Source organism: Lepisosteus platostomus, chromosome 13 (assembly GCF_059453375.1).
Source record: "Lepisosteus platostomus isolate fLepPlt1 chromosome 13, fLepPlt1.hap1, whole genome shotgun sequence".
Taxonomy (NCBI): Eukaryota; Metazoa; Chordata; class Actinopteri; order Semionotiformes; family Lepisosteidae; genus Lepisosteus; species Lepisosteus platostomus.
This window is the reverse complement of record NC_142623.1, coordinates 14,309,038-14,510,904: the sequence shown is the minus strand read 5'-3', so window position 1 is coordinate 14,510,904 and position 201,867 is coordinate 14,309,038. Positions and strand designations below refer to the sequence as shown.

The 201,867-nt window shown below is 51.2% G+C and overlaps 13 protein-coding genes and 2 long non-coding RNA genes across 29 annotated transcripts; 7 read left to right on the top strand and 8 right to left on the bottom strand.

Annotated features, from left to right (window-relative positions):
* Nucleotides 1-2,672: 2,672 nt before the first annotated feature.
* Nucleotides 2,673-16,641, top strand: gpr108 (G protein-coupled receptor 108). Its single transcript, XM_088603402.1, has 18 exons — nt 2,673-2,889; nt 5,452-5,568; nt 6,598-6,648; nt 7,308-7,393; nt 7,886-7,965; nt 8,911-9,083; nt 9,463-9,513; nt 10,331-10,432; nt 11,412-11,545; nt 12,420-12,495; nt 12,744-12,817; nt 13,107-13,224; nt 13,458-13,588; nt 13,947-13,990; nt 14,863-14,912; nt 15,096-15,179; nt 15,459-15,580; nt 16,055-16,641. Exons 1-18 carry the CDS (start codon nt 2,797-2,799, stop codon nt 16,140-16,142), a joined length of 1,674 nt encoding a protein of 557 aa, XP_088459528.1. The 5' UTR covers nt 2,673-2,796; the 3' UTR covers nt 16,143-16,641.
* A 4,034-nt stretch (nt 16,642-20,675) lies between these two features.
* On the bottom strand, nt 20,676-29,801 carry LOC148650028 (retinol dehydrogenase 8). Of its 11 annotated transcripts, none has more exons than XM_088603394.1 (9): nt 28,595-29,801; nt 26,217-26,275; nt 25,062-25,225; nt 24,547-24,668; nt 24,233-24,394; nt 23,614-23,793; nt 22,895-22,988; nt 22,504-22,687; nt 20,676-22,216 (listed from the first exon to the last, which is right to left on the bottom strand). In XM_088603394.1, the coding sequence occupies exons 4-9, from the start codon at nt 24,641-24,643 to the stop codon at nt 22,001-22,003; spliced, it is 933 nt and encodes a 310-aa protein (XP_088459520.1). In that variant the 5' UTR covers nt 24,644-24,668; nt 25,062-25,225; nt 26,217-26,275; nt 28,595-29,801; the 3' UTR covers nt 20,676-22,000. The 11 variants fall into 11 exon arrangements, with proteins under 11 accessions (XP_088459520.1, XP_088459519.1, XP_088459521.1 ...); XM_088603393.1 differs by lacking the exon at nt 28,595-29,801 and adding an exon at nt 27,289-27,404; XM_088603395.1 differs by lacking the exon at nt 28,595-29,801 and adding an exon at nt 27,210-27,394 and having other exon boundaries at nt 24,547-24,663.
* shfl (shiftless antiviral inhibitor of ribosomal frameshifting) lies at nt 27,981-36,541 on the top strand. Of its 2 annotated transcripts, none has more exons than XM_088603386.1 (9): nt 27,981-28,207; nt 29,797-29,932; nt 30,716-30,765; nt 31,096-31,179; nt 32,225-32,269; nt 33,834-33,989; nt 34,776-34,879; nt 35,216-35,364; nt 35,723-36,541. In XM_088603386.1, exons 1-9 carry the CDS (start codon nt 28,175-28,177, stop codon nt 35,944-35,946), a joined length of 981 nt encoding a protein of 326 aa, XP_088459512.1. In that variant the 5' UTR covers nt 27,981-28,174; the 3' UTR covers nt 35,947-36,541. The 2 variants fall into 2 exon arrangements, with proteins under 2 accessions (XP_088459512.1, XP_088459514.1); XM_088603388.1 differs by having other exon boundaries at nt 27,982-28,207; nt 32,228-32,269.
* A 1,398-nt stretch (nt 36,542-37,939) lies between these two features.
* On the top strand, nt 37,940-46,827 carry LOC148650026 (heme-binding protein 2-like). Its single transcript, XM_088603401.1, has 7 exons — nt 37,940-38,095; nt 40,460-40,516; nt 41,354-41,441; nt 41,742-41,862; nt 42,372-42,511; nt 43,286-43,449; nt 44,409-46,827. Coding segments are annotated over exons 1-7 (681 nt in total). The 5' UTR covers nt 37,940-38,093; the 3' UTR covers nt 44,518-46,827.
* A 4,942-nt stretch (nt 46,828-51,769) lies between these two features.
* On the bottom strand, nt 51,770-56,912 carry LOC148650025 (keratin, type I cytoskeletal 19-like). Its single transcript, XM_088603385.1, has 8 exons — nt 56,146-56,912; nt 55,201-55,283; nt 54,318-54,474; nt 54,055-54,216; nt 53,371-53,496; nt 52,639-52,877; nt 52,228-52,334; nt 51,770-51,917 (listed from the first exon to the last, which is right to left on the bottom strand). Exons 1-8 carry the CDS (start codon nt 56,737-56,739, stop codon nt 51,892-51,894), a joined length of 1,494 nt encoding a protein of 497 aa, XP_088459511.1. The 5' UTR covers nt 56,740-56,912; the 3' UTR covers nt 51,770-51,891.
* A 10,931-nt stretch (nt 56,913-67,843) lies between these two features.
* On the top strand, nt 67,844-77,094 carry nr5a5 (nuclear receptor subfamily 5, group A, member 5). Its single transcript, XM_088603384.1, has 7 exons — nt 67,844-68,146; nt 68,931-69,031; nt 69,942-70,083; nt 70,776-71,377; nt 72,865-72,984; nt 74,904-75,051; nt 75,268-77,094. Exons 1-7 carry the CDS (start codon nt 68,053-68,055, stop codon nt 75,513-75,515), a joined length of 1,455 nt encoding a protein of 484 aa, XP_088459510.1. The 5' UTR covers nt 67,844-68,052; the 3' UTR covers nt 75,516-77,094.
* Nucleotides 77,095-77,102: 8 nt separating this feature from the next.
* Nucleotides 77,103-121,170, bottom strand: camsap3 (calmodulin regulated spectrin-associated protein family, member 3). Of its 3 annotated transcripts, XM_088603381.1 has the most exons (19): nt 120,238-121,170; nt 105,018-105,271; nt 98,970-99,110; nt 98,448-98,534; nt 96,890-96,922; nt 95,473-95,520; nt 92,883-93,021; nt 91,811-91,950; nt 90,889-90,982; nt 90,319-90,370; nt 90,054-90,124; nt 89,353-89,425; nt 87,056-89,228; nt 86,368-86,489; nt 85,378-85,631; nt 83,352-83,448; nt 83,125-83,240; nt 82,344-82,462; nt 77,103-81,944 (listed from the first exon to the last, which is right to left on the bottom strand). In XM_088603381.1, exons 1-19 carry the CDS (start codon nt 120,368-120,370, stop codon nt 81,642-81,644), a joined length of 4,449 nt encoding a protein of 1,482 aa, XP_088459507.1. In that variant the 5' UTR covers nt 120,371-121,170; the 3' UTR covers nt 77,103-81,641. The 3 variants fall into 3 exon arrangements, with proteins under 3 accessions (XP_088459507.1, XP_088459508.1, XP_088459509.1); XM_088603382.1 differs by lacking the exon at nt 95,473-95,520 and having other exon boundaries at nt 120,238-121,169; XM_088603383.1 differs by lacking the exons at nt 95,473-95,520; nt 96,890-96,922 and having other exon boundaries at nt 120,238-121,165.
* Nucleotides 121,171-123,077: 1,907 nt separating this feature from the next.
* Nucleotides 123,078-138,159, bottom strand: xab2 (XPA binding protein 2). Its single transcript, XM_088603378.1, has 19 exons — nt 138,004-138,159; nt 136,915-137,063; nt 135,771-135,894; nt 135,345-135,542; nt 135,101-135,235; nt 134,794-134,958; nt 133,579-133,723; nt 132,378-132,529; nt 132,060-132,179; nt 131,300-131,431; nt 130,701-130,832; nt 130,178-130,291; nt 129,652-129,814; nt 129,100-129,290; nt 128,118-128,240; nt 125,957-126,128; nt 125,298-125,424; nt 124,564-124,676; nt 123,078-124,276 (listed from the first exon to the last, which is right to left on the bottom strand). The coding sequence occupies exons 1-19, from the start codon at nt 138,037-138,039 to the stop codon at nt 124,215-124,217; spliced, it is 2,553 nt and encodes an 850-aa protein (XP_088459504.1). The 5' UTR covers nt 138,040-138,159; the 3' UTR covers nt 123,078-124,214.
* Nucleotides 138,160-138,170: 11 nt separating this feature from the next.
* LOC148650021 (uncharacterized) lies at nt 138,171-142,437 on the top strand. The gene is made up of 2 exons (XR_015925998.1): nt 138,171-138,368; nt 140,562-142,437. It is a non-coding gene; the product is annotated as an uncharacterized LOC148650021 (long non-coding RNA).
* On the bottom strand, nt 139,022-142,457 carry LOC148650020 (uncharacterized). Its single transcript, XM_088603380.1, has 4 exons — nt 142,327-142,457; nt 141,588-141,726; nt 141,100-141,263; nt 139,022-140,696 (listed from the first exon to the last, which is right to left on the bottom strand). The coding sequence occupies exons 1-4, from the start codon at nt 142,387-142,389 to the stop codon at nt 140,535-140,537; spliced, it is 528 nt and encodes a 175-aa protein (XP_088459506.1). The 5' UTR covers nt 142,390-142,457; the 3' UTR covers nt 139,022-140,534.
* A 2,751-nt stretch (nt 142,458-145,208) lies between these two features.
* On the bottom strand, nt 145,209-168,532 carry stxbp2 (syntaxin binding protein 2). Its single transcript, XM_088603379.1, has 19 exons — nt 168,409-168,532; nt 161,051-161,100; nt 160,851-160,932; nt 160,446-160,522; nt 159,839-159,914; nt 159,349-159,452; nt 158,390-158,538; nt 156,966-157,050; nt 155,025-155,155; nt 153,791-153,898; nt 153,062-153,119; nt 152,857-152,922; nt 151,221-151,301; nt 150,324-150,465; nt 149,775-149,881; nt 149,565-149,663; nt 149,297-149,382; nt 148,856-149,016; nt 145,209-148,685 (listed from the first exon to the last, which is right to left on the bottom strand). The coding sequence occupies exons 1-19, from the start codon at nt 168,443-168,445 to the stop codon at nt 148,609-148,611; spliced, it is 1,776 nt and encodes a 591-aa protein (XP_088459505.1). The 5' UTR covers nt 168,446-168,532; the 3' UTR covers nt 145,209-148,608.
* A 261-nt stretch (nt 168,533-168,793) lies between these two features.
* LOC148650018 (EEIG family member 2-like) lies at nt 168,794-173,857 on the bottom strand. Of its 2 annotated transcripts, XM_088603375.1 has the most exons (9): nt 173,470-173,855; nt 172,690-172,810; nt 172,126-172,155; nt 171,306-171,422; nt 170,572-170,618; nt 169,974-170,059; nt 169,626-169,838; nt 169,088-169,157; nt 168,794-168,863 (listed from the first exon to the last, which is right to left on the bottom strand). In XM_088603375.1, the coding sequence occupies exons 1-9, from the start codon at nt 173,670-173,672 to the stop codon at nt 168,824-168,826; spliced, it is 927 nt and encodes a 308-aa protein (XP_088459501.1). In that variant the 5' UTR covers nt 173,673-173,855; the 3' UTR covers nt 168,794-168,823. The 2 variants fall into 2 exon arrangements, with proteins under 2 accessions (XP_088459501.1, XP_088459503.1); XM_088603377.1 differs by lacking the exon at nt 171,306-171,422 and having other exon boundaries at nt 173,470-173,857.
* A 131-nt stretch (nt 173,858-173,988) lies between these two features.
* LOC148650017 (uncharacterized) lies at nt 173,989-175,620 on the top strand. Its single transcript, XR_015926235.1, has 2 exons — nt 173,989-174,062; nt 175,239-175,620. It is a non-coding gene; the product is annotated as an uncharacterized LOC148650017 (long non-coding RNA).
* Nucleotides 175,621-178,510: 2,890 nt separating this feature from the next.
* On the bottom strand, nt 178,511-182,611 carry pet100 (PET100 cytochrome c oxidase chaperone). The gene is made up of 4 exons (XM_088603374.1): nt 182,519-182,611; nt 180,803-180,889; nt 180,199-180,231; nt 178,511-179,304 (listed from the first exon to the last, which is right to left on the bottom strand). Exons 1-4 carry the CDS (start codon nt 182,543-182,545, stop codon nt 179,209-179,211), a joined length of 243 nt encoding a protein of 80 aa, XP_088459500.1. The 5' UTR covers nt 182,546-182,611; the 3' UTR covers nt 178,511-179,208.
* Nucleotides 182,612-193,443: 10,832 nt separating this feature from the next.
* On the top strand, nt 193,444-200,096 carry LOC148650015 (G protein-coupled receptor 54-like). The gene is made up of 5 exons (XM_088603373.1): nt 193,444-194,142; nt 195,349-195,473; nt 196,582-196,717; nt 197,598-197,836; nt 198,365-200,096. The coding sequence occupies exons 1-5, from the start codon at nt 193,791-193,793 to the stop codon at nt 198,752-198,754; spliced, it is 1,242 nt and encodes a 413-aa protein (XP_088459499.1). The 5' UTR covers nt 193,444-193,790; the 3' UTR covers nt 198,755-200,096.
* The last annotated feature ends 1,771 nt before the right edge of the window (nt 200,097-201,867 follow it).

Sequence of the window (201,867 nt, the reverse complement as noted above, 5' to 3'; positions counted from 1 at the left end):
TTCAAGAAACAGCTGGAGGAGATCGGAGGCACAAAGGGTGGTGGGAGTGTGGAACAAGGTGCCCAGCCAGGTCGTTGTAGCCGATACCCTGGCTTCGTTCAGGAAACAGCTGGAGCCGGTCCTGGGATCAGTTGGCTACCTGCAAAAGAGTAGTAGCAGAAGTGTAAAGGGTAGAGTCCCACACAGCTCCCCTGTGCCTGCAAGGTGAGGCTCTGCTCACCACCGGCATATGAGGATGAAACTAATGGTTACTGCATGGAAGGTAATACGCTCGTATTATAATGATTATGATTATAAATAATCATCATGATTCCTTGTGTGTTTGCAGAGACCCAACCTGCTGCCTCACACGATTAACCTGAATTGATTGAACTGTGGTATCAAACACAGAGGAGAACTGAGGGCCCAAGCCCAGCCCTGCAGGAACGGTCAGTGAAGCAATAAACTGAGCACTGGCGCCACCTAGTGACTTTGTAAGACACACACTGGCTAAAAGCCACTTGGAGGTAATTCATTTACCCCTCCTGGGAGTCCGTGCTGCTGTTTCCAATTCAATTCAAGCTCTATTGTCCCCTAGGGCAATTTGTTTTGCAGCACAGTCAAACACAACACAATGACAAATACACACCATCAAAAGGGAAGAGAATACAGACGTGTCACAGGAGACAAGAAACAAGAGACAAAGTAGTTACTTTGTAGTGTTTTAAAGAGTGTAATTGCAGTGGGAATGAAAGATTTCCTGAGTCTGTTGGTTTTACGTCTGGGGGTTTGAAAAACTAATAATAACAATACAAGACTGCGAAAGGTTCCTGAGTTATTACTGTCATTTTACATGTGGAGTTACTTTATTTTGAAAGGATTTTAAAGGAGGAAGGGTAATGGGGTCACGACCCCTTGAACATCACCGAGTTGAACATAAGTGACCTCAGCCGCATTACCAGCGGGCATCAATAGACCCGCCCCGTATTTTTTATTGGCGAATGTGGCTGTCAATAGTTTCCCAGCCCCATTGTTATTGGGTGAGCTCATCATTTTCGCTTGTTCTGATTGGTTATGTGGGCGTCAATCTAACCTCCAGTTCCTCCCTGCGTTTGTTCAGGTAGCTTTTTGGGTGTTGCGCTGTGGGGATGAAGATAAAATAAGATGGGCTCACTTTATTGGCCATATACAATTTCTTGTATTAGGAATTTGTCTTTTCGCATACAGTGCAGCCTGTCACGCAGGTGCTGTTATTTAAAAGCAGGGAATAACACTGTGGGGCAGTCTTTCGAATCGACAGAAAACGATTTTTAATTCCGGTTTAGACTTTTTTTCAGCTTCTCGGAAACCCTCTAGTATTTATGCCCTAGTGCCCTCTAGTGGCACCGACAGTAAATCTAGTCTGTAGTACTGAGCGATTTAGGGAATAAATAATCCTTATATTTACATTGCGCTTTTCTGGACTCTCCACTCAAAGCACTTTACAGGTAATGGGGTCTCCCCTCCACCACCAATGTTTAGCCCCACCTGGATGATGCGACGCCCGTCAAAGTGCGCCACCTGGGGAGGAGAACAGAGTAATGAACGGGAATATTTATTAAGATTGCACGACTGGTAAAGGCCAGGGGGAAATCTGGTCACGACACCGGGGTTACAACCCTCTCATTTTAATAATAATATTTAATAATAATAATAGCTTACACTTATATAGCGCTTTTCTGTACACTCCACTCAAAGCGCTTTAAAGGTAATGGGGACTCCCCTCCACCACCACCAATGTGCAGCATCCAACTGGATGATGCGACGGCAGCCATAGTGCGCCAGAACGCTCACCACACACCACCTCTCAGTGGGGAGGATTTTAAGAAACGCCCTGGGATTTTTAATGACCATTACAGTCACAGGATCTCTGTTTTACGTCTCATCTCATGCGCCTTTATAGTATACCATCGCTACACTGGGTTATAGGACCTCAGAAAGACCGCGGGGTGAGCGCCCCCTGCTGGCCCCACTAACACCTCTTCCAGCAGCAGCCTTAGCTTTCCCAGGCGGTCTACCGGCCAGGAACTGGCAACTAGCACAACTTCAGTGGGTTGCCAGGTGAGAGTTGCAGGGTGATGTAGCTGATGGATAAACACTCACGTAGAGGATGCAGGGATCGATCTCGCTACCTCTCGCATGCTAAGCGAGCGCTCTACAATTTGAGCTAATCTCCATCGCCGAAAAGTGTGAGATGCTGCAGCCTGACTTTTATTAAGAAGGTTAGATAAGGTTAACCTTTTACGCACTCTGATGTTAAGGTCACAGACCCTAAGAATATATATGGATTTTACTGATATTTATTTAACACGTATTAGAACAGACAGGTATCAGGCGATCAATTAAAGTAAAAAGAATAATGTTTTTTTTTTCTTTCAAGATGATAATTCCATGGGGTCACGGAGATGAAAGCGGTTTTCAATGCAGGATGAGTCGCTAAAATGGGAAGTTTCTTTACACAACAAACGTCAGTCATTTGTACAGCTTCGAAACCTCACCTGTAGTGAAACCCCCTCAGGTCACGCGGTAAAAAGTTCCTCTAAGAAATACCCGATTCGTTCAAACTGAAGTCAATCACAGGGGGCGGGCGAGAGGCGACACCTGCGGCTTTTCATTGGATAAGAGTCGCGTCACTCGCTCCTGTGGAGGCGGGAAGTGCGAGGTGTTGCTGTGGTGACGTGTAACTCCTGACTGAGGAGCCGGAAGTAACTCGGAACTGGAAAGCGGAGTTTAGGGACTAATAAAAACAACGTACACCTTATCGTAGGGGAAGCGACGATGGCCGGGGACCGAGGAAGTTGTTGTCGACTGTTCGTTTTCATATTTCTTTTTGGCTGCTGTGGCGCTAGGATACACCATCTAGTGTTGAAGGTAAGAGGCGTTTCCATTTGTTCCATACGGCCCCAGTCAGCGCTGTACGGTCGGCATGTTTGGGCCTCTGAATACCGTGTGGTTCAGGTCGCATCGTTGCCTCCTGTTGTTGCGCCTGGATGCTGAATCAAATGAGCGACAAAGCAGTGAAGGCTCGGTGTAGCTAGCTGACGGAACCGAGAGCCACCAGCGCTTCTTGTAGAGTTGTTGATCCGTGAGACAGCTTGGGAGCGCTGTTAGCATCGCTGGAACTTTTGACGTGAACTTCAGGGGACGAAACATATTTATCTTTGTTACCATGATCCGTGTCAGGCGATTCCGGTTGAAACGTGCGAGAGATCCGGGTGAGTCGTGGCGGCTCAAACGCGGGAGACCGCCACGCCACCTAGACACGGCGTTTTGCTTAATATCTGGCGTGTCTAAAGGGACACGAATTGAATGATAGCGTCTTGCGCTAAAACCACAGCGTGAACAAATGGGTTGTCACAGTTTGCTCTTCATAGCAGAACAGCTTTGGGATCCTTTGACATGGAAGGCTCTAGAGAAATGTCAGCCTTTATTATTACGGGAAAAATGACATAAATGCACTCGTTACGAGTTAATTAAATGACATACCGACATATTTTAAAATACAAATTTTTACGTGTGTTTAACTGAAGCATGAATGCCCATGTGAGCTGATTGACTTATTTAGACAACTCTAAATGTACACCTTGTCCTCTGTGTGGCTCTGAAAGACAGGCACAATATCGAAACCTTATCTCCTTTAGCAGTATCAGTGAAAGCGGTCAGTCCACAGTTGCACAGGAGTCTGGTGCAAGACAGGACTCCTATTGCATTCACTCATCCACTCCAGGTTTTATAGTGACAACAAATAGATTCTCATTACCAAGTAGCCTGGTTTTGTCTGGGATTTATCAGAATCGGTGTCTGGGTATTTTTTTTATCATTGCACCCATCAAAGTAAATTTGTGTAGTTAGAAATTGGGTTAAAATATATTTAATGTACCCTTTCAGTTTGATTCGACCACTTTTATGAATCCCTGCAAGCTGGAAATTGCTGGTTTTGGAATAAAACAGCTATGCATTGTGAGGGAACAAGTAATAGGTTTATTCCATGCTGAAAAGAGAAGAAAGAAAACATGACGTTTCGGCTGTGGAGTCTTCCTCAGGTGTGAGAAAGACCTATTACTTGCTCCTTTGCAGCCTACGCATGCTGACGCAGCTACCCACCTGAACTACTTGGCATTGTGAGTCCTGACTGGTTTCCAACCCTGTGTATGAGCTGTGATTCCCTCCTGCCTCCTAACACGCACCTGCAAGAACTGTCTCAAACTAGCTCAGGATGGACTGCCTCTGACTTTGCAACCCTCTCCCTGCAAAAGCAAGCTTCACCTTGAGATCCACTCTTAAAGAACCGGCTGTCTGACAGGCGTCACAGGCTACTGGCCTGTCTAACCCTGCTCCCCCCACACTCTCACCCCTGTCTTTTTGTGAGCATCTTAAGTAAAGCCTTTTGCATGACTCACCACTGTCAGGTGTCAGAGCTGAGCAGTGCAAGACAGAGGCGGTTTACGAGCCCTTGTGTCTTCACAGCAATTGGGGGGAACAGCAGGCGTGCACTGCAGCTGGTTACAGCCGGGTGTGGAAATCGGACTCAGATTGCACTGCTGTGTCCGCTGTTTACTGTTTTACAAGCTGCTGTTGAATTAAACCATTGTTCAGTATTGGATGTATGCTTTTTCGCTTGGAGTAAGGTTGTGCAGACTGATGCGGTGATGAAATACTTCCAGCGCTCATGCTTAGCGTTGGCTTTCCTGCTCATCAGACACGCTGTCTTAACATCCGCAGCCTTCTTGCGCGGGAGGTTATTCCCCCCGGCACAGCCTATAACACACATGGTTCAGCAGTTTCACACTTTTCATGACCTGCGTGAGGATCTCGGCCGTCGCTGCTGCTCCTCGGTGCGCAGCTGAGCGGGGGGCTGGGTCTGGCGGTTGTCTTGCGGGTGCACACATTGTGCGAGAGCCCTGCGGGACCAGCCGGGTGAAAAGCTGACGTCAAAGCCGAACCACTGTGCGGATCAAAGTCTGGTGTCCGTGCTTGTGTAGGTATTGTAATATCTTCACTTTAACAACATGATGTGTGTGGGATTTACCATTGTGTATTCCAAGCTGATGCAGCTCCCTGTTTGTATCTATACTTGCTGCAATAAGCTTTCCATCCTTGGATATTTGAAATCACTATATACTGTATTGTGAGCCATATTACATTGGTCTTAGTCATAGTTTTAAACAATGTGGTTTGAAAATGTAGAATTAATTTTGAATTGTTCTGTGTCTCGGTTGATAATTTTGTTTCTGTGACTGACATGCAACGGATGAGTCATTCTGACATGAATCTAGTTTTCCTTTTCCAGCGTTCCTGAAGGGTTAAAATTCGGAGCGGGGTGGCAGCAGTCCGCTTCTATTTGATTAGGATCGAAGGGAAAGAGAGGAATACTGCTGTCTGCTGGTCTTCCTGACTGAACTCGGTCCTCTTCCTGCGTCTCTTTCATTCCAGAATGAGACCCGATCCCTGATCCGCCTGAATTCCTTTGGGTTCTACGGCAACGGCACACTGGACGTCTACCTGAGAGGGCTGAGCCTTAAAGACGAGAAAACCATCGACGGCAGAACGGTGAGCAGATCGCCGTCCGTCGTCTTTCCCCGGCCTGTGGCAGGGATTGCATCCCTGGGTTTCTCCGCTTCCTGCGCTGTACTGCATGCTGTGTGAGGACTCTGCTCTGGCAGCAGCCTGCGCCGTTCCTGCATGCAGATGTCTGCAGGAAACCCAATGTTACAGTTTATTCACAGTTTTCAGCTATACACGCCCCACTCACATAGCTGAGAATTTAGGGGTGAGGTGGAGATCACAGGCAGAGCTTCCTGAGCCTCTTCGAGTCATGTCTGCATTGGCTGACCTTGACCAGTGTGGTGGCAAAATCTTGTCACTTGATTCTATAATCAGTGTGTTGTTTAAGTGATACAACACAGTCAAGCTCACGCTTGTAGGCCGAACAGAATTTGGCTCATTAGCTCATTTTTGGGCAGAGCCGTCCATCTTAATATCTGGTTTAGTGGTTCTCAGCCTCTCAGCTCATAACAAATTTCTGTCTGCAGAATTTGATTCTGAGTTGTGCATGTCCTGCGGCAGTGTCGCAGCTTTTGTGCTTCATTATTGTCCTGATGGCCTATGTGAGCGTTGCTCTTCACTTTTCAGCGGTTCCTCAGTAAAAGGGCTGACCACAAACACAGACTGCAGCCACACCCTAGTCCTTAGTGCACACATGCCAGACAACAGGTACAAACCAGGGAAAGGGGAGAAAAAAGCACAGAGCTCTGGAGAAAGAAAGATGAAGGGCTCTCTCTTCTTGCAGCTCTTACCAGACTTCGTTGCCACCTCTACGGATTCTAGGGGACGTCCTGTGTTTTTATTAAGAAATTATGCGAGGGCTTGGTGTCTAATGCCTTCTGTCTGTCCAAGATCAGTGTGAGATCCCAGACCTCAATGCTGACAGATGTAATTTATTGTTTCAACAGCTGCTTGTAGTTTACACTTCATTTAACCCTGCAGCAGTGTGGGCAGCGTCGGTCATGCAAAGGATAACTTCACGGCATAACTTATTTTGAAATCATTTTTTTTGTTTGTTTTGAACTTGCTTGGCAGGTTGGGTTCAGTCTGTCGAAATCCCGTGTCGATGGAGTGTTGACCTACGCTGTAAGTAGATATTTGTTTTTCAGGGGTTAGAGTGGAGAGGTAGTAGAGTAGAGTTCAATTCCAGACCTGGAATGCACAATGCTGTGGCAGAGATGTGTGAGAGATGTGGGAGTGAGGCAGCTTGTGTTTTACTCTTCAGATTTTTATTCAGCTCCTCCTTGTACGTTTGACTATGCCAGCACGTACTGTAGAGTTCAGATTTACCTGTCTCCTCAAATCTGTGCCAGCACTGGAACCCCTGGGATTAAATTCTCTTCTTATGAGAACTAATAGACCTGTGTATGTAAATATATATAATATATGCAGTATTTATAGCAACGAGTAGATATTAATTCCATGATATAAAGTAGAATGACAATCTCACTGTTTTGGCTGTGAAGCTTTCTCAAGGTTGAGTAGAGAAATGTTATGAGTTTTCATTTTTCTTTCTATTTTTCCTCAATTAAGATTTGCTTGTTCGTCTGTAGCCCGCGCACTGACACTGCTCCCAGCTCATACCTGTAATGTAACTGCAGGTTGTTAATGTGGGTGTGAACAGTAAATGTGTTTTCTCTGCGGACCTGCTTGGTGTGAAATCTGAGACTCTGAGAGTCTGACCCCGTGATGCAGGCAGTGACCCTGTTTCTGTCCCCTCTTCTCCTCTGTGCGTGTATCTGCAGGCGGAGGACCTGGATGAATGTGTGCTGAATCAGAAGAGCAGCTCTGAGCCCCTCATCCTCTTCCTCATCGATGTCAAAACCCAAGAGTAAGATCCCAGGAGCCCCCTCATGTTGAGGGCTTCCTGACTGGCCTTGTGTGCCGCCCGATACCGGTCACCAGTTCTGGGGTTGCTCCTGTGCTGCCTGGAGTTGTCCAGTCCCTCCTGACCTCTCAGCTCTGTGATTGGAGAGCTAACTGAACCAGGAGTTTGCTTTTATTTGCCTGTATTATGTTTTAGTTTTCACACAACAGATTTAAAGCTGACTTTAGGAAACATTTGACTTGCCTCTGTAATATCTAGTTATGCAAATAGCTCAGTTCAAGGCTGAATTGGAAAGCAGAACTCCTGGGGTCCTGCCCAGAGCCAGTCCGGCTTTCTGGCTGTTATTGGCTGAATGTTCGAGACTTTCTTTAATAGCATCTCAGTTCTTTTTTTCAGTCTATGAGGCATCCTCAACTGTGGCTACAGATGTGAGTCCTCAGGGGTGTGGGGGGGGTGTTCATCTGTTTTAACCTTGGTGCTGTTCGTTTTGTACAGAGTTAAAGTCCAGATGTTTGGGGAGCAGGACAGCATCCTCGCCGTGGACTTGCAAAACAAGGAAGCCGAAAAGTCCTCAGGTTAGTGTTATCCATGTTTCAAGTATAATTGTTTTTGTCTTCTGTTTTTACTGGAGAGTTTGATGAGCTAAGCTCCTTGCCAGCCTGCGAGACTTCAGTCTCTTCAATACTTCAATACTTTTCTGTGGGCCATACCTGTTCAACATTTCTTCCTTTGTTCTCTCACATACAAATGACTGTTGATTGAAAAAGCCTGTCGCAGGTCACATGTCTAGCTGGAGGCTCTGAGCCTTAGTCAGAAACGTGTTGATATGCACACAGGAGGAGGCATGTCATATCAGTGATTTTGTATCCGCTAGGGCTCAGGCTCTGGAATCCAGGTTTCTCTATCTCTGTTATGATATACACTGATCAGGGTTAGAGGGCTGTAGACTTTTAACGACTAGGAGAGTTGTGGAAAACCTGATGGAGTTTGGAGCTGGGATATGGGAAGGATGTGGGTGACATAGCGGTTCCTTGCAGCGCAGTGGCCCTGGGTTCAAGTGCTGTTCTGCTGTATGTGTGGAGTTCGCATGTTCTCCCTGTGTTCAAGTGGGTTTCCTCCGGGTGCACCGGTTTCCTTCCGCAGCCCACAGATATGCAGTTTGGTTAATTGGCCCTGGTGTGAGTGTGTCTGTCTGCCCAGCGATGGACTGGCGTCCCATCTAGGGTATACCCTGCCTTGCTTGGATAGGCTCCAGCTCCTGTGCGACCCAGTACTGGGTAAAGAGGTTAGAGGATGGATGGAAAGGCTCTGACAGGTGGTCCTGCCGGAGGAGCATATGTGCAGGTCCTTATTCACCCCTCATGGATATGGGGGCCCTTTGCCAGGAAGCCAAGGGCTAAGCAGCTGATGACAGAAACTGAATGGGCGAGTAATCCAATCCAGGATAAACAAGTGGCGTCGGCAGATTTTGGACTTTGCAATAGCCCAAATAGAGCGCAGATCATTTCGTTCTTTGGCAGGAAACAGAAGAAAAAGGGAAAGTCCTCAAGACGCGGCCAAAGCCCCCACCGAAAGCAGTCCGATTGCTGCGGAGGTGTCGAAAGGGAAGGAGCCTGAGAAGAAGAAAGCCGAGCCCGAGAAGGGCGGGCGGAAGACCTCGCCGGGGAAGAGCCCCAGCACCTTGCCCAGTAAAGTAAGCAGAGTGCAGCGGCGCAGCAGGTATCTTCTGTGCTATGGAAAGAGCAGCCTGTTAACTTCCATGCACCAGGTCACCTGCTTTCCACCTCACTCAGTGGAGGTGTGGAGGGTGGTGCTACTCCTAAGTGGTCTCATTCGTGTCCGGTTGACATCTTTGCGATCCGCGGGGCTCCTGGGAGGAGACCAGGGCTGTTACCGGAGGCGTGCTGGACAATCCCAGAAGAGTCGGGAGCCCAGTCGTGTGGTCATCCCTGATGGCCAGGCTGCCGGTGTTTGCTGCTCAGAAGACTTGTGTTTTGTTTTGATGCAGTTCTGTGTTTTTGTTTCAATGGTTCTTTGTTGCAAGCAGTTAATCGATTGCTCTTACGGCGCAGGTGGAGAAGACGTTCGCCTTGGGAAAAAGAGACAACGTCTACAACTTCAGTGTAAGCAAAAAGAAACATTTTCTTCAAGGTTTATTGCTTAAGCACCTCCCTTTCCTTTACCGTACACCAGGGAAATGTGCTGGAGAAAAACCCTTGGAATTATGGAATTGTTGGAATATCAGTGTAGTAAAGCTGCCTGTTCTGTCTGTTTGTCTCTCCGAAGCCTGTACTGATGAAACAGCAAAAATGAATTGAGATTCTTCTTCTAACTTTGTAGGTTAATGGGATTTTTCAATTTAGTTTGAAGCTTTTTTCCAAATTTGTAGTCATGATTCAGTGCTGTTGGTGTCAAGTCCTGGTCCTGTAGGTGTTGTATGCTCACTGGCCAGAACATTAGGAACCCTCCCATGAGTACGAATACTGTCTTGTTGGTGCTGGCACTTCATGGCTGGGCTCGAGCAGCCTGAGACAGATATTCCTTTGCCATTATTGGCCAGTGCCATTCTCAGATCTCAATCCTGTTGGAAACAGGAATCCTGTTCTGGAAAAGGAGGAGGAGATCCGATGCAGATGTTTCAGAGCCTTGTGGCATGCACCTGCCACACTCCAGCTCTTGGCACAGGCCAGTCGTGGTATGCACCAGGGGTTCCTAATATTTTGGCCAGTAAATGCAGGCCAGTCTTTGTTTCCAAAATATAGTCTTGTAAGAAATCAGTTTCCAAAGGAATACCCAGCTCTGGTCCTGAAAGGTTAAGGGCAGTGTTCATGGTTCATGGTCAACAGACATCTGTTAATGAAGCATCTTGGCTTCTTCAGCCTAATCTTTTCATTAGAGCAGAGGTGAGTAACTTACTTGTCCCTTTTGTCCGTCCCGCAGTTTCACCTGACCTTCGGCTCTAAGTCCGAGGGACTGTACAGCCTCAACTTCCACAACTGCAGGAACAGGATCCCCGGGAAGGAGATCCCCTTCAACCTGGACGTGAGTTTGCACTGTCTCCCGTCGTGCTGACCCTCAGCTGCGGTGTTTGACAGGATGGCCTGAGCTGTTAAGATTATTCTTGCAGGTGTATTCTCTGCATCAGCCTTGCAGTGCATGACAGTCACGGAGAAGGACAGCGCTAGTCTAATCTCTGTCCTGGCTCTGCTATGCATTGTCCTCCTGGCTCAGGAGCCCAGGCTTGGCTCCACCACCCTACTTTACTTTCCTGGTCATGGGGCCAGGGCTCTTCAGGCTGAGCTGTGCTCCGTTGTAGGGGATGATGAGCATCAGTGTGAAAGCTTGTGTACACTGCCCACATCAGGTGTGCAGAGTGAAGCTTGGGCATTTACATGGTTTTAATATCATCCTCCATGTTCCTCTCGCCTCTGCCAAAATCCACACCCTTACCTCCGTCACCTGTGATCTGACAGTTATGAAGTCGGCGAGAGAGTGGGGAGCAGGCGAGTTTAATCGGGTTGGATGGTGGCGGGTAAGGTTGTGATAACAGAGTCACCCCTCGCTGTAAAGGGAAGAATGCCAGCTCAACTGTTATTGCAGACTTGTTTGAAGTCGGATGCCTAATGTCAAGGCCTGTTTGCAGCTCATTTTGATTGCTTCCTTGTGAATTTGGTCCTTCATTCACTTAAATATGTGTTCAGGACCAGTGCAGTCTAATGCAAATCACTCCTGGTCTTGGAGGACAGATCTGGTACCTGTTAATACTCTCCTGCTTATTAATGACTTGAACTGAGCCAGTTGTTTACTTAAATAGTCTCTGTTACTCCTGCCTCCAGGACTTATCTCACTGATGATTACAAGTTGCCTAGAAAACCTGGTGGCTCTCCAGGACCAGGACTGAATTTCACTGCCCTAGTGTCTGTTTGCTTGCTAATTGCATTGGAGCTGGGTCCCTGGATGGCAGATGGAGGTGGAGGCGGAGTTCCCTGACTCCCAGGTGTTTTCTCTCTGTTTCCTGCAGGTGCTGATCACGGAGAGGAACCCCGGGGGGTACCTGTCGGCTGCGGAGATTCCTTTGCCCCTGCTATACATCGTCATGTCGGGCTTCTTCTTCACGGCCGCCATGTTCTGGGTGTACATCCTGCTGAAGCACAGGTAACCAGAGCCAGACACTGGGACGCTGCAGTTACGGGCTCTGTGGCTGGTGTTGCTCGCTTGGTTCCTAGTATCTTATTGATCTAAGGCCCTCATCCAGCTGTTACCTGAAGCTTCCCAGAGAATTCGTGTCCACAGCATGGCTGGTCAGTCGCTGGCGTAATGTGAAGCATTGTCAGGTTCTGCTGCTTTATTCTTTGCCCTTTCCAGCTCTGTCTCTCTTCTGCCTTCTCGTTTGCCCATTCGCCTCTCGAGATCTGGAACCTCAAAACCTTTGAGGTTCTCCTCACAGGCCACTGGGGTAGAGCTGAGAGTTAGAAACACCTATTGAGGGAAGAGCCAAGCTCCCATGATGTAAAATAAAACAAAAACCAAATGCTCTTCCAATGCTGGTAAGCTTGATGTCCCGGGAATGTGGGATGTTCTGCATTTTCCAGCATTGTTCCTCTGTGACCACTCCACACATTCATAGAAACCACCCTGCAGCCGTGATGCCCCACCTGGGTGGAAAGGGGTTCAGGGGCACAAAGTCCAGGCTTTATGGGCCTGGGGCTCCTTCTGGGTTTTTTTAATCTGCTGCCCACCCCTGTAGCAGTAATGAGCAGTTTGTTTAACACTTATGTGGCTTATTGACATAGCAAAAACCACATCAGGGTGCTCCAGTGCTTATTTCTACTCCTGGAGATTTAAACGGTGATTATATCCTCTTCATTATGAACAGGCTGGTTAGTTTTAAAAGCTCCCTCATAGTAGAAGCAGGCAGTTCCAGGGGTGCCTCTCTGTTTTTGTCTTGTGCAGGCCTTGATGGATGTGTTTGTTCTCTCTGGTTTTCAAGTGCTTTCAGCCACCCCCGGGCTTGTCTTTGTCCCCGCAGGTTCAACGTCTTTAAAATCCACTGGCTGATGGCAGCGCTGGCCTTCACCAAGTCCCTCTCGCTCATCTTTCACAGCGTGAGTTCTCAGCGTTGTGTGGAGAGCCGCTTCAGCAGAGTTCCCTGCTGCCCTACCAATCCAGATGAGCTACAGTACCCTGTGACTTCATTAACTCGTTTGTGGGTCTAATTGGCCAAGAACAGCATGATCACTTGCCAGTAAATTACTCCAGTAAAATCTGCAGGTTTGGTGCTGATAGCGTGAGAGTGGGTGTAAAAAAAACTGTTCACCGCTACAAGCTAATCTGAACGTGTTTTAATTTGCAGATAAACTATTACTTCATCAACACCAAAGGACACCCCATTGAAGGCTGGGCTGTCATGTACTACATCACCCACCTGTGAGTTCTGCTGTGCATGTGGACCTGTACTGAGTTAGCAGCAGGGTCTTTTTGTTCCAAAGAGTACTTTCTAGACTAGTCCTTGTTTTTAAGGCGTTTAACATTGCCTTTAATTCTTTGCCCTTGACACATGTTTGAAAGTCTGCGTGCACTGTGGTATGAATGCTCTGTGGGCAGTTAGATTTCAATGCAGGTTTGTCTTTCTGCGATACCGGTGTGGGGTTGCATTCAATAGAGCTACCTAGCTGTCAGGCGCTGATCAGGCTGCCTCTGCCTGTCTTCTTCTTAGGCTGAAGGGGGCCCTGCTCTTCATCACTTTGGCCCTCATTGGGACTGGCTGGGCTTTTGTCAAATACATCCTGTCGGACAAGGAGAAGAAGATCTTCATGATTGTTATCCCCCTTCAGGTACTGAATATCTTTTGTGTATGGGTTCTTTTGATTTATTAAGAGTGTTTGCTGGCTCTTGTAAACTGCTTAATTAACCTGTGTGTAATTGATCCTTAATTGGTTAATTGACATTGCATTATTTTATTTCACCTTGCTGCCCTAATTAAGTAGGGGTAAATTAGATTAAAGACTTGCTTTGGAGTGGACCAGCTGTGTTCCCGGTCAGTAGCCACTCTGTCTTCTCTGTGCAGGTCCTGGCCAATGTGGCCTACATCATCATCGAGTCGACGGAGGAGGGCACCAGTGAGTACGCCCTGTGGAAGGAGATCCTTTTCCTGGTCGACCTGATCTGCTGTGGAGCCATCCTCTTCCCCGTGGTCTGGTAAGTAGCCTGCTGCGGCTGAACATGTGCAAAGTCTCAGAAAATCACCCCCAGCGTTATCCAGCGTTCAGCAACCCTCCCTTGTCACTCTTCGTGGAGGCCCGAAGGCGATCGTCAGCTGCTGTGTGGTTTGACTAGCCTTTTCTGCCCTCACAGCATTCACCACACACAGTCACTGATGCAGATTGATATCGGTGGCAGATCCGTCTCTCGTGTCAGCCTGGTGCTTTGCAGCCCATGCAGCTCGTTACACTTGTGCTGTAAACCCTGGCTCTCCTGGTTCACGCGCGCTCATGCTTAATAACCTCAGTGCAGCCAGGCCCAGGGCAGTGACGGTTTCTGATTTTCCCAACTCTAGGTCAATACGTCATTTGCAGGAAGCCTCCAGCACAGACGGGAAAGGTGAGTGTTGATGGTTTATTAGTATTTCTGATGTGTGGGGCTTTTCAAGAAGTCGCACACAGTAGTCTGTTAATAACATTTGGCTTGAGGACTTGACTTTCTGTTTTGCGTGGTGTTCTCACGAGTTTGTGGATTTGTGCAGAGGATGACTGTATCGTCTGAAGTGAGTGTATTGTAGGAGGTGATTTTTTTTATAAGGGATTTGTACCTTTAATCTCAGTTCAGTCTGGATTGATGTGATCCCTGCATATTGAATGTGTGCTACTGACAAGCTCTGTGAAGCTTTTTCAGGGGCTCACATGCCTCTTGTCGCCATTGTAAGGGGGGCTGAGTGACATCACACCCTAAAAAAAGAAAGCGATATATTTCATCGATGAAAGCAGCAGGAAATGCTACTTTAAAGGGCACAAATGGAGCACACAAAAATGTGTTGGGTTTGTGCTGTTTATAAGGGGGCCACACAACTTGTATTTTTTAAAGCAGTCAGTAAACAATAATTGATCGTTTTTAACCTGAGTCTGGACTGGTATGTTTCTTTTTTCTCGTACTACAGCTTTTCACATTGGCGCACTTAGTACTTTTCATATTGCTTTTTATTCGTATTTCATTTGCTTATCATATTGCTCAGCAGATGCATTCTTAGTGTATTTACAGGCTAGTGTTGTGAAGGAACACATTGATGCCTTGTCTTCGTAGGCACAATCAGCAGTTACCTTTCAGCCCTTCAAGCTTGTGTCCTTCCAGCCTTTCCTGTTCACTCTGGAATTGACCTCTGCTTGGCTCCCCTCCCTGCCCACGCAGCCCCCCAACTCGTCACTGTTCCCTGGTGTCTTTCCAATCTCTCACACTTCTCTCCTCCTCTGCTCCTGCAGCTGCCATGAACCTGGAGAAGCTGAAGCTCTTCCGGCACTACTACGTGATGGTCAGTACCGTGCAGCTCTGTTCTTGCTGTTCGCCTTGAGGATACAGAGTCGGAGCGCTGTGCAGGCAGGAGTATTGCAGGGGGGCAGTGCTGTTGTGCTCCAGGTGTGCTGCTCCAGCCCAGGTGTAGAACAGGAGGAGCCCCTTCCTTCTTCACATGTCTAAGTCTGTGCTCTGCCTCCAGATCGTGTGCTACATCTACTTCACCCGGATCATCGCCATTCTCCTCAAAGTCACCGTGCCGTTCCAGTGGCAGTGGTTCTACGAGGTAAGGCACTCTGCTTGTGTCCGAACTGGTGCTTGTCTCTTTCGAGGTGAATCAGATTTTTGTGAGCGCAATGTTGTTGGGAGATCTAAGCCATAACATGGGAAAAATATGCTAGGACTCCCCTCAGGTGTTTTTCTTATTAAGAAAAAAAGAAAACAATATAGCCATTCATGAAAGGTTAAGGAAGATTCTGAATATTGCGGGAATGTGTACAGGCAGGAGTAGTCTCGGTTATAAAGGAATGGGGTGTTGACTCGGGGGCTGTGTGCTGTTTTTCAGCTGCTGGTGGAAGTCTCCACTCTGATCTTCTTTGTGCTGACGGGGTACAAGTTCAGGCCAGCCTCCAACAACCCCTACCTCCAGCTGCCCCAGGACGAGGAGGATGTGGAGATGGACGAAGTGTAAGATTGTTATTTATTTTGTCTGTCATCAGCCCCTGTGCTTTGTGGGCCATCTCTGCGCCTGAGGTGTTTCCCCAGCAAGATTTTACTGTGAGCAGCGCAAAAAAGCCATTTGGTTAACTAGGAGCAGGGTGGACATACATTTGTCAGTGATGAGTTTGTGCACTCAAGATCCCAAGTGTTAAGTGTGTGGCCGTTCATTTCCAGCTATGTAGTCAGGTAACAATGAGCATTTTTACTTAAAAGCAGTTTTGTTTTTATTGGTGCCATCGTACAGGAAAGTAAAGCTTGGGCGTCCATGAGGAATATCTTTCCTTTTGCCAGGCAAATGCATTTTTTTCCCCTGTGTTTTCTTACTTCCTGAGTAGGTGTTCTCCCCCTTCTCCGGCTTGTCCTTCCTACTTTCTGGCTCTCACAGAAATGCCCCTGGAGAGCCCCTTTAATGCCCGTGTTTCTGCCTGTGACCCTATACAGGGTGACGGAGTCTGGTGTATTGGAGGGGATCTCCAAAGTGAAGAAGACGTCCAATGGCAGAGAGAGACTGAGAGACTCGGCGGTGTGAGACCGCCTGAGGCGAGCCCTGCACTCCCCCTTCCTCTCCAGGAGCTCGCGGCCTGCTTTGCAGCCCCGGGTTGCCTTGCTCTATGCAAACGAACGCTGGATTTTGTCGTGACGTGTTCTGTCTTTTTTTTGTTGCCGTTTTTTTGAGAGAGAATCTGAATCAGCAGGCCCCGTGAAGCTTGAAGCCTCCTATTTTTTTCCATCAGTTTCCTTTTTTTTTTTTTGCTTCGACAACCGTTGCTGTGTCTCCCCACTTCACCCCCCAGCTGAGCCCCTGAGAGCGGGGCAGTGAAATGTTCATCTTGAGGGTGAAGAGAGCAGCCCCAAGGACCATGGCATTTTTAAAAGACACATCCCGCTGTCTGCAGGGGGCTATCCTTTCTCCTTTTGCTGTGTCTGCAGAAGAGGAGTCGGGTCAGAAGACGGAGGGTGTTCGAATTCCTCGATCTTTAATGGCACGTTGGGAAAGCATCTCTGACCCAAAAATGGAAATGGCAGAGATACCACTCCTCCCCTTAAGAATCCTGCTCCTGTTCTGGTACAGTCTGGCTACACAGCCCCTGAGGCTGACTCCATCCCTGATGCAAAAACTTTAAAGAAGCACGCAGAGCCTTCAGTGTCCGGCACACTGGAATGATCTCGCTGATCTCCTTTGCCAAGCTATTCCAGCACAGGGCCCGCCGGAGTCCCGGCTCACAGCGCTCTCAACTTGGGGTACCGCACGGCGGTCCACGGCGGGGGGGGGGGGGTGTGTTGGGGTTGAGGCGGAGCCCCGTCTTTTTTTCTGAGTAACAAGTAGCTCGGAAATGGGAAATGGCAGGCAACGTATGTATTTATTTTTTAAATCGTAGGTGGTAGCCTTTAAAAAAAAAAAATATCTGAGATGGGTCATCTCTGTAATTATAAGACGTATTTTTTTTACTTCATTCCAGAAGAACCAGGCCTCCTCTTACAGCTTGTTTGCCTCTTCGGAAACTATCGTTTGCAACCCGGATCACCTTTGCTAGGTCTCTGCACATGATTGCTAGTAGTAGTAACCCGAATCCAAAGTGCAGTTTGTTACAGTTTGTTTGTGTGGTCCAGGTGGCTGTTCTATTTCAACAAAGAAAAGTTTGAACAGGACTAGATTACTGTACTTCTCCTTTCATGTGCAACTCAGTCCAGCCACACTTCAAGTGTTTTTATTTATATGTACCTGTATATACATGTTTTTTTGTGTGTTATTTGGTTTTACAGGGCATTTGATTCATGGGATTAAAAAAATCTTGAGAAACGTAGTTTATGAACATGAGCACCCATAGTGCTTCAGAGTTTCTGTCAAGCTCCCAGAATTGTATGGTTAACTCTTTACCGTACCTCTTCCTGGATTTTGATCTTATCTATAAAATGGAAAATATCAGTGCAGCAGGTTTGGCGCTGGTGTGGGACGCTTTAGAAATCGGCCTGTTAAAGCACCTGGAAGCACGGGATTGGTGTCGAGTCCTAAAGACCACACGCCAGGGTGATCCAGAACCATGCCTTCCTAACTTCCTCTTAAAAGACACAGGGCCAGCAGAGACAGCCTTGTTCTCTTTCCTTTCCTGTACGCCAGCGCTTCTCGGTCCTGGTCCTTGGGGACCCCTGTGTCTGCTGGGGTTCATTCGCCGCCAGTGCTGCCTGCAGCCTGGAACTGATCTGCTTACGGGTGTAGACCCTCTTCTGCACTCAGTCCTCAATTTCTGACCCCCCCCCCCAGTTAAAGTGCATTATTTTCAGCAACTTGTGCCCACAGACCTTTTTGCAGTTTCTGCTCCACTTGCTAATTAAGAATGCGCTGGCTTATCTCTGGATGAACATTTCGTAGTAGGCAATCAGTTGAAGAGGAACAAACACAGGAGGGGGATGACCCTGTACCAGACACGCCCGCGGTGAGTCAGGGCTTTTTCTTTGGATTAAATCCTCAATGCCTTAGCACGGGGTTCATACCAACTACAAGTCTCATGCAGCTTCTTCAGTGCTGACAGCAAATTAAAAAAACAACTCTCACAGAAAATGAAGATAATTTGGCACTGGGGATGAGGGGCTCGGCCAGGAAGATGTATATGAGCACTGCAGGACCAGGATGAGAGAATCACTGTTCTATGCCAGTAAAAGGCCCTTGAAATCAGAGATGAGCTGAGTTGCGAAAAGGCACCACCAGCTCTGCACTTGCAAAGCTATGCATTCGTGTAAAAATGGTGTACATATATTATAAATAGATCTGAAGATAAATGTATCATTTACTGTGCTAATCCTGCAGGACAGCCAGGAAGACTGTGCTTGAAGAAACAAAAATCAAGAAGCCAACGTGTACAAATTCTGTACTTTTGCCCTGCTTTTGTAAAATGAAATTAAGCTCTTACAGCAAAAGATGGGGTGTAAATGTTTCCAAGGCCAGAAAGGCGTTGTTTTGAGCAGGACGGCCGGCCCACTTGTGTGTGTGTTTGCGTTCGGACTGTGCTATAGCCCATGAGATGGTTGTTTCAGTTCTTCTCCTGCAGCCTCCCAAACCCTGTCCCACCCTCCCGCACAAAACAGTCCCGCTGTCCTCACTGGACCAAGGCGCTGGGACTCTCCTGCTGCACGCAGTACTTACTGAACCAGATGGGCTCGGCCAGCTGCCGCCACTGTGCCGTGATTCAGAGTCCACAACTGCGGCTCGCAGACAGCGACGCCCACTGCAGGGCCGTGTCTCCGCCCGACGTCACTGCTGCCGTCCCTGCCTCAGTCGCCCCTCTGTAGTGGGCGGAAACAAACAGTCCCGTGTCGGCAATGGACTCTGTGACAGCTGGTGACCAGGAGGCGCATCTCGGAGAGAACCCAATACTGGTAGACTGCAGGCAAGGAATTCCCTAAATAGGTAAAAAAGCTTGTTACGCTACAGCGAGCCGCTTGTATTCTGGCCGTTCAGCTATGATCTTCAACCTTGTCCTCAGGAGACTAGAATTTCTGGGTTTCATTCACCGAGCTGTGAAGTACTCAGAATCTTAGCTGGATCCAAGCCGATGCTTTTAGAGCCTGGTGGGATTGCTTGGAGCTCATTTGGCCCGTGGAAATGTAAACCACCACAGAACCACTGTGGTTCTGTGTGGAGGTGGATCAGGATCAGGACGATCCGGCTCTAGTCCTGCAGGGCAGGTGTGTCTGCAGGTTTTCCATGTCTCTGTAAGGAGCCAGGTACTGTTAAGCTGGGAAGAAGTTGCCCGGGAAGTTGGTCCAGTTAAGCCCATCTGAAATGAAAACCTACAGCAAGACCAGCATTCCAGGCCCGGAGCTGGACCCCTCTGAGCCTGTTAAATGAGTTGGACCTCAGGAACTGCATGACTTCAGACCTGGAGGGCTAAAAGGCTTCATTGTTTTCTTTCCACCCATGTCCTTCATTACCTAACTGAGCTCAGTATTTGCTTAATTTTTCAAAAGTGTTTGCAAGACCTGAAGGCTTTCCTTGTTTTCGAGCAAAGCCTGCGGGCCGCGGCCCTCGAAGACCAGAGCTGGTCTGTCACTCCTGTACCTCCTTAGTATTTGTGAACCAGGCGATGAGTTGTTGATCTGCTCTGTGGCCCTAGTTTCTCTTTAGACAAAGTGAATGAATTGCCAGGGTAATAATGTAAAGAGCCCATTTTCAGAAGTGGGTGGTGTGACACCCAGTTTCAGGCTCATGCACACGGTTCAGGGGGCGGCAGGTGTTGCAGTGTTCGTGGTTCGATAGCTTTAATTGTCTCGGAGTTGGACGGAGAGTACGTCTGGGAGCATGCTTCTCAGTGTGTCTGCACATAGTATGTGTGATGGGACATTTTACAGTGTGCAATGGTTTTTTCTTTCTTGAGTGCTGTTGATTTTAAGAATCCTGTTTTTTTTATTGCTGGTTGGAAGGTCTATGCAGCATCCAAAGCACTGGTGTCCAAGTGCTACTTCCTGTATAAGAAAAGTACTTTGTATGATTCCTTTAAAGTATTACAACTTGGATCACTTTTTGTGATATTTTTCTTGATGTATAAAGCTACTCAGATGTGCTGTGTATAACTAATGTGCACATGTGGAAATAAATCTAATTTAAAAAAATAATGAGCAGTCCTACAATTCTACAGTACACTGACACAGCCCAGTCACAGGGCTCTGGACTCTTCTAGTCCCTGTGGAGTCCAGGACACTGACACAGCACAGTCACAGGGCTCTGGACTCTTCTAGTCCCTGTGGAGTCCAGGACACTGACAAAGCCCAGTCACAGGGCTCTGGACTCTTCTAGTCCCTGTGGAGTCCAGGACACTGACACAGGGCAGATTTTGGATTTTTTGCCTTTTTAATCACTGCAATGAAAAATATATTTTTTAAATACTAAGCTATACAAACACTTTTGCAAAATGCTTTTTAAAACTAGTTTAATGTTTAATGATGGCAGGAACCTTATTCATTTTTAATTAAAAACTTTTTATTTTTTATTTTAAAAAAAGCCAAATAGGTGTGAGGGCACTGTCCAAAAACATTGGTTGTGAGGGTGATTACAAATACAAGGTGCTGTAGTTTCAGCTTTCTTTTAATCCACCACATTGTTACAAACATTCCTTGAAATGAGGCTGATAGTACTTTCACTCCTGAGGTATTAAAATACAACACAGTTCTAACAAGGAGTCATGGATTATACTGCAAAAGAGTACCTAGAATCCTGTGCAATGTCAAGAAAGCACAATTATTTTAAAACGTCTAATGTCTGCAGTTTAATGGCCAGGCCCACTGAAAATAAACTTAAACCTCTAACATGTAAACCTGTGGTCAGTCATCACACACTACTGACGTTTTAATTTATTGATTGACCTAACTTTGTACTTGGGCAAGCCTGTAAGAAAACTCTAGCTCTGTTTTCGGTAGTCCAGCCTCTGTGGAAAATCTTGGGAAAAATCCACAGAACTTCCTGTCCTGAAGGGCTCCAGTTCCCACGGGGCCACGTGTCCCAGACCATCGCTGCTTCCAGGCGACCTGACAAGCCGGCGGCAGACGCAGACTGATGGAATCGGCACAAGGAGCGGACCGGACCAGAACCCATTCCTAGACGTCCACCGGACCGGACCAGACCACGGCAGCTTGAGGCCAGGGCAGCAGCTTTTCAACCTTCACGTCCCGCAGGAAAAAGCTTTGTTTTGTTTTTTTCCCCTGCTGTTCTTGATACGTCCTGATCTAGTAAACAGGATCCTGGCAGCAAACCGGACCAGGGACAGCAGAGGGGCGGTTTCATCAGGGGCCCGCTCACTACGCCACCCTCGGCTCAACCGTCCCGCGACGAGCTCCTAGTTGCGGAGACGGGTGCTCGGTGGTGAAGGCTGGGCCCTGCGGTTTGGCCAGATGGGTTCCAGTGACAGACTGAAGGAACTCCCTCTTTTAGGTGCGCGGCACGCTTTTCTGGACACCTGTTAGAATCCGGTGTTCCTCCAATGGCACGGATCAGCTCTGGAGGCGGGGGTGACCGGGGCCGCGGTGCCATCGCAGAACCGCGTAGCAAACTGGACAGGCGTGCTGAGAGGCCTGTTCCTCTCGCTAACGCTTCTCTTGTTCGACGTGATTGAACCACCGAAACATCGAGGCTGGCGAGGGCGCGGGAGGCGGCGCTTTAGGAACAGCCCAGCAGGACTGCGGCCTTTGAAGACCAGAGGGAAGGAGCCGTGGTGGGGGCCCGGCCCCGGCCCAGCCGACACAGGGCTCGCTCCGATTATCCCTGCGATTCCGGCTGGACGCTGCGGGACAGATCCGGGCCCGTGGTGAAGGAGGCGGGAGGGGGCGTGCCCGAGTGATGAGAGTGAGGCGACATGCCCGCGCCCCAACATCCCCCCCCCCACCCATCCCGCTGTCTCAACAGGCTTTCTTGGCGCCACGCCCGCGCAGGAGCCGGAGGAAGCCCAGGCTGGCGCTGAAGACGCGGTCGTGCTTGAAGACCATCTTGAAGAAGGCGTCCAGGGGCAGGCGCCCGCTGGGGTCGGCGTGCTTCAGCGTCGTCAGGGGGGTGTAGAGGCGGTTGGTCTGCAGCCGGAAGGGGGGGCTGTCGGCCGTGATCACCTGGAATGTTTGCTGCGATGGGAAAAAAACCGGAAAGCAAAAGCGGGGGTTATAGGCCAAGGAGACTGGAACCGCACTGGGCAGGCCAGTGACCCGCACGAGGAATATTTTTATTCCCAGAAGCCAATCAAGCGGTCAGTTAAAAGCCCCTAGATGGACAAGCACCACTCTCAGACTGCGGCACGATGGGGCAGGACTTGCCCAGCCTTCAGAGTGGGCCCATGTGTGCAAACCCGCCGCGCTGAAGGTATTTCCCTCTGTATGAGACCTAGGGGCAGCTCCTCAGCCGACTGCGCTACCTCTGCGATCTCCTCGGGGGTCTGCCCCAGCGCGGCGAAGATCTTCCGCGAGTACGGGAGGTAGACCTGCCGGAATATCCTGGCCGTCTCCTCGTCGGTGCCCGCCAGGTCCATGCCGTCCGCTTCCTCGTAGACCTTCTTCTCGAACTCCGTGATGACCGGCCCGGGCTCGATCAGGCTCATCCTGGGAAGGGGAGAGGGGGGGAAGAGGGAGGACCATTCGCTCACGCCAACTCCAAGCACAGGCGGTACCACCACCCCGGGCTGAGGAGCCTTATCCTTCTCGACCAGACGCCAGCAAACCTTAACTAGATTCCCGTGTGGGCGATCTGTGGAATGCTCTGGAATCCAGGAAAGCTCTGGGGTTGGAGAGCAGAGGCCCCGCACTCACCTAATGTTGAATTTGAGGGCCTGCACCGCCAGACTCTCGCAGAAACCCTCCACCGCGAACTTGGAGGCGGAGTAAACGTCGTTGAAGAGAAGACCTGGGGCCCCCGGGGGAAGATGGGTTCGGATGAGAGGATAAGAAAGAGAGACGAGGAGAGAAAATTAGCTGTGCCCCTGGAGGGCTGCAGGAAGTCACAGGGCAGTTCCCAGACAGCTGATGTTGAATCTTCCGAAAAGGCCTCTTCTGAAGGAATACCAGTCACATGAAAATGGATCTTCCCCTTTTGTGCTCTGAATACTCTCATTCTCAAAGGCCTTTTATCGTCTGTGTATGGCCCTAGTGTTTCCCCAGGTTTCAAGGCAAGCACATCCATTTCATCACAGTATGCAAATGGGCCCACATGCCAGTCATACAATGCATAGCCTGGTGGGAAAAGCACCAAGGCAGCAGACCGGCTACACTGGTTACAGCCATAGTCAAGCTACAGGTCATGCCTGCCTGGGTTCTCCAGCATCAAGCTCTACAAGCTCATCAAGGTTAGCCCAAGGACCAACTTCCCTGTTGTGGAAATAATGGGCGCAGGCCACTGAGTGTTTCCCCACGAGTCCACTAGGGGGCGAATTCCTAATATTTTCACCCATGAGAAGGTAAATGTCAATTTCCTACCAATTATATGAAAGAAGCATGGACCCGCCCCCCCCTTTCCACCCCCAGCTGCCCACCCTGGATGCCCATGACGCTGCTCATCACCACGATGTGCCCGTCCTGACGCCTCTTCATGTCCGGCAGCACCTCCCTCACCAGGCGCGCCAGCCCGAAGAAGTTGGTGTCGAACAGCCGCTGCATGGCGCCGATGCTCTGGCACTCCAGCGGGCCGATCATGCCCACGCCCGCGTTGTTCACTGAGGAGAGACGCCAAGATGCCAGGGCGGCACGCACACGCACAGTAGGAGGAAATGATCGTATATCCTGTTTCAACACCACTCTGCAGGCCCGCGGGGCAAGAAGTGGTTCTACAAACTCATCACAGTGTGCCAGTCACTTCTGACTTTTTTCTCGGCTTTTTTATGTGAGAGACGCACCTCTGTGCTTCTGGAATGAAACGTACTGTAGGAAAACCGTCATTCCTGACAAGAGTTTAAACCAGTTAGGGGCTAGCGTTTACAGCTGCAGGGGACGGGGTTCCCAGAGCCCTGCTCCAGGCCAGCACACTGCTGCAGCTGTGGATCCTGAAGAATTACATTAAGACAAAGCAGATGGCATATTTCTTGCTTTTGAGCTCAACAACTTCTGCCTGGCACAAGGCCCACGTAAGGCTGTGCGCCTGTAAGTCTGTCTCACCCAGGATGTCCACCTGGCGGGAGGGGATGCTGTCCACACAGCTCCTGATGGAGTCCTCGCTGCAGGCGTCCAGCTCCTTGATCTCCAGGGTCCGGTTCAGGGCGCTCCCTGCCGCCTGCTCCAGCGGGCCTCTGCGGTCCAGATCCCTCATGGTGGCCACCACTGCCAGACGGGGGACTATGCATCAGCAAAGGCCTCCCTTACACAACTTTTACCCCCATAGCTTTTTTTTTACTGTGTGTTATTCCATGTGTAGGAATACAGCTTCTATACCGTCAGACAATAATGATGATGATACTTGAGGTGCCTCTGACCTTTGAACCTCTTCAGCTCATCCTTGGCCAGACGTACGGCCACAGCTAGCCCAATCCCCGAGGAGCAGCCTGTTACCAGCACGGTCTTGCATGCCATGGCGCCGCCCTGCTGGATGCCTATGCTACAACAGGTAAAAACACATGCCCTTTTTTTTTGTCATGATATAAATGGAAACCACGTGCTTATCAATGTTAAGTAGGCCAGGCCCCGTAAGAAAGGTATGACTTTTTTAGCACAGCACACATGATCTCGGTACAGTTCTTACTTCTAGACTCACTTGATCACTGCACATTTATCTCCAGCAACTCAACAACAATAGCTAATAAATACTGCCTATGCAGGAGTACTGTACCTCCAGCTGTAGGGAGACATTTATAATGCAATCAAGGATAATGCTAAAAATAAAGGCTGGTACAAAAAACCTTTGGTATGCAGATCACACTGATGAAAACTAACAAGCTAAAGTCCAAAACGCGTGCAGTGTGTGCAGTGCCTGTCACCGTCACATACTCACTGGGACTGCAACCCCTGTTCCTGCTTCCTCTGCAGGGTCTGGTCCGGGAAAGGAAGCTACCGGCTATCAGCGCCCCTCCTCATCCTCCAGAAAAGCAGGAGTCTCTTCCTGGAGAGCCCGGGACGGACAGCGTGCCCCCTGTGACCGGGTCACGGGGAATCGAACTGTCCAGGGAAACACAGGGCTCTATTGAGTTTCCTCCCTGTCACATGCGCACACACACACACGGACCAGTGGAGCAGCCTGATCTGGCACTAAGCCTTTAATCCTCTTTGTCCCGTCGCAGCATGGCGCGACGGAGATCCCTATGGTTACCCAGAAGGTCTTTAACCCTTTCAGGGAAGGCTGGCCTTACCGGCTCGTCTCCCGCCCTGAGGCCCGGCAACACAACTCTTAATTCCTTCCGTGAAAAGGAAGCGCTTTGTCTGCAGTGGCCTCACATTCATTAGTCACCCCCCCTTCTCCCCTTCCTGGAGGTGCCCATCGGCCCCATGAATTCTCAGCCTCCTACCAGTGGCAGCTCAGGGGCGCTGTGTGCAGGAGCTGCTGCAGTAAGAAGATGCAGAAATGGCTTTGCACACGCAGCACGCGTGTCAGGAATTCACTGTCATGGGTTTCTGGGGTGTCGCTATTGCAGAACTACCCAAGACCTGCGTTTCAGCTTCATAACACGGTTTCACCGACGTGTGTGCAGTACAGGTACCCTCTGCGAAGCAGTGTCTGTGCTCTCGTGTTGCTGCAGAGGCACACACAGAGTGGGGAGGGACACTGTACAGCCCCAGCCCAGTGACTTAATGCCCAATCAGTCAATCAGTCCTGGAGCGACATCTTGTCACAGAGCACTGATTCCGATTTCTATCGCATTTGAAAATATACAGGTTGGCCCCCCCCTCCTCCGGGCTGCCGGCTTGTGGCACCTTGAGCCATTGGAAAGCGGGGGCAATCCCTGGACGTCAGGGGCTGGGATCCTGCTTCTCAGCCGACCTGGAGACCTCTGGCCCAGTGACGTGAGTCAGGGGGTCAGCTGCGTCAGCAGGGCACCCAGGAGAGTGTGAGGGAGCGGGGAAGGCCGAGCTGGCGCCCCCCGCGCTTCAGAGGGATCGCTGCCGCTCCGGGGAGGAGGCACGCTTGGCGCGGCGGGGGAAACGAAATTACCTGAAATCGCTCACCACCCGGAGCGCCGATCTCCTCAGCCGGGGTTCGACTGCCCCTACCTGGAAGACACCCGCAAAGTCGTCACTTAACAGTTCAGCTGCAGGGAACTGCAGACGCTGCTTGGTCAGGTGTGTGTGTGTCTGTGTGTGGCTTAAGGTACAGTTTGGGTGGGAAAGAGGGCAAAATACAATGAGCATCTTCTTTTCACCAACTTGCACACGACTCAGGCACACCAGCGTGTCTTTATCTGCGATTGGGAAAACACTGAAGACATTCTGGACTTGTTGCAGCATAATCACAAAGTATTCGATATTATTGAGTTTCCTCCTTGACGCAGGATCGTGAAACGCGTTATTAAATCTTTATTTCAACATCGTATTTCAAAAACTCTCACATCCCTCTGGAAGCAGTCCTTTTTCCCTCATCCCAATAAAGACGTTAAGTAGCAGTAAAGCTGGCGTCCATATTGATTGCTGAAGCAAATTAGAAGCCGCTAATAGGCGTAAACGAAAATAACAGTGAATAACAGTACTGCCCTTACAGCGTCTATCACACTGGCAGATCATTTAAAATACAGATCATTCTGTTAGCTGTACAAGATGCCTCGTTACAACCTGGAGTCCTGGCGTAAAATAACAAGAGTTAATCTAGGTAACGCTGTATTTTTGTATTGCGGTATTACAGATTGTTTCAACAGGGAATAAACTCCGGGACTGCTAAACTAAACGGTGGTACGCATTTACTGTAATACACACGCACAGTACCCATAATTCAGGTAAATTACCTCGGTTTTAACAAATTACACCTCCGTTTACAGAGATCTAAAACTGCAGGGGCTTAAACACAATTTCACCCACCCCCACTCAAAAAAAAGAGATGCTGCTGCACTGTAAGCGCCGTTGTAACTGAGCTCGCCACAGCCAGTTCGCGTAAAAGAAGAATTTTGCCAGAACAGCAAAGTCTTTACTTCCAACCTGCGTTCTGCACGCTCACCAGAAACCGTCCATCGCTGATCGTTTATGCAAAAACTTTCCCCGTTTTGCTCTACAGAAGTTTACACGTCTGTACCCACATCGACAGCGCATCACCAGACTGGTCCTGGCTACTGTATGAACACATCAAGGCTGGCCGGAGGGCGGAGGGTGGAGAGGGGGGCTCCGAGCGAGGGCGGAGGAAACGCCGTGGGTCGCTCGGCGAGGTGCTTTCTGGGGATTGTAGTTTAATCGGTTGCGACTTCTCTCTTTTTTTACGGCTTTGTGTAGGTTTGCTTTCATTATTTCATTAATCGGGAGCTCGTTTTGTTAAAATAAAAATTCTGCGGTCCATAGTTTAGAATGACTACAAGTAAAAGTTCAAATATTGAACGTACTTTTGTAATTAAATTAGAACTCAGGGATCCGATATTTTATAAAAAAATCAGTTATAAATAAATGTCACAGTACAAATGCCAGGGTCAAGACATGAACCTGAGATGTTTACGTAGGATACAACTCCACGTTTTACCTACAGCCACGACTGGGCTTTTAAAAACTTTCTTTAAACAGAAAGACGTCGGTGTGCAGAGTCAGCATTGCGCTGTTTGCTGAGATGAAAGCACCAGAGTCGCATGGCCTCTGTAAACAGAAGAAAAAAAAAGTTAGACCCGAGCAGTCTTTGCTTTAGTCTTTACTTCGCTCGTACGAGGGAGGTATGGGGTTCGGGCTGACAGTTCATGCACGGTCCTGGCGAAATGGCGCCGCCTAGTGGCGGTAGCCGCGCTTGCGCCAGCGAGCAGTGTGAAACCGAAAGTAGGTGTGAAGGAGACGCTCGGGGCTGCAGGGCAGCGGCCGCTTCTGCAGGAGCAGGAACGCGAGCGAGTGCAAACGCAGGCCCAGCTGTTAATCGTAGCAACACCAGTCCGCAGCTGCTGCAGTGCGGCCGTGCGCGTCCGCCACACACAGTCGGCTTCAACCCGAGCCATGGCTCGCAGGCTTCAGGATGAGGTGGTGGAGGTAGGGCAGTTGGAACAATTATTTTTCCGCTTTGCTGTTCATGATTTCTTCTGCTGCATTGTGGTTTTTTTATTATTATTTCGTGGTTTGCGGACCAGTGCTTCTCGACGGCGCTTCCCGCGGTTACTTAAACCCACAGCGCAGTTCAACGGCTTATTCTGCGACTAAACTTCGGGTTTTGCCACAGCGCCACCCCTCCTGCTTGCTCGGGGGGAATCGGCGCCTGGCTGACTCCGGCAGCGTCGGCTTTCTAACCGGATACGATTGGTGTCTGTTAGGCACGTTTTTGCGGAAAACGGCTGAGAGGCCACGGTGTAACTTCACTTTGAACTCGTACAGTTCCCGCCCCCCGTTTTTTATTAAACGTACAAAAAAACTTCTCCCCACCTGTCTCTATCTGGTGTAAGACCGTCAGTCTACCGATCTGTGCGACTGTCTGTTATTTCCAAACCTGTCTCTCGGTCCGCCTAGGTTTTAGAGGAGGCTGAAAAGCGGTGACACGCAAAGAAAAAAAACATTTCTCCGAACTTCATACCGAAGTGTCACATCGTTAAACCGCCCCTCTCAGTCCATCTCCAGAGGCGCACACGCACTGACCCCAGTTCGGGTCACCGCGCTTGTGGGCGCACGTCAGATACCCCGGGCGCCTGGCTGCTACGAGGACTGTATCCCTCGGGCTGAGCTGCACAGGGAACAGGCAGGCCGGACAGCCCGGCAGGGCCCGGGTCTGTCGCCTGGCAACACCGGCACCCCTGGACGGCTGTAGTGTAGTTGGGGTAAGGAAATGACCCTCCACCTTTTATTTTTTTCTTGTTTTTTTTTCTTTTGCCGTTGCAAGCGGTGTGGAGTGCACTGGGGGAGAGAGGCGAGAGGTGGCCGGTAGCTGAGACACGGTTGTCCGGGTTTTTCCTTTGCGTTTGCGTTTTCAAAGTGTGCTGGCAAAGGTGTCCTTATGAAGCCCTGCCCTGCCAAAATGGGAGGTGTTAGCCTGGGGGTCAGTGTCCCGGACGTCTGAGAAACAGGCACCGTCCCTGTGTGGTGTCCGCGCGGACACAGACTCCTGGCGCACAGCAGTTTGACCCATTTCAGGATTCACCAGCTCTGAGGGTATGATTGGATGTGGGGATGTTGATATTGGTAACTCCTCGTCTTTGTGTGCCGTTGCCCTCCAAGTAAGGCAGCTGTGGACATCCAGCAGGCAGGAGCTGGTAAAACCTGGACTGGACCAGGGCTGCCGTGACTCGGGTCCCCAGAGGCTGAGCACCGCCGCCGTTAGGTGCTTGTTAAGCTTGTCAGTGTGTGGATGGAAGGAGCGGAGTCTGTCTCTGCAGGAGTCACAGTCGGGTCCCGGGACAGAGCGCCACCGCCGCACTGTCTGTAGAGCGAGCGACTCCACTGCGGGAAGAGGAGAGTTCATGAAGTAACAGTCCCAGCTTCCTCCTCTCTTTCCCTCGCTCCTCACTTATCTCACTCTGCCTCTCTCTCCTGCCTCCTCGCTCCTCCTCTCACCTCTCTCCTGTCTCCTCCTGTCTGCTCCTCTCTCTGACTCCCCGGAGTGACTCTGTGTGTTCCTCCTTGTCCACCTCAAGCTGGAGAAGAGTGTCCGGCGCCTGCGAGAGCAGTTCTACGGCAAGGTCTCTATCGAGGTTGCCACGGTGCTGATGCGTCGCTATGGTAACAACCACCAGCTGGTCGCCATGGATATCATCCTGATGAAGGACAGAGGTTAGGTGACAGTGTGGCTGAAGGAGGTGGCGGAGGGGGGGGGGGGGTTTAGACCTGTGACACATTGGGTTTTTCAACACAAGCAGCTTGCATTCCCTACACCAGGGGGCACACAGCTCTGGTCTTGGAGGGTCACCGGTCCTTCTTGGCTTAGCTGGATGAGGTGAACGTCTCCCCCCAAGTGACCAGCAAGACCTCCAGGACCAGAATCCCACTCCACCTGCCCTACACGGTCGCCCCCAATCGTGACCCGCTGTAGCGAAGCTTGGTGACTCCGGCCCCTGAAGTGGTGCACATGATGAGTCCGCCCTGGGAGAGGCCCACATGCAGCAAAAAGATCTGAGACGCACAGGAAGACGGCGTGAAAATCCGAGAATGTGCCGTGCTGGTGACCTGTCGCCAGCAAGGGTGGTTGAGAAAGCCAGCGAATCGCCCGCCCTGAAACGGAAGGCACAGGGATTTGGTTTTGCAGTGGAATTGCACACTGTAAAGTCAGGCTTTTTAGTTCCTGGCCTTCCTTTCCCTCAAAACAAGAGTACTGGTCCCCCCTGGTGGCAGACAGGAGAGATGAGGTCACAGGGATTGTGGCGGGTCCGCACAGGCAGTCAGTCGCTGGAGCCGCTGGCGGTGCAGCCGGATCCAGGGGGCTGTGGCCTGGGAGCTGGCGTGGGCGTGGTGCTCCCGGCCCGCCGGGTCTGCTGGCCCCCTAGGTCTGGCCAGGGCCTCTGTGTGCGGTCAGCCGGGTGGACGGGCTGCTCATCATGGTCTCTCCCTTCTGCGCAGGGCTGGACGAAGAGGACATGATGTGCTTGAAGAGAGACGCGGTGGTCAGGGTAAAGCTCCTTCCCAGAGTGCACTGGGGCTGCCTGGAGGAAGGGAGGGGGGAGAGTAGAAGCATGGAGGGGCAGGACAGGGGTAGAGAGAGGGAGGAAAGGGGCAAGAGAGGACACGGAAAAAATAGAGAAGGAAGAAGGGGAATGCTGGTGTTCAGCTGAGCTGAAACGTGTGTGTGTGTGTGTGTGTGTGGGGGGGGTTACTGTTTCACTGTAGACGACCTCCTGCTCTGTGGGTCGGCGTCAGTCTGGTCCGAGGGCCGTGCCTGTGTCCGCTCTCACGTCCCTCTGTTTTCTACCCCCTGCCTGTGTGCGCCCGTCCCGTTTCAGAACGTTGTTCAGAAGCTCCAGGCAGAAGAGCAGTCCCAGGAGCTCGCCCCAGGCCCGGCCCCAGCCCCGCCCAGGGGCCCGCAGGTACGCTGGCGGCCCTGCAGGGTCACGCTGCGGTTGCACAATACGCGAGATGAACAAAGAGGCTTTATCTACTCGCTTTAGAGAAACAAAGCGGCTGTTGTTGGTCCTGTTCCAGTATCATGCAGTGGCACACAGGGGCAGGGACACTTCTGGTGTTGGTGGAGAGCAGGGACAGAAAAACATGAAGGGGTGCACCCTGGCTGCTTGAATCAGCTTCTTTTCATGGAGCGAGTATCTGGCTTCCCAGAACTTTATTTACAAGGGCAGTCAAGGGTAGAGCTGCAGACGTGTAACTGGTGGTCTGTGGGTTTGAGTCCCCATAGCAGCACCCTAGAGGGAGGTACTGTACCCCCTTTTGCTGCTGTCAACCCATTAGTATGAAAAGTAACCAGCGTGGCCGGAGGGGAACCCTGCGAGAGATTAGCATCCTCCAGGTCCATCCATCCTCTGGTCCAGGGGCCAGTCTCACTTAATGCTGCAGAAGCCGTGGTGACCTCTGACCTCTCCCTAGGCTGGAGCATGGTATTTTCTGCTATTTTACTGACCAGATACAGTGCTATCAGTCTAGATTTCAGTGAAACAACAGACGCACTGATCCATGACAAGTGAGCTCTAGCACAAGGGATTCATGTCCTCAACCATCCTGGAAGCAGACTGAACATGTGGGAGAAAATCAGTGGGAATACAATCTGAAGTGTAGAACAATCCTGCAGACTTTCGTAAATGCCATACCAGGGATGCAGTTACTGTTATGACGCTTTTATTTAGTGTAATCTGGAAGGCGTTTCATGCAGTCTGGAGGCGTATCAATTGACATTATCTCTCAGCCTGAAACCAATGCATATTAAAGACCTGCGCAATACTCCACCTGTGAGGACCTTGCTCCTGGGATGAGTCTGATGTGGTGGAGATATACAGTATGTGGGCTAGTCCTGATGTTCCTGCAGCACAGCTGTGTTACATTACCGGAAAGGTGACGCTGTGCAGGATGTGGCAACAGGTCCTTGGCAATGGACCTCCATGTGGTTAATCTGTTTCTCTCCAGCAGATCGCCCAGAAGAGGACTCCCGTCGACGATGGTGATATTAAGGTAAGGACTGGCTTTACTATTTTTGTAAGAGTTTAGGGACTGGGATACGAGTGCACGTTAATCACTCATTGGTACAGTATTAGCGCACACATCACTTATTGGAAGAGTATCAATGCACACATCACTTACTGGAAGAGTATCAGTGCACACATTAACCTGTCATTGGAACAGTATAAGCACACACATTAATCACTCATTGGAACAGTATTAGTGTGCACATTAATCACTCATTGGAACAGTATTAGTGTGCACATTTATCACTCTTTGGAACAGTATTAGTGCACACATTACTCATTGGAACAGTTTTAGCGCACACACTAATCACTCATTGGAACAGTATTAGTGCGCATATTAATCACTCATTGGAACAGTATTAGTGTGCACATTAATCACTCATTGGAACAGTATTAGTGCACACATTAATCACTCTTTGGAACAGTATTAGTGCACACATTTATCACTCATTGGAACAGTATTAGTGCACACATTTATCACTCTTTGGAACAGTATTAGTGCGCACATTTATCACTCTTTGGAACAGTATTAGTGCGCACATTAATCACTCATTGGAACAGTATTAGTGCGCATATTAATCACTCATTGGAACAGTATTAGTGCACACATTAATCACTCATTGGAACAGTATTAGTGCACACATTAATCACTCATTGGAACAGTATTAGTGCGCACATTAATCACTCTTTGGAACAGTATTAGTGCACACATTAATCACTCATTGGAACAGTATTAGTGCGCACATTAATCACTCATTGGAACAGTATTAGTGTGCACATTAATCACTCATTGGAACAGTATTAGTGTGCACATTAATCACTCATTGGGACAGTATTAGTGCGCACATTAATCACTCATTGGAACAGTATTAGTGCACACATTAATCACTCTTTGGAACAGTATTAGTGCACACATTTATCACTCTTTGGAACAGTATTAGTGCGCACATTAATCACTCATTGGAACAGTATTAGTGTGCACATTAATCACTCATTGGAACAGTATTAGTGTGCACATTAATCACTCATTGGAACAGTATTAGTGCGCACATTAATCACTCATTGGAACAGTATTAGTGTGCACATTAATCACTCATTGGAACAGTATTAGTGTGCACATTAATCACTCTTTGGAACAGTATTAGTGCACACATTAATCACTCATTGGAACAGTATTAGTGCGCATATTAATCACTCATTGGAAAAGTATTAGTGCACACATTAATCACTCATTGGAACAGTATTAGTGTGCACATTTATCACTCTTTGGAACAGTATTAGTGCACACATTACTCATTGGAACAGTTTTAGCGCACACATTAATCATTGGAACAGTATTAGTGCGCAAATTTATCACTTTGGAACAGTATTAGTGCACACATTAATCACTCATTGGAACAGTATTAGTGCACACATTTATCACTCTTTGGAACAGTATTAGTGCACACATTAATCACTCATTGTAACAGTATTAGTGCACACATTAATCACTCACTGGAAGAGCATCGTTCTTCACGGGGAAGGTGTGCTTGTGTGTCTCTGGCTGGCAGGAGATCGCTGATCGCCTGCGCTGCCTGCCGCTCACCGAAAAGAACGTGCAGATGTTCAATAACGCCCAGCGCCACTTCTTCCCTTCTGAAACCTGCCAGTTCGCCTGCCAGCCCTGCGACAAGGACTGGTGGCGCCGTGTGCCACAGCGGAAGAAGGTAGGATCACTGGATCAGGGTAGGATCAGCGGAAGAAAATAGGATCAGCAGATTAGGATAGGATCAGCAGATCAGAGTAGGATCAGCAGAAGAAAGCAGGATCAGCGGAAGAGAGTAGGATCAGCAGAAGAAAGCAGGATCAGCAGATCAGGGTAGGATCAGCGGAAGCAGGTAGGATCATTAGATCAGGGCCAGACATATCCTGGATCCCAGACAGATCCCAGGTGTGTTTCCTAGACCTCCTGGGAAAAACTAAGGTTGCTGCTGGAAGAGGTGTTAGTGGTGTCAGCAGGGGGCGCTCACCCTGCGGTCCATGTGGGTCCTAAAGCCCCAGTATAGTGATGGGGACACTATACTGTAAACAGGTGCCGTCCTTCGGATGAGACGTAAAACCGAGGTCCTGACTCTGTGGTCATTAAAAATCCCAGGGCGCTTCTCGAAAAGAGTAGGGGTGTAACCCCGGTGTCCTGGCCAAATTTCCCATTGGCCCTTACCAATCATGGCCTCCTAATAATCCCCCTCTATGAATTGGCTACATTACTCTGCTCTCCTCCCCACTGAGAGCTGGTGTGTGGTGAGTGTACTGGCGCACTATGGCTGCCATTGCATCATCCAGGTGGGGCTGCACATTGGTGGTGGTGGAGGGGAGTCCCCATTACCTGTAAAGCGCTTTGAGTGGAGTGTCCAGAAAAGCGCTATATAAGTGTAAGCTATTATTATTATTATTATTATTATTATTATTATTATTATTATAACATTCCCCCCCGTTTCCCCTGTGTGTCCCAGGTGTCTCGCTGTCATGGATGCAGGATGAAGTATGACCCTGTGCCCCCTAATCTAATGTGGGGCCTCGCAGAGTTTCACTGCCACCGCTGTAACCGCACCTTCAGGTAAAGAAAGACCTCGTGTGCTTAAAAGCAGTGTGTAGGGCACTTTTACATACATTGTTTATCACTTCACTTCTGCAACAGTGATAGCTCGAATTACTGTGTGGGCTAGTCCCAGCAGAGTAATGTCCTTATTTCCTCCTCTAGTCACTCTACTGTATATGTGAGAAGTGGAACACTCCTGAGTCGAGCTTTTTCTCTCCCAGCTGAGCTCGGGCTCTCTTCCTAGCGCCCCCCTTGTGCCACAAACACGCAGCTGCATTCTGGCGTGTCGGGTCGTGGGCAGAAAGTGTTTCTCTACGGCCCCTCCCCCCTGCCCACTTCGTTTTGTCCCACCAGAGGTTTCGGGAGGATGGACGTAGGCTCCCCCTGCTACACCTGCCACATCCCGATTTTACCCATCCGGATCCTGCCCCCCCGGCGCAGCAACGGCCCAAGACAAAGGAACCAGCACAGCTGCTGCGCTGAGGACTGCTACAACCGGCAGGGTAAAGAGAGCACCCGCGGGAGGGCCTGTCCTCTGTATCACTGAATATCTGTATGCTCATATTATAATTGTAATCAATTACTCAGTTTCCTGCATTTATGGTGTTTTAAAGTTAGTGTTTTACAACCCAAGTTTGACTTAAAGGGCACTGTCAGAATGTCATCGGGATTCCCATTGCACAGCAGTCTGATCCCTTCCAGGTTTTCCTACAGGCAGAGACATGGAATAAATACACCCAGAGTGTCTTGTGCTGAACTGCTGCAATGGATTTCCGCAGCTGTGCAATAGGGAATCTGATGGCCCTCCATTTCCGAGCCTGGCGCCTTTTATTTTGAGGGGTCTCCCTCTGTGTCTCTCAGAGCCCCACGTTCCCGGGACGGAGTGCGTGCACCCCCGCAGCCGGACGAGGAATCACAAGCCACGGGTGGTGAACCCCAGCCCCCTGCACGCCAGCTCGGGCTCCACGGTGGCCACCTGTCTGAGCCAGGGCAGCCTGTACGACCTCTACCAGCTCATCATGGATGACATCTGCGAGGAGGAAGAGGGGGGGGGCGGGGCCAGCAGTGGCAGCAGTACCCAATAGGAGCTGGGGTCTGCCTGCTGTGGGTCTTGGAGGGGGTGGGGCTACAGGAACCTGTTCCGCCTCTCCAACACAGACACACAATCAAGAGCCTGGATCACAGCAGACCCTTCCTGCCTGCCCAGCATTGGCAAGCCAGGAGCCCGTATGGGTAGCAGCAAGGAAAGCTCAGAGACACAAAGCATGAACTGGCCTGCAGCTGGGTACGGAGGGGCGGGTGGACGTGGTGACATGATCCCTGCTATAGAGGAGCTCTCCTGCACAGTGACTGCCCTGCTGTGGGCTGTCTCCACTTCCACACCTGGCTCATACATCTGTGCACGCCTGTGTGTTGTTGGGTGTCAAGCAGGAGTGTGTGTGCAGGTCTGTGTTGTTGTGTGTTGTTGGTGTCCAGCAGGAGTGTGTGGTGCAAGTGTGTGTTGCTCTTGTCCTTTTCAAGCTTCCTTGAAAACTGTTCTAGGAGAGTCAGGACCCTCCTGGCACTCAAAAGTACAAGAGAAAATACATTGTTGGATTTGTACCTTTTGTAAAGACTGACAGTCTTTATTGCAATAAACATGCTTGAAATTAAAAGAAAAATACTCAGAATTTAAACAAATCTGCATCGATCAAAGTTTTCTAACAGCTGAGTTGAGCTGAGTGGATACACTGACCATGCTCAGGAAAACGGAGGAGGAAGGTGTTTAACTCCACTGAACTCTCCCTTCACCATGAAGTCATTGTGTTGAACTGCACTGAACTCTCTTCACCCTGATGTCAGTGTTTAACTGCACCGAACTCTCTTCACCCTGATTTCACTGTGTTTAACTCCACTGAACTCTCTCTTCACCCTGATTCACTGTGTTTAACTGCACTGAACTGTCCTCACCCTGATTCACTGTGTTTTACTGCACTGAACTCTCTCTTCACACTGATTTCACTGTGTTTAACTGCACTGAACTCTCTCTTCACCCTGATTCACCATGTTTAACTGCACTAAACTCTCTCTTCACCCTGATTTCACAGTGTTTAACTGCACTGAACTGTCCTCACCCTGATTCACTGTTTAACTGCACTGAACTGTCCTCACCCTGATTCACTGTGTTTAACTGCACTGAACTCTCTCTTCACCCTGATTCACCGTGTTTAACTGCACTGACCTCTCTTCACCCTGAGTTCACCGTGTTTAACTGCACTGAACTCTCTTCACCCTGATTTCACTGTGTTTAACTGCACTGACCTCTCTCTTCACCCTGATTCACCGTGTTAAACTCCACTGAACTGTCCTCACTCTGATTCACTGTGTTTAATAACTGCCCCGCGCTGCGGTACAAGACTGAGAGGAAAGGGCGGGAGGAGGGAGAAGGAACACACGGTGGTGTTGGTACTCCGTTGGGCCCCTGAGCAAGGCCCTTAACCCCAACTGCTCCAGGGGCGCTGTACAATGGCTGACCCTGTGCTCTGACACCTGGTCTGTGTGTCTCATGGAGAGCATGCTGGGGTATGTGAAAAGATAATTCCTAATGCAAGAAATTGTAAAGGGTTAATAAAGTGATATTATTTTTTTAAAAAAAGTTGGGTGCCGATAACAAGGGGTTAGATAAAAGGGGGTGGGGAGGGCTGGACTCTTGACTGGACGGACAGTACCCATTCTAGTCCCTAAGATGTTTCATCATGTCTCTGAAATACAAGACAATTGAACCCTCCGGTTAAAAACAAAATAGAAATGACAAAATCACTCCTACCAACGCCAAGACCGGATGCTGACCCCGACGCACTGCGGGCTGCAATCCAATATGCCGTTATGTAACCTATTTCATAAGATTTTTTTTTTTAGTGTAGGGAAAGGAGGAAAAAAAAACAGCTTTCACAACGATGCTACTCCTTTTTTTTCTCTCTCGTTGCGTAAAAATGGAGCTTTTGTTTATTCTGGAGTTAGAAACTCCTCCTCGGCGGCCAATAGCCTCCCTCTCTCTTGCTCATTCCTGTCCTCACTGGCTGTGTGCGCTGTTTTGGGGATGGGGCCTCACAGACACGCGGCTCGTAAGCCAGCTATTTAACCGCGCCTCCCCGGGCAGGAGTTGACACGTAGGGACCGCACTGCGCCGCGCATCACAGCCCGTTTCACACACAGGAGCGAAGACAGGGACTGCCCGCGGAACTTCTCGGAAATGTGAGTACGGAGCCCCTTTCGTAAAACCGCGAGCTTTTTCGGCATGCAGCCCGCTTGTCCGCGGGGGGTACTGTTAGAGCAACGGGACTGGGGCGCAGAACTGTCGCGGCGCATCTGCCGGGGCTGTGTCCACTGACCTCGTCTGGTGTCGCGGCGGTATCCTCAGACCAGCGCCTTTCGGAGTCCTCAAGCTGCGGAGCCCCAGTGCCGACACCGGGCAGGGACGGCGACGAGACCCGGGTTCCGGCCTCTGTGCCGCCCTTTCCAACTCGTCCTTTGAAATGCGCGCGGTGAAGCGCGAAGCCTTTCTCCTTCAGTGTAGGAAAATCCGTTCTCCGCGCCCGCTACCGGGATATACGGTAATCGCAAAGCTTAATGCTGACAGATTTCCGACTCTGTGGGAGCAAAGAAGCGCTGATCCGCTCTTCTGAATTCTATTGCTCCGCTGTCTAAAAGGCACTTCTTCTGAAAGTGTTATCTCGTTATGAAAGTGACCCTGGTTTTGTCACATAACACGTCCCTGCTGAATGTAGCAGACCGATCCATTAGGCTGTCTTAATGCTGTTTCATCCTATTCCGCTCGCCTGTGGTGGGAGGCCGGGATGAAACAGATCTGTTTCTAAAATCTTAGATTTTATTTGGGTGATCAATATTCGCGATTAAAACAATTGCATTTGCCCCGTTGTGCGTCTGCATTGGAGAGGAGTACCTGGTTGTGGTCAGAAACCTTTGACTTGCTCTGCTAGTACTTAGATCATTCTTAAGAACCTTACCGTGCATCAGGAGTTAAAGCCGGATTACGGTAAAAAGAGTTTATGAGTGACTCCGAGAGGCTGTGCGTCGTGAACGGAGGAGTAGGAATCGCTAAACGTGGCCAGAGCTCCGGAGGTGAAGTCACAGATGTGGGCTCTTGACCCTCTCATCACCGCGACCGTGTCGTCAGTGTCTTGACAGGGAGTAGATCCGCACCTCCCCTGCGCATGAAAACCGCAGTTCTTCGATTACAAACGTTGCTCTGTATCTGACGTAGCAGTGGTGGTTAACAAGGGATTATCTTGCGGTATAACGCGTATGCATCTGAATGTGGAACAAGACTGATGCAGGAAAGCTCAATTTTCCTCAGAGGACTCATTCCTCCGTGGGCTTGTAGGCGACCGCGGCCGGGAGACAGGTGGCAGGCCGGGCGCCGGTCCCGTGTTAGCTGAGCAGTTATCAGATTTCCGGGTGCAGAGAACCTGCTATCGAGTTGCCATTGCCAAGTCACCAGAGACTTTCAGGTGATGAACTGTTGTAGCAATTCTGGGCGTCGCCGAGGGACTGATGAAATATTGAATTCAGATTTCCCCTGTCCGATCTACAGTACACCACCGGCTCATGAGTTAGTAGTAGCTGTGCGAGTGGTGAGCCATCTGAAAAGTACCGAGCACGCCTCGGCCCGCCAGCTCGCTTTGGAATAACGGAATAATTTTGCATTCTGTAACAGAAATAATAACAGTATGGGTTTAAGGCGGAGTTGCTATCGATTCTAATTGATAATGCTAGCGTGCACAGCCATATCTGCAATTAAAATGTATTGTTTTCCTCTAAACATCCATCGGGGAATATCTGCTGGGTCAGCTGCTCATTGGGGAAGCCCACGCAAAGGCAACAGCTAGAGGTGTGGGACTTGGAGAGGCTGTTAGGGGAATTGGGGATGAAAGACAGCCTGGCAGTGACACTGCAGTACCGCCTGGCCTGGCCTAGCCTGTGCGTCTGTGTCGGGCAGGGCTGGCACTCTGCAGCCTGGCACTGGCACGTCCTCTGCAGGGCAATTGTCAGGGCCAGCCTGTCGCTGGCACAGAGCGGTCAGCTGGATTCTCTGCGGTCAGCGTGTCGCCCAGACACCTGATCCTGGTGTGACTCAGCGTTTCTGCGTGTCTCTGTAAACCGGCGCAGTCTGCAAGATCAGCAGGAAACATCTAGCTCAGAGTGGGCACGTCCAATCTGTTTCGGTGCCGTTACTGTCTTTATGATGTACGGTGCTGGCTTCTGGAATTATCGCTTTCACCGAAGACGTTGCCTGAACAGAATCGCCTGATCGCAAACGAGCTCTGCCCCGGAGTAAGCTCACAGCCACAAAAAGCTACAATATGTATTTGATAATAGTGGGGAAAAATGACAAACCTTTCAAATAGATCATCCAGACTGTTTCATTAGAGACCTCTTAGGCTTGACAAAATAAGTGTGTGTGTTTGATGAAGTTCTGCAGGAAGTGTCTGTCATCCAGCGTAAGCGATGAGATCGGCCCGCTCCGCTCCGCCATGCGGCTGGCAGCAGGTCCCGCTCCGGCTGCTCATGTCCGTTCTCCCTCCTCCTCTCCTCCAGGGCGCTGGCAGGACTGGCCGTGTTCGCGCTCTTCCTGGTATCCGACGCGGCCGTGGGGTAAGGACCGGGCCGGCCCGGCTCTCTCTTACTCCCAGTGTGAAGAAGGAGCCCCTCCTCCACAGACTCCAGTGCCCTGTTCCCAACCACAGACCCCCCACACTGACTCGGCGTAACTCACACAGAGAGATACGGGAGTGAAGCTGGGGGAGACGAGAAACAACTGAAGACCAGCTCCGTCCAGCAAACAGGCCTTCACACACCTCTCCACCCTCCAGACCTCTCACTTCTCCGCCCGGTAGAAGGGTCCACACAGAACATCTACAGCTGTTTCTTGTATCCCCCAGCTTCATTCCTGTGTGTCTCAGCTTCGCTCCCGTATCTCTCTGCGTCATTTCCCTGTTTCTCTGATTTTGTTCAGCCGTCTCTCCAGCTCCCACAGCACATTCGCAGACACAGACCCTCCACATTGACTCCTTGCAGTGGGTACAAACCAGTATAGGACAGGCTACATTGGACTGGCCAGTTTACAGACCTGGTGAGAATAACGGCATCCATCCAGTTTAGGGTCACAGGCGAGCTGGAGCCTGTCCTGGCAACCAATGGGCACAAGGCAGGGTACCCCCCGGACAGGACACCAGTCCATCACAGGGCACACACAGACACACAGTCACACCAGGGCCAACTAACCAGCCAGTGTTCATGGGGAGAGCATGCGAATTCCACGCAGATAGCACCCCAGCAATTAAGCCCAGGGCCCTCAGCGCTGCGTGATAGCAGCCCCCACTAAACTGATTTCATGTCAAGTGTGAGCATTAGTTCACGACGGCTGTGTTTTTGTCGCGAGGCCGAGAGTTTCTTTCATTGCTTTTCGCCGTTTGTGCTTCCTTTACCCAGCCCGAGCAATTCCAGCGAGTCTAGCTTTTGTACGGAGACCAAGGAGTGTCTTTTTTTCGACCTGATCTGCAAAACGCCGAACTATGAGGTGAGGTCCCCTCTCTCGCTACTCCCCCCCCAGAGTGGAAGTCTTCTTACACTTTTTCCTGAAGTGCATTTGGTTGCTTAGTTCAGGTACAGACTGTTTGCATTGCTGATGGACAACATGTATTCTTGTCTTAGATCAGGGCCTTGCAGATCCATATGGATCCAGATGAGTTCTTAACTAACTAGGTTGATTGGCTGGGGCTGTGTTTTGCACAAAAGTTCTGCAAATCTCAGTGCAGCGTTAGAAAGAGTCTCCCCAGAGCCACCGGCAGTGTGAGCGACACGTGTGTCTGTGTCGCAGGTGCGCCACTATGACGCTACGAAGTGGGTGTCTACGGACGTGCAGGCCTACTTCCTGGAGACGGCCGCGGGAAAGGGCTTCATGAGGCTCTATAAATACATCACTGGGGCCAATGAGGACGGTGAGATCACTAACGCCGGCTGTCAGCAGGGGGCGCCAGACCTGAACCGAAGCCCAGGCAGCTATAGCTCAAGAGACGAGAGCACTTTATTTCCTCAATGCAAGAATAGAAACTGTTGAGACCAGCACTCTGCTTCTTTTAAGAAATTTCTGGGTCCAGGTTAGCATGGCAGCAAGCAACAGGTGCAGGGCAGGATACACCCTGGATGGGATGCCAGTCCATTGCAGGACACACACACAGACCCAGACGAACACGACAGGGCCAACGTTTCCAGAAGCCAGTCAACCCACTTTGGACTGTGGGGGAAAACCCATGCAAACAGGGGGAGAACATACAAACTCCATACAGATAACACCCAAGCGATGCTAACCTCTGTGCCTCCTCAGAACAATTACCTGCCAAACAAGCAAGATGGCCTTACTTGTCTTTCATTTCTCATCTTCTCAGTATGAACTGAATCACCATCCAGTCTCCTCAGGGATGATTTTTCTTCTCGTGTGTTTGTGCAGGAGTCAAGATCGACATGACCGCCCCCGTGATCATCCGCATTCCCGAGGACAAGAAGCTGTTGGAGCCAGCAGTGTACACCATCAACTTCCTGCTGCCCTCAGCCTATCAGGAGAAAGCCCCCAAACCGACCAATGAGGAGGTGAGTCTTGTATTGTGACATCATCACAGACCCTAAAGCACAAACCTTCCAGCCTGCCTCAGTTGCACTGAGCTCAAATGGCTATTAATAATAATAATAATAATAATAATAATAATAATAATAATAATAATAATAATTGCTTACACTTATATAGCACTTTTTTGGACACTGCACTCAGAGTGCTTTACAGATAATGGGGACTCCCCTCCACCACCACCAATGTGCAGCCCCACCTGGATGATGCGACGGCAGCCATAGTGCGCCAGTACACTCGCCACACACCAACTATCAGTGGGGAGGAGAGCAGAGTAATGAAGCCAGTTCAGAGATGCGGATTATGAGGAGGCCATGATTGGTTAGGGCCAATGGGAAATTTGGCCAGGAGGCTGTGATTATACCCTACTCGTTTCAAGAAACACCCTGGGATTTTTAATGACCACAGAGAGTTGGGACCTCGGTTTTACATCTCATCCAAAGGACAGCGCCTTTTTACAGTATAGTGTCCCCGTCACTATACTGTGGCATTAGGACCCACACAGACTGCAGGGTGAGTGCCCCCTGCTGGCCCCACTAACATCTCTTCCCCCAGCAACCTTAGCTTTCCCAGGAGGTATCCCATCCAGGTGCTGACTAGGCTCACACCTGCTGAGGTCAGTGGGCTGCCAGCTGTGAGTTGCAGGGTGATTATAGCTGCCAGCATGCAATTCTATCACTGTAAACCGTGAAAATGCAGGTATAGTACATGGTCTTGAGCTGTTCTGGCCTGGTCTGCAGGTCTACTTCACTGACATGCCGGAGATGACCGTCTATGTGAAGAGCTATGGGGGCTGGATGTTGTCCATGACCTCTAAGCTCTACTCCCGCCTGCTGGCCAAAGAGCTGAACAACACCCAGGCCTCCTACCACAATGTCTTCCACTACGGCGTGGGCTACCAAAGGTACCATCGGCCTTCTCACCTTGTCAGCGCAGGGGGCGCAGTCCCATCACTCAGATCCACTGTAGGGTCCATCAGGGTTTGGTTATATATATATGAGCAGGTAGTGTAGATTTCCAGCTCACATATTTTTTTCCATTATAACCTGACATGTCTGCAGCCAAGTTAAAATTAGGGATAACACCTTTCCCATAAACTTGCTTTGTGAATTGCAGACAGGCCCTTTGGTGGTAACAATTCACCTAAGATTTGCAATTTCTAAACCTTTTGTTGCCTCAATTGATATTTTAAGTGATTTATTTTGGTTTTGATTGCTCCTCATTGTACAGCTTTTCTTTCATTGATTTTACGGTTCATGAATATCGTGTCTATGCTGGGAAGCTGTTTCTCACAGTTAAATCACCACAAACACAGGACTTCCCTCAAACCCATGAGCTCAGATAGTTCACTGACGCTGGGGCACAAACTAACAGTCCTCCCCAGCCCTCCTCACACCCAGGAGAGAGGCTGTTTCCTCTGAAGTGAGTACAACCTGCTCCCACAGCTGAGCACGTATCTCAGTAGACCAATTCACCTGCTGACCTTAAGCAAACCACTGTGCCCCGGCCTGCCAATTAACCAGCAGACCGTTCCCCCTGTGCACATTCAGACATTCCCCTGATTATTATCATGCTAGTGTCTCGTGACAGTGACACAGAGCACAGCTACAAGACGCCTGTTATCTATTACTAACCTAGGACCAGTAACGCCCTCTAGTGGACACTGCCTTGTTATCACACCCCTGGCAGTGGAACTCAGCAGGCGAGATGTGCCATAATTGCATAGCATCAGCACTGAAGCACAGACCCCTGAGGACTGCGATCAGGTGGCAGTCGGGCGATGCTCTTTCAGGGATAATGGCTCCCTCTAGTGGTGTGCGCAGTAACAGCATCTCCTCTCTTGTGTGTGGTGGTCACTTGCAGCCCTATGAAACTGCTCAACCGACGCAACGAGGTGTGGTACATCTCTAAGGGGGAGCTGGTCTGCGCGACGCAGGAGGAGATCCCCAGCGATGCCACAGTGTCCGCCTGAGCTCAGCCGTCCAGGGAAGGAGGGAACAGGAAACGTGTGCAGGGCGTCCTGGACCCACACCGCAAAGCTTCTCATCCCCACAGCTTGGAGTGTATGCGCAGAGCTGAGCCCGCGCCCTGCTCTCCTCCCCAGCCCATCCTTCGTCACGTCATCTCCCGCAGTCGGAACGATTAAACAACCAGGGGGCAGTCAAGCCGCTGAGGCGTGGATTCGAGCGGGCTGACGCCCGAGCTCAGGGGTTCGGGTGCGAAGAGAGACACTATCGCTAGAACGTCGAGCAAGGATCTGCACTGCTCCCTGTCTACTCCGGCATCACTGTGAGGAATCGCATCCCTCAGAATTACAGGCAATCGGCACAAGACTCTAGGATCTACAAGCAGGGAGTCAAACTCCATTCCCAGAGAGCCAGGCATCGCCCCTTACTAATTAACTTGCACTGGGAGAGGGACTCCAACCAGGCTCCCAGGTGTTTCACAGGTGACTGTCTCTTTAATCAAAGGAATGTTGTCAGCAGCCAACCATTAAAAACCTAGTGATTAAGAAAAGGTGAAATGTTTAATTCGGCTGCTGGGGTTGGAACACAAACCTCACTGGCTTCGCCAAGGAATTGAGTCTGACACCCCTGAGCCATACAGCCGAGCAAAGGAATTCAGGTTCAGTTTTTAATTTGTAATTTTCTTCAGCTTTTGTTTAAACCTTGGCCCTAATATCTAAAACGGAAACAAATCGTAAGAATCTTCCACACCCGAATCCTGGTATTAATCTTTCTCCCGACCCCAGTGCTCAGCGGGTTTTGTTCAGGGGGTTAAAAGAAATCTGTTCAGTATCCAGTCAACATTTACAGAAGCCTAAGGTCCCTGAGGTGTGTGGGTGTGCGCTACACATGTGAGCTGTTCTCAGCCTGTGCTTCCAAGCCCTCTCGTTTCTGTGAATACACTCAGTTGAGACACAGGTCAGTACCCAGTGAGGCACAAAGAGGAAGCAGCCACAGTCATTCCTGCCCCGCGGTGCAATAAATGTGCTTTCCTATACTCCGGTACAGAGCTCTTGCTGTCTCTCTTTCCTGGGCGCAGTAGTTTTGAGCGTTTCTTCTGCTAGTCTGCGTCAATGGGACACACTCAAGCCTTCTGTCTCTGCACATTGAATTTCTTCACACATGCATACAGCCACAGTTACATGCACACATACACACATACACACTGATACATGCACAGATACACCCATACACAGATGCATGCATCCACAGATTCAAAATGGTACATTTACACAGACAAATGCACACATCCACAGATACATGCACCCACAGATACAAAATGGTACATATACACACAGATGCATGCATGCACACATTTTAGGTCCACTCTTCTTCCTGATTCTTATCAATGACTTAGATTCCATTCTAATTAGCAAACGAGTTCAATTTGCAGGCAGAAAGGAGGAGGGGGGGAGTGGTAGACACAGAAGCAGCAAGTGGGGCATTATAGAACGCCTATGAATTCAGCACCAATAGGGCCAGGTGGTTGGAACCCACACTGTGCACAGCGCTGGGGAACGGAGCTGCAGGGAGGGTGTTTGTGTAGATTCTTCTCAGGCTGTCCTCAGTCATCATCACGCCATGCTGGGGAAAGCCTGGGTGGAGAGCAAAACATTTCAATTTATATTCAGCCCAAGCTCATGTCTTATCTGTAAGACCTTGTTTAGAATATTGCGTTTTGTTTTGGTCAGCTTAACAAAAAATAAATATTTTAAGGGCGTCTGGAACTGGACTTCCGAGAGAGGCAGGTAAGGTGCAAACTTAAGGCTCTTTTGCAATTTGAAGGAACAGATGGACCTAAAGTTATGAAATGGCCAAGACTGGCTGAATGGCCTGCTCTCGTTTGCAGCTTTATTTATGTAAGGTTAGATGCACAGCTAGACAGGACTGCTCTGACTTCAGAAGCTCCCCACTGTCCAGTGCACATGAGTCCCAGAATTAATTTCCCAGCTCTAGTGTCAGCTGGTAGCAACAGCATTGCAATTGAGCAGGGCGCATTCTAACATCCCACTGCAGGTGCTCCTATGCGCCAGCAGAGGGAAGTCTTCAGTCTTCTTTCAGTCTACTCCTGAAAACTGTAATGTTCCTCAATTTAACTCTGTCAGACAATACATTATTACAGAACTGGTTTTTTTTAGTTAAACGTTCAGACGACGTGAACTGACTGAAAGATCAACGTCTTTTTTTGTGCAATTGTTCTTTTGTACATGTTAAAAAAAGCATAATCATTATGTTTCACATATTGTAACTAAAATAAACACACATATGAAGTCAAATCTTTTTGCAGTTTATTCCTTGTGTATAGAACATATTGCATGCTACATATGTTTAAAACATTTCTTTCTTGCACAATTTTTTAAAATGTTTCATAGTATTACACTGAGATTGAGTGAGAAACTGTAAACTGTGTTTTATATAAACCAGTGAAGTCACTAAAGCACCAGTGGCAGTAGCAGTACACTTGGTAATATTCAAGACGTATGCAATGAACTGCTTAAAAATGCAATAACTAACCAGAACCCTGAAGCTCCAGATAAAGGCAGACCTTCTCACTCAAATATGTTTGTGGTTGATCTGTTCATTTATTAATCTCTTTAAGAGCCATCAACTATTTGCAGGGCGTTCCTGAGGCGACTGTACGCTGTGGCATTATTAGAAAAGCAAACAGTGACTGTGAAAATAGCTATTGTGGCTGATAGATCTCTGTAAACTGAGCTGTTCAAAGCAGGACTGTTCATCCGCACAGACAATCACTCTCTAACTCTCTGGCCTGTCTCCTTCCATCTCACACTCCAGTCCCTCGCTCTGAAAGTCAGCGGTGGCCAGTCCAGTTTCAGGGAACCAGAAAACATTCATGCGCACACACACACACGCTCACACTCACACATGCACACGTGCCACAGTGCCCTGCAATGATATCAGACCCCTTCTTGTTGCACATTTTGCACGGAGAAAAGGATTGAACGTATTGTCCTGTCGAATCATTTTGTCTGGTTCTGGCTGTGGGCAGGCGCTGGGATGCATTGATAAGCTGCAGCTATGAATTTATAGCTCTGCCCTTTCCTATGGTGATGTTGTCTCAGATTTGCGGATTGGTTGAAGGCATGTGTGCAAAATCTGCACTGTGCTAAATTGATTAACGGGTTTTGCCCTTGGTGTGAATCGGGTCGCCGGTGGGCATCTCCTGTGATGATGCCTTTGGCTTATGGAATGCAAATCCCTTGGAGAAACCTCCCACAGGGGCAGTCTGGGGTTGAATCTTGCAGTTGGCAAGGAAGTGGAACACGCTGGAAGCCTTAAGGTCTTTGCGGCAGTGAAGTAGGATATGAGCTGCACTGTGAACACAGCGTCTTCTTCCCTGTGATACAATGGTGTTAATTGTGACCAGCACCGTTGTGGTGTGTTGGTTACAGCTCTGAACTCGCCACCAGGTTGCAGGTTGAAACCCTACCTGGGTTGCGCAAGTTAATTCAGGCTTTAATGCTGTTCTGTGTAAATGGCCAGCTCTTCAAGCTGTCGCTGTGGATGCTGATCTGCCTAAGCCATTAATTTAAAAAGAACGAAACAATGTAGCAGGCTCTGTGGGAAGAGGAATTGTGAATTTATTGTGTTTTGAAATCTGCAAGGAATCGCCTCTTCATTGGAATTTGAGACCAGTGTATTTGCACTGCAGCTGTATGCATGCAGATCATCATTTTAATGTAATTTCCCATGTGTCCTGCAGCTACTGTTATTGTTATTGCTGTGAGCTACTCTTCCCTATAAGCTTGTGTATCCAGTTCGAGGATTTTCTTTTATGCTACTGTGGTATCACCGTCTCTGGGCTGTACTGGATCCCGATTCATAACTTGCATGAACATATTCTGCACATTACAGTTCAGAATCTTTTTCTTTAGGATTAGGAATTTGTTTTTCTCCCAGAATTGATCCTTCCGCACGGCAAGGTGTCTGTGCAGACAGGACAGTGTGAAGGAATGCACCTGGCATACGAAGATGAAACTCTGAGATGGTAAAATGACTCCATCAGTCCACTGTGCTACAATGGCCTAATTACACCGGATAGCCAGTGGCAAGCTCTGGGAGCCTGGGAGATCCAAGCGTCAGTCAATACATTGTGATTCTATGTGATCTGGTTACCGGGGACTGGTACTAACACACAAAGCACTGATTTACAGAGAACACACCAGAGTAGCCTCTGCAGAACAGTGCTAAACAGTGTCCTTACTTCACAAGTCACTCAGGACTTCAGATGCTCTCTCTTGCCAAACAGAAGCCTGATACAACTGGCTTGAATGCAACCAGTTGGACTTCAGACATGCTAGTCGATAGGCTGATGATGTTTCATCCATCCATTTTCTCATCACTTCATTCAGTACAGGGTTGCAGGGGAGCAGGATCCTATCCCAGCAAGCAACGGGCACAAGGCGGGATACACCCTGACAGAGACAGCAGTCCATCTCAGGGCGGACACACACACCAAGGCCCATTTTTCCAAAAGCCAATTAACCCGACAGCATGCCTTTGAGCTGTTCAAGAAAACCACGGCACCCAGAGGAAACCCATGCAAACATAGGGAGAACATACAAACTCCACACAGACAGCACTCCCAGGAATTGAATCCTGTGCTGTGAGGCAGCAATGTTAACGTTTGCATTATGATATTTTATTAATATTGTGTTCGTTTTATTAGAGATATATATAGAAATCATATGGAACAGAAATCTAGCTCTTGAGATCCTCGAATTCAATACCTTGCTTACATGATCAGAAATGATTACCGCTGATCAGAAAGCGGTCAGTGTTTCCAGTCTTTAGAAATAAGTGGTTTAGATGTGATTTGAGCAGTATGTCGTTGGGGTGTTGGGGTCATTTCTACAGAGAGGCTACAAAGTCTCTGTCTCTTGACTAGTCCCCAGCTTATACTGAGACATTTTTGTAGTTTCATCAGATTTTCCCAAACACCCCTACATCTCTATCCAAAGCAGGTCTGGTCGCATTCTGACTGACAGTAAAAATGAAAGTTCAGGAATGTGGGGGGCCAAGAGACCCCCCCATTTCCTCCAATCTGTACTGCACTGCTGGCTCTATACATTAGATCAAGAGCAGGAAGAATATGAGAAGATTTTCAGACAAAAAAATGAAGTTAAAAAATAGAAAAGAGACGAAGAACCTCTTCTTAAAAAAACCAACAACTTAAAAAAACAACATCACTAGGCTCTCGTGTTCATTTTTTAAAGGTGAATCATTTTGACTTAGAATACACCTGGTTATCACTTTCAGAATAGAGGTGTTTTGAGCGGGGAGGCTGTTCCCTGGACTGAGTCCAGCAGGAGATAAAGAACCTGCTGCCTGGGGAGGGGTGGGATAGTGGCTGTAGGAGACGTCTCTGCTGCAAGGAGGAAACTCCAGCCTGGTAAGATGCTATAGCATTTCAACAGATTTTCAGACTGCAATTTTTTACATATTTTTTAATTTTTTAAAATTACCGCTGGTGTTTTGTCATAGCCACAGAACCTAGCAAAGCTGTATTAAAACAGACAGAGCTTCATGAAAGAGACTGTAAGTTTGGGGCACCCCTGTCTACCCTCAGGGCCTGGAGCAGACCCCCGTCTACCCTGTAGCGCCTGTAGCAGACCCTTGTCTAAGATGGGCACAGGATCTTTCCTCAGGGGACTGGAGTATTGTGGGGAAAACTCAATCATTTCACAGTCTTTTGATAAGTGCTGCTCATTTGGCTAATGTGAGGCTGAGTGGGGGATTTGTAAGAGCAGAGAATAATCATTCTCATTAAAAGCTCAGCCAATCGAGCGTGCACACCTTTCTCTGAGAAGGCATAGCTTATCTCTGCTTACTTCAAGAGACAAGAGACAAATGTGGTGGAGAGGAAAGACATTTTGTTCCAAAAAAAACAGGACTAGAAATACACATTTATCCCAGGACCTGTCTTCAACTCCTACATATTCTGTCTCCACTTGAGCAGATTAAATTGAGTAGTGAGGTGAGAGTTCAGGTGGCAGACTAGCCCCAGTTCCCCTATCCTCAGGAATTAGGCTTTATATAGGCCTCTAGACCACTGATACATACCCACTCCAATAATCAGTTCTGAATCTCTCCCTTCACAACCGAAACCTCACATGAGATTAGATCCCAGCTGGATCTAGTTCGGTTGGTAGCTGTTTCGTGAAAGACACCCAGGGTATCATCTTCAACACCTGGCTGGGCAGCTTGTTCCAGACTCCCTTTGTGTAAAGAAGTGCCTCCTGCTTTTGTCATTGCACACAATGTACAGCTATTATTTACACATCCCCTTCAGGAACGGGCGTACAGCACGCAAAACCTTTTCAGGCCATGCAGTCACACACAGGGCTTCCATGACTTCAGGCTTTCGGGCGAGACTCTGAACAAGCGCAGAGTATCCAGCTTCAGGGCTGTAGCTTTAAATCCTCATTGAGGGCAGAGGAATGGGATCTGCTTTCTGACAGCATCTCTGAAACAGGATCCTGAGCCCCAGCGACAGGTTTCACACTGGAGAGGTGAGACACTGTGCAGACGGGCAGAGAGCATGTTTCTCAGAGCGTGGGTCAGCCCTGCCTGGGCACCTCCCCTCCCTGTGCACTCATACGTCTCTCCAGCCTGATCAGCATTTCTTTATATAGTACCTGGCATAACACAGGGCACCAAGTACTGAAGACCTGAAGTGATGGTTGTCTTTAATTCTAATGAACCTTCAGCTGAGCCATCTGCACCTGCTTCGGAGGTGGAAACGATCATCCTGGCATGGTTTAGCCACTGCTGCCCTCCAGGGGTTCATTGCCTGATGCCAATCCAGAGAGAGCTGACCATGGCGTGCGGCAGTGGGCAATGTTACTGGAATGATGGGTGATTGAGACTCTGAAGTCAGCACACCCAGTGCAAGGTCTCTGCATGGGCCAGCGCTGCACCGGTCAGGACCACACCTGCCCTGTTAGCTTTCTCGTGCATTTATTGTTTAGGGGAGGGTGGAGGGGTGTCCACGTGGTGACCCCTGGATCAAGGTTTTGACTTGGACCTTCTTTGTTTTCCCTAGCCAGGCCCCAGGGGTGACGGAACAACCAGTTCTGATCCAAAGGGGAAACGCCCTGCCTCTGTGCGCCTGCAGCTACTGGTCACTAAATCGCTCATGTGGAACCTGTCCTTGAGCCACCATGCAGGAGGAAAGAAAAACCACAGACCAAGCACTGCCATGAAACTGAGCCCAGGCTCTCTTTATTTTTTACTGCTCATCGGTAGAAGAAGCCGCTCTCCATCAGGCTGGCTCCACTAAGACCTCGGTGTCGCTACGGCGCACATCCGCGGACAGCTCAGGAATCGACCTGGGTGGTTTCCTCTGCAGGGGGAAGAGGGAGACAACATTAGGTCAGGTCCTCTGTTTAATGTGCCATCAGGACAACAGACTCGGTCACCATGCTGGGGCACAGGTGCAGAAATTCTGGGCCAGAGGGAAGAGCGCCACCTACTGGTCTACCAACACCACTAACAGCAACACGGGTCACTTAAATGCTTAAAAAATAAATTATTCAACAAACGAAGTCAGAGGTCAAGTGGGGCAGAGCTGGACACTGGGGAGCACTGTGTATCTGCCTTAATAGTGTTTTCGGGCCCATTCTTTTCCAGCTCTCGAGGCGAACGGCTCTTACCTTTCACCACCCTGGTGGTGGTGGTGGTGGTGGTACTGCTCGTAGAGTTTGAGCTGCTCGACCCGTTCGAACTGCTCAAAGTCGTGGTGCTCGATTTGCTGGTGACGCTAAAAGGAGCAAAAACAGGCTAGTTACTTAACTGGCTTCATCAACGGAAACTGTTTTCTGGTTTTAAATCCCGATTTCAGATGGATTCATTTTAAGTACGACACCTTCCAAACTGACACGTCCAAACTTGCACAGCCGCTGGCGCTGGTGTCCTGCTTCCAAAAAAAATCGACTACGCTTTTTTAACTCAACCTCAACAGAAAAATGAAACTACAGATCCAGTCTTTCCTCTTTTCCTGTGGGGGCCAGCAGGTCTGAGAGGACGCTCCGCCTCCCACCCCCTGCTGACCAATCAGGACGCACCTTGCCCCGCCTCCCGTGCCTGACTCCACCCCCTCCAGCAGCTGCTTGTAGGTGGCGATCTCCATCTCCAGCTTCATCTTCAGGTTGAGCAGGCTCTGGTACTCCTGGGACTGCAGGGTGATGCTTTCGCGGATCGATGACAGCTCCTCCTCGACGCCGCCCACCATCACCGCGTATTGCTGCAGCTCTGACTGGTACCGGGCGTTCGTCATCGACAGCCTCTCCTCCAGGGACATTTTCTGGGACAGATGGACAAAAGAAATGTCTTAGCAACTAATAGATGTGCAATTCCTCTTGTAGAATTTTACCTCTCTGCCTTTCTTTGGTTTAATAGGTATTGACAGGAATGTATTAGGAAGTACCACTGAAATATAATTATAGTGCAAAACTGAGCCCAGAAAAGGGACAGGCACAAACACATTGGTCTTTCTTTAAGAAAACCCTTGTTAAGTTAATTCAATTCAATGTATTTTTATATAGAGCCTTTCACAACAAGGTTGCCCCAAGGCATTTAAATAGGCAGTGTGTGTGTAAATAGTACATGACATTACTGAATTACAAATTGATGAAGAGCTGTCCAACCACATCAGCTGCATCTAGAAAGAAATGAAGCAGAAGAGATTGTGCAAGACCAGACGCTGACACACAGCGCTTTGCTTCAAGCGAGAGGTAGACTTCCTGGGGGCCCTGTCACCAAGGAGACACCAGCTGCATAGCTCCTGCGCCTCTTACCGAAACCCTGAGGGCCTCCAGCTCGGCACTCAGGCTTTGCGATGAGCGGCGCAGCTCGGTGAACTCAGTCTGGTCCGTCTTCACCATCTGCGTGCTCTGAGCATCCATCTCCTGCGTGATCCCCGCCTGCGTAGGGCGAGAGCAGGAAGTGTGAGGGTGTGGCCTGCACGGGCGTGCCCAATGAGGGTGTGGCCAGTGGGGGCGTAGTCTACATGGGTGTGCCCAATGAGGGTGTGGCCAGTGGGGGCGTGGTCTACATGGGTGTGCCCAGTGAGGGTGTGGTCAGTGGGGGCGTGGCCAATGAGGGTGACCCTGACAAGGGTCCGGAACCAGTGTCCACATGGGCACGGAGAATGGGGACCTGGAGCCTGTCGCCTGGTGGGAAACTCAGGCGCCTCTGGTCCACCAGCTTGCATTCTTCAAAACACAGCTCCGTTGTTTTAAGCGTAAAGTAAAACTTTAACATTCAAACCAGAGCAGGAGCATTTACAGTATATAGTTTCAGTCTATGGAGTTTTTCTGGACTTTTTGGGGCCGGATGTTGGGACCAGCGATGGCTGCGTGCTTGCTGGTGATCGGGGGAGGCAATGTGGCCACACAGGGGAAGTGTGGGGGGGTTAAAGACCAGCCCACCCGTTGGAAGACTGTTGGTGGGAGGTGTGGGGGGGTTAAAGACCGGCCCACCTGTTTCAGGAACCACCTCTCGGCGTCGTCCTGGTTGCGGCGCACCACGGCCTCGTACTCGGAGCGGATGTCCTCCAGGACGCGGCTGAGGTCGACCCCGGTGATGGCCTGCAGGTCCACGTGCACGGTGCCGGACATCTCGTCCCGCAGGTTCGCCAGCTCCTGTCGCCACAGGTTACACGGGGGTCAGCGCCCCAACTCTGTCACCCCACCCCCGACTCTGCCGAACCCCCCTCTCCCTGCTCCCCATGGTCTCGCCTCACCTCCCCGTGGTTCTTGCGCAGGAAGTCCATCTCCTCCTTCAGCGCCTCCACGTCCTGCAGCAGGGTGCTCTGCGTGATCTCGTACTCCTTCTTCAGGCCCTTCAGCCCATTGATGTCGGTCTCCACCGCCTGCCGGAGGCTGTACTCGGTCTCGTACCTGGGCAGGCAGGGACAGGCATGGCTGTGTCCTCTAGAGCAGTGGTGGTCCACCAGCGCGCGCCAGGTGGTCCGCGGACTGACAAAGTCATCTTTCTTTAAGCAAGTCTTAGCCACTCCATTCCTCACGTTAACTTTTTAAGCAATAAAAAAACATTTGCAAACTTTGCAATTTTGTTCGTAAAAATATTAGTACTGTCATGAAATTGAATTCGATATCAGTTATTTTCAGTACATTAATAGGTGATGAATTTTACAGGGTAAGAAGCGGACGTAGGCATAGGTGGTCCTCCGCATCTGTGACTTGGTTTAAGTGGTCTGCGGACCTTTGAGACCCCCCTACGGTGGATGACGGGCGGCAACTGACATTACATGCTGCACGCTCAGAGACTGGGGGGGCATCACGCTCGTTCACGGAGGAAGACCCACTGGAGGGTGAACATCAGGCCCCACGGGATCACCCCTGACATGCAGGAGTCCGGGCTCTGCAGTAGCTTGAGTGTGTTTTGGTCGTGTCTTGCGAGACCTACAGCTGCATGCAGTTGTGTGCCGAGTGTCCCTGCAGATCTGCTAGTGGCAAACTGACCGAGAGAAGCCAGTGACATGACCGGGCAGCTTGTCCCCCACCCCCACAACTCTTCGCGTAAAGAAGCGGCGTTGGTGATCTTTTTGCAGAGTCAGTTCTGCAGGGTAACCTCTTCTTTCTCCCTTTTTTTTTCCTACTCACTTGCTCCGGAAGTCATCAGCGGCCAGCTTGGAGTTGTCAATCTCCAGGGCCAGGTGGGAGTTCTCCTGGATAAGAGCCAGGATCTGTACAGGGAGGAGGAGGAGCGAACAATGAGACAAGTCTAGGAAGGACAGGGCACAGGCTGTAGGACGACTGTAACACAGTAACACAGGCAGACGGTAACACAGGCATGCTGTCGTCTGTGTACGGTACCTCTGTGTCTAGGTGCAGAATGATTCAAACCGCTTGCATACTGAGCAAGAAAAGAAGCTGGATATCAGTCATCGATTCATCAAAGTGACGCCACAGAACTATCTAAACCAGCACTGTTGCGCGCAGTATTTCTAAATGCGTGCCTGCACAGCCACACGTTTCTTTTAAAAACTTGTAAAGGCGTTTTAAAGAGAAGGTCGGGTTGGGGCAGCATGCCAGGACTATGCAGATAGCGCCTTCCAGACGCATCAGTCAGGATTACAATGAACTAGCGCTGGGTATTACCCACACAAAGCGAATTACAGCTGGCAGGCAGCCTTGTTTAAATACGGCTAATCCCTGCGACCACAGAAACACGAGCGTGCTCCTTTTCGGGTATAACGGTTTGACTGACTCGTGGTTCGGGAAAACGCGGGTCGCGCCTGCCTTGGGTCAATCCGAGCACGATGAAGCCCTGTTCTCGGAATGAGCGTGGATCCATTCCGCGATGATACACATTTTTTCAACAAAACGCTGTGTGCGGGAATTCGGCTCTCCTCGCACACGGGCAGTCTGTATTGCCCGGCCCGCGCGCTCACAAGTGAACGCCGCCATGTGTGTGTGAAGGCAGCTCAAGCAGCTTAGCTCTTGCAACAGGTTTCTGCGGGACCACCCGAGCCAGAGGGGCGGAAATGCGCTGCGCAGAGATCTGTCTTTTGGGAAAGGGAAGGACTGCGAGGAAGACTGCGGTACCTGCTCTCTCAGCGGCTTCAGCTGGGCGTCGTAGGCGGACAGGTCGTGGGTCTGCACCTTGGACACCGTGAAGTTGCGCAGCTTCTCCTCCAGCTCCTTGTTGGTGGCCTCCAGGGTCCTCACCTTCTCCAGGTAGGCGGCCAGGCGGTCGTTCAGCCCATGCATCAGCTGCTTCTCGTTCCCCATGAATATGATGCTGCCTTCCCCGCCGGCTTCCCCGCCAGCGCCAGCACCAGCCCCAGCACCAGCCCCGAACCCGTACCCGAACCTACCACCCGCGCCCGCCCCAGCGCCAGCGCCCCCACCCAGGCCGCCTCCCGCCCCGTACCCGTACCCGGCGCTACCGCCAGCCCCGAAGGCAAACCCCGAGCCGGTGCCAGCCCCCGAACCGCTCCCGAACCCCAGGCCCAGGCCGCCCGCCCCCGCGGCGCCCCCGAAGCTGGTGCTGCTCATCTGAGCCACGGACCTGCCCAGCCGCACCGAGCCCGAGCCCGAACCCGAGCCCGCAGCCACGGACCGGCGGAACCCGCTTCCGCCGAACCCGGAGAAAGAGGAGCTGGAAAACCGCTGCTGCTGGCGCTGGACGTGAACCATGTCTCCTGTCGTAAAGGCTAGAGATGTCGACGAACGGAATCTGAAGATGAAACGGGGAGGTTTCTGGAGCGAAGCGAAAGGCGATGCTTGTTTCCAACAGCTCTCAGAAGTCGAGACTGCTACAGGCTGAGCGTGTGGCGACTCTCCTGGCGCTGGTGACCTCCTCGCCCGCCTGGTGGCAGGATATATACTCCGCTGGCCTCGCCCCGGCGCGACCCGATTGGCCGGGGAGCCGCGCCAGACAGGCCCCGGAGGGGAGTACCGCTCGGGCCGGGGCGGGCACGACGGCAGCTGGGCTGTCCCTCCCGCTCCCGCTCCGCTCTGAGACCCAGGACTCCTCCACACCCCCCCGCCCAACAGAACAGGGTCACATCTGAAACAAGCGCGGACGCTCGGCGCTCGGCTGCTGTGAAATTTCAGTTTTCTGTCTTCGAAGTCCAGGAATATATATATATACTGTAGCAATAACATTTGCACTTACGACTGCCTTTATTTTTCACTGTCAATAATAATAATAAAATGGATTGTCTGAGCATTATTATTATTATTACTATTATCATCATAATAATAATAGTCTGAGCTATAATATAGCTATTATTGCTATATTGCTATTATTATAGCAATATAATACATTGTATTATTATAACATATTATATTATTATAGCTATAATTGCAACAACAACAATAATAATAATTATATACGTGCTCATGTCAGCCCACAGACAGGTTCGTGTTTCCGAAGACCCGCAGGAGCCCCGGTCCCCTCTGAGCACACCGTCACCACATCTCTCCCCGAAAGAGCGTTTCCGCCGGAGCTACCCTAGAGCTCTTTCTGTAGGAGCTCTGACTTACGGGACAAGAGAGAGGAACACGAAATACAGGTGCTGAAGGCTTAAGAAATACGGCGCCCGAGCTGCAGAACGGGCGGATAAACATCGAAAAACCGCGTTTCCCGCATTCTCTGCTGAACCTGCACGGCTTGTAGATATTTTATCATTCTCAATATAATACAACCCGTATTATCAGTATTCTAGCGGTTGCTGTTGCTTTGATGAAGCGCTGTTCTATGTCCCTCCGCTCCAGATGCGCACTAAAGTTCGCCAGCGCTCCGGCTGTCTTTAAATTAACCTCCAAGATTTTCAATATGTAACTTTCTCAGAGTAGGCAGCGTGTCTTTGTGTGGTCGAGGGTGGTTTACGGGCTGGGAAAACGTTCGGGACCGTAAATGACCAGCTCAGGACGTCTGGTCGGAGCGCAGTAACGAATCTTTTTCTCCTACGGACGGTCACCCTTCACGCCGTGAGGCTGTGCGGGTGGACACGGGGCGATCATCGCGCTCCTGCGCACTCCGCGCTCAAAGCAAACAGGGCTTGGTCTAGAAACAGGCAACTAGTATTTACTGCAACACAGGGCAGAATTGCGCTCCAATTTTCCTTTTAAGAAAAGGTTTGCAGTCCAATAAAGTAGTGAAGGTACAGCACTCCCATAAGGAGCGCGCTCTCCTGTGTTGGATGTTCTTTTGTTATTTTACTTGATTGCATAGTCCCCGCCCAGCAGAGTTTGAACCCTTTGGTGTAAAATGTAGCTACTGTAGCTCATCTGGGGGTTTGCGGGCTCTCTATGTGAGAGGTAATATCCTGGCCAGTATCGGCGTACCTGACGGTATGTGCGTGTTCCCCTTCTCCTGCAGCTCTGCGCGCGATCTTTACTAACGGTGAACGGAGAGTATGTGTCTGGATCGGGTCTGCAGGGAAACAGGGTCCGACTCATTCTTTCAGCAGCCGGGAAGGATTTTAAGTTAACCTGCCATGCTCTCTGTCCCAGCTTTCCCCCCGGCTGAGCTTGATTATAAACTGCTGTCAATGTGCCTAGTTATCCGCAGTTTGTATGGACCTGTTTTACTCTCGAATTACCATGAGCTCGTTGGATTTCTGCTTTTTCCGCGGTTTCGCTAGGCTTTACTGCACTGGGCTTTACTACACTGGACTGTGCTTCTATCCTGATCTCACTGGGCTTTACTTGACTGGACTGTGCTTTTAGCCTCATCGCACTGGGCTTTACTGCACTGGACTGTGCTTCTACCCTGATCTCACTGGGCTTTACTGTGCTTTTAGCCTGATCTCATGGGGCTTTACTGCACTGGACCATACTTTTACCCCGATGTTACTAAGCTATTACTGCACTGCACTATGCGTTTACCGTGATTTCACTCAGCTTTACTGCACTGCACTTTTACCCTGATCTCACTGGGCTATACTGCACTGCGCTGCACTTTTACCCTGATCTCACTGGGCTATACTGCACTGGACTGTTCGTCAGCCAGGGGGTTGTGTTTGTCACACCAAGCCTAACAAACGTGTAGAGGTTGTGTCACGCCCTCTGCAGCCAGGGGGCGCTCCTTCTCTGTCCTGTCCCTAGTTTCCGGTCTGCAGTCCTTCCTGTCCCTCTCTTTCCCTTGGGCTATATATTTCCGGGTCTTGCACTCTGTCCTCGCTCAGCATTGACGTTCGGATGTCCTGAGACCCGCCTAGCACCAGGGCGCCCCACGTCCGCTCCCTGAGGGCATAGGTTTCTATACGGCATTCCTGAACTCTTTGCACTATGAGCCCGGGCCTTTTTCCCGTCTCGCCGCTACGCATATGGGTCTTTTTCTGCTCTCCTGCTCCCCACGGTTAGTCCCTTTGGACGTCCGTGACAGGTTGGTTTAATATATGTGCAGAAGGGGGAGGGTGTTAGTAGTGGTTTCAAGAGTTCAGACATCTGCCCCAGAGGACCCCCTCCCTCCCTCCCTCAGAATCTGCTGCACCCCTGCGTGTGATTTCAGGGCACAGCAAGCAAGACGTCTGACAGATAATGTCTCCTGTTCAGTTTATCGCTCTGTGAGGTGTCTTGTAAGTCTGCTATGATTACAACTGAACGATCCCAGCCATCCTTTTAGAAGCTGATACCCTGGGGTCCATCAGGAACCTGGGACAAGGGATGCTGGGAATTACTTCCCACCCAATCATCTTAGATAGCCGAATGACCTCCTCTGGTTTGAGCTCTTTCATTTGCTCAGGAAGAACTGGATTTCAGTTTCAGTTCCTCAGTCATGTTGTGAACTGATCTCTCTTGTCACGTGAGTTAATGAGCAATGTGGATTTGCATATTCGGTTGAAGTTAATGAGAAGCAAGCGTTCCGCTGTTATGAAATAATCCTAATCCTAATCTCTTACATCAGACAACATTTATAATAAAAATAAATAAATCACTCGCCTGACAGCAAGGCCTTAATTAATGCAAATCTGTCAAGGAAGCTACCGAGAATTAAAAGAAAACTAAAAAATGAGGACTTGTATCTCAACCAACAAAACACTTGGATGCGACAAGGAGGAAAGCAGATTTTGTGTTTAACCTCTCGGACACCATATGGAGATATCTGTGCTAACGCTCTGCGTTAAATGCCTGCTCAGTGTCAGCATGCACTGCCGATAGAGACTTCCTGCATAGCTGAGCCTGCAGGAAGTGGTCATTCCTGCAGGAGAAGCACAAATGCTGCACCCACCAGCTTGTCTAGGAACCACATCTGTCCGACTGCAGGTGCCAAAAGGTGTCTTTTAACACTTTTCTGATGCAGAAGTGATTATCTCGGTCTGCCATGATCAAAAGGCTGTCCCGAGCCCTTCCAGTGAGTCTCCTATTTATGCTGAGCATCAATAGAAACGTATTATTAAATTTTTGCAGAAAAATTATGTTTACGGATTTTAGATATTGATTAAATGTTTTTTTGGCAGTTTGATGAATTAATCATTCCTGACTGAGCGTGATACACTGGAGAGACGTCTTCTCATGAACACTAAATCACCTCTTTAGTGAGAGCTTTTTGGGCACAGGCAGTGTGCTGAGCTAACCTTCTGGATGTCATTCAATAAAAACAGAATGGCACCAAAATGCCCCACTTTCAACAGAGCACGGCCTTCACACCATCGGTACTGCTGCAGGCTGTAATAAACGAGCACGCTGTCTCTCACTCTAGGGCACGTCAGCCTGGCAAGACATAACAGCCGAACGCTGTCCGTCAATGACAGCACACCAGTCACTGCTGCTCATCAAGGTCATCGAGGAGGTCCAAGGTCTGGCCAGGAGTGTCTACAGACCTCCAGTTGCAGTAATTGATGGCAATCAGACAGCACACCACCTTGATCAAGTCCTGGGACCTCACGTCCTGTGAGCTCTTCCTGACATGACCTCACTTCCTGTGGGCTCATCCTGAAGTGTCAACACCCCAGCAGGACGACATGCTCCTCCTCGTGTGGCGGATGAGATGTGAATGTGAGAGTTCTGCCGTGGACGCTCTCCTCACCACAACTGAAAACTACCAAACAGTTGTGGGATGAGCTGGGATGATTTGTGCCATCTAGGGATGAGAGACCAGTGAACAGGCCCGTGCTTGTCCAGGCTGTACAAGAGGACTGGGACAGAATTGCACATCCTGTTGCAAATGCTGTACTACTCCCCTTGCCTGTCTGTGATTTTCACCCTCTCCAAGGCATGAGCAGCATGTGGAATTTTGCAAAAATGCTGCAAAAAAGATTCTGTTTCCTAATAATACCTTTGTGAATTTGCTGCAGTTGTAGGTGATAAGTTTCTATGAATGCTCAGAACCCTTGATGTTTCTCCCTGTCAGGATGTCCATCTTTCCTTAAGAAGACATGTCTTCTCTTGCCCATAGTTTTTCTTTGTCATGCAGGTTTGCTCAGGGATATGACATGATTTCTGTGTGAAAGGCCACATTTACCACTTACACACTGCACTCCAGGGGGAAAGAGACTCAGGTTTTTCTCCTTCTGGGTATTAACCTGTTATCCTGTTTTTTTCTTCCACAGCTCGGCGTTCACTGTCTGTCTGTCTCATCTGATGTATGGTAAAGGGAAGCTGGATTTTGTTGTGTGCATGTGCATGCATGTTTGTTTGAGCTTTTGTGTGCACGTGTGCATGCTTGTGTTTGCTTGTGTTTGTTCATGTGTGTGTGTGCTTGTGTTTGTTCGTGTGTGTGTTTGTTCATGTGTGTGCGTGCTTGTGTTTGTTCATGTGTGTGCATGCTTGTGTTTGTGTATGTGCATGCTTGTGTTTGTTCATGTGTGTGCATGCTTGTGTTTGTTCATGTGTGTGCATGCTTGTGTTTATTTGAGTGTGCATGCAAGCACTGCAGATCAGCTAGCTGTTCATTTTGCAGAAAATCCAAATCGTCTGGTCACATGACTAAAACTGCTTTTAAATTCTTTATTTGAATATTACACACAGTAAATTAATGAGAATTATACTGTATATAGAGAGAAATATGAGCTTCAAGAAACACATTTTACCTCTGCCTTCCCAACTAATGCACTATACTGACCGCTTTATTCCTGTCCGTCAGGACTGGGTCCTGTTCATAGGTTAGATTTCTTCGAAACAATCTTGCAAAATTAATCTCTTTTGGATCATCAGCGTGACAAGGACCTGGGGAACACAAGTGGAAATTCAGAGAGCGTGCATTAAGGTTAAAAGCAGAAGGCACTTCTTTACCCTGAGAGTGGTGGATGCCTGGAACAGCATACCTAGACACACTGTAGAGGGTGGGGAAGATTGAGAAGAATGGAGCTCCTCCATTTGTGCTGAGCCTGAGCTCTACAGGATCATGAGCTCGCCGGTCTGAATCTGATGTACCTAAAACCTCACGCGCCCCCGATCAGTCTCTTTTCTGACAGAGTGCAGCCCAGCTCAAAGTCCCTGCTAGCTGAGTGTTCACTATTGCAGCCTCAGAACCATTTATAAGCAATAAATATGTTTTATATTTTGTTTTTGTTTTATAGGATTCTCTTAGTCCTAAAAAACTAATTGGCTATAACTATGTGTTTTGCTTACCTGTGCATAGATTTTCTGGGGTATTCTCATATCAGGACTGCACAGTTCTCTTGATCTTTCTGTGCTTTGGCACTGGCAGGGAGAGGTGAGGATTTCTGTGGCAAGTAATGCACACAGTGAAGATCGAGTGATTGATGCTCAAGGTGTAGGATCGGAGCTGGACTGGGAAGCAGCCTCCTCAAGAACACCCCTGCTCTGGTCTCCACTTTGCGGACTTTGGCGATCAAACCCGCTGTCAAAACATGTGCTGCTCAGCTCTCACCTCTCTTTCGACCAGTTTTGTGGGGGTTTGGAATACGAATATGAGCTCGCTACCACATCCCAGAAGTGGCAGGTTTTTTGTGTCATTTGTTAATAAGAAAATTCTGGTGTGTTTTTGTATTTCTGGCATCGTTTGAAGTCATTGCAAGAGAAGCTGCAGTCAAGAAATTCGTTTTTACCTCTGGGTAACAGTTTGAGACCAGAAAAGTGAGTCACACCATATTTTCTATTCAAAGCACAATGGTTTGGGTGAAAATCTCCTGGGGCTGCTCACATTCCGTGCTCTCGCAGTTCTCTGTCACAGGGGAGCTGCAAACCCTAATCTCTGGTTTTTATCAGGGAAGAGAAAGCTCGTGCGTCGCACGCTCAAAGAGGCGTCGTTTCAAGAATGAAAAGAAACAAAGGCTCTTTTGTGTTTTCAAAGTGCCAATTAGCTCGTGAAAAATAGCTCTCTGCTGTGTCCGAAAGCAGGGCGAAAATGACGTTGCGGCTTTTAGCCAAACAAGAATTTCAAGGTACAGAAAACAAGTGTCCTTTTTTGCAAGGTATATTGTGTCTTCTCCCTAGAAACAGAAGACTCAGGAGAGCAGGGGTTACTGGAGAAGGGGTACAGTTAGAGGTACCGATAGGAGAGAGGTTGGCATCAGGGTCATGGTTAGGGGACAAGGTAAGGTCCAATCTCACTGGAGCTGAGTTTTGGGGTTGTGGTTAGAATTAGGGCTGGTGTAGGGATCAGTATTAGGGTTAGTGCAAGGACTAGGATTAGGGTGGGTGGCTGGGCTTGTGAACATGGCGTTCCCAGGATCCACAGGCGATCCCTGCATGCTTCCGGGTGTGTGGAATGGGACTGGCTGTCCCTGACAGAGAAGAGGAGATCTGCATCAGGGTGCCAGCGGGTTCTCGCTGACAGATCCACTATATCCTACAGCTGCAAGATCTAGGCACATCACTGTAAGTTGAAGATGACTAAACTGTGACAGAATGCACTTTTACGTACAGCAATGCAGAGAGGCCGGGTTATTTTTATCATTATTCTTTTGCAGAAGTTTTATTTTGCACTGCTATTATTTTTTTGTGTATTTTGTGTACCCTGTGAGAGCTGTGGTGTGCCCTCTCCAATGCCCGAGCTGTGCTGTTGGCACTGCCAGGCTGGTGGCGTTACAGAAGACAGTTCCCCTGACGCGTGTGGATTTCTGAACACACGCTGCATTGCCTTTGTCCCTCCTTCTCAGCCCTGAAGGCCGGCAGACCAGTATAAATGAGTAATTCTGTGCATTTTACAAACAGAGATTGCAGCTGCCTCTCTCTGGTAGTAGGACTGGGGAGCTGGGGTGTGAGGATGTCGATGGTTTCATTGTGCTGACAGTCCACAGCACAGCTGATGCAACAAACCTGCTCATCTCTGTCAGCCTTTGATCAAGACTGTGATGTTCGTAAGAAACACCCCCAACAAAGTGGTTACTTGGTCCAAGGGAAGCACAGCCCTGTAACACACCCACACCGAGCAATTCCCAAATCGGGGTCATCAGAGACACCTCTTTGGGTGCACCCCAGAAAGCCTGTGAAGATTCAAATTTGCCTGAAATTTGTGTCTGTCGGTTCTGCAAACTTGACATTCCCACAGATAGTTTTTTTTATTTGCAGCCCTTTGATGCAAATACCCGGTCTTTCATGAATCCTTTGAACATTTGAATGTGAGTTCTCTAGGTGTTCCAGAGCTGGGGATCCTGGAGGGTGCAATTACCCAGGAACAACTACAGAACCCGGATTTAATCTTTCCCTCCCCTCTTTCGGGCTGCAGACTGTCCCCTGTTTCTGCTGGAAGAGGCGATTGATAGTCGAAGTAGAAGAAAGGACACAAGTGAACCCTCTGGCCAGGGTACTTTCATGATGAAGATTTCCTCCTGAGCAGGGCAGGGCAGGTCTCACTGTACTGTACAGCAAAGTCACCTGAAATGATCTGATTTCACAGAGGAAGGTTAAGTTCTGTGCCCTGTCCATGAGAAATTCTTCATCATGGTAATAGTTGTAGAATCTTGCAGCCTGTGTGCAGTATACTGTACTCTGTTCGTTTGTGCTCTTTATTTCTATTCTGTCTGCAAGAGGTGCAGTTGCAAGTCACTGCAGAAACAGTAAGTGCATTCCACCTGATTGCCATGATATAAACAATTTTGAGGCAGATGGCAATAAGAAATAATACAGTGACAATCTTTGCTATCAGAAAGACAACTGTTCCAGCTGATACAGGACTGTCACACCAGGAGGACAGCCGGTCCAGTGGTTAAGATACAGGACTGTCACACCAGGAGGACAGCCGGTCCAGTGGTTAAGATACAGGGCTGTTATATCAGCCTACCTGTAATGTGTCCATCTGTTGAGATGTTAGACTGAGGCCCTAGTGTCTGTAAATTGTTTTCAATGAAAAGTACAGATGGACATTTATAAGCTGTTCATTATTAATGTCAGTTGCAGCTAAAATTCAAATCAAGAATTGTGTCAGCATTAAAAGTTCTCGACGTGGAAGAAAACATTTGGCCTGGCACTGCGTCTGCTTTTGGTCTAGTTTCTGCTAAAACGCAGGATTAACCCACTGAAGGAGATGAGCTCCCAGCCTGGCACCTTCCAGCTTCTCCCGAGCCCATATCACCACCAGGGCTGTGTCAACCGGCTGGCCAGTTCCCAGTGCTTGCAGTGCCCGGCGTTCCTCGGAAGGAAGGAAGATTCTTGACAATGCGGAAAGAGGAAGGGCCCAAAACGACCTGCACTGCCAGGGGGAGGGCGGCACTGCCTGGGGCCCCTGGATGCCAGCTGGGGCGATGACTCATGGCCTGTGAGATCAGGTAGATTTCAGGGGAACTGTTGACTTCAAGGTGTGGAAAAACAGCAAGCGAGGCGGCCCAGCCAAGGCCGAGATGACAATGACATCTCCTTCTCCCGTGACCAGCTCTTTCCCAGAGCCCTGGCAGAGAGCACCTCTCCGCCTGGGTGTTTACTGACACAACACCGCGTTGCCATAGGGAAACACAAGTAGCTCTGTCTGCACAGCCAGAGGGGAACATTCAAGGAAAAACGTTGTGTTTACCGAGCAGACAAAAGGGGAGCTGGAGGCTATAGGCATGTTTCCAAACTGCGCGGTTTCTGTTGTCTATCTCTCTGTCCATCTCTCTAACTTTCTGCCTGTCTCTCTGTGTCAGTCTCTCTGTGTGCCTCTCTGTCTGCCTGCCTCTCTCTGTGTGTCAGTTTCTGTCTGCCTGTCTCTCTCTGTGTGTGTCTGTCTTTCTGTCTGCCTCTCTCTCTGTATATCAGTCTCTCTGTCTGCCTGTCTCACTGTGTGTGTGTCTGTCTTTCTGTCAGCCTGTCTCTCTTTTTGTGTCTGTCTCTGTCTGTCTATCTCTTTCTGTGGGTCAGTCTCTGTCTGCCTGTCATTCTCTGTGTGTCTGAGTTTCTGTCAGAGTGTGTCTGTGTTTATTATGTGTCTCTGTGTCTGCCTCTATGTCTTTGTGTCTCTACGTCTTTGTCTACCTTTCTGTCTCCCTCCTTGTCTCTGTGTCTGTCTCTCTGTGCCTACCTGTCTGTCTGTGTCTGCCTGTCTCTCTCTCTCTCTGCTGGAGTGTCTGTGCACATGGCCTGTTTCCAATGTCTCTGACTCACGATTGGCGTTACAAAACACAGGTCTCCAAACTGATCGCCCGGAACCAATATGCTGGTGATCAGCATGAAGTGAGGTGCTTCCACACGGAGAGTGCAGGAACACGCCGGGGGGGTTGGTGGCACCGGTGCTTTTCTGGGGGAGATCAGTTAGCTAGAATTACAGTCCACGATTGACATAAGATGCTGGCAGACGTCTCTATTGCCCTGTACCCATCCTGGTCTGGCCTCGCCCCCTGTACTTCTGGGGCAGCCTTCTGATTTTCCTCTCCCAGGCTGTCTGTCTGGCTGTGCTTCTCCCCTCCTGCTCCAGACACACAGCTCCCCCTCACCGAAGGCATAACACTGCCATCTGGTGGACACTTCTCGTATGCCAGGAGGAGGGAGTGAGAACAGCGATGTACTCTGAGAGTACTCTGTCACTTCTAAATCATACCTCTGAGGCTGCATGGCAGGGGTCCCCTACTTACAGCTCCTACTAAGGGCAACCACCGACCTTAATGGTGCATTTCAATATTCTTAAACTGGTTTCTTTTATGTTGATCGGATTTGAAAATCCGTCCAGTGGAGAACTGGGAATTATGCTCTCAACCCGAATGATGCATGAATATGCGTTTTCCCATAAGATGATCACAGTTCTGGTGCTAAGAAAAGGTGAAACAGAGAATACAGCCATGAATGTGTCCTGCATATACAGTATACACCTGCATGCACACTGCCAAGCTAGATGACCCCAGATTAGCACTGCACAGGCTGTGATCAGATATCTGACTGATAGGGGCAGAGATAATTTCACACCCTTGGACCGCATTATCTGCTGTGACGTCAATTGGCGAAACTCTCAGGCTGATTCACCTCTGCTCCGATTGGCAGATGTTCAGGTGGCCAGATTTCTTTCAAACAGCAGGTTGGGTTTCATGAAAGACGTTCCGCTCCGAATGGCCTCCTCTGCTGTGTTGCTCGTTCGCCTGCCGTAGAAACATGGGCCCAGGAGGAGAGAGCCTCCTCTGAGCGGAATCGTGTGTCTTCAGAAAAACCCATCAGGGGCTCTTTGACCACCCAGTCAGACAGACAGCGTCGCCAGGGCCCCCCCCGGTGCAGAGCCTGTTCCTCGCTTTCTGGGCACCCCAAAAGCCCTCACATGGGGAGTGGGGCCCAGTCCTGAGAGAGAGAGCTCAGATACCCCTGCCTCTGCTGTCAGGGAAGATAGGAGCGCGATCTCTGAGCGGGGCCGAGCAGGAAGAGGTTAAGGGGGCTGGTGTCTTATCTGCAGTGCGTGCCCAGCGCGGGGCTCTGTGCTGCTCAGCCCGCAGGCCAGGCCTCTCCTGGGAGCGCGGAGCTGTTCCCGGGGTGGGGAGCCGGGTTTATGACCCTGCTGGCGGAGCAAAGTCCGAGCGCAGGCGCTGGGAGCCACCTCTCCCCTCTCCCCGCTCTCTCCCTGTCGCTGCCTCGGCTGGCGTCTCTCGCAGTGAGATCCCCGGACTTTGGGGGGGATCGGCGGCAGGGCTCTCTCCCGAAATGAGCGTCTTTTCCTCGGACCCGCCCTCGGAGCTGCCCTTCCTTCCCGGAGATTTCATCCAGGAGTTTCTGGGGAAGGAGGCCTCTTCTGCATGTGAGTACCGAGGGGAGTCAGCCCTTCACAGGACAGCAGAGCAGCAGGGACAGGGATCCGCCTGGACCTGTCTGTCTCTCTGTCTCTTCCTGTACCTGTCTGCCTGTCTGTCCCTACCTGTCTGTCTCTTTGTCTCTTCCTGTACCTGTCTGCCTGTCTGTCCCTACCTGTCTGTGCCTACCTAATTGCCTGTCTCTCTGTTTCTTCCTGTGCCTGTCTGTCTCTACCTGTTTCTCTCTCTGTTTCTACCTGAGCCTGTCTGTCTGTCCCTACCTGCCTGTGTGTCCCTGGCTCTATCTGTCCATCCCTACCTGCTTGTCTGTCTCTACCTGTCTCTCTCTGTCTCTACCTGTCCATGTCTGTCCCTATCTGTCTGTCTGTCTAATCTCTGACTGTCAAATCTCTGTGGATTCTGTTGCTTTCAAGCTGTCTGGCTAGAGGCACAATGAGGGATTATAAACCTGGACATGTGTCTGTGTGTTGAAGTGTGTATGACTGTCTCATAAACTCCAAGCTTCTCTCTTGCACATCGCTGCCTTGCTCTCTCCAGTCACATGACTCTCTGAGCAGCTCTCTATCTGGGAACTGTGGTGAGCTGAGAGGAAGTGTTGTGGTACCCCATGAGGAAGTTATGGGAAAGGGAAAGGGTTAGATTTCCGACAGCAGGTACGAGGAACCATGATCTTCAGAAGGAAGGGTCCCACTGTGAATTGGCCAGAAGCAGGCTGTCTGACAGAGAGAGGCCCCCTCCTAGTGAATGGTGCAGCTTGTTCTCTGCCCACAGCCCCGCCGGTGAAGCCGGAGGCCCCTCAGGAATCGTGTCCGATTTGTGGGGACAGGGTGTCAGGATACCACTACGGCCTGCTGACCTGTGAAAGCTGCAAGGTAATATTAATTGCTTACACTTCTAGAGCACTTTTCTGGACACTCCACTCAAAGTGCTTTACAGGTAATGGGGATCCCCTCCACCACCACTAGTGTGCAGCCCCACCAGGATGAGGTGACAGCAGCCACCCCTAGTCTTTTTCAAGAAACGTCCTGGGAGTTTTAATGACCACAGAGAGTCAGGACCTCGGTTTTAAGTCTCATTTGAAGGACGGCACCTTTTTACAGTATAGTGTCCCCATCACTATACTGGGGCATTAGGACCCACACAGACAGCAGGGTGAGCGCCCCCTACTGGTCACACTAACACCACTTCCAGCAGCAACCTTAGCTTTCCCAGGAGTCTCCCACCCAGGTACTGACCAGGCTCACTAACTGAGCTACAGCGGGCTGCTGGATGTGAGTTGCAGAATGATATGACTGCTGGCATAAGGTGGGGGGGGTGGCACCTGAATCCATCTTGCACACAGACTCTCACTGACATCCATTTCATCCAGATTCAAACCATTTCATCCAACTCAGGGTCAATGGGAGAGCCGGAGTCTATCCCAGCAAGCAACGGGCACAGGCAGGGTACTCCCCAGGCAGGACGCCAGTCGATCACAGAGCGCACAGCCACAGACATGCACTCCCAGCAAGGCCAGTTTTCCCAGAGGCCAAATAATCTACCAGTATGTTTTTGCACTGTGGGAGGAAACCGATGTGAACAGTGGGAGAACATACAAACTCCACACAGACAGCACCCCAGGAGCTGACCCCAGGGCCGGGCCCCAGTGCCGAGAGGCATCAGTGCAGACTGTGGGGCCCAATCATCTACATAACCTCCCACACTCTCCGCCTGTCGTCCCCCCTGCCCCTGCGAGACAGGCGTTGACGTCCAGCAGCAACCCCCCTGTGCTCGTCCCCGCAGGGCTTCTTCAAGAGGACGGTGCAGAACAACAAGCAGTACGCCTGTGCCGAGAGGCAGCGCTGCCCCATCGACACCACGCAGAGGAAGCGCTGCCCCTACTGCCGCTTCCAGAAGTGTCTGAGCGTGGGCATGAGGAGGGAGGGTGGGTGACTCCTCTGCCTCTCTCTCCTGTCCCCTCTCCATCCCTCCTTCCCTCTCCTCTTTCTCTCCCTCTCCATCCCTCTTTCCCTCTCTCTCCTGTCCTCTCTCCTGTCCCCTCTCCATCCCTCTCTCCCTCTCCTCTTTCTCTCCCTCTCTCCCTCTCCTCTTTCTCTCCCTCTCCATCCCTCTCTCCCTTTCCTCTTTCTCTCCCTCTCTCTCCTTGTCTTCCTCTCCATCCCTCTCTCCCTCACTCTCCTGTCCTCTCTCCAACTCTCCCTCTCCATCCCTCATTCCCTCTCCTCTTTCTCTCCCTCTCTATCCCTCTCTCCAACTCTCCCTCTCTATCCCTCTATCCCTTTCCTCTCTCTCTCCTGTCCTCTCTCCTGCTTTCCCTCTCCTCTTTCTCTCTCTCTCTATCCCTCTCTCTCTCTCCTGTCCTCTCTCCTTCTCTCCCTCGCCTCTTTCTCTCTCTCTCTATCCCTCTCTCTCTCCTGTCCTCTCTCCTGCTCTCCCTCGCCTCTTTCTCTCTCTCTCTATCCCTCTCTCTCTCCTGCTCTCCCTCTCCAGTGTCTGAGGTGCAAACTCTGCTGATCTGGGGGGGGGTCTTTACTGACGAGTCAGGCTGGGAGAAAGGGAGGAGGGGGGTGAGCTTGTGAGCTTGCGTCGGCACTAACGCCGTTCTCTACCCCACAGCGGTGAGAGCCGACAGGATGAGAGGGGGGCGCAACAAGTTCGGGCCCCTGTACCGGAGAGACCGGCAGCTGAAGCAGCAGAAACGGGCTGATCTCCACAGCGCCCCCTGCAGGTTCAAAGCGGAAAGCCCGGCGGGACAGTCCGGCGCGACGCACGGATTTCAGGCGGCCCTGGCGTCTGTTCCCACCCCCCCAGAGCCCCCCCCCGCCGCTCAGTGCGCCCAGCCGCAGCTGCAGGGGTTCTGCAGGGGGCAGGCCCCAGCACCAGCGCACACCCTCTGCCCCCGAGCCGTCCTGAACGAGAAACCCCCGGCCCACCCGAGCTACCCCCCGCAGGGGCTCTACAGCCACGCGCAAGCCCGATTTCCCCTGCCCGCCCTCCCGGGCCCCCCCGCGCCCGCCGGCCTCTCCGAGATGCTGCGCTGGGAGCCCGAGGAGTCGCAGCTGTGCGCCCGCATCCTGGCCTGCCTGCAGAGGGAGCAGGCGAGCCGGGGCAAACACGATCGGCTCAACACCTTCGGGATCATGTGCAAGATGGCGGAGCAGACGCTGCTGGGGCTGGTGGAGTGGGCGAGGAGCTGCGCCGTCTTCAAGGAGCTGCCGGTAAGGGGGCGGGGGGAGGCGCCTCGACGCGCTGTTCCTGGCACCGCGTCCCTCTGTCCAGCTGGTCCAGTACGGGGGGGACGGACAGGCGGTCAGTCTCCCTGTCACGAAGCGGTTTTCAGGACCCTATGCAGGCAGCAGAATCCAGAGGGGAGTGAGACAATACGGGGAAAAAAGACTAGGATCAGGGCTGGAAGAACAGGGGGGCGTGTCCAAGGTGCGCAGGTGCTCGAGGGGGCGTGGTCCAGGCAAACAAGTCCGAAGGGGGTCCATAAGAATATCCCAGGGTGAGCAAATGTTCAGAGCCGGGTAATCAATCCAAGACGAACAAGAAGGAGTTAAAAGCCGGAGCGGGATCTGGCGAAGAGTCGGGGGAAATAAAAGGGGTAACGGGGCCAGGCGCTCCCAGCCCCAGACCCAGATGGTCGGGACGCCGTGGTGAAGCCAATGCTGTCGAGCCCCTCCTGGACTCGCTGGTAGGTGGGCTTCCGGGCGTCCATTTCCATTGCTGAGCCCAGATTGGTAGGAGCGTCTGGCTTTTATAGGAAGGGGGCTGGAACAGGATCAGGTGCAGGAAAAATCAACACAAACAAGGATGCGCGGGAGCGTTCTTAAGAGGAGGGGCGTACGATTGTGACACTCCCTGTCTCTCTCACTCTGTCTGTCCTTGTCTTCTTTCAAAACCGGCTGGATGAGATCCTCCAGTCAGAACAGGAAGGGGCTTCTTTACACAAAGGGTTGTGGGAGTGTGGACCAAGCTGCCCAGCTAGTGTTAGGAATCCCTGGTGGGAAGATACAAGGATCCTGAGCAGACGCAGGCACGGGTAATAGAAGAGGCAGGTGAACAATCCAAAACGAGAGGCAAGGTCGTGGTCAAAAGCCGTAAGGCAAATAGTAATCCAGGGAGAACTCCGCTGGCAAACAGTCCGAGGCGAGAGGCGAGGTGCAAAGTCGAAAAGGCAGAAGGGGAGCCCAATAATCAGAATAAACGAGGTACGGGAAAAAACGCCAGGTAGAGCTCTCAAGGAGTAGACTCAATACCGAGCAGCGGGAAGCAGGTGAAGATGGTATAAATAGCACTGCGCACGGTGGAGTGTGTGCAGGTGGTTTAACTCGTGCGGCGGCGTTTGTTAATAATCACCCGCTGCTGGTGCTGATTAGCTCGCTTAAGAGTTGGTCTTGACTCCCTGGTGGTCGTGACAGCTAGGTGGTGGAAGCCAGTCACCTGGCTTCTCTACACAAAAGGCTGGATGAGATCCTGGGATGAGTTACCTACTGGCTGCTGTAGGCTGGATGGACTGAACAGCCTCTCGATTGAAACCTTTTTCACGTTATTACGTGAACACAGTACAGGAAACACTGTGTCGCCTGCACGTTCCTGATCCAGTGTGTGGAGCCCTTGTGTGTTTTTTTAAAGTGAACAGGAGCTGGTGCAGATGTGTGCTGATCAATGCAATTCTCTCTCCCTCTCTCTCTTTCTCTCTCAGGTGGAGGAGCAGATGGCCCTGCTGCAGGGCTGCTGGAGTGAGCTGCTGGTGCTCGACCACCTCTACAGACAGGTGGCTTATGGGAAAGAAGGCAGCATCTACCTGGTTACCGGGCAACAGGTACTAATGGCGCCGCATGGGCAATAGCAACAGCAGCAGCACCAGTCAGAGCAGCTGGGCAAGTCGCCCTGTCTCATGCTGGGATACAAGGGTCTTGTAAGGGCGCCGGGCAGCTGTGATCACTTTTAGAGCCACGGGCTAGAATCTTTTTATACACATATACAATATTGATAGTGGGAATAAGTATTCAGATTTGATCAGTGAAAGTGCTGAAAGTTTTTATCTTCCCTCCTTACTTGAAAGCAGGGGTGCCCAACCAGCCGATCGATCGCCAGAATGTTTGGTAAAAAAAAAATGGGCTATTTGACTACTTTTTTTGATAGCCTAAAAATTCATTCAGATCTGTGCATGTAATGTCGTCCATTTTACTGCCCTTGTGTGTGTGTGTGTGTGTGTGTGTGTGTGTGTGTGTGTGTGTGTGTGTGTGTGTGTGTGTGTGTGTGTGTGTGTGTGACCATTGTCGAATGGGTTGTAAAAGTCTCTTCCCTGAGTGCTGGCTGACTGAAAAAAAGGCCAGAGGAGCTCCGTAAATAGTGTTGTGTGTGACTCAAGAACGTTCTCTTGGTTATTGCCGCACGAACCCCACATTCGCTAAGTTTGAACGCCTATTTGATAGTTGCAGTGTTTGAGCGAAAATGATGAAGCAAACAGACCGAAAACTCACAAGGAATGGGAGCATGATTATTTTTTTGTACTTTCGCATTCAAATCTGCGATGGTAGAGTCTACGCGAAAAGGGGGGATATAGAACAACGTTTCAAAACTGCACACAAAACGAATGATGTGGAGTTACGGAAAAGAAAAGCGGGAAAAATCAAATGTCCACTAGCAGCCGTCGGTTTGTCACGAGGCCTAATACAAGAGGGAAAGCGGCAATCATCGCATCGCTCCGTGTGAGACGCGGCTCAACACAACAAGTCGTTCAGGGATCGAGAAGTCATAAAAAAAGGCGTTTACTGAGGCAGCTGACTTGCAGTTTGGAGATTTCAAAAACAAACATGGGTGGCGAGGTTCAGACAGCTGTTGCCTGAAATCAAAGAGCTCCCCGAGTCGTCTAAACACGGTGAATATGCCCGATTAGAGGATGACCAGTGGCCTCTGGATTTAGCAGTCCTCCCAGACTGGACTGGACTGCTGAATGAGCTGAATGTCGAGCTGCAGGGACAAAATAAAAATGTCATCGACATGATCAGCAGTGTCAACACGTTCAAAAAAAGAATCACAGGTGTTCTCAAATAAGCGTCTCAGTGCCGATGCTCACAGTGTACAAGATAGGATATTCTTTTTTCTAAAATGGGGAACATTACTGGTTCACTGTAGCATGAGTCGCTTGCTTTTATTTACTGTAATTTTAGTGATGGGTATCGTTATTGTGCGGATGTGCACACAGTCTGTTTTTCCTATATCAGAGCTTCAAATTCACACTAGTAGATCGCGCTGGACTGGCAAATGAAAAAGTAGATCTTGCATTAAAAAAGGTTGTGCACCCCTGCTTTAAAGGTTTATAGCTTATAATGTAAAGTTATCGAGTTTATTTTTTAAATGCAGTTTTAGAAGATGGCCACAAGAGGGGGCCAACGCAAAGGTAGTCATATAGGTTAGGTCTCATCTATCTGCTTGTACTGCACTGACTCAGGGGATGTCAAGTTCTGCCGCACCCTGTCCACGCCAGCTCATGATTTAAGGTCAAATGGCTATTTTTTTAATCAACACAATAATTAAATTGAATTACATAATTAAACAGATGTCTTGGCAAAGACTTGCACTGCAATGGAAGGTCTTGTGTTTGAGTAACCCAGCTGCAATAAAATACAGACCTTTAGCTTGCGACTGGTTTAACATATCAGTGAACTAAACTGCTTCTTGATAAATAAGAATGGAGAAAATGTAATTATATAATCCTTATGTTGTCCATTTCAGATTGAAGTGTCCACTGTGCTGTCCCAGGCGGGGGACACTTTGGCCAGTCTGGTGTCTCGAACACAAGACCTAGTGTCCAGACTGCGGACACTGCAGCTGGACAGACAGGAGTTTGTGTGTCTCAAATACCTTGTGCTTTTCAACCCAGGTAAGTATATTCTAAAACCTGGTGAGCTCCCGATGTCACAGCCCTGTATCTTAACCACTGGACCGGCTGTCCTCCTGGTGTGACAGCCCTGTATCTTAACCACTGGACCGGCTGTCCTCCTGGTGTGACAGCCCTGTATCTTAACCACTGCACCAGCTGTCCTCTTGCTGTAATGCCCCTGACAGATCTCCTAACGCCTCTGCTCTCGTGTTCTAGACACGAGGGGCCTGGGGGCCGGCGGGCAGGTGGAGCGGGTGCAGGAGGGTGTGAACCGGACCCTGATGGAGCACACCATGGCGGCGCACCCGGGCCAGACGGACAAGTTCGGCCAGCTGCTGCTGAAGCTGCCGGAGGTGCGCGGCCTGAGCCTGCAGACGGAGGAGTACCTGTACCTGCGGCACCTGCAGGGAGACCTGCCCTGCAACTCCCTGCTCACGGAGATGCTGCACGCCAAGCAGGCCTGAGGAGCGGCCCGGGCACTCCACACCTGCTCCGCTTTCACCCGGACCCCACAGACGGACCGTCCCGCCTCACATTCCAGCTTCGGGGATCCAGAGGAGGGGGGGGGCAGCATTCAAGTGAGCGTGTGGGCAGCTCACAACTGGCTGCCCACTGGAGCTCAGCAGGTGTGAGCCTGGCCAGTACCTGGATGGGAGACTCCTGGGAAAAACTACAGCTGCTGCTGGAAGTGGTGTTAGTGGGGCCAGCAGGGGGCGCTCACCCTGCAGTCTGTGTGGGTCCTAATGCCCCAGTATAGTGACGGGGACGCTATACTGTAAAAAGGTGCTGTTCTTCAGATGAGATGTAAAACCGAGGTCCCGACTCTCTGTGGTCATTAAAAATCCCAGGGCATTTCTCGAAAAGTGTAGGGGTGTAACCCCAGTGTCCTGACCAAATCCTCCACTGGCCTTTAGCAATCGTGTCCTCCTACTGCCATGTCTGAACTGGCTTCATCACTCTGCTCTCCTCCCCACTGATAGCTGGTGTGTGGTGAGCGTTCTGGTGCGCTATGGCTGCCGTCGCATCATCCAGGTGGGGCTGCACACTGGTGGTGGTGGAGGGGAGTCCCCATTACCTGTAAAGCGCTCTGAGTGGAGAGTCCAGAAAAGCGCTCTAGAAGCCTGAGGAATCATCATGACGTCTCACTGTCGGGAGCACCTGTCCTCGGCTCCCATCGTCCCAGTAGATTTAGAGGTAACCCTCTCTCCTCTCCAGTGGGGGGGAGGGGGAGGGATGTGGCTGCGGCCTCTTTTCCATTAATCCGGGGAAACTGGATCGCGCCTCGTACTGGAGAAGAGGAAGGAGCAGGTGTCTCCCTCCTCCTCCCCAGCCCGAGGGAGGCGCCGCCCGAGCCGAGCCCTGGCCCCCGGGCCGGTGAGGGTTCGAGCAAGACGGAGCAGCTGCGGTTGGAACCAGCGCGGAAGGCCGGTGTCCAGCCGCCGTCCACCACCTGTTTCAAACAAAGCAGTGGACACCAGGCTTTCACGCAGGCGCAAGTGGGTGGGTCAGTGTAACGAACCGGGCCAGGCAGGGGAACCAGTACCATCCTCACCATGAACTGGATGGATCAACCCCGCAATCAACTCTGTAGAGACGCCCTCGGGCTGTGCCGTGAAACAATCTCTTCAACTGAAAGGACAGTGTGAGAGACACAAGGTCAAGCCACGTAGCCGGACCCTCTGCCCCAGAGTGCCAGGGGGAGGGGTTTGATCTGGGACAGTGGGGTCGACGCCCCCACTTCGATATACCCTGGTGCAGTGAGGTGCACTCACCCACTTTCCTGCCCTCCCTCAGCCCCACCCCACCCCCAGACATCTCTGACTTAATTAGTCCGTTAACAGGTGAATTCAAATACCATGTTGAAAACCTTTCATCCCTTCAAGAAATGCCTCTTGCTCCCGTTATGGTGGGCATTTTTAAAATAAAGTTGGCTGGCAAAAATGAGCTCCTACAGGCAGGGATGGAACACAAGAAACGCAAAGCTGTAAATCAAATTGGGCATGAGGGAAAAATAAATAAATAAATCGACTCCAGTAAAGAAAAGCTGAGGCTCGTTTTAAAAGGGTTTTATTTGTCTTCCCAGGTGGCAACACCTGCGGCTCGTTTGTGTGGACAGGGGATATGTACAGTTCAGGGCTGGGGAGGCGACATTCATGCACAGAGCGGCAAGAGGGAAAAACATCCACCTCCTCGTGAACACAGAAACGACATCAACAGAAATCAGATCCCTGACATAAATAATAAAATCTGCAAATCAAAAACAGAACAAGACCCAGCACAGTTGCATCTCCATCCTTCCAATAAATACGCACCTCACTCGGAGAGAGGTGGCAGTTTTCACAGTAGGACAGCACAGAAACCACAGCGCGTGCACAGACTCAAGACTCAAGACTCAAGACTCAAGACTCAAGACTCAAGACTCAAGACTCAAGACTCAAGACTCAAGACTCAAGACTCAAGACTCAAGACTCAAGACTCAAGACTCAAGACTCAAGACTCAAGACTCAAGACTCAAGACTCAAGACTCAAGACTCAAGACTCAAGACTCAAGACTCAAGACTCAAGACTCACGCTGACACACGCTGACACACGCTGACACACGGCCTCCTGCATCACATCTCAGGGCCCTGGCCCTGCAATCTGATTGGGCTGAGTGCTGACATCGTAATGCGCAGGTCACAAGAGCAGGTGCATGAAAGACTTTGTCCGATTCAAACACGTGTGCCTGCAGTCGGCTTCTTAGTGGTTTCAGTGGTGCCAAGGAACTCGGATCCTCAGAGTAAGGAGATCGGATCAGAACCCTAGTCCAGTTATTTAGCAGCAAGCATCTTGCACCTCAGACAGTAGGGTGCAGTGAATTATTCATACAACACACATGTCCAGGAAACACTAGACCAGCATCATAGAGACTGGCTATTTAACCACACCCAAAAAAAAACTGGGTTCCCCCCTCACCAATTTTCCACACCGGAGAGGCAGTCGTGATAGTCTACATCAGGCCCCTGCTGATTCAAGGCAGACCAAGCAGCAGCAGATAAACCATGCTGCTGTGTTGGAGCCCACTCCCTTTGGTGCTTGGTGCTGTGTTGGGGCTGTTCTCTGGCTGGGAGGTGGTGGTAGCACAGCAGGGCACTGTACTATTGCAAAATGAGAACAACTAGAGACTAAATTCTTTTTTAAAAAAGAAGGCAGTGACACCCAAGAAGACATGTTTTAAGGTATGGATAAGCTGCACCACAGGGGACCCCAGAACCAGGGACTCACCCCGTGTCCGTCTTCCCATTTTCATTTGCAATTCACCTTCTAAATTAGTCGACCAGGTCTCTTTATTGGCTCATTATTGACGATAGCCCACTATCTGTCTGTATAAGACCCTTGAATTTGGGGTACAGTAGTTACAACACAATTTCACGCCTTGACAGAGGTGTTCAGTTTCCATCCAGTACAGCAAACATTCAGGCTCGCAAAGCTAATTGAGAGATTGAGCTGCCAAAGACCCCCAGGAGGATGCAACCCACAGGGACACCCTAGTGTCACAGGAGACTAAATAGCTGGCATTCAAACTGCTGGCCTTTCTCCGGCTCCTGCTTTGATTGGTTTCTAACCACTTTCTGATTCAACATGTTGCAGTTGCTTCTTCCCTGGTGAGGTTTAAAATGCTGAGCAGGGGAGACCCCACTCTGAGTAGCACTGTGCTGAAAGGGGGAGTCTTCAAGTCTTGAAGACGGGCCCCACACCTTGTCAGCTGTGGGATTCACAGTCGCTAAGCGCTATATTCGTTAATAGCAACACCACTGCTTGTGCAGCCCATTTCTACCTTCTGCCCGCTGGTCCGTGTGTGTTGGGCTAACCCGAGAAGGTTCTGCTCACTCAGCTCAGTCGGACCGGTTCTGGTCTCGTGGACAAACACAGCACGCACGTCTGTTTTACACCACAGCCCAGCTTCTAACAGCACAGGGCCGTTAGGGAGCTGGAGCCGATCCAGCAGGGTACACCCTGGACAGGACACCAGTGCATGGCGCATGCACACACACACACACACACCAGGACCAGTTTTCCCAGAAGCCAGTTGACCCACCAGCATGTCTGTGGACTGTGGGAGGAAAACGGAGCACCCGAAGGACACCGACGTGAACACAGGGAGAACATGCCTTAGAAAAATGGGTAAAACACTGATCGAGCATTCCAGTGCACAAGAAAACAAAGACGATTGTCCAAAAACAATAACCAAGGTGTTTAAGCGAAAGCCCTTTTAAATTATCATTCGTAATCACCTCTTAACGCACCTGTGAATGAACAAGACACTGCGTTCCTCGCGTGAGCTCCGTTACAGTTCTTCGGAGCACCCCACGAACCCCAAGACACCCCGAGGCCCCCTGGCTGGATTGGAAGTGCCCTGTGGGACGTGCCTTCAGCCGAACTGAAGATAAAAACGGGGAGATTCATCGCCTCTGCTGACCGAGACTGGGGCTGTGTGACGAGAGAGCTGCCAGGAGCAGGGTCTCCGCTCACACAACACTGAAGTGTGCAGCAGCGTCTTCTGGGCGAGGGTGGCTTCTGTGATACAAAGGGGGGCAAAACGATCTTGCATCTTTATTTTTCTATATACTTGCATTGATTCAATGATGGAAAAAAGCTGCTGCTTCTTACTGGCGAAAAGCAAGCTTAGGTTTTGTCAGTTTTGGAGTGACACTGCTCAACCCCATCGCTTAGACTGGGGTCCCAAACTCTCCAGCTTCTCAAGAACAAGGATAGGATAAGCATCAATGAGTCCAGTTAAGCCAATACTGAGTTCAATGAGGTAATTATGGGCTCAGGTGGAAAGAAAACCAGAAACCTACCAGACCTCCTGGACTGGAGTTGTGCAGCCCAAAGTTAGAAGTGCCACTGGGTATTGAACCCCAACCACTCCTAGTCCTACAGGGCCCTACTCCACTCCAGGTTTTTGAAGAAACCTGTGATCCCAGAAACAGTACTAATTAACTGGGTGAACAACTGATTCCAGCCCAGACTTAAGACTGCATGGTGGAATGAAAACTAGCAGACAAATATCTGTGTTCTAGATCCCTACAAAAGAGCATCTGTACCTTCACTCAAATCCTCCAGCAATCTGGAACGCTTTCAAATGTAGTTTTTTTTTTTTTATTTTCCCAGGTAGGGTCAGATCCCCTAGCATACGCCCTAATTCGCCCCTCCGCTCCATTCGCCCACACGTATTAAACTCCGCCGCTCATGTCCAGCAACAAGCAAGCTTACAGCCTTACAGAGTCATTTCCAGTTCATACAAATCATCGCAAAAAAAAAGAAAACAAAATCATTAAATAGCCTTCATATATACAGATCATCTCTGATTTTTCACTTGGATTCGTTTCAACAGAAGCATTTTTTTTTGCAGTTTTGACTTGCAACCACCTCTATATATATTATATATATATATTATTAGTACTTCATTCTTCCATTGCTCCTTACAAGCATACAGGTTTGCTAAAAATCTGCAAGGAAGCATCAAAAACAAGGAGATAACAAAGTCCTGCTTGCCCGGTCAGAAGAAAGGACTCGGGCGCGGGCCTGTAATCAGAGAGGAGTCTACAGGCTGTGCAATTCGGTCTTGTGTATATATCGTTTGTCCAGAAGAGCATCGAAGCTGTAGAAAAATAGGCCGACTGCCTGGACAGACAGAAACGAGCTGTCCTTACCCTCCCCTCCACAGGCAAAGAGATGAATGCCTTTCCTCCAGAATTAAAAAACAGTTGGCGCATCGGGACAGAGGTGTTCTCGTGGTGCACCGAGAAACACCCCCGGCTCTGTCCCGCTGAGGAACGGACGGGCTCGGTGTTTGTACAGTACATTCAAGATGTGGCCCAGAGCCGTCTGGTTCTGAGCTGCGGGGCAGGGGCAGAGCCAGGCCCTACACAAATAAAACATTTCACCCACACCTCTTTTCCTTCGGTCTTCACCACCGTTTTTTAAAGGTTCTTCACTGAAGCAGAAACACAAAAAAAGCAAGGCATTGTAAGTGAGTCCAGAGCCTGGGGACCACGCCCCCGTTCCAGGCCACACCCACGGGCCACACCCCCTCACAAAAGCCCCTGTTCACCAGGCTGTTGAGTTTGGCAAATCAGTGTCTACACAATTCCCTAAAAACGACGCACCCCTCCTCTCCACTTTCCAGACGGGTTCTGGGTTTGGGTCACGACCCTGACCCATCGCGGCGACCAGGTCATCACAGCTTAAACAGGAGTCGTCCTACAAACAAACAGCCGAGGGGGCGTGGCCCCAGGTCCTGTTGATGCACACCATCCTGATAACAGGAACTCGCCGATGGGGGGGGGAGATACTGACAGACAGTCCTGGCAAGGCCAGTGGCTGCAGAAAGAAGAGATCGGGACACTGGGGTCCGGAACTGCGGGTCAGAAGCTGGACACAGAAAGGGAGGTCGCCCCCAGTAACACAGGTCCATTCTTCCCGGGACCAGATCTTCCCCAGGGTGAGCCGGAGGCCCAAAGGAGGGTGGGCAGAAGGAGGGAGGGGGGGTGGAAATTATTTGTTTTTAGGTGGAGCTGGCCTTTGGCTGTTGCCGCATATTCAGGCTATTTGGGGGTGCCTGGCTTTTTGGGGGTGCCCGGCCTCTTGCTCTGCCACAGATGCCCCTGTATCGTGAAGGCGTCCACGCTCATGGACATGGTCTTGGAGGGGATGGGGGTGAACTGCTTGCGGTCGGAGCTGTACTTGTAGATGGACTCCACCATGGCTGGCGTGATGACCCGCGGGCCGAAGCCCGTGAGCCGCGCCATCTCCTCCGTCTCGGGGTTCATGGTGTAGACGGCGCGGAACTGGCAGCTGGAGTCGCGGAACAGGATCAGGAAGTGGTTGGCCTTGCTCTTCTCCATCTCCTGCGAGAGCACGCAGCGGACAGGGGACAGGGGACAGAGGACAGAGGACAGAGAGGAGGGAGACGGATCGCAGGGATTACAGTTAAAGTACCTGCACTCACAGACCCACTCTCCACCCAAAGCACCCCAAAGAGAAACCGAGGGAGGCACAGGGCAGGGCAGGGGCAGGAGGGAGCAGCTGCTGCACCAGTTCGATCAGTGGAGATTAGCCAGGATCTGGGCTTGACCCCCCTGCTCTTACACAGCCATGTGATCTCTAGTTTCCAAGTAGAAAGGACCCTGGTTAAACTGGAGGAGGTCCTCCTGCAGCACACTGCACTGCCCCTGGTCTCCATACAGGGACAGTGAAATTAAATTGCAGCCCAGAGGGTCGATCGGCAGCCTGGGGGGGTATCTTACCTCCACAATCTTGTTTTTCTGCGGCTCGTTGACTTTGCCCGCCAGGCAGCAGCGCGACAGGGCGTTGTGGATGATGAACTTGTTGGACTTGAAGCTGGGCTCCTTATAGAGCTTCGGACCTTCAGACACAAACACAAAACACGAATCAGGACGCTTTCTTCTCAACCTGCATGATATGTGACCTACACCTAACTCTTTATAGCCTGCAGAACAATGAATTGTCCATTACATAAGTAGGCACTAATAAAGCATTTACATGTTATAATAAACTGACTTATTTATAACGGGCAGTAAATGCTTTCTTAATACATATTTGAATTTTGACCTGTTAGGGCTGTAAAAGTGAAACAGCCGTCTGTATGCTTGTATCCATAACTTCAACTATTATGTGCAAAAGGGCAGAATTAGAAACTGTAGCGTAACGATTGGACGAAAAACTAATTAACATTCATACCCACAAACCATTGTGACTCGTACTCTTAACTCCAAACCTTCATTCTGAGTGCAAGTAGTTTGTCATGCACTTGAGAAGCGTCGGCTACAGCCCTTGAACTAAAATGTTCTGAATTTAGCCAAATTGGAGAAATTGATTTAGCTACAGTGGTCTACAGTACTGTACAGCAACAGACGAAGGGGTTAAGTCTGTATTCCTGCTGGCATGTCATATTTAAGAAAAAGCCTGAAACTGCTACAGACAGGCTCTGAAACTGTGGTATAGTAAGATTTTCTAAATGAGTTTATCTTGTCCTCGAAGTCTCTGTGGCGTAAGACTGGGACGCACCTGTGTACTCTGGGATAGAGGCAGGAGAGGAGGCAGTAGAGGCGTTCTCCCAGTCCTTCTCTCCGTTCTGATTGGCCAGCCGGCTCGGTGACATCAGACCCAAGGGCGAATCAGCTCTGAGGGAGATAGGGAAGTGGATCGGTCAGTAGCCGGGGGGGGGGGGCAGGACACACAAGAATGCCGACGTGTCCAGAGGGGATGTGAGCCTGCCTGTGTCAGCCTCTCACCTGGGGGACTTCTTCACCATCAGGGAGCCGCCTGTGTCATTGGCCATGGTGGAGAGAGACAGCGAGGAGTGAGAGTACACTTTACTGAGCCTGGAGCCTGCGGGAGACACAGGAGAGGGAGAGAGTGAGACAGCGTGGAGTGAGAGTACACTTTACTGAGCCTGGTGCCTGCGGGAGACACAGGAGAGTGAGAGAGTGAGACAGCGTGGAGTGAGAGTACACTGTACTGAGCCTGGAGCCTGCGGGAGACACAGGAGAGTGAGAGAGTGAGACAGCGTGGAGTGAGAGTACACTGTACTGAGCCTGGAGCCTGCGGGAGACACAGGAGAGTGAGAGAGTGAGACAGCGTGGAGTGAGAGTACACTTTACTGAGCCTGGAGCCTGCGGGAGACACAGGAGAGTGAGAGAGTGAGACAGCGTGGAGTGAGAGTACACTTTACTGAGCCTGGAGCCTGCGGGAGACACAGGAGAGTGAGAGAGTGAGACAGCGTGGAGTGAGGGTACACTTTACAGAGCCTGGAGCCTGCGGGAGACACAGGAGAGGGAGAGAGTGAGACAGCATGGAGTGAGGGTACACTTTACTGAGCCTGGAGCCTGCAGGAGACACAGGAGAGTGAGAGAGAGAGTGAAGCAAGAGAGAGTTCTACGCAATAAGAAGGAGGCTCTTCAACATCAACCCACCAACAAGAATCTGGCTCCAAATATTTGAAAGTGTAATCCAACCCATTGCCCTATACGGCAGTGAAGTTTGGGGTCCCCTCACAGACCAGGATTACACCCAATGGGACAAACACCCCACAGAAACTCTGCACATGGAGATCTGTAGAATCATCCTCCGTGTGCAGAGAAAAACTCCTAACAACGGGTGCAGGGCCGAATTAGGCCAGTACCCACTATTGATAAACATACAGAAAAGAATATTAAAGTATTGGCTACACCTAAAAAACAGTGACCAAAATTCCTACCACCACAAAGCCCTGCTGAGCCAAGAGCTGAGCCCAAAACAGAGCCCCCTGAGCCAGCTGGTCCTGAGGCTCACCGACCTGAGCCACACCAACACTAACCAGCCTCAGGACAGCACTGCTAGAGCACCACAACCCAGACTCAACCACATCACAGCACAGATCAAACAGCAATATCTCACACACTGGGACACACACACACAAACACAACATAAACTGGAATGCTACAGAACCTTAAACAGACAATACACACTAGCTGAATATTTGACCAAAATAAAAAATAACAAACAGAAACAGACCCTGACGAAGTACAGGCTCAGTGACCACAACCTGGCCATAGAAACTGGGCGACACAGGCAGACCTGGCTGCCCAGAGAGGACAGGCTGTGCTCCCACTGCCAGCAGGGAGAAATAGAGACAGAGGTGCACTTCCTACTGCACTGTGACAGATACTCTGGGATTAGAGAAACATTCTTCCCGAAATTCAGAAATCTAATCCCAGAGTTCCCACACCTGCCAAAACCACAACAGGTCCCAATCCTACTGGGAGAGGGAGGAGGGAACTCAGTTGATCTGGCAGCCCAGTATGTGATCTCCTGTCACAGCCTGAGGAACAGTGAGTCCGTCTCCCAATAATGCTCCAGCCGCCTACAGTATATGTCGATATTATATAATATGTCTTTGTTGTAAATGTCTGTAACATGTCTGTAGATTTTATTTTACTTCTATTTTTTGTTTTGTTCTATGTTAATTTTATTATTTTTATTTGCTTTGGCAACACTGATTGTACCCATCGGTCATGCTAACAAAGCACCTTGAATTGAATTGAATTGAATTGAGTGAGAGAGAGTGAAAGAGAGAGAGAGGGTGAGAGAGAGTGATGTCTTTGCTGTAAATGTCTGTAATATGTCTGTTGATTTTATTTTACTTTTATTTTTTGTTTTGTTTCACGTGAATTTCATTTTTATTTGCTTTGGCAACGCTGATTGTACCCATCAATAAAGCACCTTGAATCGAATCGGATCGAATTGAGAGAGGGAGGGCGGGAAGGTTCTGCTCCAGACCTTTCACGGGGCTGCGGGCCAGGACCGAGTCGTCCCGGAAGACGGTCTTGGGCCTCTGCTTCTTCACGCCGCGGACCGTGGTGGGCTTCTGCCGCAGCACCTTGTCCAGGTCCTCCATGATCTTGAGCTGGTGCCGGCGCTGGTACTCCTGCCGCGTGAAGTCTCCGCGGCGCTGCGGGGTCCCCTCGGGCGGGGGCGTCCGGGGGGCCGGGGGCCTGTCCTCCACACGCCCTCTGCCCTCCTCGGACTGAGGCCTGAGCACGGAACAGGACAGTCGGTCAGCAAGCCAGCATGATGGTCAGTCAGTGTGGTTGACTGTTCGGCCAGTGAGCATGTGTGTTAGTACTGTGCACGCTGGTTGGTCGGTCAGTCAGTGTGCACGCTGGTTGGTCGGTCAGTCAGTGTGCACGCTGGTTGGTCGGTCAGTCAGTGTGCACGCTGGTTGGTCGGTCAGTGAGTGGGAGTGTTGGTCGGTCAGTGTGCACGCTGGTTGGTCGGTGAGTGTGCACGCTGGTTGGTCGGTCGGTGAGTGGGAGTGCTGGTCGGTGAGTGTGCACGCTGGATGGTCGGTCAGCGAGTGGCAGTGTTGGTTGGTCAGTGTGCACGCTGGTTGGTCAGTCAGTCAGTGTGCGCGCTGGTTGGTCAGTCAGTCAGTGTGCACGCTGGCTGGTCGGTCAGCGAGTGGCAGTGTTGGTTGGTCAGTGTGCACGCTGGTTGGTCGGTCAGTCAGTGTGCGCGCTGGTTGGTCAGTCAGTGAGTGGGAGTGCTGGTCGGTCAGTGTGCACGCTGGTTGGTCGGTCAGTCAGTGTGCACGCTGGTTGGTTATTGGTGGGTCAAGCGACAGAAGTCATTTCATCATGCGTGATCTGTGATAGCACAGAGGCCCCTCTAACCCCTACATCCTGGACATGCCTGGGACAGCGATAACGACACACTTCATTGCCCTCCTGTTCCAGTCCGGGGTCTGTGTCACACCACCACAGCACTGACCTGGCCTCTCGCTCCTGCTCCTGCCACTGCCGCCTCCTCTTCAGCTCCTCCGCGCGCTTCTGCTGTTTCTCCAGGAGCGCCGCCCGGCGCTGCGCCATCTCGTCCTCCGGCCGCGCCTCGTCCTGACGGGCACACGGACACACGCTCAGGCGTGGACATGCACAAGACCGGCTGACCGACTGACAAACAGACGCTGGTCTGGCCTGGGGACAGCAGCACTGGTTTTCTAACCCTCTGCTGTCCAAATCCCTGACAAGGACAGGGCAGACTGGGAGGAGATTCTTGTCCTCTTTACGGCTCAGGAACATAACCCCCACCCTCCTCGGAATGCTACGATCCCAGTAATATAGGCCAAAAATAAATAATTGATGGTCTGAGTTAATCATTCATGGTGGAAAGCCTGTACAAGCACTCTGGTCTACAAGCTATCCTTCCTACCTCCCTCTTACCCCCTCCCTGTCCATCTCGCCTGCTTACGGTTCGGTGCCCTGTGCACCATGGGACATGCTCGTGGTGGAGAGCACAGAGCACCCCCGAGTCTGGCATTTCACTTGGCCTTTCGAGAGGACTGTCCTACGCCAAGGGCCAGCAGTATAGCTCAAGACTTCCAGGGGGTTAATTCTTGAAGTTCCTGAAGCGAGGGACTGCTCCTGGCTCAATTAAGGACCACACCCCGGCCCAGACTCACCCTGAAGAAGAAGCCCAGTCCGCCCCTCTGCTCGGGCTCCGTGTGGTCGCTTGTGGAGTCGCTGAAGCTCTCGGGGCCCTCGTCCCCCTCGGCCTCCTCGGGGTCGCGCAGCGAGGACAGCGGGATCTCGATCAGGCTGCTGCGCTTGCTGTTGAAGGAGGGCTGCAGGTCGCTCTCAAAGGAGCACTCCGAGGGCGCCCCCGAACTGCTGCCCCCTCCCGGCTCTTTCCGGGAGGAAGAGGGCCCGACGACGGGGCCCACGGGGGGCCGGGTGTGGCCCTCCAGCTCCAGGCTGAACATGGCAGGTTCCTCGCTCGAACCAGTCTCAGAGGAGTCGTCCTCCGGGCCGGGGGGCTTGGGGATGGGCCCCAAGGGCTTGCCCGGCTCTCTGGGGCTCCGGGGGTGCCCGATGCTGAAGGAGGAGGAGGTCTGGACGGGACACTGGCTGGGGGAGAACTTGCGGAGGTGAGGCAGGTTGTCCACGTTGTTGGGGGGGGTGAGGACGCGGGTGAGGGGCGGGAACTTGAGGTCCAGGGGGCGGGCGTGCTTGGGGCTCTTGGGTGGCACGGACTGCGCCCTCCGGGGGGCCGGCTGGGGGGATTTGGGAGGGGCGGGGTGGCTGGCGGGCTTGCGAGACGGGGAAGGCGACGGGGAGGAGCAGGAGAGGTCGGCGGAGCGCGGCGTGGGCTCCCGGGACGGCCGGGGGGACGGCAGCGGCGGGGCGGCGGCGGTGGGCTTGGGGCTGGCGGGGATGACCCAGGCCTGGGTGGCGGGCTTCTTGCGCATGAGCTGCTGCTGCTGCTCGGCCAGCCGCTGCATGTCGCTCTGCAGGGAGCTGAGCGCGGCGTTGAGCTTGGACACGGCCTTGTTGTAGTCCCCCAGGTGCGCGTCCTCCTCCGGCTTGCGGATCTCCGGGGAGAAGGTGACCTGCTTCTCCTGGCGCGACCCGTCCGCCAGCTTGTCCCGGTCCTCGGTGGGGGGGGGCTGCTCCTCCTCGTCCTCGATGCGCGCCAGCCGCTCCTCCAGCGTCAGCTGGCCCAGCTCCTCCGGCACCTCGGCCTCGGCCTCGCCGCCGCCGTCCTGATGCTTCTTGAGCTGCATGAAGGCGCTCTTGCCCAGCCGCTGGCGGTGCTTGGCGAAGATGGCCTCGATGCGCTTCTTCTGGGCCTCGATCGCCCGGCGCTTCTCCTCCAGCCTGGCGCCCAGCTGCGACATCTCCGTGTTGAGCGCGGGGCTCTTGCTGGGGCTCTCCTCCGATCGCTGCGCCCAGGTGGTCATCTGTGGCTCGGGGCTGCCCCTGGGGGTCTCGGTGGTGGCGGCGGCGGCGGCGGGCGCGGCGGGCACCAGCTTCTTCTTGAGCTCCGCGAAGCTGGTCATCTTCACGCCGCTGTCCGAGGACGAGGACAGGGACAGAGTCCCGGTGCCCGCCTCGTCTCGGGGGTCCCCGTCCGCGGCGGCGGGCGCCGGCGCGGCGGGCGCTTTGGGCAGGTCTTCGGAAGCGTCTGAGTCCACGCTGCCGTCCCGCAGCACCGAGTCGTCGTCCCGCGAGGCCCTGGAGCCCTCCGAGGTGCGCCGCGTCCGCCGTTGGCCCCGCTCCCTCTCCTGCGGCTCCCCCGAGGGCCGGTACATCATCCCCGCGCGGGACGGGGCCGACGAGCTGAGCCGGGAGGGGCTCCCGTTGTGCCGGAAGCCGGCAGGCTCGTCCGGGGAGTGGAGGTAGAACCCGTCCGCGGCGCCGTCCGGGTGTAACCGGGGCTCCATCTTGCTCTCGCTGTGGATGATCTGCAGGGCCTCCTCGATGGTGGGCAGGTCGGCGTAGCCACTCTCCTCCAGCCCGTTCTCCAGCCCCTCGGGGTCCTTCTCCATGCGCATCTTGACGGGGGGCGTCTGAGTGCCCCAGGACGCCCTGTGAGACCCCAGGGGCCCGTTCTGGCCGGTCTGGGCAGCCGTCTGCCCTCCCACCCCCTTCCCCTTCCCGCCCAAGTCCGGGACCTCCTCGGAAGAGGTGTAGGTGGCGCGGGGGGGGGCGCTGGGCGCGGGCTGGAAGACGTTGGGCCCCAGGCTGTCGGAGCTGATGGAGCGAGTCATGCCCACAGGATTCCCCATCACGATGTCCACGTCGCTGTCCAGGCCGAACGGGATGCTGAAGGACACGGCGGAGGAGAGCGGGCGGCTGGGCACGGAGAGGGAGAGAGGTGGGAGAACAATGAATCCTTGCGCGCAGGAAGAAAAGGACAGGGGGAGGATGGGAGAAGAGTGAGCAACCGAGAGAAAAACAGATAAGAGTCGGGCTGTACCTGATCTGTCTCTTGGGCCAGGTCTTCCCTACACCCTCCACATGTGGCATTGAGGTAGACTGTGTCAGGGCTCCTGTACACGAGACACACAGAGAGTCGAGAGACCCGGTCAGAGGCTGAGACAGGGGCTAGCCAGCTCTGACACACACAGAGAGGCAGAGAGAGGATCAGGGGCTGGCCAGCGCTGACACACACAGAGAGGGAGAGAGCAGGTCAGAGGCTGGCCAGCGCTGACACACAGAGAGGGAGACAGAGGATCAGGGGCTGGCCAGCGCTGACACACAGAGAGGGAGAGAGCCGGTCAAGGGCTGGCCAGCGCTGACACACAGAGAGGGAAACAGAGGATCAGGGGCTGGCCAGCGCTGACACACAGAGAGGGAGACAGAGGATCAGGGGCTGGCCAGCGCCGACACACAGAGAGGGAGACAGAAGATCAGGGGCTGGCCAGCGCCGACACACAGCCACACAGGGAAGGAGAGAGCTGACACTGCACCCCAAGACGCAGCTCTCCTGTGTTATGCATTCTAAACCCCAACAGCAAATCCCTGCTTTTCACTAGTGAAGACAAGTTTATAGGCTGTGCTTCAAACCATTCGCAACAGGACTCCATGGGAAGAGCAGCATGCAGCCTAGCGAAGCAAGAGCAGGCAGTGGGAAAGCACAGGCGTGATGGAGGAGCGGTGCGGACTGCGAGTCCCTACCTGGCACGCCCCCTGGGGACTGCGGGGAGATGGGCAGGAAGGGCTGTCTGAAGACGAAGGCAGGAGAGGCACTGAAACACACCAAGTCAACAAATCACTGGAGGCTGGAGACGCGCCAAGCACTGCTCTGCGCTAGAAAAGGGCTTTTAAAAGGACACTGCCAACTCTTCTGGAAAAAAAGGGGGATTTAGAGGAAGAGGAGGAGGGGGGGGGGGGGGGGGGGACAGGGAGTGGAAGGGCGAGGTCTGAGCCGAACGCCTGGTACCTGTTGCTGTTGGCGCTGGTCGGCGTGGTGCAGTCGCTCAGTCCGGATGGGTCTGCAAAAACCAAAAAGACTTTTCACGGCGAGGTCCTCCAGCTCCCACCGTTTCACCGAGCCACGAGCCGGGAGGAGCCCCTTCCAGGCCGGGGACCAGCCGCTTTCTGGATGTTTCTACCATCCATCCGCTTCACCCAGTACAGGGCAGCGTGGGAGCCGGAGCCTAACCCAGCAGGGTACCATCACAGGACTCACACTCACACTCACACTCACACTCACACTCACACTCACACTCACACTCACACTCACACTCACACTCACACTCACACTCACACTCACACTCACACGGGCTAAATTTTCCGAACAGCATGTCTTTGGACTGCGGGAGGAAACTGGAAGACCCAGGGGAAACATGCAAACTCCACACAGACCGCACCCCACGAACTGAAGCCAGGCCGCGCGAAGTGCTAACACGTGCACAGCAGACCCCCTCCACGGTATTGAAACACGGGTTTCTCCTCCCTGTCGGCAACACAAGGCTTCGGGCCAGCTTCCTGCCTGCGCTTGAGCAAGTACCTTGCAGGTCCAGGGGCTCTTTGGGCTGAACGAAATCCGGCTTCTGCACCTCGAAGCAGCCGAACAGTTCGGCCATGAAGGTCATGATGTTCACCTGTCAAAACAGCCCCACAACTGTTAGTGGTGCGTCCTGGCCAGAGGGCAGGAGAGACAGAACTGTAGCTCGTTTCTGCACGAATCTGCCGGGACCTCGCTCTCTTCAGAAGCTCACACGAAACTGTGCTGCTTGGCAGGGTGGCATGGAAGAGAGGGGACCCCTCTAACACTATGCCCTCCTGAATCCCTGAATCTACACACACAGGCACAAAGACCCTCTTGTTTCAGAGCTCGTTAGTAAACAATTAGCGGAGAATTGTGCGTCCTGTGAGGTGGAAGACGGGTGGGTGAGGGGAGGACCTGTGGTGCCAGCCAGGCCTGGATCGGACAGTGCCAAGCGTGGGACAGAAAGAGACGGTGGGCAAACCCAAACTCGCAGGCCGTTTGTGCAGAGGGCTGCCACAGCCACAATGACCCTTGACAAACTCCGCCTGCGCTGGGCCAATTTTTAAAGACGGATGATTTAATGGATTTCTTTTGCCCTCATTTCTGTGCAGGACTCCCTGTCCAGGGCAGACTCCTGGGCTCCCACTGCCCCAGAGAGCAGGTGAGTGGAGAACGGACAGCGCCGCCCTGCTGGGAACTGGGTCAAAGCACAGCCACTGATCAGGGGAACAGCGAGCTCACGGGATCCGGATACAGAGCTGCGCTCTGAATGAGCCCGCAGACAGACTGACCGATCCCCAGTCCCATCAGCTGCCTTCACTGAATCCAAACGATCCATTAAACAGAGGAATTGACGACATGTCGGGGGCAGGGGGCAAAAGCACTTCCGGTCTCTAAAGCGCTCCGAGTCCACCTGGAGCCGGGCGGAAGGTTGACGTACCTTGAGTGCAGGCGGGGCGTACAGGAGGTCCTCCAGCGCTAGGGGGCAGCAGCTCTTCAGAGCGCTCTGGCAGAAGTCCTGGATCAGCTGCAGGTTGTACAGGCTGTCAGCCACTGACATGGTGTCCTTCAAACACACGTCTGTGGTGGGAGCAGAGCAGCAGGAGACAGACAGTCACAGTCAGTCAGTGAGCAGTGGGGCCCACAATTAACACAAACCACTTGATATCATGTAGAATCTTTCTGGGGCTCATTTAAAAGTCTCCGGGAGGTAGTTCAGAGATCCTTTAACCTGAGGATTGCTTGTGCCTTTATTTTCTACTAGATTCCTCTATTAATATTGATTTTGGCCTTTCGAGACATGTGATGTATACAAATATGCCACCACCAATACTGAAAACCCCAATTCTGCAGCTGTTCCAAAAATAGTTGAAATTCAATGCATTGACCCAGTTAGCCCTCTCCACAGATTTATGCACTCTTGCGAAGCTGGTGAGAGGAAACCAGCAGGGGGTGTCGTCTCTGACTGGTACTGCAGGTTTCTCTGCCCTATTTCACAGCTGCAGCTGGACTAGGAATGGTCCGTTACTGAATCTTCTGGTGTTGGAAGCACTATGAAAAGTGAAAGACAGAAGTGAACTTCGGATTGACTTATTTGTGCAATCTTCAGACTGATGTTAAACTATTTGGCCTTAAGGATGGCACAGCGTCCTGGCTCTGGGCTCTTAATTGAGCTGTACAGCAGCGTCTCACCCCTCCCTCTGATCTGTGCAGTGGGTCTGCACATCGGTGGGAAGAAGTGGGCCCAGATCCATTGTGATGAAAGGCGCTATATCGCTGCATTATGAAATATAGCACCTGTTTGATCACTGTTAAAGCCTGGCAGATTCCTGCACAAGAAAAGACCAAAACCAACTGACAGCTGAGAGCGGGACCCTGGGGAAACCGGGGGCCATGTCTGGGCGAAACAAAGGCGACTGAGCCCCCCTCAGCCGGTCCCTCTGCTTTAGGACCGACGCGGGGGGCTTTAGGGCACGGGGACGAGACGCTGGACGAACAGACAGCGCACACACCTTCCAGGCGGAGCAGGCCGGGGCAGTAGTAGTGCACGACGGCGGCGATGGCGCAGCCGTTGGACAGGTCCTTGGTGCCCGCCACCAGCGGGAAGGTGGGCGTCTGCTTGTGCAGCATCTTGTCTTTCCTGTAGCGGATCTGAGAGCGAGAGGGGAGAGGGTGAGGACCGGCCGGCCGGCGGAGGAAGGATTCCTCTCTCCTAAGGAATCCCTCACGACCGGGGAAGGGAGGTGTGCTGGGAGCTCAAACGCCGAACCATTCCAAACTGTTCCAGGCCCGGACTTCGGCACCGCCCGCTCCTTAATGGCAGAGCCTGGTTCGTCATGCACTGATCATGCCAGCTAACGAGCAAGTCTCCCCAGAGATTTGCCACTTGTTTCTTCTATAATCCCTGAGGTACCCTCACCAAGCCTTAATGCCTTCAGTGTGGAGAATTTGCCCTATCTACCCCCCACCCCAGTTCCCCAAAACTTCAGGTGAATAAAGTGCACCCCCTAAAAAGCTGTAGCAAGAGTGCAGGCCTGACTGAGATAAATTGTTGGCACTTCCCTGATGCCAAAACCAGGTCTGTGGACACCTAGAATATTCAGCACTAGTGATAGCGGTGGGGGTGGTAAATCGGTGTTGCACAATGCTCTGAAGCTCATTGGTGACTTACTGCTTTGCAAAGTGTGTGTAACACAGATAGACGTCCCCTTCTTACTTCCTGACTTGCCTTGGCCAAATTATAGTCAGCCAAAATGCTCTGTTCTGTTATCCGCAGCGCCACGCAAAAAAATATATCTACGTCTTTCTTCTTACATCTCAATTAAATAACTGCAATGTCCCAAAGTCTCCTGTTTAACATCTGGCCTAAACTAAGTAGCCAATCATTCGATTCGGCTGATCAGTTATCTTTAGAGGACACCATTACTTTCCCCAGAAACCCAGAGAATCGGTCTGCGAGGTCAGGAAAACAAAAATGAAAGAAATCAAAACTGCCCCCCTCCTCCCCCCCTGTCACGAGCGAAGCCAGCCAACAGTCCAGAAAAATCGGCACAACCCACAAAAGGTAAAAGAAAGACAGCAGCAGAGACGAGGACTACGATAAAATACACCCAGCGGCGTCGCAAGACACAGCACAGGACAGAGCGGCCAGACAGGGGCGTTCCGCAAACAGCGAGGGTGCGGGACAGGCACATCAGAGCAGCAGAGGAAGTCTGACCCCCCCCCCACACACACACACAGGACAGAGAGACGAAACACTCCCCCCCAGCCCCCTCATGCAGACGAGCGACAGGAAAGAAAATGGTCCAGCAAGCTCACAAGACAGCAAGATGCAGGAGGACAATGCCTGAATGTGTTGGAGTGGGAACAGAAAACAAAACTGAAATCAAACAGGTGAGCTGGTGGGGGTTGTTTTTTTTAGTAAAAGGAGGGTAGCTCAGCGCGACAGTCCTAGGAAATGCTCGTACTGATTCTACGACCCAACAAAACGGCTCACCTGAAACGAACTCCCAACCCAATCCGATCCTCCCCATTATTTAAAAGGACATTTCATTTTAAAAGACCACAGGGTATCTTCTCCCAGAGTTGGCCCGATAACTTTGATCCATGTCCAGTAAGTACTTGGTGTTTGTGCCTGCTCTGCATTGTGCCTGATATTGGCCTGCAGTACGTATCGATTGTGGTGTGATGGCCGCTTGTTTTAACAGGCCAGGGCCCTGTGACAGTAACTGCACAACACAGAATGGCTTCTTCTGCTTCAAACAGTCAGCGCTGTGCCAGAACTGTGCCCCTCCCCCTGCTCCAGCTCGCCCGAGCTCAGAGCTGCTGATGCGCAGCGAACAAGGCGAGAATCATCCCTCGGAGCACGCTAACCTCCTTTTGCTTGGCCCCTGCTCGTGAATTTTTAAGGTTTAATGGGAGTGTGAGAGCCCAGAGAGAGCAGGCCTGATCCGGGGTGGCTGCGAACTGATGCGATGATTGCCGAGTCGAACCGACAGCATGCCACTTCAGTCCAGCACTGAAGTCGGGGGGGAAGGGAAAGAGGGTTACGGAGCTCTTGGCCCTCGTTGGGACATCATGCCCGCTATTGTGGTCTCTGTGCTGCAGATCCCCTTCCTCTGCTTTAATTTCAACCTCACAGCTACTCTTCCACGCCTGTTTAAACAAGTATCTTCTGTCCATCTGTGTGACCGTCCGCATCTGGCCCTGCAGATCACATGGCCTCCTCACTGTTCCAGGCAGTGTTGCTGGTTTGAGTCTCCTCCCGTTTTGTGCCTGGTGTTTTGTTGCACAGACCCAGGACAATCTATTCTTTAAGAGTGGTGCCTTATCAAAAATAAAGTCAATTTTTTTTCCGGATACGCTCAGCCTCTAAACCTAACAAAACACAGACAAGCAGCTCTCCAAACAGAGAAATAACAGCAGTGCTGTACCCCCCCTTTAGTCAAAAAAATGAACGAAACGAATGATAAAGTGGTCAAAGAGAATTAAAAACAAAACACAGTAATCCAGTTAGAACAGAATGGAAGTGTTCTGGTTTGTGAAGTAAATGTGTATACTGGACTTGTCTCTACTTTTGGAAGAAACTGAACAATACATTACCACAGGAGGCTTACTCCCAGACTCCTTCAAACAAAAAGCGATGGCATGCTGAATGCAAATGGCAAAGAAAGGAGAAGCATAAATGCCATGTCACAGACTGAGCTGCCAAGAGTCACAGGGGCGGGGTCTGGGGCGGGGCAACAGGGAAAGACAGTCATGTGACCATGCATGCAGCTTCTCTGATTGGGGGCTGGAGGAGGTGTGGCTTGTGGGTGGATCAGAAAGGCATGTAAATAGGATCATTCCACTTGGTAATAATACTATACATGACACACCTCTTCCCCGCCCTCCCTCGATCGTCTCCTAGATCATGCCAGTGGCTGGGGGTACAAATGTGGTTTGGGTCCAATTCTTGTGTGTGGGGTTTCTAATCAACATCACCCTATTTTAGCACAGTTCGTGGGACATGCTCAAGGCAGAGCAATTGACTAATGATGCAATTATGGGCCTGATCGTGGGCCCCAGACTGAAGAAACACGCACAGTAAATGCTGAAGAACCCAGACTCGGACATTCGGGAAACAGGGCTGGGGTCACCCCAAGACCCTTCAGGTCATTTCTGTGCTAGAGGCCGTGGCTGTGATCCAAGAGACAGGGGATATGGCTCAATGATGTATGCCTACTTGCTCAGTGGGCTTTAACTCAACACACACACGTCCCCGAATAAGGTTGTGTCACAGCAACGGATGCTGGGATTGCAAGTCAAGGAGAAAAAACTAAAAAAATGATCAGGTTCACACTAGACGTAAGCCACAGGGAGAACGCAGGCCATCCCTGAATGCTCCCCACCCTGTGTCTGATCTGTAACGAGCGACAGATTGCACCTCTCAGGAGTATGGCAGACGGGGCATGGCGATTCACTTGCTCCAACACCAAGCGAGGCGTGGTTCCGTCTGACCCGGTCAGCCCGAGACAGGGGAGCCAGCAGAAAGTGGTCTGAGACCAAACTCAGAGGAGAGACTGATAAACAGCAGGGGTAAAAAAAATATATAGACAGAAAAAAATTTGGGGTAAGTGCGAGGCAAAATGATATTTTAGGGCAGAGCAGGGCAGATGGGGCAGGAGTATCCCAGAATCCGTGGCTTTGACACACATGATATAGGGTATCATGCACAAATCTATACTTCTGCCCTATAAGACAGGCTCCTCCTACTCCAAGCCAACCACACCCACTCCCCTCCCGGCCCCGCCCCCGGCCCCTCCCCCCTCCGCCATTATTAACACACTGGAGATGCCAGCACCAGCCCGAGACAGCTGCTGTGAGTGTACATGGATCTCTCTACACGCTGCCAGGGCGAAGCGCAATGCAGAGCGGCCGGGAGCGCTGTGCTGGCTGGTCCTGTCGCCTTTCGGGGGGCACGACGAGAAGGGGAGAGAGTTAGAGAAAGAACAGAGGAGAAGAGAGAGCAGCCACTTACAGGAACCAGCTTCCAGTACCAGCGGGTGGGGCACTGCCACAGAGGAGCAAGGAGGAAGGTCAAGAGGTCAGGAGGTCAAAGGTGGAAAAGGAGAAAGACAGGTGAGCCGTTAGAAGCATTACGGGAGCAAAAACAGTAAAACGTCTGTTAAATGCTGGTCCCGGTTTTCTTATATGCTGCAGCAAAGGGGCGCCCCTCTGTGTGCACCTCCTGAAGCAGAAGCAGGGGTTCGATCACCCCGAAGTCAGCAGGTTTTCCTGATCTCCTTATGTGAGAATCAGCTCTTCGGCCGGGAGAAAGATTAAAACTGATCCCATGAAGATCAAACTGGATCTGTCCCTCCCGGACAGCTTTCAGACGTTGGCGAGTCGGAGACGGAGAAAACCCGCTCGGTTCCAGATCCCGGGGTCTCCTGGGAACCCCTAGTCTACAGCTGTGCCTGTCCTGGGCTGTGAATTACTCTCGCTCTGTATTTCTTTATTTTTGACAGACATTCCCGATAACAAGAATGTGGTTTTAACAACAGGCGCTCCAGGACTCCATTGTCTTCATGGCCCTTGAGGATCTGGAAACGCTGCCAGACAGACAGCTGAGCCTGGGCATTTAACAGAGGTTTTACAGGATACATTCATGTACGAAAACAAAATGACTTGATGTGCATAATGAAGGTTTACTTAGTACATTTCCTAGGCTGAGTTTTTTCATTCCCTGTTATACTTCATTCTTTCTCCTTCTCTTGTGTGCTCTCTCCTGGTTTTTCCTCCTCCCCCACTCTGTCTCCTGGCCCTCGTAAGGAATCTTAACTACTCCATTAGATTAGTCCAGATACCGACACCTAACAGCAAAATCACTAGAACTTCACTGCTTTCGCGTTTTTCACCTTTTGCTTAATAACAAAGCAGTGCAGGTATTCCTCTGTTCTAAGCCCCTCTCTGCAGCAGGGCAAGCTTTGTAGTGGGGCGCCCCTCTCCGCAGCAGTGCGCGCTGTGTAGTGGGGCGCCCCTCCCCGCAGCAGTGCGCGCTGTGTAGTGGGGCGCCCCTCCCCGCAGCAGTGCGCGCTGTGTAGTGGGGCGCCCCTCCCCGCAGCAGTGCGCGCTGTGTAGTGGGGCGCCCCTCCCCGCAGCAGGGCACTCTGAGTAGTGGAGCGCCCCTCCCCGCAGCAGGGCACTCCGAGTAGTGGGGGCACCCCTCTCTGCAGCAGGGCGTGCTGTGTAAGGGGGCGCCTGCGAGACACACTGACTAGTGGGGGGTCCTTATCTGCAGCAGGGTTGCGCTCCATAGTGGAGTATCCCTCTCCTCAGCAGGGGGCGCTGAGCATTGCAACGGCCATGCATGACAGGGATCTGCACTTCATGGTGGGGACGTGAAGCCTCTGCTGTATCTAAAGCACACTGGGATTCACGTGCGCTAAAAAGCACTGTACTGAACGAATTATTCCTTGCTCATGCGTCATTAGGCACGCGTGTGTGTTCCTGCTGCTGCGTGCAGATGCGTGAGCGCGTGATCCTGCCGTGTGCGTGCGCGTTCACACACGTGCTTCGTGGGTCGGAGGACTCACCGAGGGCTGGCTCTGCTGCAGCTCCATGCCAGGTTGCGACCGCTGTGCAAGGCCCCTGTCCGTGCTCTCCCTCAGCTTCTGAATGCACTGCCGGAGACAGGACACAGGGCGATCAGGCCACCTGAGCCGGGCTGGAGCTGTCGGCCAGCACAGGGGCGGAAACACAGGGTATCACCTCTCCCAGGGCAGCTGAGCTCTCCTTTCATCACCAATGAAAGGAGGGCACTGGGTCACGAGCAAAGACTTAGCTCACAGCTCAGACACAAGAAGCGTCTATCCTGAAATTTGGAATCGCTGTGACAACTCCTGTGCTTCTCCAACATGCCCACCAATCAGAGCAAGTCATCTTATGACATCACCGCAAGCTCCACAGTTCCCGACAGGGTGCTGATCGGAGGAGCACCGCTCCTCTCGGTGACATCACTGTGAGCTGAGCAGTACCCAGCAAAGTCTCGGCAGGGGCTGCTGGCCGGAGAGCCATGAGGACCCCTGCTAACTAATCCTCATCCACATGCCACCTACCTTGTTTACCCAGTAGAGCACCGCGTTCTCCCATTGGCTGTCGGCGCCAAACTGCTCCAGCCCAGCGGGCATCTTCACCCTGCCCATCGTCTCCATGGCGCAGACGGACATCAGCGAATCAATCACCGCCAAGTGAGCGCTCTGCACCAATCAGAAGTGGAGAGGGGAGGAGTTAAAGCCAAGGAGGCAGGAGGCCCCAAACAAGATAAGACCCGCTCATAACTCAAGTTCAATTCATATCTACGTAGATTATTCCCTTCATGATGAGGTTGTGGTTCTTGTGAAAGGACTACTCTCCAACAGAATATATGCTATTTATACATGAAATCAGGCAGGAGCAGAGGTGTGGGTTTGGGACTGGAAACTTGAAGGGACTAGAACTGGGTTCGAATCCCAGGTTGATTCAGACTGCTTCAGTTCTATAACTGGGCACAAGTACCAGATTCCCTGAATAAAAGGACCAGCCAAATAAATTATCACAAAAATACAAGAAACAATGTGTAATAGTACATTCTTATAAAGCAAGCAGATCCATTTGTAAATTCTTAAAGTACAATGCTTTGTGAAACTCATTTCTCAAGAGTCCCTCTTGAAGCTGAACACCACCGCCAAAAAACAAAACTAGAGGGTATTTCTGCACCAACGCAAGAGGGAGCTCAGTATATAGTAGTACACAGCTGTTCACCGCACAAGCAGTCTGTGAGACGTCTACACGTTACTAGACAAAGGAAAGAAAATTCCCAGAATTGCCACTAGGTGTCGCCACAGCCCCACTGGGGCTGCCCTGAGTCAGCACTCTCGCCGCAAGTGACGTCATCATACGACAAACTCGCTCTCTGGGTCCTAACGAGCCCCGCCCCTAGGAGCTAAGTTCTCCCTGCTCATGTCTGGAAACTCAATTTCCAGAGACACTCGCCTGTTCGAATATTTCCGAAACTCCATCTGTCCTGGGAAAAACAAAGGTTGTTCAGACAGAAGACTGCAGGCAGCTTTCCCTGCTCTGAAAGGCCCGTGTGTGAGTGAAGACACCGCCACACTGGGAGAGGCACTGGAGAGGGACGCGCTGCACAGGTTGTACAGCCGGGCATGAAACGGGAAAAACAACAGCTACATAGGGGACCTGCAGGCTGGAGAAGGACAGCTGACGGCCTGCAGATTTGCATGGAAAACTGTCTCCTCTCTTGCCCCCAGGTCAAACAGCTTCGTCTCTGCGGATCTTCAACACAGCCCCAACAAAATAAACCAAGCACCCCCCCTCCACTGAAGCACCAAACGCTGGGGAACGTCCCCACTTATCTCACAACCCCAACTCATCCCTTCCTCCATGTCAGAGAGCATCAGAGCGTCTGCTTCAGGCCCTGCACGGGCCTCCCACAAGCCCCAGCTACCCGACATCCTACCAGGCGCTGGCGTGTTTAAAAAAACGAATGTTTCTGCTTCTCAGGGCTGTGTGGAACAAGCCCTCCTTCAGGAAGTATTAAACCTCTCTAGCACCCTAACTAGATTAGATGCACTGAGCCCTTTAATGCAATTAAGATGCTCTGTTGTTTAAACACTTCCCAGCCTGATCTCGTCTGTTGCAGGGAGCGGCTCACCAGGTAAAAAAACATATACTGTGCAAACAGAATTGCACTGAGCTGCTCGGAGCTGAACCCTTCAGACGAGTCGCTTGGTGCTGAATCCCTGAGCTCTCCAGGCACTGCCTGTGGTTCACTGTTCTGCAGAGTTATAATAATAACAATAATAATAACAAAATGTGTTGTTAGCACAAATCAGGAACGAGCAACTTCCCAGGCACTGTAGACATCAGGGCTGCCTGGCTCCCATGTCTCCTGCGATCCTACTAATTCTTCGGATAAGAAAGCAGACGACCTGTTGCTTTAGGCCTTGACCAGCTGCCAGGGTCTGCAGGCCCGGAGCCACCCAGCTCACGGGCCGACACGCAGGCTGTCTGGCCAAGCAGAGCCCCAGCAGCAGGCGACCCACACCGGCGCACCTGCAGAGGGCCGAGTGCAGCTGCACACGCAGCACTGCTGACCCAGGGAACAACGCCAAGCTCAGCGGGATCGAAACACACTCACGGACAGGCAGCCTGGAACCTGAGAACAGCAGCACTCTGACAGGCCGGACCAAACAGTCGACACAAACACGTCCCCCAGGATACACGCACACTGCCCTGCTCCCCCTCCGAGACACACATCCTCCACTGCCCCAAGAGACAGGCTCCTGTCATCATCGTTAACCCCACCATCCCCAGCTCTGCCCATGGCAACAACAGCCCATAACAGCCCTGGCAACAGTCAGCCAGCACTACAATGCAGGTCTGCTCTAAAACAAAGGCAAAGAAGAACACCTCAAAAGGGCAGTGTAGGGGGAGGGCGGGAGGGGCGGGTGTGAAATGGCCGGGACAGCCCGCCACACGCTGGGTCAATCATTTAGGATAGGAGGGAGGATGAATGAGTGAGTGCGAATGAGTGAGTGAGGCATGCTTACACGAGAGCCCCACGAGCAGCGCTGCGTTCTGGACCGGCCGGAATTAACAAAGATCTGCGGACAGTGATGGCCGTGGCAGTGATCTGCGGGAGGGAGGGGTGGAGGCGGATGATGTCCTGGACCCTAGCGGCACCCGCCCACCAGACTCCACCAAGCCAAATCGCAGGAGCTGCTAACGGGGGGCAGCTCCCCAGAAGACAAAAGAAAGGACGGCAGGAGCGCGGCTGCACCCCCTGATCCGAGAGCCGCGTCTCAGTGGGGACCCCACCTGTCTGTGAAGGACTTTGGGATCCTTCAGGTTGAAAGGCGCTATATTAATGCAAGAAATTAATAATATATAATTGTGAGTATTCTGCAGAGGGACCATAGCACCAGGTGGGCAAAGTCTCACGATCCTTACAGCCACATGTGGTGGACAGCCATTTCATTTCACCTAGTAAAAAAGGGTTTTTGTTTCATACATTGATCAACTCTACTGGGACAGCAAATCCCTGGGTGCTAAGATGCACAAACGTTACTTTGCAAATAAAAATTCCTCAATATCCAGGCATTCCTGAGGAAGCCCACATCTGCAGCTTTCATAAAATATCCCACCATTCCTCCTCCCGCCACAAATCCGGAAGCGATTACCAGGGAGGGATGCGCTTTCTTCCTCCAGCTCTGTGGTTTCAGGCTGTAGGAGCGCAGGCAGAGACAGCGGCCCCCCATCTAAGCGAACACCGAGAGCAGAGGACCAGGCTGAAACACACGAACCACAGCGGAGCAGCAGCCCAGCACCGGGAGGGAGAGAGCTTGAAATCCTCTCTGGTCCGGCTGCCAGATGGCAGGAGCGCCTCACAATAAGCAGCGAGCGAGGAAAATAAATAAATCCGGCGCAAATTGGAAGAGGCTCTGAGCCGCCGCAGCGCACTGAGAATGGGATACTTCTCCATTAAGACAACAAGAAAAGCCACAAGACTTTCCGATCGGAGCCAGGCCACTCCCGCCAGCTCCAGGAACAGATCCAGCCTGCCTCTCTGGGAGCAAACACTCTTCTGTGGCATGAGAGCGACGGAGTGAGAGAGGGAGACACGCAGAGAGATGGAGACACAGGGGGGGACACGCAGAGAGGGGCTCTGCTCCTACGATCCTGCAATTTTCCAATCGGAGGCTGAGGAACAACCCCCTCTCACGTTTCCTATTCCTAGCCCATCTGGGAGAGCCGGAAGGATTCCTCTCCTGGTGCTGGTCCATGCGGGAGTCTCCTCTGTCTGAACGCAGTCTGAGAGGTGCGTGATGATCACTCACACCGCCACCGCCGCCGCCACCAGAATCTCGCCCCGGGTCTGCCCGCCGGAACCAGGCAGACAGGCGCCGATCCACAGATGCGGCTCTTCCTTCTTGAGCGCACCGCAGATTCCGGCCGGAGCAGCAGGAGACTGGAAATCCTCCGGTTTGGGTCCATCCTGACCTCTGGGTCATCTCATTTAACTCACGATAGGCGCAATGAGGCCGTCCCAGCTCTCTCGCAGCAGATCACAGGGCACAGGGGCCACCGTCACCAGCCTGGAGGCTGCAGCGTCTTTAGGAGCCCGGATCAACTTAGAAAGCGGCGATGCAGCACATTATCGGTTCAATTCAAGGGCAAGTGGAGGCAGTTGGAACCCAATCTGGACTGTGGCCCAGGAGATTCTGGGGTCCTGGGGGTCAGACAGCTCTGAACTAATCTGGGGGTCAATTACAGGGGCAGACGAGCTCGTGTTTCTGGTCCCCATTGTTGAGCTGTATTGCTACTAGCAAGCTTCAGCAGCAGGGTGGGGCAGTTAAACACTTAAGAGAAACAATGAGGAGGCCAACCCATCAATTAAGCAAGGAAGCTTACAAATTAGCTTGCTAATTTTAATGGCCTTGCAATGGCCCAGAGTAGGAGAATCCACCTCACCTGCACTGAGCGCAGCTCGTGATTAAACGTTTTCCATTCGTACCCTAACGTGCAGGGAACCGGACCGCCAATCAGGAGTGGTGGTCACCCAGACTGCTGGCTCCACCTGTCGCAGCTCTTACAGCCTATGGCCTGCGGCGGCACAAGGATATTGTTTGCCGCTCAAGGTTGGAAGGGTTGGATCAGCGATACTGGCAGAGAAGCAGACTTCTCCCCCTCGCAGGCCTCAGTAAACCGCACCAACGCGAACAAACCGGCCCCTCTCCCGTCTGGGGGCTGGGTTTTAACCCAGCAGATTAACGCACCCGGCTACACACTCTAATCTGCTTGTGAGAAGGGGGCGTGTGCAGTCAGGTTTTGACAGTATTAAAGCCTTAATCTTCCCAATCTGGGAGAGACGGGCGATAACACCGCAGCACTGGACGTGCAGCCATGTCGAAAATCGCCCTGCAGCAGGCTCAGACGAGACGTGAGATCGCAGAGGGTGGCAGGCTGGCCGGCAGGGCTGACCTGTTTGTTAATTGGTAATTAAGTCCCAATGCTGAGAAACCGGTTGTCTCCCAGAAGGCCCAGGCGCCGGTACCGAGCGCCTCTCCCTCTCCCCGGGACGGACGCCGTCGCGGTGCCGGCAGGAGTTTAACACGCCGCGCCGGAGCTCAGCGCCTGCCCGAGCCCCAGGCCACCCCGCCCGCGATGAGTCATGCGCACTCCCGCGGGAGCTCGGGGCTCCACTGGTCGGGTCTGCACGAGGACTGATGAGACCCACACTTCTGCACACGGGACTGGGGTCCTGGCTGCACAGCCCCGCAGGGGTGAGGACCGGACTTTCAGCAGGAGAATCTGGCCGCGCTCCTGTGAAAACCTGCTCTGTTCCCTGGGGCACTCCCTCGCTCGTCGGTTAACGAGATTCTCCAGCGAACGGGAAACGGGAGACGAGGATCTCCGATGAGATCAGGCCCTCCTATACTCTCTGTCCCGCACGGGCCCAGACGTCTGATGGCTAAGCCCCTCTGTGACGAGCTCTCCGGCCCCCGCTGCTGATCCTGCCTTTCCCCTCTTCCCTCTCTAATCCCGAGCTTCCAAAAAGGAATCCGCCGGCGAAATTAATTCCACAGATCCCTCTTCTGCACAGCCGCCCTGCTTAGCTGGGGGCTATCCCATCAGCCCCCTGGCAGCCCAGCTCTCGCCCCTGTGCAACATGTTAGAAGCAGGAGGCCAGATGTGCACATCTGTCTGTTCGCTGCTCGTGTCTGAAATGGTAATGCAGCTCTCTCAGTACCCGATTATGAAAGAACAGGGAGGCGTCTGACTACACCACTGATATTTCTGTAAACTCTAATTGAAACCGACCATCGTTTATCCTTGATCCTTCTCCTGCAGTGTTCGGAGCTGCAGACTGACTCTGCAGGCCCACGATCACTGCTTCCGTAAGCTTTCTCCCTCGGGATTTTCATATCCCAGGAAAAACCTGCAGGAGGACTGCTCTGTGTGACAAGGCTAGAGCAGGACTTGTTTGTTACCCATTGCAATGCTGAAGAAGACAGAAGACAGAAGTGGGAACGCTTGGCTGCTTTCTCATCTCCCCCCTCTCTCGTTTTGTTTGTTTTGAAGACGGCTTTGAGGATGCCACTCACCATCTTGATGGGCCTTTGTCTCAGGTCGGCCTCCGTGATCGGGGTCTCCTGGTCTTTCGGGGGCACCCCCTTGCGGGCGAGGAGCTGCAGGAGGGCGGCATTGTCCCGGGGCGCCGCCTCGCCCCCCAGGACCAGCCCGCAGACCCGGCAGTAGAGGTCCGAGGACAGCAGCAGGCGGGTGACGGGGGGCTTGATGTGCTCCTGCTCATACTGGTCGCTGTAGAAGGGCTCCCTCAGCTCCTCAGGCACGCTCTCTGTACGGGACAGGACAGCAGGGTCACCTCTACCGCACCCCGCTCTCTGTACGGGACAGGACAGCAGGGTCACAGATACCGCACCCCGCTCTCTGTACGGGACAGGACAGCAGGGTCACCTCTACCGCACCCCGCTCTCTGTACGGGACAGGACAGCAGGGTCACAGATACCGCACCCCGCTCTCTGTACGGGACAGGACAGCAGGGTCACAGATACCGCACCCCGCTCTCTGTACGGGACAGGACAGCAGAGTCACAGATAGCGCACCCCGCTCTCTGTACGGGACAGGACAGCAGGGTCACCTCTACCGCACCCCGCTCTCTGTACGGGACAGGACAGCAGGGTCACCTCTACCGCACCCCGCTCTCTGTACGGGACAGCAGAGTCACAGATACCGCACCCCGCTCTCTGTACGGGACAGCGGAGTCACAGATACCGCACCCCGGTCTCTGTACGGGACAGCGGAGTCACAGATACCGCACCCCGGTCTCTGTACGGGACAGCGGAGTCACAGATACCGCACCCCGGTCTCTGTACGGGACAGCGGAGTCACAGATACCGCACCCCGCTCTCTGTACGGGACAGCGGAGTCACAGATACCGCACCCCGCTCTCTGTACGGGACAGCGGAGTCACAGATACCGCACCCCGCTCTCTGTACGGGACAGCGGAGTCACAGATACCGCACCCCGCTCTCTGTACGGGACAGGAGAGTCACAGATACCGCACCCCGCTCTCTGTACGGGACAGCAGAGTCACCTCTACCGCACCCAGCTCTCTGTACGGGACAGCGGAGTCACAGATACTGCACCCCTGCACATCAGCTCACTGATCGCCAGCGCTCGGTCTGTAACTGACAGGGACAGGCCAGTGGCAGCACTGCAGGGAGAGTGTAACAGCCATTGAAGAGGTGGCGAGTGCAGAGAGATGCCCTTGGCGCTTCAGTGATCCAACTGCAAACCAAGAGGGCGCTTGTGCCGACGGCCTCAGCACGGACACCGTCGGCATCAGCGGAGTCTCGGATTCCTGCCCTCTGGAGCTGCTAGACAGGAGCCCAGCCTGGGAAGAGTTAACGCGGCCGACTCACTTGACCTCGTCAAGGCTGAGGAGCTTATTGATCCCAAGACCTCCACTACCAAGCACTTCCTGGAGATCCTAGGGAATCAGATTCCATAATAGAGGCTGAGTCCCGCACAGTAATAGCTGCATCATTCCATGTCACCCACACTGCGTCCTGCCTCTCGCGAGTAATGAGGCGAGGACAGCAGCTCTCTTCCACATGGGGGCCTGGGGATTCGAACCCAGGGGCAGGTGTAAAGGAGCAGGAGCGCCCAGAGACTACATGCTCAAACTGGGGGGGAACATGCACGCTCCACGCAGAAGGCTCCCCTGCAAGGATTTGAACCCAGGGCCGTGCAGCTGTGAGAATGCGAGCTAAAGCGCACATTCCCCTGCTACCTTCCCATCACAGACACAGAAAAACAAGCCCACAACGTCCCCATATCCAGTCAGCCTTGAAACATTTCAATCCACTTTCCCTACTGCTCTGCAGGCAGCCTGACAGCAGAGAATTATTTACAGGCCTCTGATGTGACGATAAGGGCGTGTCATTATTACTGCAAGCAAACAGATCTATCTAGCGATAACATCTAGAATGTCGAACGGTACATCACAAAATAATGCTATCTAGAGACTGATATCATCGGCTTCCCAGGAAACGTCACCCGAAAACAAAGAAAAACGGAAAAAGTCCAATCCGGAGAGAAGGAGGAAAGAAAAAGAGAGGAAACTCGACCCCGCGAACCTGAGCTTCGGGCCTCGTGACATGCAGAAGGGGCAGCGGCAAGCACGGGCTGCACGGCGCGCCATGAGCTGTGCGCAAAGGAGTGTGGGAGTGTGGCACAGGCCGTCTGGTTGAAGCCGCTACCCCGGCTTCTTTCAGGGAAGGCTGGATGAGATCCTGGAATCCATAAGCTGCCCGCTACAACGGCCCCCTCTCGCTCGGGACCCTCCTGCTGCTCCGACTTCAAGGGGTCAGGGAGCAAGCACTCGCTTCCCAAACCCCCGTCCCTCCTCGAAAGCTCTCCCTCCTGACCTGAACTCCCTGCCCTTCGCTCTTTTCACACCCCGGTCTGCCCGTCCAGCTCGGCGCAGGGAGGTCCCGCCGAACCCGCCTGGGAGACAGAAGGACCCTCTCCAGAAAGCCGAGGCGCCGGCCGTTAAGTCTGGACAGCAGGGGGATAAAAGGACCTCGTCGCCCGCGCGGCTCTTGAAAAGGACGATCAGGGGATACAGAGCTCTAGCAGGGGCTGGAAGCACGAACCTGCGCTGCTTGGTGGTGCCAGATACAAAATCAGACCAGAGGAGGTCTTTGGGAGGAAACAGGCGGCGAGGATTCAAGCACATTCCACAGGCCGGACTGCTCGAGCCTCCTTTCCCACATAACCGGAAGAGCCCACAATCCTGACAGTCCGGACAGGCTGGTATATCCGGATCCCCGAAAACATCACATGAGCCCGGTCCCTCCCCACCCCCCTCCGGCTGTTTACCGAAAGCACGGCGGCCCGCCAGAGTCAATGTGGCTCCCGTTTGCATGTCCCTGTCCTGTTTCCGTTTTGTGACACGCAAGGCGACACATGTGCACAAGGGGCACGAGATAAGACAAACGCCCATTTACTGACTGACGGATTGGAGCTCAGCAGGACAGAAGACAGGGAAAAAAAACCCACTCGCTCACTCATTATCAGAAAGCACTTGTACCTGGGAAGGTCACACTGCGTCCCAGCCTGCTATCCCAGGAACACACACACAGGGACAGCTCCGAGTCACCCAAAGACCTGGATGGCAGGTCTGCAGCGGGAGGGAGGGCCTGTAACAGTCCATCACGAGTGTCGGAACTCGTTCAAGAACACAGGATCGCAGGTTACAAGAGAAATCCCACTAGCTCAGCTCACCCATTCCCCGAGATTTTGTTGGCTTTAACAGCGTGACTGTGCACCTTGCTCCAAACTCCAGCCCCACTCCCCCACAACTCTTTGCGTAAAGGAAAAGCCACCTCTTTTCAGTGCCAAATGCCTCCATCCCTAATCTCCACTCTCGTCCACCCTCGGGGCTGTGTTACACTTTTTGCAAAATCAGCCAGGTAACGATTTGCAAGATGTGGAAGACAAATTAGTGCTCACAGCCTCCGGTTCAGAACTGACAAGGTCCTCTCAGAGGCCTGCATTCGGAATATCTCAGTCCCTGTCCAGAATGTGCAGGTAAAGCCTTGCAAGAGGCTGGAGTCCAGGAGGCAGGTCCGACGTCTGGTCTCAGCGCTGCCCCCAGCTGGCAGGAGAGCGTCTGCCCCCCTGGATAGGAAGGGGTGCTGAAATGGGCTGGTGGGGCACGGATGCCAATTTCTCAGGCTAATTACAAATTCAGCAGCCGAGGCGCAACAGGAGAGGAGGAGGGGCTCATTCCCTTTTCAATCATTTAACAACACTCCATTCAGTTTCCAACGTCACCGTTCCAAAAGACACCTCCTCTAGAAACCGGCTGTCCTGTTGAGTCTGCGGACAGAGAGACTCCAGCAGGCGTACAGACCTGTAGGCCACATTCTTGCCTGATAAGATGCACAGCTGGTATTTATACAGGGGGAATATGAAATGATTAACTCCGTCAAGGTCACAACAGGTTGAGCAGGCCCCTATCAGAATTCCAGGACAGAGACGCACCTCTGCATCGAAAAGATTTAGTTTTTCTAGTCACAATCCTCAAAGGTGCTGACACAAGCAGTGCAGCAGACTTCCAGGCACAACGGTGCAACACCAACCCAAGGACGCAGGTGGAAACTACATAGAAGTGCATTTAAAACCAAACGCACTTTGCACACAGGGTTGTGGGAGCATGCAACAAGCTACCCAGGGTTACTGTTGAAGCCGATACCCTGGGTACTTTCAAGAAACTGTTTATTCAGCAAAGTACTTCCCCGCTGTGTGCACTACTGCTTAGGGTTAGGGTTAGAGTAGGTTTAGGGACTCATGCAAGAGTTGTCAGCTGCTGAATCCCAGGGGTTCACACTCCTACCACACTGTGCAGAGTGCTCACCACTGTACGCCAGAGCTCTCTTTCCCTGCTGCAGGAAACCGCTGGCTACACTTTCCTTTCCCATGCAGAGTGGTGATCAGGTAACTGAGAGCACACATAAACACTGAGGTGTGACGTTATCACTGTGCGTTTAGTAGGCCAGGTAGACAAAGCTCGCCATTCACAGGCAGGGAAATGCCATCCTGTTCTTTTGTTTTACACGACTAACCCAAATCCAGACGGGATTTCAACTAGAAGCTCAAATCCCACTATCATCTGGATCCTCTTTAGTTTTCCCATCTGCTTACTGCAAACATTGTGTGCAAAGTCACAATCTAAAAACACTAAGTATATGCTTTATATAAACATATATGTATACTAACTGCATGCTACTGTGATCCAGAGCCAGCAAGATCTTCTATACTACCAGGCCCTCTGGAGGAGTGAGACAGGGCACTAACAGTCTTTCCAATGTCTGGAAAGATGGGAGCAAGCTAAGGGACCAGTCTTGCAATTATAATATCTTCTCCTGGTGCAGAACACATGAGCATCAGCCTTCTCTACAGGCAAGCCTCCAGTCACCGCCGCCCCAGCATCCCGACAAGCTTCCAGACGGACTCTCACACTAATCCCCACCCCCCACTAATCCTCCTACTGCTCCAGGACAGCCCTGGCAGGGTGGAGGAACAATGGAGCTGGAGAGAGCAGGGAGCACAGCACAGCAACACATCTGCACAGACACCCGACAGCAGAGGGAGAGACTGGGAGTTTTGACCTGGCAGTGAAGGCACCGAGGGAGAAGGCACTCAGGGCTTTCTACGCAATAAGAAGGAGGCTCTTCAACATCAACCCACCAACAAGAATCTGGCTCCAAATATTTGAAAGTGTAATCCAACCCATTGCCCTATACGGCAGTGAAGTGTGGGGTCCCATCGCAGACCAGGATTACACTCAATGGGACAAATACCCCACAGAAACTCCGCACGTGGAGATCTGTAGAAACATCCTCCATGTACAGAGAAAAACACCAAACAACGGGTGCAGGGCTGAATTAGGCCAGTACCCACTATTGATAAAAATACAGAAAAGAGTATTAAAGTATTGGCTACACCTAAAAAACAGCGACTAAAATTCCTACCACCACAAAGCCCTGCTGAGCCCAAAACAGAGCCCCCTGAGCCAGCTGGTCCTGAGGCTCACTGACCTGATCCACACCAACACTAACCAGCCTCAGGACAGCACTGCTAGAGCACCACAACTCAGACTCAACCATATCACAGCACAGATCAGACAACAATATCTCACACACTGGGACACACACACAAATACAACAAACTGGAATGCTACAGAACCCTAAACAGACAATACACACTAGCCGAATATTTGACCAAGGTAAGAAACAACAAACAGAAACAGACCCTGACGAAGTACAGGCTCAGTGACCACAGCCTGGCTATAGAAACTGGGTGACACAGGCAGACCTGGCTGCCCAGAGAGGACAGGCTGTGCTCCCACTGCCAGCGGGGAGAAATACAGACAGAGGTGCACTTCCTACTGCACTGTGACAGATACTCTGGGATTAAAGAAACATTCTTCCCTAAATTCAGAAATCTAATCCCAGAGTTCCCACACCTGCCAGTATCACAACGGGTCCCAATCCTACTGGGAGAGGGAGGAGGGAACTCAGTTGAACTGGCAGCCCAGTATGTGATCTCCTGTCACAGCCTGAGGAACAGGGAGTCTCTCTCCCAATAATGCTCCTTCTGTCTACAGTATATGTAAATATTTTATAATATGGCATTGTTGTTAATGTCTGTAGATTTTATATTAATGTTATTTTTTGTTTAGTTTCATATGAATTTCATTATTTTATTTGCTTTGGCAACACTGATTGTACCCATCGGTCATGCTAATAAAGCACCTTGAATTTAATTGACTCCTGCTCTGTACACAGACACAGGGAGAGACTCCTGCTCTGTGCACAGACACCCAACTGCAGACACAGAGAGAGACTCCTGCTCTGTGCACAGACACCTGACAGCAGACACAGAGAGAGACTCCTGCTCTGTGCACAGACACCTGACAGCAGACACAGAGAGAGACTCCTGCTCTGTGCACAGACACCCGACAGCAGACACAGGGAGAGACTCCTGCTCTGTGCACAGACACGGAGAGAGAGACTCCTGCTCTGTGCACAGACACCCGACTGCAGACACAGGGAGAGACTCCTGCTCTGTGCACAGACACCCGACTGGAGACACAGAGAGAGACTCCAGCTCTGTGCACAGACACAGAAAGAGACTCCTGCTCTGTGCACAGACACCTGACAGCAGACACAGAGAGAGACACCTGCTCTGTGCACAGACACCCGACTGGAGACACAGAGAGAGACTCCTGCTCTGTGCACAGACACCCGACTGCAGACACAGAGAGAGACTCCTGCTCTGTGCACAGACACCCGACTGCAGACACATAGAGAGACTCCTGCTCTGTGCACAGACACCCGACTGCAGACACAGAGAGAGACTCCTGCTCTGTGCACAGACACCCGACAGCAGACACAGAGAGAGACTCCTGCTCTGTGCACATCCGACTGCAGACACAGAGAGAGACTCCTGCTCTGTGCACAGACACCCGACAGCAGACACAGAGAGAGACTCCTGCTCTGTGCACAGACACAGGGAGAGTTTCCTGACTGTAACAAGCAGCCCAGACTCACACAGATGATTCAGGGTTTTCTTCACACTAATAAATGGGTTTTAGCAGGCTAATGAGGGAGAGGGTAATAGAGAAAACGGGAGAGGCGGCAGGAGGGAGCGATGTCAGAACCCACAGATCTGTCAGACACAGCTGACAATGCCTCAACACTGCAGGGACACCTCTCCCCAGCTGTCCACAGAGCCTCCTTCTTTCCAGACCCACTGCTTTGTGTCCAATTTTCTTGGCAGAAATAAAGCATTGCTTTTCTCTTTAAAAGAACAGAACCAGGCAGTCGCTAAAGAGTGAGCAGGCAGGCAGGCAGGCAAATCCAGATGCAAATGACCCCCTCCCTCACCCCGGGCAGCCTGATCGCACACAGAGATATCGGGATCATTTACACGCAGGACTGCGGGGCCAGACACTGGCCAGGCCGCCTGCGCGCAAGTGCAGAACGAGCCCAGGGTCGCCAGGCTAGAATGGGACACTCTAGCTGATGGGACAGGTGGGCAGCTCGTCAGACACTTAAATTGGGGGGGGGGGGCTACGACATCTCTGGTTTCTGTGCCCCCCACCCTCCCCGAGCTCCCAGTTACAGACGGGGTCCAATTACTGAACCAACTGAGGGTGTAAGGGTAAGACCCCTGACGAGGCTGCCAGGTGTCTCCCAGCTAGCTGCAGTGAGCCGAGCGCTGGGAATAATCAACCGCTGAAGGCCTTGAGGAACATGCTCCAAGGAACAGAGGAACAGGGTTAAGAGTGTAAACGACTGGTAGCTCAGAGCAAAGGCACAGGTGAGCAGCGACGGCCGTCTTCCTCTCAGAGCGCCAACGTTTCCCTTTCCGTCTTCCATGTTCCTGACAGGGCGCCGCAGTGCTCCGCTCCTCTGACACGCCACGGACACCGGCAGGCGTGTTTCAGCAGGAGGGGGCCAGAGCAGTCAGAAGACACAGAGGCAGGGAGGACCCCAAGCAGGGGAAAGAGAAACACAGAGGGAGAGGGAGAGAAGAGCCTGGAAATCTGGGACAAAACGGACTTCGGACAAGACGAGCGCTGAACCCGTCTGCTCACTGGCTGGGAGCTGATAGGGGGGTCAAAGGTCACAGTGACATCACGGTGTCCGCCGCGGAACGCTGAGGACCTTTGGAATGGTGGAAGAGATCCGGCGTCTCCCTGGTAACAGAACGCCAAGGCAACCCCCCCCCTCCTCTCTGCTCAGATCTCCGCGGTCAGCTGAGAAACTCACCCAGCTCATTTGAAAACAGCCCTGGCTAATGGCCAGCATCTGCTCAGACCCAAGTGTGCCCTTAGTCACTTAACAAGCCTACAATTCCACAAGACGCTACCCAGCCCAGACCCAGCCTTGAGCTGCCTCTCCCTGCAGTGACCTGCCTTACGCACGTATAGGGGCGCATGGAGATTTTAGCCAGCTGCAGCACCATTCCTTCCGGCAGCGTGGAATTTTAAATAATGCCGATTGATGATGACAGAACACATCTAACGCCCAGAGGGCGATGGCAGAGTTTCGCTGAACTGGGAGCTATTCACTGAGCAACTGCTGATGAGCCTTGCAACAGGAGGTGTGTCAGTACTAAACAAACACTGCATTCTCGAGGAGCTGGGAGCTGTTTAAGCAGCTCTTCAAAGTCAAGCGCTGGAGACTCTCAGGTGCCAGCCTGCGAGTTTCATTCATTCAGGACAAACAGCGGAAACACTGAGCACAGGACGCAGGCTGAGAGTAGGAGGCGCTTCTTTACACAGAGGGTGGTGGGAGCCTGGAGCACGGGAACAGGGGGCTCGGTCTTGACATTACAGCAGATGCCCAGGCTTCTCGTTACAGCTGGGTGAGGAGACCCCTGGATTAACGAGCCACCGAGCAGCCGAACAGGGCTCCGCCGATCAGGAAGCTCTCTGCAGGTCCTGTGAGTCGCAGGGAGAGGCCAGCATTCAGACGCTTCACTGAGGCAAACGTTTCCATCACAAACACTCCTGCTGCTGCTGGGGGCTGCAGGTCTCACGCCGCTCTGAGCCACAAGGACGACACCCTCAGCAAACAGCGAGGGGGGCAGGGTGTCTCCACACTCCGCCGGTCGCGAGGATCAGGGCTCAGCTGACACAGCGCAGTCCAGGGCGTGCCCCGCGAGCTGCCAGCGTCACGTTCCAGCGCCCGCCGGCTCTCTCCGCCAGGCCAGGACTCCTCTCCCTCCGCCAGCAGCAGGGATCCTGGCTCTGTTTTCTGTCCATGTCTTCACCGCCCGGCCGACACGCACTGCTGGCTGTGCATCGTGACTCATTTATTCCGATCGATAAACCTCCGGAGAGTCTGTGGCTCTGGCAGCTTCCCGTTTCTCTTGCTGTGCCGAGTTCAGGGTCCAGTTGTACAGATTCACTGGAACAGTCAGTGTTCAGGGTCCAGCCACACATCGTTCACTGGGACAGTCAGTGTTCAGGGTCCAGCCACACAGGATTCACTGGGACAGTCAGTGTTCAGGGTCCAGCCACACATCGTTCACTGGCACAGTTAGTGTTCAGGGTCTAGCCACACAGGGTTCACTGGGACAGTCAGTGTCCAGGATCCAGCCACACAGGGTTCACTGGGACAGTCAGTGTTCAGGGTCCAGCCACACAGGGTTCACTGGGACAGTCAGTGTTCAGGGTCCAGCCATACAGGATTAACTGGAACAGTCAGTGTTCAGGGTCCAGCCACACAGGGTTCACAGGAAGAACTGGGGTAGCCTCAGGTCAAACCCCTCAGCACTGCGCCACACTGCCGCCCTGTTGGCTAGCGTGCAATATTTCACTTTCACATGTAAGGAAGTCAAGCAGCGACAGAGGCACCAGTCCAGGCTTGCGTGCAGATGTGTAAACTCTTAGTCGGTCAAGAGTCGGCCGAGCGGCTCCAGCCCGGAATTCACGTTCTTCTTCACGCAGTGGATTCTGGGAATGGGCAGAGCGGCAGGGTGCCCCTCAGACAGGATGGAGGACAGCGCCCGCTCCTTCTGACTGCTTCCCTGCTAACGAGCCTTCCCCCGATAAACACCCGACAGAGCAGGCTTGGAGATTTGACTAGACAAACTGGCAGGAACAGGCCGAGGAGGAGGGGTGTGTGCGTGTGTGTGCGCGTGTATTCACGTGCATCAAACTGAACACCAGTTTTCCAGTAAGCTGAGCCCAGTGCAATCAGTCCCTGGAGTGAACACGGCAGCGACACCGACAACAAACGGCATGGTGGCCCCGCAGCTAAGAGTGCAAACCAGTCGGACGGCCTTGTCTTTATATAGCGCCTTTCAGTCAGTCTCAAGCCTCAAACCGCTTTCACAGCACAGGTGTCGGACAGCTCATGGCACTCTCCCTGCTCCTGGTAGCTGAGTCCCAGCCTCAGCACAGCTCCTGCAGAGCTCAGAACACAGGACAGCTCACAAACAAGAGGTCATTCCCTGCCCCTGGCCTGTTTGGTAGTTAGTAGTTAATTGATCCCAGGACCTCACCCAGCTGTTTCGTATAGGACGCCAAGTATCCGCTTCAACCACAGGGCTGGGTGCCTCGCTCCACACTCCCACATCTCTTTGCGTAAAAAAGGGCCTCCCGTTTAAAAGCACTTCCACGGTTACCACTCGTGCCCTGTGGTTCGTGTTTCAGCGGGGATTTTGAAGAAGTCCGCAGGGTGGACACTGTTTATACCTCGGAGGACTTTGAATACTTAGATTTGGTTTAGCGATTATGACAACAGGTGGAATTATTAACTAAAAAGTGGGAAACTGAGAACCAGTTTGGGAAAATGGCAGAGAAGTTTCACATCCACAAATGAAAGAAAAGGAGACCGGAGTGTGTCAGACGCTCTCTTTGTGCCAGAAAGCACAGCGACAGAGAGAGAGAGAGAGAAGGGTTGGACTAGAGATCCAGGGTCCAGGTCTTAAACCTCATCAAAGCTAACGCTCAGAAGAGCGTTTTGGATTCTGACCAACAGTCAGTGGAGGTCAAAGGTCAATGCCAGCCAAAGTCATATAGTCTGACATAACAGGGCATGATGTGAGTGACTCTTGACTCATGTCTGGGAGGTAAGACTGGGAAGGATCCCTGCATCGGAAAGACCTGAAGCCCAGCCTGGCAGCCCCGCCCCCCGATGACATCACAGAGGTGACCTCACTCTGCCCCAGCAGGTTTCTGGGAAGGCATCTTCAAACCCAGCGAGGAACGGCTCGGCAGAGATCCCTGAAAACAGCAGCCCGTCGCTGGGATACAGGCGCACGCAGGATTAGGCTCCCAGCGAGCCCACTAACCTCATTTCCTTTCAGCGCCCAGGCCCATTATGAAGGGAATTAAGGCTGTTTACAGCTGAGCTGGCGCAGGGAATTACTGCCTGAGGGGTGTACTAATTCGGTCACAGCCGAGTCCAGAGGGGCTGGCGAGCACTGGCCAGACAGGGTCTCGGGTTCGAGTTCTGTCCAAGGACTTCCCACCCGTCGCCTGCAGTCAGCCTAGCTACACCAATAAGCGGTAGTTCACCTCTGGCAATCAGCAGTGCCCCCTGCAGGCAGAGTTGTGCAGGTTCACTTGGCTTAATGGCCACAGAAACTGGGATAAACCCCAAGTCTATGAGCTGCCTGAAGTTGTGAAGCCTGCATCAATTGTTGCAAAGGAACAAGGACTAGCTTTATTTCATGCTGAAAGGAGAAGAGAGAAAACACAACGTTTCAGCTGTGGAGCCTTCTTCAGGCGTGAGCAATTGCTGTTTGGCTTTCTCCCCAAAAGCATGGAAGATGATAGAATACTGTTTGGCAGTGTTTATATTATTGTCAGGGCTAATGAGAGACAGCAGGATCTTCACACAAACCTCCTCCTACCCCCCACTTTCGGAAATGGAGGGTAACGCCCTCTCTTCAATGCACCCCGAGTTCAGCACGAATCACTACCACTTCATTCACCCCCACTTTATTTTTCCATTCTAAACAAGTGTCAGGAACACAGCTGGAAACAGCTGGAAACTCCGAAGCCTTCTGAACAAGAACAAGCAGAACGTCTTGACACAAAGGGGGGCGGGTGTCTGAAACGAGCCACTCAGCTGTTTTGTGGAAGTCAAGACCATTGGCTCTTTCAAGAAACAGCTGGATGGGACAGCAAGATGACACCCTTGCCATCTCCCCAGCGACAGGCGTCCGCAGACAACCTGCCCCCCCCTCCCACTTGTGGCTCGGGAGAAACAGCCCCAGGACCAGCCCGTCTCATACGACAGCTTTCACAGGACCCCAGGGGGCTGGTCCCCCCATTCGACATCGGTCTGCGCTCCGCAAAACCAGCGGGACAACTCGAAATGGAATGGGCTCGCCCTCTGTTATGCAACTCTCAATGGGTCACAGCTTTCACATACTTTTTGGAATTTAAATAGCTCATTTAACACTTTTATTTAGCTGTCCACCTGCTGTTACAGCCCTGTATCTTAACCACTGGACCAGCTGTCCTCCTGGTGTGACAGCCCTGTATCTTAACCACTGGACCAGCTGTTCTCCTGGTGTGACAGTCCTGTATCTCAACCACTGGACCGGCTGTCCTACTGGTGTGACAGTCCTGTATCTCAACCACTGGACCAGCTGTCTTCCTGCTGTGACAGCCCTGTATCTTAACCACTGGACCGGCTGTCCTCCTGGTGTGACAGTCCTGTATCTTAACCACTGGACCGGCTGTCCTCCTGGTGTGACAGTCCTGTATCTTAACCACTGGACCAGCTGTCCTCCTGGTTTGACAGCCCTGTATCTTAACCACTGGACCAGCTGTCCCCCTGGTGTAAAATCTTTTTAACCATATTAATCATAATAATAAACTGTCCAGCTAAAAAAATGAATCAGGAACAGTAGGTCAAGAACTGATCTGAAGGAGTTGGATTTGAGAGCTACAGTATAAACCACACAATGTAAATCTCTCCCTGCCCCCTTGACTACAGCCAGGAGCGTCTGCCAGCAACGACAGAAGTCATCTATAATTGATCCCTTGGGACTGTAAGAGACTTAACCAGCTGAAAGGGAATTTCGAAACTGGTTTCTTCGCTAAGCAGCAGGTCATCTAGGGAAACCACATCAATATGAGGGATAAAGACAGCGGCAGGTCTGTTTTCGGCAAAGGGGGTCGCCTCCCTATCTTCAGATTAATCAATACGATTATTTATTTCCTCTCCGACCGCCTTATTTTCGCGACCGGGGTTGTGAAGGACTGACCAATCAAGCAACTGCTCCCACACTCGAAGAGCAGGTGCTGCGCTCAGTTAAAAACAAAAAAGACACCCAAAACAAGAGGGGCCGTCGTGTATTAAAATATTTCAAACGTGCTGAGCTCAGCCTGGCAGGCGGTAACCGGCCCAGGGGATAATGGACCGGGCCGACACCGAGGCGAAACAGAACCCATCCCTCACACACACAAGAACACTAACTAGCAAAATGAAAAATGACAGACTGAAACGGTCGAACATGTGTGTGGAGTCGTGTCAGGTGAACCTCAGAACAGCCAAGCCGGATCAAAACAACGAACTATCTGCACATACAGCGCCATCAGAAGCAGTAACGTCAGAGTGGTACACACAAAGCACCTATCGAAACATTTATGAAATTAAAGTTAAAACGACACATCTCATTCACATTCACGTAGCCCGGGTCGGTGGGGCTTTTATTGAAACTCGCCTTCCGTCTACGGCCAACATGACGCGGTTATCGAGAGGATGGCTGCAAGACAGGTGAACAATACTGTTCGCTGCCGTCTAATCTATTGAAGTCACGATATTTCCTGTTTGCCCCGGCTTTCCCGAATAATGGATAGGGAGACAGCGGGCGAGCGGAACGGAGACGTTCCTCTCTCGGAGGTAGGTTCCGCACCTGCCCCCTTGCCCGGGAAATTAGAAAATACTAATTCAAAAACACTAACGCAGTTTAAAAAATAGAATAAAACATACCCACGACAACCTCCTACAGAAACACCGCCATTTCCCCCCCACACACTTCTAGAAAAACTTAAATCGGGTCAAATAGCAATAAAATTATCATCTTTAATTTCCATTCAGGGCTTTTTTTTTCTTTTCTAGGGTCCAGGCGAAAACGCATTCAAGACGGACTGTCAGCTTTTTTTCCCCCGTGTCCCGGCACCCAGACGAGAAAGACTCGCTTGGTCTCTCTTCTGGGCTCTATCGATTTCAAACTGACCAGAAGCAGGTCCGTTCAGACAGCGGGCGTGTTATTTAACAAAAGGATCGGACTGTCTGGGTCGCTGTGCGTTAAAGACTGGGTGGGGTAGTGGGGGCTTAAGTCTTTGTATGAAGTCAGCAGATTGAATCCAGTTTGTCCCATTTTACGCCGGCCGGTATCCCGTTTCTTCACCCCGGGGCGCTAGGATGTGACCGCATCCCGAAACGCGTGTCTCCCGGGGCTGTCACCCTGTTACACGTCTGTGCCGGAACCCTGTTTGCGGGCCGGAGAAGGTGGGCACCGCGCGAGGGGGTGAGAACGATTATGGGGGGGGGGGCACGGCTCGAGACAGGCCGCTGTCAATAGTCCTACATGCAGCTATGGCAACTAGTTATCGATCTGACAGTCAGGCGGGGACTAGGACACCGCACGCACCTCGTTACATTGGGACCCTAAATATATACATCTTCTCCCAACAGCTTGACAGGCCGGGAACACCGCTTGAAATATAACCCGTGGATGAAAGACAAGACTGTGCTCGCGCTGCCATGTTTCTTGAATGTCCCCATAAATTAGCTACATACACACACCACACACATACATGCATGCATGCTACGTTGCATACAAGCAATCTACTATTGTGGTTACGTATCCCATTCAGCAATGACCCAACGAACTGACATAGCCGGCCTGTTTTCCTGGCGCCGAGTTAAATTTGCCTCTCTCATTTACAGCACGCCTCAGACGCCCTACGTCAACATAATTACTCGGGCGATCTGTGTTATACCTATGGAGATATACCGTACCTAGATAATGGATATGTGTGCGGTGACTCACGGCCGTGCAGTCACGCCGGCTGCGGTATCTGCTTTGTGGTTCTTTGTGGTTGGGAAATAGCTGAGCCGACACGACGCTTCACACAGTACGCCATTCACCTTCACGTAACTGCGCTGGTACAGTCACCCTCGATGGCACACGGGGCCAGGCGGAACAATACCGGATCGCACAGGAAAGCCAGGAGAAACGAAGACGTACCTGCACTGCCGTAGGACTTCGTCAGAATCCAGCCCAAACTGGCACATATTCTGGCTCGGGTGAAATCGTACTGATCCAGAGGCTTAATCTCCGGGACCGTGAACGTCTTCCTCATCGCATTTGAATCCACCATAGCAAACAGGAAAAAAAAAAACAAAGCTTTCTGGTTGGGAAAAACGGTGAGGTAGGGACAGGGTTAGGGGAGAGGGGAGGGAGAGAGAGAGAGAGGGAGGGAGAGGGGAAGGCACAGCGAATTCAGATCTCCAGGCGATCGTGCTACTCCATTCGGAGCCGAAAAACACACCGGGTCTCCTTCCTTCTTCGTCCTGGAGAAGCACAGACGGGAATCATGGAAAAAAAACCACAGCTGTCGTGTTTTAAGAGTCTCCCTTGAATCCTGGATCGAGCCGTCAGCATGTAGATTTCCAACAGGAGTTTCTGCACAGGGAGGTGGTGGGGGCGGGCGGGGGCAGCGGTCTGTCCTTAACAGTGAAAATCCTGAAAATCTCCCACAGGGCTCGTCTGACAAGCTAGCTGTGTGGCGAGGCGACGGTCGTAGGTTTTATTCTTCATTCAGCCCCCCGTTTCTCCGCCCGTCCATGATCTACGGTTTATTGCAATGTCTCGCCTGATCCTTCGCGTGAAGAGCGCCGCCTGCGTTCCAGGTGCTCCCCGCGCACGTCACTCACCCTGCTCCCAGCCAATCCGGGTGCTGCAGCTGGAGCTAGACGGGCAGGGGGGCGGGCTCTAGCGTGTGAAAGCCGAACGCGGGCAGGTAGGGGGGCTCAGCCGGAAAAAGCCGATCACGTTACGAGTTCTTTCCCCGACAGTCAGGTGCAGTACAGGTCAAACTCGTATAGCATACGGGATTTTCCAGTTCCTCGTCAAAAGTCTACCACGCGTCCCCGAACAGGGAAGCTGTTTAACTAGTCCCGGGTGGGATGTCGAATGGAGCCTTTAAGTACAATGATATTTAAATGAGAGAAATTGCGCCCGCACCCTGCTTTTCTATAAAGAATAGATACACGAGGTGGGGGGTGGGAAGGAGAGACGGGGTCATTGGGGGGGGGTTGGTCTCGTTTCTGCTGATCAGCAGCTTATCTCTTCCAGCTGTTTCTTAAAGAGCCCACTTCAGCAACATGGCCAGGGGTCCTGTGGCAAACCCCTACCACCCTTTGTGTAAAGAGGCCCCTCCTGCTCCACGCCACACAACGTCACAGTCTGCCTCGGGCGTGTGAAGACATACCCAGTAGACATTCACCAGGGTGTGCTTGTGCACGCAGGGGCGAGAAAAGCACATCGCTTCGCTACTTCATGATCAGTGATTCATGATGGCAGCCCTCCTGCCTGCTGCCGCACACTCCTGCGTGCCTCAACACCACAGCACCTGCAGCCTGGCGTTTCCACTGGTCTCCCAGTGCCCGTGAGTGAAACAGGCTGCCGTATGTGAGCACTGAGGGCACGCGTTGTGGGGGTAAGATCTTAACTCCCCCTCCGCAGGCTGCGGACCAGGGAATGGGCCTGCAGCAGGTGAGGCCGTGCCAAAGTTCGGCCTCTCGTATTTCTCCCTGGGTTTGTTCCCTCAGTTCTCCCAGCTTGTTTTTGAGCGGATATACGGATGCCTGTTCTCGAAATTGATTTCTGAATTGCATTTTCTAGAGCAACGGAGGGCCTTAATCAATCCTCACCCTTACCCCCAACACACACACACACCCCTCTCTCCTGTTAGGACTGGAATTCCTAGTAGCCTTACAGAAATCACATGATATCTTTAGTGGGGGAAAAACAAAATCTTTACAAAAATTTTTCTAAGAGGATTAAGGGGGAAAGTATTTTAATCTTATTAGATTTTTTTTTAGGGCTTTCATGTTCATTTCCCTCCCCATCGACAAGTACTCCTCGTAGCGTGCTCTTTACTACGTTTTAGAGTGAGCACTAGGCGGAATTTGTTCATTATAATCCTTTTGAGATAATCTGGAAGAAATCTGTAACTTGCAGAACTGCTACACCTACAGAAGTGTGAACACGTTCTACAGGGCATTGTATTGTATCAATGCATTGTATAGCGGGCAGAGCTAATTAATATTCCTCTGACTCACACTTAACAGGCACACCAATAGCCCTGAAGGGTGTGTCGTACAAGATCCACTCTGAGTCCCAGGCCAACAGCTGTCTCTCACTGCGAGTAAACAGGAAGATGGCAGAATTAGACATCTATGCAGTCGGTCCTGCTTTCTAACTTTGTGAAATGAGCAAAACTTAAGATTTATATAACACCATAGGTACAATGCATGCATATGTGTTACACGGTGAGACACAGGAATTCACTTTCTCTTTATTTGTAGCAGGTCCTGGTCCTGCTGCCCCACATACCTGCTAGTTGCAATTCCAGCCAAGCTGAATAACTTGACTGAAACCCTACCTAAGGTAACTTTCCTTGTTTGGGACATTTGCCTTTTTACTTAAAAATGCAGATGCACATCTGATATTTGATTCTGAAATGCAATAGTTAAAAGGTGACCTTCAACAGGTGTTAAAGAGCTGAAAACAACCAAGCAGTCTGCACGCACGGCCTTATGAAGTGTGTTAAGGGCTCAGTGGTGTAAGGGTGTAACGGAGAGCTCAGCGCAGCGGGAATGCAAACCAGCAGCAGTGTGGAGCGCCAGGACCTGGACCGGCAGCCCCTGGCTTGAAACACAAGCTCCTCAGGGGCTAGAGGCCATAAAACCAGCCCAAATGGAGGAGCTCATCTGACACCTGCACACCAAGAGTGGCAGCTGAGTGGAGCACGCGTACCAGTTTCATGAGAACCCACCCAGGAATCAACCCGGAGACAACTCTGCAATCTTTGTTTGCTTTATTTATAAAACAAGAAGATCATCAAATTGGTTTTCTTTAAACAGGAAGAGCTACTTCCAAATCATGCAGCGATTTCAAGTGGGTTGAAAAAAAAGAGATCACCTTTAATGCAAACTTTATTTAAGAGTAAAAAAATACGTATTTGCAGACATACTAGTGACATTCTGAAAATCCTGCTGTATGTTTGTTGTTAACCCCGATTTTCTTACAAATCTTAAATGTGTAAATTAGCTGCTTTTTAAAGACTTGTTATTGTACTGTTTTCATGTACGCAGCCACTGGACACACCACACTCCCCCCAGAGTTTTTTTTCTTTTTTTTCCTTCTTGTGCGATTCCCTCTCAATTCCCGTTTCCCACGAGTAAATCCTCGCAGCACCGCAGCATCGCAGGATCAAAGAAGATATTTTTGGGAATCCCCACCCCCACACACACAGAGTCATGTTGTTTTGGTTCTCAACTTCAGAAATCCTGTCTGAATCCGGCGGCTCTGTACATGTCTGCTACGACAAGGGCGACCTCTAATGGTCATATTGAGCAGTACAGTGAAAGGGTAGGACCAGTGCTTATTTTCACAGGGAGGGAAAGCACACATTGAGCAGGTCCTAATCATCTACAGAAAACTAAACGGATATAAACATATGTTGGCGCCAACGATCAATAAACCAATCTTCGAAATAGCAACCCCCCCCCAAACAAAATCAAGTCCTAACTAGAAAAGGAGAAAGCTTCATTTTTTACATGTTCTCAACTCCTTTGATACCAATTTTTTTTTTTTAATCCACTAACAGGTATTTTAAAAGGATGCACCTGACAAACATCTTCCAAATAAAATCTTACTGTATCAAAATGGATTCCCATCCCAAAAAAAAGCAGTGGAACTGTACAGTTTGTCAGCCACAGCCGACAGATATCAGCTCTTAAAGCCAAGTTGCACTCAGTCCTGCAGTGTTCAGTGTTGTGCAGGGGTGGTGATCCACCTCTTGTGTCTTCGCTGCTCACTTTAACACGTCGAGCGTCTGCATGGGTGCATGGCGCGGGTGTGGCTGCGCTGGCATTGCCAGGCCTCCCTGCATGTCCTGCGTCTTGCCGTGATGTCGGGCTCCCAGCTGAGCGCATTCAGTCATCCTTTAGCCCCCCGAACACAGCGGACGGCACGCTCTTCTGCTCCAGCTGCACCTCTGTGGACAGAAGCAGGAGCCTGTGATTATTATCAGCCACTAATCTCCTCACTCCTAGTAGCACAGACAGCAGGCTCTGGAGCACAGTGTGGGAACTAATCAATTCCATCTTCTAACCACTTTACCCAATACAGGGTCACGGGGGCAGCTGGAGGCTATCCCAGCAAGCACCGGGCTCCAGGCAGCTGGAATTGAACCCAGTGACGAGGCAGCAATGTTAATCGCTGTGACCTAATCCAGGCACTCCTAACTGAGTCTGGCTGGACCAAGAGTCATCTTGTACTCACCGTCAGGCTCGTGATCCTCACCCCCCTCGTCTTCATCGTCGTCGTCAATATCGATCTCGTCGGGATTCGCCAGCTTGGACAGCTCCGCCAGCTCGCTGCGGGACGTGTCGCTTCTGCACAGACACACCCTTCGTCAGGCCAATGCTGCCGAAACCTGACCCTTCGTGAGCACAGCACCCCCTGCCCCACCCCAGAAAAAGACCCTTCCAGAGAGCACCCCCAGGACACGCCACCCATCCTGCAGCCCCGTCCGCTTCCCCACATTCCCTGCTGACTGCCTGCCTTCAGCTGAGAGCGGAGCACGTTTTTATCTGAGCCAAGGAAGATTTGACATTAAACCATGAGCTCTCCGTTGACAAACGCACATCCTGGAGGCCCCAGTGCCTTCTGGGTTTTGTGCAACGAGGCACAGTCGCTTAAACACACTATTATTTTGTTAGCTAGACTGAGGATGTTCTATAAGGCCTTTTACTGCTGATTATTCACACCAGTTAGCTCACACAGACCAAGGGCTGGGTCACTGGAGCCCGGAGGCCTGGGACACTGCAGCCCGGCACAGCAGGCCCCTGTGCTACACCTGCTAGACCAGAAAATCTGGGACTGGCCTGGGACACTGCAGCCCGGCACAGCAGGCCCCTGTGCTACACCTGCTAGATCAGAAAATCTGGGACTGGCCTGGGACACTGCAGCCCGGCGCAGCAGGCCGGAGGCCTGGGACTCTGCATTAGACTGACCTCACGAACAGGATCTTGTCCTTGGGCTTGGGCCGGTCCTCTTCAGCCTCGGCGGCCAGCTGTCGGGCCTTCTGCTCCAGCATCTTCATGTCGTCTATACCGCTCTGCCCAGGGGCCAGGTCGGACACTGCAGGATACAGGAAGGCAACACACACAGTGAGGCAACACAACTCCACAGCAAAACACTACAGAGAAAGAAGTGAAGTTGCTAGAAGAAGCTTGAGGAACCAAATCGCTTTAGTCTTGAATGATTGTCTTGAAGATTATGGATTTCTTCTTCTACGAAGAATCAGATTTCTATGGAATAACCAGTGAAGCACAAACCACAGAACAAAGTATGTGAAAGTGCTTTTAAAATAAAAAAACAAGTGTGTTAACCGCACTTCTTCACACAGAGGGGCTTTGGGAGTGTGGAGCAAGCGGTCTCCTGTTCTTGGTTTAAATGTACTTCCGGATCTTGTTTGTATTTCACTGCTCATTCTATAGTAGCCCGTTTTTCCACAGTGTGATCTGACCTTGCAGGGATGGGCTCTGGCTCCCCCCCACCCTGAACTGGATAAAGCAGTCAGATAATTGGTGGATAATCTGACCTAAAACCAGCGAGAAAGACTGAAGCAAGTCTGATTGTCCCCACTCTCTGCTGCCCCCTTCTGTCCTACCTGTGCCAGTGGAGCTGGTGGAGGCCTTGAGCATCTGGGAGGACATGAAGTTGACCTGTGTGTTGTAGGTGGCCTGCACGCTGCGCTTGATCCGGAGCATCTCCCGGATCGTGTCCTCGTTCCCGTGCCGGATCTCAAACTCCTTCCATGTCTGCCAGAACCCTGGTGTCATCTGTTGCCCCGTGCACATGGAGCAGAGCGGGAGAGAGGGGGTTAAACACGGGCAGGAGAGTCGCCATCTGACATGCATCATCGGCCACCCTGAATTTACTCCTATCCCGACATCCAGACACCTAGCGCAATTCGCCATCAACCACCTGAGCAGGGGAGCCACTGCAGTGCTTTGTGCCCAACCCCTCAGCCTTGCTGGTTCTGTAACACTCACAGCCTGAGCTGCTGGCTTGCTGGGCAACTGCACAAGAGGAGACAGGCCCCAGGCCCGGCGAGCCGGCGCTCACTTTCGCCAAAAACAACTCTGAACTCTTAGGTGTTAAAAAAGCCCCGTCAGCCCCTGTTAATTGACTCTGTCCCACGTAAACCTTTTAAATCACAACCCGTCCAATCTACACCTCTCCCTTCTGCACAACCCATAAAAACTTCTGTGCCTTTTCCCACAACTGTCCAAAAGCTCTCTCCTTGCCCCAGTGGATACGCGCCGATGCTGGGGCAGGACTCTCTCGGGTGGGACACGCCCCCCAGCGAGCCTGATCTGGCGTGCAGCACGGAGGCTGTGTGGAACGCCTCCCCCAGGTTACACAGAAGGCCGCACACGGGTCCAAGTCCCCTCTGCACTGCCGGTTCGTCCTGGGAGACCGACAGGACCTGCTCAGCTGCAGCTCTTCAGGATCTCTGCTGGCCAGTCCCAAGAAGAGGAGGACACCCAGAGGAACCAGGTTCGAACTGCGTGCATCATTTTTTGGTGTTCATCCCCATTACTCAAATTGAGACCAGACAATCACACCACTATCAACCCCATCCCATTCAACTCGAAGTCACACCTCTAAACCAGCTTGACACTGTCACTTTCAAAGGTGTTGATGATCAACCTTTTGTATCACTTGAAAACAGTTTTGCATTTTAATTTAATAAAACAACTGAATTGACCAAAGACTTGGAAGGATGGAAAAATATCAGAGGAACCAGAAACACACTGAATGTTTCCTATCAGGCTCCCTGAGACCATAAGGCCCGTGATTCACCACTGCAATCCTTGGGATTCTAGTATCTTCTATTTACAACTTTTTTGATTGTTTAATTAAGGCTTTAATTAAACTGATTAGATTAGTTATCAGAATTTATTTTTAGTCTACAGTTCTTCATCAACTGGGAGATGTCTGGTCACTCACCTATTAATTGGAAAGCTCTAATTAAGCCAATTACTAGTTCAGTCAGAGCAGTAACTGTCTTCTGGTCTAGCAGGTGTCGCAACAGTGAACTGCTCCAGGGAGAGCTGAACTTCAGTGAGCTAAAGACAAGAGTCTACTACACAGTCTGGATACAAAGTACTTAATAAAGAATAGTAATATTTAAATTGTAATATAAGTGAAAGCCCAGATGGAATGCTGATAAAACACTATAATCCAGAAGATTATAAATGAGAGTCACTGGGAAAATGCCTTAAACTCAATAATTTGTAGGTTGCCCCTTTAAAATAGTGTTTCAAGACGGGATGAAAAGCAAGCATCAACAGAAATGTAGAAGTCAGACACATTCATCAAGACTTGCACTTTGGCTGCAGAATGGTCAGTCATAAACAAATAGCATGTCTAAAAAATTGATCCATGTGCCCCAGGGCAGACAGGAGACACACACACTATCCCAAGTGGATCCATGTACCCCTGGGCAGACAGGAGACACACACACACTATCCCGAGTGGATCCATGTGCCCCAGGGCAGACAGGAGACACACACACACTATCCCGAGTGGATCCATGTGCCCCAGGGCAGACAGGAGACACACACACTATCCTGAGTGGATCCATGTGCCCCAGGGCAGACAGGAGACACACACACTATCCCGAGTGGATCCATGTGCCCCGGGGCAGTCAGGAGACACACACACTATCCCGAGTGGATCCATGTACCCCAGGGTGGGTAGGACACCCACACACACTAACTCAAGTGTCTCCATGTGCCCCAGGTGAAGTAGAAGATACTAACCCGAGGGTCACAGATCTGAGAGCAGTAGGAGTAAATGGCTCTGGCGCGGTCAATCTCCCCCAGCTTGCACTCCATGTCAGCGAAGCGTAGACACATCTCGCGTGAGTGTTCATCAGGCAGCACCTAGGGGGCAGCAGAGCACACACCCCAGCAGTTAAACAAGCACACACCAGCCCTCAAAGTCCTTCACCGCTATCATGATTATGACAGTGAAACAGAAACTGTTCACGTTGATGAAATGTCCATGAAACATTTGCCACACTATCTGCTTTCTTTCCTAGTAAAGGACATTGGAAGATGACTCACTCCTTTTATCAGTTTTAAAATGCAAAGTCATTTCGCAACCTTTTTTTTACAGCGCAATACATTTAGCGATGCAAATAAATTGGCGTTTTTAACCTAACCCTTCCATGCAGTTGCTCTATATGAACAGAAGGAACACAAAGAATAATTTGAACAAGCGAAAGGCTTCTATCCAAGAAACAGAACCGCGGCACAGGGGAGCGAGTGCTGCTGGAGACTCGCTGTCGACAGGCCCCTAGTGTGAAACTGCCACTGGAGGGCGTGGCACAGGAGGAGTAGAAACTCAGAGGCACAACTGGGGCTTGAACTGGGAACCTTCAGGTAACAAGCCCTCAACCCTGAGCACCTGGACCTCCTCTCCTCCCCGATAAGGAAATTAATCAACACAGGCACCACAGGGAGTGAAAGGCAGGTTTGTCGGCTGTTCTCTCTGCCCTCTCTCGCTACGTCAGGATGTGCAGCTTCAGGCGCCAACGTGGGCAGAGACCAGCCAGTGCTGCAGCCGAGAAAGCGGGCACTTCTTCCTCTCGGTGTGCGTATAGGTTCACAGGGGAGAGTCACCCTTCTTTTCGCCTGTTGTCACAGCAGGGCCATGCGGTCGAAGGTGCCTCTGAGACTGAAACACAGCATGACCTAAGGCCGCAGCACCGGTCACGTCAGCGGCCCTCACTGAACCCACCTCGATGGCCTTCTGGTAGATGCTGCGCGTGTGTGTGACCCCGTAGATCTCGGCCGCCCTCTTGATGTAGATGTTGAACATCTCGTACTGCTCGCCGACCTCCACGGCCTGCGTGGCGCGCTCGTACACGGCCATGGCGTGGCGCGCCAGGCCGTACTCCTCCTCCAGCTTGGCGTACAGCAGGTAGATGGCTGCCAAGCAAGCAGACGGTCACCGTCAGCCAGATCAATGGAAACCGATACTTTTACAGAGCAGCCCTACCACGTGAAAACCGCTCAGCTTACCCACAATGCCTCTTCCAAAGCAGAATTATTAGCTCAGCCCACACTGCCAGGTTATGAAATATGTATGTGTATTTTTGGTGTCTGCTCCATTTTAAGCTTTAGATTTAGTTCATTCTCTCTAAGATGCTCACTGGTGGGAGGCAGATGAAGTTGGCCCTTTTAATCTAGCTCTTTCAGCAACCTGTATGCTTGACACATTGAACAAGAACACGTCAAAGTGAAAGCCAGCCTGGCCGACCTGCGTTTCCAACGTTAGTGCTTCACCTACTTTTCGCGTACTTGGCCGGACAGCCGTCAAGGGCCTGCTCGAACAGGTCCCTGGCTCTCTCCAGCTTCTTGCCCCCGTAGCGGTCAATGAACTTGGTCAGGTAGGTGTTCCAGATGTCGTACACGTTGGGCCACTTGAAGAGGGCAATGCCCCGCTCGTAGGCCTGCAAAAAACCAATCACGCCAGCGGCGTCATGAAGAATCCCCGAGAGGGGTGTTCTGGAACATGGCTTAATTAGAAAATCTAATTATCTACAGTTCTGTACAATAAATGGAAGAGAGTGTAAAGTATAAAAAGACAAAGATTAAAGACTGTAAAGATCACATTCATTTTAGTACAGAGTAGCCGATACTAAAAATTTTAATCCAGCCTATGAAAGTGGGATGTGTTCACTGGACAGATTCCACAAGAAAAAGCAAAACCATGGGCATCCTTCAATCACTCTACAGATGTTTTTATGGGTAAACATTTTTTCAAAATAAACATTTATTTAGAGGACCCCCCAGAGGGTACCCGCTCCCCTCACCTTGAAGCTCTCCTCGAAGTAGTTGTGCTCCTCCAAGAACATGGAGTAGTTGATGATGATCTGGGGCGTGGCGATCCGCAGGTCGATGATGCGGTCATACACCGCCTTGGTGGACTGAAAGGGCGAACAGCAGAGAACATTGCAGGTGAGAGGTGAGCACACGCCTGCACACAGACAGGACAGGTGGATACTTCTACTTTGCTGTCCAAATTAACTTTGGTGAGCATGCGCTGATGTGAGTACTTAACATCCTGCCTCAGAGACAACAGTCCATCCTCCCTCTCCCTGTGCACCTTCAAAACCAAGTAAAGGAGACCCCTTTTAACACAAACAGTGTGGGGGCACATTATGAAAACAAGTTTTTTCCCCCACACAGCATTTTGCAGCCCTTTATGGCAGTAAATTCACACACAACTGCACTGGCAGAAACAGATCCCATCTGCAATGTGCATCGAAAGGGGACTCCACACCTGCACACTGACGCACTCCACAGGTGTCCGAACTGCACAGAAAATAAACGCACCTGAAATGTCCCCAGGCTCTCCTCCAGATCCGCCAGCATGGACCACACCTTCAGAGACTTGTAGACCCGGTTCTGGACCGGTTCGGATGCATCAAAGTATTCTGCTTTCTTCGATGGAATGGCTGTAGCTTTCTGTAAAACAGAGGTGGTTAAAAAATAAACTGCTTAAGAGCAGCTATCCTATGGTTTCACCATTTCACAGTGCAGTTTTTTTTTTACATAAAACCTATTTTTAGTTTGTTCAGAGGTCCTGAAATGAGCTGACACAGAACAGATTTTATAGGATAGAGACATCAGCATCAGAACAGTATTTAGGTGACAGACCCTCTTCACATGGGATTGTACTGTAACCCATCATGTGGAAATTTGCACAGGGATCTTGCTTATTCTGTCTAGCAGCTGTCTCTGCCTAGCTTCAAGACTGCATTTGAAGAAATGGACTCTTTCAGCCTGCACTGAGAATCCACACAAAACACGCTGATGATGGGATATGGCGGGACACAAGTCACGCTGGTGCCAGAAGTGGCTTCTGCTGTCCTGCACTTGCCGAGTCCTGCACTGTCCCCCGCAACCCCCACCCCAGTCTGACGGGCCCTCACCCTCAGGATGCGCAGTGCCTGGTCGTAGTTCTCGTGCCGGAGCTCCATCTCCCCGTACTCACACCAGACGCTGGCCAGGTCGTCCACCTGCTTGTAGTTCACCTTGGTGGCCTTCTCAAAGATGGTCCGTGCCTGGGGGGGGACAGCAGAGAGACAGAGGGGGACATGGGGGAGTGAGAGAGAGCAAGAAGGAGAGGCAGGCGTAGGGGAAGACAACCATGGGAGGGAACAGAGAGTAATAACAGTGACATAAGATGAAGTGAAAGAACGAGATGGATTGGAGAAAAGAGAGAGCGGAAAAAGATCTTTCACAAGCCGATCAGAGACAGTGAACATCTGTCGATCCTAATCGGGTTTCATTTTCAGTTCTGGATCATGGGGAGCCGGAGTCTATCCCAGCAGGCAACACCCCAGACAGGATACCAGTCCATCTCGCGGCAAACAGACACAGACACAAACTCTCACACCAGAGCCAGTTTTCCCAGAAGCCAATTAGCCACCAGCATGTCTTTGGGCTGTGGGAGGAAACTGCAGCACCCGGAGAAAACCCACGCGGACACAGGGGAAACATACAAACTCCACACGGACAGCACCCCAAGTCCGGAATTCAACCCAGGGCCCCAGCTCTGCGAGGCAGCAATGTTAACCCCTGCGCCACAGTGCTGCCACAAACTGAGACAAAAACACATGGCTTCTGGTGCTACAGCTTGGCCGGCGCACCAGGAAACGATCGGACACTTAAACGTCTCTGTTGACTCACGTCGTCGAGCTGCTCGTTCTCCTCGTAGAACTTGGCGAAAGACACCCATAGCATGTGGGGCTTCCCGGTGGCCTTCATGGGGTCGACCGTCTGCACCGCCTCCGTGTAGGTGTTGATGATCTGCCCGTTCACAAGGAGACAAGCGTCAGTCTCCAGCGAACGCGAGCGACACGGACGCCCACCAAACCGATTAACAAATTAACGATGCGGCGTGCTCAGGAAAAACAAGAAAGCCTATGTCCCTCTCCTGTGGATAAGGCCGCAGCGCTCCCATGCCTGCTCGCTGGGATATGGGAATTATTTGCCCCGGGTGCTGACCTCTCGCGGCTTGCCCTCGTACAGCTTCACCCTCTTGTGCCACTCGTGCACGTTGTGCGGGTTCTGCCGCAGCAGCACACTGTTGAGCAGCAGGGGGCGCCGGTTGATGAGCTGCTCGAAACGCGCCAGCCGCAGCTCCAGGTCGATGTCGTCTGGGGAGGAAACGGAAACAGCCGCAAATGGCGATTATTGATTATTGATACCGTTAATTACAAATAAAAGTCATCTTTTTACCCACAGCAACCATCACAGCTGCCCGCAGAACAGCTGTTCCAGTCCACTGCAGTGGAGACTTGAACGACTTCCAGCTCCTAAAGGTTTTAATTAGGCTGTATTGAAGTACAGTGATCCCTTGCCAGCTACATTTTGCAGCTGGTAAACTCCTGGCCTTATGGGAAAAATAGGGTAGGGGGAACTGAAGTCACGATTCAACTTATTAAACTCCCTTAAACACATTTGACCTATTATAAAGTAAAACAATGTCAACAGAAAAACACAATATATTGTGGAAACAATACTGTATAGTTTTTTAATTAATTTGTAATGTGATTTCTAGCATTATTGCTGTGATGACACCCATGTAGACTGGGTTACATGACAAATACAAGAGCAACATCGCTGCGCCACTTCTTACACTCCCTTTGCTCACTTCCTCACTTTCCTATAGTGCAAGGATTGACATTTACACCAAACAGCCGACCCCCAGCTTGATTAGTCTGCCACGCAAAGTGCCAACCACGTGACATTTCTCTTCGAAGCTCAACGCGGATCTAGATCGCTTGGCCACACTTGTGCTCTTTGGTCTCTCTCGTACACATATGAATCGAAACTGCTGGACATGCCGACTTGCAGAGGAGGCTAACTGAGAAAGAACAAGACCAGACCGCGAGGCTGCAGTCTCACGCTTCCTCTCGTGACACAAACTCTCTTACCAGCACGCATCGGAGCTCACTTTGCAGATAAGGTTTTGCTCAAGGCTTGGGAGACACGCATTGAAAAATGATATATATTATATAACAGTCAATTCAAAGCGTGTACTCAATAAATTTGTGCATGGCAAGGGATTACTATACTACAATGGAGAACTGGAAAGAAGACCGCAGGCTGAGCAAACCTAGTCGCTAGATGCTGAGGAGTGAACGAGTGCGTATTATCCAAAAGACTGTCCTGGGGCATTCTGGTCTGGGACCTCAGGCCTCACCTTCCTCGTCCTGCCCCATCTCGGAGTTGGTCTCCATCTTGGCAGCGATCATGCTCTCCTCAAACTGGGCGTAGCTGTCGAACACCTGCGTGAAGTCCCGCACCGTCACCACGGTCTGGATGGACTCCTCGTACATGTCCCGCGCCTGCAGAGGGGGGAGAGCAGGGCGAGAGACAGAGAGGAAATAATTCTGTCCCTCGATCTTATGTTTTGGGTCAAGCTGAAAGAACTGAACCTGTCTACTCCGGGATCAGGGAAGTCTGCGGGGAGACGCGATACAAGTATTCAAAAAGCTCAAAGGCACCGACAAGGTTAACCCAGTGAACCTCAGAATCAGCAATGAAATATGAACGCGACAGCACAAGTCGAGGCAATATGGAAGTGAACTTAAATCCGAGAACGGATTTACACAAACTTTACCCAACAGGTGGTGGGATTGTGGAACAAGCTACCTGGCCATGTTGTAGAAGACAATACCCTGGCTTCACTCTAGAAAAGGCTGCATGAGATCCTTGGATCATTTAACTAATAGCCAGCAGCCATATCACCCTGCACCTCACAACTGGCAGCCCACTGAAGCTCAGCAGGTCTGAGCCTGGTCAGTACCTGGATGGGAGACCTCCTGGGAAAAACTAAGGCTTCTGCTGGAAGAGATGTTAGTGGGGCCAGTAGGGGGCGCTCACCCTGAGGTCTGTGTTGGTCCTAGTGCCCCAGTAAAGTGATGGGGATACTATACTGTAAAAGGGCACCTTCCCCCCGAATGAAATAGGTGCTGTCTTTGGGATGAGATTTAAAAAAAATTAGACTCTCTGTCGTCATTAAAAATCCCAGTGTGTTTCCCAAAAAGAGTAGAGATATAACCACAGCGTCCTGGCCAAATCTCCCCCACTGGCTTTTATCAATCATGGCCTCCTAATAATCCCAATCTCTGAACTGGCTTCATCACTCTGTTCTCCTCCCCACTGAGAGCTGATGTGTGGTGAGGGCACTGGTGCACTATGGCTGCTGTCGCATCATCCAGGTGGGGCTGCACACTGGTGGTGGTGGAGGGGAGTCCCCATTACCCGAAAAGTGTTTTGAGTGGAGTGTCCGAAAAAGGTGCTATAGAAACATAAGAAATTATTATTAGCCCATTGAGCTAGGTGGGCTGTACGGTCACCTCCTGTCTGTACCCTTGCTTGTGTTTTGAAGCGAGCTTCAGCGCTGGCGCCCTACCTTCTCGAAGTGCCCGCTCCGGATGTAGTAGTCCGCCAGGGAGCACCACAGCTTGCCCAGCTGGTCCGTGAAGCGCGTCAGCCCCCCGCGGATGATGGCGCCCACGTTCAGGGACTTCACCTTGTCGGGGTTCTGGGAGATCAGGTCACACATCTCGTGCCACAGCTGCGGGACGAGGAGAGGACAGTTACACACACAGGGTCACACCCGGACCACCGGGATTCGGGGGGGGGGCTCGATTCACGGATTCACCTCTGTGCCAGGGAAGCGCGAGAGCGGAAAGCAGACAGCTGAAGACGACACCCACCTGGTAGTTGGACTTCCCCTCCTTGGAGACGAAGGTCTCGTCGTTGACGATGGCGGCCAGGCGAACCGCGGCCTCGTCCAGGCGGTTCACTGACCGCAGGTACTCGATGTACTCCTCCGCGTTCTCCGGGCACAGCTGCGCAGAGACAGAGAGTCAGGCCCCCTTCCCGCGCGCTCCGGGCCGAGCCCTCGGCTCTCCCCGCGGGGGAGGGGGGCGGGGGCGGCGGCGGCGGCGGCGCGCTCACCTTGAGGTAGCGGCGGTAGACCCTGACGGCCGTCTCGGGCAGCGGGTAGCGGCAGACGAAGCGCAGGTAGAGCGGCCAGACGCGGAAGTGCTGGGTGACGGGCAGCGCCCGCAGCGCGCGGTCGAACGTCCGCCGGCTGCGCGTGATCTTGCACTGATCCACCAGGAACTGGCAGTAATCCAGCCAGATCCGCGGCATCTGAGAGAGGAGAGAGACGGGAGAGGCTCCTTCAGAACAAGCACTGCACTCTAGCTCCTCCAACGTGCTCACTGAGACACAGGCAGTTTTTCGGGAGGGGGCAACCGGTTTGCCTCCAATAAACTCTCTGCAAGGTTTTTAACTGGTCGGGTACCAGAATAAAGCCCTACTCCCGAGGAAACGCAGACGGGACGGAACAGATCTTGTGGTTGGTTGACGGGCCGCTACCTTGTGCATGAAGACCAGCGCCCTCTCGTGGCAGTTGTTGACCTCCTCGAAGGACAGATCGGTGACACACTTCCCCTTCACCTGTTTCCTGCGCTCCCTCAGGTAGTTGTACCACAGCTTGTAACTGCAGAGACAGCCGGGACTTTAATCAGCAACCAACGAGAGGTGAAAAACTCCTCACCTGCACAACTTGCGCTGCATTTAGATTCTGCTCTTCGCTTCACCCCTCAACTACGTGCCTTCCTGTCCCAAAACGATTACCGTAACTCCGGAATCGAAGGCCTTTGCTTCATTATGCTTAGAAATGCTGCTGTGGTTATAATGGTTGATTTGGCTTGCTCACCCTGAATGCTGCACAAAATAACCGCAACAAAATACCAGCCTTTTAACCTGAAGGTTTGATATTAAATGTTCAAGATCTGTCTCTAGATTTTGAATATAGTGACTGAAGAGATTTTCTTTGTGGTCACTTTCTGTTTGAATACCCCAGTGATTAGAAATCAGCTCCAGTACCACCCAGGGAGAAACCTGTGGGCACAACAGTCCTACACACCCACGGCCTGTGAAAGCCATTTGGGGGCAGCAGGCCCCAGGAAGCACAGCTGAGGCCCGTGGCACCCCTAAACCAGAATTCACTCAGTCAGTCGTGATGTCCCCTCTGAGGAGTCATGATCACAGTTGGCTACTGACACAGCCCAGGCTCAATCAGTGTCAGCTGAGCACATACATACACATGCAGCAGACTGCACGTTATCGCAGCGGACTTCTTCAGAACCAACAGCGAAACACGAACCAGAGAACACAACTTGTCTAAGTGAATTCTCAAAGGATCAAAGGTTTCAGTCACTTCTGGCGTGCCTGCAGAATACTCCATAAAGTTATTTCACAGGACCTAGCTGGCTGATTACAAGCAGACTCAGTCTTAAAGCGCTCGTCTTTACAGAAAGGGAGGTGGGGGTGTGGAACAAGCTCCCCAGCCACACGGTCAAAGCAGGATGCCAGGGATCCTTCAGGAAATGGGCTGGTGATGAGACGCCAGGGTCAACGAGCTACCGAACAAGCTGACCTCTCTGAACTCGGGTCCCTGGGCAGAGTCTGTCTGTGTCTCCCGGGGGGGAGCGAGCCGGGCCGAGCCGGGCCTCACCTGCCGGGCAGCTCCTTCAGTGCCCTCTCGTACACCATGTTGAGGACGCTCTTGGGACCACTCTGCTTGTGCTCGATGTACCTCATCCAGCACTTGACGGAGTAGGGGTTCCGGATGATCTCCTCTTCATAGGGGAGGTCTTCTTCCTCCTGCAGACCGGCAGACAGCAGACAGAAAGACAGACAGGGGGGGAGAGAGAGGGACAGAATGAGACAGAGACAGAGGAGGAGGAGAGAAAGAGAAACAGAAAGACGGGGAGAGAGAGGAGTGAGGAAGACAGACAGAAGGAGGGGGAGGGAGAGAGACAGAACGAAGGAGAGTTGGAAAAGTTACAAGTTGCGAGCAAAACAGCGTCTTCAAAAATGCAAACACCACCGTTCCTTCTGATCCCAGCCCCCCCTTAGCAAACGTTTGTGCGAAAACGACTGTTTGTATTTATCCCAGTGATCATCCAGCACCTTCAGAGAGATCACGGGTGTACAGGGACACGGGCAGGGGGGAAGAGGTGACACGGATAAGTATTGGTATGTATGGGTACATATTTATTTAACAAAGGGGGAGAAGTACCGTCAGTCGTGTCTACCTCTTCGATACACCAGTTGCTTTTTAAAACCCATCACGCGTTTGACGAGTTGCGAGCTGAGCGTTTAAAATGCTGCCTGAAAACTGCATAAATGCAAAGTCTTCTGAGGGATATAAGAAATGAAGCTAATTCTTTCAAACGTAATTGTTGAGTAATAAATTAAGATTGTTTAAAGATCCGAGTCGTGTGTTGGTCACTGTTTAATCGCTGCAGACGTGTATCTGAAATTAGTAAAAAAACATTAATTGGGGAAACTGCGGTCTGCGTCTCAATTTAAGTACACATCTCTCAAGTTTCCCACTTTTAACAATGCCCATGCCGATGATGACCCCCTATCCGTAAAGCCCTCACGCCAGAACAGGACGCATTCGTCCCCCCCACACTGACTCAGGCAAGTCCGAGGCTCAACCGAGGCCTACGGGGGGAACAAGCTTCAAAACCACGCTACGGCCCGACAGCTACACTTTCCAGTTAATAATAATAAGACTTTACAAAATCCTACTTACAAATGTGACCTCTCGTTTTTCCGTTAATGACGGCATTATGTATGGTATAAAACAAAATTAAGTTTGAAATTCCGTGATAAATTAACTTCCAGAACGCGCTACCGACGAATCCCCCAATCACCGCCCACTGCGGGAATCTCATTGGACAATTCACACTGCGTCATCCTGACAGCCAATGACCGTGCTTGTCTTGGTAAGCCCCGCTACGTATGAAAGTGACGTACTACGACGTAGTGTACTGTGTACATAATGTAACTGAATATTGATAATGATGCAAAGGAGCAAGTTAAAGGTTTATTCCATCCTGAAAAAAGAAGAAAGGAAGCACAACGTTTCGACTGTGGAGCCTTCTTCGGGTGTGATTGGTAATTATGGTTTTGTTAAGCTTTTTTCCACATGTGAAATTTGGAAGCAAAATATTATTAAAAGATTGTTTTAAATGGTTAGATGATAAAACATCCCAAAGCGTCGAATTCCTTAAAACCTTAATAAGGAAGATTATCTGAGGTGCGATTATAGCTAGTGAACACTATCCAGGAGTGGTGATCTAAAGTATAGGTCCATTGTGTGTTGCCCATGATCCATAGTCTGGGCCTGGCCACAGACAAGACACCTGCATCGCAAGATGGAAATCGGGGGCAGAGAATGTAGAGGGGAACACACAGAGCTTTCTAACTCTGGAACGCCAGACTAAAGACGTCACTGCGGGGCCTCTCGAACAGGAGCAGTATGAGTTTCACAATGGGTCTTGCCCAAGATTGGAGCTGCAGTCGTGGATGTGAAATACACAGAGAATTAACAAGAACAAAAAGAGCACAGTTAAAATAAAATCCAGGATAAAACTAAACAAAAAAACAACCAGGCATGTTGTGTGTCATGCACTCCTGATTCTCTCTCCCCACTAAAATGAGTGTCTCCTTGATAAGGGTGAGGTGGCAGTTACAGGCCTGTTCAGGGATTGTTTGAGGTTTCACTAGCTGGCTGCAGTGTGTGGAGAAAGAGACACTCAGGGACACTCTTGTGCATCAGCTGTGGAGTTTATATTCTGTGCTGTTAGGAGTGAAGATACAGAAAATCATACAGACTTCCCTCCTCTCAGATTGACCAGTGTCCCTCCCAGTGCACTGCATTCTTCAAGCCCTGAACCACAGCCTGGGCCAGTCTCACAATTCACCACAGTTCACTACAAAACACTGACGACAAGGACAGGAGAATGTATACCTAACGCTTCTATACGCAAAAAACAGAGTGAGATCTCCAGAGGAACAAGTCCTTCTCTTTCCCTGTGCCTCTCCCTCTCCTCTTTCTCTTTCTCCCTCTCCCTCTCTCCTCCCTCTCTCTCCCAATTTCAATTCAATTCAATTCAAGGTGCTTTATTAGCAGTACAATCAGTGTTGCCAAAGCAAATAAAAATAAAATTAAGATGAAACAGAACACAAAATAAAAATAAAGTAAAATCTACAGACATATTACAGACATTTACAACAAAGACATATCATAAAATATTTACATATACTGTTAACATATTGAGCATTATTGGGAAACAGACTCACTGTTCCTCAGGCTGTGACAGGAGATCACATACTGGGCTGCCAGTTCAGCTGAGTTCCCTCCTCCCTCTCCCAGTAGGATTGGGACCTGTTGTGATTCTGGCAGGTGGGCCTAGATTTCTGAATTTCGGGAAGAATGTTTCTCTAATCCCAGAGTATCTGTCACAGTGCAGTAGGAAGTGCACCTCTGTCTCTATTTCTCCCCGCTGGCAGTGGGAGCACAGCCTGTCCTCTCTGGGCAGCCAGGTCTGCCTGTGTCGCCCAGTTTCTATAGCCAGGCTGTGGTCACTGAGCCTGTACTTCGTCAGGGTCTTTTTCTGTTTGTTGTTTCTTACCTTGGTCAAATATTCGGCTAGTGTGTATTGTCTGTTTAGGGTTCTGTAGCATTCCAGTTTATGTTGTATTTGTGTGTGTGTCCCAGTGTGTGAGATATTATTGTCTGATCTGTGCTGTGATATGGCTGAGTCTGAGTTGTGGTGCTCTTGCAGTACTATCCTGATGCTGGTTAGTGTTGGTGTGGATCAGGTCAGTGAGCCTCAGGACCAGCTGGCTCAGGGGGCTCTGTTTTGGGCTCAGTAGGGCTTTGTGGTGGTAGGAATTTTGGTCTCTGTTTTTTTAGGTGTAGCCAATACTTTAATACTCTTTTCTGTATTTTTATCAATAGTGGGTACTGGCCTAATTCGGCCCTGCACCCGTTGTTTGGTGTTTTTCTCTGCACATGGAGGATGTTTCTACAGATCTCCATGTGCAGAGTTTCTGTGGGGTGTTTGTCCCATTGAGTGTAATCCTGGTCTGTGAGGGGACCCCACACTTCACTGCCGTATAGGGCAATGGGCTGGATTACACTTTCAAAATTTTGGAGCCAGATTCTTGTTGGTGGGTTGATGTTGAAGAGCCTCCTTCTTATTGCGTAGAAAGCCCTGAGTGCCTTCTCCCTCGGTGCCTTCTCTCCCCCCTCTCCCCAGCCCCCCCAAGTCCCTCTCATGGACGTGTCTTTTTCTTTCCCAGCTGTGCCGTGTGAACATGGTTGATGAAGGAGAAGTAGTCATCTCCAGGAGCGATGGGCCCCGAGGATGTGGGGGGTCGAGGCGGCCCTGGGGGGGCCCCGGGAGTGGGGCAGCGCTGTTCCTCCATCCTGGACCCCTGCGTGCAACACAGGGCAGAAACAGGCAGTTTAAAACGCGGGTTCATGGCGCTGTGGCCCCTAGGCACTGCCTGCTGCTGCTCACCTGCAGCTTGAAGACCATGCTGCAGAGCTGCCCCGCCCCCTGCCTGATCCCTCGCCACGCCCACCCTGCTGCTGCTCACATGCAGCTTGAAGACCATGCTGCAGAGCTGCCCCGCCCCCTGCCTGATCCCTCGCCACGCCCACCCTGCTGCTGCTCACCTGCAGCTTGAAGACCATGCTGCACAGCTGCCCCGCCCCCTGCCTGATCCCTCGCCACGCCCACCCTGCTGCTGCTCACATGCAGCTTGAAGACCATGCTGCAGAGCTGCTCCGCCCCCTGCCCTGCCCCCTCTCCATGCCCACCCTGCTGCTGCTCACCTGCAGCTTGAAGACCATGCTGCAGAGCTGCTCCGCCCCCTGCCCTGCCCCCTCATCACGCCCACAAGGCAACGGCCCAAGCGACACCCGCTGGTCGTCAAGGCGATGACTCTGAGTGGTCATCAGGAGGTCAAAGAGGTCATCAATCTCTGGGCCAGCAGAGCCTGAGAGTGAGAGGAGGAGAGGGGGAGAGAGGGTGGAGAGAGGAGGAAGAGAGGAGGAGAGAGGGAGGGAGTGGGAGAGAGGGATAAAGAAAGAGAGAGAGGAGGAGCGATAGGGAGAGAGTGGGACAGAAAAGAATGGAGATGGAGGGAGGAGGAGGAAGAGGAGGACAGAGAGGAGGAGGGAGAGTGGAAGAGAGAGATGGAAAGAAGGATGACATGAGTCCTGGGTTTCTCCACTCATATTCGTGTTTGTGTGTGGTCCGTGTGGCCAGAATGGAGACCCTTGTGGAAGCCAGGCTAGGGGCGCTCGACGGGGGTACTCACCAGCAGTGGGGGTCCCGCTGGGGGTGCTGACGGTTTTGCCCAGGTCAATGGGGCAGCGCTGCTCATCCAGACGGCCTCCCTGCACTTGGCTCAGGAGCTGGAAGAAGCTGTCGGCCTCTGTGTGCTCGGTGTCTGCCCTCTAGTGGACAAAAAGTGACACTGCAGTGCTCGCTCACAAAACCACAGCGAGAAACGGATGCGTTGCTTAGAGGGAATAAAAAAAAGAAACTTTCTTAAACGTTTTTAAATCTTTTAAACTTGGAAGGATCGCAAACAGATGTCTTGGACTTGATATCCTGACACCTTTTTTTAACTTTCTCAACATCGGTGTGCACATAACAATATAACACAGTGCCCAAGCAGCCAATCAGCACTCTTCCCATTCAGATTAACAGCATTGATTGACCAATTAGCAAACTACAAAAATGTTGATAGTGGTAGCCTATCAGTGGTTACGATTAAATTGGCCAGCCAATCAGAATGCAAAGTTTATTATGAGACGCCTTAGCAAGCAAACCCATCCCAGTGGCACAACTTCCATTGTTTTTAATCTACAGTCTTCCAGCTCATTTTATTTTTATAAGCAAAATAAGCAATTTACTGAGTTAGTTTTCTTAACCGAAGCACACGTTAGATCTGACACCTCCCCCTGAAAACCTTCCAGATTTTCTCCAGGCTTTCATGAAGGAGACGCAGAAGCGATGAATAGAAGAACACAGCATCTCTGTCGATTACTCACCTGACGTCCTTCCCTGGAGCCACTCTGGGTCCCTCCCTTTGTGTTTGAGTCCGCAGCAGTCATTGTTAAACTCCAGCCGGGCGAGACACAAAATAAATGAATATTTAAACACCTCAGGTGTAGTCTCAGAGCTGTATTGGCAGTCACAGGCACTGCAGGAGCTGAACACACTCCGATCGGCAGACAGCAAGAGGACCTCAGCTCTTTTATAAAGGCGCTTTATCCCTGAGCTCATCCCCAACCTCCCCAGAAACACAGTCATGCTCCATATTTGTGTTAATATCGCCGGGAGCCTCCGCGTTAATCCCAGATAAATGAGCTCATCCCCTGGGATTGCTGCTCAAACGCTCTTTAAGTGAGCTTGAACGACTCCTGTTCCGCCATCAGTGACGTTAATTCCCCCACGTCTCGGCTGCAGAGACATCAGGAGCGGGCCCCCTTTCAGAGGATTAGATCTCGCCATGCACTCACACCTTCCAGGCTGGGAGTGCACCTCCGAGGACTGGTCAAAGAGCACTGCAGTCGGCTGGGAGAAACTGGCCGTGCTGACCCACAGCTGGCCTGTCCGCAGGAGCTGGTACAGGGATCACAGCTGGGAGAAACTGCCCGTGCTGACCCACAGCTGGCCTGTCCGCAGCAGCTGGTACAGGGATCCCAGCTGGGAGAAACTGGCCGTGCTGACCCACAGCTGGCCTGTCCGCAGGAACTGGTACAGGGATCACAGCTGGGAGAAACTGCCCGTGCTGACCCACAGCTGGCCTGTCCGCAGGAGCTGGTACAGGGATCCCAGCTGGGAGCAGACAGGCACAGCCGGTGACTCCAAATAGGGTACAGCTGGGGGTTGTGATATAAAATAAAAATTCACTACAGTGCCCCCTTGCTGCTGATACATGTGACAGACCACACACATGCATCTACTTGCTGCTGACACACTGGACAGGACACAGACACGAGTGTGTCCCCTTGCTGCTGACACACTGGACAGGACACAGACACGAGTGTGTCCCCTTGCTGCTGACACACTGGACAGGACACAGACACGAGTGTTTCCCCTTGCTGCTGATACACTGGACAGGACACCTGCAGAAGTGTGTCCCCTTTCTGCTGAGACACTGGACAGGACACACACACGAGTGTGTCCCCTTGCTGCTGACACACTGGACAGGACACCTGCACAAGTGTGTCCCCTTTCTGCTGAGACACTGGACAGGACACAGACACGAGTGTGTCCCCTTGCTGCTGACACACTGGACAGGACACACACACGAGTGTGTCCCCTTGCTGCTGACACACTGGACAGGACACCTGCACAAGTGTGTCCCCTTTCTGCTGAGACACTGGACAGGACACCTGCATGAGTGTGTCCCCTTGCTGCTGAGACACTGGACAGGACACCTCCATGAGTGTGTCCCCTTGCTGCTGACACACTGGACAGTACACACACACACAAGTGTGTCCACTTGCAGCTGAGACACTGGACAGGACACGTGCACGACTGTGTCCCCTTGCTGCTGATACAAGTGACAAAAAAGGAATTTGATTCATGTCTGGGAGGCAAACACCAGGCCAGACAGTAAATGGACAAGGTTTCAGGATTAATCCAGCCACTGTATGGCTTTGGTGCTATAACATTGCCAGCATACAGACATTTAGAAGGAAGAAAAAGAGACATCAAGGATTTAAAATGGTTTTATAAGACTAATCTCTTCCCTAAAGAGCCTGCCAAGCATTTTCAGACTTGCTGAGTAAGTATTGCACTAATATGAGGAAATAGGGGATAAAGACTCATACATACAGTTTATACAGTTAAATCGGGATTACACACTGAATTCTTTGAAGTTAGGATGAGGATGAAGTGGGATTTAGTCTTGGGTCACCTGCGGTACTCCTCTTGCAGGGTTTTTCTGTTCTTAAGCTATGTGTTATAGGAAGAACAAACAGGGGAGATGTGGTGCTGTGACCACATGAAAACACAGCAAACTTGAAGAAACAAGTGGAAAAGATGCTGGTTAGGAGCGTAGCTGGCTCCGGTCTGGGCTCTACCGTTTGCAGAGTATCCCTGGAACGTCTCATCTCCTGGGACTCCATTTCCACTGATTTCTTAACAGATCTGGCTAATTGAGCCCTTTAAATAACTGCTTGTGTAACATATTCAAGAATTTCACTGAAAAAACAAGTCTCTCGGCCTGTTTATTTGTAGCCGAGGTCCCTACACCATGGACCCCAAACCCCTTAGATGCTTCATCAGACTCTTGAGTGGAAGAAGTTTTTTTTTAAGTTTCTTATGAAATGCAGTAGTGTGAAAGAGAACTGCCCCAAACAGCATTACTTTGCTTTTCATGACTTCTCTCCAATCACAATCAGAGGTTCTGCTGCAGGGCCCGTGGAACCAGCCGGCTCTGATGGTACACATGGCCGGTCTTCTGGTTCTGCTCAGCATGTTCAGTCACACAGCATAACTCTAACACCTCTAACCAGGCTTTGAGGAGATCTATTGGTATTTTCCTTTCATGAGGTGAATGTCTTGCGTAATCAATTCTAAAAGACATGAAGAAAAAAAACTATACTTGTCTAAATCATAAAGTAATTAGGTTAATTGTTTAATTGACTTCTGAGGCTGGAGAAGACACCAGACCCTGAAGGCACTGGGTTTGAGAGACCTGCTTTGAACAGACAACTGCAACAGTGCTCTTAATTCACTGCATGACTTTCCCACATCTTGAGCCCTGTTATTTACAGTAGAAGAGAGCCAGGCGTCTTCTCCGAGATCTTCTTGCCTTCGTTTATTGTTCACTGTTTTTAAAGAGCAAAAGCGTACAGATTGGTAACGATGCTCACAGATTAACAAGACAGGAGATCCAAAAAGGAGAACCCCCTCCAAATTCAGAACACAGATTTATTTAATCAATTCTTTGCAATAACAAAATAAACACAGATTGGAGACAGACTCTCTGGTGAGTGAATTCAGACAATTTCACTGGCATTCAAGAAGCAATACACAAAACTGTTTCATCACAGCCCCACTCACAGGGAGCTTGTATTCTTATTTCTTCAATAAATACTAAACCACCCTAAATCCTTTTTTTATTTTGAACTGTTAAAAGTTAGATAAAAAAACATCCATATCTCACACTTACTTATTGTCTTGATTCACCGTTACTCAAACATCCTCTGAATAAGTCACAAGGATTCAGTTTGTTAATAACTACCATTGATCTGGAGTTGGCATGTACCACTGGAATGTGCAGGACAATAGCCGGAGGTGTATGCTAGATTTACAGAGCCTGGCCTCATTAGAATGAGCACCCCCCCCACCCCCCCCATACAGAATGTGTCCCAGATACAGGTCTGAGTATGAGCACCAAAGCCTTTTCACTGCACTTTTAGAACAGCTGATTCTGTTTGCTCCATACAATTCCTTTGCAACGCGTCACAAATCCCCTGCTGCAGTTATAGGAATCTGCCATTGACAAGACTGTCTAGGTCAATCCCCTGAGCAAGATCCACAGGCATTGCCAGGTGTGTGTTAGTGCCACCTGCCTTTTGTGGCCCGTGTTGTGTTCCAGTTGTTTTTGCTGCTCGTTTTGGTACCGCAGGGCTCTGTAAATCTAACTTCCCAGTGGAAACCGCAAACCCAGGAGTTGCCAATTCCCTTAGAAGTGATCAGATCAGATCAGGAGGGGGCATTGGGAGTTAATCTGTACTTGTTGCAAATACCAAAAAGCTAAAAAAGACAATCGTCACACAAAGCTATCCAGATAGTACTCTCTCTTCTACTGTTTCAAAATCATTACTATAAAAGCTCTGGTGCATGGTTTCATTAGCAGGACATAACCGCGTAGCATTGCTCAGCTGGGGAAGGTTAAGAACTGTACGATTCAGCATGGGGGCATACAGCCATGATGGTTCCAATCTCAGCTAAATCAATCAGGACAAATAAGCTATTTTCATCTGTCCTGACCCAGGAGTTCTCCAATAGCTTGTTTGCTCTTTTATATTCCGGTAACAAGGCAAAAACAAGACTCTTGTCTCTGACTCCAGTCTTTGGGTGATTCCGAGGTCTTACACTAAATTCTAATTAATCCTGTCCCAGTCTCGGGCCCCTGTCTCTGAATTCAGAGGAAGGTGGTGGTCTCCGGGATTCAGACTGGCCATCCCAGCAGGCATGATCCCTGAGTTAGTTTTGGTCTGGAATTAGCTAGGGCACAGACTCAGAAAACAGTAGTATGGAACGGAGTGCTATGGAACAGAAGAGCCTTTTTCCGGCCAGGCCATCTCTTGTGACAGTCCTGCATACCCTGAACAGAAAGAGGACAGACCCAGGCACTTGGTCACAGGGTCACAGATCATTGGACAGGAAGGTTATAGGACAGAGGGAAGCAGTTACTCAGTCTACTGCATTCTGCACAGATCACGAGACACACAGAGATTTAGATATATTTCAGTATAAGCATATATATTTAGAATTTTATTTTTCAATTTCAAATAATAAATATGTACACCACAGATTTGATTAAAGCGTGACAACAGGTGAACAATGATAAAAAGACTCTAAATCTAAACAGGTGGCTAAACTGCTTCCTTCATTATTGAGCTATTCTTTTTCTTTCCTGATCACTGGCAGCTGCGGGACCTTTTTGTCATCATTCTGGTGTCCTGCACATACCCAGTCCTCAGCCAGGGGTTAAAGGTCACTGTTAATCTAGACCCAGGGTGTCAAGAGTCCTGGAGGGCCCAGTGTCCTCTGGGTATTGTTCCATTGAGCTCTCAGGTTATTATGGAGCATCTAATTATGTCAATTGGGCAGCTCAACTGTGGTATTTCACACGTGGCTTCAAAATATTTTATATAGGGAACTGTCGTTTTAATGAATTGAATATTCTGAGTTATGAACTGTAAAAGACGTTAAGGAACATCCTATACAATGCATAAGACGGTAACAAGGTTAAGTGTTTAACAGACAACTCGGGTTGACACAAGAAGCAGGAAGAACAGAGTCCGAGACCCCAGATCTGGTCTGAACAGAATCCCAGGCATTCTCATACACCTTCAGTCAAGGGTTCAAGGTCACTGTGATCTGAGTTTATTAAGACTATTATTTGATCAGCTAAGCCATTGGGAGCTGGGCAGGATGGAAATCTGATGGCTCTGCCCTGAAGCTCTTCCCGGATCAAGATTTGAGATGAGGAAATAGGGTGTTTCTACAACACCGGGGATGCCAGCACAGTGTTAAAAAAACCCTGACAATTACAGAAGAAAGTCGGGTCACAATTTTGAAAAGCAGAGACAAAACACATGCCGAGTCAAAAACCGGGGCCAGAAGGAGCTCTGTAAAGCAACGCACTTCGAGAGATCCGCTCATGGACCGTTGTTATTTTTCAAGGCTTTCCAGCTCTTAGATCAAAGGTCTCTTCTCAAAGATTCTTCCTAAAAACTCGTATTGAATCTATTAATATTGTATTGAAAGAGAACAGGAAAGAAATCGGTCCATCGCATGCGAGGTCGAGGGAATCAGATGACTTGATGTCTCTTTCTGGGCGCGCCAGGCCGGAGCAGGAACACGCTCAGCCCTCGACTGTCTCGATCTCACGACGCGCTGACCGACAGGCACGGAAACTAGGGAAGCAAGTGTGGGCTCAGCCCTCTTTTCCCCTTGAAGAGAACGGTTTGAACAAGAAGCTCAAGTGGTGCCTTCAGGCTCGATCTGCGGCAGACAAAAAGACTTGCGGTGTTTCTAAGGCACAGAGACGCATTCACGTTTGCTCGTGGTGTCACGGCCCGATAGCGGTGAAGACATTCCTTTTCAGTACGGACAGACATGAGCCGAGAGGGGCAGAGACAGAGAGGTGTGGTAGAGGGTTAGGGATCGCAGTAGGGTTAGGGTTTGAGATACGGACAGACTGTATCTCCTCTCCATCAATCAATGAACAGAGAGGCACAGAGACAGAGACAGAGACAGAGTCAGAGACAGAGACAGAGACAGAGACAGAGACAGAGACAGAGACAGAGACAGAGACAGAGACAGAGACAGATTTATTCAGGTCTGGGGGAAAGGTTAGGGTTTGAGTTACAGACAGACATGAGCAGACAGGTGTAGAGACAGGTTTCTGCAGGTCCAGGAGAGGGTTAGGGTTGGGGTTGGAGATACAGACAGAAATTAATACAGAGGTACAGAGACAGAGACAGGTTTATTCAGGTCTGGGTGGAGGGGGGGCAGAGAATTTTGGAGAGGAGATCTGGACCGCGGGTGTGAAATCCTAGCTGCAGGATTTGGCGGGAGCCTCAATCCATCTGCTGAGGCTGATCCAGCTTTTTCAGGTCATCCAGGAAGTGGGTGGGTGTCAGGATGTGGGTGGACCCTGTGGGAAGGGAGGAACAGCATCAGACCAGCTTATCTCCTCCAGAAGACGAAGAGCAGGAATGATGTAGGTTAGGGACACATTTGAGATCCTGGGATCAATGAACCAGTGAGCAGCCAGACACGGAGTACCATACTGTAAAGGAATTCATTCAGCCATTCAGGACTCACCCATGAGCACTTCCCACTTGTTGTCGGTGGCGCGGGTCACCTCATAAGCCGCACGCAGCTCGGAGTGTGCCATACCGCCAATGGTGAAGACGATCAGCCGCGGCCCAGAGCGATACTCTGTTGCCGTCTTGTTCTTGTGCCAGTGTCCGAACCGGGCACTGCTGTTGCCGGGAGAGACAGAGATCCAAGTCAATCAATAAAGTACCGGCCCGTCACAATGCAGCCTAACTGAGACTGATGAGTGCTCAAAACATGGGATTCGGAGAGATGACACAATATGAATTTTCCTTTCTCCTGTTCATGAAAGCACCACGGATTCCCAAGTTATCAGCATGATTCACAAGATTTCACGAGGGGCTCTTGAATAGACACACTGCCGTGTGTCCGGGTGTGGGCCCGGGTTCAGGGATCAGGAGAGAGGCCGAAGTCCCAGGCTCTTACCTCACGGCAGCCTGCGTGGTGGCCGTAGGGATGGGGTCAGAGATAAACGGCCAGGCCTTCCTGTCCAGTTTGTCCTCTATGGCGTTCTGTAGACAGAATCGTTTTTTTCAGTTCAGCGTGTTTACAGCATTTCGACACTTCTCTGTGTACGCATCAGTCATTGGTTGATGAAAAGAGAACAAGGAGAACAAGACTTGACTTGCAAATAGAATAAACACAGGAAGTGAGTAGATCCTGGCCAGCCTGCTCCTGACCCCTCTGTGCTCACCTCCATCACGTCCTTGATGATGGGCGTCCAGCGGGAGAGCTGGTAGGTGCTCTCCCTGCGCTCCTTCCTGTCTGGTAAGGTGTTCCCGGCGTTCGCCCCCTGAAACACACACACCGCTTTCTCTCAGCAGGTACATCTGAACATCTGTCCACACCAATCTACTCAACACAGGGAGCGTAAACCCAGGGAGCGGCACCTCAGGGCACTTACCCCAGCTATGATGGGGCAGCCCAGTTTCTGCAGGTTGGTGATGATGTTGCTGTCCTGTTGGATGTTGGCATGCTGGATGAGCTTGGTGAGGTTCTCCTCAGCGATCCCTATCGATACAGACAGCATTAGTGCCCGAATGACACGAAAACCACACCAGAACATCTCCTCTCGCTGCTAGCAGCCTTGCTATTCTACATTACACTCACACGCCAGTATTACACAGCTCCTCAAAACTAAGACAAGGGTGATCTCTAGTCACCAACAGAACAGGGAGCAGGGACAGAAGGTCGGGGGTGAGTGACCTGATACTGTCTGTGCTCAGCAGCAAGGAGGGTGATCCAGTCCTGTCTGGGCTCGACAGGAAGCAAGCAGGGTGTAAAGTTTAGAGAAAGGTGATCCAGCCCTGTCTGTGCTGGACAGGAAGCAGGGTGTAAAGTTTAGGGAAAGGTGATACAGGCCTGTCTGGGCTGGACAGGAAGTAGGGTGTGAAGTTTAGGAGAAGGTGATCCAATACAGTCTGGCCTTGACAGCAAGCAGGGACTGACGAACCTTTTTTCTTCAGGAAGATGTAGAGCAAGATGATGCGGATCTTGTCGTAGGGTTTGATCTCCGCATTGAGGAGCACGGGGACGATGGTCTTCATGGGATCCTTGATGGGCTCCCCCTCTGCATCTTTTCCCATTGCCAGATCCTGGGAAACCACGAACACGGGGTGTGACACGAAACAAATAAGAACCACAAGATCACAAACCAGCTGGAGTCGGAATGGTTGTACAGAAGTGGACTATTAATAGACTCAGAGATCAAGAGGATTCTGTCGTTGTCTCAGTGGTTCCCAGCTCCAGCTGCCTGTGAAGGGTAGGCAGGGGAGGTAAAGGATGTGCAGTAATCCTTGATGCGCTGGAACATCAGGCACACACTGACTAATCTCAGTGACATAACTGCGCCGCGCTGCAGAAGCCGAGCTCTACTGGGAGGAGAAATGACAGCAGCTGGCTAAAAAACATTATGCCACACGTTGTAAATTAAAAAAAAAAGGATTTTAGACTGAAATCTAGGAGCTCTTTCAAATCCCCTACTGCACAAAAAAGCCTGTGGCAAACAACTTAAAGGCAGCACCAAGAAACTTTAACGCTGGGAGAACAAACACAAAACAGAAAGTAATTTCTGGAGGGTGACTATCTTGTGCTGCTGAGGCACTTGCTCTTGAGACACACACCGCCTCCCCTCCCCATTTAGTGGACGATGAATTTAGGGGTACAGTGTGTGAAGCCCTGTTGAAGCTAATTCTTGCGGCTCACACAGTAACTTGGGAGAAGGGGGTGCCCGGCAGGTTTTCTCCAACACCATGGTATCAATTCCAAAAATATTCCAAACCCGGGGACACTGCCCGACCCCCCCACTCCCCCAGTCTGGGCCAGTCTGGGGTAGCGGGCTGCCACTGACCTGCTCCACTTCGCACAGCTTGTCCACGTTGCTCCTGAATTTCTTCATGCAGGCCTCGGCCAGGTGCAGGTGAGTGGAGTACTGGAACACAGCAAGGCCAGCGTCAGACACACACAGCATACCGCCTGCACACCCCCCCCCTTCCGACTCGGGGCTACAAATCGGGGTTATATGTATTCTATTGGCAATCAATTAAGTGCAAACTGGGTTTCTGTGAAATCTTAATGAAGTACTGAAAAATACTCCAACAATTACACAAACCCCACCCAACCTCAGCTCCTAACACGATCACTTTATGAGACGAAGTCACATACAAACGTACAGAATGATCTCAGAAAGCTTGAAAAGATTTGGCCTCTGCTCTCCCCTCCTGGCCAGGCCACTAGATGGTGCTGCGATACCAACCCTTTATGATGCACATACACAGTACATATACAATGTATAGGTATAGTATATAATGTACATGATACATATAATGTCATGCATATCATGTAAGCAATATAATAATATCTATTAATAATATCCTGCACAATCAAAGAATTCAGACAGAAAGAAAAGGTAAAAAGAGCTGAATCTTAAATATCTGTCCTGGGAAGAACAGCTCACTCTGAGAAGCTGTCATTACCGCGACTAAAGCTGTCTGCTCAGAGGACACGAGGGTGGGTGGGTGGGGTGATATTGCGGAGGTGGGTGGGCATCCTGTCAGCAGCCCTTTGCTGGCACACAAGCCGTAACAAAGTGCAGCGTGGCACCCTGGAAACACAGGGCTGGGCGTCTCCTCTCCTGAAGACTCCTGGTTCTGTGTCAGTCACGGCTAAACCCAGTACCAGCGAAAAGTCAGAGCATCTCACAGCACAGCTCACCCCGACCTCCAGCAAGGCCTGGGGGGGGAGGTCTGTTAAAGTCACCCCAATATTTGTCATTCCCAATGTACCTCATCGATTCATTATGGAAACTAAATTCACTCTACGTCACACAGATCTGCACGTACGGCGAGCTTTGTGGTGCCCAGACGACAGGCACTCCCGTGTATTGAACCGTCACCCCGCGGGCCTCAGCTTGGCCCCCCCTGCTGTGTGCACCTCTCGAGGCCTCTGTGCTGCGAGAGCCCCGTCTTCATCTCAGCGTGTCTGCGCGGTCCTATCACCACAACCGGGGAGCCCAGTGCTGGTGCACAGCGAAGCGCTGCTCACAAGAGGCAACGTGCGAGTGTGGGTGTGGGTGTGAGTATGAGTGCAGAGCCTGCTGGGAGGTGATAAATGCAGCAGAACCAGCGGACAGGCTGCAGACATCTACAGTGTAAGAATCGCAGCGCACTTGTCTTTTCTGCTTGTTGTTGTTTATGAGCTACAGGTACATACATGTGACTGAACTGTATGTTTCGGGAATGTGTCTCATGCTCATTGCATTATTGCTTATGGATATTAATTACCTTTTATAAGTCATTTCACTGTAAGCTGCTGTATGCCCAAACAGAGCCTTGTAGCGGAGTCCCTGAACTGGTAACAGGGACCCTCTGTTAGTTGTTTCCAGTGCGATGGGGAGGACCGCTGACTCCGTCTGTAAAGGTAACTCCAATGCCCCCCAGTTTTCCACCCCACGGCTCTTTGCGGATTTCACTACAGCAACGACCTACCGTGCTCAGCTCCTTCTGGTACTGCGGCATCTTCTTCAGCATCTGAGACAGGTCTTTGATGTTGGCCTAGGACAGGAAACAGCACCGTGAAGTCAGCCTGCCAGACGACCTCTGACCCCAAACACAGCAACAGCATTCCCTGGGTTTCAGAGCCCCCGAGCCCTCAGTGAAGTCAGCAAGCAACGTCGCGGTCTGGGCAGCTCACCTTGTCGGTGTTCATCCTTTTGCCCTCACAGAAATTCTTCAACAGCTCCGTAACTTTCCTGCGACAGAACAAAAGATGTCTCAGAGATGCCAACATTCCTGCAAACACCTGCACTGCTGCTTAAACATCCCCTATCCTTCCATGTTCTATCTGCTTCATCCAATTCAGGGTCGCGGGGAAGCTGGAGCTGACCCCGGCTAGCAACGGGCGCAAGGCAGGACACAAATTCAGTCCAGTGCCCCCACGCTGGGAGGCAGCAGTGCTAACAGCAATCCTGAACACTGTCCCACCGTGCCACCTGTGACCTTATCGAGGCACTCCTAATTGAATCTGGGTCAACCGCAAATCACCACCGTTCTCTTTCTATTTGTTGTTACTCAGCACAGCAGGTAAGTAAGGAAGCTGGAGAAAGTGGCTTTGTTCCTCCATGCACGTACAGGCAAGCGCGTGTTAGTTTTGTACAGGAGGCACATCGTGAGGTGAGTCCCCTGTCCTTCTCTCCAGGGCTTCCTGAAGGACAAAAGGTTGGGAGAAGAAAGAAGGGGCGAAGAAGAGGTGCAGTCGGAGGACAAAGGTGAGGAGGAGGAAGGGCAGAAATGGGAGGAAGAGAGTGGAAGTGCAGGAAATGCAGGAGGAGGAGAAAAGGGCGAGGAAGAGGAGGAAGGGGTAATGGAGAGCAGGAAGGGGCAAGGAGGAGGAGGAAGATTGGGAAAGGACTTGCTAACGTACTTGGTGACGTCGGCGATGTGCATGTGTCTGAGCTGGACCCACAGCTCGTCGTCCTCTTCCAGCAGGACCTCCTTCTCTCGGGACTCCCCGATCCCCGTCGTCTCGTACCTGTCAATCAGACACCCCCCCGAACCAGGCAGCCAATCAGCTGATGAGCCAATTCAACAGTCAACCACATAACCCCCTGGCCAATCAAAAACAGTCTAATAATCCAAAACTCAATCGAAACCATCAGTCAACTGACAAAATCACTTATAATCCATGAGCCAGTCAGCTTATCCATTAAACATGAAAATCAATTAACACATCAACCAACCTAACCATCAACCTTCAATTTATATAGCGCCATTTCACTATTCCCACAGCCACCAGATGTCTTTTGTTCTGTTGTTACAGACAAGGATCTACTCCTCCTGCCCCTAAGACGAGTCCCATCTCTTCCAGTGTTCATTCTTTCTGAGCCTTCACTGAAGTACTTACCTACCAGTACATAATTAAACGATCTGCTCCCAATCTTAACACCCCCTTAACGAGAAACACTCAGCCAGCCAATTATCTGCTTTTTAACACTTTGGAAAAAGCTGGAAACAAAGACACTGTCCTACAAATTAATTTAGCTTAATAAAGGCCTCGATTGCAGGTCTGCAGTCTTCACAAACCCCACATTGTATCCATTTTGGACAGAAATATTTCAGTGGTGCTCCAAAGTGTTTGGGAAGAATATACCCCAGGTCCTGAACTAGCCCTCTGGCTGCTCACAGGCAACTCCCAGATTAACACAGGAAGAACAATCAGCACTGACGTTCGCAATGGTTGTGGGGAACAAATTATTCTCAAAGTGTGGACATCTGCCATTGTGCTCTGTTTCGAGAGCTGGCCTGATGAGATGAGCCCAGTTACAAAGAAGAGAATTCGTTTTCTGTAGGAAAGGGGTTCTATAGGACCTGGGGTCCCTTTCTGTACAGATCTCTGATTATTTCACACATCCAAATGGTCTGTTTTTACTTTCATCATAGATTTCTTCTCTTTTCTTATTTCAACAAGAAAACGGCAAGAAGACCTAAGCAAGCCTGAGCTGTTTTGTTCTGTGGCTGACCATGTGTTTTTGTTTTTTGGTGTTTCTATGTATTTGTGTTGTTTTTATGTTGCTTAGTTTTTGTTAGTCTTGTTATGCTGACAAGGCACCCTGCGGGAGAGCCGGCCGCTCAGACGCACTCGCCCTGACCGGACTCACTTGTAGATGTCGTGCTCAATGTCCAGCAGGTCGTACACCATGGCCTGGAAGGTCAGCTCGTGCAGGATGGGGGAGATGGGGTCGTAGCCGCGGTCCACGATCAGAAGCTGGGATCGGGCCTTGTCAGCACCCTGACAGAGAGAGAGAGAGGCATACGAGGCAGGGATTCAGGCACACGGCACTCCGAGGCCCTGCAGGCTCGAACCGCTGCACAGCCCTGCGCAGATCACAGAGAAGAGGCAGAAAACCCAGGAAATTTTGAAATCATCAGCTTGAAATCTCCAGCACCTGGTGCTGGCTTCCAAACAAGAGCCTTGTGCAGCTGTTAAAACCTGAAGTGGATCAGACTGCTGTGCACAGGGAATCAAGACTGCTAACCCTATATAACCTATAGTGGGTCACACTGCTGTGCAGAAGGAGTTGGGATTCATAACCCTATATAAACCTTAGTGGATCAGATTGTTGTTCATTAATGGTTTGACTGAAAACACCGTAAAACCTGGAGTGGATCAGACTGCTGTGCAATAGAAGCTTTGATTTGGCTTCCTGACTACTGCAGAGTGCAGTGTACAGCTGGGCACTGTCAGTGTGTTGTACATCAGTGAAGTTGTTAGAGCAGGCAGCTGCATCAGCATGCAAATTGCAAAAGAACCAGTAGAGGTTACCACAGCCGAGACTTCGTATATTTCACGGTCTCTGCTTCCCAGCAGGGTCCGGATCACCGTGTGTTCCTTTGTACTTCAGTGAAGCACAGAGAGACGCTCGGAAAGTGGCAGTGATTTGCATTTCCATTGCTGAAACTGGGCCTCACACACTGTAACCTGCTGCCACACTCGCTTCTGCCATCTTAAGAATGTGGAAACCGGAAAAACTGGATAGATTTCTAAAAACATTGCTGTCGCAGTACTGGACCAGCAAGGAAGGGACTCCCGGCCAGGGACCTTCACACAGACGGGTCAGCACAGTTAAGGCCGGGGTTATGGACTTAATTGGGAGGCTGTGGGTCCAAATCCCACAACTTCCAAATTACTGCTGCAGTCCTTTTGAACAACGTCCTTTACCCAGACTGAACCAGTACAATACCCAGCTGTAAAAACAGGCAAAAATGTCATTTGCTTTAGATAAAAGCATCGGACAAAGGAGCCTTCATCAGCACACTGACACTGAATACTAATTATACTGTGACTACGGACAATCTGCCCGTTGAGGCAGCTTGTTCTGAAAGGGTCTGGGGCTTGTGGAAGTTCCCAAGACGGAGGAAGCAGACAGAGGAAGGGAAACCAGGTACAGTACGTGCCTTGGGACATCCGCCACCAGGAGAGAGCGTGAGCACCGCTTAACAGCAAGAGAGGAGCAGACTGGAAAAGAAAAAAACAAAGATGAAAGCGAAAGAAGGAAGAAGCACAGAGAAACAAAACCCACAGCATGCAAGAAGAGCAAAGGTCAGGCAAGGTCAAAGGTCAAAGAGGGCGGGCAGAGAGAGGCTCTGCTGGCCTTCGGCTGGCCCAGGGATTGGCCGACAGCCCACCGGAGCCATAACACAAGTGACAAAAACCTAAAAATGAACAATTGTTTTCCTTGCATTACCACAGCTGGTAAATGGCGGCAATTACCCTTCAAGATCGTAATAACTCAGCTTTATTTCAGCAGATAAAATATCCATTTCCCTGCCCGTCTGTTTCCAAAAAGGATATAAAAGCCCAAGCCCACCCGAAGGAGAAACACCGTCTCGCCAGCAGGCAAGGTGATTAAAACCACGCTGACACATGAGACTGTGAGTCTTCTTGATCCCACAGGATGGGCTTCTCCTTCCTACGTTTTCCATGGCTTCTCCAAGCCCGGCAATCCAGCTTGTTTCCTTTATTTTCCCCCGGAGTCTCTTGACAGCGAAGCCAGGGGGGAAAAGGAAGGCCAGGACACTCCGGCGCGTGGTCGCCTCACCTCTCCCATGCTGGGGTTGTCCGCCTTGTGGGCTTTCAGCCGGTCCAGCACCATCTCGGCGAAGGCCGCGTTGTCCTCCGGGCCCCTGGGGGAAGACGCACAGAGAAACGTGACCCGGGCGTCACGGCTCCAATGCCAGTGCACAGATCACACAGGGCAGAGCAGGCTCTGGCTTACTGGCCAAACACTGTGGCCACCCCCTCTCCCAGGTCAAACAAACAGACTGTCCGCTGAGACAAGACTTCCTGGACTTCAGTCCCACATAACCCACACCCTCACGCCGGCTCAACAGAGCGCCATCCTGCTGGCAGAACGGGGACAGAGCTGGCCTTCGATATTTTACCCAGGATCCCACTGCCGTGTTCAGGGGGGAGGTTTGTCCCTGTTATTAGGGGCTCCATCAAAGCCCCCTACAATTTCCGACGTCCGTCTCTGGCCAGCACACCATCCACCCATTTTCTAACCTCGGTATCCAATTCAGGGTCACGGATGGAGCTGGAGCCTACCTCAGCAAGCAACAGGCACACGGCCGGGTTCAGACACGCACACGCACACACCAGGGCCAGTTTTCCTAGAAGCCAACGAACCCACCAGCATGTCTGTGGACTGTGGGAGGAAACCGGAACACAAGCACACCAGGAGCTGGTAAACCCTGGAGTGGATCAGACTGCCGGGACCCAGAGAGCAAGAAGCCCAAGAAGCCAGGATCCCTCTAAAGCTAGCTAAGCCCAGTGACTGGATATGGCTGACCTGTGACTGGTGAGCAGCACCCCCCCAAGTTGGAAATGGAGAGCTCAGTGAAAGCCCCCAACTCCCCCTAATCTTTCAGACCAGAGTCTCTCTGACTGTGCGGAATTACATTCCCAGGAGGCACACCAATGAGACACACATCCAGGGGGCCACTCAGACAGGCTGGTGAGCCTCACTGCATCCCAGCCCCCCCCCAGGGGCCCCAGAAGCTCACACTCATTTCTGCCCTGCCTCTGCCAGCTGCCAAGTCACTCTGTCATTCTCCAAAGCCTCATGTCCTAAAATAACTCCTAAGAAAACCACAAAGGTGCAATACTGGAGGGAAGAGAGCATGGCACTAGGAAAGAAAACACTTGCAAGTTGACCGGAGGCACAATTTATCAATCATCTGGCCGAGACCCACACAAGAATCTTGTAGCTGATAAAACCTGGAGCTGATGACACTGCTGTGCAACGGGAGCCTGGCTGACAGCAGTGTTAAACATGGAGACGAACAAACAGGCTGCTGTGCACTGGGAGCCTGATCGACGTCAGTGTAAGAGCTGGCATGAAAGAGACTGCAAGGGGTCAGAAGAGTAACAGTGTAAACATGGAGCAGAACAGGCCGTCAGTCTTGGGGACTGAAACGAGGAGGTCAGAGTTGAAGAAGGAGAGTCAGCCTCGGCCTGTCCTACTTGCGGTAGCGCACGGCGGGGTACTCCTTCAGCGTGGCGCAGAGTGTGGCGATCTGCTCGGCCAGGGTCTCCATCAGCTTGGTCTTGTTGGCTGAGGAATGGGGGCTGAAGAAGGTGTGGAAGGAGCCCGGGCTGTCCAGGGAGAAGACCTGGGAGGACAGAGGGACAGGTCAGAGGTCAGGGCTGTCCAGGGAGAAGACCTGGGAGGACAGAGGGACAGGTCAGAGGTCAGGGCTGTCCAGGAAGAAGAGCTGGGAGGACAGAGGGACAGGTCAGAGGTCAGGGCTGCCCAGGGAGAAGAGCTGGGAGGACAGAGGGACAGGTCAGAGGTCAGGGCTGTCCAGGAAGAAGAGCTGGGAGGACAGAGGGACAGGTCAGAGCTCAGGGCTGTCCAGGGAGAAGAGCTGGGAGGACAGAGGGACAGGTCAGAGCTCAGGGCTGTCCAGGGAGAAGACCTGGGAGGACAGAGGGACAGGTCAGAGGTCACGGCTGACCAAGGAGAAGACCTGGGAGGACAGAGGGACAGGTCAAAGCTCAGGATGTCTGGGGACAAGACGAAGACCTGGGAGGACAGAAGGACAGGTGAGATGCCAGGGCTGTCCAGGGAGAAGACCAGGGAGGACAGAGGGATGGATCAGAGCTCAGGCTGTCTAGAGAGAAGACCAGAAAAATCCACCAAGCATCTCTGTGCGTTTCACTCCCATGTGCATGAAAAAAAAACTTATTTTAACTTCTGGGACGGACTCCTGAATGTCTTTTAAGGGGAAGCTGAAAAAAATTCTCCAAGACCACGAATTACAAAAAGCAAATACCCCAATGTGAGACGGCTGTTTCTGCTCATGTTAGGACCAAGGGAGAGAAGAGTCCGGAGTGAAGGCAAGACAGCTTGGAGGGAGAGAGGCTGGAATCGGTGCAGTGCACAGAGAGGGACACACGGCCTATAGTTTCACCACTCGCACCTGGGACTCCTTGGGCAGGAAGGCCACATTGATCTCCTTCAGGGTCTTGATGACTTTGGACACCCGCGACTTGCCGATCTCAGTGAAGAGGTTATCCGGACAGACTGTGGAGCGACAGGAACACGTTGGCACCAGGCAGTGGATTCAGCTCCCAATTCCTTTTCTGAAAACCCCAATCCACCCCCAATTCTAGTGTCAGCTGGCTTCAAATCAATTTCCAAATCAAGTTCCTTATTCTTTTTTTGCATTAAATCCAAATCCCCATTAACAATTTCTTTTTGCAATTAATTCCCAAGGTCAATTTCTGATTCATATTAAGGATCTTTTCAGAATCCCTTTAATAACATTAGTTCCAGAATCACAGTTCCTAATTTGTTTAAAGGCTAATTCCCTCTTTCTTTGTTGGTTCTGTACATCAATCAGACACAGCCGAGTTTCAGCAGAGCACCAGTGTCAGAGATCAGGGCGCTGCTAGAGAACGGAATCTTACCATCAGTGAAGAAGACGTGAGCCGCTTTGTAAGTGAAGGCCGTATCTCGGAAATCATTAATCATCGCCATGACAGACTGGGACACAGAGAGAGGAGTCAATACAGACTGGAAAATATAGCACATTAACACTGCACTGAGAGAGAGGGGTTCATACAGACACACTGACTGGACACCACAGTACATTAACACTGCACTGAGAGAGAGGGGTTCATACAGACACATTGACTGACTGGACACTACAGTACATTAACACTGCACTGAGAGAGAGGGGTTAATACAGACACACTAACTGGACACTACAGTACATTAACACTGCGCTGAGAGAGAGGGGTTCATACAGACACACTGACTGACTGGACACTACAGTACATTAACACTGCACTGAGAGAGAGGGGTTCATACAGACACACTGACTGACTGGACACTACAGTACATTAACACTGCACTGAGAGAGAGGGGTTCATACAGACACACTGACTGACTGTATTAATAGGTAATAACATTTAAGATTTGTAATATACCACTCTCACTTCCACTCCCACTCTATATGCATGAAGGCCTTGTCTGCCTCCCTCCAGGTCCCCTGGGAAAGACAGCGCCCCCTACCTTCTCAACAGGGGAGATGAGATAAATGGCCTCCAGGCTGGAAATGGGCTCCCGGCGCTTATTGATGTCCTCCACAACTGCAGAGCCAGAGAAAAGACACATGACTCCTCTCCGAGACCCTGGCAGGTCCCACATCAACCCAAAGAACTTCTTACCCATAACCCCACTGGTGTTTGCAGTGATACCTGCCGGAGCTGGAGTCACTAAGGGCGTGTTTCTCACATGTGGGCTTGCAGGGACCGGACACAGGATGCCCCTGCGTGTTAGTGTTCTTTCATGCGTACTAACTAGAACGGGACAGCGACCTCACGTGAGAAAAGCGTTCTGTACAGGATTCTTTGGGACATTTCTTTTGGGGTACTGCAGCTACACTTCACTGCTATAGGGGGATACTCCGCCTCTTACTAGTGATTCCTTCCGCCATGATATCAGACATCTTGCAGCAGGACGAGAGGATCCTCATACTGGGGTGGTCGACGATCAGGACCTACAGAGGGAGCAGGAAGGAGAGAGAGGGGCTAACGAGACCGAGCAGCAGGCGGAGGGCTCGTCCTTCTGTCCGCGAAGCAGTACTCAACGAACAGCCCCCGTCAGAAAACCCTTACCTTCCATTCTCCCTCCTTCTTCACACTCCTAATCACGCCGCTCAGGATTTCTGATGGACAAGAGCAGAGAAAAACAAACGTTACCTGGGTTTTGTTTCACCCAATGGGCTGCACCCTTAAAGCCGGAAAAATCATTTCTGACAAGGCTCTTCCTGAGAGAGGGAAAGAGAAAGAGCTGGTGAAAACAGCACAAAACCCAAGGGAAGCCATTCTAGAACACTGGTGCCATCCCAGGACAGTTCCGGAGAAATGGCGCCATCCCGGAACAGTTCTGGAACACTGGCTCTGTCCCGGAAGACTTCTGGAACAACGGCGCAGTCCAGGAAGAGTTCTGGAACAGTGGCGCCGTCATTTCTTGAACACTGGCACAGTGCCGGAACAGTTCTGGGACTTTTCGAAACTTTCAAAGAAGTGAGTATTCTTGGAATTAGACAATCTGACAGTCTCAGTGCTGTTTTTATCTGCAGTGTTAAATACGGTTTCACAGGACACTGTTCTGCAGAGACTGTAGAGCAGGGGGTGAGAACCTGGTGCATCTCCTGTGAACAGACAGCCCTAACACACTGCAAGATAGCTCATATGTGTTGGATCTCAAGAAACACCTCAGCAGAAAAAATGAATGCAAGTTAACATCTGATATACTGTAGAAGCAGATTAACTTCTTGGCATATAAGAATCTAGACCCCTGTGACTGGGCTGTGTCAGTGTACTGGACTCCACAGGGACTAGAAGAGTCTAGAGCCCTGTGACTGGGCTGTGTCAGTGTCCTGGACTCCACAGGGACTAGAAGAGTCTAGAGCCTGTGACTGGGCTGTGTCAGTGTACTGGACTCCAGAGGGACTAGAAGAGTCTAGAGCCCTGTGACTGGGCTGAGTCAGTGTCCTGGACTCCACAGGGACTAGAAGAGTCCAGAGCCCTGTGACTGGGCTGTGTCAGTGTACTGGACTCCACAGGGACTAGAAGAGTCTAGAGCCCTGTGACTGGGCTGTGTCAGTGTCCTGGACTCCACAGGGACTAGAAGAGTCTAGACTATAAAGGCTATATGAGACTATATGAATGTTTCAATCCCCACTTTCATTTGCTTAAGAACACAGACACAGAAATGATTCTGATTACAGCATGTTATCAGCACACCTGCTTTACCTGGTTGTGTTATTATCAGACTGCAATGCGGTGAGGTCAAATAACTTAATTAACCTCAGCCAGCGAGGGGCAGCAGGCCTGCTATTTAAATCCAGCAGTGCTACGCGCTCTCCGTGACACTCTCCCGACTCGGTGCTTGACAGCTTTTTATGTTGGCAAGCCTGCCGTGTTTTTTCCCAGCCCGCTCCGCAAATTCGATTCCCGCTGCGTGGATTTTAACAGAGAGCACCCCCTGCCCTCTCCATTCTGTTCAATGAATTTCAATTACTCCCCTCAGAAGGCAGATACAGATTTCCCAACCTAAACACAAACAGGCTTAAATTCTCATTTATATAACCCTGCTCAACAGATGATCCTGTTGTGCGAATATATAAATATGTGTGTATATGTGTGTATGGTTTATTTGTGTGTTTTTTATATCGTGTGCTGCTGCCAAACAAATTGCCCCTCGGGGATAAAGATTCTCTCTGACAATAGTCGCCCAGCTGCAGAGCGGCTCTGGGGTCACCAGAGTCCAACAGGGGTCCCTCCTGATGCCCGTTTGTATTGTTTCTCTCTGATGTACCTCTTAATGAGGTCAAATCATGGTAGGATTTCTGCCTCACCCACTAGATCGGCCATACTGGAAAACAACTACTTGTTATGGTTCGCCTTTAATTTCCATCCCGTCGGGGAAACAGGGAGGAGAGTTTCGGAGCAACAGGAGAAGCAGCAAAACAAAATTCGTTTTTTTTATTACTAGATTTGAATTTTTTTTTTAAAGCACCTGTTTTAGGACAGCAAGAATAGCACTGGGGCGGTCAGATTTGGTCTGCTCGATTTCTCAGCAATGAGATCTATCAGATCTACTGAGACCAGGTCTCCTTCTCCACACTCAACCTCCTGGAACAACCCCAAACAGATTGAGATTAACTCAATTTGCTAGAGCCCAAATCTCAAGGAATGATAGACTCTGATTCACTCTCCATCCAGAAAAGCTGTCCCAACTCTCATCACAGGATTAGTAGATTTAAAAATCAAGGCCAGAGGAAAGAAGGTTAATCTAAAACAGGGGCCCACTTGGTGACAGGCCTCTCTGATTTGGGTCAGCCAATGAGAGAAAGTGCAGGCAAGAGAATGGATCACGTCCAGCTTAACAGAGTACAGTAGAACAACAGTATAACAATAGGGGCTGCAATCCCAGTGGTGTAGAACCCTAATACAATAGGATCTCCAGTCCCAGTACAGTAGTCCTGTTATAATAGGAGCTACCATCCAAGTACAGTAATCCTGTTATATTAGGGGCTACAGTCCCAGTGCAGTATAACAGTCCCATTACAATAGGATCTACAGTCCCAGTGCAGTAGAACGGTCCTGTTACAATAGAGATAGTACTGGACTGTTCCTTTATAACAGATGTGTAAAAGCTACCACTATAGCTACAGGGTTCTCATATCACAACAAGTACTGCTACTCTCAATAACGACAACAGGCAACAAACCCCCTTCTCAGTGGCAGAGAGCTCTCTACGTGCCTGACAGGGAGTTCTGGCAGAACCATTACGCAACACCTGTAATTCTGGAGTACCCTTCACTGGGTCCCTCTGTCACTGCAGCCTGTCCCACCTGCCCAGACTCTCCGCACACACCTGCCATTCCAGACCTGATGTCACATTCCACAGCAGTTAAGGGACACATACGTATTAGTCCCAACCAGCAGCGAAACACATTCCAGTAACACTTGAGAAAAACTCCCACTCCACGAATGCGATCCATTTCAGGTTTTACCAGCTGCAGAGTGTTGCCACAATGAAGTATTACAGTGCTGTTGCTGCATGTTGCTGTTGTGTACTGGGAATCTGATCTACCTCCCCGAACACATACATTTCCTGCTTTTCCACCCAACCTCTGTCTGGAGCTCATCTCCCAATTAGAGAAATCATTGTAGATTTCTGACATGTCCCCATCATCATTAATGACCATCCTATAGTGTCCACAAATTTCTTCACGTTCTTGGGAATAAACACAAGTTACAATCTTACGATAAGTTACGATCAACACGGATCATATAAGGTGCAACAGAGGATGTACCTTCTCAGGAACTTAGGAAACACGGAGTGAACCAGCAAGATCTTGGCCAGTTTCACACGGCCATTATTCAAAGTATATCGACAGCTTCCATGACTGTTCGGTTTGGGAATTTAGACTGCTCTACAAAAGGAAAAATGGAAAGAATTGTACCCAGGGCCTCAGATATAACAGGCTGTGAACTCCCTTCCTTTTCATGCCTTTGCACAAGCCGCACCTCCAGTCCTGCTTACGAGATTATTTCAGACCCCTCTCACCCAGCTCGTAATCTTTCTCAGCTCCCCTCTTTGGGAAAACGTTTCACCCTCAGCTGTGAACTCTCCGCCTTCAGCCATCTAGCCTCCCGTGAGAACCTCCTTTATAATTCTGTTGCCGGCTGCACGGTTAATGTTTACCTATGCATGTGATTGGCATTGTGCTGTGCTTGTGTTTTCATTTCAGTGCGTATTATTTTGGTATATTGTACGTGTTGCTTATTGAAGGAGCGAAGAATAAAGCAGAGAAAACACCCAGCAGGAACAAAAGTGTGGAAACATAGAAAAAACAAAGTAGATTTCAACAGGCTGGTGAAAGAAATGAAAAACAACACAGAGGAAACAGAGGAGCCTTCAGTTGAAGAAGAGTGGACTGAGATGAGCCACATCCTAGAAGAGGCTGCTACCAGGGTGTGTGGAAAGACAAGAGGAGGCAGACCGAGGGAAAATGAAGAGTAGTGGTGGGATATGGAAGTTCAGGAAACACTGAAGGAAAAGGAAAAAGCATACAAGGCACTGAAAGATGGCACTGGAGAATTACAAGAATATAAGAGACTAAAGAAGGTAGCAAAAAGAAGTGTAGCAAGAGCAAAGGAAAGAGCCTGGAAAGAATGGTATGAGAAACTTGAAACAAAGGAAGGAGAGGACCAAATCTACAAGATTGCTAAACATAGAGCGAGACAGAAAAAAGATATTATCCGGGTGGCAGTACTCAAGGATGGAGAAGGCAGAGTCTTGATTAAAGAAGAACAGATCAAGCAAAGATGGCTGGAGTACTTCGAAAATCTGTTAAATGTAGAAAATGAGAGGGAGAACCTAGTGGAGGCAGACGTAGTGTGTGGACCAATCCAAGAAATTTCAGTAAAGGAAGTGACAGAAGCTATAAAAAGAGATGAAAGTGGGCAAAGCAACTGGACCATCAGGAATAGCAGCAGAACACTTTAAGAACCTAGATGAAGAGGGGATTCAGTGGCTGACCAGATTGCTAAACAATATTGCAAAGGAAGAGAGAATTCCAGAAGAATGGACAAAAAGCAGTATGGTTACCATCTACAAGGAGAAAGGAGACCCAACGGAGTGTAAAAACTATAGAGGAATAAAACTTCTGGAACATGGATTGAAAATCATGGAAAAAATTCTGGACAAGAGACTCAGGAAGATAGTCAGGATCCACAACTCACAATGTGGATTCTCAGTGGGGAAAAGCACAACAGATGCCATTTTTGTGATGAGACAGTTACAGGAGAAGACACTAGAGAAAGGAAAAAAGCTGTATGTGGCCTTTCTGGACTTGGAGAAGGCATATGACCGTGTGCCCAGAGAGGTGGTGTATTGGTGCTTGAGGAAGAAAGGAGTACCAGAAAGCATGGTGAATTAAATTCAAGCAACCTATAGAGATGCAACTACAAAGATGGTAACACAACGGGGAGAGAAAAGAGTTTGAAATCACAGTTGGAGTACACCAAGGGTCAGCACTAAGTCCTTTCCTTTTCATAAACATTATTGACACACTGACAGAGGAGGTAAGAACAGAAGTGCCTTGGGAACTCATCTTTGCTGATGCTGTGGCACTGATGGCAGATTCAGAAGTAGAACTACAGGAGAAAGTGTTCAAATGGCAGAGGAGTCTGGAAAAGGGTGGACTGAAAATGAATGCAGAAAAATCTGAAATAATGGTAATGGAGAAAAGTGGAGATACAATGACCAATGTTGAGGAGACAAATGGAGGAAAACTGAAACAGGTTGATGGCTTTAAATACCTTGGATCAAAACTGGTAAAGGGAGGAGAAACACTGGAGGCAGTAAAACAAAGAGTGGAAGCTGGATGGAACAAGTGGAGAGAAATAACTGGAATAATCTGTGACAGGAAAATTCCTAGAAAGTTAAAATGCAAAATGTACAAGACTGTGATAAGACCTGTACTACTATATGGAGCTGAATGCTTGGCAGTTGGAAAGAGGGAAGAGAACTTGATGAGAAGAACTGAAATGAGGATGTTGAGATGGATTCTGCAGATTTCAATGAAGGATAAGATCAGAAATGAAGAAATCCGTAGACGATGTAGGGTGGTGGATGTGGTTGAGAAGATGCGAGAGGCGAGGTTACGGTGGTATGGACATATCATGAGGAGGGACGCTGAGGAAGTAACAAAGAGGGTAATGGAATTTGAGGTGGACAGTAACAGGGGAAGAGGCAGGCCTAGAAAGAGATGGATAGATTGTGTGAGAACAGATATGGAGGTGTGTGACGTGAGTGAGGAAGATGTGCTCGACAGAGACAAGTGGAGAAGAGCAACCAAAGCAGCTGACCCCAGGACAGTCTGGGACTAAGACTGTGAAGAAGAAGAAGAAGAAGGTGAAGAAGAAGAAGGTGAAGAAGGCAAAGAAGAAGAAGAACGTGTTGCTTATGTGCTCCATCAGTGTTATTCTGCTGTACCGAAAGCAGACACCGCCAAATGCTGTGGTGTGGCAATAAACATTTCCGTATCTATGAATCTTCTGTTCGAAATCCCAACTTCCTGTTCTCCAAAGCCGGCATACCGAACTGGGATCGCACAGGAACTGATTTTTTGTTAAGGATGTGGTGAGGCACTAACTGAAAATTAAACTTGTTAGAGTATTTACAAAAAACCAGGAATCAGATATCTAAGTACAGAAGGGAGTAAGAGGGTGGGAGGAGGTGCGATTAGTCGACAGCAGAGGGAAATAACGCCGCTCGCAATAACGGTATTGCAGCAGAGTCCGGACCACTTCCTTCTCTTCCAGACACCACCCCGCAGTCTGCGGGTCTCCCCCTGCACCAGCACGCTAGCCACCGCCAAGACAGGTGTTCAGGTTTCCTTTCCACCACCAAGACAGGGGAAAGTTGTTCATGTCACTGTCACTCGGGTGAAATCGTCCGAATACCGTGTATGACATAAAGGTCCATAAGCACAACACCGAACACCTCCGTCCGTGTCACATGACGGGTCAGGCAGGCGGAGCAGTTCCGCGGACGGTCACACACACACACAATATCAAAAATGACAGCCACACACGACGCGGAGTGACCACGGCGAACCGTCTCGAACCCAGTCCGTCCTCGGTAAATTACACCCCCCGCCACGGGCGGACAAGTCGCGTAGCGGGTTTTAATCACACGCTCCTCCGCGGCGACCCCACTGAACCCCACTGTTCCCTGCGCTCACGCCCGAGGGGCTGGACACTTAAAATTCCCGATTTGGGGGCCATCACCGCGGCGGCACACTTCCTGACTCTTCGGGGCTCTGACGTGCAGAAGATTTACTCGGGCGTTGACGTACGCGACCACTGTAAATACTGGATATACTGTAAATGAACCAAACACTTAAACAGAAATCACCGATTCTCCGCATTGCCATTCGCCAGTTTCAGACAGTCTTACTCTGGGATCACCTTAGCTGGGGGAGATACCAGAGTGAGATGAAGATCTAACGAAGATCTACCAATTCACATCATTAAATTACTTTTTTTCCCCATCAGTTAGCCGGTATGTAAATCCGAGCAGCGCCATGCATCTCCTTACAGACAGCGAGTTTCACCGGACCCGAGTCTAATTCAGAAGACGAGGAAACTAGGTTTGAAATAACAGTCACTGCCGCAGACGCCGGCAAGTGATCCCTTTTGAGTGAACTGAAAAGCAACGGCTATAGAATACGTGCCTTTAAATCTGGCATTTTTTTAAAAAAGTAAAAAATCCACAAATTCAGAGGATTGTCGAGATACGAATGTTTACAAGTGACGCAAGTCTTTCCTCACTTCGCTGCTGTATAAAGTGATGTATCGACCACTAACAAACGCCACTCTTTAACCAGTGCAACAGAAACGACAGACAACTTTCTCCTCCATGGTTTGTAAACTTGTTTTTTTTTACTTACTTTCCCCGACCACTGCCTTCAGCCCACTGGGAGCCATCTTGACACTTCCGGGTTTCGGGCTCACAGCTGGAGAAAGTGAAAAGCAAACCCTCTGACGGTACTTCCGGCGGCGGGCGTGACGTCACCGGTGCCATTTCGTTGATGGAATTAAGACGGTGTTGGCCTGGATACACATGCAAACGTGATTCTTGAATATAAAGACCCCCCCAAAAACACTCATATTGCTTCTTTAATTCTGCCCGCTCTTCTCTAAGCGTAAATCAGATGCCCGGGTCACTGCCCACACACACACACAGACGGCTCACACCGCGCCCGACACGACGAGCCGCCAGCGACGAGAACCGCATCGACCCCCAGGCGCTGGCTAAAAAAAGAGGCAGGGAGCTGCGGGCAGGCCCGACGGGCACCTTTATTTTCAGAAAACCACTTTCTCCAGGCCTGCGGCACTGGCGTCCCTGCGCAGAGAAACCAAGGATGAAGAAGAACCAGAGCACTTATTGTTGTCAGATTTACTGATATCTGTCCGGTATTACACAACTGTGACCCAGCCAGCAGTTACAAGTTATTCAGCTGACCCTTAATTACTTAATTTGTTCTTAATTACTTAATTGAGGCAGTTGTTCAGAATATCCCCCCAGTGTAATCAACACATACTGTATATCACTTGCTTCCGCCTTACCTGTGACGGGCGTGTCTGTGTCCCACTGTGGCTGTGCCATCAGAGCCCACATACAAGGTCAATCCCTCATCTGTCTCGAGACAGAAAGGAGAGCGTGATCACTAACCCGGCCAGCTGTCCATCCACCCTGGACAGCCTGGGGATCGGGCCCTGTTCCGTCGCTGAGGCAGAGCTCGCGGTCAATGGGTGGGCTGGCCAGGGACAGCCCAACGCTCACAGCTCAGAGGCCTGGGCGTTTGAAAAGCAGCATCCCAAGCACCCCAAAGAAGAGCCTGGCTTCCCTCACTTGGGAGGAAGACCGAGGAACACAGGAACCCCAGAGGGGGAATAACTCAGCAGGGGAGCTCAGGAGCAATGGTGAAACCTGAACCAGAGGACACCAGTGGAGACTGTGGGAGAGCACATTAGCGACTGACAACAGGATGTCTACACAAAGGGTTGCGGGAGAATGGAACAAGCTGCCAGCCATGTTGTCGAGGAAAGGAGATGAGATCCTCAGATGGGCCGAATGGGACAGTAAAACAGGTGTGTTTCGCACCCTGGGCACCGCTCTGGAGGTCGGCCTCTGCGGACAGGCGCTCCCGGCACAGGTGCTCCACCACGTCCCGGGCGTCCACCCTGGTGTGCCCCACCCGGGTCAGCTGCCCCGCCACCGCCGCCCGCTCCGCCTGCTCGGGCTCCAGCCAGCGCGAGGGGCCCGGGGGCACGCCCGTCACCTCCCGCTCCCGCTGCAGGGTGTCCAGGGAGAAGGCTGAGCGCGGGAAGAAGACAGGGCATGTGTGAGCAGGGCGCCCCCTGCAGGGCGGGACGCTGCAGGACCCGAGCCTCGGCAGTGAGAAGGGAGAGGCAGGCGACGAGGGGGGTGTGCTGGGGCGAGCGCGGTCACCTGGCGCATAGCAGCTGTGCTCAGGTGAGGCTGATGATGGCAGTGCGCTCAGAGACAGGGCCGAATGGCCAACACAGGAGGAAGGTCTGGAAGAAAAACACAGTGATCCGTTGATTGCTTTTTAAAAGATCAATTACTGGCTGATTGATTGGGTCTCTGGTAGTTTGATTGAGGAACTAATGGATTGATCAATTGATTGATCGGCCAAGTGGCAGGATGGTTAGTTGACTGATTGATCGCTTCCTATTTCACGGGAGTTTCAGTTTTCCCAACTACCTGACCATCCCATGAGCGAAATCAGGGCCACCCAGCCCTGGCCCTGGAGGTTCTGGGTCTCTGTAAAGCAACAGCTGGGAGAGATTGTTATAGTTGGCCAATGATGCAGTAATGGGCTGTCTGAAGTCATTGAGAGCTGAGCACGAAAGGAAAAGCAAACAGACACAGCAGTTCTCCAGGGCCCGGACCGGACCCCCCTGGGCCAGTTCAGCCAGCTTTCAGCAAGTGCGGTGTCGTTTTCCAGCGCATCGTGACCCGCCAGCTGTGTTTGCCTCTCGCACTGCCGCTGCAGAACCCAGCAGCACAGAAACGGCCGACTTACACCCTGAAACAGGGGTCCCCTGCCAGCAGCTGCATCCGAACCCCCACCTGCGGACGACAGAGAGGGGTATCAACGGAAAGTCCGGGAAGCCCTGGGGGCGGGAAGGCGATGGCGACTGTGGAGGTGAAAGAAGGGGCCAGGCTGAGAGAGAGCCGCTCGTCTCACCAAAGCCCTTAGTGCACCGCTGCAAAACCTTCAGAAGAAAAGAGCTCAGAATTTCCTTCCCATCCAGACGAAGGACAAGCGCTCAGGGATTCCCCCGGTACAGACTGAGAAGCGCTCCGTTGGAGAAATGTTTCCCTCTTCCCCTTAGAAGACAGTCAGGAGTCCGTCTCGGAAGTTAAAAGAACTTTTTATTCCATACGCATGGGAGCGAAACACACCAGAGATGCTCGGTGTGTTTTTCTCACAGTAATTCAGCTCTGGCTTATTTTTCTGTCATCCGTCACGCTTCCCTGTACTCACAAGATTGGCAGTGTTCCAAAATCACACACATCTGTTTGCTAAAGATCAATCGGATTCATTTCATACAACTGGTTCCTCAGGTCTGTAGCACGCGTCCCTGTAGAACAGTATAGAATTACATAGCAGCCCTGGTGTCCAGCATTCCCCCAATCCAGTTCAAACCACTTTTGAATGTCCACCTTATAAAATACTGCAGCTTCTGCAGGAGAAGCGTGTGCCAAGTTCACCGAGACCCTCTCACCAGCTCCTCCCGGCAGCGGCGGAGCTACCTTGAGGATGGAGTTGTCCGGCTTGCTGGCCTTTCTGCCGTAGCCCTCCAGGAGGCAGTGTCGCGCGACGAGCCCGGAGCCCGCGAACTCCGACAGGTCCAGGTCCGCGTAGCCCACCTGCGGGGAGGGGCCGGGTCACAGACATACGACCGGGGGGCTCTGCTCGGGGGCTCTCTGATCTCAGTTACAATCCAGAGCTCGGCTAACGCCCCGGGCACAAGCCAGATCTCCTTGAGGGTTTGGCTGCTGATCGGGAAAGCTCCCAGGACACCTGCCGGCCTCCAGTCGCCCATGTCAACTCCTGGCGTGGAGTGGGGGTGCACTCCTCCTCTGGGGAGCTCCAAGATCTATTATTACAGCTCTGATAATCGGTGCAGTGCAGTGGCTCTGAGGCTCAGGATCTGCGCTTGTGGCTGGAAGGTTGCCGGTTCGTATCCCGCGGCCGACAGGGGAATCCTACTCCCTTGGGCCCCTGGGCAAGGCCCTTAACCCCAGCTGCTCCAGGGCTGCCGTATAAATGGCTGACCCTGCGCTCCGACCCCAAGCTTCTCTCTCCCTGTCTGTGTGTCTCATGGAGAGCAAGCTGGGGTGTGCGAAAAGACAAATTCCTAATGCAAGAAATTGTATATGGCCAATAAAGTGATCTTAATCTTAATCCCCCATTACCTGTGTGACCTGATCTGTTGTCGATTATGCTTTAAAAAAACACCTGAACCACCGGTCACGCCTCCTCCTTGATCCCCCTCTCCTGAACCCCCAGCAGCCAGGGAAGGCTGAGACACCGGGAAGACACCCCCAGCAGCGGCTCGGCTGGACTCACCTTCTCAAAAGACTTCCCTCCTTTGACATCCTGTAAGACAAACACCAGTCAAGACAAACGCCGGGAGAAGGGACGGGAACACTCGGCTTCCCAGTTTCCCGGCTGGCATTGCGTCTTGGGTTCAGTTATTTCTCCTTGGTCAGGAAACCAGAATCGTGGTTTCAGCAGAACCTGCTGTTCAAATACTGACCAGCAGAGGCCGATATTTCCCTCTCCACCCCACCCCATACCATCAAGAACTATCTGCAGAAAATCAAAGCAGAATCCAAAATTCAGAAAAATAATATGGCAAATATTCTAAGCAAAGGGATTGCCCCCAATCCTGACCAGAATCCAGATGTTTTCATACAATTCCTACAACCTTCATGATATTGGCAGAAGACCTGAGGAGGTGAGTGAAACAGGCCTGATTCATGCTGGGTTGGACCTTGTAAGATTTCCCCAGCTCTTTTTACAGGATGTTGGATAATGAAAGTGAAATCTGGCTGTTACTGTAAGAGTCTCCTGCTGTTGCACCCGGCGTGAGAGATAAAGGGGTCGCCCATGGCAGAGAGAGGCTCTCACCTTGCGCACCGACAGCCTGCAGACACAGCTGTCCAGCACCCCCGTGTGGGGGTTCACCGACACCCTGGCCTCAAACTCAAAGGTCGCCCCCCAGTGCACCGCGTTCAGCAGCACCTCCTGCCTGCCATGGGGGGACAAGGAAGGGTCAGTGTCCCCTGTGAGCGTGCGGGGGGGGCACACAGGATGATTCTGCTCTCTCCGCTGGGATCGGAGCTCGGGCTACAGAGAGCTGCTTGCCCTCCTAACCAGCCGCCCGAAAGTTCAGCTTCATCACACAGCAGAAGACAGAATCTCAGACCTGGGGACGTGGTTTGGGGGAGCTCACAGCAGGGCCTCCCCACTCTGTTGGAAACATCACCTGGACTGTGTTTCTGATGCAGGGGGCTTTACACTGTTCCACCTGCACCTTCCCGCCCCACCCTGCTCTACCCCACCCCTTCCCGTTAGCTCCTCTCTACTCTACCCCACCCCTCTCCATTAGCCCCTCCCTACTCTACCCCACCTCTCCCCATTAGCTCCTCCCTAATCTACCCCACCCCTCCCCATTAGCCCCTCCCTACTTTACCCTACCCCTCCCCATTAGCGCCTCCTTACTCTACCCCACCCCTCCCCATTAGCGCCTCCCTACTCTACCCCACCCCTCCCCATTGGCGCCTCCCTACTCTACCCCACCCCTCCCCATTAGCTCCTCCCTACTCTACCCCACCCCTCCCCATTAGCTCCTCCCTACTCTACCCCACCCCTCCCCGCCCTGCCCCGCCCCACCAGCCTGCCACACACCGGGGGGACTCCTGCGCGTAGCTGCCTTCCAGCAGGCGCACTTTGCAGAACAGGATGCCGCTGAGGCGCGGCACGTTGGCCAGCTCATGCAGGAACAGCGTGGCCAGGAAGCGGTGCGTCTTCCTCCTGCCCAGCGTGTCCAGAGCGCCCAGCAGGCGGCGCCGCAAGGGGAGGGAGCCGCCAAGCAGGCTAGTCCTGTCCATTCATCGCCGCCACTCGCTGTGGTCCAGGAGGAGAGACGAGACAGAGAGCTGGTCAGCCTTGGGCCACCTGGCTACGGTGGACAGTGTGTGCCGGAATTTTGTAGGTAGTCCTTCCTCTCTAGAAGAGGGGGAACTTGTCACTTCCTGAAAGAGGAGGATTACATTTTCTGAAGGGAGGTGGGGTGGTGCTAAAGTTGTCATCAAGGCCCAGACTGGTAAAGTGATGTCACAATGGTCGACAGAGTGTGACATCACAATGGATAGCTCTGCCCATGTGTCTCCCAGGGACAGTGGTATTGCCTGACTTGAATTTTGGCTCGAATCGGGGAGGGCAGCTACTGTAGCGCTGTGATCTGCTCAGATAGCTTTAGTAAGGAGCCCAAGGCACAAGTGGGAATTGTATTCAAATTGCTTTTGCATAAAGAGGTTCAGCTAAAATATTTGTAAGGAAAACGTTATTGATTCGGTAAAGGGTTCAGTTCAGCAGGCGAGAGTCCAGCAGGAGTGATAGCTAGCCTTTCATGTTTATTTTGTGTCCAGGGGTGGTTGGGTACCTGACCGGCTCAGTCAGTCCATTACATCAGCTCCATGAAGCAGAGTAAGTGCTTCAAAACGAGACTGGAGGAAGCTGTTCGACATCACACAGGGATCAATTTAAGCTTGTAACTGAGACAGACTCTGTCCCCAGACAGACCCCACGGCCCATCGTGTGATGTCCAGGGGGGGTGCGGCTCCAGACTCTTTATTATCTTCCATAAAACAAAAACCCAGCCACCCATTTTATCACAAAAAACAAGCCTTAAATACAAACATGTGAGAATGTGAAATTTTCGATTCTTCTCCGTCAAACACAGAAGGAACCCCGCCGTGTCTTTCGCGAGGCTGTGCGCCCCCTAGTGGGCAAGTGGGCTAACTGCGGTCACAGGTGAGGCCGAGACACCACGCTGAGAGCAGCGACAGGGCGTTCACCACACGCCCATCTGATACCTGAGTCAAACAGCTGGGACTGTCCCCCTGGATACCCCTTGAGACCCCCAAGCCTCCTCTCTCTGGACGTGTACGGTCAAGCAAAGGGTTGGCGGGCAGCTGCAGGTGGCCACTCCGTTCACCATCCGCTCGGACGCCCAGGCAGCTCGCTGCCGTCCTCCATCGCTCGTCACTCTCTCTCTCCCGCCTTCCGCTGCCTCGGGGAGGAATCGCTGACGCTTTGGCTCCGTTGCCACGGCGATCGCAGGTGCCTCTGAGACCTGGGTGACGTGGGTACCTGGCTTGGGCTGGGGCTGAGGGAGGAGTCAGCCCTCCCTCTTACAGTGGCAGGCTGATAGGCTGGCAGCATGGAATCCAGGTCTCCAGTTAATTAACTGGTACTTTTGAGGATCCTGAACACTTGAATCAGGCCCTCCATAGTCTTCTCTGTTCAAGACTAAAGAGATTCAGTCCCCTCATCCTGCCAGAGTAGAATATGCCTTTAAGACCAAGAATGTATCTGATTGCTCTTCTTTGGATGGATCTCTAAAGCCATATTTTTTGTGACATCATGACCAGAATTGTACCCCCTATTCTCAGTGAGCCTCTATCAAGGTACTGTACCACTCTGCACCAGTGAGCTGTACCAGTGTCCTGTACCAGTCTGCACCAGTCAGCTGTACCTGTGTCCTGTACCAGTCAGCACCAGTGAACTGCACCAGTGTCCTGAACCAGTCTGCACCAGTCAGCTGTACCCATGTCCTGTACCAGTGAGCCTTGATTCAGGGGATGGTGTTATGTGCTTAGCACACACTTTCCTGCCATCATCAGGCAGAGATGAAAGCAGCGACGCTTCCCTGCAGAAATCTGCTCGGACTCCTGATGAGGCAATCAGCTCCTTTGATATTTCATACCTTTCACACTTGCCGGGGGAAAAGAAAAATGTATTTCTGAACAAAGACAAATAAACCTTTGAAATCAAGACAGCCTCTGAAATTGTACCAGAATGACAATGACTTCTCATCACAGCTCCTGGAGAAACTGCATATGTTCAAAGCTGCCTCTTCTCCCCCTCCAGGAGCGGCTCTGGAGATGTTAAAGATTTAGAGCACACTTCCACAATGTGTCTGGGGGCACTTCTCTGCACCACGGGGCTGTAGGGCTGGGTGAGTGATCCAGCAGCATTTTCAAACAGAAAGCATCAGCCAAGCTCCTCCATCTACATACATTCTCCATAGAGTTTTACCTTTATATGCGTGCACCTCACTGACCTGCTGAGCTGTCTGAACATCTCTGCTCTTCTCTGCATGTCTGTATGACTGCAGCACAGTGGGTAAGCACCTGGTCTCCTAACAGACAGGCTGTGGGTACTTGAGAGAGGTGCTTTACCTTAGGTGTTCCAGTATCCCAGTCCACTCAGCACTACAGTAACCAGGATGAGCTCCTGTCAAGGGATGGACTGTGTCCTTCTGTACTATATAAAACCCACCTATTTTTGAATCGCTTTATCCAGTATAGGGTCACAGGGGAGCCAGAGCCTATCCTGGCCAGCAACGGGCACAGGGCAGGGTACTCCCTGGAAGCGACACCAGTCCATCGCAGGGCACACACAGACACAAACGTAGACACACACACCAGGGCCAATTGATCCCAGAGGCCAATTAACCTACCAGCACAGACCAGTCTGTGGGCTGCGGAAGGAAACCGGAGCACCTGGAGGAAACGCCCGTGAACACAGGGAGAACGTACAAACTCCACACAGACAGCACCCCAGGAATTGAAACCCAGGGCCCCAGGGTTGCAAGGCGACACTGTTGACCACTGCGCCAACATGGTCAGCAAATACCACCATTAAATCCAAATTTTATTTTACAGAAATTGTCATGTGGTACAGAAGCCTATAAGTGCCATGGAAAAATATATTGCATTTAAATTATATGGTATTTAAACACAATACTTACTTTTTGAACAATATTGCATAATATTTCAATATTGTCTAATATATTAATACATTGTAGTATACTGTATATGCAGAAATATTGTCCCACACACAGTAACACTTTCATTACCATAAGAAGAATATCGACACACTCCTCTTTGTGTAAATGAATTAGCAAATGAAGGAGCATGTGTGATGTGTTTTGTGTACGCAAAGGTAAACTGCCCTGTGATGGAGCATTCCTGGGGTAAACACGTCATTTTCACTATTTTTATGAAAAGCAGAAAAGTCAAGACTTTACAAACGCACTGTATTTTTTATACGAAACATGCAGATAACTTGTCATCTCATCTTTAAACATTGAACAGAATACGTTTATCATATACTGTTGGTTTACCCATAAGTATTTAAGCATAAACACCTCCAACGATTTCATCCTGTGCTGACATCAAATACATTTCGATTTGGAAACTCACAGCAAACAGCAGGAAACGTGGCTTGTGAAGGGAGAGGAAAGAGTGTTTCTGTGTTGGCTTGCACAGACATGACTGTAATGAAATAAGGGAATGCTAAGCAAAACCCCAAACAGCTCCAGGATGGCTCTAAAATTGGGGCCTTAGCCAACAGAGTCATGCATTGATGAAGACAACCTCGTTAGTGGCAATGTGTTAGCAGCCATATCTCGTAACAAAGCAATTTCAGGTCTTTAAACACAAGAATTTGTTTTCTCCATGGCGCTAATAGGCTTCTGTACAAAAGTACAGATCAATTACATTTAATTACATTTTGCCCGAGTGCCGCACAAACATCTCATCTCCAGAGTGTGTTTATCGAGCACTTTAGTGTGTCTGCTGCTGATGACTGTCACAGATGTTTGCTTTTTCTTAAGTCTTTAAATAAGAGCCCTCTCTTCTACTACCACAATAGTGGAGGTCTGATGCAATTTTAAAAATTAGTATTTTAATTCAGCCATTGGGGGACCCAAAACTCCCAATAAAATAATTCTCTGTGCTGGGGACTGACCTGACCAGTGAAGTCTCTCTCTGTGCTGGTGACAGTCCTGACCAGTGAAGTCTCTCTCTCTGTGCTGGGGACAGTCCTGACCCGTGAAGTCTCTCTCTCTGTGCGGGGGACAGTCCTGACCCGTGAAGTCTCTCTCTCTGTGCGGGGGACAGTCCTGACCCGTGAAGTCTCTCTCTCTGTGCTGGGGACAGTCCTGACCAGTGAAGTCTCTCTCTCTGCGCTGGGGACAGTCCTGACCCGTGAAGTCTCACTCACTGTGCTGGGGACAGTCCTGACCAGTGAAGTCTCTCTCTCTGCGCTGGGGACAGTCCTGACCCGTGAAGTCTCACTCACTGTGCTGGGGACAGTCCTGACCAGTGAAGTCTCACTCACTGTGCTGGGGACAGACCTGACCCATGAAGTCTCTCTCTGTGCTGGGGACAGTCCTGACCCGTGAAGTCTCTCTTTGTGCTGGGGACAGTCCTGACCCATGAAGTCTCACTCACTGTGCTGGGGACAGTCCTGACCAGTGAAGTCTCTCTCTCTGTGCTGGGGACAGTCCTGACCAGTGAAGTCTCTCTCTCTGTGCTGGGGACAGTCCTGACCCGTGAAGTCTCACTCACTGTGCTGGGGACAGTCCTGACCAGTGAAGTCTCACTCACTGTGCTGGGGACAGTCCTGACCAGTGAAGTCTCACTCACTGTGCTGGGGACAGACCTGACCCATGAAGTCTCTCTCTGTGCTGGGGACAGTCCTGACCCGTGAAGTCTCTCTTTGTGCTGGGGACAGTCCTGACCCGTGAAGTCTCTCTCTCTGTGCTGGGGACAGTCCTGACCAGTGAAGTCTCTCTCTCTGTGCTGGGGACAGTCCTGACCAGTGAAGTCTCTGCTCCCTTCCCACACTCATACCATAAGAATATATGTTAGAACTCTTGGGTGAGAAAAAAAACTTTAATGAAAACACATTTACACCAATGTTTTAAGAAAAATACATAACTGCATTTTATATTTACATGAATTTGCTATTCCCTTGGGCCACATTCCTAAAGATTGAAGCTACTTTGTATCAAGCTTTCAGCTTCTAGGAAATTCCTGAACATTATCATCACACCCTTTCTTCAATACAGAGAGACCAAGCTCCCACTGCACAGCTGTCTGATCGTTTCCAGGTTTTCCAAGCAGTTCTTTCCAAAGCCCTGCATCCTGTATTTAAAGCTTGTTACACTGCTCTGGGTCCAACTGCATAGAGAGACGATAACAAGAGAACGCAAACGAGCTGCTCAGGCTTTTACGGCTTCTTGTGAACCAAAGCCATTGCTGACAAAGCTGGGAAAACATGAGCCGGACCGAACTGCTGCACAAAGGGAGTTGGGAGTCAAAGCCGAAAGGGTTGTAGTTGGAGAACTAAGTTGACTTTCATGTGAAGAGCTAGTGCACCTACAGCACCATGACTTTGTAAAACCCCACCAGAAGGAACTGTAGCCCACAGCACAGGGCACAAGTACTGGAAATCGGGCTGTCTTCACTGCAGCCAGTCCCCCAGCTCAGCAGTGCTCTGGACCCATGCCGCCGAGGTTAAAGAGGGCTCAGAGGCGCTGCTCTGCCCCATCCGTCTCGGAGCCGTGTCGGGTCAGTCCTGCTGGGATTCACTCACACCCATCTGCTTCAGCAGCCTCTGCTCCTTCCTGTTCCGCATCCTCTCCTTAAACTCCTCCAGCTCCTTCCTCTGCTCCCAGAGAACACACAAACAGCATAGCGTCATCAGGAGTGCAGTGTGTACAGTGTATAATACACACCAGGTATGTAGTGTGCAGCGTATAACACACACCAGGAGTGCAGTGTGCACAGCGTGCATAACACACACCAGGAGTGCAGTGTGTACTGTGTATAACACACACCAGGAGTGCAGTGTGTACTGTGTATAATACACACCAGGTGTGTAGTGTGCACAGTGTATAAAACACACCAGGAGTGCAGTGTGAGTAGTGTATAATACACACCAGGAGTGCAGTGTGTACTGTGTATAACACACACCAGGAGTGCAGTGTGTATAACACACACCAGGAGTGCAGTGTGTACTGTGTATAATACACACCAGGTGTGTAGTGTGCACAGTGTATAAAACACACCAGGAGTGCAGTGTGTGCAGTGTATAATACATACCAGGTGTGCAGTGTGTGCAGTGTATTACACACACCAGGAGTGCAGTGTGTGCAGTGTATTACACACACCAGGAGTGCAGTGTGTACAAGTATAATCCACACCAAGATTAACACCACTTATACTGAATGATACGATCTGTATCTGTAAAAAGTTGCTCTAACTCTTTCTGTTTTCCATTTCCTATTCTCTCCACACCTGCCCCCCTCCTCCAGTGAGATGGGGGAGAGGCTGTCCAGACTCTCCCGGAGCGGCGCAGGGGCTGCTCAGTGATTGATCCTGCCCTTTAAAGGCCAGGCGCCCGCGCTCCCAGAGCAGCGGCCATCGATTTCCCCTCCGGCAGGCAGGCGCCGCGATCCCAGGGCCTGCGGCAGCCCCCGACGCTAACCACACCGTCGAGCTCCTGTCAGCGGGCCGGCAGCACCGCTAATCACCAGGCAGAGGCGAGGCCAACACTTACGTGCATCTTCTCATCTGGGGGGTAGATCTCCCGCTGAAACACACAACACGCAGCCGGTCAGCCTGAGAGGAGCAGCGCCCAGCCGGCAGCTCACAGACCTGCTTCCTGCCGCCAGAGTCGAAGCGTTTTCTCAGAACTCTTTGCTGCTGGCTTTGTAAAACTTTGTAAAACTGCTGAAATGGTGATTACAGTACCCTCATTTACCTAGCCACTTAATTCTCACATGCACATGTATAACACATGGGAAGCATGGTGACGCAGGGGTTAGCATTGTTGCCCTGCTGCACTGGGTTCTATTTCAGACCTGTGTGCTGTCTGTGTGGAGTCTGCATGCTCTCCCCACATTTGAGTGGGTTTCCTTTGGGTGCCCCAGTTTGCTCCCACAGTGCAAAGACATACTGGTGGGTTAACTGGCTTCTGGGAAAACTGGCCCTGGCGTGAGGGTGCGTGTCTGTGTGTGCCCAGTGATGGACTGGCGTCCTGTCCAGGGTGTACCCTGCCTTGTGCCCATTGCTTGCTGGCTGCACCGCGACCAGTGATAAGGAGGAGAGAAACAAGCTGTGCAGTGTATGATCGTGCAAACTGCCCACATCAACAGAAGTACCTTTCTCTTCACCACGTACTCCTCGAAATACTCCGCCTGGTTGGAGACCCAGAACACGGCCACTGGGAAGGACAGGTACAGCATCATCTGTGTGCAGAGAAGAGCGACAGGCGGCTGTTGGCAGTGAAGCAGCTGCAGAACAGCACTGTGCAGGCAGATTTACAAGGCCTTAAATCGCCAGCACCTGTGTGGACCAGCCAGGCCACGCCCAACACAATGAGTGTGCATACGTCATCCCCACCTCCGTGTTACACCACTCCTCTCTCCCGGTCCGTCACACAGGCTCCTGTGCAGATTCACACTGTTCCACCACTGCTCTCTCCTCTCTCCGTCCACACTGTTACACCACTACTCTCTCCTCTCTCCCTGTCCACACTGTTCCACCACTGCTCTCTCCTCTCTCCCTGTCCACACTGTTCCACCACTGCTCTCTCCTCTCTCCCTGTCCACACTGTTCCACCACTGCTCTCTCTCCTCTCTCCCTGTCCACACTGTTCCACCACTGCTCTCTCTCCTCTCTCCCTGTCCACACTGTTCCACCACTGCTCTCTCTCCTCTCTCCCTGTCCACACTGTTCCACCACTGCTCTCTCCTCTCTCCCTGTCCACACTGTTCCACCACTGCTCTCTCCTCTCTCCGTCCACACTGTTCCACCACTGCTCTCTCCTCTCTCCCTGTCCACACTGTTCCACCACTGCTCTCTCCTCTCTCCCTGTCCACACTGTTCCATCACTGCTCTCTCCTCTCTCCGTCCACACTGTTCCACCACTGCTCTCTCCTCTCTCCGTCCACACTGTTCCACCACTGCTCTCTCCTCTCTCCCTGTCCACACTGTTCCACCACTGCTCTCTCCTCTCTCCCTGTCCACACTGTTCCACCACTGCTCTCTCCTCTCTCCCTGTCCACACTGTTCCACCACTGCTCTCTCCTCTCTCCCTGTCCACACTGTTCCACCACTGCTCTCTCCTCTCTCCCTGTCCACACTGTTCCACCACTGCTCTCTCCTCTCTCCGTCCACACTGTTCCACCACTGCTCTCTCCTCTCTCCGTCCACACTGTTCCACCACTACTCTCTCTCCTCTCTCCCTGTCCACACTGTTACACCACTACTCTCTCCTCTCTGCTGTCCTTCACACAGGCTCCTGCGCTGATTCACAGTTACTCCCTGGGGTACATATCTCACACCCCGAGACCAGAGGAGTACAGATGGGCCTGAAGCAGGGGTCCCTGTCCCCAAGGTCCGCTGCGTGTCTGCAGGTGCTCCAGCTCACTTTAAAACTAACTTAACTAAACAGTAACTTAAAAAAGGCAATAAAAACGATCGCGACTAATTTATGACCTGAAGGCTTATGAAAGACGGCCGAACTGAGCAAAGGAGTTGAAATATGTTTCAGGAGACCGATCAAAAGGATTTCAGGGTCAAACACGGGCCTCGCATTACACAGCTCCTGACAACCGTATCAGCAGCTTACTGGTAAACACGGACAGAGCGCGAACATAAGAACACAGTTTGGACCCCTGTTTTATAAAAGAGCACCTTACACCGTATCAAGGACTCAGCAGCAAGAACGTGCGAGATAACAGAGATTATTACTAAGATCTACAGAAACCTCGTCTAACCGACAGCGGCAACGGTTAAATAAAACTGCATCTCAGGTTTCAGAGGTCTCTACGTCTGAGACAAAGCCAGTGTATTTAAAATAAATGCATTATTACCCGGAAGATCTCTAACTTTACCCCCATGTTTGCATCAACCTTCACTTCACAACGCTTCCGGTAGAGATAGCGCCGATTGGTCTGCAGTGCATGCCAATCATTTGACGGACTCGCGTAACGTGCAATGTGATTGGCGGGGTTATTTAGCAGCACCGCCTTCTTTAAAGGGACAACCTCTTACCTACTGTGCGTTCTGTCAATGCTCATTAGTAACTGATGAAAAACTCAGCCTGGAGAAATCGTCCTTTTCTGTATGCAGGGATGAATTATAATGCGAGAATGAGCCAAAGAGCAACCCGTATTTAACACTACCTTATACAGTCATAATAGCATTCTTCAACGATCAAAATCCTTAATAATGTGATGCGGAGGCACACACAGAGTACAGTCAAGCACACCTGAATGATTCTTATCTGCGCCCCTCGTTGTCCCTGCAGCTGCAGCGCTGGAGATGCGGCGCAGGAGGGATTCAGACAGAGAGAAGGGGATTATGAACAGTTTTCATAACTTTTTAGGTGAGGAAATGGCATATGGCATGTGGCATGATAGCTCATTACTGACAGCTGAGTCTGATTGAACTTGGCTGTTGTTGTAAACGCAGCTCCAAAACCTGGTTTTCCCTAGCAGTCTTCCATCCCAGTACTGACCAGACCCAGTCTGGTCTGTATACCGTAGCTATAGTAAGAAAAAGAAATATGCATATATTCATTAAGAGTGGCTCAGAGCTCTCTCATCTCTGCAGGGTCCTTGGGAATATTAATTACATTCTGTTCTTTATTGACTAAGCCTTGCGTTTCCACGACAACCGCAGAGCCACGTGCCGGCCTTTATGAGAAACACAATTTAAGGTTAGGGGATCCCCTAACGAGCAAACACACAGGGATGGGAAACAGGGGAAGAACGGAGATCGCATTGTGGCGGATGTGGAGAAGTGTGGACTTCAGTGAGGCACAGTGGAACGTCTCACATAAATCGTGCTGAGAAATGTTCACCATCATCATCCCTTGCATTTATATTATGCCTTTACTCCAGAAGGATCACAGATCCGTTCACACCATCTCCCAGGGTGGCCCGTGGGGGCTCCCCTGCACCCGCAGCCCCGCTGCCCAGCAGATCAGGGCTCATCGCTGTGCTGTATCCGATCCAGAAGAGCTTGCTTGGGGTTCCTGACGTAATTGTAATTAGGTTTTGCATTCATTTTTCCTGCCTGGAAACACCACCTGCACCCCCACAGCGCTTCATCTGTGTTCCAGACTGAGAACAGTGGCCAGGATGCTGTCACCTGCTAGCCCCCAAATCAAATCTGATTTGGATAGCCAGTGATGTTTGCTCTGCAGCTGAAAACGTTAACGACTCTGTGCTCGTTAACCTTTATTGTGAAACAGACAGAGGGCTTGGAGGAGTGCCTGTGACCTAATTATAATAATATTTTTAAAAGTAGCATCTCAAAGCACTTTACAGTAGGCATAAAAAACACTTATAAGAATAGCAAATTACTAATTAAGAATAAGCATATGAGAAACACAATGGGTGCAGCTGAAGACACAGACACTAATGAAATAAAAGCCCTTCAGAAGAGAGAGGTTTTGAGTCTAGATTTAAATGAACTCAGGGTAGGTGACTCTGTGATATCCTTGGGGATAGAATCCCAGAGCCAGAGCCTTCTTTTAGATGGGATGTAGGAAGAGAAGGCTGTGTCACCCATAGAATATGAATAAGCTTGCCAGATATCTGGGAGATATCTGCGTGGCGGGGAATAGGACGATAGTAACAGACAAGTACTGAGGTTCCAAACCACGTACAGCCTTATAGGTGAGATGGAGGATTTTGAAGTCGACTCAAAGCCTAAAAGGAAGCCAGTGCAAAAACTTCAGGCTTGCACGCGATCTGGTCAGGATTCTGGCTGCTGAATTCTGAACACAATGCATTGGGTTCGCTGTGGAATGATCAGTCTGAGCACAGGGCCAGTCAGGGTCCATGCCTGAATCTTGCATGCGTGATCAAATGGCTAAAAGTCCCGGACCCATTGCATCCACAGAGAGCATTGCAGAGCCTGGGTGAGGCTGACGTTCTGTCCGCATGTCTGCTCGAGCCTGGGTCTGCCTTTAGCGGTCGAAAGCATTAGTCTGAATCGGTTCCTGGGCCTTGATCGTGATAAACGGCGCAGGAGCACACACGCAGCCGATGGATGAGTGCCAAAGGGGTGCTTCTGAAATTTCATCACATACAGCAGGGCCCCCAGGCTGGTCTCATTATTTAATAAGCTGTGTAACTGTCTAATAAGCTGCATAACAGGCTCTGAGGAGATCCATTGATAAGTGTTCCTTTCACTAAATAAAATGGTAATGGTACAAGTATTCAACTGTAAAACCCCTTAAGAAAAATCCTGTGTATGTCTAATTAATTGACTTTTCTTGAATCCACTAAGCCCTCCCTTTAGACGATGGGTCCAAGATCCCTGATGAACTGCATGGTTTATTTGAAATCAATGAGAACTTTTTTGTAGAGTGCGATGAAAGTCAGTGGCTCCCGGGGAGTAAAGAAAAGAGCTCGTCTGTCGCCGTGCAGAGCCAGCAGAGGCGTGTGGTACTGGACACACACGACTTTTAACCAGCTGTCTGCAAAGGCCTTTCGGCCGAAGGAGAAGCAAGTCCTTCAGGGCTGAATCCTCCTGCAGGTCTTCTTTGCCCTTGGGCGATCTCAGCACATGGGCAGCAGTCACGTCCCCGCTCACGTCTGCTGAGAGGAATTGGAAATAACAAGCAGCAGGAGTAAGGACAGCCTGCAGGCAGGACGGCTCGTGAGACCCATTCGTAAGCGGCAGCAATCCGTTTTCTGCTTCATTTTTTCTGGGGATTTTAAAGTGCCTGTGTCTCTCTGGAGCAGCGCTGCCAGTGAAACACTGCCACACCGAGCGGCCACTTTGTTAGGACTGCATGCAATCTGCTTAGCAGGCTGTTCCACTCGGGGTCAGGAACTGAGGTCGGGAGAGCAGCTGTCTTGCTCCTGGGGATGATTTTGAGTAGCTAGTCAATCCTAGCCTACATGCTTTTCTGTGGGTTGGGAGGAAGCTGGAGTACCTATGCAAATAAGGCAAGAACATACAAACTCCACACATACAGGCACCTGAGGCTGGGCTCAAACACAGGACCCTGGTGCTGTGGGGCAGCCAGATTAAACACAGCATCTGCTGTGCTGTGCAGTGCAAGCTGCAGTGTACTGGACTGACCATCAGCTTCAGATGATCTTGTCCCAGATACAGAAACACACTTTTCATCCCCATTTGAACTGCAGCCCCCACCTGGGGGGACACTCGCCAGCCCCACTGGGCACAGAGCAGGGGCAGCAGTGAGAAACTGCTGCACTCCTTAATTAAAGAGGGTCTCTGGAGAGGTCAGATTGCTCAAGCCCAGAGCAGAGCCTAGCCAGTGCACAGAAACACTCTGAGAAACAGTGCCCTGGGATCTTTAATGAACAAGTAGTCGGGATCTCAGTTTAACATCTCATCTGAGGCACGGCACTTCCTACAGCTCAGTGTCCAGGCACCACCCTGGGACATTGGTGTGGAAAAACCAGTCCAGGGGGAAGCGTGCCGCCTACTGGTCTACTAGTGCCAGTTATAGCAGCAGTTTTCTATCCTTTCTTCGGAGCCCCCCCATGTCCTTACAGACCAGGCCCAGCCCGGCTGAGCTACATGGTGGTAACACTGCCAAGATGCCAACAGTTACCCAAGTCGGATCCTTGAGCAGAGTAAAAACGCGGTGCTCTGTTGCACTCAATGCTTCCTATTTCCTGGAACGAACATGCGTATAAAGGCAGAGTTATTGCTGAAGCTATGAATGACAGATGCAAATCTAGATATGAAATGAGATGGAGAGAGAACTTGGTCACCAGATGCGTTTAAGTGAGAGAGAAAAAAGCTCTTGGTGAGGACCGATGCAGGGGGTCTCCACGGCAACCCGAGCATCTGTTTGTCAGTGAAGAGCTGTGATGCAACAGGTCCTGCAGGGGCTTTGTCTGACCACCAGTGATCGCTGATTTCGTTGTAGATGCCTTTTGTTGCTTGTGTCTTAGCTGTTAATTAAAAAGGACCTGTAAAAGCACCTTTAGGAGATAAGTATGCCATTTGCTGGAATATGTAAACAGCCTGGTGGCAGATTTCCTTACATCGAAAACCACGGGAAAAAGGTTTTAATTAAGCTGGTGCAATTAAGCGCTCCATTAAGACCTCAGCAGGAAAGAGCCTTCCAGAATATTATTTAATGGACGATCGTCAGGAATTAAACAGTTATGGTGACAGTTTGTGTTAAAGCAGGGCTGCTGCAGCTGGGCGTTATGTTTACAATAGCCAGGCCTGTCCAGCCCTGGTCCCAGAGGCATCTTCTCCAGCTCTCTTCAAAGCATTGCCACCCAAAGAGCTGGGAGAAGCTGTTAAACTTGTCTAATTAAGCCAGTAAACAGCTGATTCAGAGCAGACTCTTCCACAGGGTCACTCCCACTGTGGGTGTGTCTGCCACAGGGTCACTCCCACTGTGGGTGTGTCTGACAGTGTCACTCCCACTGTGGGTGTGTCTGTCACCATGTCACTCCCACTGTGGGTGTGTCTGCCACAGGGTCACTCCCACTGTGGGTGTGTCTGACAGTGTCACTCCCACTGTGGGTGTGTCTGTCACCATGTCACTCCCACTGTGGGTGTGTCTGCCACAGGGTCACTCCCACTGTGGGTGTGTCTGACAGTGTCACTCCCACTGTGGGTGTGTCTGTCACCATGTCACTCCTACTGTGGGTGTGTCTGACACAGCAGGCAGGGGTTAACCCAAGTACTCACATGGCTGCTGTGCCGCACATCTGGAACCAGAGTCCTTGGAGACTAATGGAATACATTTGTTATTCTCAGCCAATTAGTCTGCAAAATTACAAATGTTTCTTTTGCCCCAAAGCGACTCAGAGCAGACTCTGTATACCTTCCAGGACTAGGATTAGACAGCCCTTAGTACAGGAGAGCAGTGGTGACCCACCCCAACAAGTCCCGGAGGAACTGTCTCTTCTGGTTTCTGCTGAGTTCTTACAACACAGGTTTCTATTTGAAGCATATTTGTAAATGTGCTTTCAGCTCTTAAATGGTCAAAGGGAATTGGAATTGATATCTCTCAACCTTTGCCATTTTCTGAGTTTCAGAGCTGCCCTTTCTTCAGGTAACCAATTGGACCGCTGCAGAAGGACAAAACATGTGCCTGATACTGTGCCATTCCCATCTGGGGCGTGTGCAAAACACAGACACTCCCACCGTGGGTGTGTCTGACACAGTGTCACTCCCACTCTGGGTGTGTCTGAAACAGTGTCACTCCCACTCTGGGTGTGTCTGACACAGTGTCACTACCACCATGTGCGTGTCTGACACAGTGTCACTCCCACTGTGGGTGTGTCTGACACAGTGTCACTCCCACCTGTAATCAAAGATGTTTTTTCCAGAAATAGCAGCAAGCACATTGAGGGGCTGCGTATAGTTCGGTGTGCTGAAGCTGTTAACATCGGGAATTCTTGACACCCAGGACTGACCGAAGAAACTAGTTAAATAAAGGTGTCAACAAGCAAGTGGATCAATGAAGCCCTGGAAATGTAGAGCTCAGCTGGAACAGAAACCTGCAGATACAGAGTTCCTTCAGCACCAGGGATGTAAACCACTGCAGTATAGAGCCTTGTGCCCATACAAGTGATTCCTGCATGCAGATTTCCACCTGGGCAGGCAGGGGTTAACCCAAGTACTCACATGGCTGCTGTGCCGCACATCTGGAACCAGAGTCCTTGGAGACTAATGGAATACATTTGTTATTCTCAGGCAATTAGTCTGCAAAATTACAAATGTTTCTTTTGCCCCAAAGCGACTCTGAAAATATATATATATTTATTTCCATCCAGAAGCTCTCCGCAGCTCTGACTAATTACAGCAGAGAAATCGAGCTAATGGATTAACGTTAATTACTTTTTGATATCCAAATGAATGTAGTGGAGCTACACTCCACTACATTACAACAACAGCAAAATTACAACAGCAAGAATTTCAAAAACTAACATTTTCTGCTCTTCCCAAATGTCCACCAGCAATAGACAGAAGTGCAATTTGATTATTCCTCTTCATTGCAGCCATGCGCTGTGGATGCGGAACCTGATTAATGTTTATCAGCTTTTAGTTTTATCATCATTTCCACAAAGCCATGGCCCCCTCTCATTCGTGTAACAGGTGTGTTTGAACAAGACTAAAAAAGAAGATTGGGGTGGATGACAAGCACAGACACACACCACACTACATCTGACACCACCAGCATGTCTCCCCAGTTTTTGTCATTTGAAGGGGTCAGTCAGCTCTATCACACAATTCCTGTCTTGGGGAAGTCTGCATGTTCCTCTTCATTCTAGGCTGTTCTTCACTTATATACCCACACAAGTCACTATATCTTCTCACTGATTCTTCACTCCCTGTCTTCATTAATCATCGGCCACAGGATTATTCAACTTAAGCATTTCTTAATCTTCTCTAATCACCATATTAATGCCACCAGGCACTGGGAACATTCAACTAGACAAATGCCATGTCAACAATTTTCAATCTTCACTAAAATAATTACTTCAACTCCATTTTTCAATCTTCCCTGAGCCAAAGACCGCCACCTGCTGTTGGTTTACAGTAATACAGCAGTAATTCAGCAGTGATATTGGTCTGCACTATAAAGTGTTGTAGCAGTGATATTGGTCTGCTCTGTAACGTGTTGTAGGAGTAATTCAGCATTTATAGTATATAGCTCTGTACTGTAAAGTGTTTTTAATTCTGTAGTGATATTTATCTATTCTGTGCAGTGCAGTGCAGTATCTGTTATTCAGCAGTGCTGTAGTCCTATTCAATATCTAGATTTCTTCTTGACAGAGGAAACAGAACGAAGGAAGCAGGTGTGTGATTGAGTGTTTCAGTGCCTGGCTCCTGCTGTGCTGAATGAAACTCTCACCTCTCACCATTGGGAATGGTGCTGGCGGGGCGGCTGAGGGCCCTAATCAATCAGGCGCTGCTCACGGGGCAGGTCTGCGGGGAAACTCCTGAAACACCCATGACAGAGACAGAAGAGAGGGGAGAGGGACCAAGAAATAAAACAATATCTTAGCTCCTAACTGCAGCCATCAGCAAAATAACCCAACAAAACAGTCTGCCAGGGCTGAAAAAGCAATTCTGCTGTTTTTCACAGGTCAGAAATTGTGCCTGGATCTTCATGCACCACTTGATAAAAATGCAGCAGCACTGGATAAGGGGCAAAGCCAGTGATGAAAAAGACTATTACCCCCAGATTACTGCAGGACGTACAGATCTCATTCCCAGCAGGGGAAGTAGGGGGTATCACTGAGCTTGCACGGTCAGGTAATGTAAAATTGTACCAAATTTAAACCTGATGGATTTTATTTAGATGTACCTGCAGACTAATGTCATGTCTTCTCATACATGTAGTGGATGAATACAATGGATTTGGATGGATTTGGGCAATTAGCTCCAAAATTGTGAAATTGTGTGGGGTCTGGTCTTTCACAGAGAGAAGACTCTGTCTCCCACTGTGTGGACTCTGGTCTTTCACAGAGAGAGAAGACCCTGTCTCCCAGTGCGTGGACTCTGGTCTTTCACAGAGAGAGAAGACTCTGTCTCCCAGTGTGATGACTCTGCTCTTTCACAGAGAGAGGAGACTGTCTCCCAGTGTGTGGACTCTGGTCTTTCACAGAGAGAGAAGACTGTCTCCCACTGTGTGGACTCTGGTCTTTCACAAAGAGAGAAGGTTTACATCACTCCCTCAGCCTGTTTTCTCCTAACAGCCTTCCTCCAGACTCACTCTAATGCAATGTTCTGTAATTACACTGGAAAACTTAATGCTTTCTGCCAGCGCTGTCTATAATGTCCTCTGGTGCGCACTGGGTACATTGTGATCAGGGCTTTCCTTGGCAACAACACTTTCTCTGCAGCAGAGCTAATATTGTGAAGAGGAGTGCCTGCGCCTGCACTGATGGTGCTCAGTTATTCAGGCCACCTCTGCACAGCACCTGCTATTTTAGGTAACTTCACTGTTTTCATAAGGACCGGCCATTAATTTCATCCAGCTCTGCTCTGTGTGTAAGTGTCCAATTACTGCAGCCCTGCAGCATCGCTGTGTCAAGTTCCAGGCTGTTTTCTTTCCCGTTGTGTTTGCATCTGTGTAGAACTACATTGGCACAGCCGTCTGCGACATCAGTCCTGAATTGTTTCACCCTGGATGTTTTCAGAAATGAAGGCAGCAGAGTGCAGCACATGAGACTGTCACAGACTTGCTCTGGCCTGGCTCCCCGTTAGGAATCAGGAGCTCCCAGCTGTTCTGTCCTCATGTCACGGAATCTCGCTTTTCTGTGCAGCTGCGTCATAGAGAAAATGAGCTCGATTGGTTTCTTAATGCCTAATTGCTTTCACACACCCCTCTGTCTCTGCCAGGCAACTGTTTGTGACAGTGCCATACACTCTTGATTGAGCAATGTCCTGCAAATTGGCTTTTGTCAAGAGCGATGGTTATTCAGGGGGATTGAGGAAAGTAGACCAGCAGGAATGCCGAACTCCACCCTTTAGATTCTTTATGGTGGGGGGCTCTGCAGGGGTACCCCTGAATGTGGAGTGCATCACTCTTCCACTATGAATTTGCCCTTCTTTTCAGCGTGCCACCGGCATGCTGCACTTTCTACCATGGTGTGCCCCAGGAAACTTCATCATGCCTCCCAGCTTCCTCTTACCCCCCTCCATTAGCTCAGTTGACCTCTGCCCCCATGAAAACCCGAGAGTAAAACCCTGCCCTCTCCCAGCAAGGTTCTCCTGCCACGCTCAAGAGGCTCACATGAACACCCTTGATGCAAGTCAACCGGAGGCTTCAGAAATTATCCTATGTAAATGCCGGTTGCTTCACTGCCCACTGCCCACTGATGCTCAGAGCTTAGCTGGCTTAGCGATTATGTGCACCTGCCCTCTTCTTGTCTCTCATTATTTCAGCCTGGTGCTCTCGCCATTCCTGGCTTTGCATTGGAAGATGGACGCTCAGAAGCCCGCCTACCAGCGGGTCCAGGAGAGACCCCACGGCATAGGCTTCATCACGGCGCCCTGACCATCTGAGTCCGGGGCCTCGTCACCCTGGTTTTATCTTCCTGCTTCCCTGTTCCTGTTCTGGATCCCGTTACGGATTTGAACCTTGTCTGTCTTGGATGAAATCACCCGGTTCCTGGATTTTGGACTGCACCCCGGATTTCTTGTTTTGGACTTCCCTGGACTTGTTTGCTTACGCCACGCCCCCCCATGCCGATCACCGGATCACTGCCCCCTGTCTGTCAACCCGTCCTAATCCTGCTGTGCCTTGCCCTGATGTCCTTCTCCACTCATGTCCGGATTATACCGTCTGCACAGGGTCCTGAACTTACACTTTGTGTGTGAGAGGGAGACTTTCAAGACCAATGTGAGTCTCCAGGTGATGACACACAACTTCAGCATGACGCTTTTGATCCTGAGATGTGAGAGTTAGGCACTGCAGCAGGCTAGGCAGAGGGAGAGTGTTTATACAGCAATTCTGACACACACAGACAAAGACAATCACGCCCAGGGACATCCAAACACACACTCACAAAGAATCTCGCGCACATGTAGACACGCACAATTACACAATTACAATATCTCTCACACTCGCAGGGGGGGGGTTATAGCGAACACAGTGTCTTACCACACACACAGAGCAGTGTCTTTCTGCAGATGAGGAACTTTAATATGAAATAACACATTCAGGACGTTTTACAAGGAAATCTCTACACCCCTGTGAAACTGTACAGTATTTATGGTACTTATCGCTGCCTTCATCATCTCCTCAGGACTGTCTCTTTCCGTCTCTGAACAGGACTGAGATATCATCATCTTTAGAAAACCTTCTCTTCGAGTATTTCCGAGCTTCCTTTCAGACGCCCTCTACATTGTCACACAGAAGCAGCGCAAAATTGCAATTTGCTCAGTGTGATGTTACTTAAAATGCTAACCAGCGTTTTATCGCCACGATAAAGACACCCGTCCTTTCCTCCTCGAGTGCGCTCTCGAAGCAATTACAGCACATCTGCCGGGTGATCAAACGGCGCTGGTTAATTGCTTGAGCTTCTCCCCTGATCACTTCTCTGCACGCTGCTCTCAGGGTGGGGAAAGAACGGGCTGATTGTGGAGACCAGCTTGACTTCCGCAGACGTACAATGGAGCCCATTTCTCCCGGGTGTGAAAAGGTCTCAGTCATGCCCCCTCTCTGAATCCTCGGTCTGTTCCCCCATCATGTCTTTCACATTAAAAAAAACAGCCAAGGCGACGCCTCTCAGTCTCCTCGGACCTGGAGCCTCTCGCCCTCGCGCCCACAGCTGCTGCGCCCAGTTCCGGCTGCGCGCCGCGCCCCTGCGCGCCGTGGGAGCCCCGTGCACGCCCCGAGTGAGAGTGGGTACAGCTCCGAGTCTCAGTCGGAGAAAAGTGTAAGTCGGGGTCCTACTGCACTAATCACGGCTCTTGCAAGGTCCGAGCCAGGACAAATAATGGAAGCAAGAGGAGTTTGGAGAATAAGATCCTAGAGGATCGGAGTGAGTGTCGCCTTTTTTTTTCCACATCAAACGGGAGGTGGAGACGGTCGCGCTCCCACCACAGAGCCACCCGTCTTCCCATTTCCTAACCGCTTCTTCCAGTACAGGGGTCCGGGGGGGCAGCTGGCGCCCATCGCGGCAAGCGGCGGGCGCAAGGCCGGGTACCCCCTGGACGGGACGCCAGTCCATCGCAGGGCCCTCATAAAGCAGCGAGCCAATCGCAGGAGAGACGGGGGCTTCTCCTCCCCCCCGCCAGCCCGAGGCCGCTATATATAGCAGGAATCCCTGCACAGCCGTCCAGCGAGCGCGCAGGAGAGGCGACGGCGGCCGGACGTGAGGGGACCGCGTTACTCCTGAAAGAGTCTCCCGTGCGCACCCACTCCGCTGCCGGGCGGCTGGAATCCGTGAGATGAGCAGTCACTGTCCCGGGAGTTCGGTAACTGCGGTCAAACCCTCTTCTTCGGGGTGTTGTAGAAGCGCGCGGCGCCAGCTCCTGGACGAAGAGCACTGAACATCTGTCCAGCTGCCGGGAGGTGGACGGCGAGGTCAGCCGCTGATCGGCGCTCGCTCTTGCCGGGATGGTGCCTGTGTGTTCCTGAGGAGCTGCGCTCGGGACACCTGCAAAGACGAAATGGAATTTTTTAACTCCACGCCACCCGCGATCGACGTGGGCTCCGGCAACGACACTGAGCTGTGGTCCGCCGCCGGTGCTGAAGTCGCCAGCCGCCGCCCCGTTGGCAGCGAGGACCACCGGTCCCAGCCCGGGGGAAGCCTGCTCGCCGGGGCCGGTGCCGAAGGCGTCGGGACCAGGCTGTGGATCTACAACGTCACGGGCGAGGAGTCCCCGCCGTTCCTGACCGACGCCTGGCTCGTGCCCTTGTTCTACGCCCTGGTCCTGCTGGTGGGGCTCGTGGGAAATTCCCTGGTCATCTACGTCATCAGCAAGCACAGGCAGATGAGGACGGCCACTAACTTCTACATAGGTGAGTGTGGGTCGTCCGGACCCTGAGCCGGGCTGCTGGTACACCTTGCCCAGAAGGTCCTGCGGTAGGTGTCCGTGCTGCGGCGGGTGTTGACGTGACCGTCCCGGTCCGTAAGCCCGGTCCTTAGGGAACTCTCACACAATAGTAACTGAATCTGTTGTTTCTCTCTTGACAAGAGGACTGCGGTGACCAAATTGTGTAATGGTAACGCGCATTGTTTAGTCCGTTTATATTTTATGGCTGTTGGTGCGATAATTGTTTTAGCTGTGCGACACTACACTCCAGTGTCGCACACTGTAGAGCTGAATGAAAGCATTAAAAAGTGGAAATTCCTTCCATTCAGTTCCGTACAGTTCCGTTCTGTAGAGGAATTCTCGCCGTGTGTCGGTGTCCACCCGTGTCCTGTGTTCTCTCGTGTCCCGGCTCGTACCAGCAGCCGCTGGGTTGAGGGGACAGCGGGAAGAGGATGGGGCTCTGTTCTTAACCGCAGATTAATTTAAAGACCCAACAATTCGAACCCGGGACAACTCGAACCCGCTCTACGCCCGCAGAGAAGAACCGCGAGCGGTTACGGACAGCCTGTGTCGCCGGATCCCCGGGCAGACCGGGGTCTGGAGGAGAACTGCTTTCAGAGCACCCAGGTGACAGGTTAGACCCGCACAAAGAGGGGGTCCGAATTCAGCTCATTATTGATCACGGATCAATACGGTCCTCACGACGATCAACAAGTGTGAGTTGATCTTTTGCATGAAGTGTTCACGACGGTAAATTGCAGTTTATTGGTAACTGGATAGCCGTGACTTAAACGTTTTTTTTTATCTGTAGTGCTTTTTCTCCGACTGTCTGTTCTGTTTTAACGGGGTCCCGTAGACGGCCATACTGTGGGGATGGGGTTCCCCAGTATGGAGGCTCACGGACAGACTCTCACCGCGATCAGAGCAATCGAGAATGTTTTTCATCACAGATTGAAGCTGTCTCTCTCTGCTTGTATCTGTTCAATGATCTGAAAAGCTCGGCTCTTTCTCTCTCTCCAGCTCCCGTTCGCTCTCCTTTCTTCTTCTCCCTCTCAAATTAAAATTCAGATCGCTTCTCCAGCGTTTGAGTGATATCAAGACTGATATCTGTCCCTTTCCCTGCTCCCTGTTTTAACTCTCTCCCCCTCTTCCCTGTCTCTCTCCTCTCCCTTGTGCCCCTCTTCTGTGCCAGCCAACCTGGCGTGTACAGACATCACCTTCCTGGTGTGCTGCGTGCCCTTCACTGCCACCCTGTACCCCCTGCCCAGCTGGATCTTCGGGGAGTTCATGTGCAAGTTTGTCAACTACTTGCAGCAGGTACCCCTCTGGGCCAGCGCAGCCTCACCCTCCTCTTCTACAGGAGTGTGGGGAGCTGTTGATATTTCCTTTTTGCTTTTATATTCATTGACCGTTTAGAATTGCCAGTCTAATCACAGACCCTCTCCTCCTCACGTAACACAGGCACACACACACACAGACAGACCTGCGCACACATCAACACACACATGCACAGACATGCACACGCATCAACACACACACATGCACACACATCAACACACACACACAGACACACACACACATCAACACACACACATGCACAGACTTGCACACACATCAACACACACATGCACAGACATGCACATACATATACACACGCACAGACTTGCACACACATCAACACACCCACATGCACAGACTTGCACACACATCAACACACATGGATACACACACATTAACACAAACAGACTTGCACACACATCAACACACACAGATAGGCACACACATTAGCACGCACACAGACGTGCACACACATCAACACACACATGCACAGACTTGAACACACATCAACACACAGATATGCACACACATCAACACACACAGATATGCACACATAATATATAGATATGCACACGCTTGGACAGACAAACACAAACTCTCCTGCACAGACAAGCACTCACACACACACACATCCATACACCCCTGCATGGGCAGACAAACACATGCCTGCACATACACACACATACATACTCACCTGTACATTCACATCGGCCTGCACCTGCACACACACGCTTGCACAGGCAAACACTCACACCTGCACACACATCCATACACCCCTGGATGGGCTGACCAACACACACCTGTACACACACATACACACTCACCTGCACACACGCTTGCGCAGGCAAACACACAGATATGCACTAACACTCTCCTGCACAGACAAGCACTCACATCTGCACACCCCTGGGTGGGCAGACCAACACACACACACCTGCACACACTCAAACACACCGATGCATTCATACTCTGCAACACAGTGTTGCACAAGCAGGACTAATGAAAGGACAGGCACTCCTCTCCCCCTCCAGTCCTCTACTGCTGGCAGTGCTGTATCTGTTTAACCCTTTCCTGTCCCTCTCTGAAGGTCACTGTGCAGGCCACCTGCATCACCCTGACGGCCATGAGCGTGGACCGTTGCTACGCAACCTTATACCCGCTCCAGTCACTACGGCGCCGTACACCACGTGTTGCCATGGCAGTCAGCGTTGGGATATGGATCGGTGGGTATCTGGAATGTCCATCACTGGGTTGGGTTGTGCTTTTTTGTTCGTCTCTGCTGCTTCTCTCTGGGACTCATCAGTTGAATTTCAGCTTCTGGCCTTTGGCGGTTTGGCTCAGAACGTGAAAACAACAGAAGTAAAGGTTGCAAAGGCTGGGCTTTAGACGGAATAGTTCAGTCCATGTCGTTCGTCACACTTGTTTGGCTGTTGGTGCTGGTCTATATGTCAGTAGCTCCCCCAGGACGTCTCTGTGTATTGTGGAGAATCAGAGCGATTGTTCTTCTATACGGAGGAGACTACGAGAGGACCTGGTTCAACTAAGGAAAATCCTCAAAGCCACTAACAAAGGCAACCCAGTGGAAACTACGGAGAAGGGCAATTAAAACCGAGACAGGAAGCCCTTCTTTACACAAAGCGTTGTGGGAGATGGAACAGCTTGCCCATGCTGTTGAACCTGATCCCCTGGCTTCTTTCAAGAAGCAGCTGGATGAGATCCTCAGATTAATTAGCTGCTACTGTAACTATCAGACTGCCTTGTCAATGCCATTCGTGGCTCTTTGAGAAAAGAAAAAGCCTCCTACTGGCATTTATAAATACCCCTCCCTTATTCCCATTCAGGCATCCTGGGGTCCCAAACTCCAGGCCTGATCTTTCGTTGCAGCACAGCGTTGTCTGTGCCTGTCTAAGTCCGTGAAGTGCTCTGTGGAAAACTGTTGTTACTGGTGCCTCAGCAGATAAAGAGCTGCTTGAGTGAAAGCCAAGAGGACCCCGGTCGTTGGATGCTCCTCCTGCACTGGTGGGATTTTGGAGGTGCTTGGGGATTCCTGGGGGCGGTACTCTATTCCCCCGACGTCCGACCCCTGACCTCTGTCTCCTTCAGGCTCCCTGCCTCTGTCGCTGCCCATGGCCCTGTACCACCGCATCGAGGTGGGCCTGTGGTACGGCCTGCGCACCTACTGCACGGAGAGGTTCCCCACCGAGGGCCTGCAGAGAGCCTACATCCTCTACACCTTCCTGGCCGCCTACCTGCTGCCCCTCCTCACCATCTGCATCTGCTACACCGTCGTGCTGAAGAGGATGGCCCGGCCCCTGGTGGAGCCCGCTGACCACAACTACCAGGTAACCGCGGACTGACCGCCAATGACGCGATTAGAGACCACCCACCCTCGGTGGTCCGCATGGGGACTGCTCCGCTGGCAACTAGAAGTTGACCAGCACTGCGGACGTGAGACTAAACCACATCGTTCAGACCTAGCCATGCAACTGTTGATCTGGTAACTCGATGGTTACCAGAACCTCTAACCTGGTAACCAGAGACTAAGCAGTGATGATCAGATCTCACCATGTGACTACTAATCTGGTTACTAGAGACTGGCCTGAGCTGCTGAACAGGTAACTAGATGGCTAGGTCCTGATTGAGACTCCCAACTGTATTTTAACAGAGTTTGATCAGAACTAAGCATTATTGGAGGCTAAACTGGGTTAACCAGGACAAACTGGAGTCAGTCATTAATTAATCAGCTAGTCAGTAGCTAATCAGATGATTAGCCAACCGAGTAGGTAGAGCCTAACCCGACAGCTGGTTACTGCGCGAGCCGGGATGCTTGGGAACTGACCCGGTAGTTCTCTCCTCCTCCACTCCTGCAGCGGGTGCCAGGGCTGTCGGAGCGCTCGGCGGCGATGCGCGGGCGCGTGACGCGCATGGTGGTGGCCATCGTGCTGCTCTTCACCGTGTGCTGGGGCCCCATCATGCTGTTCATGCTGTGCCAGGGCTTCTACCCCGGGTTCCAGGTGGACTACTACACCTACAAGATCAAGACCTGGGCCAACTGCATGAGCTACGCCAACTCGGCCCTCAACCCCATCGTCTACGCCTTCCTGGGGGAGAGCTTCCGCGCCTCCTTCCGCAAGGCCTTCCCGCTGCTCTTCCGGCGACGGGTGCGGGACGGAGGCGCGGCGGGGGGCGAGGGGGAGGGGGAGGGCTCGGGCACGAGGAACCACAACGCGGACGTGAAGTTTGTGACAGTGGGCAGCTAGGGGACATTCATGACAATTGCTAACACTTCTGTAGCACTTTTCTGGACACTCCACTCAAAGCGCTTTACAGGTAATGGGGACTCTCCTCCACCACCACCAGTGTGCAGCCCCACCTGGATGATGCGTCGGCAGCCATAGTGCACCAGTACACTCACCACACACCAGCTATCAGTGGGGAGGAGAACAGAGTGATGAAGCCACTTCAGACATGGGGGTTATTAGGAGGCCAGTAGGGGAGATCTGGCCAGGGCACTTGGGTAACACCCCTACTCTTTTCGAGAAACACTCTGGGATTTTTAATGACCACAGAGAGTCAGGACCACGGTTTTTACGTCTCATTCAGGGGGAAGGTGCCCTTTTACAGTATAGTGTCCCTGTCACTATAATGGGGCATTAAGATCCACACAGACAACAGGCTGAGCGCCCCCTACTGGTCCCACTAACACCTCTTCCAGCAGCAGCCTTAGCTGTCCCAGGTGTCTCCCCATCCAGGTTCTGACCAGGCTCACACCTGCTGAGCTGCAGTGGGCTGTCACTTGTGAGTTGCAGGGTGATAGAGCTGCTGGCTTGGTGATAAATCGGTGGTGATAGCAGTGGTGGTGGTGGGGTGCCAGCTCCTGCTGTCTAGTGTTTCTCGGAGGTTGGTTCTGTCTCTCCAAACAAGGAAGTGAAAAGAGGGGTGATTGCAGAGGGGTGATCCTGAGGACTGCAATTAGGAAGCAGAAGGGAGAATCCAGATCCTGGTTTGGAATGGATAGATGAATACCAGGCTCACACAGAGAGATATAGATCCTTCCCACTCTGCTGAGGACCAGACTCACACAGAGATACAGATCCTTATCACTCTGCTGAAGACCAGACTCACACAGAGAGATATAGATCCTTCTCACTCTGCTGAAGACCAGACTCACACAGAGAGATATAGATCCTTCTCACTCTGCTGAAGACCAGACTCACACAGAGAGATATAGATCCTTCTCACTCTGCTGAAGACCAGACTCACACAGAGATACAGATCCTTCTCACTCTGCTGAAGACCAGATGCAGCCCAACACTTGTGCATCTCGCTGCCCGAATCCACTTGCTTGACCCTTTCAAAAGCGACTTTCTTTTCACTTAAACGTTTGATGTGTAAAAGAGTCTTTTTTTTCAAAAGTGATTTTCTTTTCACTTAAATGTTGATGTGTCTTACTCTTGGGTTCACACAGTCAATTTCCTGTGCTTGTCTTTCCATTTCTTTTCTCTTCCGTCGTGTGCTGTAGTGCCTGTGGGTGTGCTCTACTGTACAGGGCTTTGAGTGTCTCTGTGAACTGCTCATGAATAAAACAGTATTGTGAGACTGAGTTACTGCTGCCTGCCCAATACCCCAGGTCCGACAGTTCCCCAGTCCTGAAGACCCCATCGTGTGTCTTTGTCTCTTTCACAATTCCTTTACACCAAGACTTCTCCCCGCTAGGCTGCCGCTTGCTTGTTCACTGACCCTTCCCTGTGGTCTCAATGTCACGGGCCAGGTGGGGCTAGATTTCTAAGCCACACGCTCACGAAGCTCTTAGTGCTGGCTGAAGGAATAGTTTGTAGGCTTTTCTGATGATAATAATAATAATTGCTTACACTTATATAGCGCTTTTCTGGACACTCCACTCAAAGCACTTTACAGGTAATGGGGACTCCCCTCCACCACCACCAATGTGCAGCCTCACCTGGATGATGTGACGACATCCATAGCGCACCAGAACGCTCACCACACACCAGCTATCAGTGGAGAGGAGAGCAAAGTGATGAAGCCAGTTCAGACATGGGGATTATTAGGAGGCCATGATTGGTAAGAGCCAGTGGGAAATTACACCCCTACTCTTTTCGAGAAACGCCCTGGGATTTTTAATGACCACAGAGAGTCAGGACCTCGGTTTTACGTCTCATCCGAAGGACGGCGCCTGTTTAGAGTATAGTGTCCCCATCACTATACTGGGGTATTAGGACCCACATGGACCGCAGGGTGAGCGCCCCCTGCTGGCCCCACTAACACCTCTTCCAGCAGCAGCCTTAGTTTTTCCCAGGAGGTCTCCCATCCAGGTACTGACCAGGCTCACACCTCCTGAGCTCCAGTGGGTTGCCAGTTGTGAGTTGCAGAGTGATATGGCAGTGATGACGTCACTTGTTCTTACTTCTCCCTCAAGTGTTTTGTTGTGTCCGACATGTGGTCTGACAGACTCAGTGGCGCGATCGAGGTCTCATTGCTCTGATTGACTGAGAGTGCGCTGGCCTGAGACCCATCCTGTTATCTTGCTTGTCCTCCTCTTGGGTGACACACGCCACCTGGATATCTGACGTGGCGAAACAGTGACACCTAGTGGCGAATGTAGTACACACTCATAATCGTACTAGAGGCTCAGTCGATTGATTACACAGCACTGCATCTCTGCAAATAAAGGGGTCTTTAACATCCATCCATCCATTTTCTAATCGCGTTTTCCAATTCAGGGTCACAGGAGAGCCACAGCCTCTCCTGGCCAAGCAAGGCAGGGTACACAAACACAGACACACACTCACACCAGGGCCCATGTTAACCCACCAGCCTGTCTTCGGACTGTGGGAGGAAACCTGAGCACCTGGAGGAAACCCAAGGGAACATGAGGAGAACATACAAACTCCACACAGACAGCACCTCAGGCCCGCAAATGAACCCAGGACACCAGCACTGCCAGGCAGCAATGCTGACCACTGTGCCACTGTGCCGCCTCCAGCTGTATACAGTGGCTCCAGAATCTGGGGGTTGAAATGTTATCGAACCCTCTGAGACGCATGAATATGTGCCACTGTGCCACCCACGTCTTTCCAATAAAAAAGAAACATATGCACATTACTCCTCTGTCCTAACTCCCCTGCATGAGTTGTTCTGAAAGCTCTTTTGCAGCCAAGCCTGTGGGATAAATATGTTACTGTGCTGACATGCACACTAGGAGCTGGGAGTGCTCTGACAATCACTCTCTGTCTTCCTCCAGTGCCACCTACCCCTCCTCCTCCTCTCTCTCCTCCCAAGATGCCCCGGAGCCACCCCATTGTTTCTATCCGCTTCATGTTCACATCTGGGGTTTTCCAGTCTGTGGACTCTG

Bases quoted from the DNA above. Each gene is read 5' to 3' on its own strand.
- stxbp2 (XM_088603379.1), bottom strand. From the start codon at position 168,445: ATGGCTCCCAGTGGGCTGAAGGCAGTGGTCGGGGAAA. The intron at 153,120-153,790 runs GTACGTTAGCAA...GTTCTGTCGCAG, and splicing joins CACATCGCCGACGTCACCAA to GAAAGTTACGGAGCTGTTGA. The intron at 151,302-152,856 runs GTAGGTCGTTGC...GCTGTGTTCCAG, and splicing joins ACCAGAAGGAGCTGAGCACG to TACTCCACTCACCTGCACCT.
- gpr108 (XM_088603402.1), top strand. From the start codon at position 2,797: ATGGCCGGGGACCGAGGAAGTTGTTGTCGACTGTTCGTTTTCATATTT. The intron at 5,569-6,597 runs GTGAGCAGATCG...CTTGCTTGGCAG, and splicing joins AAACCATCGACGGCAGAACG to GTTGGGTTCAGTCTGTCGAA. The intron at 15,180-15,458 runs GTAAGGCACTCT...GCTGTTTTTCAG, and splicing joins AGTGGCAGTGGTTCTACGAG to CTGCTGGTGGAAGTCTCCAC.
- nr5a5 (XM_088603384.1), top strand. From the start codon at position 68,053: ATGAGCGTCTTTTCCTCGGACCCGCCCTCGGAGCTGCCCTTCCTTCCC. The intron at 69,032-69,941 runs GTAATATTAATT...TCGTCCCCGCAG, and splicing joins TGACCTGTGAAAGCTGCAAG to GGCTTCTTCAAGAGGACGGT. The intron at 70,084-70,775 runs GTGGGTGACTCC...TCTACCCCACAG, and splicing joins CGTGGGCATGAGGAGGGAGG to CGGTGAGAGCCGACAGGATG.
- LOC148650015 (XM_088603373.1), top strand. From the start codon at position 193,791: ATGGAATTTTTTAACTCCACGCCACCCGCGATCGACGTGGGCTCCGGC. The intron at 194,143-195,348 runs GTGAGTGTGGGT...CTTCTGTGCCAG, and splicing joins GGCCACTAACTTCTACATAG to CCAACCTGGCGTGTACAGAC. The intron at 196,718-197,597 runs GTGGGTATCTGG...TGTCTCCTTCAG, and splicing joins CAGCGTTGGGATATGGATCG to GCTCCCTGCCTCTGTCGCTG.
- pet100 (XM_088603374.1), bottom strand. From the start codon at position 182,545: ATGGGGGTAAAGTTAGAGATCTTCCGG. The intron at 180,890-182,518 runs GTAATAATGCAT...CTCTGCACACAG, and splicing joins TAAAGTTAGAGATCTTCCGG to ATGATGCTGTACCTGTCCTT. The intron at 179,305-180,198 runs GTAAGTGTTGGC...CTCTGGGAGCAG, and splicing joins CCCCAGATGAGAAGATGCAC to AGGAAGGAGCTGGAGGAGTT.
- LOC148650025 (XM_088603385.1), bottom strand. From the start codon at position 56,739: ATGGTTCACGTCCAGCGCCAGCAGCAGCGGTTTTCCAGCTCCTCTTTC. The intron at 52,878-53,370 runs GTAAGAGGCGCA...CATCTGTCCCAG, and splicing joins TGGAGGCCCTCAGGGTTTCG to AAAATGTCCCTGGAGGAGAG. The intron at 51,918-52,227 runs GTAAGAGCCGTT...TTCCCCCTGCAG, and splicing joins CACCACCAGGGTGGTGAAAG to AGGAAACCACCCAGGTCGAT.
- LOC148650028 (XM_088603394.1), bottom strand. From the start codon at position 24,643: ATGGCATGCAAGACCGTGCTGGTAACAGGCTGCTCCTCGGGGATTGGG. The intron at 23,794-24,232 runs GTGAGACAGACT...GTCTCTCCTCAG, and splicing joins CCGCCAGGTGGACATCCTGG to TGAACAACGCGGGCGTGGGC. The intron at 22,688-22,894 runs GTGAGTGCGGGG...TCCCCTTCCCAG, and splicing joins GCCCTCAAATTCAACATTAG to GATGAGCCTGATCGAGCCCG.
- LOC148650020 (XM_088603380.1), bottom strand. From the start codon at position 142,389: ATGACTGCTGCGGACTCAAACACAAAGGGAGGGACCCAGAGTGGCTCC. The intron at 141,264-141,587 runs GTGAGTACCCCC...TCTCACTCTCAG, and splicing joins CAGCGGGACCCCCACTGCTG to GCTCTGCTGGCCCAGAGATT. The intron at 140,697-141,099 runs GTGAGCAGCAGC...TGTTGCACGCAG, and splicing joins GCATGGTCTTCAAGCTGCAG to GGGTCCAGGATGGAGGAACA.
- camsap3 (XM_088603381.1), bottom strand. From the start codon at position 120,370: ATGGTGGATTCAAATGCGATGAGGAAGACGTTCACGGTCCCGGAGATT. The intron at 105,272-120,237 runs GTACGTCTTCGT...TGTCCCGTACAG, and splicing joins GAAGTCCTACGGCAGTGCAG to AGAGCGTGCCTGAGGAGCTG. The intron at 82,463-83,124 runs GTGCGTCCCAGT...TTGTGTCTGAAG, and splicing joins CTCTATCCCAGAGTACACAG to GTCCGAAGCTCTATAAGGAG.
- shfl (XM_088603386.1), top strand. From the start codon at position 28,175: ATGGCTCGCAGGCTTCAGGATGAGGTGGTGGAG. The intron at 29,933-30,715 runs GTTAGGTGACAG...CCTTCTGCGCAG, and splicing joins CATCCTGATGAAGGACAGAG to GGCTGGACGAAGAGGACATG. The intron at 33,990-34,775 runs GTAGGATCACTG...TGTGTGTCCCAG, and splicing joins GTGTGCCACAGCGGAAGAAG to GTGTCTCGCTGTCATGGATG.
- LOC148650018 (XM_088603375.1), bottom strand. From the start codon at position 173,672: ATGGACAGGACTAGCCTGCTTGGCGGCTCCCTCCCCTTGCGGCGCCGC. The intron at 172,811-173,469 runs GTGTGTGGCAGG...CCCCCATGGCAG, and splicing joins TACGCGCAGGAGTCCCCCCG to GCAGGAGGTGCTGCTGAACG. The intron at 171,423-172,125 runs GTGAGTCCAGCC...CCCTCCCCGCAG, and splicing joins GAGGGAAGTCTTTTGAGAAG to GTGGGCTACGCGGACCTGGA.
- LOC148650026 (XM_088603401.1), top strand. The intron at 40,517-41,353 runs GTAAGGACCGGG...TCCTTTACCCAG, and splicing joins GTATCCGACGCGGCCGTGGG to CCCGAGCAATTCCAGCGAGT. The intron at 41,442-41,741 runs GTGAGGTCCCCT...TCTGTGTCGCAG, and splicing joins GCAAAACGCCGAACTATGAG to GTGCGCCACTATGACGCTAC.
- xab2 (XM_088603378.1), bottom strand. From the start codon at position 138,039: ATGCCGTCATTAACGGAAAAACGAGAGGTCACATTT. The intron at 135,895-136,914 runs GTGAGGCCCGGC...CTGTCTCTGCAG, and splicing joins CTGAAGGAGCTGCCCGGCAG to TTACAAGCTGTGGTACAACT. The intron at 129,815-130,177 runs GTGAGGGGAGCG...GGTTTTTTGCAG, and splicing joins ACTTCGAGGAGAGCTTCAAG to GCCTACGAGCGGGGCATTGC.